The sequence below is a fragment of the Danaus plexippus genome, chromosome 2, assembly GCF_018135715.1.
Source record: "Danaus plexippus chromosome 2, MEX_DaPlex, whole genome shotgun sequence".
Lineage (NCBI taxonomy): Eukaryota > Metazoa > Arthropoda > Insecta > Lepidoptera > Nymphalidae > Danaus > Danaus plexippus.
The window spans coordinates 6168618-6416018 of NC_083537.1; the positions used below are offsets into that span (position 1 = coordinate 6168618).

Sequence of the window (247401 nt, forward strand, 5' to 3'; positions counted from 1 at the left end):
TTTTTATATGTTAACAAACTTGCATAATGGGAAACTTTTAAGGCAAGACTTTACAATGTCTGCTCTAGTTCCCCTCACTATTACTGGTTAAGTTTGTCGAAAATCCCCAGCAAACATAACAGTAATCCCACGCATGATTTTATCACAGCGTCTAATATCTCCAAGAGTCCTATCTAGAATCTCTACTAGATTATGGTACATTCGTCCTAGATTATAAAACTGACATCCTATAAAACATTTCCCAAAGGGCTATTTTTACGTATAGAGCACACGCTATCTTTCAGTAAAGAAACAGGGGCAGTTTAAAAGTGGAATGAGCTGTGCGTCCACATGCTAATAAAGTTGTAACGATACCTGACGAAGCTACTGCCAAAGCTAGCTTTCTCTAAGACCTTACTTGTGCTAATATAAGATTAGTAATAAGGTCTTGTCGGTTCCACCGGGAGCTTACAAAAAAATATTTTTCCTTCACCAAAACGAACACTTCGCATAACACAATTATACGCAGTCACCTGGTCTCTAACTAATTTTGGTTCATTTTGAGTAATATAATCATTTAATTCATTTAGATCATACGGTTTTCGCAACGCTGCTTCTAATGGATCCAGATGATTAAATGGATTAGTCTTTTTTGATACAGCCAAGCCCAAAATCGGTCAGTGATTTATTGCAAGTTTCATAAATTTTATCTTCAATTATGATTTGTCCATCATTATATATATCATCATTATATTCTAAGACGAAACCTCTTAGCATTCAATGGATTCACCGTGCGGGTGCCGGGTCCATTGCGTTGCAGGGAGTGGAGCTTCAACAGTGCCTGGGACTTGCGACCCAGGTGTAGGTTTAAGGGGCCCCTAACTAACGCGCGTTAAACGATCACCTCCACTGTCCAAGCTCCTCTCCCTACCTAACCATATTTGAAAAGAACCTACTAGGGCTGCCTTCGACGTACGTTCCAAGAACGAACTGATGTGAGTTCTGGACAGGCCCAAGACTTTTAGTAGATTGTAGAGAGATTTAGCCGTTATACCTCTCGCTCCCACTTCTACCGCGTATAAATCCACAACGAACCTATTTCGAGTAAGTTCGTTTGTGAGCTCGTAATATTTGTTGAATTGTTGTTGTTACGGATTCTTTTTAATATATCTTAACATAAAGCATTGCGAAATTTATTCCATAATTCTAAGGGGTCAGATGGTTGGCAAAATATAAGGATGGTTGTAAATAATTCTCCTAATTTTGTGGCTGGCTCGGACATGACAGCATCTGACATTGTGTTTTGCCAATGTTCATCTCCCTCCAGTAAACCTAACTCCTTGCAAGCTCCTTGATAAGTTTGGCAAATAACACCATTTACAGTCCGTAGAATTAGATGTTCAAATGACATTGCACCGCGAACATGTTGCAGTAACATTCTTAAATAAAAATTCAGTTTGAGTTGGATGAATGTTGTAGACAGGGCGTAAAGTTGTGTCTTTTTTTACACCGGAAAATCCTTCAACATCTTGCCCGCATCTTCTTATAGAAAATGTATTTCTTTCCCGTACGTAATACTGGGGTACTTCATGATATAAAAGAGTTTGTGTAAAATTGTCACGTTTGCAAAGATCAAAGAACGCTGTAAGTGTCGTTGATGAAGGGTTATTAACACGACCTTGAGGGTTTGCATTATTATAAATATAAACTCTTTGTCAATTTTCCAAATGAACTACTGCCGGAAAACGTGCATAATAGAAAATTGGAAAATACTCCAAAGCGCTTCCTAGGAACTTATATAGCGACCATTTAGATATTTTTCTACTTCATCGTCTTTTTTTTGCAACGAAAATGTGGCTTGATCAGAACCTTTATGAATATACTTATAGATGTACTTACTAGCTTTGACCGATTGACAAAACTTTACATTAATGTGTGCATTGAAAATTCGTGATAGCACTGGATTATAGGGAACAACCCACCTCTTATCCATGCTCATTTCTCTACCTTTGACACGAATTATTGCTGTGTTTCCACCATTATCTGGAGACCTCGGCCTGTAAGTTAGGTAACCATCATCCCCGGTTTGTGTTTCAGAAATAAAATGCCTAGGGTACTTTTTAGAACAAATGTCTTCCTACATGCATGGCGACGCAGGATTATGATATTCGCAAGGACCAAGTATCATATTTTTTATGACAATATTGTAAAGAATTGGATCTTGTTGTTTGTCAGGTATTTCAGCAGATATTATTGCATCTATAGAATCTGGTTGTACTTTGTTAGCCAGCCACAATAAAATGTGGGCGTGAGGTATACTTTTTTTTGCCATTGGACGCAATAAATGTCAAAATAATTACCGTAAAACGAAAATAAGGTAAACTAACTGTATGCTTAAACTAAAACCTGAACCTAATAAGAATAATGATATAGATTACACCTATTTACAGGTATTAGCTACAACAAACAGAAAAGTCTTCATTATTGTTAAATTATTAGAACCAAAATATTATCCTTAAAACAAAATGAAATAATATTTTAAAATTTAAATCAAACTAATATTATTCGGATATACTACGCGTGCTTTAGTTTTGTAAAAAATTACATACTCCCGACGTTTCGGTTACTTTTCAGCAACCGTGATCACGGGCAGACGAGATGAGATAAATGAATAAAGTTCGCGAAAGTCTTAGATCGCATTAGCATTTTAAAAGTATTAATACACGAAGATAATAAATCGCAAAAACAGATAACGGTGCATACACCATTCAGAAGGGAGCCGACCGCGCGTTCTGGCCTCGTAGATCAAAGTACCTCGTAGAGCTACACGCCCCCTCCGCGTCGCCCGCACCAACGTCTCTCCTCGCCTGCAGGGGTATCGTCATGTTTTGCACTTCATGCGGCTCGTGTGATTTTTATATCAGAGTTATTTTTAAAATTGTAATATCTTCTAAGATGTTCATTGAAATAAAATGATGTCAAAGACAATTTTGTTCGCAATTAAATACTCCTTATCAACGACATATTTATTTGGATAAAGATTACTATTATTATGTTGATACAACTCTAACAAATACTTGGTAATGATTCATTAATATCGACCAAACTTTATTCTATTTTATTTTAATCTTCTTAACGGTTCTAGTGAGCCAATCTTAAAAGATAGACATATACTGTCGCGGTCATTTTTTTAGATCATTTTAAGAGGAATAATAAACTTTGATACATATTTTTTTTGGTATCTTAAACAGCGTCGCAGCGCCCGCAACGGAAGCCCTCAAAAGATTAATAATTTTCGCCGTTTTTTCCACATTATCCATTGTTTCTTCACTCCTATTAGTCGCCGCGTGATGTTATATAGCCTAAAGCCTTCCTTGATAAATGGTCTATTCAACACAATAAGAGTTTTTCAATTCAAACCAGTTTTTCCTGAGATTAGCGCTTTTAAATAATCAATTAATCTCTTCAGCTTTATAATATTAGTATAGTGGTGTATATTCGAATTTTTGTAGATAATTATTTCTTTTTTTGTATTATTATGTACCTCATACTTTGTCAAACTAAAAGAGTTTAACTGGATTTATACAACAATTCTGTTTGTAGGCAATTGATGTGAAAAGTTGCAAATTTCTAAAAACATGTCCAGAAAATAAATTCCCTTTTCCAAGCGACTTCGACATAAGAGTAGTTTCTTTATTTGATAGTATATTTTTGTCTTTTTATGAATCGATAATTCCTCAAATACGATTATAAGCGCATAATAAGTAATTCATGGATATGAAAACATTTTTATAAGAAAGATATTTGCTCGGGACTGACATGATGATTTGCGTCATTTAATATTCATAATCTGAATAACACCAAATGTGTATCAATAAACTTGTCACTTAACGTTTATTTTGTTGGTTTTCGTTATTAACTATAAGCAGAAGTTAATTTTATTGTCAGCTTGCAAGTTTTCTTGGTCTGTAGGCAGAAGTCATTGACAGTCCCGCAAATCTTTATATATTTACCTAAAGTCAATGTTTTTTTGATCTGTTCAAAAAGTATGAACTTTATCTTAGTTTATTTCATTTCATATATTTGATGTCGAAAACGCATTTCGTATTGTTAATCTGCATGACAGAATTGGTTGTTAACAGTCGTAACTCGGCAGACCAAAGTCTCTAATCCAATTCTGTCTCGGTCTTCAGCATCTCGTTGACGTGATTGTCTTATGCAAGTCTTGATTATGTACCGAGATTATAACAATCTTACAATCAACACTTTCTGTTCAATTATTTATGCTGGTAAATTATTTTAAGGTTTAAACTATTTCCTCATAAAATCAGTAATTTTTCAGGTTAAAAATAAGTTTAAATTACGCAGCCACTTTTACCTTTATGTACTTAGTCCTTATCTTAAATAAAAACCACGGTAAATAACTACCTCCATCTATGGCTATTATTTAGGGTCTATTTACTATTATGTAACTTAATCTTAAGGAAGTAAGAGAACCAATTGTATAAGGAAGAAGTAACACTTGAGGCTCATGTATCAATTAGTGAGATCAAAGTCCGTTTATAATTTTGTTCTAAATATGTAATTACTTTGGAGCTATCACTGCCTTATATTATTTCAAACAAATAATCAAGCATAATTCATCTGATGTTAAATTGAACACATAACCAGGTATTACAATGCAGATTTACAGCTAACCTTAGAAATGATAAGAGGTTTGTATGGCGACTGAGAAAACAGAGTAAATATAATTGTAAATATAATATGTTATAACAGTAATTTGAGTTTCTATTCGCCTTATTCTGAAAACATTGTTGTTTTACACAAACATTTTTTATAAAATAATATACTTATAATAATATAAAACAAAAATAATCTGTAATATCTTATAAGATAATTATAGTTTAGAACCAGTAGATATAAATTTGATAGATACAGATTAAGAGCTCCATTGTAAAATTTAACTATTAGGTTAGATTTACACTGTTATGTAACTCCTGCATCAATAAGGATGACCGCAAATTTCATTTCACTTCCGCACCATACTGTTTTCGTGGAACAGGTTGACGCTTTAATTCTGGATGAGAATTTAGTAATTGAGGTCCACCAAAAACGTTTCATTTCTATTAAGTTATTCTACAAACAAAAAGGGGTTTATTTGGATTTAATAACCGTCAACAGTTTAGGGATTTGAAATTAAATGTTAAATAAAAATAATAAATAGATAAATATTGGTTATATTAAATTAAATAGACCGTTGGATATAGGTTTCTCTCTTAGCACGCCACTGAGCTTGATCTGCAGCACTACCTCCAATACCCAAATATTCGCCATCATACGTATATCAATTTCAAACTTAGGGCGTCCTACACTTCTTTTACTGGTTCGCGGTCTAGAGTCAGGCACCAATCTGCCAAACAACCGTCGGTTGTGCCGCAGACGTGGTTTCCCTACTGCTGAAAAAGCCGCTTGCTAATCCGCTGAGCTATATCCGAAATATATCTCCTCAAAAGTAAACGTTAAAGATTTCCTACAAAATAAACTGTTAGTCTGGAATTTTATTTACATGCCACATGGCTCAAGAGCTCTAAGCTTTCAGCGTTTTCACGATTAATAAATCAATTAAATTAAGTTATAAGTTATCCTCTGCAGAATGTTAAATTATGTTTTAATTATATCGACCTCTGATGCTAAAATAAGAAAGGGAATAAAGAAAGCTCATATAATCACCAGATATCATTCACTAGCTATCCTCTAAATATTTCAAAATTTGTCTTTACCGAAAATTCCAGAAAGGCCTACCTTGTTCTGTGTTGTTAACATTATTTTTTAAAGTTGATCTGAAATATAAACTACCTTCTTTTTACAAATTTCGTAATGTACATATTATCGAGATATTTTAAATAACAATTTTTAAAGATATGGTCTATGCGTGTAACAGACGTTTGAAATCATCTTGTAATATTATCTAATTTAATTTCTTCCTAATATCTTAAAGACCATAGCTTAAAATACTTAACCTCTTTTTATAGAAATGGAATGCTTATTTTTTAAAATAATGTCATTTCTATTTCATAAATACAAAAAGCATGAACGTTTACACTATACATATTTTTTATTATTTTTTTGTTGCTCATACAATTTTGTACGTTCATACAAATATTATCGCTCATAAGTTAAAAATTTGTATACTAACGAATCATAAAAAAATACATTTTAAAAAAGGTTTCATATTATATAAAACCTTAAATTTTTTACACACATTTAATTGATAAATAATAATCATTTAACAAAACTATAATCACTAACATTTGGTCCCCCATTGTTCTGGCACTGTCTTTGAACACGTTTATTTGGTTCGTTAATAAGAAATAAAATATGACCTATTTGAAGACATATAATTTGTATCTTTGTATTTTATTTCGTTTGACTTACCCATATCAGCTTCGGGTAAAACTGAAAGAAAAATGTATTAGGAATGTTCAATATCTCGCACACAAGTAATTTTTTGTGATAGCAATATACCTGACGATGTGTCAAAAACTCACATCACGTACTCCGGCTTGCAGATGTCTGTGGTCAAAAACTGCTGGAGCAATTTGATCCTTAGAGTAATGGGGACGGTGACGCCAGGAAATTCTGTAGATTATAAGAAGACCAGAGGAATCGACTTAATAGCGCTACAGTGAAACCTTATTTCCGAGCCTTTGATTTGATAAAGTCCAGCTATATGCTTCCGTTAGCTTAGGAAACCCTTGTTAGAGAATACATGATCTTTGAAATTAATTTTAATTCTTTTTTCTTCTTTTCAAAAAAAAATAAACGATAGTAATTACCATAAATTATATTAAAATATTTCATCAAACTCAATATAATTTAATTCTATTTAACGAAAATCAAAGCTGTGACAAACGACATATGTCACGTATTTAACGATAACTTGAACATTAATTTTAAATATAAGTGTATTGACTACATAAAATATAAAAAAATGTAACACCAATACAATCTGAACATGGTAATCCACTTTGGCCGTTACTGGAATAAGCTTTCAAGATGATATATAAATAACTAATTCCAAATACCTATTGCATATCTACTTGTTTATTATGGCAAAACTGAAATCCCTTACTTAAAGCCCTTACAAACTTATACACTAAATAACTATAATGAAATATTTATTCGTTCACGCTAGATAAACCAAAACACAATTTAATTTTCGCAGCCATTAAATAACGTACTTAATCCGAATACTGCTTAGTCAGTAAGAAGACAAATGGAAGTCAGTCCCAAAAAGACATCTTCCTTCTACAAACTATTAGCTTTCAGTCTGTTAATCATTATTTATTATTTTATTACCTTATCTTTCGTTTTAAATGCTCTCGATATTCTGCAATAATCGATCAGCAGAAATGAAGTTTGTTGTTAACTAAAGTCCTGTCTTACATCTTGGCTTTTTACATATTCTCCTCAACTGGCTAGATCTCATTTAAATGAAACTAATATTTTTCGGATATACTACGTGGATTTTATTATTTTAAAAAACTCCATACTCCCGACGTTTCGGTTACTTTTCAGCAACCGTGATCACGGCAGACGAGATGTGAATGTCTGTCAGTTGGTCCTTGTTATTCATCACCTACCGCCATCGATTTCTTAATTTTTTGGCGTACCGCTCTTTTTTTTTTTAATAATAAAATCCGCGTAGTATACGCGGATTTTATATCCGAAAAATATTAGTTTCATTTAAATGAATAAAACTCGCGAAAATCGTAGATCTCATTATGGCTAGATCTCGTTTCTAAATTAACCATTTGTATATACTTGTTAATATTATACAACTGAAATTTTATATCACTCAAGCTCTAAATTTTGATAAAATCAAATGGAAACGAAATAAAACAAGGTAATATACTGCTGAGCGGCATCAATGCTTCCTTACAATTATACATTACAATAAAAAAAATATTTAAAGAGAATTCTGTTGCATTCAAAATTATTAAAAACGTAAACCTTTAAATGGTTTACTATTCATATCATTTGTGCTACGTTAAAGCTAATAATGGAATTTTAGCATTGCACTCAATGGGATTTGTCCAAAATTCTAAATCTTTGATTCCATTTGAGCTATGAATTACACGAATGCTTACATAAAATGGTTTAATTTAATTTTTTAAATCACTTTTAAATCTATTTTTAATCACTTCGATGGAATCGAATTAATATTATATATTGAGGTTAAAACTCAAAATGTGTAGACTTTGCTTTAGAAAAAAGCCAAACTAAGCTTCTTTAAGTCTATTCGTTAACCTCCTAAGACATATTTATGTTTTTATTAATTTCAATGAGAATCCGTCTTATGTCAATCAGTAATAAATAAAGACACGAAACCATACACATTTATTACAGTTGTCCACCCCAACATAAGAATATTGACAATTTTCAAGTTACCACTGTTTACTTATTAATATTATATCTTAAGTTATAAGTCTCTTACTAAATATTAAATTGACATGATATGTAAGATGTTCGCGAATTCGTACTCATTTAAATGAAACTAAGTTTTTTCGGATTCTACGCGTTGTTCTACTATTTTGTAACTAAATAATACCGACGTTTCGGTTCCTTTACAGTTTACAGCAACCGTGATCACGGGCCGACGTGATAACAGTATGTGCCACTTTAAAATTAAAAAAAACTTAGTTTCATTTAAATTAATTGACATAACAGAAATAAAAGAGAAATTTTAATCAATATCATTATTTATTAAAATCATGAATATATGTTTATGTTTATTAAAAAAAAAATCCGTTTTAATAGCACTCGAAACAAATGCTTTGAATGATGTTCGTTACAAATCTGCCGGCTACAGAAACTTTCTTACCTTTGTGGTTCCTTATTGAATATATTTAATATTTTTAACTAGCACATTTTATAACATTATAAATAATGCAAATTTTTTAATAATTTCAAATATTGATAGTTGAAATTAGTTTGAATTTGTTCATCATAAATCTTGCAGTATTGCTTTAAGTCACAATTAGCCTGTACTCAAATTAATTGCACGAACAATTACATATGTTGGTATTAGTTAAGACCTGTGATATATACGACATAGAATAACAATCTAATTAAGCAAAGTAATCGCAGTATATACAGGGCGATTAGTACTATTCTATCAAGACATTATTGATGGATGTAGAAGCATAACAAATATATTGTACGGATGATGATGACATATCTGTCATGTCATGTCATCTGTTGGACTTTTATATTAATTTATCAATTAATATAAAAGTCCAACTTACTTCTGGATATTTTTAAGTCCCAATCACACTTTGAAAAAATAATAGTTGAATAGACGGAATCAACACAGGGTATCAAAGAAAGAGACAAATTTTTATAATATTTTAAATTAAATACAGTTTAAAATTAATGTCAAATTTAATTTAGAAAATAATTCAGTGATCATGAATTTATTGCAAATAATTTATTTTGAATAATTATCCTGATATATGTAATTGAATTTATACTTATCTTAGTCATTTAAAAAATAATAAAGTTTAATGAAACAAAGACTTAAAAAACTAGACAAAAACTTTGAGGTTGTGCAATATATAATACTATTGAGGAAATGGGGTTGAGGCCGCGGTTTTGCGAGCGGAAATGAAAAAACCCAAGTTCTTCCTCCGAATACACACGCACTTATCAATAGCCGCAGAGAAAATAAACTATCCCTTTAGGCTTACTGCTGAGTTGATGAAAGGTAAATATTTTATTATCTTTAAATAAAATAAATTCTATATTATTTTAAAATCATAATACTATAAACTAACTAACGATTTCTTTTTAACTATAAATGCTTGCAGCATATTTATATTATAGGTACTTATTATATTTTGATTCGTATAACACCAAGTCACTCTTCATATATGGCGTCAGGCATTGTATTTTAATCTGCTAAGACTGTTTAACCTTCCAACAAATTTTGGGGCTGTATTCACTAATGGAAGAGAGATAAGCTAATGATTATACGGGCAACGATGGCAAAATCTTAAGAGTTAGATTACTTTAAATACATATATGACGAAGGTTAAAATGTTTTTCAAGCATTTATTGAAATCTGTGTTTTAAAACTATTAAATTGTAATTATTGTCGCAATCATACCCTTGAATTAATTATCAATGTTACTTTATATATATATATATTGAACAATCGTATACTTTCCACATTTGTCATTTTCCATTACAAGTCCCGTTTCCTTATTTGCTTCCTACTTTATAGAAAAGAAAATAATGCTGAATACCATAAAAAAGCTTTTTATAGTTGATTCCTTATTTCTGTTAAATTATTTTATGTTGTAACCTTAAATTTAAGCCCATAAACTTAAAACACCATCCACAAATTATTTACTAAGTTATGGTAGAAATAAACATTAACAGGGTTTTCTTTTGCAATTTAACTTTTCTGAGTAGTTGAATATGATTTTATAATGTAGGAAAGTAAAATATTCAGTCAACGAAGTAACAACCGGAACTAAGGAAGGAAGCCGCCTATGGCTGCGGCAGTAAATCTCGAGCTGAAGGAAATGTGAATGATTCAATACTGACCTACCCGCTATGTTTACGAAGATTTCTTATTTAGCATAACATAATTTTGATGTTACAAACAAACATCCTAATTTCATTTATTTATATAGATATTATTATATTCATATCTTTAAATTTGTTAATGCATAAACTGTATATCTTTTTTATAATTTTTACAAAAAAACAAACTCAAAATAATGTATAAACCACAAAAAATGCTAACCAATTTTGAAACCAATTAAGACGAAAGGTTGTATACAAAATTGATTATGACTATAGCTTTTCAAATATTGATCAAACTAAGCTAAGCATCACTACAAGAGTCAAAGAACATATTTCAGATACTAAAAATAGTCGTGCGACGAAGACAGCAGTGTTTGTACCCACAGTGGACAAGCCAAGCCATTACATACGGTTTGACAAAACACAAATCCTCATGAATTATAGAACATCCTAATTTCAATAGAGAAGATATCTGGCACTATCTATCCGGGCATTATACACCTGGGGTCACCTCCTTAATTATATAAAATCCACGAGTACACTGCCAGGCCTCAAGATACAATAATTAGTGTAGTCTGTGTGCATTCAGAGCAGTACGCGAGAAAATCATGAAATAGCTAGTTGTAGATAAAAAATAGCAAGACTAATGACAGACACTTTCATGTCGTCTGCCCGTTAATAAGGTTCCTGTAATATAACCAATAGATAGATAAAAATATTATATAATTAATGCGAGTAATATATCCGAAAATCATAATTTTATTGAATGATCGTCCTTATTAGGTCTACGCGTTATCATCCTTATTAGATTATATTGTTTGTGTTTTCATAGGACTCCTTCATCAGATCCCGACTTGGTGACAATGGATCAACCTCAGAATATTGTATACTCTTATACTAACACAATAACTATGAAAATCGCATTATAACTGAAGGAGAAACAGCCTAACAAAAACATAGTTGAATTGAAAACTTCTTCTGTGTTAAAAAGTAGCCTAAGTTAAACTTTATACAATTACCTATCTGCGAGTGAAAGTCTCAAAAAATAAGTCCAATTATTCCATTTATTAGTCGGAACAAACAGACAGACAGACAGATCAACTGACAGACGGACAAAAAAATGTAAAAATGGTATTTTGTATTTCGGTAACAGATATATTATTTTATTTATGGGTATTAATTGATATGCGTTTTAAGACTATTTTTAATACTTGACATAAATTGAAAACTATACTATGTCTATTATATTCCTATATGAAAATCAATAAAAATGTTTGTATATTAGTATGCCATTTACGATATCGGTGAATATCAGTTTACGAATACGAATCATCCAATTGTTAGATAGTTAGATATGTATTAAAGTCTGTCTGGGAAGTAACATGTTATAATAATTTACGTGACATAGGGCTTTAATATATTCATGACAAAAGGTAAAACAATCTCAAACTGTATACAACTATTTAAACCTCTTTTCATAGTACCTCCTTGTATTATTTAAGCATAGAAACATACAAATACTCTAGGGAACATAAAAACAAACTATTTGAAATGTACACTGACTATAGCAAATAGTAAATTTACAAAATCCTTAGAAACTTTAATTATCAATATGATAAGAAGCCTTTCGTATTTAATAATATTTATTACCTTAAACTTATTAATTAGTACCTATTGTTCATCATATTTTTATTTTTGACTCTATTTTTAGTTTTTTCTGACTTTGATTTAATTATAGCTTTATGTTTATTGACAATGGTGATCCATTGGTGACCCATCACACATCTCGTCTGCCCGTGATCACGGTTGCTGGAAAGTAACCGAAACGCCGGGAGTATGTAGTTTCTAAATTAATAAAATACGTGTAGTAATCCGAAAAATATTAGTTTCATTTAAATGAATACTAGCGAAAGTCTTAGGTCTCATAACTAAAATACTTTATTTTTATTTGTTAATCTGTAGTATTCAGTGTAAAAAATTTATATTATGGAAGCTATCTATACATATTATAAAACAAAGTCCTTCGCCGCGTCTGTCCGTCTGTTCGCGATAAACGGAAAAACTACTACATCGATTATAAAACAGTTATCACCACTCGATAGCGTGATCCTCGAGGAAGGTTTTAGTATATAATTTGTTAAATTTTTGTATTTACTTGTGTATACATTAACGATATTTGTTGAAGATGTCGGGAAAACATGAGCCGTCTGAGAGCTTTTCACGAAAATGCTGCCAAAAGCCTTTGAGACATAACAAAATAATATATGGGGGAATTATGTATCTTATATAGGTCTACAGAAAAGTCCGCGGTGGCATATGTCTATACCTTAAGGTTAAGATACTATATAAATTTTACAACTTTAAATATTGGCATTCCTAAAGCGTTTATTGGAAAGCTATACATAAATACGGTATTAAGTCTTAACAAAATAAAATACTTCGTTTTCAAGCCTACATCAGTATCTATAAATTACTTTTTAAATAATTTAAATCGGGCGTACCGTTTGAACATTATCATAATATAAGTTTAATAATTCTCAAAATTAAATAGGCTATTTTATATTTTTTATAAAGAGCCCATGCGCAGCATTCTTGTGATTGTGGTACCTAGTTGTGAATAAAGTAAGATAATTTTTAAATATTATTTGTTAGACATACATGTAACTGTGTAAACTATGACTTGGATAACGCTGGGAGTTAATAAAACAATGTATAAGTTTATATATTTTAATATTACAAAGGTAACTTTAAATTCGTACAATTAATTACATGACACATAATCTTGATTTAATAAACATTTTAACATCACTAAAATATTTAAACTTAATTTTTTTTAAATTAAGCAACTCACATATAACACAGTGGTGTGGATGAAACAGATGTTAGATATTTAAAAATATACTTATTTTTAACGAATCTAGACATTACATTTTATTTATAAGACTTAATTTTTTATACAAGTTCAAATTATACAAGTGTAATAGGCACTTACCTGTCTCATGGACTTTCCTTCACAATTATTTTATTGTTTAACTAAATTGTGTTTACATTTGAACAAAATCAAAGCCTTATCTTTAATTACTCTCCATTTAATGTTGTAAGTAACTCAACATTTTAACTTTTAGTTCACTATTACAGATTAAATAAAATTTAATCCAGTATAACTAAAACAACAACTTCAATGTTTAAATTACACTAAATGACATTAATATTGTTATTGATTCTTTAAACTTAACAAATGCGTAGAAATTAGAGCGTTATTGAAATAAAATTTAAAAGTACCTTGACTATCAACGCGATTCTAACATACTTGATACAGAGACTGCAAACGAAGTCAAGCATTTGGTTTGCCTTTACATAAGAACAGTTTAAAAAACAACAACCTTCCCTTTTGAAGTCAGCTTAATATATGAATTATGAATAAAATAGCACAGACAAATTAAGTAAAAAACATTCTTCAACATCCGCCAATAACCATCATCATCCACAATGACCAGTCACCTGTAGTTCGGTTCGGTTCGTCACCGGTTCGAGCGACACCGCCTGGCGTATTCGGGCGCAACCTGCTGCAGCCACTGCGGTTGCACCACGGACACGTTGATTAAGAACGACCGCTGCGTATGCAGTAACTCCGTGTAGACTAGTGCAGGGTTCGCAGGACGTCCGTGCAGCACGCTGGACGGGTGCAGAGACGCCGCCGCGCCCGCACTCGTCACGTACCGCCCGCCCGCCCGGGACCACGCGCAGTTCGTGAAGAGACCGCTCAGCAGACACTTCAGCAACTGAAACATTTTAGAAAAATGAAGAAATACATAGTTTAATAATTTTCTTTGTTTCTTAATGAGTTTCGTCCTTCATTCGCGGTTTGGATAATAAATAACATTTTCTCAACCTGTATTATGGCTATATGTTGCAAAATATTATATTTTGTGTCTAGTTGAAGTGTTAGTTTGTATTTATTTTACGTTTTGCTTTAAAATTGTACTCACACGTAATACAAATTACATGTTTTATTTATAAAAGATAATTGACACTATACCTGATCCGTGGCATTTCCACAACTCGATACTGCCAAATTTAATCGCTGGCAAACTAGCAGTAACTGCTGACGTACATCAAAAGCGTAAGACAAATTCTTGTGATTCAAATAGTTTTCACGGCACCATTGCTGAAAAGAATTTTAAGTTTAGATAATTCAAAAGTATTCCATTCGTAGCAAAAGTCGACATTTACTTCTGCATTATTTTAGGTCAAAAATAAACAGTAAATATGTAACGGTAAATATGTCGAGATACCTTTTTAAGAGGCGCCTTACAGAACGCTCTATAAACGTTCAGAAGCGTGATATGATCTCCGAGAGGCGATATAAATTTTTGCTTTACTTTCAAAGCGTCTTCCCTTTTGTGTAATGGCGTGTGAAACACATTTTCGCTGGACATTACCGCCACCAAGCTCAGAGCCTGGAAATATATACGATTGAACCCGAGTATTAGGAGTGTGACCTTTTGATATAATACACCCATTAAAATTGTGATAGCACTTTAAAATATTATTAATGGGAGATGATATAAGAATTATGTAGTACTACATAGACAAAAATAATGTATAGCTTTAGAACTTTTTTTAATAACATTGAAAAATATGACAAAAGTTTATATATCTAGAAATACATTTGTTAATAACTTATTTAAAAGTCAAGTAATGTTATGATAATTATATAATATATATTTAAAGTATTTTTATAGACACTAAATTATTAATACATAGTGAAATTTTATATCCCGCTGATATATCATAATTAAATGCGGATTTTTTTCCTTAGAATTACCTCTTCCAAACATCCATACTCTGGAGCACATAAAAGGATCTTGGCATATTTTGGGTCTATTGGGAATGCCGTCATCTTCTTTCCGAGAACCGTTAATTTTGGATTACTTTCATTATCTACGGCACCTGAAACAAATTTATTTTATAATTGCGACACTATCTTCAAAGTAATTATCACCTGATTTTAAATAAAAATTTACCTAATTCTTTTAATAACAATAAAGCAGCATGTATCGAATCTTTCGGCGGCGTGTCTATCAATGGAAATGTCCCGGGATCCAAGCCAGTTGCTATCAACATCAGCACTGTTGACGTGAGCGGACAACTGAATAGAAAAATCAAAACTTCACATTTATAGTTACATTAACAATTTTGCGGACACGTTATGTCACTGTACGAGCTTTGCCTCGTCAGCTTTATACACCACAGTTTCAATATAATGTCCCGTGGGGTCTGCATAACAATTATATGCGAATATTTTTGTAATGAAAAATGATTGTTTTTTATGAAATTTACTTCGATAGTAAAAAAATATTAGTTTTCTACAAATATCTGTTTTATCTGTAATTGGTGCCTCTTTTGCCTATGGATATAAAATTGTAAGAATTTGGCATTTCTCCAAGGTCAAATAATGTTACAGTATTTTAAAGGGTACGCTACGTATTTTACACAAATTGATGTATTTAAGTCAGATTTAGAATCACACCAGAAATAACCAAAATAAATTTTAACTTGACCTTTCTAATATTATAAGGTTATTAAATATTAAAAAAAAACTATTTGTATTTGTTTGTATTGTCAAACTAAAGTTTACTCGTAAAGAAAAATCAAAAGATATATTTTTGTTTCTTTTATTATTAACATTGAATCGGAGGAAGTAATTTTGGAAAAATGATGAAAGTAATAAATTAAAAGATATAGTTTTAAGTAGATACCAAACTGGAGACATCTTGTGACATTGTGTAACAAGTAATGAATTCAATTACATAATTGAATTTTAATTGGTGACTTTCATTCCTTAATTTAGAGTGAGCATAGTACCGTTAACATGAGTTTGCATCACTAAAAAGTAATGTCAGTTTTTCATTCAAATAATTGACCTGCTGTTGTCTGTCAAAACTGATGAATGAATATGAAAACAGTTTTTTACTTAATTTTAGTATGGGTACATATGACGGTTGTTAAGCTGTTGCTAAGCTGCCATGGACTGTGCTCTTACGAGTTCACATCATCAAACTAAAAAACTAAGTAAACGAGAAATTTCCGCGGTTAATTCGACTACAGAAACCTGTCGTAGGGGTACTGTAATGTATAACTATGTGACGTCATCGTACCGTACTATTTCCGGTATGTTGTGTTGCCGCCTGCATTTAAAATCAGTGGCTGTGTATAGTCTGTAGGAGGCGCCGGCTGCAGTCCGTCCAGCGCGCCCCGCTCGCTGCCAGGAAGCCGCCTGAGAACACGGCACCACTGACAAACGCTCAGCACCGGTACGAGTACACCACGTCCTGTTACAAAAAAACAACTTATATATAATTTGCATTTACACTTTAAGAGAACTTTAAATTTCTGTAATTGGTCTAATAAAAAATATTTAGACACAAAGTTATTGGATTGTGGAACAAACTAAAATACTTTGCTGAAATATAGTTGAGATAAACCTGCTTGAAGCAGATAAGCATATGTTAATTTCTTTAATTTAATTTAAAAGAGAATAATTATCGTCTTAAAAGATATGTTAATATACCAACCTCTCTTTTACAACACCCGTATCGATAACATATCTTATTTCTGGTATCGTCACAGAAGCTTCAGCTATGTTTGTTGCTAACACAATTTTTCTCATTCCAGGGGGTGTTTTTTTCCATACCAACAACTGTTTAGCGGCGGGTAAACCAGCATATAGAGGACATACTCGTATTTGAGGACCAACAGTTTCCTGGAATTGAGAAAGCGTACTAAATACAAACAATAATGGTACTATACTCTTAAACCTATACAAACATACTATAACAATTATGAACTTACTTTAGCTATTTGCTTTATATTGGACATAACTGTTTCAATTTCTTCCTGTCCAGTTAAAAACACAAGGAAATCTTCACTAAAATAAAAAAGAAACATTATACATGTTTGCATATACAATTAATATTTTTTTTATAACAATGTTTTGACAATTTCACAGTAATAACTTACTTGGCTGGAGTTGTTGTATGTAGCTGGAATATTGTACATATAGCAGCATACTGATAATCCTCATGTTTAATCTTAGAGTGATAAATTGTTACAGGGTAAGTTCTACCCTCTAAGTATATAACAGGACAATTATCATAATATTTTCTAAAAGAATCCACATCCATTGTCGCCGACATAACTATAACCTGATCAGTATCAAATATATTTAATGCCATTTATTAAATTTAAAGAATTAATGATATAAATGACAAGTTAATGGTGAAATTGAGTACATGAAGAAATACATTAAAGTTAACATCAAATAACTTGTTAATTTTTTATAGCCTTTTACTAGACAATAAATAAAATAGCAATATTCATTTTAAATTCAAATAGTTAGTAAAAAAGATGGTAACAAAATTGAAACCTGGAATTTATAGATATTAAATTTTTCTATCAAGAAATTTTAAACAGACACCTTATACATGTGGCTTTTTTTTCTCAGAACAAATATTAATAATTTTGTAATCAATAAGTTATTGATGATTGCCGCAAGTTCAAAATGAAAGATCATACCTTTAGCGGATTTTGTTTCTGTCCATTTCTTTCCTTTTGGGCGAGTTTAACAATTCCAAATAAGACATCTGTATTTACAGTGCGTTCATGGGCTTCATCTAACACAATAACGGAATATTTCTTCAGCAATGGATCTGTTACAGCTTCTCTCAATAACATTCCATCTGTCAAATATTTTACTTTCGTTCTCGGACTTGTTACATCTTCAAATCTTACTGAATACCTGTGAAAAAATTTCACAAATTATATTTCTTATAGATAGGATTGTCTGACCAGTTATACCTATGAATATTATAAGTAAATAAATAGCTGTAAGCAATAATCAATAATCTGTGTAAAATATATGTATTAAATGAATTAAAAAAATATATATATATAAAGAAAAACTAAAATTTCTGTTCCTTATATATTTAATATTAGAATTAACAAACTTCAGTATTGATATATAAAATATCATTAGATACACACCCAACTATAGATCCAATATCAGTATTCATTTCAGCTGCCACTCGTAAAGCTAAAGTGATTGCAGCCACCCTTCTCGGTTGTGTCACAGCCACACAACTCTTACCCTCTAGTCGATATTCATGAATAAGCTGAGGTATTTGTGTGGTCTTACCACTTCCTGTCTCACCAATTAATATCATTGTATCATGTTTTTTTATTTCTTCTATAATTCTGAAATTTTATTTTGTATAATGTATTAAAAAAAAAATTAACTGACTTAAAAAGAAATAAAGTAAGATCAACTAAAGAAGGAAATAAAAATAATATATTAAGGACAGCAAGTATTGTTTTGAATAAAAGAGTTACACCTGGTTCGCACTAAATAAACAGGTAATGATTTTCTAGCTTCCTTGAGGTCTTCTGTGTTCTCTTTAGGAAAATTATTTTCAAATTTATTATTATTGGTTGCTCCATTGGTTGTCTGCTCTTTATCTTTTTTTGTGTTTGCGTTATTAACACATAGTTTTAACCTTTTAACTGTTAAATCGTTTGTAATTTTCGGTTTTTCTCTCCCTATGGAAGCGTACTTAGAATCCATTTTTACTTTAAAACGTTCTACATCGCTTCTTATGTCTTAAATAATCTATAGTAACAATCAAAACCTTAAAATTTGTATATAAAAGTACAATAATTAGGTTTCTGTTCTACATAACCTTAACGTTACTGAATTGAAAACAACAAAATAAAAAAATTAGAAGACTATAAATACAATACTACATTTAGTGTTGCCCGATTCGATTTAAAAATGCGTAGTTGTCGACCATAATTGTTTATTTAGTCTTCAGTAAAGAAAATTCAGATTTTTTTGTTTTTAACGGAGATTAGGAATACAAATATGTGTAATTTGCCAGATGTTTTAATAACATAAATCGTAATATATAAGTGTAATTAAGAATATATAAAACCAATAAAAACCAAGTGCTTCTATAATAATTATGCCACCCTGTTTTTTAAATCCACACCTAATTTGTTTTTATCAAAAAAAAAAGTTTCGCAGTCCTACCGACTAACATTGTGAGATTGCACTTGACACATGTCATATTATTGAAAGAAAATTTTAAATTTTGAATTCAGATTAAAATTTCTACAATTACACTGTTTAATTCTTATATGTGGAGATAAAAATTCAATTATTACGAAGTTAAGTGGTACTTTTTTCATACTTTTGTTCTAAGAAGAAAATGGCATCTTTTTCAAGAACAGTTTTTAAAACTTTGAAAAAAAATAATATTTTACAATATCGTACATATGTTAATCCATTTACGAGAACGTGGAATATTTTAAGCAAAGAAGCTAAATCGGGTTTCAAAAAAAACTATGACTATGACATAGAGCATACAGACATTGTTGTAATTGGTGGTGGTTTCATAGGATCTTCTGTAGCATACTGGTTGAAAACCAAAGCAGGAGAAGGATTATCAGTAGTGGTTTTAGATAAAGATCCCATAGTAAGAATAATCCATAAATACTGAGCACCATGACATTTAAGTTCTTCAATATAAAATAATTTTTTTTTTTTATTATTTCAGTACAAAAAATCAAAAAAAATATACTCCCATGGAGTTTTAAGTCAACACTATTCCTTACTCGAAAATATTTATCTTTCCCAATATAGTGGAGAATTTTTAAGGAATATTAAGGAACATTTAGTTGAAGGAATTGACATACAATTTTATCCCCATGGTTATCTAACCTTAGCCAGTGAAAAGTATGCAAATAAACTAGAGAATAACATGTCATTACTTAAAGAATCTGGTATAAACAATAAACTTCTGACAGTTGAAGAAATACAAAGGGCATATCCATGGATTGATACAACTGGCATTAAACTCGGTATTATTTTATATAAATTTACTCTCTAAACAATTTGAAATACAAATTTCATTTAAAGAATTTTTCATTTTTAGGCTGTGTAAGTACAGAGTCAGAAGGAATTTTTGATGCCAACGCCTTGCTCAATGGCTTTATAGTTAAATCCAAACAATTGGGTGCCTGTTACATTCAGGGTGAAGTTGTAAGTTTTGACATAGAAAGACAACAGGATGCCTTAATGGAAGGTGTGCCTCCTGGTTCATATAAGAAAACAAACACATTGACCTATAAAGCTGAAGATGGGCAAGAACGCAACCTTAAATTTGCAATTTGCATTGTTGCTGCTGGTCATGAATCACACAATATTGCAAGACTCTTGAAAATTGGGTTAGGTGATGGCTTATTACAAATTGGTTTGCCAATTGAAAAACGGTATTAAAACATTTTATTATTCATGATATTTATAAATCTAACATATTATTTATTTATTCATTTATATTTTAAGGGAGTACAATGTGTATTCTATAGAAGAAACAAACAATGATGTGCCTGCAGATTTAAATAGTCCTTATGTAATGGATACAAGTGGTTTATGGTTGATAAAAAATGGTTTGCGCAATAATGTAATGTGTGGTCAAATCCCTAGCTTTTTAAAGGACAATGATATATCAGTCCAAGAACATATGTTTCGAACATCATTAACAACTAGATACCCAAAATTATCAAAATCTAAGGTAAAGTTGCAAATTATGTATAAATATATGTAAGTTGAATTTTGCAATACTTTATTCGCAACCTTTGGCCAATTTATTCAAAATATACAAAGAGTTTTGGGTTCAATGCCTATGGTTTCTATGCCTATTGTTTATCCCATATAGTTTCTCAAAGAAAATATAAATAAATAAATAAATAAATTTCCTTACAGTGAAACTTAAAATCCTGACCAAGACAATTAACAGGCCATTTGGCTATTTGACTTTAATTACTGAAAACACACTCAAAGCATCTGTTACTAACTCTAATCAAGAGTGACCAAGTGCTATTTTAACATTAATTTATAACATTTTAGGTAAAACTATTGTCAAAAGAAATTGTTGATTGCAATACCTATGATGATTCTGGAATATTGGGAGCCCATGTATACCATAACAATTTAATCTTTGCTACTGGTTTTGGAAGACAAGGTGATTTTCTTTTAATTTTTATTTATATATTAAAGCCTAAATACAATTCACATCATTTTAATATGATAAAAATGTGAGTAATTTTATTTATTTTTTTGTTGTAGGTGTACAACATTCACCTGGAATTGGAAGAGCAGTGGCAGAATTAATAATTGAAGGCCAATATACAACAATAGACCTAACAAGATTTGGTTTTGATAGGTTATTAATGGATGAACCATTAATAGAGTCAAATATGTATTGATCAAGTTAATAATAAAATTTGTTTGTAAAATATGTTGAGTACACTTAAGTTTTAACTAATGTAAATAATGACAATAGCATAATAATAATGACTTGTGTGTATGTATTATTTTGTATTAAAATATATCTAAAGGTTGTAAAAGTTATACTATCTAAAAAATAATGAAATCAAATTCAAAACTAAAAGGGTTTCTTCATGTAGTGTCAATGCACCTTAAATGTAATAAAATAAACAATTTCAAAAACAAAATGAACAAAATTCTTTATTCACAAATTACAACCATTGTTTCATGGATGTGAGTTTTTAATTATGAATTATTTAAACTGAGCTGGAGGAGTTGCAAAAAGGGCTCCGCCTTGTTGAGATGCTGCACGAGAAGGTGCAAATCCAAGTAGCTTCTGAATATTTTGCCTAAAAATTGATAATTAATATATATATATATATATATATATAATCTAATAACATATAATTAATAGATTCAAATATTATTACCTTATGCTCATAGTGCATAAAATGTACAGAAAAATGAATGAGCAATCTGTGAAGTCATCTCCAGGTAAATTACGGTGACTGAGACCTTGGATCCAGGATATTGGGTGAAAAGGAAGCTTTGCTACCACTCTACCATCAAATCTGAAAGATGTATAAATCATTGAGCATAAGATCAAGACATACATTGAGAATATTTTTTATTAAATTGTATACCTACATGTTATTAAACATGCTCAGTAAAGCTGTAAATGCAAAACCAATGGCAAACATGGATTTCATTTTAACAAGGGACAGGTCCCTATTATTATTTTTCAGCCTCTCCTCTTCACGTTCAATTTTTTTCTTATGTTGCTTATCCAAAGAATCACCATGTGCTTCTTTTCTTTTCTCCACTAAAAGTGAAATAGTCAATTTAATATATGGCCTACTTAAACATTTGAATAAGGTGCTTCGTTAGTGTAAAATTAAAATTGTATAATACCATCAAATATAATACTAAACTTACACTTCTTACTTTGGCGCTCAACTTCTACCTTTAATTTTTGGTATTTTTCAGTTCTATATACCAATATCCATGTAAGTCCTGCAATAAAATAGAAGCGAAACTTTTCTAATACTTAACTTTTTTTATTTTAATATAAGACAGCATTTTTAATTTAAAAATAAATGTTCCCTTATAATCATGTGAAATCAAAGAATCACCTTCTCCCAAGAAAGCAGTACATACTGAAATAAATACTATCAATAAAGGATCACCCCACATTTTTCTTTGCTTATATTTAAATTTTAAGCTACAAAAAAATCTTATTTGAAAAAAACACTTAAAAGGTTTACAAAACAATAATTGAAAAATATAATAGGGCGCAGGAACGAAGTGATAAAATTTTTAGATGACAGTGACTGGAGCCCCGAAGGTTTCGTCGATTGTCAATGTCATTTTAATTTCTCTTTGAGCTTATAATTTTAATTGTGACTTCAGTCAAGACTGTTAAATTTTATTTCATTCAAAAGTTAATCCTGGATCGTGTCTCCTCCATTCTACACGATACTAGTAGAATATTCAATATATGTATTGTGCACGTCTTTGCACGGATGAAGGCCATATTATAAAAAAAAAAAATGTTTTAATGTAATCGAGGTGGTATTCTATAAATAACTATTACCTATATTCCTGTAAAATTTTAAAACTAAATAGATAAATGGAAAATTAAGATGTCAATAATTTTATTTTCTCTTTTTTATTTATAAAATATTAAAAAAATAAAATGGAGAATAAAAATTAAACCACGTGATGGAATTTAATTTAATTATTGCCTTCAGTAACGTTGGCCCAATTGTCAATCTTTACTCTTTGCTCAATCCGCATTTGTCATTTCATTCATTACAGTTCATTCCAATTCCGGCTTTGTTCTATTTTCACTTCATTCTTTGAGCCAGAACTCACAATTCAACTTTTCGCTAGCTAGCCTGTAGCCGTGTGCTTGGATCAGCGACTGTTGCGGAATTATATTTTAGGGAAACTTCTGCCTTATTTATAAATCATTATCGTGTATATATATATTTGTAAGAGAACAAATATATTGTAATTTAACTATAAATGTAATCTTTACATAGCTATTTGTATTATATCTTATGCACATAAGATAACGGAATGGTTAACTCTTATGTCTAAATAAAACAATATTTATGTGAAAAAGTAATAATTGGTGTATAGTATCATCGAAAAGAACTCGAATTTATCTGTGTAGCCCTGTGTAAACTAATTATTTTATACCTCCATGATGGTATCGAAAATGAGCCGCCATTTTGTCATGCAAGCAAGGCGTGGCACATGATTGTGTAACATTACCCTGAAATCTTTTTTATATTGCGCAGTTAATAATAAGCATGGTAAGTTTTTACTGTTTTATACATTTTCCAAATCTTCATCTTAAATATCCCGGGAATTTTTGCTACTGAACACGACGAGCTCTTCCGCTTATAATTTCATACCTGAGATCAAATCGTGTATTAAAGGAGCATTTAGCTGTTTTTATATCTAATTTCTTTCTTTTTATTCCTCTCGTTATATTATTCTCCGATTACAGCACTATAGAAATCATATTTTTAATTCCATTTTTTTAAATACACAACTTGTTTTACAAAATACGTATCATAAAAAGAACTTTTAAATGATATTACGAAAATTTATGAAAGCGTCTTTTTGCTCAGCATCGACACCATTTTGTTCATAGTTTTGACGTGAGCAAATTATTCCTTTTCATACTGAAGAATTTTAACGCTTACGAAACAATAAGAAGGAATAGGTCACGTAAAATATTATTGCTTTTATTTATTATTATTCATGCATTATCTATTCCACCACATGTAATTTACGGATTGGGTGGACTTTGAACTTTAAAACGATATGTTATTTCCTCGTTTTTATAAAAAGTAAAATATTTCTTCCGAATATATTACGTTCCCTTTTTTATATCATATTTTAATATTTTTGTCCCCATATGTACATTTCACAGTACTTCGTAACATTTTTATGCTTTCAATAAATAAAATTTATTTAAGTATTTACAACAAATATTTTTGTTTCAGCCCCGTATAGATCCTATCCAACTATTAAATTGCCTCAGTGTTCTTCTCTCACCTGATGGAGGCATTAAAAGTAGGGATGAAGTGCCAAGATTAGTAAGGTAATTATTTAAATATATTTATATACTTCATTAGAATTGCCGATTACCTTATTTTAATTATTAGTTATCTAAAAAAATTTCATTTTATCTACTTATAACTATGTAATCAATTAAGATAAATTTTCCAATATTTACTTTAATTACTTGGTCTTTTTTTTTTCAGGCTAATGACCAAGTTTTCAAAGAAGCTAGTTTCTAAATGCATTTATATCCAAATTCTTAAGTGTACAGAAATTGAGTTATTAGGTTTATTTATGGGATCCAAAGGTTGGAGACTAGTACACATGTGGCTAACAGAGAGCATTGTTGCCAAAAATTGGCCTTTAGTTAGAGAGTTATTGGAATTACTGTTATTGTGTCCAGTAGATATAGAAAGGCTAAAGACAAATAACTGTCCTAAACTAGTTAAGGAGCTTTCAAAAGATGGAAATCACTCTGGTAAGTTGTTTCATTTATGCCATTAATAACACTAGTTTTTTTTATATCAATCTTTTTAAATATATGATCATTTTCTCATGTAGAGTAGGATACATTACTAAAATTGATATATATATATATGCTAATAAGCATTTTCCTAATTGTAGCTATACGAGCATTGGCAACAAAATTAGTTGAACAATGGCTCAAAACTGTGAAAGGTGGAGAACAAGTAGTGCCTATGCATATTTCTGAAATTCAACAAATAATAACAGACTCACAATTGGAAACTAAATTAGAAGATTTAAAAAATGATGCATCGGACAATGAAAAAGATTTAGATGATCGTGACTCTTCTAATTTGGAAAATAATAATAAAGTAGAAGTAGATGAGGAAACTCTAGAGACTCCTTGTAAAATAGACATCACTGATAAGGATGAGCAAAGTATGGAAACTGAAGTTTTACCAGTTTTAAAAATAACTTTAAAGAATGGAAAACAAATCCTATCACAAGTGGAAGATGACAGCAAATCTTCAGAAGATTCAGTTGACAAGGACAACAATAAAGAAAAACAGAAAAGTAGAAGTAAAGACAAAAGCGAAAAAAGCAGTAGTAGTAGTTCATCAAAATCTAGCTCCTCAAAACATTCAAGTAGGTCCTCATCTAGTGATAAAAGGAGTAATCATAAGGAAAGTTCTAGTAAACATAGTAGTAAGGATAAATCAAGGGATAAAGATAAAAGAACTTCCCATAGTTCTAGGTCCAAATCTAGTAGTAGCAGTTCTAGTAGTAGCAGACGTTCCAGTTCTTCCAGTAGCAAATTAAAGGATGAAAAAAGTAGCAAAGATAAAAGTAAAGATAAGGATAGCAAACAGAGTTCAGAAAAATCTGATGATAAGGTGCAAACTGCTATTAGCAAATTAGGAAAAATACCAAAATTGAGTGATGTTAAGAAAGAAAAGCTTTCTATTTCTATAGAGGTACGAAAACCAGATGAACCAAAACCAAAAACTGTGAAAACATTTAATTCTAAGTTTAGGAAACATGGATTAGAAGAAGAAATGAAACCACCTCCATCAAGGGCTACTTTACTAAGCAACAAGAAACCACCACCCGCACTACCACCAACAGTCTCAATACCTAAAAGACCATCACCTGTTCATAATGACACTCCTCCAGAGAAGAAACCAAAACCATCTATTGATCTTGAAAAACCAGGATCAATAAAACTTATACCACCTAAACCAAAGCGTGAGTATTATTTTTTAAATCTATTGCCAACTACTTTATTAACACATTCTGTTTTTACAGGAAATAATGTTCACCAAGATTTGCTGTTTATAGTATTGCAACATATATTCAAATATATAGGTTGCAATATCAAGTGTGGTAAGTCTAAAATGCATAACTTGACGGGTCTCATAATACATGTTTTAAAATCATATGTAAAGTATTTATTTATTATGAAAATAAAGGTTAAAATTTTAATAACTATCTTTTGATGAAAATTAACCTAAATCTGTTCAAAGTTTATATTAAGAGGTGGACGAACTTGAGCTTCATGCAAGCCTTGGAAGACTTCACGCTGGCCATTGGGGACATCGCTGCACCTGTTACACCCATCAATTCTTGCGGGGACCCAAAGTAACATAACGAAAAAATAAAAATCTTTAAAGACAATTGGTAACATATTATCTGGATGTAGATGATAATAAAACACTCTTATTTCGAAACAGATTACAAATTAGATAAAAACAAATAAGACATGAAAAATGCAATCAACAATTGGGTGGCTCCAAAACAAATTGAAAGATTTTGGTTTAGAATATGAAATTTCTAATAAATCAGCTTCAGCAGTTAAATTCAAAAACTAACATTAGCATATATAATATATACGTAGTAATACATAATGGAATATAGGTAGCTCATATTATCATAGAACAGTTAACGGTTACGTGTAGATAGTAATATTCACTGTATGAAATATTATCATTTAATTGGTATTTCAATAATGAGAAAACAAATCATAAGTATTTTTCGATATTTACATACATTTTGCAAGGAATTAAATTTTTCAGCGACATAAATATGTATATGTATTTGTATTTAAAATATATTAACCAGTCAATAAGGTTACGAAAAGTAGTCATAAAAAAGCTTTATGCTACGACATATTAGACAAGGTTTAAATATACGCAGATGGTGTCTGAAAGTTGTCCATAAATAGATTATTATGTAAAATGAAAATGCTATACGTGAAACTATATTACTTTTTTAAACAAAGAAATGTAGGTTAAATTTGTTTCGGGTTTTCCCTGTATAAAACGAGAACTAATGTTCTAATATCATGTGTGCCTAGTAGAAGTTTGCGTTGCCAACCTACTAACCGACAGTTCTAAGGTTTTTCAATCTAATTATCGTATCCTTGAAGATTTTTGGATGAATTACTTTTGAGACTGTCTACTTTAAGTTTGGCGAGGCAAACCTATACCAGTCGCACTGAAAATTTATATAGTAGAGTCGATCAATAACTTTGTCGGTCTATTGTGCATATCATAAACTGATCGCTGAATACAAATATAAAATAATACTTCAAAAGATATTTCCAATTAAATTGGAGAGAAGTGAAAGTAAATCGTGTGAGAAACTATCAATAACGAATTTTGCATAATTTTTGATGAACACGCATTTCCCAGCCCCTCGGCAAGAAGAAACAAACTAAAAAGATAACTAGTAATTCATAATTGATTTCAATAATTTATGTAATCAGATGAACGATTTAAATTTGATTTCCGTTATTTATTCGTTTTAAAACGATGTGAAACTAATCGCGTTTTTATTAATGAAGTTTTGTAAATATACTTGGAGCATTAAAAAGAAATCTAAGCGTGCGAAATCGTACTGCTGCTATGCGTTATTCTTGCTTTACATAGAACATTACAAATGCCTGGTCCCTTGACGGCGGCTTATAGAGAAATAGATATGGTGTAAAACGTGCAATGGAATTGATTTGGGATATGTTATTCTTAGTTTTAGTTAAAACCAAGAATAAAATGGTGAAATCCTAACCATTAATTTTTTTATTTAGTTATTTAACCCATATCTATCGATTCCAATAATAATAGTATTAAAAAAAAGTGGTCTACTGAGTATATTTTTGTGACTTTAACAGTACATTAAGTTCTGTTCATTATCTTCTCACACTATAGACTGCGACAAACGTTTGAATACGTTCGAATGATTTTATTTTCAACGCACTTTTATGACTACGCATAAATTTAAAAGGAATGTTACATATCAATATGTTTATATAAGGTAAAATGATAGTTTAACTCATCCATTATATTTTACTCTACCGCGGGCACTAGTGCCAAGTTAGAACTTTGTTAGCAACCTGTAGGTGAGGTTCGAGTAGTGTTTATTAATAAATTTATATACATCTTTAGAAATACGCCTTAATGTTGTGCCCCCTCAACGGTTTCTGTTACGATACGATTTTTTAGCTGAAAATAATCTCACGATGTAAACACGTAGTTATGTTTAGAACCTACATATCTTTAGAAATAAGATCCTCCCTAAACTGCACAGAAGCCGCGTGCTGTTTAAGGTTCAAATTCTTAGTATTTATTTGTTTTTTTTTTTTTTGTATAAATATACAAAGCGTAATTATTCAAACGTGTTGCGACAATATTTTCGCTATTGATTGTATTTTATACACCACTAGATAACAAATGATTAAGGGTTTCCGTTTTAATTTTTTTAATTACTGAAATTGTGGTTTTTACCCGACATCGTGAGGTAAAATCAGTTTCCGTTGCTTAGAAAATTAGTCGTCCTACATAAGCTTATTTTATGGTCTTTGTACCAGGAAATATTACTTTCAAACGTAAGATACCACTTTATATCCGGGCTTATCTTTTATGAATAAGTTTTGAATGCTTATATTATTATTCAAAAGATTTTAAATTACCTTTTGTATTCACGTCGTCAATTTTCTTAAAATTTAAGAGTACTCTAATCATCAACCCACCTAATCCTCGAGTATACGTTGGTGTTTCAGGCATTAAAAATATGAAATAAATATAAAACTAAGTGATGCAGAAATATAAAATACTTGAAACGGTCGCGTTTATTTTAAATACTCAGCTTTTTGTAAGGGGTACTCATCGGACAGCATTAATATAGGAGTATGAATAAAAACTTGAAACTTCTATGTGGTGTTGCGTTTCCAACTTTTTGTAAACGTACAGAACTTATTAATATGTGACAAAATTATTAAATTTGTATTAACCCTCTCATAAATACTTAACGACCTCCATTTTTTTGTTTAATTTTAGTTTATTTTGGAAGCCTCAGCTGAAACAATATTAATGCGCAAGTTTGGAGACCTATAAATACAGTTGTGTAGTTATGATTGAAGGGTTTCGTGTTGTTGTGTGGTCATAGATTTTAATGTTAAATGAAAGCGAAAAGTTCTTGGAAGAGTGAAAGTTACAAATTATATTTTCTTTTGTAGCTATTATCTTCAAGAAATTCTTTAATCATTATCCAATCTATATGTTATTTATAAATGTGCGTAATAGTTGATCCTAGTTTTTGTTTTCGTACCATTTTATATAATGGTTTAATTATGAAATGAAATACTCATTTTATAAACACGTAACATAGTTTAACCGTGAGCTCGGTATAAAAAAAAATGTCCTTTGGGTTTCCAAAAGTATTGGCGTGTCGGTCGCGATTGTTATCCTATATTTTTTATATTCATAAGCATACCTTCACGTATCAATAATTCCACTCGGGGATGTATGTCGGGAAAATTTATATTAATGAATTAACATTATTTTAATTGTGTATAAAATAATATTTAATGAAAAGTTAATTTGATTTCAATATTGTTATAAATTTAATAATGACTTGTATATTACTTATCGAAGAAGATTATACTGTGAAACCATTTTTCAGTAACCAGAAGTTATGCATTTTAGATGAACCATTTAATAATTATATTTTGTTGATATTTTTTTGTATTCTATAAATAATATTGTATTTTTTTGTTAACAGCCATGGTACTCCAGGAAAGCGATATGTTTATGGATGCTTTAAATGCCTCTGCTACTAATAAAAAGGAACCGAAGAAGAGGAAAAGGCGCACCAGTGGTTCCAAGGATGGGAATTCGCAGAATGATGGATCACCTCCTCATACACCAACTGGTGTTACCAGTCCTAATGGAGACAGCAAATCAGTGCCGCCAAGATTTTATCAAGATACTCTTGATGAAGAAGATAATAAGGATAAAGTGACAGACAAAAATGAAAATGAAGGTGAAAATTCACCAAAAGCAGCTATAAAAGATAAAAGTACGGAGGATAGCATGGAGACAGAACCACACACGTTGACTGTAAATGGTATAAAAGGTGTCCTATGCTATCACAAACGAAAAGGGCCGAAAAAAAGTATTCGATGGAAACCAGATTCTGAACTAGAAGAAATACAATACTTTGAACTTGATGAGACTGAAAGAGTAAATGTTACTAAAACCTTTACTGACATGAAACATCTAGAAAGAATAAATGAAAGAGATGCCTTCCAAAAAGCTAGGAATCTCAGTAATGATGACATAATGGAAGAGAGAACTAGTTGGAGACCTTTAATACCACTTGATACAGATGGTCAAATCCAGATAGAATATGGCAAAAATAGCAAAGAAAAAGATATACAAGCCATACGTCAAAAAGGTACCCTGCAACCACTATACTTCCATAAAGCTATGATTCCTGACTCACCCCATGAGCCAGATGTTGAAACTCACACTTATGCTGAACCAACAGTTATTCCACTAGAAGATGTTACAGGAAACCAAGATAATATAAGTGACTTTAGAAACATGCCTTGGCCTGAACCAAAGGGTAATGCACCTCCAACAAGCAATAATAATTTGAATGTTCCATCTATGTTTCCACCTAATATGTCTCAATACCCAAACAATTATCCTAATCCACAATTTCCTGGAGGACCACCCGGGTTCCAAGGTCCCCCTATGATGTCTGGAGAATGGCAAAATGGAGTTCCTCCCATGTTGCCAAATGGTATGCCTGGTCCAATTGGAAACAATGTCATTGGACCAGGTGCTATGCCCCCAGGTTCTATGCCACAAGGTAATGTGCCACCAGGTCTATTGGGACCACCGGATAATATGATGATGGGTCCAGATATGTTTGGTGGGCCAAACCATATGTTTCCTGTTCCTCCAGATGGTTTTAACATGCAGCAGAATATGTTCCCTGTCGATTTCAATATGTCAGGTCCACCAGGTCCAGATTTTCCTGGTAATTTCAGAGGAGCAATACGCGGCCGTGGTTCTGGAGGCCATTGGAGAGGTAAAGCAGCAGGTGGTTGGGATGGACCCCCTAGGGGTCGGGGAGGTGGTCGAGGCGGAGTCCGCAAAGCTGTGTGCATTTATTTTCAAAGAAAAGGATCTTGTCGACAAGGTGAAAATTGTACATTTTTGCATCCCGGAGTTAATTGCCCCTTTTAAAACAAAAGTATGTGAGGTGGCTTGAACACTATAATCTGATTAATCTGTTAGAAAATATTTTATTTATATTGCCATATAAGACTGCATAATGTACATAATTATATTTTTGTAAATATTGTAAAGTTGTTTTAAGGTTATACAGAAAACTAAAAATAAACTAGATACATTTTTAAGTGTCGTTTTATTAACTAAAATACATTTTGTTACAATGTTCAAATTAAAAAATAAGGTGCTAATAATGGTGAAGGATGTTTTTAACGGGTTTTTTCATAAGTTGCTCAATTAATATAAATCTTAATGCCCGTGAAACACAAGAAATTTAACTTATAGTAAGACTTGCAAACTGAGAAAGTCAAAGTGAACTATTCTGTCAATAGAGCTTGTTTTTTACAGAACAGAAATAATTTCTGAGAAGTACATATAGATGGCGTTGATTTTAGTCATAATAACAAGCGCCATCTTTTGATAAAGATTTTAAAATATTGTTTAAAATTATTTATAGTTGCGAGAATTTTGTAACTAACCCATATTATTACATATAACAATAATTATAAGCAAAAATGTATTTTAAAATCCATCCTAAAAAAGAGATTCTCAATTCCAAACATGGCTATTTTGAAAATATACGTAAAAATCATGGACATACTTAAAAAAAGATAGATTGGCAAAAATATATTTTACAAATTATTCCGCTATACATCTATATAGATATACATGTATTTATAAAAGACAATAACAAAAAATTCAAAGGCCAAACTTTATAAACAAGCGACTGAAAGGAAAATTAAGGTTTTAAAGGTTTTTTCTAAATATTAGCTTATTAATTTTAACTTGGCAAAATTTTAAGAATGCATGATACACTATGACTTACTACTTCTCGCGTGATGCTTCATGGGTGTTTTTAATTAGTAATTTAGAGTACCGATAAGTACCTAAAATTAAATAAGTTGATAGTAGCTCACACTCATAATTGAACAGAATGTATTGATAAAAATTAATATATAAGCTGCATTAAAGTTTACTATACCTAGTATGAGAAAAGTATATACATATTAAAATGAAATGCAACGACACAGTTTTTGCGTCTTTTAATCCTCGCTGCCTTAGTTGACTAGCTACCTTCCCTGCCGGTAAAAATAGCGTTGGATTTATATGTGGGATATTTAGATAGTTGCTGAATATATTAATTTATTTTTAGGCTTTTTTCTTAATTAGAAATTTATGTTTATAAAAGCAATACTATTGAATTCAAAATAAGTATTTTCAAATGTATTTTTATCAGTAATTGTATTATAACGAATATAAAAAAACATATCGTCTTGCGTTTTGTACTTTAAACTCAGATAAAAATAAAATCCAAGGAGTAATTGAGAGACTTATAGTTTATACCAACGAAGCACACGGATTTGTTTGTTTGAAATTTAAAGTGAAAGTATAAAACTTTAGGGGAGTAATGACAGTGACACGCGTCAGATTATCAATCGCGACTCGGGAATTAGGTACTCATTACTCAGTGATCAGCTCGCACAGTTAAGTGATTTCTGCGGATCCTTAATTCCTGTCATATTAAATTGTTATCTGTGTATTACGTTTTTATCTTAAAATTTGTAAGCGCATGTCTATTATAGGTATTATGTATCACCGAAGAGAATATAAGCATCTGTTTTTTTTTTACATTTTATTATTGTGTGGTTTTACTACGTAGTATTATGACTTCTGTAGAGGAGTAAAGACGTTTCTCTCGTTTAATTTCCATATTTAATAAAAACTCCTTACAATGACAATTAGCTCTTTGTAAAATTTCATTCGTGTAAATATTAAGACAATAAATTATTGTTTAATGATCAGTTTTATGAAGGTCAGTGAATAACGGATTATGCAACGCTGGTTTTTCTTGAAAGAAACTAAGAAGTTGCCACAAAAAATATCTAAAAAAATGTCGACGAAACAAATTACTCAAGAAAAGGAAATTGAATCACAAGAATGGGTGTTCACTGTGTCTGTGCCAGAAATTGCTCCGAGGGAAAAAGTTTATTTAACGGGAAGTACAACTGAACTTGGCGAATGGGATTACAAAAAAGCCGTCCCTCTCGAAAATGTAGAAAACACTGATATGTGGACTAAAACAGTAATTATACCAAATACTTGTGATGTATACTATCGCTATGCTATTTGTCTTGTTAATATTGACACAAATGATATCATAGTGCGCCGCTGGGAAACTCACATACACCCAAGAGTTATAAAGGAAACAATGCTTCATCCTCATACTGATATATTTGGTAATAATGAAGGGATATACAAGGTTAATAAAGGCTGGCTTACCTTTCAAACATTAGTCCAGTTTAAATTTATGCACAACCCTTTAAAGTTAAAAAGTCGCTTAACTGGCCGCCTCATGAATATTAAAGTAACACCTGTTAAGCTATCTTTTGGAGCTGAGCCACAAATTGAAGAATCCTCCTTAAGTACAGACACAATGGAAGCAGAAGTTCCTTGTGGGGTTTTTGTGGAAGTAGCTACTCTTGAAAATGATCCTATGGTTTGTCACCTACAACCTCAAGAACAATTTGGAAGAGAATACAAGCCGAATGATGTATTACTAGTTAATTTGTTTGCCCCAAATCCTAAAGGCCTAGCATATCTTATAGATTTTTATTCATACAGTACTAGGGCTTCTGTAGAAGATCCCCCTTGTCATGTTGGTTACACTTATGTGTTACCTAACATGTTTAAGCCATCTGAGGGCTCATTAGAATTACCAGTTACTTGTAATGTGAAACATCGGCCATTAGGCACTATTAATTTTGAATACCTTATAATTTCTCCAATGGAAGATGGTTTGTGTAATTTAGAAGTTTCCTATACAAAACACTGGGATCCTTCATGGACTGGATTGGAAGTTGGTCACAGAGGTTTAGGTGCCAGTTTCAAAACCAAAGAGTAAGTAAATATTACACTATATTATATTTATAACTTTATATTTTAGATGTATACTTAAATTGCCTTTTTTAATGTAGGTTTCAACTTAATATACTGTTTGATATAAATTGTGAAACACCCTTTTATAGAGTAGGAACTGGGCCTGCTAGATTGTGCTCCACATTATTTGAATTTCAGGGGAAATGCCATTCGTGAAAATACTATAGCTTCTCTTAAAAAAGCAGCTGCCAGTGGGGCAGACATGCTGGAATTTGATGTGCAACTAAGTAAAGACATGATACCTGTTATTTATCATGACTTTCATGTGTGTATTTCTATGAAAAGAAAAAAGGAAGTTGACTTCACTGAAATGCTTGAATTGCCAGTGAAAGACTTAACCCTGGAGCATCTGCAGAAATTGAAGGTATTCTGCGACCCAGTAAACCTGTCAATACTCAAATTTTTTTATGAGTATTGAAAGTCTTTGATTGTAGAATTATTTGTGTATTGCAAATACAAAATTTAAATCATATATTTTTTTAATACGAAATATGTTGGGCAAAACACAAATGTTTATAACCCCTTAGGTTCCACATAAATGTGTTTTACATAATTAATGTTTAATTCAATGTTTCCACAGGTTTATCATTTAGTAGAAGGACGAAATCACGAAATTCTTTTCTTCGATGAAGATCTTGAGGAGCATCAGCCATTTCCAACTCTTGAAGAAGCCCTAAAGAGTTTAGATGAGCATGTTGGCTTCAACATTGAACTTAAATGGACCATGGAACTCAATGATGGCACATTTGAATTGAACAACCCATTTGATATGAACACATATGTAGATAAGGTAAAGATTACTTGCATTTTAATACTTTTCTATTGTATGTTAATATTCAACTTTGCATGAAATAATGTTAGAATAGATGAAATACAAAAGAGTTTAATTTTTTTTTTTAGGTTTTGGAGGTGGTACTAAAACATGCTGGACAAAGAAGAATTGTACTTTCCTGTTTTAATCCTGATATATGTACAATGGTCCGTTACAAACAAAACAAATATCCTGTAATGTTTCTCACAGTGGTATGTACAACATATAATTATAAGAAAACTGAATTTGTCATTGTGAAATAATAATAACAGTCATGTCGTTCTAGAATACTATGTTTATTTGTGACTAATAACTCATAGGTAAATGTTCTTTGAATTACAGTCCTAATATAATATAAAATTTATAGCCCTGACTTATTGATCACTATAGGTTAACAACAACATAATTTTTTAGGGAGTAACAGAGAAATACCAGCCTTATCGCGACCCACGTTGTCTATCCATACCTGCTGCAGTACAGAATGCTATCAGCTCTGACATTCTTGGCATTGTGGTACACACAGAGGATTTACTTAGAGATCCCACACAGGTTGGCTATCATTTTAACATAATTATACACATGATATGATATGGTTGGCCAGTTTTTGGGTCTGTTATTCATTGTATTTGGTATTTAATATATATAATTGCGGTCTTGTTTACCTGTGTCAAGGCATATGAAAAACCTATAGATGTAGTGTAGACTGATTTTGTTAGTAATGATACTAGTTTATGTCAATGACCTATTATCATATGGCATGATTTTTTTTTATTTATTTTTAACAAAAAAAAAAAAACTTGTATAACAGCGTTTTTTGTTTATAATTGTGATGTAGACTGTAGAGTATTGTTCTTACATATTTTTTTATGTGTTTTTAAAACATAATACTCATTATTTCTTTAAACACTATAGGGAGGTCAGTGCACTTAACCGTATTGTTATCTTAAGGCACACAGATGACGTGTATGCACAATGACCTCAGTGTTACCATTTTACTGTGCAAAGTTCATTGATATACGCGTGCGTTCAAATTGACCTACTCACACATCACATTGACTTTTGAACTTCATTCAGAAGCAATTACTAGAGGAATGATACACATATCTTGTAATATAAATCTTTATAACTTTGACATGATGTTATTTGTGTAAATATTAAAGTACGTCATACTTCTCAGAAAAACATCAAAATAATACTATAATAATACTCGTTGATATTTAGCGAATATTATCCAAGGTTGAATTTAATAAAGGTTTTATGAAACTCGTGTTGTGATAACAAGATACGAGGTATTAATATTATCGAAATATGTATTAAGGCCAAGGAGTGATAACCATATTGCTACCTAAATTTTTTAAAGTTATTAATGGCATTGGTTTTCTTTGTTTTGATATTGTTATATATAATATCTGTAAAGAAATACAGATGCCTCGTCTGCCCGTGATCACGGTTGCTGCAAAGTAACCGAAACGTCGGGATTATGTAGTTTTTAAATAATAAAATCCGCGTAGTAAATCCGAATAACACTAGTTTCATTTAAATGAATACTCGCGAAAATCTTAGATCTCATTAAGAAATACAATATTTTTTGTAATTTTATCATATGAAACTGATAATATTATGCTAAATAGCAATTATTTATATAAAAAAGTAAAAAAAAAAAACAAATAATTTTCTTTGGAGTTGTTAAGATTATATATATGTATATTTATTTAATTCTACGGGATGAGTTTTTGTCACGGAACTTCTCCCAAACGGCTGGACCGATTTGAAAGATTTTTTTTTGTTTGCATCAGGCTGCCGCCGCAGATGGCGCTGCAGTCGGTATCTAGGTTATTTAAAATAAAGTTTGCAGATTAGGTTACTATATGTATTGTTTTAACATACTTTATACATTTGTCTCTGAGCGCAAGTCAGATGTTCACGCGGACGGAGTCGCAGGCAAAAACTAGTAATTTTATATTTTTCAGCCTTTATATTGTTTTTAACGGAAACTTGATTGTTAAAATTAAATATTTTTTTATTGTTGAACTAAATGTCAATTACATGTCATTTTATTTTATTTGAAAATCTGGGAAACGAAAAAAAATTTTTTTTCTTTACTACATCAGTCATGTTCTGACTGAATAACATAAAAAGTCATTAATCTAGTAATAACAAAAGGCATACGATTCTTATTTACAGGTCAAATTAGCCACCGACGCCGGTCTAGTCATATTCTGTTGGGGCGATGAAAATAATGACAAAAATACTATAAAGAAACTCAAAGAAATGGGTTTGCATGCTGTGATATATGATAAACTGGACCAGTACACCACCAAAGAAGTTAAGGTAATTTTTAGTACCGAAATTTCTATCAAAACTATTAGTACATCACACATCACAGCGTAGTATAGATTTAAATATTCTAGCTTCACTTCACTGCTTCACATTCTATACGACGCAAGACAAATAACACTTCAATATTATTTACAAACAAAACTAACAAATATCATTGAACTGACAGTAACCTAAAACAAAATAATAATATCTAACAATAACATACATAATACTTAATATTTGTCGTGCGTGCGGAGTGCTAATAATTCTTCCTATAGGAAAGTATATTCCTGGTGGAGGCGCGCGATTCGCAGCGTGATATCATGAGGTTGGCTGCATTGGACGCGTTGCCAACCGATAGCACGTCGAGCCGTTCCCGCTCCCCCTCTCGCCAGTTGTCGTCGGCTCAATTCTCCGGGGACGGACAGCTCTATCTAGATCTAAAAGCGCGCCAAAAAGCAACCCGCTCAACTGTCACGTCGCTGGAATCCCTCGCCTCGTCTATAGATATCCGCGACGAACCCGAACGTAATCTTAAGCGCAACAAGGATCTCATTATGAGCATAGAAAAGGAGTCCCAAATTAAAGAGCAGAGGAATTCGTTTAAGGGCATCTTCCCCGCTCCCAATACGACTACGGCATCGCCGAAAAAATCCCGTAAAAGCGACTTATCTTGAGAAGGTCGCTGAAATTACGAAAATTTTTCTTGCTCAGAGAATTTTTGCGAATTTTTGCCTATTTTCATCTTAGCATTGTAAAACTGTAGATTCATAATTTATTCTTAATTCCATTTCATTTTGATGGTACTTGATATAATGTCACTACACTTTAGTCGAACGCCACCCATGAACAATTAAATATGTTATTACCATGATTTTTTCTATATTTTTTATAATCCAATAAATTTTTTACGGGTTTCCTTGCATATATTTTTTATTACATGTATTAATCCCTTTACCAGTTTTTACGTAAATCACGTCTTCCAATTAAGGTTATAAAAATTTGATATGAATGAATTTTCATACATTGAAAAAACATAACAAGTTCTATGTATTGTAATTGTTCGTTTTTATTTAATATTATGATCATTAGTAGCTTGTAGATATTTACATGAATTTATTCTTTTATATCATCTTTGCAAGACGAAAAGAGAAAAAAAAATGAGAGAATTATTTAGAACATAGAATTATTTTTTACATTTTACAATAAAATAGATGAATAGCTTTATCAATGTATTGTTTGTATCTGTGATATTAATTTTGTGATTATTTTTGTGTTTGTTTTATTTGTATATATCACGTTTTATTTAAATTGAATTATATTGTGATTCTTCTCTCATTGGTCTTTTATTAATAATATAAAATATAACGGAGTGTTTATTTCACATGTCTGTACCAAAGGATCTAGATGTCCCAACTAAATCCAATTAAAGGTATTGCTTATTAATAAAATAAAAAAATAATTTTTTAACATTATAAAATAATAAGTAAGTAATTGCGTACTTTGGATTTTACGTATGCCTTCTGCTATTTCAATTTTATTAGCTTTGCACTTACATCACTACTATGGCCCTTCACTTGTTTGTTACAGTACAATTTTTAATAAAAATATATGTACCTACTGATCTTAATTTATTGCGTAGATTGGTAAAAATGTCGACAGTGTATCGTCAATACAAATTCAACTTTTATTTTTTATTATATTAGATTGATTTAATATTAATCGTTATTATAAGACACTTCATATAATTTTGAAGTAAATCTCAAAACGTTAGATAAATAATATAAAAAAAGGCTTATTAATAGCTTTATATATGTAAATTTTATGATCATGTATAAATTTCAACTTCTGTATTGTTCTATTATAGCAGTGACAATAAAAAATATATATTTACAGATAGGTTTTATGTTAATAAATACAGAAATATTTAAATGATTTGTGTGTAACAATGTTTGCCTCGATTACATATGAGTAATCCTTTGTCTTTTATAATTATGGTAACTAAATTTTATTTTCACATAAAATAAGAAGTATGTGGATTTAGTTTGGATTTAATTGCAATTAAGTAATTCATTTTCAATTCTTTTATTTGACAGCATAAAAATGAGAAAGAAGTGGGGAAGGGAATTCTTTTTTTCCTAAATAACTTGGTTTTATCATTTTCGTGTTCCTGTTTGTTACTATTTCGACACTAGACGGAAGTTTTTTAATCAAAGGTCATTGAAATGATTGGCATTTTAATTAGGTCTCAAGTATTTTCTTGAATATTTTGAGTGACCAAAAATTCTTGAGCATGCCATGTACAGTCATTTTTACATGAAACACTATATATTACCTATGTAATGGTATAGATAAAAAAATAAGTGATGCAAATTCTTTCAATTTAGGCTAAAATTGAGGATTCATATCGTCTAATTTCAGATTAATCCAATGCGAAGGCATAACTCATTTGTATTTAACGGTAAAGTTACAAAAAAATTGTGTTTATCATGAGATTAATAATGTCGAAGTAAGACTTATATACTTAGGTATTATTTAATTATAACCAACTTGAATCGACGGTCAGGTAAAAGTTAGCGAGCATATCTGACATGGTCTTATTAATTTTTTATTTATAAATAAACTTATCAATCTAGTAGAGTTGACACCATCTTATTTTTATGTTTGCATTCCCCACCGACGACCCCAATTTTTATCTTATCATATACATCGGGTATCTTAGCTGATGTAAATAACCTTTTTTCTCTTCGACTACCATAGATTTTTTTCCAGATGGACAAGATAATTTTAAGAATATTAATTTGTAACCTTTTTATGTTTATTTATGGACATATGTTTTGAAATTAACATTATGTTTTGGCTTGTTAGGGCGAATCATAATAGATTCCAATAAGACCTATAGAGTATTGACATTTTAAATAAGTCCGTTCTCCTTTTAGTTAGAGACTTCAGAATTCACATGTTTTTGGTTTGAAGTTTTTGGATTCTATTTTAATTCACGAAATATGTTTATTTAACATAATGTAATTATTATATCGTGCCATTCGCTATATATTCGAGTGATGAGAATGCACGTGATTGTTAATCATGACCTTGATTAACAATCACGTAAATTTATGTTTATGAGCGACGTTTGTCGGAAAGCGTTGCTTACAGAGAGTGTACGTGCATTAGTTATTTTTTTTTTAATATCCTACAATTTACAAATCGTCATCGTGTATCTATTAGTAGTTATATTGTATTTTTACCTGAGTTGTTAGAGAGATTCATGTTAAAACTTAAACATAGAGCAGTAAATATATATTTAAGTAACATTTCCCAACACCTAATTCCCTGAAACCTAATTTTACAATAGGTTATATGCCATTTTACCTTTTGGTACTTACTAATCCGCATTTCGTCGTCCATTATTATAAGCTGTTAAAGCTACCTATATAATAATATTTGTCAAGTAACTGTGTATAGTTTAGAACGCTATATGTATTATAACTCTTTGATGGAGCTATTGTGAAACTGTATACTTATTGTACCTACCTGTACTTATACGGTCAGAGTATGTAGGTACGTGAATTTATCCATTGTTTAGTGATATCTCTAACAAGTGGATATATTTTGTCTTATAGTTTTGATAACGTTTTTCTATTATTATCGTTGCAATTTCTTTTTTAAATTAATGTTTAAAAAAAATCTATCGTCTCATTTTTTCGTCCATTTAGAGTGAAAGACATGGCTAATATGGCTGAGACATTATAAAATGTTTGCATTCTCAGTATTTATATTATGAATTTCAAAATTTGTACGTATTGCTAACGATTGATTTTCTATTATCGTTTCCGTTTTTCATAACCTTAGTGAAATAATTCACGTCAATCCGAAAAAAGTTTCTCTTATAAGTGGTATCAAAAAACTTTTTTAACGTAGGTATGTATATTTTGTATTATTCCCTACTTGCATTCTTAAATCTATTCAACATAACGTTTTAAATAGTCTGTTATAAAGTTTGTCATATATCATTTATTATCTTTTGCCTGATACAATCCCCCTCGTAAAAGTTGAAATTTCTTATATATTCTTAGAAATGACTTTTACATAAGTTTCCTTTTCTTTCTTGACTTACTTTTCCAGATTCAAGTCCAATTTAGGTATAGTAACCCCTTGGCCATAAGGATTACTTTTTATATTAGTATCTTGTTATATTATCTAAGTTTTATTAAGTTGATAAAATGTATACATATATTTAAACGTACTTACTTTAACGTAACAACTGTTATCTACAGATAGGTTGTTTCTACCTTTTGATGTAGGATGGCGGGAAATACCACATACCAGTTTCAATTCGATAATCATACTTTGTTACTATTACTTTACGGCTCATATTTTTATGCATATTAGAGAAACCCTAAATGCTTTTATTAGCCTAGTAGGAATAAGAGGGATATTATAATTTTAACGTCCATGTGTTTATCTGTCTGTACTATCGTATTTCTTCAACTGATGGACCGATTTAGAAGCGGTTTTTCCAATTTGAAAGCGAGATTCCTTGCGGCAATTCTTACCTGTGTTTGGTTTAGGTGCAGCGGTGTCAGTGTTCAACAAAATTATTTACGACATTTTTGTTCAGTGATTAAGTGCCTCATTAAATGGTCTCGATTAAGTTCCTCGCGCCTGTCAGTATAATAGAGTATCGTTTTTTTTTAATTTAATTATATTATCAATTATCTTACTTCTAATATGGTATCTTGCGTGTCTCATCTATATTGTCGATTATTTATGATGTCGATAATTTTATCCATCCATTTTCTCTTAAGATTAATTTTTTAATTTCTTAAATTTGTTATTTTCGTCGGATAAAGATCCTCTCGTCTAATACCATTTTGCAATATCTTATCTATCATGATATATGAGTTTGGATGCCCTTGAATTTCCCAAAACCTACACCAGCACGGCATTTACGGTTCAATGTATCGTGTGTAAAGGACCTTTATTTAGTCCGAGGAAATAGGAAATATACTGTCTTCCTTTTAAGTGCGTCGAAGATTATCTTCACTTCGGAGATTAACTATGATTTTCTTTTTAATAAAAGCAAAAAATCGAAACTATCAAAGTTATAATTTAGTCCTATCCCAATAAACTAACAATAAGGCTTTCTAAAATAATTAAAAATCCACATGCAATATTTGGTTAGGAAACAAAAAAATAAAATAATTAAGGATTTAAATAAAGAGTATATTTGATATATATAACTAGGTACAGTTAGTAAATATTGATATTCATTAATCTATTAAGTACTCATTTTTAAAGACCAAGGACGGAATAGATTTATTATGACCACAATTATATAATGGCCTACCATACATTTATAGTAAAAAGTCATTATTAGCTCACATGAGCGACATCATAAAATTCAATCATTCATAAAGATATACGAAACGTTAAAGTTATTACAAACACTTAAATATAAAGCTTATTTTTAAAAATATAGAGTTCATTATCTATGCTACAGTTAAAATATATGTGCGTAATATTTGTAGGAAAAATCATTATTTAATTCTTTACGGAATATATATGGACTTTGGCTTATTTCATAATATTTAAACGCTGTCACAAAATACATATATATATTGAAGGATTGTTATTATACTAAAATAAATAGAGACTAGTAAATTCTAAAACTAAAGCAATAATAAAGGAAGTCATAGGTGTATTTTAAATAATTTACATTCATGTATTACCTGCTGTGTATGTATATTCAAATATATAATTTTCTACGAAATGCGTTTTAATTATATCATAGTAGAAGTAGATATAGTTACTATTTAGAATTGAAATGCTACTTTTTTATTTCCAGGTATGATAAGAATAGTTCAGATTTAGTTATTTTGTTAGGTAACACGGCTACACACAAGTATGTAACATTTTTGTGAGTCCTTTACCTTACTTTGTGCTAAACATGTGATTAAATATATAAATATTTTTGTAAATACTTACAATATTTAGATTTACCTAATATTAAGAAAATTTTCTTTTATTATGGTATTTATATTACAGAGTAAGTAAGACACTTATGTAAATAATTGAATAAAAAAGAAAAATATTATCAAGTGCAATATAAGTGACCTTAGTAATTCCCTTATTTTGTAAAATTCACTTCAGTTCAACAAATTAGTATTAAAATGTAAAATAATAAATGTAACATGAGTAATACAATTTTTAACATTGTGCCACAAAGTGATGTGTAAATGGAAATAAATATAAAAAAAAATATCCACATTATGCAGAAGTAAAAAAAAAGTAAATCAGTATAAAAAATTGTAAATAGTTATTGCAGAAATAATTTGGCTGGTTATGTGGAAACATTGACGAAAAATAATGGTAGGTGTATTAGTTTGTATGTAGGTACGCTTAATCATTAAATAATTATTCTTACGCCTATAAATAAAATAGCACATAATTTTTAAATGGCCACATTTGACACAGATCTCTTTAAATACTACAAAATTTTAAATAATTAAATACGTTTTAAATTTTAATTTTAATGGTCCCAAAATATATTTTTCACTCCATATATAGTATATACACAAATAATTTCTAATCAAACAAAAACAAAAATCCATTAATAATACACTGTGGACGGATTTGTTGCAGTATTGAATGGGTCAATATATTGAAATACTTTGATAAGGTAAAGTAAAGTACTTAGCTATGCCAGCCGGAGGTTTTGTTTTGAGGTGCTCTTCTATAAACTGACATGGGCATACATACTTTTCGCTGTGACGTCCTGGTACAGCGAAACTGAGATTCAATTTGTTTCTTAAAGCGTACATACCCCAGCGAGCTGCGTATCTTAAATATAGAAGTGCGCCTCTTTCCTGTCGAAGAAATTTTAATTAAAACACATGCATACAACAAGATGATATTGTAACAAATATTAGGACTTGCCAAACAAAGCGGTTTGGTCAGTCCAGACCGCGTCGCCTAAGCCAGTCGTTGCAGAGTGGGCAACAGGCCCTAGTATCTTTGGGCTCTTTATTCCGTAATATTTCCTCGCTATATTGACAAGGGCATAGAGCCTGTGTTAAATGCCGTGGAGCCGCAGGGTTGCCACCTTCTTCGTCCAACGTCCAATCAAGCCGACGACGTAAGTAGTCTTTTCCCCACCGTTGAAGGTACCGCAGGAAAATTTGCTCTGCCATATCCTGCACATTTATGCTTTTCTTACCCGATAAATAACAAAACAATCTTGAAAAGTTGTTAAAGTAGTTGTTGTTGACGTGAATTTTGTAATTATTTGTTATTCTGATATGAAAAAGATCTATTTGCAATTATGAAAAGATGAGGAAAGAAGAGAAAATATGGAAAATATTTACTTTTACAAAAGGTTATCAATCAAGCTATATGTACAGTTTAATCAACGATATGTAGATTTTATACTTTAAGCTTAAAAAAATTCAATTTAAAAAATTATATGTTAAGCAATATACAGACTGTTAAGCAATATACTGACAGATATATATTCTATATAAACAGTTATACTAAATATTTGAATGCAATTAACAATAAACATGCACACGTGAGTAACTTACAAAAAAAAAACATACATAAAATATATAGAAATAAATTAAATATATAAAATTAAATGAAAATGATGGGAAGTGAAAGCATAGTAATGTTAGGGATATGGCAAACAAAAAAATGCGGTACACAACTTTCACTCATATAACTTATGTTTGTTAACAGCACAGTAGCTGTTACATGAAAACACTAGTACACAAATTTTCATGACTACATATCATTCCACAATACCTACTGTAACTCACTATAATAACCATGCTCTAAAGTCTACACACATATTTTACATGTTTATTGGAAATATATAATAAATTAAGTTTATATATAAAAAAAAATATAGTATAAGAAACACATAATATATACCCTTTAAACTTCTAAAATCTTAAAGTAATAAAAATGTAAAATAATTACCTGTTTCCTAGATAATCTTGTGGCATTATTCCCTTGTATAACAATATCATTTGTTGATATATCGAGTCTCTGTTCCCAGCCCTGCATTATTGTTTTACCCTCTTCGCTTTCAATAAATTGCTGTAAATGTGCTATACAAGGTCCAGAGTCAAAGTAAATGTAGCATAGATTTACTTTGTGACATGATAACTTTCCCCTGTCATCCAATGCTAGCAGCAATTTATGTTTGTTTAATAATTTGTTAACACTCGCTAAACACTGTTCAAGTCCTTTAGAGAGTTTGAGTTTTATCCACATACACAAGAATATTGCTAATGCATTTAACACCAACCACAAAACTCCAAGTGATAATAATAAAAGTCCTGTTAAGCCAGAAAATAGAAGTGTAAGAAGAACAAGGAAGGCAATAGTTATCCAGCAAACTAAAACTCTTTTGTAACAAATGTTGTATAATGTAAAGCGAGCATCATTTACAAGAAGTTCCATAGCATGGACATACTCTTCAACTGTAAGCTAAAAAAATAGAACTAAAATTAGTTTTCCTCCTGTTTTCTTTAAACAGAACTTAAGATAATATTCAGATAATGAAGCTACCTACAGTTAATCCTTGTGCCATCAATTCTTCTGGGACTAGCTCTGGACGAAATCGTGCGGCCGTTATCCATGGCCAATTAGTGTTTGTAGGTAACAAGGTCACAATTATGTCACCATTTTCTAAGAAATTAATAAAATTTGTATAGAAAATGCAAACATTGGATTATAAAAATTCTCATAGAAGTTTAAGACACTTACTAAATCCATGGCGTACATTAATATATTCCACATTTTTCATCACAGAACTTTGAGACACAGGTTCGACAGATTTTTCGCGTTCCAAATTTACGTGTACCGACTCTGTTTTCAAAACAGCAGGTACTTCAGAGCTGTGTAAAGTAGTACCTGATTTTGCACTTTCATTCAAGGGCTGTGGTTCTAAATGTAATACACTTGTTTGAGGACTCTCTTCATCGAACTTGACCCAACTTTTCCTTGATTTATCATTATTCACATTTCCATTTGCTTCAGCCACTTCAGATGTTTTATCTCCTAGATCACTCATTTTATTGCCTTATGGTAAAAGTTAAAACTTATTTATCTTAATAAACTAAAATGATATGTACACAAACTTAACGTTTCACTTTCGTCCGCTAAGTGTCACAAATGTCAGTCGGCAAAAGACAATCAACGAAGACTGTCTCAAGACTAATATAGCCACCTAAAAAAAATATTTTTTTTACTGAATTAGAAACACTGCCGATTAATCCACGTTATTAATTTTATTGAAAAGACGTATAAAAATACAGAAAAAATATGTTTAAGTGTAGAAGTAAATACTCAAGTAACAGCACTCCTTGAACTATTGATAGTATCTCCCCTCTTGCAGTATGGAAGCGGTGAGTAGGGGGAGGTAGCTGGTGAATTTTTAGCAATTTAAAAAATATAGGTTGCTGCGCTGTTATGAACTATACCATATACCACAAATAATATACCACAAATGAAAAATAGTTTAGTAAAAAGAGTTTAAATACAAAAAGCACAGATATTGCTAATTTACACCTTGAAATAGAAATACAAAATAGCTTTAAATAAAAGAACATATTTAAATACAAATTATGTATTTTCAAAAGAGAAATTCCAAATACATTAAGTAAGACCTTGCTTATTTAATCGATTTAAATACCGGTTCAAACCTTCATATTCCACTAATTTATTAGATTAAATGAAAACAATCGCCCACCAGTTACAGGATTTGGTAAGCAAGTTCATAAAAATAATTATGTATTTTCAATCTTAGAATGACAATTAAGATAAAGGAATTAAAAATGAATCAGACAAAACTATTTAGTATTTAACAAGTAATTACATACATATATATAAAAGTAGTTTTTTTATGTGAAAGGTGACAAACGAGCAGACCACCTATTTTTTTTATCTATATACAGTGATTTATGGCTTTGGCCGTCGGTGCTTATAGTTGACTGGTCTGCCAACTGATAAGCACCGGCGGCTTCCGCGCTAAATTGCAAAAATATAAAGTACTAGGTAAGGAGTTGTAAAAGTGGAGTTGTATATAATATTTGGTAAATGAAACTAAATGAAATGCAAGGGGGCTAGTGGCTTTGCGATTGGACACAATGGTCCTCCAGTCCCCGCATGCATACGGTGATGATGGGATGATGGCCTACTTGATGGGTAGTAGTCACCGTCGCTCATGGACAGAGATGTTGCGAATGCGTTGCCAACCTTGGTTCATGAGGAAAGGGAGGGGTGGGAATAAGTATATGGCAGGAAAGGGTGGGAACGGGGATAGTCCAACCGGCTCTCTCACTCATCGGACGAAACGCAGCCATTAATGAGTATCTACTTTACGCCAATCTTTTATGAGAGTGTGGTACTTCCCCGGTCGAGACAGCCCATGTACGAGCTATAGTTACATGACTACAGCTAAGCTCTACTTCCTACAAAAACACTAAATAGTAAATAAATGTAAGTACGCTTGGAAAAAGAGGTAGTTTATATTGTGTAATGATATATGTATTTCAAATATATATACTAAATGATGACTCTATTCTATGACAGGTGTATTTGAAATAATTAACATATCGGAGCTTTATTTTATATTGATTTCTTTCATGTAATGTTTAAATGAAACCCAGGAAGACGAGATGAATCCGAAAGTATCTAAAAAACTTAGTTTCACTTAGGTACATGAGTACACGCGAAAAATTTGAGATATCATTATATAAATACGTGTTTCATGCTATTCTTGCTGCATTTTCACCGATATTTAAATTTAAAAAAATCATAGTCAATAAAGTTTTTTATTTTTTCAATAATGTCAAACCCATCTTAGGATATGGATATCTTGAGGTTAGATACAAGCTGGCTAAAACTATTTTACCATGAACAATTGAGTTACATTGGCATGTGTTTGCCTTGCTCGTCCTATAGCGCACATATCTCAGCGTATGGACTGGTACTAATAAATAAAATGGTAGTGCTTCTTTAAAACTTTAAATTAATAGTTTTTCACTTAATGCATATGATACAACATGAATGCAATCTTAAAAATTTTTGTCTGTCTGTTTGTAGACTGGCTGAACCGATGTCGACGAGAATCTCAATCAAGTAGGTAGGTAATAATTATAAGTAAAAATTTAAATACCTCAATATTCAATAACAATAATAACTTGATTTATTCTTTTGTTACTCTAGTGTGATGATTAATTAATAGATTAATGAAATCGTACTGTAAAAGATGTTTCACACATATTCTGTAATGAAATAATCATAGATACAACAGAGGTATTGGAAAGTTTGCAGTGCCTAGCACAGGAACACAGTGCACAGAAAGCTGTGTAGTGGTTATGTCTAAGTACGAGAAGGATGTAGTGACGGTGCATATATAATACTTATAATTTTTTTTTTATTTCGACTAGATAATGCTTGACTCTCATTCCAATCGCGGGAAGATAGAAATAAATAATTATATCTTTATGTAAGAGAGTGAGAGAGAGTCAGTATCTCGGTAACAGCCTATTCAACCTTTTCTTGACGCCCAAATTATAATTCGAAGGAAACACAGATCCAGGAAAATTATTCCAAATCTTTGCTACGCGCATGAGGAAGGAGGAAGCGTAGCACTTCGTCCGGATGAAAGAGATGTCCAGAACGAAAATATGGAGGCCCTTGTAGGTCTGGTCGTCTGATGATACATAGGGGATGCAGGAAATAAAGCGTGTAATTCAATTCACACACTCCAGATTGTGTCCTGTAGGTTTTAGAATACCGAGGGGCTGGCTACTTTTTGCTTGTACTTGTACAGCGTAGACGCTGAAAGGATTGGATTTAACAAAGTTGTACCTAGTGACCAATAAGCCTTTTTGTACGTATATCCACTGAGTCCAAGCAAGAGAGGTGACATTTGGCAGCGCCTGCCCAGACGTAAAATAATATATTTATTCATTTAAAATATATCTCGCACTAGATCGATACTGGTTTCGAGTGTTACAGTTTACCCTGCAAAGTCGAGACAGGCAGATAATTTTATAATAGAAATTACGGCAAACTATTTTTGATATATTACATGTCATACGCAATTTGGCCATAAATACTGTCACAATTTAAAATAAACATAATAATAGTTTGAAATTTCAATGTGTTATTTTTATACGATAGTAACTACTTACTTATATTGTGTGTAAAAACTTATATTTTCGCGGAAGTATATTGTAAAACATTTTGTGCAAGTACTGGTTACGATAATCTGAAATTCAATAGAATTACATTTGTAGCGTCTTTATAATTACCGGCATTAAGCATTATCTCATCCGTAATGTTTTACAATTTTTTACACATTGTCGTTCTATTGTTAATAAATTCCTGCCAGACAAAGATGTATTCATTATTTGTTCACTAGTAGGTGAGTATCTATTTCTGTATTAACTTTACGAAATGCAAAAAATCTGGTCACAAGGCGAGATTATTATCATTAAAGTTAAATAACGTTTGACGTAGGCTACCTTTCCATAGATGGCTGAATTGAGAGATGCACAAAAACGGACTTCTGCGTGCTTGGGAAGATGCGTGATATTATCCGTCATGTCCGGTAGGTCTTATGAGCACTACTCATAATCACGGTTGCTGTACGTACCTATCTATAGTAATACAAAAGCGGGGGAAATGTAAAAATAAAATTATAAAATCGTGTAGTCATATTCGAAAACCTAGTTTCATTTTAAATGTACTGTTTCTGTTCTTTTAACAGAAATTTTAAGTCAGAATATATAAATTTCAAGTTAACGGAAAAACATATTACGTAGAAACTCAATGCAGGTCATCAGCCTAAATTCAACAAGCCATTAACTTTTAAAATAGAGTCATCATTTCATATTCCCACAAAATCATATCTGAACCTATAATAAATCTTGTATGTTATTGCTTATTTGTTACTTGACCAAACATAAAAACAAAATCAAAACCAAAAAAGAAATGGTTCAACGGATATACATACTTTTAAAGACAGTAGGTATGTAACCCGCGTTATACACCCAGGTCAAAGCAAAAAGTATTAAAACATATATATTTACTTAAAATAACTATATAATGATAGGTGAAGGTGTCGCTTTAAATAACGTATTAGTAACATTTAATGCCATATATACAGCTTTAAATTTTGGCGGTTTGATTTATTTATTGCTTTATAGATAGACTTTCCATGTATAGTTCTACCTGACCGAAATGTCGTTTGACCGGTTTTCTTGCTTACACTTGTGGCCTGTATAGTCCGCACTCCGCAAAATCACTCCCACAAGCCGGTTCGTTTGCTCACACAGTTTTAAAATAAATATTTTAACCTTTACGCGATACAATAACATTGTTTACGTTTTCTTGATAACGGAATAAAAAAGTGAATATAAAATACAATTCGCAATTATATGCTGTGTAAAAAAGTGCGTTTGTTTACTTGAGTTAATATATATCAGTGACTATAATTTAACCGTAAAAAAATATTTACGACTAAAATAATAATGATGCACTATAGACCTACCAGTTTGGAATCTTTGCCGAAGCAATTTGTTTCAGCAATGAGAACCCTTTTTGATATCATGGATGATAAACAAACTGGTTATGTTAAATTAACAGATATCGAAAATCGATGGCGTGATGACCGTACCAAGGGTCTTCCTAGAGGTGTTATTGAAAGTCTTCAAAAGGTAGCATCCCATGATGGCTTACTAACATTTGAAAGTTTTTGCACAGGTTTAAAAATATGCCTATTACAAAATCATGCACAAAACGCAAAGGTTAACGCTATCAATGCGGATGTCGATAATTCTGTTATTCGCAATCAAATATCTCAGATGAGCCGACCACCTTCGGCACCTTTAATTGATATAGATAATGATAATGACAGAGATACGAATTGGAATTTAATGAGAGTTCCTACGAATTCCAATCAACGTAGAACAAACAGTATGCCCCAATTAATAGAAGACAAAGATTATTTGAATAAAGAAAAGGATCCCATACCAAAATTGCTTCAAAATGACAATGAAAAATCTGTTTCTAAGCCAAATGCGTCTCAGGGTCTTAGTGTTTACGGACCTCCGAAGCCTCCTCGATTGGAGAAAAATGCGAGTGATAGGAAAGATGTTTCCAGAATAGTTTATAAAACAGATGATATGTTCTTAGAGAGTAATAATATGGGCAATAGTAAGTTGGATTTCCAAGATTGTATGTCTCAGTCATTATTAGACGGACAAGGTCGGGGTCTCGGCGATGGTCGTTCAGCTATTGGAACGCAGACGACTTTACGAAAAGCGTCACGGCGAAGGGAGCCCCGTCGCCACACCTTACACAACGGTGTTGATTATAATCTTATAAAAAGGATGAAACAAATTGAACAAGAAAAAGATGTATTGTTGCAAGGCCTCAGTGCAGTAGAAGAAGCTAGAGAATGGTATCTCAAACAACTAGCCGAAGTTCAAGACAAAATGCGATATGCTGGCAGGATGGGAGCTTACATTGTAAGTGTACCTGTCGTATAGGTTTATTACTTTATGTTCCAGAATTTTTTAAAAAGAAATTTCTGATTTATACTGATCGCTTTTTATTAATTATTACTTTTTTAACGCATTTTACGAAACTTTTTATATACACTTATGTTTGTAGTTCCAAAAAAATTTCTTTTATTCAATATCCTAAAAAATTAAATTAATTTTGATTTTTATGGTTTTAAGTAAAATAAATATTCATTCACAGGAACCTTGGAATGAAGCCCACCAAGAACGAATTGAACTGTTAAAGGCAAGAGTATTGGAATTAAACCGCCAGCTAGGTGCTTTAGCAGCAGGGTGGCGTCATGGGCCTTTATCCCTACACATGAATCTCGCCCTACCCACAACAATGAACACAATGACCGCTGCACCAAATAATGCAAATGTTCTACGATCTCAAAATAGAATGCTAGCAGAGGTTTGCATTTTATTTTATCCACATTATAATAATACATACAAACACAGAAGTCTTTAATGCTATTGAATAATAATGCTAGCCTAAAGTTATTTTAGATATAATATCAATTTCTACATATAAGTTATCTTAAATCACATAAATAAATGAGTACTAAATAGTTTTAATGTTAATCACTGAATCTGTAATCAATAATCTCAGGATATTTTACAAGTTACTTCTTAGATATAAATAATAATTTGTTTTCTGTTTCAGGAGGTGAATCGCAAAAATGAAAGAATTACTGTTTTAGAGAGAGAAAAATCAGCCCTAATTAGAGAACTATTGCTGCAACGTAACAGAACAAAGCTTATGGAGAGTTTTTCATAGAAGAATTATTTCATTAGGGATGCTGTGCCATACTATATAATATATTTAGAATAACCATTAATGCATTATTTTAACATTACATATATCATTTGTAAATTAAAGTCATATGATGGCAAAGTTTATATTTAATATATATGTATACACAAATAAAATATCAAATATGACTACGACTATATTTTATTTTGACATATTGAACTAATAATTTTTCAATTTACATTAGTATTGTAAAGACTGTAATCATACTCCCTGAAAGGGACATCATATGTAATATATCCTTGATCCCAAGCTCGTTCAATGGCAACCAATAGCTCTTTATGTTTTTTCTGACAGAGACCAGTTTTAGAAGGCTCTAGGATCTGAAATAAATCAATACTTTATAGTAAAAGAATGTCATCATAGAAGAGTAACAAAAATTTTATAATAATGGAGATGTGAAACTGGAACAAGTCTGATGTACAATAGTATCACATTTCCTTTTAAGAATGTTTCATGTTCTACATTCCTACATTGAATATATATTTTTTTAACACTACTGTTAATAACACAATAATAAACATTTAGTTTGTATAAAATAAGGTTATACCTGTCCGGTGTACTCTGATATGAACTGTTCTAGAAGCGATACATTCTTAGGATCAAGTATTAGGTATTCGTCGCGGCAAACAGGGCAGGGGTTCCCTGTCGATATTATACCGTTTCGAATACATGTTCTTCTAGTCTTTCTGGGTGCGAATCCTCCTTTGTGATTGCGTCTATATAAAAACCATACTGGTTTGTCACCATAAGTTTTTTTATATGCATCACTTTGCAAATATCTAATACTAGTTTCTATAGGAATAATTTTTGTTCGGTCTTTTGTAGGATCTATTGGTTTCTGTTGTTCCTCGCTTTCATCGGTTTGATCTGAATAATAACGGACTGCAATTCTTATATCTGATAAAACTGCCCTATTAATAACTGAACGAATGTTATTGAAGAGTGACATTATAAAGGTTTATATTATTAGGTTATTCAGAGGAAAATCATGGATGTGACAGAAATAAGAAATTAACTTCAATCTCTTGACTTCTAAACAGTGTGTCTGTCAAGTGTAGTTGTCAACATAACTAAAGGTTAAAATAAAAATAATAGATTTTTTTTGCTTTATGACCACAATTCCATTATTATAGTTTAACACATAAAGGGTCATTATTATTTATAATTATTATATTACGATTGGAAATAAAATTAAATAACTAATATCATTATATTTTGACATACAGGTAACAAAGATTGTAATTGTCATGTGTATACGCTATCCCCTGGATTCAAATGTTACTGTTTTTAACCGTCTCGATTTTATTTACGTACTAATCTACAAACGAATATTGTGTTTTCTTCGAATCGTCTATAATTTGTTTTATTATAAGATTTTCGATTGTCTTTACTGTTAAGGTTTTAGGTCTATCATTTATAACTGTAACCAGGTGTATTTTAATTAATCTAATATATTAATTTATTTTTTATTAATTTATTGATAATAAAAAAGTTCAAATCGCATCATGTCCGATTCTACAGCTGACGGGATACTGTAAGTACAATAAAATAGTTTTTAAAAGTATTTATTAGCATTTTTTCATGTTTTTGTTTTTTAAAGTTCGCTCTTGTTTAGGTCGTTTTCCAACCAAAATTATTGACGAGCACACGATTCTTTGAGTGTTTATTTCAAATTTGTCTTCTTACCCACGAAATTTCAATATAAAATGACTTAATCTCAGTTTCTTTTTTAGTGCTGGTTTCACGGTTTATTTTAAGAAACTAATAAAACATCTAATCTCATCTCAAACTAATTAATCATTCATCTTATCTGCCCGTGATCACGTTTGCTGAAAAGTAACCGAAACGTTTGGAGTATGTTGTTTTAAAAATAAATAAAGAACGCGTAGTATATCAGAAAAATATTGGTTTCATTTAAACTAATTAAATCTAAAGTTATCTGGCTAGTCCCAAACAATTGAGTAGTATGGGGCTAATAAATTGTTTGGGACTTATCAGGTAGTTAAATTGGTTCATATACTTGTTATAGTTATTCCTCAGTCACAGTTAATTTGTCTGATGCTACCACAATTTAGTTTTTATCTCTGGTGTGTTGTTTAATATGTGAATGGTCCAGATAAATACTTCAAACTTTGTGATGAGGTAAAAAATTAAGCAAATTAGCATTAATATTCACTTCAATGTTAGCAATAGCTTGTGGTCAGTTTAATAAAGGTACAGATATTGTCTTTTTGTGGGAAACTTAATGTCTTTTCTGTTGCCCTCGTCGAGAAATACATAATTTGGACACATTTAAACTAAATCTCATCTTAAAACTGACAATATATATTATTAACTAACAAAAGAAATGTGTAATTTTTTTATGAGCTAAAATAAATGTAGAAAAAAAGAAATCAAAATAATTTTGGAAAATTTATCTCTTACTGTTGAATTGCTTTCAAAATCAAACTCATAAATATGTTATGATTTTAACCATTAAGAACTTCTTATTACATAACATAACTTATTATATTTCGCCTTAGATAGAACCGATTACATTCAAGATGACATACTTTGGTCTACAATTTAACATCAAGTGTGTCAGATTTACAGATATAATTATAAAATTAACTAAGGATATAATATAAATTAAAAAAAATATATGTTGTGAAATATATCATTATTTAAGTTACCATATATAAAGTAATGCTCAGCATATAATAAATTATATTTTTTTAAGAGGTCATAGAGTAAACTATTTCAAATTTAACTTTATTATTTATAAGCCTATTTATACTTATCAGGTCATGTACTTTTAAATGATTTGAATAATTTACCAATTTTGGAAAATCCTCACTTGGTCATTATTTTTTTAATAATGAAGTTATGTTGAAAATGTTTATTTTCGATATTGCAGTCTTATTCACAAACTATATTTTATTACAATTTTTTTTTTTATAATATATCATCAGAAGGTGCATTCGTCTTTTTACTAGTAAAAAGTTTTAGTTGTTTTTTTTTCATGAATTTTAAATTATTTAATATTGTAACAATTGTATATTTATATAAAAATTTAGTTTGGAGTAGTGCTCAATCATTTTGAAATTGGCTCAAGCTATCGAATGTAAGATACATGCGTAACGAACAGCATCCGTCTGCTCCCGTTGCGCTATTGTGTCACCCAAAATATAGTTATCTCTTTTTATCTCCGACGTTATGAATGAGTCAAAATGCGGAGACGAACGAGTGTTCCCGATACTGAGACGAACTACGCGCAGTTGCCCGTTTGGCCTATTTCAGTAGTCCCTTGTTTCCGTCAAAACATTCACAATCCTCAGATCGTTTACTAACTAAAATATTGTTTACGACAAAAACGGATGCAGAGATTGTTTGGAAACTATGAAATTCATTTATAATATTTTATAATCAGTTGTTATAATCGTATTTATGGAGGCACAAATATTGTGTTATTAATAGACATTGAGTGCAAAGTGAAATCGGACGTGGTCTTTTTGTGATCTTGTTGTGATGGTATTTTTGTGTCATTTTACTTGTGTGTGTTTAACTTAAAAAATATATATATAATGGCAACGTTACCTCGTATGAATGCATCTAAGCATGGTTCAAATGGTATCCCATCACCCTTTAGGTAAATATTTTAAATACGATAAGCAATAAAAGTTAAATATAAACAATTTACACCATAACGTTCAAGATAAGGACGTAGACGATGTTCTCACTTTTTTTATTTTATCATGGCTACATTATGATTGTTTTACATTATTAAAGTAACGCATTTAGTGGTTTATAATTAACTGTTATTTGTAAAATAAGCTAACGTAAGTTTGATGATTTTCCTCTTTTGTACATACACAGACTGAGGGTATTTTCAAAGAGTAATAAAATTTTTGGACCAAATGATAATAGTATAAATATTTTCAATTATTATATTCCATCATATTTTTTTATAGTATTGAAGGTATCTTTTATGATATAATATTATAAATACTTATGCTCTTTAACCTCATATGATAAATATAAATAAATGTAAAGAGATAACTGTCACGAAAACTGTAACTGTGTCCGGGAATACGGTAGTGATTTTCTATGTTCTAAAATACGCCTAGATGTTTTGGCGGTTCATCGAAACAAACAAAAAGACGAACATGTAAATAAAATTGAATTTGTTCGGGCTCCGTCTGTTTATATTATTGAAACAGAACGTAGATAGAGGTAATTATGTTAATTATTGTTTTGTCGAACAATAAAATAATTATTTTGTGATAAAATATAAATATATTAATCAATATATATCTCTCATCCCAATTCTTTTAGGAGATTTCGCTTCTCAGAAACACTACGCACACATTGGTACAGTTTCTGTTGTATCTGCGATGTAAATTTGTGCTAAACGAGCTCTAAACGCCCATTCAATAAATAGAAATATGAAACGATATCACTCTCCATACTAAATGACTGATCATACTTTATAAGTCGTTTCTTAATTTTTTTTTCATTAAAAACATTTACAAGGACACAATATTTACATTCGTACTTATTGCATACGACATCATGGACTCGACCTTATTAGAGGCCACTAGGATACCTTAATAAGATAATAGAGGGTTACGTTACAGAGCTCAGTGACGCGATTGTTTTTGACCAGTAAATTTAAGGATTGTATTCTTAAAAAAGACCGTCTACAAATATCAGTACACTTGTTAAAGAATTTACGAATAACAACCAACAGGTCGGAGTAAAGCTGTAAACTTCATGGCATAAGTTTTTCATGTCATAGCCTATATATATTATTGCATAGTTGATAACGAAATAAAATTAAATTTAGGCTAATAACGGAACGAACGTCATATTTGTACTTTAAAAAATTACTTTTATTTTATAATATAAATGTGTTAATTATAAAAGGTACTTTTGAGTAAAAAATTAATTTTCATAAAGTCATCTAATAAGCAAGTAAAATAAGCAAATTAAGCAGTCGCAAACCTTAAAACTTTTACTACAATTAAATTTTCATAGGTAGATGAGTTTTAGGTCCTAATTTTTAAGGTATCTATATTATAATGAGATCTAAGATTTTCGCGAGTTTTATTCATTTAAATGAAACTAGTATTATTCGGATATACTACGCGGATTTTATTATTTAAAAACTACATAATCCCGACGTTTCGGTTACTTTGCAGCCACCGTGATCACGGGCAGACGAGGTGTCGGGATTATGTAGTTTTTAAATAGTAAAATCCGCGTAGTATATCCGAATAATACTAGTTTTATTTAAATTATTTAAATGTGTAATGATCGTGCTATTCATAATTCTCTAATCGCTGTTAGGAACTTCCAGTTTTGTCTGTCCATCTTGAACAAGTTTACTTAGTGTAATGATAGACCATCTGCTATAAGGTATTCAAGTATTATAACTCTTATAAATTACCAAACATATAGTAACAAGATCGAACAAAACGTAAAAACGTACTTTCCATGTCATGATATTATGGCATAAGTATTATGTCTATGTAAAAAATATATACATATAATGAGTTGAGATCTAAGACGGTCGCCAGTATTCATTGAAATAAAACTAATATTTTTCGGATTTACTACTGATTTTTAAGTATTTTAACTACATACGACCGACGTTTCGGTTGATGCAAAGTACTAGTTTTTAATGTAAGTTTTATTTCAATACATACATATATCGACTTTATTAATGTATTTTTCAGTACCAGCCCACGTAAATTGCAAGAGATGACTCTCCCAGCTGGTGATGGTCATGGTACGTATTTCTTTTATGAATATATTACTTTAGTGTATACCAGGAAGCAGAAAAAAAAAGATTTGCACATCCTTTGTTCACCCAGTTAGCTGGTTTTGTTATAAATTTCCATAGAGATAACAATTTCAAGTTTCAATACTAATCACAGATGTGACTACAGCCAGCGGCGTGAGCATGAAGCAATATGAAGAGCAATTGAACGGTTTGAGAAAAGAAAACTTTCATCTGAAACTACGAATTTATTTTTTAGAAGAGAAACTAGGTAGTGGAGCACCGCCAGCGGTACAGGTACGAAAAAATACATTTTTAAATATATAAATTTCATTTAACATTTTAGAGTTATACGTTAGTATTCAAACAACTGACTCGCTTGATATTGTTTTTTCAAAAATTAATAGAAACTATCTGAAGATGTTACCTCATATATTTCTTATTATTAATTCAATGACTTCGATATTTCTATACAAAATAATATGCTAGTTGAGAGCAATCTTAAGTCCATATAAATCTAATTGATTTTTTCATACAAATTAAATATAGTCAACAAATTCATTATTAATTTGGCTCAAATAGATATGAACATTCAATAATTTTATAATGTATTTCTATATTTGTTTATCTGCAGGGTCTTTTAGAACATAATGTTCGTCTGCAAGTCGAAGTTGAGGAACTAAGAAGGCAATTAAGCGATAAACAAGAATTATTAGCTGCTGCCGCTGAAGCTATAGACGTCTTGGAAAATCAAGTAAGAAACATTTCGTTTACATTATTCTACAATGAATTATTTGTGAACAACCTATAGAATTAATTGTCATATAGGGTTCGATTTCAACGGAAGCTGCGGAAGTATCGATTAATAACAGTGTCACAGAACGGAAAGATGTACAGGAACCAGCAAAAGTGAGTGTTTTACTGCTTATTTTTTATACACAAATTTTAACGTTGTCTTATAACAAATCTCATATTTGAAACATAGGATTTCAAGTACTAATTGTTTGATATAAAGAAAAAATACTTGTTTTCAATTAGACAAAAATTGTCCGACGATAAATCCAAAGACTTAAGAAAGTCTTTTCCAAAAAAATAATCACACTACAGATTTAGGATTCTGTCCAGGCATAATACGAAGTAGGCCCGTTCTTTTTACTTGTAATAAAATTGTATAAAAATATGATTTTTTTATTTTTTAAGGAGATAGAAAACCAAGCAAACGTAGTAGATGAGATTTACCAGTCGGAATCAGCTGGGTTAGTATATACTTTGTTACTTACATTTTTATAAGTATTTCATAAAATAATAACGAATTTTTTCGCTCTTTTCAGAGATTACTTGGCGGTAACAATCAATAACGAAGAAATGGTAAGTTTTGATTTCTTTTCATGAAATTGCATATGCTTTGATATTTTAATATTTTTTTTATTCTCGTAGGATCAAATAACAAAACTGAAAAAAGAAAAGTGTAAAGCTGTAAAAATTATAAAAGGATTTGCGAAAAAATTACAACAGCAGGACAGAGAAATAAAGAGATTGAAACTGGTGAGATCTATTTAAATTTTGCTTTTTAAAATTGTCTTTCATATTGTGGTATATAAGACTTCTTTTTTCCGAATGTTTTTATAATCTTACTTGCGTAATATAGGACAAAGAGTTATCATACGCCCACGTCAGTGACTCTCAACTTGAAAAATACGAAGAAATTTTGAAATGTAAGGATGAACATATCAAGGACTTAGAAAACAAAGTACGGCAGCTACAGAATAACGTTGATAACATGCAAAGCAGCGATGATTCGGGGTAAAATATTAACTTAATTGTATGCATTTTGAATTAAAAAATACTTTTTATGCTAATCTTATATAATCACTTCAGAAATCTACAGCAACTGCTCACAAAGAGACTACAGGGCTTAACGTATTTCCTGGATAAGCTGTTGTCGCATAAGTAAGTAAATTTACTCTTAATTTAACCACAGTTATTGTGATGTGTAAATAACTTCAAAAATCTATATTTCTAAACATTAGCATTTATTTCATTGAGATTCTTTATTCCAGATGTGTTTTAGGAGAAGAAAAGAAAAAGCTAGCTGAAAGTATTTTAGAACAAAGTTTAGCACTGCCGGTTGGGTTGCAGTTGGACGAGTCGATAGCACCAAATGAACTAACAATGGACGAGAGTAATCTGGATATATCGCAGTCCATGAGAATAGAAGACCTGACCATGATGTTTGGACATCATTTGATGTGCAGCGACGATAATCGTTATTCCCTCAAAAAAGCATTAAGAAATATTCCTCAAGCAGATGCTATATCGGAATCTGAATGTTGGTCAGAGCCGGATAGAAACGTGTCACTGGCTCGCGTCGGTCTTTGCGATACAGGAGTCGCTGTCAGAGAATCGGTGTCAGAAGTCGCCAGATGTCGCGCTCGGCGATCGCGATTGTCTCAAGGTTCACGTTCAGATGAGAATAAATGTTATGATCCAACTTTACAAGAACAGTTAGAATCAGTTTCAAGACGCAATCAAGTGCTCGAAGAGGAGAAGATGGATTTGACCGAAAAACTTGAGATAGCATTGAAGCAAATAAAAAGTAATTTAGACGAGAAAGAAGAACTGAAAGCTACTATCAGCGCTGAAAGAGATAACGCAAATGAAACTACCAAAAATATGGAATTAATGAAAAATACTATCTCATCTCTAGAAATTCGAATTAAGGAAAATGAGCAGCAACTGAATTACAATATTCAACTTATAGAAAGGTTACGTACGGAAAAAAATGAGCTGGAGTCTACATTTATGGAAACGGAACGTTCACTTCGAAGAGCAGCTGATGAAGCGACTGTTCAAGCGTCGCAAGCGGCCTTGGAACGAGCTCGCTTACAACATGACAGGTTGCGAATTGAAAGAGAATTAGAAGAAACTAGAGATAAATTAAACGCAGCGCTGGAAGCTAATGCACAATTAGAAATTGAAGTTACTCGCAAATTGGCCTTCGAGGCTGATAATAAAATTAATGAACTTCAAGTTGGAATGCCGTATGAGGAAGAACGTCCTACGTCCCCAGATCAAGGAATTGATAGCGACAGGCTTTCCAGCTTAGAACAGAACGACGTAGTCAACTTATCGCCGCGTAAGTTTTGCCTTATATTTTAATGTTTATTTACTTCTGTGTGATAGTCAATTATTTTTTTTTTATTTTAGGCTCACTTTACGAAGAAAACGTTACATTAAAGCAGAAGCTAGCAAGAACCAAAGCTACTCTCGCCGAAACACTAACACAGCTCAACGCCGCAAACATGAGAAAGAGAAACGTACAGCGCGCTATTTGCCGGGAGATTCACAAGACTCAAGGAGTGTTACGCAAGGCTCGCGATCAATTGGATCCTCATAATTAATATTTAATAATGAACATAGCTATATTTATGTGCCAAGGTTCTTGAAGTGATATTTTGAATAATTATTGTGAAGGTTTGTTTACATTGTGACGTTTTTAACTTAGTACTTATCATAAACATAATTTGTTATATTATATGACATTTGAAGAATTAAGTATTAATAAACTTTTTAAAACTATGTTGCTATTTATATGCTTTACCCTAAATTTATTTAAGAAAGAATCGTCAAAACAAAATTTCTATTCAACGTGTCACACGAAGGTGAAAGAAAATATAAGAATAATTTTTAAATTTATTTTGCAAATAATTATTAACCAGAGCACGGGTAGTATGAGGTGAAGATAGGATTTTCATATTTATTTATCTAATAAAACATTTTCTGTGGTATGCTAAAAGCATTTTGATACCTAATATTTTTAAGCCAAATTTAAATTTTTTTCAAGTCTCAATAAGTAGATAAAGTGGTGGGAAAGAAAGAGCGACAATTTACAGGCCTTATTGTTAACCAGTAAACAAACAGGAAGAACGAAAATCATTATTCTTAATGGTTTTGACAGTATAAAGATCGTTTTCTATCTAACTGAGTTGAATAGCCAGTTCAGTTTGCATTTACTTTTGATTACTTTTTTATTATTTTTAATAGAACTGAAAGTATAAAGATATAAAATAATAAAGAAAAAACAACATTGGCTGAATATGATTTGTTATATTGGCATTGAAAGTTTTTTTTTTATGGCGGGAATAGAAAAACATCAAACCTATTGCCTAAAGAGTATAGTATAGGAACCAAGCGATGAATTATTATGAATACAGTGTAAGTATTCCTAATTTGAACGAATTAGGTTATTTGAAAGTTATCGCAAATTTCAAGGATAAACATGATCGTTCTGCCCCTTCAAATTTTCACTGGAAAGTACTTAAATGCAGGTAAGTTAAATGTATTAGGGGTTTTATAATTGTATAATCTCACTGGTTATTTTAGCATAAGTTTTGAATTTTCACCGTATTCTATTAAAAGATAGTTATATTTTTCAGAATGATAATTTTCTCTCATTCATCTGTATTATCTTGCCCGGACAAAAGTGATATTAAAGAGGTTCACATAGTATTTAAAAACGAAGGGCCCGATTACAATGAACTCACTTCTTTACTGTTAAAATTTTCTTTAACTCCAGTAAGTTTTAATAAATTGAAAATGTCTCAGTTGATAAGAAGTTAGTACTTTTTATCAATAAACTTTACATGAAATTGTAGAATGGACCCATAAGAAAAGTCACAGCAGAAATATATTCAATGTGTTTCTGCTATACAATGTCTGCTAAACTTGCACCTAGTTGGAATGTATTGGGATATAATTATTATATAAATAACAGAGATTTTTTAACAGCTTCAGGTCCTCAGGATGGCATTAAATGCTTGTCTTCAGTTGACGGTAAAAATAAAATAATTTTCTTACAGATTCAAGAACGAATCACAACTAATACGCTTGTAATGACAAATATTTTAAACCTTGATCAATTTTGATCACGATTGGAAGACACCTGTCATATTAAGACTTAATTTAACTGCTTACATCTTGAATCTAGATTAAGATTCTTTATGAGTTTCAGTTTTACATACATTTTTGGTTAACCAAGAACTAGCACGAAGAAAAAAAAAACATTTTTGGTTAACCAAGAACTAGCACGAAGAAAATACGAAAATGTATTTTTTAAAATGAGTAATCAATAGTTAAAAATGATGAAAAAATATATAACATCGCATTCACCATCGCCAGTTATTTGAAAGTATAATTTTCCTTATTGATGTAGTTATTCATTAGTAAAAAAATTGCAAAAGACACTACAATATATTTGTTTAAAAAACAGACAAAACTACTTATATTATCAGGTTCCTCTCTCTTCTCCCTCAAATCTCTCCCCCAACTTTACAGTATTAACAAAGTACGGATTATTTTTATAATACATTCTGTTTTTTCCTAGATAACAATATTACACTAAAACTGAAACCGGTAAAAGTTCATTTTATTAGGTCAAGAGATAAGCTTAACCCAGGAGAATGTGTGAGAGTTTTCCCAAGGTAATATTTATTGCTAAAACAAATCGTCTTATATTAACTTGGTATTGTCGGATAAACATTATTTTTGTTCAAATCGTTGCTATGATAATTAATTAAACTATTTAGTTTGAACAAAGCCGTTATTGAGGAATATCAAGAAAATTTGCCAAAAGGTGACTTTAAGTGCTACAAGGATTTACGTCGTCATTGGAAAAATATTGTAAGTCTTGCTCAAAATAAAATGCTGAGATTTAAGGCAAATGTACCGTAAAAACTATCGATTTACTTAATTATAACCGATTTTTAATTTTGATTTAGCATTATCCATAAACATCAATACAATGCGGGTTGTTTGCGAAGCAAGTTAATTTTCTTATTTTATGTTCGAACTTTATCTTCAGCATGGTTATCGTCTACCTGAAGAAGAACCGAAATACTATTTAGTTAGGTTTTGGCGCGGAGAACCTTTGACATATCCTGACATCTGTTTAACTACAAACTATCCCAATATTATTCCAATCCCTAAAAATGTTGAGGTAAAATTAACTAAAAATATAAAACTGTTTTCTATTGTCTATAAAATTATTCAGTAATTGTATTAACTTTTACTAAAATATTTTTAAGAAATTAGTCTTATCGCGGTTCATCAATTGCCTAAAAAGTAAAATGCCTGCTGTGTTCGGATACCCATTAATAATTAAAGGAATGTGTTCCGAAAACAATTATGATAATGTAAGTAAAATTAAACAAGCTAATTTCATTTGTCGGTTAAGAAAAAAATATATAATGTAACTTGTCAAATATGACATCGTCTTTTGCAGAAAAATATTGAAAACATTGTTGAGACCCAAGTTGTGAGTCTATGCACGCCCACACAGAAAACAAATAAATAGACAATAATAAGAATTACAATTTATTTAAACATTTACATTTCCTGTTATTCCAAAGAAAACTAATACTATTAAGGAATCCACACTGACTAACTTAATATAATTTTAGTATGTGCTAGAATCTTATTTAACTGTAAAACTTCTATAACGATAAATACGACAGTTGGATTTGGACATATTACCCCTATCATTCATATAAAATTTAATTTATTAAAAATATTTTATGATAAATATTGTTTCATTTAAAAAAAAATATTAATGACTAACACTACTTTGTCTAAGCAATTATAGATAAAAAGGAAAAGGAGGAATTAATGTAAAGGAATATAAATTAATGAAAGCAATAAGCCATTAAAGTTCTTTTCAACTGAAACAGTATTTTCATTACATATTTACGGATTCCATTTCATAGTCTAAAAAATCTGTTTGTAAGTGCAATAAATGTTATGAAACACTTGTCAATAATTTATTTATTAAAATACACATGTCAAAAAAGAATTAAAACTGATGCCATTTCCAAAACATGTCAAGAGTTATAATTAAATATTTATACACATTATAAAATTGTTGTCTTAAGCATTTAAGACGCGTCAGATTATGAGCCAAATTAAATTTATATCAGTTTAATAATCGGGCTGTGTTCGTTGAAGATAGTACACTTCTCGGACTGTGGGGAGGAGTTAATGATGGCTGACGTGACGTTAAGTCAAAGAAACGGGCAACTGACGGAGATAAATTTCTATGACTGTGGTTAGCATTCCTTACGTCCTGCAAAAATACGTACAATATTATGTCATCTCATTAAATTATCATTATTGACAAAGAGTAGTATTAAATTAGGTTAATTCTGAGATAATCCCGAAACATTCAACGTGATGCATTCTCTAACGAACAAGCTAGTATCATCGCGTTTCTTGATAAAGTATTTAGTCAATAGAGTTGACTTATTAGGAATGTATGTACAACTTGTTTTCTTGCCAATGCTCTAACAAATGTGAAACTCTTGTTTATTACTTAAACCTTACTTTCAAGGTCCTTAATGTGACAAAAAGTTGTCCTGTGCTATACGAACTTTTTCATATAAAATTTAAACCAAAATTTACTCGATCTAGATTAAAAACCAGTCAAACACTTATACCAACTTTAATTTTATGACATCAGAAGATAATATTTTAAAATTAAACTTACAGTCCTAGGTCTTCGAGAGATGGGACTCGCTGAAGCTTGGAGGAGATTATTATTTACTGGCGAATTTAAAAGATAATGAAGTTTGTAGCCCTTAGCTAAATCTTCAACAGTTTTTCCTAGAACGAATAATAATAATTTAAAAAAAATGATTACTCGACTAATTAAACATTTATTATAAATAGAACAACAATTAAAAAGAAAAACCTGTTAGGGATGTAGGTATGTTTGTGTTACATCTTCCTGTGTCAAGAATTTTGAGTAAACCCTGAACATTGTTAAAAATTATAGCTACGGCTGCACCGTCAGCTAATTGAGACGAGTCACAGCAAGATAATAAAAATGTCCAATTTTCAGTGTCCCAATGTAAACCGGAAAAAACGGCAAGTTGTAATGTCGATGCCCCTAAAACCGTAATTAACTTTATATCAATATTACTTTAAATACTGTTTCTAGTGTGTACCTATATAACAATAATTGATATACTTAATAAATTTACAATTGTTTAAACCCATTTTGGTAATCTTAAAACAATGTATATTGTTGGCCTACCTGCTTCACTTAAAATATGTGGATTCGCTCCATAAAGAATAAATAATTTAACCATAGAATAAAGTCCATAGCGAGCAGCTAATCTGATGGGCCACCCGCCTTCCAAATTTGGATCTAAGCCTGCATTTAAAGCTTCCTGGACTTCGCCCTCATTGTTATTAATTATATTATTTCTCAATTTCTCTTTACTTCTCTCCATTCCTTTATATATATTTAAAGTTTAATAAAGAAAGTATAATGCTGAGTCAAATTAATGACACACCATATTTGAATGTAAATGATGTTAAAAATAGTACCCTCGTTATTATCTAAATTATGAAAATAAGCAAGCGTTATATGAGATAAACTTATGCTGTTGATAATGTCATTCTGCACTTCTTTATTAAGGTCTCCAGATGCACTGGCCTGGCGATTAATATTTCTTGACTAAATATGATTGTTTGAATAAAACCAATACAATGAAAAATTTTAATAATCTACCCTACCTAGAATTAACTTTTCGAAAAGTTTTTTTTTTTTTATTCAGGAAAACGCATTTTTGTCGAGAAAGCAGTAATGCGAGAAGTGTTTAAAATATCGAATTATGATATATAATTTTTAATCTTTGCATTTATACTTCAAGAAGGAATACAAGCAAAGAAAATCAAAACAAAAAAATTATCAACCCAGTTATCAATAAAGCTAACTGCTAATGGAAAAATAAATTAGTAAAAAAAGCAAGAAATTGTTTATTTTAAAATAAGTTTGAGGTCTAAGAACGGTGATCACGGTTGCTGCCAAGTAACCGAAACGTCGGGAGTATGTTGTTATTTTTAATAATAAAATAACGCGCAGTAATCCGAAAACATTAGTTTCATTTAAAGGAAATTAATTATTATAAATCTTTTATACTCATACACGCTATTTTATTTCTCTGTAGGTTTTTTTATATATTGAAAGGTATACAAGACTACCTATAGTAACAACTATTATAAAATAAATAAAGTAAAATAACTTATTATTTTTTCCATATTAATATAAAAATTTCAAAATTCAAATTCACAAGGATTGCCCTATGATGATATAATTGAAAACAAGAGCCAAGCAAGATTCTATAATTTATATTTAAGCTAGATGCTTTAATTAGTTTTCTAAAAGAACTGTATACATGTCAAATTAAATACAAATCTATCTGTAGCCGCCGTTTGCCACCGTTGACTTTGACATTTTAATAAACAGAGATAACTGATGTGAGTTTGGTTTAAATTAAATCTAAATTATAAACCAACTTACATTTCTTTTTAATTTGCTAACTTTTGCAAGTAATTAACTGACCTTAAACTACTTTTATGAAATGAGTATGAGTGCAATATATATGGGAAAGTAAATGGTCTTTTATTTAAATTCACTGCTTCTACGTAACTGTGTTTACATATGAAATTTGTTAAAAATATTTTTCTTTAGGCATAAAGAATGGAGAAGAATTGTGAAACGGGAAAGAAGAAGGAGGATACGCAAACAGTTGGCTAAACAAAGAGGTATGTTTTGATGATATGTGGATTTTATATTTCCAAAATCAATTCAGATAACATATATGAAACTACATTATTTAGATTGCTTACCTAATGGAAATGATAATCAAGATTGGATAAAAGCACAAGAAGAATTAGAAACATATATTTTTGAACAAGTTGAAAATTCTAACAAGGTTGAAAATGAAAAGTGGTTGGCCGCCGAAGCAGTAGCTTTAAAACACTGGAAGGAACTTCAAATCAAAAAAGAAATGTTGCTTAAGAAGCAGCTAGAACTACAAGCTAAGCTTCATCAGGTATGTTGAAAAGACAAATATTGTCCTAAAGATTGACCTTTTCAGTTAACTGAAAATGATTATATGTTAAATAAGTAAGTGAATTTTATTAAATTTATTAATAATATAATCATTAGGAATGGGAGAAGGAAAAAGAGAGAAAAGAAAAGGAGGCTCAACGTCTTAAAGAATTAGAAGAAGAAAATGTCAAGAGACAGGAAGAGTTCATGAAAAACTTAGAAGAATTCCTAAATGGTGATTGTAAGGATCCTCCACAGGAGCTGCTTACATTGTATGAAAGTCGGCCAAATTGTGACCCATGTCCATTTTATGCTAAAACTGCATGTTGCCGGTTTGGAGATGAATGTTCTAGAAACCACAAGTATCCAGGTATCAGCAAGGTAAATCTAACCTTAACCATAATGAATTTTAAACTTAAAAGTTTCTAATATTCCAATTGTTATTACTTTTTAGTGTGTTATCTTTTTTCATATGTTAGTTTAAAATTTATACTTTTCACACAGATACTCTTAGCTCCAAATCTTTTTGGACATTTTGGCTTGGAGAATTCAAATTTTAATGAATATGACACAGATATTATGTTGGAATATGAAGATAGTGATACTTACAAGGATTTCAAAGAATTTTTTTTTGACATATTGCCAGAATTTCAAAAATTTGGCCAGGTTGTTGAGATTAAAGTAAGTTTTGACCAATATTATATTTACAAATTTGTTATTATATATTGACAAGTAATGTCAATAACTTATAATACAAATTAAAACAAACAAAGTAATATGTAAAATTTCTTGTGATAGTAAATTTTGTTCATATATATTATATACAGGTATATTAAGATAATTCAAGAGTTTCAATATAATATATACGCCAACATCAATAAACTTTTAATGTTTAATAGGTTTGCAATAACTTTGAAAAGCATCTCCGAGGCAACACATATATAGAGTACTCCGACGTTCGTAGTGCAGTTTCAGCTTACAGAGCCCTTCATACAAGATGGTATGGCGGAAAACAACTCTCATTGCAATTTTGTAGACTGTTATCATGGAGTAGTGCAATATGTGGTTCGTATTACATATTATTTGAATTAAAGTACAGTATGGAATTAAATATATACATACAGCTTATAACAAAGATCTGTGGTACAATAATTAAGAATCTAATATGTATATTGATTAGATATAACAATATAAAAAAAACTTAGTCATCTGACAACATGTATGATGTAAAATGTCGAATTATATCAATTCATATAATTATTTAGATAATAGTAAAATTCAATATAAGAAATAAGCTTTTTGATGTAGTTATAATCTTCACAAAGTAAACAATTTCTTGATATTAATAAAAATTTTCATATTTTTTTCCACAAGAAACTGTAGTAGTTAATACATTATTAAATAAATTCAAATGTGTTGGTTCTCCTCAAGAGCTGTCATCTGTGAAAAGGTAATTGCTAGATTCTTTATAGGTGGTAATATTGATTTAAAAATTTATAAAGTTTCTAATTTTACATGTACATAAATGTGATGACGAGCATGGACTTTAATTCCAATAAAGTTTAATCTTAATTTTATTTCTATATTAGGTTTACAAGTTACTGGACGATGTCCGAAAGGCAGGGCATGTAATTTTCTTCATGTTTTTAAAAATCCTGTAGATTTACACATAACCTATGAAAAACGTTATTCAAAAAGGTAATATTTATTTTTAATCAATTAAGTTTTTGTAATAGACATGATATGTATTTATCAATTGTTTATCATGTTTGTAGGCAACAACACACGTCGTCACGTTCATGGAGGTGGTCCGAATCGCCTGAAAGAGAAAGTCCAACTTCAAGAAGTAAAAGAAAAGACGATGGTCATTCCAAAAGTAGAGAAAGAAGACACTATCAACATCGATCACCTAGATCAAGATCACATCGATATAGGGATTAAGTTTATGTTGATCTGAATGAAATAAATTAATTTATTATATTTCTCTCACTTTCCTATACAATTGAGCATTCCTATCAGTGATGTGTGGATTGTGTATCAATACAATATATACAATCCCTTGATATGGATGCGGATTTTAACTTTTTTACTCAATGAGTGCGAGTGGCCGTAAAATATCAGTTGACTATACATAAAAACTTCAATTGTCCAGGTCTTTTATATTTAACTGAATAATTAATTATTTATTGCTACTGAATCACTAACATATTGGAAGGATTAAAAAAACTCCTATTCGTATTGAAGAGAAAAGAAAAAAGCAATTCCCATACTAGGTATATAAGGTCCGTAACCACACCGCAGACCCTCGTGACACAGTGAGCGCATTCTGCAGGCATTCGGAGTGGTACGCCAGAAAATTTAATAAAAATTAAACAAGTGCGAGTCGGACTCGCCAATGAAGGGTTCCGTATCAATAAGTACATGACATAATATCAACGTTATTGTAGTGCGTTGTAACTTTGATCGATGTTTTATAAAAAAAAATTACTTGGTTTTACAATGTTTGTATGAACGACAAAACTGTATATATGCGTTTTTAAAAATATATTATTTCTTAAAAACTAATAATGATATCTCGTTCAAAAAAATTTCGTTGAAAGTTTCCATTAAAATGTACAGCATATATTTTTTTAGTTTTCTCAGTCTCTTATTTTAAAAGTTAGAGGAGGGGGGACATTTTTCACTTTGGAAGCGTCTATCTTTCAAACAATTGATTTTGACGAAAAATGGTTTTAGGAACCTCAATGTCTATTTTAAAGCCCTATCCATAGACACCCATCACATAGATTAGCTGAAAAATTTTTTTTTAGAATCAGTTCATGTATGGAGTGCCCCCTTTAATTTTTAAATTTATTATATTTTATTCAAAATTCGAATAGCGGTTACAAGAATACATCAACCTACAAAGTTTCAACTATGTAGGCCCAACAGTTTCGTAAATAAATGGCTGTGTCATACGGACGGACAAACGGACAGATACACATGACGAATCTATAAGGGTTCCGTTTTTTGCCATTTGGCTAGGGAACCCTAAAAATCGGTGCGGTAGATGATAAACAACAAGACCAACTGTAAAAGCCGCAGTGCTAACAATAATACTCCATCCAAAAGTAACAAAAAAGCAGACATTCATATATTGTCTGCCCGTGATCATGGTTGCTAAAAAGTAACCGAAACGTCGAGATTATGTAGTTTTTAAAAATAATAAAATAACGCGTTGTAATCCGAAAATATTAGTTTCATTTATGGAATAGATATTTTTAATTAAACTATGCCGTTCCAGCTTTTAATTTTTCCATAATAATAATTTTTATAGAACTAAGTTTTTAAGTCGATATCGTATCCTTATAATGTATATATTATCAGGATAAAAAATATCAAAATAAAAATTGCTGAAGATCTATTTCATTATAAACTTCAATTTTTTGGAAATTGTTTAGTAAAACTTGCTACTATTGAAGATGTTAAAAAATTATTTTTTAATTTTATTAACAAAACGCTTAGATATTTTCTACTGCTACTGGTAGCCCTATTTACAAATGACAGTGTCAAAATATAAATATATCTAATTGTAAATACCTAACAATAATTGCAAAAAATATGAGTATAAATTATTAAAGCTACTTTTATTTCTTTAAGTAGTATATTGAGTGAATATTTATGTTCTATTTCGCTGTCTTCAGATATTATTATTATTCAAACAATGGGCACCAAACTGTGTCTAAATGTACTTGATCGGACAATAAATTATTTTAAATATTTCGTGCCTTTAAAACCGCAATGTGCAATAAATAAAATTATTGGTTATCATCGACAATTCAGCTCATATGAAGTAAAAAACCATAAACTAAAGGGTATTTATTAATAAAACCAATACTGTGAAGTAAATAACACAAATGCATGTATGTAAAATGGGTTTTTTTTACATTCCAGATAGTTCAAAGGCAGAATTGATTTCTAATCTTAATTTCAAATCTGATGCAGATGCTTTACCATTTCTTAAATTGCCTGTGAAAACTTTAATTCATATAGTCAAGACAACACAGAATGATGTAAAATGTGGCTACTGCGAAAATAGACTATATTATCTTTCCTCTCATATAAAGGTAGGCACTTTCCATTTTGTGTCTCATTTATTAATATGAATTGTTAATAGAAAATTATTTTAGGTTCCATCACCTATTTTAAGTGAACAAATTGTCAGAAGAGTTTTCATATATACTTTATCATTTGATTGGTTAGAAAATTCATTAAAAGTTTTATTAGGTAAGAGGTAGGTCTTTCACAACCATGGTATATTTATCTTTGTAAACCCACTCTTTATTATTTCTTTTTATTTTTCATTTCTAGATATGAATGTAGAAGGTGACCGTATACTAAGGGATTTGTGGGTGCTTAAATATCATCATAAAACTATAGAAGAGAGGCTTGTTAGGGTTAAAAATTTTGGCATCACAAATTTATACCCATGGATGGTGAGGTGCTCAGAAAGTATATTAAATAGGTATGTTATGTATGAAAATGTTGAATAAAATTATTAACATTGTTCAATATTTCATTAAATTAAATTTTTCAGGTATGTTGAAATTTTTCAAGAAACAAAAAATATTTTAGGGGAAAATATGTCAACAAAAATGTATCTCGCAGAACGTCTCAATGTTTCCTCTGAATTAATTGAAGATATGTATGTGAAAGCACCTGCATTAAAAACTATCCGAGTTACAAAGGTAAAATTAATTAGGAATCAATAGTAAAGAAGAATGTGTAATGAAATAATAACTTAATTAGATAACTGTTGTCCACTTTTTTGTTACAGTTAAAAAAATTCCTAGACTTTTTAATCAAAGAAGGATTTACTGTAGAAGATATTGCAATTAAATCTAGGATACTTGCTGCCTCACAAAGTACTGTGAAAAAAAGGTTATCCAAGCTTCGAAGTTTAGGAATGACTGAAATAAATTTAAATGTCCTATGTAGAAGTAGAAAGGATTTCCAAAAATACTGTGAATCAATAGACACATCTGTGAAAAAATGATTAAATTATTTTATTCTACTAGTAGTATAATATTTGAAACTATTTCATATATGTGCCTATAAAATAAATATTGTATAACAACTAAAACTGCTTGTTTAAATGAAATGTATAATTACAGATATAAGTAATAATGACGAACAAAAAAAAACTATAATTCTTACTCTAATTAATTGTTTTTCGAGAGAGTACTTCTATTAGTTTATTTATTCCTTCGATAAATCCTTATAAAATTTAGGTAAGACCAACCTAAAATGCGAACGAATTTCAAATCGTTTACACGTTTTATTGTTTTTTTTTTAATGACTATATTGTAATTGTTTCCTTTAAATGATTGTTATTTAATTTAGAACTTAGTTTTATCAAACGTAAACAATTTGATGAAATAGATATGTTTTATAAATATTGTTTTAGGTTAACAATAAATTGACAAAAAATTGCCTTAATAGAAATAACAACAGAAGCATGTAAGGTGGCAACACTAGTCAACGCGATACAATAGAATTATTATTCCATTTCCGCATATACGTAGATACCTATTTACCTACAATAGCAAACGTCAAAATGGTATTTGCTATTGTTAGTCATTCATATTTCTTTTACGCAGAAACCATTGTGTATGAATTCTAACCTCCTTTGTAGTTTTTTATACTATTTAAGTTCTTAATATATACCATCATATTACTAAAGGTTAATCTATATTCTCAAAAATATCAGAGATGCAATAAATAATTCTATAATTTCTCTAACTATTGGATAGATTTTTTAAAATATAATATTTGTATTTTATAAGTATATCTTTATATCTTTCATTATAAATGACTTATTTAAATAAAATATTGCTTTCATAATACGTTAATGAATAAGATTGCTAAAGGAAATTTAGGTTCTAGGGCTGATATTTACATGGCCTTAAAATATGAAATATCATATGTATTAAATAACTAAGTTTTCAAAGTAACATTTCAAATAACTCATGATTGAAATATTTATGTAAAATATAGGCATTGTTTTATAAATAAGCCAGGTACTAGGTAGGAACTACTTAAAAATTTAAGAGATCATGAAGCAAATAAAACAAATTTTATTAAAATTATAGTTATTAATCTATGCATTTGCACACACACACCTGTGCCAATGGAATGAATAAAATCCCTTTACTAATATTTTAACCATATCCTCAATGTAACAATGATGATATGATTTTAAAGTACATGTACATAAAATATAAATAATTAAGGCGGTTTTATTGCAATGATCTAAAATGTTACATGAATTTTTATTTCAGACTATAAATTTGCATGTTGAATATTCATTGAATACACTATATCTAAACCTTTGCAGATATTCCGTCACATTTTAGTATTAACTAAATAGTATTGTAATAGAATGTGAGGTTCGAGTATAAACCCATAAATTAAGATTAAAAGTTTATTGATCTACTGGTGGGCACATTGAACTCCTGGTCCTGCATGCACATGCTCCTCATCGTCACTAGCATAAGCCTCTTCCCTTGACCTACTCTTCTCACTAGCTGTATACTCCATCATATTGACTTCTTCAACATCATCTCCAGTTGGCATCACAAATGCTGGTCTAGGAGGTAGAATACTTTCAATTTTCTTCAACTGCTCCTCATTAGCAAAATGATTATCTGGGAAGGTCACATCAAACTTAATGTATAGATTACCCTTCTCAAATGGATTTTTGTGTTGAGGCATCCCTTCGCCTTGAATTCCTTTTAAGTCTCCAGGTTTGATTACCTCTCCTGGTAAATGTCTTACTAGTAAATCCCGTCCATCTAAATGTTTAACAACAAATTCAAAGCCACAGAGTGCCTCTGTGAGAGTTATTTCTCGAACCATCAGGAGATCATCTCCAGTCCTCTTAAAAACATCATGAGGTTTTTGTTGCAATACAATAATCACATCACCTGGCTGAGTGTCAGGCATTTGGTCTCCTTCACCCCTGAAGAAAATTTTTTGGTTCTCGCGCATTCCCTTTTCAACATGCACTTCTAAAATTTTTGTCTCATTTAAGACTTTCTTGCCCTTACATTTAGGACATTTGTCCTTTTCATTAATAGTTTCTCCTTGTCCTTGGCAAGCAGGACAACGGGTTTGGCATTGACGGGTCATGTTAGCACCTATTTGCTGATACCACACTTTGATACCCTGACCGTGACACTCTTTACATGGTATCACTGATCCAGGTTTCCCACCTTCACCTTTGCATGGACCACATATAACATTTTTACTAAGTTGCAATTTGGTTGTTTTACCAACATACATGTCCTCTAGAGTCACTTTAAGGGGATGGATAGTATCTTCTCCTCGCGCGCGTCCCCTGCCTCGCCCACTGCCCCCCATACCAAAAATGTCCCCAAAAATATGTCCAAACAAATCTTCGCCGGGAAAACCACCACCTTGGCCACCCTCTTGTAACCCTTTCAATCCATATTTATCGTAAGTTTGGCGTTTTTTGGGATCTGATAAAACTTCGTAAGCATAGCTTATTTCCTTAAATCTATCTCCAGCTGCCGGGTTCTTATCGGGATGAAATTCTTTAGCAAGTTTGTGGTAATTCTGCAATTTAACGAAAGGAAATGTATTGAAATAAGAGGTTACAATAATTAAATCATGGTTTGAAAAACGAGCATAGCGTGCTTGACAAAGGATATGTTAGTTATTATAATGGTACATGCATTATTATTATGTAGAACTTACTCTTTTGATTTCTGAGTCACTTGCACTTCTTGAAACACCTAATATTTCGTATAATTTATTATCAGCCATTTTATAATAGAATATAGCTATGAAAAGGGAGTAACTCTATCGCAGCTGATGAAATACGAAAAGAAAGAACAAAATTTGCTATTCGTTACAGATAACGAATGTAATGTAGAATATAAATATATAAATCTTTTTTTTAATAGTGTTTACCGTCTACAAAAATATTAGAGGTCATTTAGAAATTATTAGGATTTATAAAATTATTATATATATTTTATTAATTTGCCGACTATTACCAAATATTAAATAAAGAAAGGTCGTGTAAAAATAAAATTTTCTACATTTGAAACTTACATCTTACAACCTGAATTCGTCTTATTCTAAAAAACTAAGTTATTTATTTGTTTTGATAATTTTTTTGGGGTTATAATTATTGTATATTTATCTCAAAACTTTTTAATATAGCTATAGTATTTTTTATTTGCAAACAGAATTTAAAACGGCTTCGCTAATAAAACAATATCCCAACTTTATAAAATCTAGTCTCTAATTTTTTTTAAAAAACTGTTGCAAGTGTTACCAACAAAGTATATAAAAGTTCAATTTATCGTTTATATAATTATTGTCCAGCTTGGTAGGAAATATATAATTAAAAATAGACTGAGAATGGTTTTTTTAAATCTTTTTGGTCAAATAAAAAAAAACATATTTATAAAAACTAAGTTATAATTAGAACAACAAGAAATATTATTTTTTATTTATTAAATATATTTTATTGGTATATAGTGTAATCCAAGATATTATTGAAAAATTAAACAGTTGTGATCATCGTTTTAGATGATCTAAATAATAGATAGACTAATTACATCGCATTAATTTGTTTTTGGTTGTACCTAGAATTTTTCAACTTTATGCCATCTGGTTCAACATTGAACGTCCTATAACTGAAAAGTATGAATATTAGTAAAAAGATTGAGAATAAAATAATGTTTAAAAATAAATTTTTTCTTTACTTATTATTCCAACATTTTAAGATTTTAAGAAGGTTGAAAGCTAAAAAAAAATCGGTTCTTCAAGAGAGCCACAAATCGTGAACGATAAGTTTTACAAAAAATATACTTACATATATAGAAAATACAAGATGCGACAGTTTATTCTCTACACTAATGAATTCTTTATGTTTTGTTATAAAAATAATAGTTTCAAAGGTATCAGCCAATAATTTCCTTTAAGAGGGTGCCGGATCTGTCAGCATTGTATTACGGGCGGTAGGAATAAGACATAAAAAATTGATCAGAAAGTTTCAATAAACTAAAAATGGTCGGTCGATAAAATGAAAATTTGTAGATAGTAAATAAAATCACCTGTATTTTCGAGCCCTGTACATTCATTGGATACAATGTTGTAGGTATCTATATGACATGGAATAAAATAGAACCTTAAGACTTAAAGTGGATGGCAGTATTAAAGCCGCTTAATAGTGCGCGGGTGATATTGCTATTTCTGTGCATAAAAAGTAAAAAATAAACCAAATAAGTGAAATTTAGTGATTGAACTGAAGAATTTAATTGTTACAATAATAGAGTTACTAACAAAACATATAATTTTATTCTATTAAATACTAAATAATAAAAATTAAATGCTTTGAAAATAATTATATTAATTATTACACAATGTAAACTATAAAATAATCATGAATACATAAATCTTTATATTTTCTCACGAATATACCCATGAAAAAGTACTTATGGCTTATTGTTGACTGTTGCGTAAATTCCTTTTTAAAACCTAGGATTCCTTGAATATTTCGAAGTAATCAACCATATTCTTATATGTATGTTTAAATAAAAACTATGTATAGTTTTATATTTGATTTGTTATTTGAGCCCTTTTTATTTTGTTTTACTTATACTTATACTTTTGATTCAGAAAAGATAACAAGCACAATTTAAACCGGAAAGAAACTCAATATATGCTGTATATTTACCTACTGCATTTATTTTTAATAATACTCGCTGTTACTTCAAAACTATAGCGTTTTATATAGATAACATATAAAAGCAGATTGTACCTACGGTTTCATTGACAAAGTAACTTTTATAATTGTTTTGTTAAGAAGGACTATTCCATTTATCTCTCGAGCTTTCAAGTTTTTTACCTGTAAAAATGAACTACGTTTCCTGTATTATTAACGACAATTCAGATAATAACACTTTATCGTTTTATTATATAAAATAACCATTTATCGTTAGATACAAATGAGCGATGGCAATGTATTGTTAGTTAATTTTTTTTACATAATTCTTACAAATAATTATATTTTGTGTACCTGCTGCATATTGGTTAACGTCAGCTAGCTATCATTTTTTTTATTGTCCCCAGGCCTTCGTTACGCTGTATTACACAACGCAATAGCATACCACACCTCATAACAAAATTTCTACTGTCACCATACATGTAGGAACTCAAACATTTGCTTTGTCATATGGCGCATTAGAGTTCGACGTTCCTCCGTGAATATTTATGACATCTGTGAAAGTTTCGCCCCAGAGCACATTCGACGAATCTGAAGAAACTTAGGAAATGCATTTCAACAATGTAATTTAGCATATATTCTGAAAAAATACGTTAATGCTTTTATTTAGAGCATTAAAGATATACTATTGTGTGAATGACTGATTATTATTGCTAACAATATCTTCTTAGCAACTCACTTCAATATCACCTGCATTATTTTTACATAGTCTGTATATGTTTATGCTAACTTCTCTACATTGTGCAGAAAAAGTTTTCATACGCACTGATTCTTAAAAAATAATTATCATGTGCATACTCTAACCCTCCGGTATGTAAGTAAGGTTTAATGACATGCACCTTTTGTGCTAGTGGCCTCCACAATTTGCAATACAACTATTTAGGTTGCACCTGACATGATGGATCTATATAATTACGAAACAATATGATGCTAAAAGTGCCCTATATACAAACGAACAATTCGAGTATTATGACTGAATAATCGAGGTTGCATGGAGCTTTAATACGACCATCACGGCGATTCTTTTTGTATTATTGTGAACGACCTCGATTTTAGTTTAACTATTTTTTATTCTGAGTTTACAATTTTATTATACCATGTAAAATGTAAGCAATATGTTTATTTATTATATAATCTTAATCACTTTTTCATTATAGAATTTATACAATATACCATTTAAGAAAGATACATTCTAGTTTTCGCAAAGCTCGCAATTAAACTTGGATACCTACATATTGCAATAATCGTACATAAGATTCCTTTCACAACTTAATATATCAAATAGCGCCAAATTATATCAGATGATTGTATCTTGCATTCGCTGACCTATTACGCGATGTTGTGTTCTACGTGTTTATTAATAAAGTATAGCCATCAGTGTGTGCTCTTGTTTTACAATATTTTCGTTTATGGCTATTATTAATCCTTGTACATACCTAATTTAAAAGTATCTTGTCTTCCATTGCAAAAGATGATAGTTTAGAGTTGTAATTGTCTGACTCTTGATAAATGTTGCCAACCTTCAATTTCTTGATATTTATCTTTAACAATTTTAATTCGGTTATTCCTAGTGTGATTGATGTTTACAAAACTTAAAAAAAATCTTAAGAAAAACTAAACTACCTTACATTGTTGATTTGATTAAGCTTCCTGTAGGTCCCTAGTCAGTAGATTACAATTAGACATCCTTAAATGTTAATACTGAGATATACAATATACATAAGTATTATTATGTTATGCATCTGCTTAACGACTTGCTAATTTTGTAGAAAGTGGAAGTTGCATCACAATCAACAACACTAAAATTTTGCTTGAAGACAAGGAATGCCAAAACATTTTAAATGCATTAAATATGTTAATTTCATAACCATCACTGAAAGTTGCATAATTATTCGCATCAGAATGGCAAAAGGTTTATATTAAAAACTATGTAATATATTTATTTGCACTTTATAATTTTACTATTCCCCACTGATAAATAGTGAAATTTGTGAGTAGTTACATTATTTAGATTAAAATAAGGGTTTCGTTCGTTTGCCACTCAAAAAAAGTGCCTGCCTACTTCGTTGTACAGTTTTGTTTGAGTTTGAATTTTTTCCTAATTTATGAGAAATCTCCTTTTACGTTTGCTTAAGTTTATTACTTATGTTTGATTAAAGCAAAATAAATTATAAGAAAACTCTATAAATTTCTTAGAGAGGATAAAATAGATACATCTTTTGTTTGCATTTTTAGACGGTTTGGATTATTTTACTTATCTGAGTTAGACAGAGAAATTATTGGAAATAAATGGAAGGCCTAAAGTCATTTTATTCTTGCTTCAGTCTCAAACCTCATGAACTAGTTTTACAATATCGATGAACAAAGTGTGGCCTCAAGACATAAGAAAGAACTAAAGTTGCTGTCAAAGGTTAAAACTGTTATCGGGCTAAAGGATTTAATTTTTTTATTTATTTACCTTTATTTTTTTAATACATCTATTTATAAAGATAACTCACACTCAATCGTATCTTTTATTACTTTCTATTCGGTAGAAACTCCAGACTGAACGATTGATGTATAATATTAATTGCAATACGTTGTATTTTAAAGTCTTATTTCATATTTATTATTCCCTCATAATATGGTTATAGGCTTGATAAAACATATGGGTATGTCTATGTATGACGTAAGGTTTACAAACGGTGGAACCGTTGTGTATATTAACCAAATATACCAAAAAATTTGTGGGACAAGAGAAAACGCAGTATAAAAAAAAGTAAAAACTCTTCAGTATACGTTAAGTTCTTGAATCATTAAGCAGCTCTTTGTATGTAAATTGGGGAAATAAAAGATTTAAAATAATAACCATTCACCTGGTTTATAATTAATTTAATTAGACATTGAACCAGTTACGGGAAATAGCTAGAATAAAATGATGAATTATCATTAAAAATCTTGAATAATTGAAATTGTTTAAAACTTAGTAGTATCTATAAATAAGTAAATATCAAAACTCTCATTTATAAGTAATTTATTATTCTTAGCACGAATACTTTTACCGCATACTAATCAAAATGTCTGCCTCAAAATTAAAATTTACACAAATAATCAGAAGCCAAAATATAATAGGAACTTAATATTTAAATAAAAAATATTTTTTATGAAGATTATTTAATTCAAAACGTTACAATATGTCTGGCTGTAGATATGCAATTTACCAATTATCTAATATATCAGAATAAATCAGAATATAAGATACAAATCGAAGAAGAAGTCGTTAGTATAAAATCGTTAAATCGATGGTTGACTTTCACTTGCTAAGATCTCAGGTTATGTCAAGTAATAACCATCTCGAAATATCGCGTACTACTTGATGACTGACACCAGTCTCGATTGAGTCACAACGTAAATAACAAAGTTATACTAAGTATTTATTTAATTTGTACACCAAAACTCAACTTATAACTCTCCCCTATAACCCCGTTATGCTAACAGAATTAATCAAACATTAGCTTGTCGATGTAATAATTCGTAAGTGTTTAATAGCTATTACATTCTTAATGTTATCATATTATGTAATACAAATTTCAAATATACGTATACTACCTATATTTTTTTGCAGAAAAGGTAAGAGGTGAGCTCTTTCATTTATAACCTCAAAATTTATCTTTCTCTTTTTTTATTGTATGATACAGAATTCAATAAAATCTTTATAAAATTTTTATGTTTATAATTTCGCTGTCGCGTATATACGTGATACTCTTTGGCATCTCATTAGGCAGATTTTCTATTGTCTATTATATCACTATTTGATATGATCACAATGACAATCTGATTTCATTTTTTTGTTGAAAAATTTACTAGATTAGATCACTTAGATTTGTTCAAAGCAAAACCAAACAATAATAATTTATAGCGTTTACTAACTTTTTATTAACTCTTGTCGCAAAATCTATCCAAATTGAAAGTTATAAATAAGCTAGAAATTAGAATCTCTACACATACCAAATGTATTGCAGAATATATAAAAATGTGTTTAAAATACCAGTCAAATCAAAATATTTTTTTTTTTTTGGTGATATAAGAACGATTAGACGACTTGTATGTTAATATTTTTTAATTTCTATATTTTTGTATTAGACGTCACATTTCGTTCTACTTATGACGTTACGTTAAGCAATTTCGATTTTCCCTTTAAATAATTTGCAATTTATATTTATGTTTTAATTTAAATTAAAAGAAACCTTATAAAAACCGTTTCAAAAAAAATATTCATTTAAAAAAAAACGGAAATTTTCTATTATCCGTATACTATGTTGCTATTCCAGTTACCTTAACTGTTAACAAAATAAATTTTGATACACAACGCTAAGAATTATTTTATGCATTATATTTAACGCGAATAAATTGTTACTTTTTAATTATACACCTATTTATATACTTAGATATATTCTATGTGAGCTAAAAAATAACTTTATTTTTCCTTAATATAAGGCGTTGACGTCAGAGGATTCCGTGTTTTGCTATTTGTTGAGTCAAAAAATACAGGTTAAACCTATGGAATGTTATTCAATTCATCACATTTAATAAAAAGAAATTACTGTAAACTTCTGTACTAGTGAAAGACACTCATTTTTTGATAAAATTTTGGATTATGGTAGTCTTAAAAATGGAAAGTGGTTAATCGCTTCTACAAAAAACAAATTTTTACAAAACCTTCGCTTCTTTACATGTATTTAAACGTAATAATTTCAGAACATACATATAAGGCTTTATATTAATATCCATAAATTCAGATGGTTATAAAAGTCTTATAAAAAAAAGAAATTTCAGACTTCCATAACAGTCGTAAGCAAATATTTGTATATATCAATTTTACGAGTATGTTTGTGTTTTAATAAGTTACGAGTATAAGTAAGGTAAGAGTAAAGTAACGAGTAAGTAATAAAACATGACACTTAATGAAATTTCATCAATACCCATTCAATTATATTCGTGTATAATTAATAATTGGTTATTGTACATAAAATGAGTTTTGTCAAAATTATTTATACTTCTAAATTATGAAGGGATATTTTTAGTAGGCTTTTCTCTGGGCAATTATTTTACAATCCTTTAAACATAAATCAACTCAAGACATTTATTTGTAAGAAGCCACGAGGTATTGATATAAAAATCGTAAACCCAGTCAAATACCCTACGAGCTTCATACATACATACCTTTACTAAATCCACTTAAGGGAGCTAAATACCGTCACATACAGAACCTTCAATAACATTACGGAAGTATATTTTTATTATCCTATGTCGTAATTAATTATTCGATGCAATTATTCAATTACTTGTTTATGGTGTGTTATATAAAATCGCGATTGTATCCGGCTGCGACCTCCAGAAGGTCTTCGATAGTAACGTTTTACATTGAAGAGTCGAGGTGGTGCGGCGGATCTTCTCTAGTATTGGAAGTGAAAGTGAATGAATCTCGGAGGCTTAATTAGAGAGGACGCTTGCGCCTGCGCCAGTTCCTCTGAAACAACCGCGGTCGACACACGCTTCTTGCGTACAAACAGACGTACGCTCAGTTCTAACGCTCGCAACAATCAGCTTCATTTTAAACTCCCAGAGGTACGCAAGTGAAGAATCAAGTGTCTCCTACACATTATTTATTTTATATATATGTTTGGAAGTTTTAAGTGTATTATAGATTTATGTGCATAAAAATGCAAGGCAGTGTCGGCTAATGTATATTAAAAACACCTCGTATAATTAATTTATTGCAAACAATAAAATTTACAGTTTTTTTTAAATAAAATAAAAAGAGGATTTTCTGTCATTAATTGTTAGTATATTCTATTGACATGATAAATTAGTATAAAAATTATTTTGCCATAGACTTATCACAATAGAAACTAATTTTGTTCATAGACGCAAAGCCGAAAGTTTTGCTTTAAGTAAAATTTGCGTCAAATCGACGATTTCTCGTGCGGACCACCTTTTCACACAAACGTTTAAGCATGCAACAAGGAGGTCAGCGGATCTGGTTTTGCTTTCACAAATACAACAAAATAAATTCATCTCACGTATCGATTGTCCTCGGGTGGTAATGGACTGCATAATGAAAGAAAGCGAACTGAAATAGAGTTAATTAGGTTTCATAGGCCATAATCGGTACTCCGAGGTGTAAGTTCCGAGTTTAGTAAACCACGCCAAATTTTCCATATTACCTATTTTTCGTCATTTATTTGGATTTTATTACGAACTCAATTTTTATTGTTTGTAAAAACTGAAAATATAACTTGAAGTTGTATATTTTTGTAAACATTGATTAACCTTATAATATGTTTATAAACAGATGAGCCGGCACGCTTGCTTGGCAGCAGCCGCGCTGTTGGCGGTCCTCTGCGTCGCAGACGCCCAACGACGCCTGGCCTTACCTGACCCTAGGAGTTGCGCTAACCGTACGTATTATACACACATTACATTGATTGAGTAACTATTTCATGCAAGTCAATCGTAATTAATGTTTAATAAATTTATTATCCTCCTAGTATAATAATAGTGATGAATGTAGGCATAATTATTTGATTTGCCTATAACTGTTCTCTATAAAATACATCGAAAGCACGGAAGACAGCTAATGTTCATTAAAAGTCCGTGAATTTATTACCGATTCTAAAAGCTTAATGGCTGTATTTAATGTACTAGAAATGTAATTTGCTTGATGAACTATTGTATATTTTACTCGTCATAAATGAGAAAGTAAAAAAGAATCATTGCAATTTTGAATCACAAGAGCTAAAACCTTGCCATGGTTAAAAAATATTGGTGAGATCATTCTAACACGAAATTTGCCAGTAACATATCTTAGTTACTCAAAACAATTATAGCAATGATGAGCTAGACGTCCTTTCTATTAGTTGCACAACTCATTAAATTGAAGAGGGAATCTGTGGCGGCCGGTTTGCCTTGCAGTGTAATTGGTTTGCCTTACGATTTAACGATATTTATTAATTATTATTGAGTTAGCTACCTTAATCATAATTATAATAGACAAATAATAATTAATAGCCTACTTTAAAAATATTCACGTATTCTTCTCGTATAGAAGGAATATCATTTTATTTACTTTACCTCACACTGTGAAAAAAAAAAATACAATTAACTGGTAGAGGCATCAGCTTGTTTCTCCTATGAACATCTATCTATGTAATAAGTTAGTTTATTTTCCACATTTAAATAAATTTATATGTTTCTAACATTTTGATAAAGAATATGATAAATATCAGTAATCCATGTAAAAATACATTAAATATTTCTTTAACTTCATTTCACCTGAAACTGCTTTCTCTGTGTTGTTAACACTTTTTCATCACATTTTGTGGGAAGGTAGTAGAGGTAAGATGAAATCGAATATTCTATGAAAATTATAGGTGTCGCTTAGTGTAACTGTGTAACAGGAAGTATGCTTTCGATAAAAAGGTCATCACCCAATAAATTCTTTACATCCTTTCAACATGCTTATATTTCAAGTAATAGAAATGTCTTTATTAAAAACGTATAATGTGATAAAAAACGTGTGGGAAATATTTCATCATTTGTAATATCGCTACTTAAAAATGTATGTTAAAGGGCGGCACCTGCAATATTGTGGGAGTGTTCAGACTATAACAATTGACCGACAGTCTGTCACAAAGATAACAAAGAATCTTTTGTGGGCACTGGCATTTATGTCCCGTACCTTATGAGATAGGTACTTCAGTATTTTGAAACCTCAATACCGGATGCAACAAATGTATTCGATTTTTACCTCAAACTGATCTACCTTAAAGAACGCAATACACTCTCAGAGCATGACTAAAACTACCGTAAGGTCGAGGGTATTTACCTTCGACTTTCTCTTCCAATTGAAATGTTATAATGTACGACAGAAACTTTTCACTTTCCTCTTGGTGTTTAAAATTACGTAAGAGAAAGAACTGAATTCCGAAAGTATGCAATTGATTTTTTCTCATTTATGTACATGTTTTTATTATCTTTACAATTGTTTCTAAAATAGCATTTGAACCAATGAAAATTACACATGTGCTAAAAAATGTGTGTTCTTTGCGGTACAATTATAATTAATAAAGACAGAATTAAACGAAAATAAGTTTTAGCGTTTAGAAATACTTTTAACAACAACATAGGAACGTTGTAAGGGTAGGCAAGAAATAATTTGTGTTTTTTTAACATATTTATCTTTTGACATAGTAGGTAAATTCGTTAATTAGTACCGTAGGTATTTTGTTTCTGTTAGAGCAAATACCATTTTTACGTTACATTTGACTCTAAGATATATTGTGCAAAAGGATCTAACTAGTTTGAATGTTAAAATGAGTAACATAGTTTTGCAATGCCTTTACATTGAGTGTCGTCTTTCGCCATCTCAAAGTGCTTTGTATGAGATACTTTGTGGTCTGTACTTACTCGAGACTTAGAGGTTGGTACTAAACATTTCTTGACTAATAACCAATGCCACGCACATTGCAAAATAGTCAGACGAGGTGTTAACCTCATCAACTTTATAAAGTGCTTAACATACATTTGGTAACAATTGATTGTTTGATTATACATTAAGATAACATTTTCATCTGGAAATATTACTCAACGTAATTCAGCGCTGTATAATGAATAATCAAGGTTCATGTCAGTCATTCGTAAGATTTCTTGCTTTTTGAAATCGTATTTTAGGCTACCTGAATGTGAAAACCGAAAATTATTATTATTTTTAGTAAAATTTTTCCATATACTTTATTATTATTATTTTGTGAATAGGAGTTCGTCACTCTACGTACCGCGATGGACGCGGTGTATTGCATTCGTACTTCTTCAGTTGGGAACATGCTCCAACACGTAGTTTGGAAGTTGACTGGTTGGATGCCAGGAACATCTGCCGACGACACTGCATGGACGCCGTCTCTTTGGAAACTCCACAGGTAATAGCCAATATCTTTTAAAGTATTCATCGATCAATTATTTTTTTTTTAATTTATTTTGTATCTAGCTATCGACCATTATCTCTTAACGAAGGGCATCATAAAAAATTGTATGCATCGATGAATAATAATAAAAAAATATACATAATAATTATTTATATTAAATGAAAGCTATTAATAGGACTATCAAAGCTGAAAACAGATGGCAAATATCTCATAAAAAAGTTAATATTCCTAACTAATATAACAAATATAACAATTTATGTATAATTGTTTCCGTTACGTAGTTTTAGAGTTTAGTCCCTTAATATCTTCTATGTTACATCACGTAATAGGGTCAATCGTGATTCGTGATGATACGCTCACTTTCCCATCGTCCAGTAAGATATAATTTAGAATGTAGCAAGCTCAATTTGTTTACTGCAATGGTAAAACAAATAGGTGTTTTTTTTTGTAATAATGTCAGATCCAGAAACAATTTCTTAAATTTAAAATTCAGAAAGACCTTGAATACATTTAGTTTTGTCTCGTCTTCAAATGATTGATTCACAATGTGCATAAGAATACATTAAAATTTATTTTCCACGTAGTGAACACCACACAATAAAGAAATATTTATCAAAAAAAGAAAAAAAGAGGAAACTGATATACAAAATACTAACTCATTGTAATATGACTATCCAAAATTCGATTATTCGTTTTAAAGAAAAGAGAAAATCATAATTTCTAAACAAGGATGTAATATCTTTTAATATATGTAGGTAGGTACTTAAGTATACACATACAAGATGTTTCTAAAATACAAAGAAAAAGTATAAGATTTCGGATCATTTCCGCGTGTCAATTACCTCAACACTACTATTGTTTTTCATGTTATTATATAGTTTATCTTCCTTCTACAGTGGGAAGGTGTAACAATGGATGGATTACATATTTTTTTTGACATTTCGTCTATTGCGTAAACACAATTATCACTTTCAGTCTAATTATGATTCACCTGTTTTTGTCTTATTCTGAAAAATTCTTTTGGTTTTTGGTTTTCTAACTACAGCTACATTATTTTTTAACATTCACGAGGTACATACCATATATTTAACAAGTGTTAGATTTGACTACATATAATTTATATCAAAGTAATATAATATTAGTAACAGTAACTCGTTAAGATAATTAATATGTATTAAAATGGTTCGACTTCACACTGATTAGGTTTGTAGAGCGTGGAAGGAGTCCGTGAAAGGGGTGCAATGGCCGGCTGCGTCATTTCTCGATAAGACAACATACTCATAAGGTGCTCGCTATACAAACAAGTGGAACACGACATACATTCTTTTGTAGCCGTGTTGCCCACTTCTTGTACCGGATATATACGAGTCGATGAAGACGCATTTCCCGTCACTGACTTCGCTCCATACTAACCGTTTTACAAAATATCTTAAGAAATTAACAATCATCTGACACTCAAGTTTCGTAAATTCTGTTTAGAAATCTTGCATGGACTTCTCTCAAAGTCTTTTTTTTTTTTAGGAAAATGAGTTCATAAAGCAAAAAATAGCGAAAGGAAATGTTCGTTACATCTGGACATCGGGTCGCAAGTGCAACTTTGCTGGCTGCGATCGCCCTGACCTTCAGCCACCTAATGTAAACGGCTGGTTCTGGTCTGGCTCCGGTGCTAAGATCGGGCCAACTCAACAACGTAACACTGGTGACTGGTCCTACACGGGAGGATATGGACAAGCCCAACCCGACAATAGAGAAGCTGCACAGGTAATTTACATAATATTTTTTTATTTATCTTTCACAAACTAAACATCCGAATATTCTAAATATGAATAAAATTTATAAAAGACACAAAAAATTCATTCATCATGACGTGTAAACTTGTTATTGACTTATTAAAGGAGCTTTCTACTGTACCGAATTCTTCGATAGAAAACTATTCGATATTATAATACTCATCACAGAGACTTGATTTAGTTTCTCTTCCGGTTTTTAACGGTACTTAAATTACTTAGACTATCGACCGTGAAAATTAAATATCTATGGTATGGAGGTAATCGATTAATCGGAAGCAATTTAGTTTTAACTCAGCTTTCCATCATTGATAATATTTTTTTGAAGGGTAACGACGAGTCCTGTTTGGCTATCCTGAACAACTTCTATAACGACGGTGTGAAGTGGCACGATGTCGCCTGTCATCACGTGAAGCCATTCGTGTGTGAAGACAGTGACGAGCTGATAAACTTCGTACGCTCTCGCAACCCTGGCCTTCGTCTTTGAGAAACTTTATAAACCACTTCACAACCCAGCCCTCTACTTCAGACGGCTTTTGTACAAAAACCCAAGTGGCTAACTCTATTTAAGTTATTTATTTTTAATATATACAATCGGACAGCTGCAATTTTGTATTGTCCTGTTCTTCATTTCTTAAATCAGATTAATTAAGTTCTTATCATCGTCTCGGACAGTCATCTTGTAAAAAGTTTATGCACGAATAGGTTTACCTTATAAATATTAGAATAAATAATTATTGTGACAAAATTGTTTTATTGCCAACGAACTATGTAGGACAATACATAACTCTCGTTTAACTTGTATAGATTTCGAATCATTCGATTAATCAATCGATTCGATGTTCTTACATATTTGATGATGTAGATTTTATAACGTTTTATTCCAACCCTAGTTCCCTAACATTTTTTCCACTCTACAAGTACTTTAAAACTATATAATCGATAAATCTATGAAAAACAACTGATAGTGGAAAAAGGTAATAATTAATTAAAACAATATGTTATTAACTGATGTTATTGAAATTATCAAGAGGCATATTCGAATTTTTATTTATAAACTGGAATATACCTAAAAAACATATTAAAAAAAAAAATCGAAAAGTGCTAGAACAATCGCCTTCTTCCACACACAGCGTCATCAAAATCCTTTAACCGATATAAATTGATTCAAATAGCTAAAGATCCGTATCCAACGATAAAGGTACGTTTCGACGATCCGGTTCACCACTAATATAGAATCACTTAATTGATCTAGCCAGAAACAAATTTTCAAAGAAACATCTCTATACGAAGTCTAAATACACATCGGCAAATGCAATTAAGTATAAGTAGGAACTAGGTTATATTTACATACACGCACAAAGTCATGACTAAATACCGTACTTCAGTATTATACAGTAAACCTTTGACGTGGACAAAGTCAGTTGTACAAAGCAAGTAAATATGTATTAAATTTAGTTGGTCTTCAATAATATGAAAGCGATATATCCCCGAATTAAATATAGGGATTCATTCATATATTTCTTCAGCATTAATAACTAATAAGTGCTACTTACCGTTACTTGAATTAGTTGACAACTGGAAGTAAGTGATAATGAGAATAATTTTAAAAGAGAAAACATTTAAAAAAAATATTTTATTATTAAATCCATTTAAAGACAAATCAGAAAAATTACACGATGTCATAAAGTTAAAATATCAGCGACACAAAAAAAAACACAATAAAGAACACAAAAACAAAACAAACACTGAATACATAACATTAAGGTTATCATAGTTACACAATATTCCACAGAAATGTAATAGAGAACAATTCAATAAGTAGTATACAATACAATCAAAGGTTACATTCAATACAGCCACTGATATAACAGTATAGGGGCGGAGATAACAAACAAATATATATAAAAAGTTTAATACAAAATGTTCAGCGACGAGAAAGTTTTTTAATATGCTATGACGTAAATAACAAAATATACATTAATAACGGCCTATTGTATTTAAAATATTTTCACTACACTATATAATGCTGAATAGACACAGAGGCACATTACAATAGTTGTTAACGGAACTATTTAAAATTAATAATATAAATAAGAAAGCCGTATGTTATGTAGTGATATGTATTAAAAATTTTATTAAAGAGAATGTCATTATAAAACAATAAATAAATATTTGTCAATCAATCACGAGGAGATATATTGCAAAAAAAATAAAAAACACAGATTCAAGTTATATACTTTTGTAAGCTATAAATATTGGAGAAACCTTTTATTGAGAAAGTATTATCAAATATGGGCATTCGATAAATTTTATCGCTATTTTATTACTAAATGACATTTCTTTATTACTTTTACTTGATGAAAGACATCTTTATAAGTTCTTAATAGTCAGGAAGCAAATAACATTCAGCTTATTAGTATTTAAATACATTCTTTTTGATTTCTTTAAAATGTTACGACAGAGTTAGGAAGTGAACATAATATTTAACAATTCAATTATATTAAAACGGAACCATGTCCAATGTGTATGATGTCTGTAACACATATGTGAGGTCGTTATAATAAAAGTCGTCATTAAAATTGATGTAAAACTACATAATATTATTAGATTAGATAACCGAATAATAACTCAATTACGTAATAGTTTAAATATAAACAATACTTATAAATAGTAAGGCATCCGTTTACATTACCCTCAATAACGTATGTTCTCAGATTTAAGCTAAACTTGTATAACATAGAATTAAACACAGAGATCTTTTCATTATAATAAAGTCGTTAAATATATAATAATAGTTATATCTAATATGACAGTTATGACTGTCTAATGAGAAGTCAGACAGGAGGTGTCTGCGAGTATGGTAGAGAGCAGCGGTCGATCTTTCAAAGCAGCGGCGAGTTCGTCCTCGTGCCAGCGTAACCTGACCCGCCGGCCTCGCCCCGCCGTCCGCCCCGCGCCGCCCCCTCCCACTGTGACCGCTCCCAGCGCTTCCAGCAGCGACACAGCACTGCACATCTCGCTCAGCTCCAGAGGCGCTATATTACGACTCTCCGCAACTCTGGAAGTTGACTTAGAATTAACTATAACGTAAAACAAACTTGATTTAAATTTATATTTTCTATTAATTTATACCTTCCATGTTTACCCAAATGTTAATTATGATGTTATGAAAATCCATTGCGAGGTTAAAAATTTAATAATGCAATTGTATTATATATCATGGGATTATAAAGTTAATATACAATAATATGTATATATATTTTAATAATAAAATTCTTACTAGTAAATGCTATACATATTAATATAGAAAAGTTGAAAGTCGGGTCAAATTGCAACGCAAAGACTTTAGTGTGGATATTAACGGAGGAGGAATGAATAGCGTGCAAATTTTAAATGTAACTGCAGAGGTAAAAAATGGCCAAAATTATTAACCGGATGACGAGACTGGCAGCTAATGGGGCACATGAATCATAGAACGTAATTTCCGGTTCAAAAAATTTCTCTATAATGGTTCTTAAATTGTTGGATATCATAAAAGGAGGTTACCTTTTATAAACTTCGTGCAACTTTCCCATGATGATTTCTTTGTTTCTTCCTTTACTCAACATCAGCATGAGGCTGCATAATATTAGTTTTTGCTGCATAGGAAGTCCTTCGTCCACATCGTTGTCGATTTTCCTCGAACTCCCATACACGTCGTTCAACACTTCCAGGACTTGTTTGAGCTCCACCGTCACAGATGAATCCTTCATCATATCGTCAATTGATCGGTTTTCAGAAAATTTACTTCGTCTCGCCAAGTCGATCACTCTACGTCCTATGTCCAATGCACGTCTCATGTCCCCGGATACTGCAGCAATTTTGGCTAAAAAGAAAAAAAAATGTTAAATTCATGGATTAAGAGTGTTTCTGTATTATAGACATCTGCAAAAATTTTATTAGTGTTTACACTCAAGTAATATTATAAAAATGTACCAAATTCCTATAATCATTACTTCCAGAAAGAAAATAATGATCCAACAACCTACCAGCCAACATTTGAAGGGCGACCGGCGAAAACATATTCTTCATATCATCAGCGAGAGTGCTGGTGAATATATTAATGATCTGTTCCTTAGTATATGGCGGAAAATGCATGGTAGTCGGCCTCAGGCTTGCTTGTAGGCGTGGGAGGGCGCGCTGAGTGAGGTCCAGAGCGTTGGCCACTCCAACAAGAACCATCCGCGAAGGCAGCGCTCCCCACTCGAACAACGTGTACAATACACACTGACGCTTACTGTCCAGCTGATCTATCTCATCTAGAACTAGTACTCTATGAAAACAGAAAACAAAAAAAATATTACAAAATGAAATTGGATGTTTTTTATATGAATTTGTTTAAGGTTTTTGTTGTTTTTGGAAGCTGTTGGCATTTAAAAATGAATATTATCGGAATGACGTTTTAAAAAATTCAGTATTGAAGGAGTTGGGAGCCTCATTATATTCATCTTCTACTCGGAAATAAAAGTTTATAATAAACCTTTATAAAACTGTATATGATCTTTAATTTTAATGTATATATTAGTCAATATATTACCAGTCTTTAAGTAATAACTCACATCATTTTATGTTTCTTAAACAAATATTTCTCGAGGGCATTAAAGCAAGCCTTTTCACTGGTCCCAGTGGTTGGCACATGCAGTTCTTTACAAATTCTACTATAAATACTAGCTGCTGACTTCATCATGGTACAGTTTATGTATACTTGTTTATATCCCTCACGTATCTGCAAAAATACAATCAGTGTAATAATTTTTATACAATAAAAAAAAAATGTGTTTTATAGAAATACTGTCACTTTTTTTAAATATAGTTAGTTATTTATGTATCAAACAACTACAGGCAGTAAAAAAAAAATCGCATTATATAGTTACATATTAATATTGTGAAACAGAATAATCTTTGGTAAGACATCTTTGAATAAATACACCAAGTACTTATCAATAATTAGGGCATCTTAAGTATTATTTCTAAGATTCTGTACAAAACTTACCTTTGGTATTTGTAATATATATGTTAAACTTGCTGTTTTGCCAGTACCAGGTTGTCCAGAAATATATAAAGATGCAGATTGTTCTTTGTCCAGGTGTTCAATTAAAAAATTTGTCAACCATTCTATTTCTTTTTCCCTACTCACTAGAGGTTTTAGAGTATACTTTTTTTCTTCTAATCTGTGGTAGAATTATAGCATGTAATTAATAAGTTTGGAGGTGTAAATTATCACAATGAACATGTTATTATGGACTCACTTATTATTAGTCGTGATTGTTTCTTCAAGAATAGACTTTGCATTATCTTTCCTTTTAGAGATTTTCTTTGGAGAACATGTTTCTGTAAGCATGTCACATTAAAATACTATAAAGGCTTTATATTAATTATAATAACCAAATACAGAAACAGAAAACAGACGAACCTTCTTCAGAATTATTGAGATCAACCTTTGCTTCTATGTTAAGAAAATTTTCGTTTTCATTATTGATTTTGCCTTTATTTTCATTATAGTAAGTTCTTTTTCGTGACTTAAAAGGAATTATAGGTTGAAGAGTCGCCATCTGTAATAACAAAAAAAAACTATTATATCTCATAAGTAACATAATTATATGTTCATTTAACATTCAACTTTACCTTAGCTATTATATATTTCATTGTAATAATATAGATAGGTGGGACTTAAAATATTAACACAAATATTATTTATATTATCTATTTATTAATCACCATAATGGGAAATTATATGATAAAACTAATACCAAACAATTAAAACAAAACAATAAAACACTTAATTAAAGAATAAAATTCAAATAAAAGCTGGATATTAGGATAAAAATACTTCCATTGAAATTATAATTATTTATTACAAATGTAATGTCACAAGATATAAAAATATAATAAGCAAATAATTTTATTTCTTTTAATATTATATGTACACTAAACAATTATAATCACACACAAAAAAAACAGGCATCACTTCTATTTGTATAAAAACAGTTACATGTTGTACATTTTTATTACAAATTATTGTTGTTTAAAAACTTAATAAATATTATATATTCATTATTATTGCTTATCTTTATTATTGAAATCGTTTTGACTTTGATGAGGTGTGTTAGATACATTTTTAAACATATCAAAGTGTCTCTGAGCATTCACCCAAGCAATGTTGTTTAGTATTGCCTGTTGAGTGTGTAAATTAAACTGACTCTGAGCAAGATAGTCAGCGGCAGAGTTCATTGCATAACTAGAATTTAATGTTGGCGTTATTGGCTGCCTTATACCAGTTATTTTACTTGCAGGCATTAAAGGTTTTACTGCTTTAATGCCTACTTTAGATGGTCCCGGAGAAGGTTTAGGAGATTCAGTTTTTGTAGAGCCTGAACTAGTAATTTGAGTACTTGTTATTTGATTGGACTGATTCACATTATGTTCAGAAGCAGAGCTATTTCCTTGTTTATCCTCAGCTATAACTAATTTTGGTGAAGAACTTGGAGAACGTGTTTGTGATCTTGGTGAAGGGAGAGTTGCATTTGGTGAGTTAAGATTAAAATTTGGAGATTGAATGCTAGTATTTGAGTTACTTGGATGTTTAATTTGATTACTCTTTTGAATTTGTTCCTTCCTAGATGTATTTGCTTGTGATGCATTGGCATTCATTTTATCTAATTTAAGCTGATTTATGGTATTGGCTGAGGGCACTCTAAGAGGTGGAGCAGTGGTTAGAGCTCTAGAGGTTAAACTAGAAAACAAATTGGCTTGAGACATGGAAATTGGAGTGAGTTTAGATGGCATACTTTGCTTCTTTGCCAAATTATCAATTGATTTCATGGTTTCAAATGCTTTAGTCTGCTGTGGACCCAATTGACTTTGAATGTTATGTGGAGTAGACAAATCCAAAGCTGTGCCTGTTTTATTTTCTAAGATGGGATTGCTAATAGGATTTGATTTGTTGGAAGTATTAAGTTTATTAGCAGCACTAAAAGATTTTGGTGTAGCTGGAACTAATTTTGGAACTTGAGTTTTAGTTTTGGGCAACTTAGATTTTTTATCAGATTGTAATGATTGTAGTTGTTGTTCAAATGTTTGCTGGAATGTAATGGGAGCTGATAAATTGCTAGCTTGGGCCTTAGCTAACTTAGTATCAGCTATTGGTTTTAAATTGGGTATTGGGCCTTTTGCAGAAGATTCAGATGATTTGACTGCAGGTTTTGATGGCATTGGGCTGTTTTCAACTTTAGTTTGACTATTACTTTTATCTAATAAATTTTCAGGCTTGTTTGGCTTTTTAGAATCATTATCTGGAAGTTTAAGAATTTCAATATAGTTATGTACGGGTGGACTTGGAACTTTATGAGAAGTTGAACCACCACTTGTTAGATTCTTGTTTACAATGTTCTTCTTTGGATCTGTATGTGTTGGGTCAGGACTTCGTGGATCTAATTTCTGGTCTGTTAATGTGATTGACAATGACGAAGGTATATTAATTTTGCATGAATCAAATAAGGATTTTAAAGGATCTCCTGATGTGGGTTGCATATTAGGTACAGGCAGAGTTGTTTTCACTTGTGACATTATTTTACTTCTGTCCATAATTGGATCACAATTGTTTGCTAATAGGTCCATTCTCAGTCTGCCTACAGGGTGAACTTTATTTTGTGATGATGCATTTACAGGCATACTTGGTTTCAAATCTGGCATTTTTTTGCTAACAGGTTTAGGTGTATCAACATGCTTGGGCAAAGTAGAAACAGCTTCTGGCTTTGGTATTTGAAGTTTTAGAGGTGAAACTGTCTTTTGAACTAAAGGTGAAGGTTGGGCCACTGTTGTTGTTTCAGAAGTCTTTCTTTTAGGAGATGTTAAGGTCTGTGCTGCTGACACATTTCTTTTCTGTACAGAACCATCTGTTTGTTGTTTGAATGAAGACACTGGTGGAGGTTTGATATCTTTTATAAGGGCTGGAACTGGAGATGAATGGTTACTATTTTCTGTTGAGGCAATTTTAGGTGTATCTGGAACACATTTGCTCTTTTCTGATGCCTGATTTTCATTTACAGTTTTTTGCATGTTATTGGTACTTGATACTTTGGCAATTACATTATTATCAGTAGTAGTTGATTTGTTTTGTCTACTTCAATTTTAATTTTTTTCATTTCTGGTATTGCTTTTGTAGGTTCAATCTTTCTTTTTAGAGTTTCTTCAGTCTTAGACACTGCTGTGCTGACATTTTTAGCAGCTTCTTTAGGTAATGTAACATTATCATTGGTACTTTTAGGAGATGTTTTTGGAGTCTGTGAGTTATGTTTAGCAGTTAGTTCAAAGGAATTTAAAAATTGTGATTTTTCAACTTCATCATCATTTTTCTTGAAAGGAGATGGACAACAATTTATAGCAGATTGTTTAGAATCATAGTTTTTGCCATCCTTAACTTTTTGTGTTTCCTTTTTTATGGTATCACTGAGTTTTTTCAAGTTATCATCTGGCATAGGACTATCAGTACCAGAGGATGCTTCAGACCCATTGTCATTTATATGTGGGATAGGACTGCTTACATTGGTATCTTCTGTACATGTTGGACTTGGTTTCCTGTCTGGGAATTGTGTTCCTTTTCTGTTGATGTCAAATATTCTATTTCTTATAGCAACATAATCAATTATTTGGTAAAAAAATCTCATGGGTTCATTCCTTTTCCAATTGTATATGTAAGCAATATCCATTAAAGTATAATAATCTGGTAATGGAACTCTCTTATATAATATGTCTATAGCAAATTGAGAACTGTCTATATCAAATTTCATACTGAGAAATTTTTTGAGATGATTTATATTGACAACAGCTGGACATTGAAGGTACCTCCGGGTAGAGGCTGTTGCTGGCTGTGGTTCATTACTATCTGATGACTTACTTGATATGCTGTCTGTGTCAGTAGCATCAGAATACTCTAAAGAAAAGGATATAACATCTTCTGGGCTGAAAATTATTCTTTCTGTATCTTCTCCTCTTTGCTCTGGAGTTGCTGATGCTGCTGGACCTGGTCTAGATGCGTAAAATTGCTGTCGACGCTCCATCTCTTTTTGAAAGAGACCTGGTACAAGTTTGTACACTATGTCTTGTAAAGCTTTATCTAGTTTTATGTTAGGTTTAGCTGAATTAATCATCATTTCACAAACCGGGCAGTAGCTTTTAATTTGTAAATGCTTTATTATACAACTACGGCAAAACGAATGTAAACACTCCACAATGGTGGTAGCATCTATATAATAACCTCGACAAAGAGGACATGTTATTTGTTCGTTGACTTCGCCTAAAAGTGTTCGTTGAGGCATCACTGCACTATTGTCTTGCTCAGCCATTTTTACTACCTTTTTATCAGGCTGTTTGTTAGAGGTAACCATTTTTACATCGCATACCCAGCGTCACTATTTTAACATTAACGGAAGCAATAAACAGTCACCGTTCCAAACATTTATGTAGTTTTGACAACACTATAAAGATAACGATTTAATAACAGTATACAAAATATTTTGCTTCGACTATATACAAAAGAATCGATAAACTTAGCGCAATCACAACTGGCACTCGGTAGACATGACAGAAGTAGAGTTGAAATGTTGGCAGCACTGTCACAGTCATAATATAAATGAACTCGTATTTAAAAACTCTTTAAAAGCGTAATATTTTACATTTTATAGCGACAATTATATGTTAAACCAAAAGGACTTACCCCTATTAACTGATTCCAACTTGCTATTGTGTGATTACAACGGTAGGCACTGTTATTATACCAGATTTATAGTCAATATTTTGGCGCGAATAAACTTTAAGCCCTATCTGGTAGTAATGTCAATTATTTGTAATTTTTTTTTTTGTAAATGTTTTGACGGCTCTGGACACGAGTCCTTTTGAGCCTTATTGGGCGTTACAAATAATTATTTGTGATAATTGACAATGATACCCTATAACTTTTAACACAACTTTCCTGAATAAAAAAAGAAGTTGTAAGTTAAGGAAAATTATATATTTAATTTCTAACACATGAATAAAATATGACATTAATCTTTATATACTTCATTATATATGAAAAAAAAAATTATAAAATAGTTAGCGTTTTAAATTTTTAAAGGAAATTAGAAAGTGTAAATTATTTATTTGTAGAGATACATTTGCACATATGAACAACATTAAAAAAAAAAACCAGGTCACCAGCTCATACAAACAACACAACATGGTTATGATTTTTTGTTGAATTTTTTACATATCAACACCGTTTTTCATGATAGCAGAACAATTCAAAAGGAAGATATTCTGAAAAACTTATTGCACTCATAATTAAATTATCCAAGTACTTTATACGAATCAAATCATTTAGTCTTTTTCTGTTAAAATTTATATGTCCAAACATATATGATGTTAATTGCAAGGGAATTGAAGGGAAAAGCGCATATTCCTTAAACATAACAAAATTTCAAGTGAGAAATAACTAATTTAAAGCTTTTTAAATATTTGATTTAAAATTGTAAGTAAAAATATGTAATAATTTTGGTTTTCTTATAAGTCTTGGATTATAAATCTAAACTCAAATTCAGGACTTTGTTGTCATTGTAATATATTGTTTATAATATACATTTTTTAAATAAATCTAAATACATATTAGTCTTCATATAAAGAAACTTATCAGAACAAAACAGATAAAACTTTAGGCTACACAGAAATTATATTTCAATCTCATGTTTGAATATTTTATAGCCAAATAACTTATCTCGGCTTACGTGGTTCTCGTCAGATTACTTTGTTGCATGTCTTTATTTTTTTTTTAGCTATATATATGCAATATTACTAAATAATATAAAATATTACTGTCCAGTTCTTTTGCAATAATCTTTTCATTGATTTTTTTAAAAATAATATTTTTTTTAATATTATTTGTTTTAAATACTACAATTTTGAAATTAGTTACATAGTGTACAACGCCCTTAAATTTTTAGTATTATTTGTGATGGCAATAAACAGTTGACAGAGTCTAATTTGTCAAATACGGTTTCGTTCTTTCTTGTAGACATAGCTCGAGAGAGCGCATCTTTCTATCCGAGCAGTGTAGTTTAATCACTGCTAACTGAGCCATTTCTTATTTGTTAGCCGTTCGGCTTAGTTCTTCTAACATGAGAGCCAAGGTATTTTTTTTGTTTCATCTTTAAAATATCAGTTTACAATGTATTAAAATCTGTAGGTTGGTTCATAATAACCCTTATTTCTGTTTGTTCCAGTGGCGTAAGAAGCGTATGCGTAGGCTAAAGCGTAAACGCAGGAAGATGCGTGCGAGGTCTAAATAAAAAGGTACGTGTTATTTTTATATATTTCACGTAACTTATCGATTTTGCCGACATGTGTTTGTCTAGAAGGTTTGACTGAGACTTGAAGTTCAATTATATAGGAATGAAAGTATTTTACGTCTTTATGATGTCTACTAATTAAGTAGGAACAAGGTTCATTATAACTTTATCTCGATATAAGCAGTTGCTAGAGCATGTGAGCTTTGGGAGTGTTCTAATCAATCAAATATAATTTGTAGTTACATGTATTGCAATATATTGGTTATAACCAGAAAGTTATATGGTAATTAATTGTATATTATTGATTCCAGGCAAATTTTAATTTCATCCATTAATCTGAACAAGGAAATGTTAGAACTAAACCTGTCTCAGTCAAGTCTTGATTGACAAACAACCTATAATAAACATGTGCTTAGGTTTAATTGATTATTATAGGACTATAATTCAATATCACATTTGAATACCTTATACACCACGATAAGTATATAATTATTAAAATATTTAATTGCTACATTATTATGTAGTAAATTTCTGAATATTAGGATTGCACTATATATATGATATATTTTGTGAGGTGTGTATAGTGTCTTCCAAAATCTTTATCATAAACATGGTGATAGAGTAAATGAATTTTGTCTATTCATATTTTAATATTAATTGCTGTAATATTTAAAAACTGTATTACAATTGTTTTCATTTACTTAATTATGGCAAAAATAATTTATAAATCATTATTAAAGCTTGGTGTTATAATACTATGTTTCTAAATATTAATTGACAAATTAATGTATTTTATTGTTGCAATGTACCACATCCCTCTAAGGCAGTCATTACCTCCATTGAGGATAATGCAAAGAAAAGGGGGATATATAAAATGCTGACTCCACCCTTTTCAATTTATAATAATACAAAAGGACTATTATAAGCAGACATTTTACTTAATATAGAAATGTAATTTTATTTTCGCATTTATTTTCAATGACAACTATTGACCAATTATTTTTGTTACAGGTGCACAAGTTTTGGAAGAAACAGCTATTGTAACTTTCTCTACCTGTGTATGCAATAAAATTTAAAAAACCCACATTGTGTTTCCTTCCTGTGAACAAACCCAATATACAAATACAACTTACTCTAATAAAAGATACTTAATGTTTCTGAATGTGAATATTTGATATTAACTTATTTTTTACTTATCATAAATATTAAGAACACCTCTTTTAGATGAAATCCTTGTTAAGATTTAATAAAGAAGTTACTAACGTTGTTATCAATCAATGCCAAAATTAAGATCTGGTGTATTTATGTCGGGGTTTTTATATTGTAGGCTTAAAGCCTCCGAGAATTTTGTCTTTAAATATGTAAAAATCCGAATTTTTCTTCAATCGATATGTTGGTATATTTTAGATTTTTCAGGTTTTGCGTTGTTTTTTTTTCTTAATTTATATATGAATTAAAAATTACGGAGTTCTATAAAGCTATTGTTAGTAAAATCATGTTATTAACACTGTTAGGTTATATTGAGCTCTTCATTATTATTACAAAATATATATTACGCAAAATTGTTTGATGGGTTCCATTATTTTTTTTAATATATCGTACCTACTTGTATTTATAATACAATAAACATTAAATGACAATTCAATTATTAACTTCATTTTACAATTCCATTCGGCTATTTCGACTAAAATAGAAAGAAAACTCCATAGATTTGAAAAATGGGGCGCATGTCTGGCATTAAATGGGAAAAAGCAACTCAATGTAGACCAGTGCATAATATTATTTCATCAGATTTTCCTAAATATAATCCACAACCTTGGAAGTTTATGGTGATTTCTTTATTTAATTCGTTTAACTTATATGACATTTTCTTAAACTTCTATTATAATTTCAAAGGAAGGAAAGTCTCGTATCCAATGGCTTTTGTCATATGAATATCAAAGAATGTGGTTCGAAGAGAGGGAAGCTTGGAAGAAGCGCATGTATCCCGAAAATACTACTGTAAATGTAGATATAGTGAAGAGTTACGTATTGACATTCAAAACTAATCATCAGCCAACAAAGCCGGAACAAAAGAAGCCGTTTAAAATGAAAAAGTAACAACAATTTGTAAGAAACCCAATGACATTTTCTTTTCACTGCGAAATAATATTTTGTTCTTTTAGATTTGAAGGAGTGGGCAGTAAGACGGTTAATAAACGTGCTCCTGACGACAAAGCTATGCAATTCGAAAAGAAAGATTCATAAAAAATATATATATATATCTAATATTTTCTTTTTATAAGAGTATAAATTTGATATTTTTTCTTATTTGAAATCTTGTTTTAAAAATAAAGCATATTCAATTATTATTTTTTTACTTGTTATAACTTTTAAATATCCACTAGACAAACAAACAAACAAACGAAAAAGAAATAATGGACTTTTAATATCTTATAAAGCATATTATTATTAAAAGAAAGTAATTTGGGAATTACAATAAAAAACCATAATATGTATTAAATCAGTCGATGTAATGCTTTTATTGAGTATTAAAGTAACATTATTTATTTTCAGAAACATTTTCTATGATCAAGGCGTTAAGACATTTTGTAAGCCCCTAATATCAATTATAATTTAAATATTACTTTGTACTAAGATAACTACTTGGTTCTTTTATGCTAAGGCAAAGGTAAAACAAAACATTTAAAATATTTTTTTTTTGGTTTATTTTGGTATTAAAAGTGGCTAGTGTTAATTTTTGATGTAAAAACAAAGAATGAACAACTTTATTTTCTTTTAAAAAATGGAATGACAGAATCAGACATTTGTATAGACTTTTTTTTGTCTTGAAAAAAAGACCAATATACTATCCAAATTGAAAGCTAAAAGCTGATCCCGGGAAGCCTCCACCTGAAGAAAAGTCAAAACCTTGTCCACCGCCGTTAAAATAGGTTTGGAACATCATATTTGGATCAATATCTGAAACAATTAAATAATTGCTAATTGTAAATGAGGACACAAAATTTATACAAATATGGACAGAAAATTGAGTAATTTTAACACGACCAAACAAAAGCATCAAAACAATTTGTATTTAGTGTGCATGAAAATATTAAATATTTTAAATTTTAAAATACATTGAAAATGTATCGATACAATTTTTAATTACTGTTTCCTTGCAGAAATTTTCTACATCAAAACAGTTTTCATGGTACTGGCAATACTTTATTTGACAATGGAACAAGTAAATCCTGCAAATGAGTAGTTATTTCAACCCTATTCTATATATCATATTTGTCTATTGGCACAAAGTGTAGAGAGTTTTGTAATTTTGGTTATGTGATTTCAAATATACTTAATTAGACTTTAGAATACATAATAGATAATTTTATTAATGGTTAATACTAACTAATACCACCGGAACCATCATCAAGGTCCTGTCCGTGATCGTAGCGGGCTCGTTTCTTGGGGTCACTGAGCACTTCATACGCCTCCCCCACTTCCTTGAACCGACGCTCCTGTTCCCTGCGCTCGTTGTCCGGAGCCCCCGCGTGTCTGTCCGGATGGTGAACTAGAGCGCGCTTTCTGAAATGCAAAAATGCCTAACGTTAGAATAGGGAATTTGATTATTTTATGATTTTATGAATAATTTACAAACCTATAAGCTTTCTTGATATCGTCTTCTGATGCTGTTTTTTCAATGCCCAAAATCTTATAGTAGTCTTTGCGTTTGGATTTCTTTAAAGCCAATTTTGCCTCGTGGAGTAACTGTTTGTGTTCCTTATTTTTGTCGATCTTATAAAGCTTCTCGTAGTCCTTGACAGCGTCTTCGTGATTCCCCAGTTCGGCGTAACATTTGGCACGACGCAACAAAGCTTTAACATAGTTCTCATCTAACTCCAATGCGGCTGTGCAAGCCTCTGCTGCTTCTTCTATTTGATTCAACTTTGAGCACACAGTGGCTTTATTAAAATATAGTTTGGCATTGACTTTTCTGTTATTTTTATCAATAGTCAGTGCTTCGTTATACAGATTTAAAGCTTGTTGCCATCTACCCATTTTAAACGCCTCATTGCCTGAAATCAAATAAATAATTAATATAAAACAATATTTTACAGAAACAAATAAACAGACGATAATTTACCTTCCTCTTTCTTTTGTTTTAGTAGCTTGGCCTTTTTATAAGTCTCAAGGGATTTCTTGTGATCTGGTGCAAGTCTCAAAACCTGCTGGAAGTGTTTGAAGGCTTGCTCGTCTTTGTCCTGAAATAAAAAAAAAAATTAAGGTTATAATTATTTGCATGTCTGTTCTTTATAAAGTTCAAAGTTTTTATTGCATTGAAGGATTTAATAAAACAATTTAGATTCACTGGATTTTATTAAATAGCTAATAATTGAAACTATAACTCACCTCAAAATAAAGGCACAACCCACGTACATATATTGCCTCTGTGTCTAAACTATCAAATCTTAGTGAATCATTTGCTATTTCCTGAGCTTCCTGACAGCGTCCAATCATTGCAAGGCACTCGGCTTTGATAAGTTTTGCCCTATGTAAGAAGTATTATTGAAATAAATAAACAGTATCTACAAAGTAAAACTGATAATATAAATATAAGTATATTGGTTTACTTTATACTTGAAGGACTGTATTCTAAACAGCGGTCCATGCAGAAGACCACACGACGGTAGTCTCCTGCCTCCATGGCACGCTGTGCGTCTTCGTGTAACCGTCGCAGTGATTCTAATGCACGACATTCGTTCGATGCACAATCTGGCCCACCGAGTTCGCTTGCACTACGAACCGCCTGTTCTGCACCAGATATATCACCTGAAAAATATACAATGCAAAATTTATATACACTTGCTACGGATCATACTTGGTAAAGGAATAATTCTACAGTTTGTCAGTACATCAGTATGTAATCTTGAAGTGGAATAATATTATAATCTGGAAATATTATTTTAAATTAAAAAGACTATTTAAATTATATACCTATATAGTTCATTCAACATACAAATTATATAAAAAAAGTAGTAATCACTGGTGGTAAAATACAAGAAAATATTATTCTAATACTAACATTATCTAGTCTTGATTTTGGATGAAAAAATTTACTAAACATGAGAATTACTATTATCAACATTAAACCTTTTAAATAAGGTAATATTGTTATTCAATTATTTATTTAGGTATTTGTGATTTTGCACTGCCTGTAAAATTAAATTACAAGTTTTTAGAATTTCAGTAAAGAATTTAAATTTTCAGTTTTTTATTACCTTTGAAATAACCTTAACATAAACTTATTCTTTATTAAAAACTCAATAAATATGATCTGAGTGTTCACAAATATGCCGACATACCTACAGCAATATGACATTTAGCCATACGAATATATCCTTTAGTGAATGTTGGGTCCAGAGCTACAGCTTTTTGAGCATCCTCTAAAGCTTTTTTATACATCCCCAGCATCATGTAGCAGGCAGATCTGTTGCCATAATAGGCTGCATTTTCAGGACAGAGTTTGATTGCATCTTCATACATGGCCAATGCCCCCTTATAATTTTTGAATTTATAGAGATGGTTTCCGCTCTCCTTTTTTTCCTCAGCCAGTCTATGATAGAATATATTAATTAATATTAAAATTCAGTGTGGTATTGTATAAACTTTGTGTAGGTTGAAGACCAATAAGTAGGTCAAATTGAATAACTTGAATATTGACATGCATTTTTTTATGTAATGGTTCATATTCCTACATTTTATTGCAAACAAAAGTAAAGAAGTTGACAGAATTTATATTATTATGGAACAAAGATAAAAGTATTCAGCACATGATACACTATGGTCAACAACTATATGCTATACCTTTCTGGACTTTTGGGAACTAAATCATCGATTGTTAGATCCAAATCCACTACTTCTGGCTCAGCCATTTTGTATTAACTAATATTTTAGTTTTTTAAAAATTAATTGTACTTTATTTTGGCAATGGATTACGGAACCTCAAATGACAAAAGAGAATGAGTGAATGAACATTGAACTATGAAGATTGATTAACATTGTCTATACAACAAAACATAACAGCATCTACTTTAAAAAAATAAAAAAAATATTATATTTATTGAAAAAAAAAATTGTATACTTGATAAATTTCATTATTCTGGTATAGTATAATAAGTTAAGGTAATGTTAATTTTAATTTTTTGTTCATAGATTATAGCAAACATAAAGATGGGAAGACGTCACCAATGTTATGACTTATCTTGGACACTCATGCCAAAATTGTCATATTATCTTGTCACAAAATGTTTGTCGTTTGTAAGTTCGACAAGAATTTCTAATAAGTATGCTGTATTTTAGATGATATTAGTTTTAATGTAGAATATCAAAGTATTTTGGAATAGAAAACTGACACTGATTTAAAATGGATAGTACAATTTCACCCGTTAGCGAAGTTTTTATAAACAATGGTGAAATTGAATGGCAACCACTTGCTCTCACTTTAGTTGAATATCCAAAGGGTATCTATATTTTTCTATTTAATTTTAATGTAGCCGCAACACTATAAAGTAGTTTTTAAATTAATTCTCTTCTTTTTATATATTCAATTTTGTATGTTTCAAATAAATTCTCTTTCAGGTGATCTAATAGGTAAATTTTTTGCACTCACCAGCTTAGCACCATTTGGAATTGGCGCTGGGTTTGTTACTCTAATACTCTTTAGAAGGGATCTTCACACAGTGAGTAAATGTGTATAATATCAAGCAGGACAATTCAATCACAAAGTTTATAATGCTTTTTTTTTTAGATTGCATTTTTTATTGGCACATTAATCAATGAGGCTCTAAATATTGTTTTGAAACATTTAATTTGTGAATCAAGACCACTAGCAAGAGGACATTTATATAATGAATATGGAATGCCATCATCACATGCTCAATTTACATGGTTTTTTAGCATTTATGTCTTATATTTCTTTATAATAAGGTAATAAATACAACATATTTTAAAATATAACAATTTTCTAAGATACATACAATGTGTAAATAAAAAGAAATATTAGAATATTTTATTAGTATATTGTGCACTAATGATAATTAAGGAAATTATATTTCAGGCTGCATCATATAAACAATAATAGTATTATATCAGCAGTATGGAGGGTTGTTATAGTAGGCAGCTGTTTGGCTCTAGCTTTAATTGTGAGTATAGGACGAGTGTACCTACACTACCATACTACAGCACAAGTAGTTGTAGGAGGTATTATAGGATTCATGTTTGCAACTATATGGTTCACTGTAGTACATAGAGTACTAACACCGTATTTCCCTCAACTAGTAAGTCTGTAAGTATATTTTGATATTTTTGTTCATATAAATAATTTTAAAAATATTCTGATTGTTAATATAATAAATAAGTGAAAATAAATTTTTAATAAGTAGAAAATTATACATAGCGAAATAATAAACAAAAACAAGAATACACACAATCTTATACATAAGAATCGAATTTTTTTCGAGAGAAAGTTTTTAAATTTTATCACATACTATCATAGTTTGCTATTGTTTATAGCTATATATTCTTGATTTTCAGTAAGCTATGTGAAATGTTAATGATAAGAGATACAACATTAATTCCCAATGTGTTGTGGTTCGAGTACACCACATCAAGACAGGAAGCTAGGACTCGTGGTCGCAAGATGGCCGCGTTGAAGCCGACCCAATGACGGTGCGCCTGCGCACGCTCCACGTACTGCAGCTTAAAGCGCGCGTGACGCTTGATAGCCGCCGGAGTCATAGCGCTTCTTGGCGGCTTTATTATAACAAAATCAGAACCACGTTCAATATTATCATATTGAAAATTATTTATTTTGAGTTTTATTTATTTTATTTCTTTATGTGCTATAAATTAAAGACCTTCGTGAACAAAAACATACAAATAAAAATTTCGTCTAGTGACACTATTAAAATATAAGAACTCTATTATCATAAGAGTAGTTGTTAAAAACGTGTTGTGCTTAGATAATAACAATTTAGTATTGTTCCTTATGATTAGTTTATTTTTGTGATGAAAATAATTAGGGCGTTAAAATACACATAATTAGTATATTTCATGCATAATCCATATTTTGTCATTTAATATTCACTGCGTGTTTGATAATAGGTAAGACGCATGTAAAACATTTATGTAATGGTTGTAAATAGCAAAATTTTGTACAGAAATTGACAAACGCAACAATATTTACATCACTGAATGTTTCGCTTGATATGCCGTCCAATTTTACCAATAGTGCTAGATGATATGATGAACAATAGTTGAAGTATACATTTAGATTAAATAATGTCAAAGAAAACATATATAAATATATATACATATAAACTATTCATACGTGGTACATTATAACTTCAAAATACCAAGTGGTAAACATTAAATACTCTTTAGACTCTAATATAGACAAACGTAGTATATAATTTAGAATTTTATTTTAATTTATAAATACCCAAAGATCATAGGAATTTTTGCAGCTATAGTGTTGTTTTGGTTGGCTTTGACTGGGTGAAATAATAAAAGGCTGCTACGTTAGTGCCTAAGTAATCAAAGAGCAAGTGTATAAATCGTTGCAGACTCTGATCGAAATGGGTTCCTGCATATTTAAATTCGCTTCACTCTGTTGAGTGAAGTTTACTACTTAAGGACATAAACTCGATAATATATTCATGTCACGAAAAATAAAAGTCCTGTTAAGAATCCACAGAAGATCAATAGCCCTTCAAAAGAATTTTTGGCCCAGCCCTTGCTTAATCCGGTACTGAGCAACGCTTCTGCCATATATTAAATTGAGGAAATTATCGCTTGTATATAATAAATTACAGCAGAAAATAATACACTTTTATTATTATTTATGTTTTAAGACGAAATTAATTAAAAGAGTAGGAGCGTCTGTCATAGGATCTGGGATCCATTCAAGGTCGTGACAAAAATGGTCAGGCGTGAGCAACATTTATGTAAAACCGAACCAAAAATGCCATAAGGAAATGCATACATGCCGTTAAACGATTTAGTATAGAACCCATAAAGGTTCTATAAAGATTTGGGAGAGAGAGCTAAACAAGGCAGTTGTTTTTTTATTTGTTTATTACTTTTCGTTCTTCCGCGAATAAGTAAATCGTAGACCGGTGTCCATAATAATCGAGTGAAAAGTAAAATATACACATATTAATATTTTAACCTACATATGTAAACTTGTTTTATATATTAGATACCCAGATTTAAAATGAAATTATGCGTTTTGTTATTTACGTTTACATGTAATCCTATGAAGTTTAGACGATACCAAATTTATTGTATTTATAAATTTGGTAGGTGGGCATTGGATGTATCGTCGACGACAGGAACCTGATTACTGACATACAATATCACTAATTATCTCATATTATTTTCTGTTATATATACTTCCAAGCTTCTAAATATTAGAAATATTTAATAAATAAAAATTCATAGTACAATTATAGTAATTGCGTTTAAAATTAAATAATTCGATTATTTATTTATTTTTTCCTTCTCTTAATAACTACTTTAATTTTAATGTAGTCTTTAAATAGAATAGATAGTTCTAGTTCATATGTATAAACTTAATTAATAAACTATAAGAACTAGACTTCATGGCAATATTTAGGGATCAATAGAAAAGCGATATAGACGTTCTCATGTAAATAATATAGAAATTATAAAACTTAATGTAAAATGATGAAATGGCGGTTTAGATAGTTTAAAATATCTTCAAATTAATTTATCTCTTCTAATTATATATTGATTGAAAAGTACTTTTGATGTTAATCCTTCTAAATATTTGTATCTTCTAATTTATAACTTTGCGCTGCCTATAGAAAATAATTCGTTAAACAATAGCTATGTAAATTATACAAAATTATCTTGTAAAATTTAAATGCCTTAAATACGCTCAAAGCCCAGAAATAAAATGTTAGAAAAACATTAATCCTTTTATTATCTTTTGCCCTTATGTTTATTCTAGTGATTTGTCTGTGACCTCAGCAAGAGTTTGTATAGCTAACTTGGGTATAACTTTTCTAGAGATAGATATTAGGACACTATAGGTGTAGTTATAGCTTTTATGATTAGAGTATTTTATATACTTCACTAAGTTTGTCATTTCATGAATAGATCGGTAGTGTTGTGATATATATCCTTAGTTAACAATGATATTTGATATGACAAGAACAATTTTTAAACAATGGTAAATTGATTAAAAATGTTCATATATGTGAACCGAAACCAATAAAAATTACAAAATATCATTTAATTTTAAAATATGGTAAACTAATAATATACTTCACAATTTATTAGAACATCTTAGTTCTCATGTTACAAATAATTAATTATGAAAGATCTATACAATGACAAAAAAAAAAAAAAACATTTTGTTAGCGAGGTTATTTATTACATTTGTATGAGGTGGCTTTGTATTGTTTTATGCATTATTTTACTTTTCTTCATCAGTCTCCTCTGTATCGGCTTCGTAGTCGCTTAATAAATCTTAATTACAAAACAAACATACATATTAATATTAAAAGGTTATTTAAGAACAATTTAAAAAAGAAGTCAAAAAATTACTTACATCTACTTTGAAAGCTGGATTCCTTTGAGCAGCAGGGCGGTGTGTTGTATTCGCTTACAGTTTCTAACCATTTCTAGAAAAAATAATAGATTTTTTAATAATTTGAAATTAAATTCCCAAACAACTTCCCTGATATATCTCTATGGACTTCCAGGTTGGAGATTAGTAAAAAAGGAATAAGTATGTAATTTTATATTTGCTACCAAATGAAAGTAAATAAATTAACCATCATGAATTGTTTTTCAATAGCCGCTATAGGAATTTCGATAAGTCACAAAACGAAATTTCTTGCAACATCTTACGCAAAAGATGGACCAAGAATTTGACACATGTTATGGAATGAGCAAGCTTCACTAATTACTAATCACTCAGTATTTTAAAGATAATGCTTTGTTAACTGTTACAAAATTATTATAGAACGTTTTTAAGCAACCGTAAGATGTTGGGGTCCTAACATTCTTTACCTTATCACTAGGAATAAGGCGGTTAACTTTTTTCATGAAAGCGAAGTTGGCTTTTTGCCCCACTAGATGTTTGGTAACTTCAGTAGTAGACATTGCTTTATTTAGCATCCCTTCGACCATTTCTGGATCCTCTTCGAGCAATTGAGGAAACATAAGCATAAGTGGTTTCATTTGGGGACCTTCCTCACATTCAACCTACAATTACAGTTAAATAACTTAATTACTGGACAATTCAGTTATGAAAAATTAAAATATGTAAATATTTTACGAGCTGCAATACAGCCTCATCATTGTTGTTGTCTAATTTTGAATTGCTGGGAGTTTGTACAATATCAACCCATTCAGAGTCTTTAGCAGCCAACAAAGTGCACTGTGGTTCTTGAGTAGTGTGGCCGATGGCGAAACTGCTTCCAACCGTCTGAAATACAATAACAAAGCTCAATTAAAATAATTTGTCACTTCAACGTTCATTTAGATATTTAAATAAAAGTTAAAATAAAAGATATAGTACTATGTTAAAAGTATTATTTACAGGTGTATTCGGTCTTGTGGTTATCAATGTTTTACGCTTTGGTCGCTTATTTTTTTGTTTATATGAGTCATGGCCATTCATATTGTGGATTTCATTTTGATTTTTTTTTTATACTAATCTTTTAAACTGAAAAATATAGTTGGAAATACTTTATATCTGTTCTATCAGTAGTATGTTGACAATTTGTAACAGGATTACTGAAATATCCAATAGACAAATCAAACCATAATAAATTAATGACATGGATAAAATGAGGTTTTATGTGGTTTAAAATAGTTATAGCTACAGATATTTTTTTTATTTATAAGTTACTGTAATATTGTAGTACTTATTTTTGATTATTAAGATAGGACTCTAAATAAAGAACCTATAAATATCATCGCCTAAGTTTGCATCGTCACATTCTGAGGGTTGACAGTTTTACATTCGTAAATCTTCGCATTGTATATTTTATTAATATCATCTATTTAATAAATAAGATAAGGGCAATGATTGGTATGTAGTGCGACGATGCAAATTTGTAGAGCCTAGAGGTATTTCCAATACAAATTATCGGCAACGGATTGCTTGCTTGATCTAGCTCTGGGTGCCGAATATTTAAATCACACAAATTCCCTAAATCTAATTTACTTTTTAAGAAAATAGAATCAAAAATTTTAAATGTAGGTATTTCATGTCACAAAAAAGTGAAACTGCGCATTGCTTCTATTTGAAGTCGCTCGCATTAGTATTAAGTACATAAGAATCTATAGTACAAAAAGCCTACATGCCCCGCGTTTGCTTAATCCGCCAATTTATATTAAAATGAAGAAAACGAACGAGTTTTTTCCTTTATAACCATATTAAAAAAATATCCTATCGTCCTCCTAGGCAATTCAGAATTCACTTTTCATGTGCAATGTTTTCAGTACCATGGAAAACTTATAGATTTGTCCTATAACCCAAGAAGTTTGTTTTATGGATTTTTTTTTGGTCGTAATTGTTGAATTGGTATTTGACATATTATATACTTGCAAAAACGGAGTAACACTTTATTTTTATAGAAATTTGTAATTTTTGGAAGCCAGTTCATAATAATTTTATCTACACCAGTAAAAAATTGGATACAAAAAAGTACTACTTACTTGATTTGGGATCAATCAATTTCAAAAATATTGTCTTCATAATTTTAATTTATTCACATTTCATAATAATTTGATTTTTAAGGACCTCTAGTAGTATTGTTGATTTGACCTTTTGGGTACCAGATACTTACACTCTTTTTATATGAGGTTGATTTACCACGCGAAGACCACGGTCAATTAGTAATCCATTACTCTTTTGCGCCCGTATGTAAAGTACAGCCTGCGCAATAAGTAACGACTAGAAGAGTCGTTACCTATTGCGCAGGCATCTTCCTACTAGAAAGTAGGAAGATTATTTAACAACCTTCTTCATTATTAAATCTATTTTCAACAACACATTGTAATCTCGACAGAGACAAGAAATTTAATCTCAGGAAAACTTTGTTATAGGATATTCAAGATATATACTTCTTCCTACTTTAGTATATTTTTGTTAAGGTTCTTGACCAATTACGTAATTTTAGTTTTGTTATATGGGGAATTCCCATCATGACATCATTACATCGTTCCCAAAAGACAAAGATGCCCCAGAACTAGAGTCAAGACTTCAATTAGACAACCAGTTTAGGATATGAGCACAAAGTAACACAGTAGGGTTAGGATCAAGTAGGAAAGCCCAAGATACGGATATTTTGAAGTCCTTTATTCGGCAAGACGAGAATGCTAAATATAAGATCCATGTAATGAGTTTAGAGATGCAGAACGAGTCGTTAGACATAGGAGATTTTTGCATCCAATTAGCACTAAAAGGGCGCTCCTTAATTCGTGATTGGTCGCCAGCATTTCTAAAATTTTATCTCAATGCGTTCCAAATGATACTCCCAGATCAGAGTAATTTAGTAAGATGGGGTAGAGGTACCGAAAAAACTTGCTATATCCGTGGGACGGCAGTTGGAACTGTTAAGCATTTGCTGGTCGAATGTAAGATACTTCTCGATAGCGGTCAATACTAGCGTCATTACGTTAGGGTTCTGGAAATCATACGTGAGGCGGTTAGTCTTTCAGTAGCAAGAGCGCAAAGGGAAATAACCACAAACGAGCGATCAATAGGTTTTCTGAGAGATGGCACTAGGGCTATAAAATCAAACGTCAAGTCTTACTCTATCCTTAAAGTGGCTTCGGATTGGACTATAATGATAGATAGGTATGAGAAACAAAACAAAATTCCAGAGTATATTTGTGCGTAGGCCTCCAGACCAGACATATTTATGTATTCGCAAATTTTAATGCGCGTTGTGATAATAGAGCTTACGGTTCCTTGGGAAACCAATATCCCGAAAAAGACCATACCGTTAAGGTTAATAAATATTATGAGCTTAGTAACGAACTCACTAGAAATAGGTTCGTCGTGGATAAAGTGGGAGCGAGAGGTATAACGGCTGAATTTCTCTACAATCTACTAAAAGACTTGGGCCTGTCCAGAACTAACATCAATTCATTCTTGGAACGTACTTCAAAGGCAGCCCTTGTAAGTTCTTTTCAAATTTGGTAAGGTAGAGAGAGGAGCTTGGACAGTAGAGGTGAGCATTTAACGCGCGTTACATAGGGGCCCCTTAAACCTACACCTGGGTCGCAAGTCCGAGGCACTGTTGAAGCTCCTCTCCCTGCAACGCGATGGACCCGGCATCCGCACGGTAAATCCATTAGATGCAAAGAGGTTTCGTCTCTGCTTATATAAAAATCTTTATATATATAGTTTCAAAAATACCTCAATAGTATATGTAGTTAAAAACATATTATTTTAACTGTTTAAATTACTTTGTTTCAAAATTATTTAATTTTACATTATTATAAAAATACCTGAATATTTAAACATTAAAATACAGCACAGCTATCTCTTATTAACTCGAGGGATATTTCTCGTTGCATTCACCATTAGTCCATAACAATAATCAACATAGTTCTTATGTGAATGACAAATAATGACGTATCTTACCTATACTTTCTACCATGCATAAGGCAAAAAGATTCCCAATTAAACTGGTAATTAAATTAAGAAGAACATCTTTCAAGAATGTATACAAATTAATATGTATGAAATTTTTACTTCAAAGTATATTAATTTTTTATGACAATGGGTTAATCACAATTGGTTTATTAGGAATAGTCATCATCATCATCTTCTTGTGACTCCTGTTTCAGACCAGATGGTGGCGGTATGTAGGACTGAGGCATTCCATCAGCACCGGCAAGACCTTGTTGCTGCAGTAATAACCACTGCTGCTGTTCCTGCTTTGCTTGTTCTTCTCTAGCCTTAAGCACAATAAATTTTTATTTATATATTGCAATATTGAAAATAGTAAATATTTGAGGCAAACAATTCTAATTTATGTACAATTAATTTGTACTATTTGAGCCTATCTTCAAGGATCTTAATAGTTAATTTAAAAAGTATATCAAATAGGTTACCTTTGCAAACAATTCTTGTTGTTGTCTAAATAGCTCTTCTTCTGGGATACCAAGATTTTCTAATCTAGTACTTTGTCTTCTTCGCTTTGCAGCCACTGCTTTACAATCTTTAAGGACCGCCTCGGCTTCAACTGTATAATCACTAAATCCTAATCTATCCAAAGCTGAAAACAATTAATTTTATTAAAAAATTATAGCCAAATCTTTAATTTCATCTTCATTTGAATTGATATCTGTGAACAAGTTATCTAATAAATAAATAAAAACATACCCATAAGAACATGTTCAGCATTAATCGTTTTCTTGTTACTTTGATTACAAACTTCATTGGCTTCTGAACTGATAAGATGAATGAATTCTGTACAGCAATTAAGAATCAATTCTCTTGATTCAAACGCTACGCGTACAGAAGGTACTAATTCTTTAATCATCTTGTTTATACTTGCTCTAGGTAAAGTAAGTTCGTCTTCTTCCGAAGGTGGAGGGCACAATTCTCTCTCAGGACTCCCCATCTTTTTTTGATTTGCTTGTCATTAACCGTTGCTAATTAATAATAATTATAACATATGTTTTTTATTAATCAGCTGATTTGCTGAGTTTTTTATTGTTTCACAAAATTATTTTATGATTGTGTCTACCTTTCAAAAGTATCAAAATCAATTTTGAAACGAAAGTAATTGTAATGTCGTGTTACTATTCATACGTACAAAAGAACAACATTTTGTTAGTGTGAAGGAAAGTGACCACTAGTTGTAAGGACTACAAATTATAATAGGTGGTAACTCCTCTAAATTTACGCATTTGATACTGTCAGATCGGTCTCCAGAGATAAAAAAAAAACTGAGTATTGTATAGCAGGGCAAAGTTTGTCGAATATGAAATACATAATGGTTACTGGAACACAAGAGAATAAAAAAAATATTTATAATCAGAGAATATAAAAAAATATATATATTAGGAACCAAACTCTGATAATAATTTATAAAAAACCACTGGGCTGAATGGATTTATATGAACTATGAATGTAACAATAATATAGTTTAAACATCAAACTAATTTATTAAAAGAAGAAAAATTGTGTTTTGTTAAACTTTTTACAGGAATAAAAATTACTTCATTATTCTTTTTAATAACAAGGGTTTTATTAAGCAAAATCACAATTCATTTATGTTATCAGTATTTATTGACTCTTAATTCTGTAAAGTTATAGGTTTTAAATGCTTCTACAGATTTCTTTCTTACTACTATTATTTAATAGAAAAATAATAGTATTTCTTTACTACTATTATTTTTGTACCAGTCTACTCCAATTTTTTTACTAGTCTGTATGAAGTTAATGACAGCTATAACACTGACATAAGAAATAATAATTTAATTCATAGTCTTATTACAATGTGGATTTTGTTTTGATTTCTGTTTCGTATCAAATATAAAATGGTTTTCTATTTTACAAGTAATGTTGTTGCACCACCGGTTACTCTATTTATGGGAGCCGATAAACATGAAAGTAAATTTGTTAACACAAAAATAAAACAATTTTGAATATAATATGTGAAAAATGTTTTAATTCGATTTAACCTTTTGTAGATGAAGATTTAATAAAGTGGGGTTGGCCTGAAGACGTATGGTTTCATGTAGACAAAATTTCGTCAGCCCATGTATATCTACGTTTGGGTCCAGTATGTAAGCAAAACTTATTAATTAGAATTTCAATTCTATTTTGCAATTAATTTTGGTTTCGCTTTAATAGGGTCAAACCATCGATGATATACCAAATGCTGTACTTGATGATGCCTGCCAGCTGGTAAAGGCTAATTCAATAATGGGTAATAAGATGAATGACATTGATATAGTTTATACTATGTGGTCTAATTTAAAGAAGACACCCAGTATGGAGGTACTATAAAGATTTTGTTACAATATAATATTGTGTAATAAGTACTTCTAATATTATTTATATTCTTTTCATATTTATCAATTATATCAACAAGCACTTGTGTTAAAAAAATATATGTGAATTACACTATGGGACCACCCATAAATACTAATCCAACAAAAGAAAAACGAAAATTTTGAAAAAGTCTCTAGTCATTTATCAACAAAGTCACCTTTTCACCCCATACATTGCACTCAGTTATGCTCCAATTTCCTTAACCTGTTTAAAAAATTGGTCTTCTCAAGGTTTGTAAAGTAGGTCTTTAAGGAAGTAATGGATGGGGCAGTAGTTTTAGCTTAATTCAAAAAATTTGGCTGTGATGAGAATGGATGTGTGACCAAGTGTGATATCATGGTTGAATGGGGTCATTGTTTTCGTAATTCAGCATTGAATCATATCAATATTCGGTATAGTCCCTGTGATTGGTTTGCCCTTCTCCAGGTAGTTGATGTAGAATCACATCTTGTTAATCCCAAAAAACAATGGCCTCCATCTTTATGGCTGATATGACAGACATAGAGTGCTTTGACTGTTCCTTGGTATGTGGCTTTAAAAACTGCATCCATATTCCTCCAAAGTTGTCTCAAAGATATGATTGTTTACTAGAGTGAGATAATACAGAATCATTTCGTTGATTACTTTTCGTATCCAAAATATCATACAGGATATGACCCAGACGGTCTTTTGAGATGCGTACTATCTCAGGTATCTAACATACTTTCAATCTGCAGTTTTTCAATACGAAATCGTGGATTTTTGTTTTATCTTCTGAAACCCATTGTACCAACTTTTGGTGGCCGCCATCAAGAAGTCACCTTAGACAGCATCCAAGCACTCTTTGATTTGATCCACGATTACCCTTCTAAAAACTAAATTCGAATCACTGACTAATATTGTTATTTTTCCATTTTGCTAAAATTCGCGAACATGTCCGATTCAAAACTAAAGTGTACTTTTTGAGTAAACCAACATTGAATGCTATGTAATATTGATTTAATCTGTTTAAGGTTGGCCAAGTTGCTTTTCATAGAGACAAGGAAGTTCGAAAAGTCAGGGTTGTAAAAAGAATTAATGAAACAATAAATAGGCTCAATAAAACAAAAAAAGAAACATTCCCTGATTTAAGACTGGAGAGGGAAACAAGAGATAGATTGGAAAGGGAAGATAAAAAGAAATTGTTAAGAGAAAAGAAAGAGAAAGAAAAAGAAGAAGAAAAACGAAAAAAGGAGGAAGCTGAGCTAAGAAGTTATGCAACTTTGATGAAAACAGAGAATATGACAACAAATTATGATGGAAATGATTCTGACGACTTTATGTGAAGAATTAAAATAATAAAGCGATATATATGAACTCGACTTTTTTATTAGAACATCAATTCTTATTCTAAACTGATCCCCACTGAGCTTAATGAGTTAATAATCCAAGATGGAAAAGTTTTTTGTGGATAAACTTCATTCATGAATTGCTTAACAAATTCAGGGAATGTGCCTTTTTCAATATTTTCTCTCATAGTTCTCATTAACCGCATCTAAAACAAAGATGATATAATTTTAAAATGAATATTTGGAAAGTTATTTATTGTGAAAAAATTAAAGTAAAGTATTACCTGGAAATGTATATTATGGACAGATATAAGGTGACAAGCTACCGTCTCTGATGAAACAATACAATGTAAATATGCCCTAGTATATCTTTTGCATGTTTCACATAAGCAATCTATATCAATTGGATTCAAATCAGTTTCATAAATCTTTTGTTTTAAATTTAGTTGACCTTTGTTGATAAGTGCACATCCAAATCTCTGCAATAGAAAGATATTGTTGTAGATTCATAAATCATAATCAATTTAAATTAAAGCAAAACTTTTAATAGACTTACAGCAGTGCGTGTGGGGAAAACGCAGTCAAACATATCCACTCCCAAAGCTACACAGACAACCAAGTCTACAGCTAATCCTACTCCCATTAAGTAGCGTGGTCGATTATTATCTAATATTCCAGTGCTCAGACTGACCATTGGCCAAAAATCATCCTTTGCTTCACCTCCACTGGAATATAAAAGTAATAAAAACAGGATTTAGGTACAATTTTTTTTATTACTTAAAATAAAGGCGTTGGTAGCTATGTATACTTTAATTAAGTAGAGCATTATTTTTACAATATTTTATTTTCAAATATAATGCATTAGAGCTAGTCTTCTTTCTGTTATCACAGATCAAATACCAAACTAGAATTAATGATTTCAAGAATCATAATCAATATATATATGATAGAAATAACTTGATTTTAACCACTTAATTTTTTGTTATAATTCAAATCTAACCTCAATCCTCCAATTGCAAAACCATTAACATCTTTGGTCATGTGTTCCTCAGCACTTTGCTTTCGTAAATCAGCATTTAGCAATCCTTGTACAATAGGAAATATATTTTGTTCAGTAGGACGCTGATGTGCACTTAAGCATCTGTCCAGCCATCTACTTGTTCTTTCAGTGGCTTCTTTAATTCTGTCATAGTCTTGAAATGTTGTTTGCACAACATCATCAAGTTGCATAATAATATCTGCACCTATAGGAGAAATTAAGTTACTAATGACATTAAAACATGATTGGTAGGTAGATGGTTTTCTTTCCTATTATCATATCAATTATAAAATACTCAGAAACAGACTAAAGTCTTGTTAACTTAGAACTAAAATCATATATTGATCATAGAAATATGTGCAATACCTATGCAATTTTGAATTTCAATAGATTTTTCTGGAGTTAGCATAATTTCACTGTTATCATAAGGAGATCTAAATTTAACTCCTTCCTCTGTGATTTCTGCTAATTTCAATAAGGACACCATTTGGAATCCTCCTGAATCTGTGAGAAGAGCCCTATTCCAACCCATAAATTTATGAAGCCCTCCTGCTTTTTTAAGCACTTCAACACCGGGTCTGTTTCCTAAATGATAAGTATTTCCCAGTATAATTTCACAATCTAACTCCTCAAGTTGATCTGGTAGTATGCCTTTCATAGTTCCCTGAGTTGTTCATGAAAAATTAAAAAAAAAAAATGTGATTGGGTTTATTTCAGTAACAATATCTACGTATAAACCTATATGGATATCTTATTTTTATTCGTATTTACCTGTGTTCCTACTGGCATGAATACTGGTGTTTTTACAGTGTAATGGGGTAGTTTCATTAGTCCTGTACGTGCACGTGTTTTCAAACACTGAGATTGCACAGTAAATGAAAGTGCTTTTGGCGTATTCTTCATTTTTAGAAATGATTTCTTTTATTCTTTATTAAAACTGTCATATAACATTCACATGGACAAAAAAACTATTAACTTCATTTCTTGTACTTATAATAATTACTCAAAATGTTAAACTTGCTTAAAATGTTAAACATTAAATTTATTAAAAAGGTTATAGGAATCAATATAAACAAATGATCTGGGAAGAATAAACTGTCATTATTATTAAAAGTTATACGTAAAGGTTTTTACGGCTCTGGATACGAATCCTTTTGAGCCTGAAAGTTATACGGTTTACAAAATGTTGCCACCACACTTTTAATAAAATGTATTTAACATGTTACATTTATTTTTGAATAAACGATAAATAGATAATTACTATAATTTTATCAAAAATTTAACAAAAAACTTGAGAATAAGTTTGATTTAATCTTTATTATTAATATTTAACGAAAGTAAACTCCAACAGAAATTAATCTATGTTCTGCGACAGTCTTGCAAATAAGTTTTTTTGTCAAATCCTTGTTGTCTTTGGTGAAAACGAGACAAGATCTAACCTAATACAGGATATTAGAAAAGAAAATTGGAGTTTATTTTCCATGTGATAATATAGTTTCTCGGCGTAGAACGTATTTTTATTAATCAGACTTGCTTTTGGTGTCATAAGTATTATAAACCGCTATGCCATCGACGGTAATTGTGTACGTAAGTAGATTATGCCATATTTTAAGTACATTTACAAAATTTTGTAAATTCTGTTTTTACTGGAAGAAAATACTTTGAAATTTATAATTTCTGTTTCAATCCCAATCAAATTTAACGTGTTATTATTTTGCTCCTCTGGTTTACTTTAAGCACGTGTTAAATATAAGTTACTGGATCGATCCTAACAAATTATAAAAACTAAATTTTGGTATAATTATTATTTGAAAATATTTTTCTATAGTAGTTGTATTTAATTTTATTCGTTTAATAAAAGTAACAATTGTCGTTTGTATGTGTTTATCAAGTTATGTTTTATGAAATCTAAGACTTGAAATGAAAAGTCAAAATATATATTTTTTTAATATTCCATGTAAAATTTTAGATTAAGATCAAAAATTTAATTCAATGTGCGTTATTGCTTCTGGCACAATATATAACACACTTGTATCATTTTTGGATATCCATAGTTCAAACCTCAGTTTATTGAACCTTTTTAATGAACTTTTTTAAATTAAACATTGAATAATAAAACAAGTTTTATATATTTCACTTTTTTATATATTTTTTTAGTTCAAATATTTATATAAAAGGATTTAAGAAGTAATTAAAAATAATGGAATCTACAAAGTTACTTCAGAATGACCCTCCAGAAGTTATGGTATTACCACCTAACATTTTAGAAAAATTGGGCATTGATTTAGGAAATATTCAGCCCTGTAGTAATGGAACAAATGCAAAATCAGGTATGATGATGAAATAAGACAAAATGTTTATATTAATTGAGTTTATGTTTAAATAAAATACTTGAAAATACACAAAAAGCTTACATTTACAGGTACCAGACAACCTGAAGACATATCTGTATTGGATATCAATGCACCCAATTATGTACCTGGTAAAAATAATGATGAAGAATTTGATGGATCTTCGATTTTAGAAACAGCTAATTTGATGAAGGCATCAGTTTTCTTAAGTCCCACATTTACTAATTTGAAGGCAACCAACGGTTTAAATGATCTCGAGTTCAATAATTTTGAAAACGCTATAGCCACCATAGAGTGCAATGTTTCCAAACCTTTAAAAAGTAATAGCCCAAAAAACAATAGAGTAGTTAATATAACTTTAGAAAATAAATCAAACAGTTCCAACGGTGTGCAGAAAAATAATGCCAGAGGTAATTAATATTATGTTGTTTGAGTTTTACCATTAGTCTAATATCTTTTTTATAGAGAAGTACAAATGATATCATTAGCAAAAAAAGGTAAATTATTTTTCTTTTTAAAAAATTTCAGGAAAACTACAAAAGTCAAATAATAAAATAAACATAATATCTGAAGAAATTATTGGGTTGGAGAAAATTAAAGATTTAATAACATCTGAGATACTGGTTAGCAATAATCTTGCTTCTGTGCCAATTAACACAATAATTACAGAAAAAACTATTAATATCAAAAATGGTGCAGCTTCAGTGCCATCAAAGGAGAAAAATAATAATGATTGTAAGGATAACAATGATAAACCATTCAATGATTGTAAAGCAGTAGAAAATAAAGTTGCCAACATAAATAACGGAATTCAAGATCAATTGGACAAATCAATTCAGTTCCAAATAGATAACGATGGTTTAAAGTTATCAAAGGAAATAAATTTGATAAATAATACAAATGGAGATATAATTATGAATAAGAATCATGAAGAAAAATGCTCAAATGAAAACCAGGATCTTGTGAAAAATTGTGACAAAGATTTAAAGATCACGTCTGAGCAGCAAGATGAACATGCTATTTCTAGTTCAGAAGAAATTGTAACTATTATTCATGTTATAAATGAAAATGTTGATGAGGCAGATGCGAGTAAAGATTTAAATTTCTCCATTCCTGATAGTGTATGTCACTTCACTGTCACAGAAACAATTGATATAGTAGTTCCCGAACATTCCGAACTTAGCATTAACTATGATCAGGAAAATAAATCTTGTGATGTAAAAACTTCAGCAGACGAAAAAATTTTAGGTGACAGAAAAGATGCCAAAATTAATAACAAGAACCTAGAAATAAGTACTAGAAATAAAATTATAAATGTCAATCAAAACAAAGTTAAATCAAAGCTGTGTATACAGGGTGTTGAGAAACCCGGTGGAGATGATGATAATGTAAACAAAGGTATTTATGATAAAGATTTAAAGACTTATTTTAAAAGAAAACAAACAAAGTGCTTGAAACAGTTGTTTCTAGATAATCAAGACTGCATAAAAAATAATTTAGATGTTGAGGTAAACATAAACTTAGATGTAAATAATATAAATAGTATATATGAAAAGAGATCACAAAAATTTTGTGTATGTAAAGATTTTGGTTATTTTTTCTACTACGACAAAGATGATGATTATCAACATATACATTATTGGGAGCAAAAAGGTGCTGAATGTTCTCTAGATACATTACTTAGTATTTATGAAGATAACAAAGTATATGATGTAAATATAAACGAGCCTGAGTATAATGAAATAGAAACAGTCAAAGAAGACGACCAAGAACAGAACAGTACAGATGTTTGCAATATATGTTGGATGAGTGTAAATAGTGATATTGAAAATGAAGATTTAGTCGAAATTAATAAAGAAGCTGAAACCCGTCAAATAACTCAATCTATTGAACCACAGGTTAAAAATACTGATGAAGCAAAAAGAAACAAACCATTACATTCTCAAGATGTTAATAGAGAATTGCAAGATGTAAGTATTTTTTATGAACAACACAGAAATAATATTATATATATTCAATGTTCCTGTTGAATAATAAAATAATTTTTTTTTTAAATAGGTTTCTTCAGAGTGCAGTAAAAGTAATAGCTCAGTCACAACGCAAAACAAAAGTAGAAAACGCACGATTGAAGATACCGAAGACGGGTCTATGAATAAAATCAAATCTACAAACAAATGTCGTAGAAGAAGTGACAGAAATTACGTACGTAATAATGTTACCAGTGAAGAAAATATATCTGATGAACCGAAACTTGTAAAAATTACAGAAAATGCGTCTTCCGAAAAAACATATAAAAATATCTTAAGGGAAACTAAATTCGTATATGGTCCAAAGAAACGTTCGGTTGTTAATGAAATAAAGACTTTTACTGATGTTAAGACAAGTAATAGAGAATTAAATAGTATCGTTGATTGTCATAGTAAAAGCGCGAGTGAACAAAACATCGATACCAAAATAATTGAAGTAACTTATGAAAATCATCACAAAACTGCTAAGGTAAGAGAATTTAATACAAAAATAATCTAAAAATAAATTAAGTGAAAAATAATATAGAATTTCTATTTTAGAAAAGAAAAAATTCTTTATCATTAAACGATGTTAGTCCAGAAGTAACTAAGAAGAAAAAGATGGAAGATGTTATAGAAAATAGAAATATTTCGTGTGGTTTATGTAAAGCTAAGGTGGTAACTAGTGAATGGGATAATCATGTTAGGGATCATTGTTTTATAGCCTGGGAAGAGGGTCAGAAATTTGTAAGTGAATTTGGTCATGATTCTGGTATATGTTTGCGCGTCTATTCTCTGCAGTACTTTAAACTCTGTATATTTTCATTTCCAGGATTTCAATAATGATCTTCTATGTGATCGACTCAAGCGACATTTGAATGATAACGGAAAATTAGTGTGCGTGATATGTGATAAAGTTATTAAGCGGGTGAAGAAATTTTTAAGCCATGTGGAAGGATGTATTTTATATGTGAGTGTATATAACGCTTATTTTTTATTTTGTATTCGTTACAATGAATTCACGCTCCAGCGATGATGTTTTCGTGTAATAGATAAAAATGTGGTTAAGTTTCATAAATTCATTTCATGTTGTTAACTGATTTTTTTTGTTACAATGCTGTTATATTTAATTGAATGTTTTTTTTTATTGCAGGGTCACGTTGAACAATCGGATGATTTAAAAAATGTAATGTCGCGTCAATCGAAACACACAGTATGTGGAGTTTGCAAGACACAAGTCCCCAAAAGCTTGTGGATAGAACATATAGCTAAAGAGCATAATTATATAGCTTGGAAAGATGGAGATAAAGTATTGGTAATTTATATATTTTTATGCCATTTGTTCTTGGTTATGTTTTCATGTTTTATTTTTTTTACGTATTTTTTTGTATTTATCATAGCGCCATCTAGCGGTGACAAGCTAATAGTTTGTAGTGCGTAGATACCTGAGCGCGTATTGTACACTACAGTACAGTTCTTGAAAGTTTTTCACAGAAAAAATAAGTAATATCTAATCTGGATAAAAATTCATAATGCCTATCTATTATGATTGTTATTTGGAATTTTCTTATAATTAAGAGTTATATCAAAATACAAAAGATGTCTTCCTTGAGTAAACCAATAAATATAGTTTAGTTCTAATTATTAAAGGAATATTTGAATATATTTTCAGGATGTTGGAGATGAAGAAGCAGTTAAAAGGCATTTGAATAAGTTGGCTAGTGATGTTAAAAGATTCGAGTGCAAATCCTGCGGCACAAAACGCAAGTGTTCGGACTCTTTCTTCAAACATATTCAAAAATGTGGAAAATTAGACGAAGGAATGGTGTGTGCTTGAATTCTAGAATAAGAATATAATAAAGTGAATATTTAATATATCTATACAAAAAATGGTAACTCTATATAGAGTGCTCCAACTTTTATTAAAGAGTTTATTTTATAACAACTACATATTTAAGCAATTTTTATAATTATTTGAATGTAGACAAGAAGTCCTTGGTAAAAGCTTGAGAAAGTTTCTAATTTAATTTCTTCTTGTAGGATACAGCAGACAATTCGGTAGGAGCTGAAGATGATACGTCAGTAACATGTGGAGTGTGTCAGAACAAGATGTCAGCTAACGAATGGCAAAACCACCAATTCAAAGAACACAAATATCTAGCGTGGAAAGCTGGGGAACAAGAGTTGGTGAGCTACTTAGATAGATTATAAATTTCCAAATATTTGTATACATTTTTTTTTTTCAAAAACTTTTATCACAGTTTTAATAACGTTTTGATTTTTTTCAGGATCTCAATGACACTGAGCATGTGTATTCACATTTATATAATCTGTCCAAAGATCTCGGCGGACTTCTATGCAGTAAGTGCGGGTGTCGACGCAAGTATGTTAATTCTTATTTGAAGCACATAGAGAAATGTGATGGGGAAGAGGTAAGTTAATTTTATTTGTTGCAACATTTTACCTTAAATAAGTTTTAACTCATTTTATAAAATTTTCGTTGGCAATGATGTTGCACTAATACGGTTTGAAAGACTGTGTTCTTTAGAATATTTCATTAGTCAAGGAAATTTCATTAGTATTGTACTATATCAATATATATTTAAACATTGTACTATATAATTTTTAACAATCAATATATCAAACACAGGAACTGTCATAGAGAAGATAGAACATAATTCATACATTGGACATTAATGAAAAATATTAAACATTTATATTATTCTTTCAGAATCCAAACTGTACATTGGATTCCACTATGAACGAAAGTAATGTGTCAATAAACAAAACCTTGGGAGACGATGTGACTGGAGACTTAGAGGGAATTGTTAGATGTGGAGTGTGCTCAAAGGAAATTGATAGAAAGCAATGGGAGAATCATATAAAAAAAGAACACTTCTATAAGGCGTGGCAGGAAGGACAGAAGCCTGTGGTAATTATATTATATATGATGCGACGAAACCTCTCAGCATTCCATGGATTCACCGTGCGGGTGCCAAGCTATCGCGTTGCAGGGAGAGGAGCTCGTATGGAAACAGTTTCCAACAGTCCCTGGGACTTGCGGCCCAGGTGTAGGTTCAAGGAGCTCCTATCTAACGCGCATTTAACGCTCACCTTTACCGTCCAAGCTCCTCTCTCTGCCTAACCAAATTTGAAAAGAACCTACTAGGGCTGCCTTCTACGCACGTTCCAAGAATGAACTGATGTTAGTTCTGGACAAGCCCAAGACTTTTAGTAGATTGTAGAGAGATTTGGCTGTTATACCTCTCGTTAAATTTGTTAAATACAAATGTTTTGTTTTTTGATATATATTAAATGCATAAGTGTAGTTTTGATACATAATTGAAATCTTTAAATTTATTTTTTTTGATAGAATTTAGATAACGAAGAGGATGTGTATAACCATCTGTATGCGATGAGTAAGAAATATAAGGGTCTGGTTTGCAACAACTGCGGCACCAACAGGAAATATGTTAAGACATTCCTCCAACATATAGAGTCCTGTAACTCCCAGGACTCGTTTATCACAGATGAAGTTCTTAAACAAGGTGACGATTTAATGTTATAAACCATAATAATGTTTGATTTCATCGTCCATAACGAACATTTTGAGATCGGACAAAGTACGGTCTCCTGACTAACTTTATATTTGTCCAATAAGCAGTTTTACTCCTAGTTTGAAATTTGTTGAAGAAAGAATTCTTTTTGCGGTTTATAAAATAAATCTAGTCTGATTATTGCATGAGTAATGTTTAGTTTATAAAAGCTATCAACCATATTGAATCTTTACTTTCTAGATCATTGAATCACATATTTAAATAGCGCATTCAATTAATTTTTTCTGTATAATGTTGGTAGATTTTTTTTGAAGAAAATTATGTAGTATTAAAAAAATTACAGAAACCTGTAAATGCGGTGTTTGCGGCGAAGAAGTTGCAAGTAAAATGTGGAAGACCCATGCTATGAAGACACATTACAACGTGGCGTGGCTGGATCAACAGACACCTATTGTAATAGAAACATAGAATTAATATTATTATTATAAAATTAAATTCCTTGCTCTTAGTATTTTACTACATGCTTAATAAATACAATAGAATAGTAAATAAACATTAATAAAAAAGTATACAGGGTGTTTCAAGGTCATTATTGTAATTTACAGGATACCAACAATGGAACAGCGGTTGAGAAATGTTTGAAGGAATACAAACAGGCTTATAATAAATTCGTTTGCAATGCGTGCGGTATAACGCGGGTTTCCGCCGTGGGGTTCTTCGCCCACGTGTTGCAGTGTGGGAAAACTGAAGAGGTAAACAACATATATATACATATAATTATGTAACAAAATTAGATATTTATTATTTTTGACAGCTACACATATGATGTTGATTTATTTTAGGAAATCGATAAACATAGAGGCGTCTGCGACATATGCAATAATAAATATTTACTGATATATAAGAATCAACATATATCGATGCACAGAGATCAGGAGTACGCGAAACAGAGAAAGCTGGAGCTACAAGTGGAGAAGGAGGAGAAACAAAAACAACAGAAACACTCTGACGCGTTACCTGAGAAGAGACAAGCTGCTGAGAGGTGAGGAAAACTATAGATCAAGAAAAAAAATTATCCTAGCTAATTATAAAAATATGAAATTTGTTTCGTTTGTTAAGCTTAGAGTTTTGCTTTCAATTGCTTCTAAGACAAGATATCACTCTGACGAAGAATTATACGAATCTGTATATGATTTTATTATTTCTATTTAATTTTCCAAACAACTGCAACCATGTAAATTGTAACATGTAAATTTTAACTCTCATTACATTTTTTCTTTCCAGAGCCCGTCATGTTATTGAAAAGTATAAAAAGGTAAATTAACTCTTTGGTACTAAATTATCAATACTAAATATCACGTGTTGATTATAAAAAAATACTTTTATATATGAAAATAATTGATATCCTTTCTTAAAATACTTACAGCAATTTAAGCATAACTGTCCTACTTGCGACTTTGGTGGCGATTCCGAAGAAGATTTGAAGAAGCACACGTGCTCGAAGACGAAGTATAACTTTAGCGAGTCCGAAGATTCTCTGCAATTCAGTTCGGAACAAGAATCTGAGGACAGCGACGCTAACTGTGAACTGTTAGAGGAAGAACTAGAAAAGCCTCAGAAGAATAATACTAAGAAAAAAAAACATTCTGACTCAAGTGAGTTCCTTTTAAACCACACCAACATTAAGTGTCTATATGGTTGGATGCATCAACTCATTTATCAACTAATTCCTTTACCAATGACTTCTATTCATTTCGTCTTAGATCCTGCTACTGCATTCTTACCGTTTCCCGTCAAAAACACGCAGACGTATTTAGCTGAGAGTGCAGAGGACTTGTGAGTACAGCAATCTTGATGGTTTGAATTTAAATTACTTAATTTTAAATATAAACAATATTGTTTTACTCAAAATCCATTTATTATTTTTTACTAATGTATAGAAAATGTGTATATTGTTTCAGTCGTGAGAAGTTCTTAACGAGCGACATACTGTACCCACAGTGGAGGACATGCGAGTACGAGGTCGTGTCAGATGACCTGCTGACAAATTACTTGCCGACCTTGGAGGAATCGTGCAAATTACAGTTACAGAAAGACGAATGGATAGCGTTGAAGAAGTTTGAGTCGGTTAATGATCACAAGTGGGGTACGTCGCGTAGGCACTGCGTACGCTTAGAATTGATTCTGTCAGTAGATTAAATGAGAAATATAAATAGAAAAGGTTTTTGACAGATTCGGATGAAATGTCTACATAGAGATTTGACAGCACACAAACGAATTATCATACCAAAGAAAAGTCGACTATGTACCTAAATTAGTACTAGAGTTATATTTCTATTATTTTATTCCTATGTGTTCCAGTGAGTGCATCTTTCACGGGCGGTTGTATCCAGTGCGTGTCGTGGTGTCCGCCGCACGTGTCGGACGCGGAGGACGAGCTGGGTCACGTGTTGAGCGCGGCCGTGCACGTGTCCCGGGACGCGCCACGCCTCCCCGCCGACACGTGTCACACACACCACGCCATGCTGCAGATATGGGACTACGGGGACATGCGCACGTTAGAACATATTATTATATTAAATTATATATAGCTGGAATGGATCATGATTGTAGGTCATTTAATTATCCATACAGATACAAAACTATTATGACTATGATAGAATTTATTCACAGTTTTTCTAGTTAAAGTGTGTGAGGAAAAGCAAAATATTAATCTGCTGTAAATTTATACTATTTGTCGTTGTTCCTCCATTTCTTATAGCATTTGTGTTCAAATTGGGAAACTGTAATTACTTTACATATAAATACTGCTGCTAGTACGATCATCGTGTCTAGTTCTGAATTTATTAAAATCTAATCTTATTGTACAAAAAAAAAAAAATATTGCGAAAAACAGCAAATTACGCTTAAGGAAAATGTTTTAAATTCATCTCATGAGCATGAAAATAAGTAAAATGTTTATAATAAAATAAGAGGATTTAGATGTAAACACTTTTGTATGTTCAATACGAAAAAGTGTTTTGGAAGTGCTTTAACCGGAATGACGAGAGTTGGAACTGTTGTTTGTTTACTTTCTTTGTACACCATAAAAATAAATCCCAGTTATTACTCGATGAGATCAAAGTGATGTACCGAGTTGCGTATTGTTTGATTATTTATTTATTTTTATACTTTAAAAATTCTGCCTGAAGTCGATATAAATATTATCTTGCTAATACGATTAACACATTCACTAAGAAATTATTGCGAAAACACAAAGTTCGTGACCGTTTAAGTGGTCGTCGTCTCCTTGGTTGTTTTGCTAAAAATATTTAATATATTACAGGAAACCAAAATTTGCTCTGGGTATAGCTCTTGATTTTGGGACAATTTGGGCGAAAGATTGGTGTCCATCGGGCACGCGTGACATGTTGAACGGAGAGCCGACAACTTTTAAAAGACTTGGTCTTTTATCTATAGCATGCTCAAACGGTTCAGCGTACATATTATCAGTACCCTATCCTTCAAGCATAACGGACGGGTAGGTGTTAACATATTTAAATAAGGAACATATTTAAGATATGAAAATGTAGTAAATTCATATTAATTATTATTTTTTTAGGGGGAAAAAGATTTTCAACCTAAAGCCAGTCGCGGAGCTGAGATTGACTCGTGGTGATCGGCGGAAGTATCAAGCTACAGCTATCAATTGGCCAGCGGTGAGCTAACAGTAAAAGCATATACGCAATAGCATAGCATATATTTAAAAATAACTTTAATGTTAATCGTTCATTTCAGCAAAAAGGGCATTCCACTATAGTAGTCGGATATTCTGATGGAACAACCGCCTCGTATAATCTGTCGTGCGATTCTCCTCTTTTGACCGAAACAGAGGACGGCGTTAAGATATTCTATCCTTATCAAGACGAACGAACACACAACACATGTGTCACCGGTGAGACGATCTTTCTCAAACAAACTTTATATATATTGAAATCATTTTTATTAACAAATAAAAACCCTTCCCACAACTTATTTCCCTTTCCCTCAAAACTTATGGTTGTAAAAATCTATTCTATCGTTATTAAAGTAACTGTAGAAATACTAGACATTCCTACATATTGTTATTATCATATTTTTACAACCATACCATATATGTATAGGAACTGTAACAGGTTAAAATATATACGTATGTATAATTTCAGCGGTGACGTCATTTCCTAGTAGCGGCGTGTCGTGCCCGGCGGGTTCTTCGTCGGCTACCGGCGGCTCGCGGTCCGTGTGTCGCGGAGTCGGCCGCGGCTCTCGCTCCGCAGTCACCGCCACCTCGGCCTGCTTCATGCCGCACTGGCCCGACCTACTGCTGGCTGGGAACGACGCTATCGGTTCGTCTGTTATTTGTATAATAATAATACATTCAATAGCGATTTCATTTAATTTTTCTTTGTAAAATATTTATATTCGACCAGTTCTTTTTAATTCCATATAGTAAGTTATGTTGAAAAAGCAGAATCATTTTGAAACTAATCGGGACTGTCCGAGACGTCTTATGATATAAAAAGATTTAGTTTTTATGATTTAAAAAAAGCTCTATACATCACATTATCATATACATGTTTTATGTTTATAATTAATAATAATAATAACAATAAATAGTCTTAATAATGATATTATTGTAATATGAATTAAAATGTAATTTATGAATATTTCCAGTATATCAAGCTCCGAACGTGTTGTCGTGGGTGGGGAACGGGCGTCGCCTGGGCTCGCAGCAGGCGTGTGCTGGATGCAACACGTGCGGACGGGTGGCGCTAGTGGCGCCGCCCGCGGTGCGACTCGTCACTACACACCCCGTGCATAACGACCTTAATAAAATTGTTAGTGTACACCTGCCTTTAAAACAATCATCGGTCTAGACAGCTTATTAAGTCTTTGAAAGGATATAGTAGTGTTAAAGATCTAGTACCCAAAAAAATTGCTTATCAATGTTATGTCTAATTCTCTAAATTTAGTAAACATTCCTCTTTGTACAGACAGTGGCGCTGTTACAAATGAAACCGCTCGTGGATAAGAAATCCAAGCAGAAGAATGACGACCTCGCCACGAGACTTGAGCCGGTGACTTATGAAGACGCCGTCAAGAAATATGGAGTAGAGTTGAAACTAGCTGAAGATTGTGACAAGGTGAATGTACATATAATATACTCCTAAGAACGTGTTTCATTGGTGTGCAATAGGACTCGAATAAAATATTGTTAGTCATAAACACGTTTACATCACAGAGCTATATTTTGCTAAGTCCCGTCATCTTAAGATATTAAGCTGAAACAGAAATCTAGCAGAAATACATAAATAATTATAATTTAAACTTTTATTAACAGAAAAATGTCTTATAACATTCGTGTTTCAGAGCTACCTCCAACAGTCAAACAAGCCGAGAGACCACTACCCAGAGAGATTCCCGCTCTCAGACGTGCCAGCTATGGCCTTCAACCTGTCTCCGAAGCAACACAAGAAACTGGCGATCGCCACACATTCTGGATTTATTTTCGTTTTGACTGTATGAAACATCATTATGAGGAAATTTCATATAGAGAAGAAATGATTATAATAAGTAATTTTTATCAATCGGTTGTAAGCCATAAATATCACTGCCTTTGGATACGAAAATTGTCGGATTGTACAAAATTATTCATATATTCAAATTAAATTTGTAAAGCATGTATCAACATCTATTGCTCATTTGTTGTGTTGATGAAAATTTTAATATTCAGTACCTATGGAAAGGTATGATTTATTTGATTATATGATGAAGACAAGACAATCATTTTAAGTCAATAATCTATAAAAATCGATTTTAAATAAATCAATTGATAGATGTTAAGAGACTTACTACACCATTGAAGTGAATAATTATACATAAAGCAACCTTTTACAATATTTTGTGATTCGCTGGATTTTAAATAGTTATTTTATTTCGCATTGTTTCATCTAAGTATTGTTTTTTTCTTTAATAAGAAATACAAAAGCAGTTTATATATTTATAACATGTAAAGAAAGACCGTATTATAAAATTTAAGGGGATTTTGTTTATTGTTATTGTTAAATAAATATGTTAGGTTATACGAGAAGGGTGGAACTACCTTCAATATAACCAAATTATATCTATTAGTCATCTGTTATTCCTAAATTTAAGAGACTTATGATGGCTGAGAAGAAAACAGGTTTGATGAGTTTGATTTTTGAATTTTATTGACGTTTTTAACAACAATGTATTTGATATGTCACAAGGAGGACGTTCTTACAAGCATCAGACGCAATCGAAGTCTTTTATACGTATCTAAGAAATACAAGTATTACAGCGATTTCAACACAAAATTAATCTAAAACCGTGTAAAATATCATGTTTTATTTTATAAATTTCTTTTGTACTCAATTAAACGTGTCATTTCAAAGTGTTATTTTTATCTAGTTTATACATGGTGTTCACAAAGTGACATTTTTTTACGTGTAATAGTTTCAATGTTTATAGGAACGTGTATAAGAAAGTTTCTATGTATTTATTTATTTTTAGTACTAGTACAAAACCACGTATATCGGATTACAGTGATATTAATATATTATATTCGTAACATAAGGAAGTATGTTAAGCTTGTTGCCTAATAAAGTTTTTAAAAATACTCACGTCTTGCATTCATTGATAGTCAGCCGAAAGTTTATAATAATACTAATATATATATTTTTAAGTTTTTCATAAAAATTCAATTAAAACTTATGAAACAAAATAAGTATAGTTTGAACATCAAAATTTATATGAACAAATAGACATACAAGATTTTCTCAGTCTCAACCTGTCTTGGTTTTTACTATATATCTATTTCCATTATGTAATTCATAAAAGGTACTTGGAATAATTTAGATATTTCGTGATCGAGCATCATAATGTAAAAATAATTATCCAATTTATAGCACTCGTAAATTTACGTGATTTGCAGAACTTGTTACTACTTACCTTATCTCACCTTACATACCATTACAGAACTTACTGGAAGCAGATACCGTGTTAAAACCAAAAAAAATCCCCTTATTAATTACAATATGTTAGGTAGAGAGAGGAGCTTGGTCCATGAGAGTTTAACGCGGGTTAGAAAGGGGCCCCTTAAACGTACACTTGGGTCGCAAGTCCCAGGCACTGTTGAAGCTCCTCTCTCGGCAACATGATGGCTCCGGTACCCGCACTGCGAATCCATGGAATGTTGAGAGCTTTCGTCTCAGTTTAATTTCCATTTAAAATAACGAGAATTTATTAGACTTACGACATTTAGATTAAATAAGAGGCATGATGAGGGTCTGACTCGGTCTCTATTAGAATCCTACGAAAAAACTAATGTTATTTTTTTAAATATGAAATCATAAACTTTCCGCGGCAATAAATATTGTGTTGAAATAAATATAGTATAAACGAGAAGTTTTCCCAAAATATTTCTGTCAAACTTTGTTTAGGAACAAGAAAGAGTTTCGCATGTTAGCGCTCTTGATAGCGATCGGAGATCACAATCACCGCCAGTGAGAAACCAACCGTGGCGCGGTGAGAACGCGTCTTTAAATTGTCGGTGTGCGCTCTCTGTATTCGAGAACAAAATATTTCATCCAAGTTCTTGAAGTATGAAGATTTTCACAAATTTCCTATAGTACATTGAGTTAAAACATGATATACTAGATGTTTTATTGATTTTACTGTAATTTATATTTTTAATTGGCTATATTTATTATTAAAAACTATTTAAAATGATGATGGCAAGTGCGAAATTGGTGAGGGACTGTAGTTCGGATTTAAGTTCCGACGTGCGGTCTTTGTCGGTTGCTTCCTCAACCGAAGAACAAGAGTCTACAGCCACAGAATCAGAATATTCTGAAGAAGAAAAGGAATATGAATTAGAAGATCTACAGATTCTTAAAACAATAGGTAAAGTAATGAGAGCTTTTTGAATTTTTCTTAATTTATTTATTTCATATGAAATGATATTTCTTGTAATATCATTTCCAACAATATATGTATTTTAAAAAAATAAAAATGGCATTCGTATAGGTATTGAATATTTGTAGGAAAGAGATACTAGGTGTTTAAATGGTTGGATATTGTTTTTCTTCCAGTTCTCATTATGCAATTCTACTTTAATTATATCGTGATTTAATCTTTGGTTAAACTCGTTTGATCAACTGGTTACTTGTTTTCAAATAATATTTCGTTGTTGCGTGCAACTTGATGCAAAAATTTTAATTTCATCTGTTGTAATTTTAATTGGCTCACAAATAGAATGCAGTATTGAGGTAGTTGTCTATAAATCAGATCAACCAGATACATTTGTCAATTTAGTTTATGAGAGGAAAAGTTATATTTTTGAAGAAAAATAAAGTAAAATCTTTAAAAATTTATTCTCTTCATAAAACATGATTGTTATCGAAACTTCCCATTCAAAGTAAGTGTATTTATTACTTTTTGAAAATTTTATATACAAATTTTATGTAGGTATTTTAAATACTTTATTTTTTATTCATTATTTATTCGTTGGAGTGGTCAAACACACAATAGCGAGTTAACAATAAAAGTGCGATATGTTTTTAGAGTTCGAATATATGTACATTTTATTACAATAGTTTAATAAGTAATTTTTTATTCGCCAATATTGAAGGAATTTTAACAAAATTCGAGAATCAATAAACAATTCGGTTAAATTATAAGAGAACGCCTCATAATTTCCATATGAATGTTTACTGACATGAATAAACATAAAAAAATATTGGATTCACTTAGTAATTGTTTAGAAACTATATTATTTGCGACGTGACTAAGGAAAGAGGTGAAATAAAATTTCAAATGCTTATTTCGTTTAAAACCACTTAACATTTACGACCCTTCACGAGATCCATCGAAAGTTGTTCGCTATCAATAATCCGATGACGTTGATTGATTGTAAGTAAAAATATTAAAGATTTCTATAAAATGTTTATTAATAACCATCTAAGTACGCTGTGAATAAAATCGATCGTTATTGCTCAGTTGCAAAACGAGCGTAGGAGTTAATTGAAGTGTGTTTAAAATAAAAACCGTATTGAAATATGAGTTCAATCCTGAACTATGCATTCACCCGGTATCGTAAAAGTTTATTGTGATTGGGGACACGGTTATTTTACAAACAGACGATAAACGATATCTGCGACCTTGTTCTAAATATGTCATTGCGGAATTGCAAAGCGCTAGGTATACCATGTTCCGTATCCCCCTTTGACCCATTTATGGCGGGGGGTTCGGGTCAAGGACATGAGAACTATATTCTATAATATGAAATATTATTCTTCAATACTATAAGTGCTATTATATTTGCAGTTTCATTTTTGGCCAATACTTTCAGAAACATGCATAATACAAAGTTTACTTTTATTTTCTTTAATTAAATAGAAGTAGTCAAAAATGTTTTAATGTTAAACACAATATTTTTATTGTCTGTTTTTGAATATGTTGGCTAAAAGAGAATCCATTGTTGCCATTTCAGTTTTCATATAAATATACATTTCAAATGCGGTGCCATGAAAATAATTTCACCTCTCGAAACCATTGTGCAGACGCAAACAGAGCACAAACCGTCTCAGTAGTATCTAGTTTACCTATTATCCTCTGTGTCCCAGATACAATAGTAGCATCTAACAACTGCATCACGAATGTTTCTTGTATACAACTATTTCATATTTCAAATGCTCGTTAAATATCTGTTCAACTTTCCGAATTACTTATATTGAGGTATCTGCGATCGCTCGTGTACACTGATAAATAAGTTTGTCATAATGTGGTTTAATATTTTCTTATTCTAGTTTAGTGTAATGAATCAAATAATTATGTTGTGTTATTTTATTTATTCTTTAAAATTGTTATGAGATCAAATTATTAATAAAAAAAAAGATATTTTAAAAATAACTCATTAATTACCGGTAATATTTTAATACCGATACTGTAGAATAGTTATTATTTTTAATTTAAGTAACGTAAATTAACAATTTTAATAATATTTTTTTCCTTTATTAACGTATCTCCAATGCTATAATATTGTCATGCACGATTAGTAACAGAATGTAGGTCAGGTTATCACGCAATCTGTTTAGATCAGAACGTAATTTGGTACGCACATAGCATAAAATTATCATTATTAATAATATTTTATCCCTTTAATCTATGAAAGAAAACATCACAAAACAAAGCGTTTTAATAGAGCTTATCTAATGTCCAGCATGCCGCTTGCCAAACAAACTGTATGTTTTGTAGTTACTTTAAGGATATACTTATGTCTAGGTGTATATTGATGTGACTTTTGATTTGTTGCCACAATTATTGCGCATCATAGAAGACATAAACACGATAAACCTCGTCGCCGGCCACGTGCAACTATTATGACCGTCTGCGGTGTGCAATGTGAGCACGTTGCGTTCGTGAAAGTTACTCTGTAATCTGTATACAATAATCCTTAATTAAATTTAGGACTGCAGTCCTTTAGCCTTTCGATCTTTGAACCAATATACAACATTTCGGAAACGTATTCAAAATGGTGTGCTTATTTTATTGTTCCTAATTTGAACTTTACTGCACTATTATATTCTAATATGTTACAAGAATAGTATCATTCACACAGATTACTATGACTTGTTTGACCTGGAAATGGGTAAAAAAAGAAAGTAAATGCAATAAGAAAGGTAGATTTATCCATACTTTTCTACGTATAAACACGTGCAAGATTTCAAACAAAAGCTTTTGTTTAATTAAATAATCTATCAACATGGATTTAAACGCAATAATTTCATACTCTTGTTTATCAAGCACACTTCCGACTTGAAGAGCTTAACTAGAGGGAAAATTGCCAACATAAGTCCGTGCTATTTTAAATAACAATGTAAATCGATTTTTACTGTTAATTGAAATAAAAAAGTTTGCAATTATAACAAACCAGTTTATGTCTAAAATTCCTCAAAAACTCTTTGTCTTATTAAATAACAACTGGTTTAAGTGATTTTCTTATACACCAGTTAGATACATCGTAATTTTCGTCGAATTGATTCGATAGTTTTTGTGTGATTAGATAACAGAAAAAAAAGTTTCACATCAACAATTTTAAGGAGATGGGATAGAAAGAGTATAATAAATAATAGTTATTAATAATAAATTTAAGCATCGGCATTAAGGTAATAAAACTCATTGATAGTTTGCAGACTTTCCACTTGATGTTCAATTATTACCTTGGATATTCTCTCGGATTCACCTTGCACTTTGATGCAGTACCCTTGGCCGATTTCAATTCTGTTTATTCGTCTTTATCATTTTTATTTACCTAATTATAAGTTTTAAAGATGCGGGTAATCCGTCTATGTTTTTTTGTTTTAACACCTTGTGAAGTCGATCAAATACTTTTGTCTTCGGTTCTCATCGTTATTAAATTTAAGTTTGTTTTAAAGTGAGATTTAATTTATTTTCTTAACGTACACACTCGAAAAACGTTACATAATCTATCAGCGGGCGTATTGAAGATAGCACTTTCTCTGAGAATGTGCTTTTACTGGATTCCGTGACATTGTATTCGTTTCGCATCCTATGAAATTGCAAATGCTATCCACCTAAAAACTAAATGCAAGCTACATCAATATTATGGATATGTATATATTTAATTATTAAAAACGCCAGAATGCAAACATTATAATTAATATGTAATTGTCACTTTTTATTTTAAGAATAAATAATCGATTTATCCGTGAAAGTATTTTGTATTTAGGTACATCATCTAAGTTGTCCAAGTGATTTACAAAAAAATTCTATAAAAGTTAATAAGGTTAAGAAAGCTATTAGTTTTAAAAAAATAAATCGAATAATTATTTAAGAATGATTATTAGCAATAAGTTGTAATTAGCTAGAAGCAAAAAAAAAAAGTTAAGACAGTTTTAAAGATACGTAATAATTGTTTATGTAACCCAGTGAAGGTAGCATGTGCTGATTTTCGTCAAGTACCCGAGTCTTATCGAAAGCTGCAACAGGTTTTGACTTGTATGTCAATAAACTTGTCTCTACTTTAGCGGGAACATGTAAAGGAAATTGGTAATTACGGTTTTCACATATTTAGGTGCGGGAGGTGATTTATTACTCCAATATAATAGAGTAAAATTACCTTTTAAATCGACTCTTAAGTTTTATAGTTCATATCCGGTTAACAAGCTTTAATGAATAAATAAAACTTCAAAAATCTATAGATTTTTTAGTTTTTATACTTTGATATTTAAGAGAGGCAAAATTATGTTTTTGGATTTAATTTTAGGGCGTTAAATTATTCTCTTGAATGAAAAATATAAAGAGTTAAATGTGTACTACTCGAGAAAGATTAGAAAAATTTATACATATTTAGTTGTGTGTATCATTATTTATGACATTTAAATATTAATGACCTACGTAGTAACACATACATATTCATGTTTCACAGTTTTTTATCTTTTATAGAACTTATACACATTTCTAGGCATTAAATTCTTTATTGCGTTGATTAATTATACCTGTAATTATTTTGAACAAAGTTAAATAAGAAAAAACTTGGTTATAAGATCTGGAAGAGTACATTTTGATAAAATAAATTTATTATCTTTAAAATTATTTTTTAAATCAAAAGTAAAAGTAAATTAGTTCGAACCAATTGAATTTATCCGTCTAATGGATTGAATAAATACGGAACACCCCTTATCATGCCCTAGTAATCTATATTTTTATATAAACAAAAATAACCATTACAGTTTTCGAGCGCTGAATCTTCCGGTGAAATGACCTATTTGTTCACAATATCTTGCCGTGCTCTTCCCACGCTTCTGGGAATCACTAATTTCGTAAAATTTTGACAATATGTTAAAATATTAAGTACATCAACCTTTCATAAAATAAAATGTCTACGAGTCTCGTACAGCTTGCACGACACGTACATCAAAGGAAAAAAGATTTTATGTAGAACTAAACGATCCAGTTTATGAGGTATAATTTAATAATAAAGGCATAGTAATTACAACATAGTGTTGTAATTACTATTAATAACAATTCTTTTTAGCGTATTTTTGTAATATCGAAACTGAAGGGTGTCTCTTAAATTATATATTTTATTGACATCCAAGGCTAAAACAAATTAGTATTTATTACTTTAAATTGTTGTGATTCCGTCATTTCTATCTTTTGTTCTTTTTTTAAATCCAAACAAAATTTTACGATCTAAATTTAATTTGTTTTTTAAATACAATGTATACTGCATATGTATTTATTGTTTCTACTTTATTTGCATTTTTGTCATCGATAAAATCGCTGTTATATTTTATTATTTGGAAAGCAGACAAGCGGTAATAACAGAACATTATATAATCATTAATTAATCATTCGAACGATAAATTTGAGTAGAGATTCAGACGTCAGTCAACCAGCAGAGTGGAGCCGCTTGAACATTGATTTCTTAAATCGTTTTGTTTCTCAGTAGATGTGATGTCTGGTAAGGTATAATTGTATTATTGGGATCATGGACTACCATTTGGTGTTTCCATTATAAACAGCTGGATGGATGACGTCAGAGTCGGGATTACGTCACAACTTTTACAGATATATATTTTATTGATATATATTATCTTTAAATCGGAGATGTTGTTATTGTAGTGAAGAAACCAGTATATTTAACATGGTTATGAAAGATTAGTGTATCGATGGCTGCCAACACGTGCCGTCTGCACAAACTTGATGGAAATAAGATGTTTGTAATCTTTCCCGTTCAGCGTCCGAGCAATCCCGGTTGTTGTATAAAATGTCTTTAATTTCGTAACAAGATCACTATCGGACAGCTGTTTAGTATTTTTTGGGATGTGATGCAAGAAGCTGTCTGTTCAAAAGTTTTAGATATAAAACTGTAGTAAGATAAAATGTAAATACGAATTTTAAACGTGGTTTTTAAGTTCTTCAAGAATTAAAACATATATATATATAGTAATTTTATTGTTTCATTAGAGTTTCAAATGTTAAATAATTACTTACATTTATACTTAATGAGATCTAAGACTTTCGCGAGTTTTATTCATTTAAAATCTTTTATACTTACTTTTATATAGAGTGTTTCAAATGTATTGAACATGGTATACACAATCCTATTTAAGTTTGTTACTCAAAAATAACTCAATGAATTTTGTTGAAACTTCACAATAATGTAGCGTATATATCAGAAAAAGATATAGGCTATAATTTTCACTTAAATTCCTTGTATTTTCCGACGCATCGCGGCATAACAATTGTTTGAAGGCACATGATATAAAAATAAAAATGACGTCGTCGTTTGTTTGCTATGCTTTAATTTATAAACTTTTCTTTGAGGCTTATATCAAAATTCAAACGAATTAAGTAGCGGGTAGAAACTAGTGCTCCGATATAGATATACAGTAAAGGTACATTAGAACTTCCGCACGACGCCGGACGGTAAAAACTAAGGCACCGTTTGCAGAATACCTGAGCGCGTTTAACGATTTCACACATCATGAACGCATAGTCTGAGAACATCGTACCCGACAATTTTAGACTTAATTTAGAAAACATGCACGTTTGCCTTTATTGTTTACATCTCATTAACCACCTATACAACCTGTTTTATCATTGAGACGGCGTGAAAGGAATATGCATTAACGATATATTTTTAGGAACAGGAAGTAGGTAAATCATTCTTAAATAGTGTTTGGTGTGTTTAAAACGTTTAACAAGCTTTATTTTTAGTATTATTTAAATGAGATAATTATTATTGTGAGTTTTAATGAAATAATGACTTTTATAATGTTTATTGTTTCTTATTTATGTCATTTATAAAAATATACATGTTAAGGTAATATCTGTGCCTTATAGAGTACCTAAATATATATATATCCTTTATAAAAAATATAATTAATGCCCTCAATAGCAATCCTAAACGTTATCATACCTAAAACGTGAAATTGAATAAATCTTATATTTTAGACATAAATATGGATTTCCAGATTAAATTAAATTCCTAGAACTATTCAACTTATACAGTATTATCACATTTTTTTAAACTAAAGTTTCATTTACAGTATTATTTCATGTGCGAGGTCACATTTTCAAATTAAAACTTAATAAATCTGTCAAAGAACATTATTATGCAAATTGTAATGGTTTGAAAAACTATTTGTACAATTTTTTTTTTTGACATGAATCATAATAGTTAGTAAACCTCCTAATAAAATGACTAAAGTAATACATTTTTGTAATATTTAAAAACAAAACGACCTTTTCTTGAAAGTATAAAAGTTGGCTACACACGCGATATTCGGACAGGAATTAATTAAGGAAATGTCACCTTCATGACAAAGTATATTCATTACTTTTTGTTGAAAATAAACTATTTAATATTTTTCATACTAAGACTAAGAATATGTGGAAAACCGAATATCCCCAATTGAAGTTACGGCGCTTTATCATTGAGGGCAACTAACCGACATAATTTTTCATAATCATATATTTAAATCTCTTCTAAACTGGACTTTTCGAATTAGTCTTTCACATCGGAAATAGGTCGTTATAATAAGTAGTGTCTGTCGTGGCTACATTGTAGGCGATTTATTAAAATAAAGCTAAAAATGTTTTAAAAATCTCCTTCCTCTCTATGAAAATATATCTAATTCATAACAATTAACACTTTTCTTGTGTGGTGACGAATACCTAATAACTTTTATTTTATTTACAGAAATTTTGTTTTAACTTAAACGATATGCGAAATCATTTTGGTATAAATATAAGTTTTGGTTAAGTTTCTGTTGTAGTGATTGTGGCCTTGAAGGTAGCAATTATCTATTCTAGTCAGGTAACAGGTTCTTGGTTTAGTGTTCCAGTATTTGATAGTAATGACCCTCTGAGTCACTGAGCACTGTAAATTCTATTATGGTACCAAGGTGTTTTTATTTTTAATGCCTTTAGAATAGAGTACATTTATCATTGTGTTTTTGTACATGTTATAATTACGAACACTTTTATTAATTCTATATATTAATATAGATCATTTTGTATGTTTTCCATGAACAGATGGTTGTGACATATTGGATTTAGTCCAACTAAACAGGTTAGACTTCACGACGTGACATAAGGTGAGGGTGGCGCGCTTTATATAAGCGATGTGTTTTTCTTCATGTAAACAAGGACAGATTTATTTTCGATATTAATACCTTAAAAAAACAAGTCACTTTGATAAATATTTTATAGTTCTACATCAAAGGCAGGGAGAAGCTCCATAAAGATTCAAAATAGGTAGCATGAAATTTTATATTTTTTAAACAACCATAAAAAATACTCTATGGTTTAAATGTTGAGGTAATGATTGTGAATTTAATTCTGTTACACTCCTAATAAACTATTTTCATTCACGATATATTAAAAAATATATTAAACTACTTTATCTTATGTGACCACAGAATATCATATGACTGCCCAAGGAATCGTATTCCTAATTAAAATTGACATCAAATACAATGCATATGCTTAGGTTTTTGGGGAATTTGATTACAGTTCTAGATAAGACAAAATCTAAATAATTTGTAAGTTATACAAGAGAATGTCGGTAGGTATCACTTTTGTTGTAAATATTTTGGCAACAAATAGTGACATAAAAACTAAAATAGTGTAGCAATATCAGAATTTAAACACTTAATGTTGCAGTTAAACAATATAATGCGCTTGACCACCTATAAAGATTAGTTAGATTCCCAATTTACATCAAAACTGGAACAAGGTTTGTTCAAAATGTACTTTATTTGACATTAAATGTTATGGCACATCCTGTCTCTCAACATGCGACTTTTGTGTACAATATTGAGGTTTATGATCGCCGTAAAAACATCCATACTCAACAGTTCTTAATTAAAATTGATATAAAAATATTTTTGTTAACGTTTCAATGGCCATTAGGCCGATGTTTACATGAAAAACCGTAAAAATCACACTTTATTGGCAAGTCAATATTAATTATTTGACACGTGTTGGAATATATTACATACTGTGTTTTCATTCACTATTGTAAAACAAAGAAAGATCGATAAGTTAACTTATTTCAGGATTTGGAAATAGAGATAAGAACGAATTTCAGAATATAAAACATTGTGATTTGTTTATTTACGTATTACGATCTTAGTTTTGACTGTTTCATTTATAAGAAGAGTTTGTGTTCAATGCCATGGCCTAATTGTAAAATCATTTGGTTCAGTTGCCGTGGGTACTGATACGTGACATAATTATTAAAGTCAACTTTTGTTCAATGTTAGTTGAATAATGAGACGATTTTGAACGAAGGAGGTTATTGTTCGCAAAAATCATTACAAGGTTAAGTTTCGAGACTGATCTAAGTACTGTAAAAGTGTATTTTTTAATGATTTTAGATATTTCATGTTAACTTTGAAGTAATGAAACCTTTAACGAGTACTTTTTATTAATTAAAGCAATAATTGATCTTTAAAAATATAATTAATATATAAAATTATATTAAGGTTTTTTTAATTAAATATTACAATTTACACATAATTTACATTAAAAAATTTAAACTTAAGAAACTGTGACATTAATTGGGAACTTATTTGTAGATGATACTATTTTCAAGTAAAATAAAAAATATTTTTATTGTTTTTGTATATTCACTTTCTAAAGGTTAATATTTACTGATGAGTGATGTAAATGTTTGCACAATCACGTGCGTTATGCGTTCAGTGAAAGTAACCAAACCGGTGGCATCTTTCGCTACGATATAGTAATAGTTTGTCCTTGTTATTTTAAATGTAAAAGAAAGTGACAAAAACATTTTAATAAACTTAGCTAGCCTTGGTCATTTACTACATCACCATCCGCAGGGCTTCCTTAGAATTTATAGAACAATGACGTCTATTATATTAGTCTAGTCTTCAAACTAATATGTCGTGGAAAGTATTATTTAATTATTTATTATACATAATACCTATAATTTCTCCAAAACTATGCATATCCCTTGGTTATGAATATAATTGGGGGTTAGAGGCTGCCTGTATTTTTTTTAATCTGCTCTATTTATTTAGCTTAAAAGCAACAGTTTTCATGCTATAAAACGCCACAGCTATCTTCAGATACTGTCTTGCGCAACGCACGGCCGAAATAAAGTTGGATGTAGAAATGTGCAAAAGGCTAAGACGTCACGGGCATTCTGAAATTAACAAGTTACGCAAAATTGTTCCCGCCCTCTTTATTAGTATTAAAACAGACATTAAACTTTCTAGAACTCATTATATATATCTTATTTTACTACCATTTTATTTCGCAACTATCATACGCTACTATTGCATTCTTTTTAATTTTAGTTAATTAAAAATATAAATGTTTTTTATATTCAATATTTCAGATACGTTGTCTGTACGTGTTTTCTACTGTTGTACTCTATTTACCTAATTCGTCCAATATTGTTCATTCATGCTACAAAACATTTTATTAGTAATTAGCATAATTTAAGTAAGCTTTCTTTCATTATAAATCAATAATCCTATCAAAACTTATTCAGATTTTATTGACTTCATTTAGAATTAGAAAGAAGGATTTTTTTTTAATTTTGTTACAATAAAAAGATCTTCTTTCATTTTTATGGACATGTTGTGTTTTATAATGTAAAATATATTATTATTTCCATCGATGTTACTAGGAATCAAAGAAGTTAATAAGCAGTTAGATGGAAATGAAATAAACCATAATTTAATAGAAATAGTCACCAGTTATGGACTCGATGTAATGGTGATATGTCAATGAGAGAAAATATAGAAAGTATTACTTTTGAAATGTTTATTTTATATACTTTATTAATTTTCGATTTTATTTCCAGTGCAAACTAGAATATCTTCAAATAAATAAGAAATTAGGTTCTCAAGTTCATACGAGTCATATATTATTATGTGTTTATTTGATATGATTACTTATTAATGCGTTTATAATAGCATACAAACCTAATAAGCTTAATTCTATTCAGTGTCGGCAAGTTTTGTTTGTGTACCGCTTTAATTAAACTCGCTAACAGATAGTGATTTTAGAGATACATAGTTCTGTATTCGATTATATGGAACTAAATAAACCTGTTGATTCTGGGGGAATCCTCCGTATCATCGCCGTTCATTTCCTGTAAATGTTTTCGTACGGCCAAACATATTCAGCGAAATATTGTTACGAATACATTAAGTCTGCATCACACACATACCAAATAAATGAGTCAACGCTGATAGATGTTAAATAGAATATTTTAAAAACAGATGCTGTAAATAAAAGGTTGTTGAGATTAGGAATATATTGTGATATCTTTTTTAGAAAAACATTGATGAATTATCACAATTCTCAAAACTTTTCAAGCTAAATGTAACCTGTTATAATGCAAAGCATATTTTCTTATGTAATTTTTCAATGTGTGCGCAATTTTTTTTTATTACATGTCAGTACATATATCCTCGTTGTGTTTGACAGATTCGTATCTCTTTACTATATTCTCAGGTTACATTTCATTTCCAAGGTAGTCGTGAAAGGATAGTTTATATTATATTTTTAAGGTTATTTTATAATATAAATAGATTGTTTAAAACAAAGTGCTAATTACCCAGATTGAGGTGATTCTCCGTTAATAATTTGCGGGGAACATGAGAGTTTATTGTGCAATTAATTTTTTATCGTCTTCGCCTAATATAAAAAGAGTTGAGTTTTTATTTATATAAATTGTTATATATACGCACGTATGTACCGATTTATAAAGAATTATACTACAAATTATTTCTAGTTTTAAAAAATTGCTGATCACGTTGTATGTTTGCATTTTTTTTATAAGCCCTTTAAGGTTATAATATATAGGTTATTATGATATATTTTATTTATTATGATATATTTTAGATGAATTCATAATATTTAGCAACATTTTCTGAACAAAAAATCTGTAAAATTATGTATTGTTTCAGGTACCGGAACTTTTGGTCGCGTGTGCTTATGTCGTGATAAAGCGGCCGACGAGTATTTAGCGATGAAGATTCTGTCAATGGCCGACGTTATTCGTCTGAAGCAAGTCGATCACGTTATGAACGAAAAGAGCATCTTAGCGGAAATAAATCATCCCTTCATTGTCAATTTGTAAGTGTTCTTTAACAATGTTTATCCACAATATCCTAAAACGAAAGTGACGTAAATAGGAAAGCAAAAACATGGGCTGGCGGCCAATAATTAAAGTGTGGACGAGTTGAAGACATTTCCAATTCATTATAACAAATGTGCTTTGACAATGTTCAAGAATTGTATTATTTTTTTCTTTAAAACTATTTATATTTTTTACGTCCGAAGTTTTTTTAACGTATCCATTCTCTTCGAACTATACATAATATATTGGAAGCTAGTGTTCATATTTCTTTTTTTGATTTTGTTAAGGTTAAAACGTTTTATGGACAGGGATAAACCGGTTTCCTGCCTCGCGTGCCGTATCAGGCCATCAAATCTGGCAATCTTCACCGTCAATTTATTCTATTGACAGTGACTGTGATCTATTGCTGTTTTCACAATCTACAATTAGTTTTTATTATCGGTATATTTTTATTGTATTTATTTTAGATTCATATTTGATATCTGAGAGCATTAAATCATTTTGTGTCCTAATAATTTTTTTTGCTTACAAAAAAAGCTTGAAATCTTAAAAAGTGGGATGAGATTGTGATGTTAATTTTAAAAGAAACATTTTTTTTGTTCATTTCCTTGATACTTTTAATAATAGGTAACATTTATAAGAAATAATTTGTTAGTTGTTTGAATTAAAGTTTTTATTATAAAAAAGAAGTCGTGAATTGTTAATTTTTAAAGAATAATATAGTAATATTGTTCTTCTTTGTTTCAGACGATGGTGGACCCATGATGACTCCTGCATTTACATGCTCTTTGACTACGTATGTGGTGGCGAGTTGTTTTCTTATTTAAGAAATGCAGGCCGCTTTAGTAATAGTATTGGTAAGGGGATTGATTGCATTACGATATTATTGTAAAAATATTTTTTTATGTTGACTAACTACTTTAAACAGCTTCACTTGGGATCTCACGAATTAACTCAAATTAAATTCTTATTATTTCTTTTTAGTAGTATTTAGAAAATTAAAGGTCCTTACTTTATAATATAAAGTGACATTGAAATCTACATACAAACAGATTAACATACATCAGGCAATCAACTTTATATACTGTTTTATCTATATAACAATAGTACATGTTTTGATCGACATAAAACTTTGTTTTTTGTTCTATTGGCTTCTGGCCTTGACATTGCCAAAAAACTAAAACCACGGCTCCGGTTGTTACAAGGCGGAGGTCTATACATAGTCAATGATGCAGTAATTGATTCAATGACGTCATTCACTTCGATTGGTGCTAATTTTGTTTTGTTATATCAACCATCACTTTGTCATAAATATTTAAATCGGCTATACGTATAAATAAAATGTAGGTACAGTATTTACAGGCTCATATTACTTAAATTATGAGTATATACTTTAGTGATTTTTTTTTGCCTTCAATGTACTTTTATATTATTAATAAAGAGCAAAATAGATAAGAGAATCGGTTGTATCAGTGTCTGGTCTTTGGTACTTTAGATAAACAACGTTATACACAGTCATATCAAGAATATTGTTGTCAACCAAATGGCCATGACGGTATGAAAAAACATTAGTAACAAGAATTTTCCTAAACTTATCGAAACAACTAGGTCCATTTTATGATGTACGATTAATTTATACCAATCATATTTCTTATAAGTAACTTAGGGAATTAATTCAAGTTATGAAATAATTAAATTTTATCTCACTCGGTGTTTCAAATAGTGGTTTGCTATGCAATACGCATAACCTGCGTTAGTTGATACCATAAAGAAATAAAAAAAGTTTTTTTTACATGAAATTTATAAATTTCAATGAAAACTAAATATAAATAATATTTATTTTCAAGTTCTCATATTCAAACCTACTATTAATCAGTTGCGATGACTGTATTTCTGGAGAAAGGACATGCCAAAAATAAGCGGTCAATGACGCGTGTATCTTTCACCATGAGAAATATAGAGGCGTAAGGCTGTGTCTTCGTTTGATGTAAATTAATGAATAATGATATCTTTTGCACCTAACGTATTTTTAAAATTATCCCTTATAATTTATGAGCTTACACAGTTTTGGGAGCGTTTAAATAGAATTGAACAGCCAGACGTACAGACGCCCGTTCGGGATCGCACCACTGGCTTATCGTAACTCATTTAATAAACATGTACCGTTCCTATTACGGGTGTGGAAATTGGTCATTGTGATATTTTACTCGAGCTGTTCGGCTTATAACACAATAATAATAATAATATGAAAATAATCTACCTAAATCTTTATTAGCGTCCTTATGTAACATAAAATTTTCTTTTGATATAAATAAAAAAATTTACTTTTGCAATATTTTGAGTGTTGACGTTAAAAATTAATGTTGCAACTATTCTGGAACATTATAAATAGTATTTCACATTTTAACGAGGGATGTAGCTGATTAGTCATCGTTTACGTATTTAACCGTTTCCGATTGCTGAAATCGGCTGTCGAGCTATTAAATTGAATGCAATTCCTATATCTTCATGTAGGATAAGTTTGATCTATTATACTTTCAAACTTTACGACAGACAAATTAATTAATATAATGGTAAAAATAATGGGTAATAGATATAATAGCTTTTTATTTATTTTAATTATCTTTCTTAAAAGAAAATCATGAAAATTATGTTTGGAGCACAAATAATTAATCTGTGTATAAAACAAAGAAATAAATAGAATGTGTTGGACCGTAGATTTATATTAAATAAAAGGTACGTGTTACAGGTTTATAGCCAAGAAATGTTTCTTTAATACTTAACTAATTAATTTAAAGAACATTAGTTTTATTTCACATCATAATAATGTGAAAATTAATGATCATAATTGATTACACTAAACCGTTTAATTTTATATTACTATGATAGATGACTTTAATCGTGGTTGAAATCAATATCTTAATAACATTAATTAATTAACAAATAATCTATTACATACTATACACACTTATAATATGATTTGTCATGTATGTTTTTAATTATATGATTAAGAGGCGTTACTATAATTCAATTTTACAAAATCTGTTTTTGACATCTACGATCATAATTAATTAAACATTAAAATATAAATTTTGTTGAACGATGTCAGACCTTTTTGAATTTTCGAATTTGGGGTTCCTGACCAAACTTAGTTCATAATCAAGTTAAACTGATGTCATACACCGATACGAGACCATGACGTGACTATCGCCCACCGTCGCCTCGTCTGATTCATGAACCACAACCTCTATTCTAAAGAGCATTAACCATATAATTAATCACAAAACTATTACGTCATGTACCATCAATTCGTGTATAGTTTAATAATCTCAATTTTCATATAATAAACAGAGGACAAAGTATTCCTACGAGAACGAACTCACTCTAATAATACACAAAATGACGCCCGACATCGTCCAGCGCTGGCAATCGTCATTGACTTTACGAACACCGAAATAAACTTTCTGTATTTTCTTTTTGCAAATCAGTTGATATTTTTTTTAATATTACGTTGGCTAGACTGATTATCTCACAAAGTACTCACAGTTTTGTCTCGACGCAGCGATAATTTTCAATCGCATTTTACATTTTTTTATGAAATAGGTAAACTCTTAATATAAGAAAAGAGAGCATACACTATTAATATATTTTTGATCTACTTAACTCTAAGTATTGCTTTTATAAAAAATATAATTTACTTAATTTAGCATTCAAACGTAGTTATGACAGTTATTAGTTGTTGTTACATTACATTGATAAAAACAAGTATAGGCGTTAAGATGGATTAGAAAATTATTGTTGGTCATCGTGTCGTAATAAACTTTACCTGTATATCTTAATATAAATTATAAAATTGTACCTATAGTTAAATAATAGTTTTTTTATAATAAGTAACTCAAAATCCAGTGTTTGATTTGTAATTTTTGAGTGCTAATATGAATAAAAATGCTTACCGTTATGTCCTAGATAGTGTTTTAGACAGAGAAAGTTTAATATAAATATTTCTTCACAGGTAATTTCTATGCTGCAGAAATAGTATCAGCATTGGAATACCTCCATGCAAGGAATATAGTGTACCGGGATTTAAAGCCCGAGAATCTTTTACTAGCTAAGGATGGCCACTTGAAGATAACAGACTTTGGGTTCGCAAAGAAGTTGACAGATAGAACTTGGACTCTTTGCGGTACACCAGAGTATCTTGCACCGGAGATCATTCAGAGCAAAGGACATAACAAAGCAGTGGATTGGTGGGCCTTAGGTGGGTCACTATCTGTTTATTTTCTTTTATTAACTAGGAATAAAAGCACTTAACTTTCGGCGTTGGTTTGTTGAATTTATTAGCGCTATATCTTTATAATATTTCTCTTTTATTTTAACGTTATAAAATGAACATTATGAAACGTTGTTTAAAATCTTGTAATTAGTAATTTAAAACAAGAGCCGAATGACCTAGACTGTGCCAAATGTGTTTCAATGTCTCTTGTTTTGCCCGAATCTAAAAATGTATAACATAACAACATAAAATGTTAATAGGAATAAAAATGCAAACATGACTTTCATCACAGTTAATATCGATATAACACAGAGAAGCATTTTTAAAAACTGAATAGTGTGTGTGAACGCTTTTAAATTAGACTCTTAATTAAATAAAGAAAACAGTCCTTAATCAAAACATTTAAAGTGATTACAGTTAGATTTTTTAAATCAAAACTTTGACACACAACTTATACTCTCTTCCTTATAATTATAAGTAAAGTTGTGAAGTTATTGTAATATAATTATTTTGACTGATCATTAAGTAAACACTTTAAAAACATTAGGATTGACAGCGACCCAAATTTATGGCCCATGTTCTATAGCGATTAATTTTCGTATTTATTTATGCAGTAACTTTCCTCGATTACGTATTTCGACAAAACATTTATTATCTGGTTCAAGATTTCAAAGATTGCAATGTTCTTTGATAATATAAAACAACAATAGCAGACGACTTGATAACCTCCTTAGATAATTATTTTATTTATTTACCCTTATATTGTTTGGTTACTGTTGTTCAGTTTGATTTAGATTTTATATCGCCGCCTTATTATTATGCGTCTGCGTCAAATCAAATGGGACATGATGCGCGTGCGACATCCAATGTTTCCATTATAATTTTACGTTGCGGTGATTTATTGGTCATTCTATTCTCTCCGATCCACTTGGTGCCAGATGTATAAATTTGATTAGATAATTTATAACACTAGAGCAACCGTATAATTATGCATTGGAAGGTTTTTGTAGCGGACTTAATATAGGGCTAAAATATATAGATAATAAAATTTTTAATAGTATTTAGGTCCGAAATTTCATGTATATTTTTATAATATCTGTGTGAATTTTACGTATATTTTTTACATTAATATCTTACAAATTTATGTTAGCGGTGCTATCACTCATAAGTCGTTCTATTTGCAATGACGAATAGAAAGTTTCGATGAGACGAAGACAATAAATAACATAAGACCATTTCAAGCTAATATATTTAAATAATAAACGAATCAAGATAGAAACTTCTATGTTTTTAAGTGGGTTTTACCCATTTCTTTATCTACACTTTTGTTTTAAAAGTTAAACATGTTTTTATTGATACGTTTTATTCATGGTATATTCCAGGAGTGCTCATTTATGAGATGTTAGTGGGCTACCCTCCATTTTACGACGATAATCCGTTTGGGATATATGAGAAAATTCTCAACGGCAGAGTGGATTGGCCTAGACACTTAGACCAGGTCGCCAAGGATATTATCAAAAAACTGCTGATCCAGGACAGGACGAAGAGACTTGGAAATATGAAGGTATATACTCCTAATTAATTAATTTTATTTGCCTTAAAGAATTCCTGTCATTAAAAGTTATTGCTTTTAATTGTATGTTTTTTAGAATGCTTTTTATTCTCTAAGTTTATTTTGGAAGTTAATCGAAACCGTTGCCGATTCCCCGAGTGGTTATAAAAAACTCGTCGCATGGTTTGAACGATAATACTGAACGTTATTTCGTAACAAAACTATTATAATTAGCATTCATTTTTCAAGAAAACGTAATTCTTAATTGCAAATATAATTCACAAAAAGAGTTTTGTGACAGCAAGGTCGAATAGTTAATTCGATTTTTACATATAAATGCCGATATAAATAATCCTGGTACAATTAATTTGTGTCCAAAGTGCATAAAAATTGCTGTACGCATTTTGCTTTTGAAGTTGGCCGTTTTCCAGATGATTCCATATATAAAGTCTAATCTAACACATGACAATTTACAAACTACGTTTAATTGTGGGATTTAAATGTAATTACTGTGTAAGATTACAATAGAATGATATTTATATTGTTTTTAAAAAATAAAATTATTATATTTATCCTGCTCTTGCGATATAACTTACTTTCACTTAAATTTGTAAAATTTATAAAAAAGCAAAAATTTACGTATCTATCAAAAATAAATTAATAAATTGCCTAATTTTTCTTATTACTTATTCTCTGCTAATTACACGTAGTTGTGGCTAGTTATTTATATTTTTAATTTTAAAAGATAATATATTTCACACTATGCAAATGTAAGATGAGATAAATACGTGCAAATGGTTTGGCACATCAAGCACGTCAAGCGCCGGAACTGTTCTGTTACTGACATTAGGCTAAAATAGCAAATAACTTAGAAATTCCATTATTAACTCGGACATGGCATTGCATATTGCTTTATAAAGAATGGAGAGTGTATGGAATGTTCAAACGACTGCAGTTTCTAGTGTGATATTTTCACTGAGCTTTTTGCTGTCACATATATGTTTAGAAAGCCATCAGTCAGGTGGCCGGCGGCGTCTTCAAACATCCATACTGCCCCACTTGATTGATGTCGCTTAAATGAACTTGATATTAATAGATATTGATAATTTAAGGAAATAGAAAGTTATGAATCTTACGTCACCACGACGGTCTCTATTTAAATTGTAATATTTTTAATACCATTAAATAGTTACTTGAAAGTTAACATTTTCAAAATTATGATAATTTATAAATAATGTCCTCTTATAATTTACATTCATAAGATAACGGGTTTCCTTGTTATGCATTATCCTACGGGGTTCGTTATGGCACATTAAATTTCAGAAATTACGGTGCTACATTACAGAGAGATTGTCGCCAAAGCCAATAAACATTCGCTCTAATTTTAAATCGTTTACCGCTACTTGACGTATCCGATAGATGTATGGAACAGATTCATGACCCACAATTGTAATAACACATATATATAACCATTAGCTTTATTAGTAAATAATATAATGTAGTAATGTCACTGTCAACATTTCGACAAGTAAATTTTAACAGACACATTAGTTTTATCATAATAAATGATAATTTAATATATACTCGTATTTAAGCTGCTTCCAACTAATGAGATGTTTATTTTATATTATATTAAAATAAGAATCTATGAAACTGAAGTGACGTTATACATACATGGCTCCGTATTTTCGTTTGTTTTATTTTAAATTACATTTCTATTTATTTAATTTTGACTCGACGTCCTTATTTCTTTTGATTGGCTCTTAAACATTTATAAGACAATTTGGGTACATATCGATTCATAATTTAATACAATGAATGTATTAAATCTGTACCTATCTGTGTCTATATATAAAAATGATTATATATTTTGATTTCAATTTTAACACCAGGATGGTTTAAGTAAGTCTACATTTATAGAAAAGCAATTGTGTATTCGTAAAACAAAAATAACTTTTGATGTGGTTTTTATGAATAATAAAAAACTTTTATTAACCGTTCATTTCAAACGCGGCAACGGCTTCATTTTCTTAATGTTTTACAGTGTGGATCGGAGGACGTAAAACGCCATCGGTGGTTCAAACATATCGACTGGGCTGACGTTTTTATGAAGAAATTGCAGGTAACTTTAAAGAATTTGAGATAAACTAAAGAAATAAATTTTCTTACACAGATTTATTACATTTGTATCTAATTTAATTACTTTATTTTAGTATATTTATTTTATAAAACTCCGTTGTGTTTGTTTGGTTGTAACCTTAAACTTGTAACGTTTCGTTTCCAAAACTTGTCTGCCGTTAATCATCTCTTAATATTCTTTGGAAATATATTCAATGTAGTTTATTCTTTGTAATATAAACGTATTAAAGTTCTATCGTATTGAGATTTTGAAAGCGAAATTGGTGTTGTCGTTTTTGTTACTAAACAGCTTGATAAAAAAAATGATTTTGATAAGGTTTTGTTTAATGTACTTTTACTCGGTAGAGTGGGAAAAAATCATACACTACACTTCTCCTACAAACCTATTAAATCCAAGAACTGAACTGTTAATTTAAAAAACGCCAAAAATGTTGTTAAAAATTATCATGCTTCTAAAATAATATTTCTATTCACAGCCGCCAATCGTACCGTCTGTTTCATACGAAGGGGACACTTCAAACTTCGACGAGTATCCGGAGACTGACTGGAAAGCCGTGCGTTCTCTCGATCCTGAAGAACTCAAGCTATTCGCCAATTTTTGATGAGAAACTTATATAGTTAGGACTACGATTACATTGTATTATAGAAAGAAAGAAAGTTTTCATGTAATAACGAGCATTGACAACAACTAATTACTTTAACTGATGAAACTGAGAAGTTAAACTTGTCAAAGTCATTAATATATTAATTAATACATGTGTTCTTTTTTGTCGTATTTGATTTTTTTTTGGTTTAAACGTGTTTAGGCGATTAATTTTGTAGCATAGTTGTTTCAATAGTTTGATAGAATGTTATAAAAATATACAAGAGTATTAAAATAGTTGTATGTGCTATATGTGAATCATATTGTAAATAGTAGATTAAAAACAATTCAGATATACTACATTAATCAACTACTTCGTTTGTTTTAACAAGCATATTGCTAGTGCATGATAAATAATTAATTTATTAGTAAATCTATTCTTTACAATAACAGTTTATGTTGACAGTAAAGGATATTGCACATTTTAGAATATCTTGAATATGGATTAAGTTATGCACGAAGATTTAAGGATGTGTAATGTACTTGCAAAACTTTTTCATACTAAAAAATCTGACTGACACCCAGTCATTGAACTTTAAAATGTATTAACAGGCTGTTTAAATAAATCAAATAATAAAAGTGTTTAAATAATAACAAATAGATGCTTAGGACTAGCTTATGCATAAATTGTTTAGCATTTTTAATTGTGAACACATTCTTGTTTTGTTGCTAATTGTATTTACTTTTTAAAGTAAAAGTATTGGAGATTGTTAAATGAATTATGACATGACCTTTAGAGGCATTAAATAATTTTCATTCCAGATAAATTTTTGTTGCATCTATTTACAATGGAAATTATGTACAATTTGTTTATTTCCAGCTTTGTAGGAATATTAATATATGAAAAGGCATTCATAAAAAAATAATAAAACTTGCCCATCATTAGGTGTTGTTATATCACTGTGAACTAGTATTTAGTTTTAAATATGATTTGAAATAATATGAATTCTAACTTATCAGTGTATCTCATTTAGGTTCACTAGTTTCGCTATAGGCTTGAATTAATTGTGTTTAATATTGTTAGATCATGATATTTTATATAAAGACATTTGTTTTCGCTTCCAAAGATTTTTTTTTCTGTTTTTAATTTTTAGATGAGGTGATTTTATTTTTAATTTTAATATTTAGACGTATATAAAAATCAATAGATGTAAATGAGAGTCGAGGAAAGTGAAATTAATAAATGAACATTAATAGCACTTACGATTTTTGCCAAGAAAACTTTCACGTTAATTTAATAACATTGTAATATAAATGTGTGACTTATTGTAATAAGTGAAAGTATATTTTTCATTTTAAAGTATCAATAACTGCATCATTTGAATAGAAATTGTATGTTTGAGCCTACTTCATGATCTCCCCATCAAAGACCCGTTAGTGGCTGATAATAGTATCCCATCTAGTGCAATATTGTATATTGCCACTAAATGACAATTAATTTTATATTATTACAGGGTTTGAAAATTGTAAATAGGTTTCCTAAAATAAATAAAATAATTTACAAAATAATTTCATTTATTTCACCTCCTAGCATTAATATAAGGATAATTTAATTATTAAAAAGAGTATGTTGTGTTAAGCATTCTGATCTGATGACTAAACGTACACACAGGCAAAGTATTCAAATACACTACTATACAGGTTTTGAAGACGGAAGAACAATGAAAGGACGGTCCTCTTTGCGTCGACTGTAGGTTGTCCGATTATAATCACACAATGCAGGAATTAAAGCTGGCAAGCTTTGAACTTGCAAACATTGTACTCTTTGGTGGTGTGCGCTAAAATTACAATTCCAAAGTCTCCATTAATAAGCCGTTTTGGATGTCTCTGTACGGTGTCCAAAGCAGTGGGTGACATTTGGAAGCGCCTACCCAAATTTAACAGCAGTAATCAACGTGAGCGGACCTATGTTTATATAGACAACGGAGCTGTTCCTTCGTGAAATACTGCCATAATAGAAATTTATGTTTGTACTCTAATTTGAATGAATTTAAATATTAAACATATATCTACTTTAAACATAGCACATATTTCCCATGGAATTATATCCAATAATGGATTGAAGTTATATGAATTAAAAAAAAAAATATCAATGTTTTTAATGATATCGAGGCTCATATGTCTTTGATATTTCTTGGGCGTTTACCTATAGGTTTAAAGAAAACAACAACAAGCATACCAAATTAGCATCCTTCAATTTTGTCGGAAATATATTTGAAATATAAATATCACCCCTTGTTGTTACAAATAAAGATTAAGCTGAAGTCTTTGTCCATATCGAGGAGATATAAGGACACGTTTTACATTTTATTATCATAAAAAAGACACAAACTCCCATAGTTGTGTCCAGTAAAATAATATTTTCTACACTGGATTAGGTCTGTTTGGAGACAAAAATTTGAAATTCTAATTTACTTTACATCTTTTGTACATATAGTTTTGTATTTGGTGTAAACAGATGATATTTCTGTATCCTTCATTAAAGAAATTCGTTTTGTCTAACAAACAATTTTAAATGCCACATCAAAATAATTTAATTTGTGTCGTTTAGTTGAATGGGGTTAATATAATTAGCTTCAACAAATTTGGTCTGGACCTAAATTTTTTATAATTATATAGTTATAATAGTCAACATTACTAATTTAAATATATAATTTCTCTTTTGTTAAATATATTTTAACTTGGTCCTGCATTATATTACTTTAATTACATAAAAATATAAAGCTCTTTGTCAGTATTAGGTATTATTATCAGGTGCTAATCGTAATGCAAGGTTTGATAAGCAATTTCGTATCTTGTTTCTATGATAGCACATAATCTTTTTGTCATGGACTTTGGGTATATTTTTATGCTCAACGTTTTTAGTTCAATATACCGATATTATTTACGATTGATATACGCTGTTGTTATTAAATTTCTTTTAGCAATTGGTCGGCACCTTCAATATTGAACTATTTCTGATAAACAGCGATAATAACATTTTGTTAGGATACAAGTATCGTCGACATTATATTGATAAAAATCATAGCTTGATTTGTGTTGTTACTTGAGAAAGTTAGGGATTTTTACTCAATATTATGTCTCTACGACAATTGTGTCCCGAATTAGCCGAAAAGGCTAAGTTGGAATTAAATGAAGATCCAAAAACTATTGAGGGCGACATACAGCATATAAAGGACTGGTTGGCTAAGCAACCACACCTGAAAGTAAGAACAGGTAAAGTAAAAAACCAGTACTTTTGGAAATGTGTGTCATTTTGAGACCATTATAATTAAAATTATGATACTTTAAGTAATTTATGTAATTTTTTTGTTATCGATAATATACTATTTTCTATCCTAAAATTTCTATAGTGAAGTTTGAAGATTTGTATTGTGAAGGAAGTAATGTTATTTTTTTTTAGAAATGTTCACATGAATATAGCTTACGGTAAAAAATAGTTTACCCTACTAATATTTTCACGTGATGTGTATAAACGGATGGATACACTTTTAGATATTTGTTCCTATTTTACACAAAAAATAACTTAATGAATTTTAGCGAAACTAACTAAATTATAGCCCAGGTATCAGTATCACAAATAGGCCCCAATTATTCATGTCTAGGTTACGATTTTCGTCATAAAAAAGTCCAGACCGCGTTACTGGTTAGTTACAAGATCTATATTTTTAAATACACATTTTTTATTTCCATAGTTTAAGTGTCTGAAGTCAATGGTAAATTAAAATATTATACAGGATGTTGACTTTACAGATGACCAATGGTTGCTCGCTTTTATTAGAGGATGTAAGCACAGTCTCGAAAGGACTAAAGAGAAGTTGGATCTGTTTTACACATTACGAACGGTAGCACCGGAGATTTACAAAGTGAAACATAATGAACCTCTATTCAATACAATTATGGATCTGGGGTACGTTCATTTGTAATAATATTTGTTAGGAACTGTATATGTATTATTATTTCATATAATAATCCTATTTATACTACTGATTGGTTATTTTTTTTAAATGAAACTATTTAAATGAAACTAATATTTTTCAGATATACTACATGTGCTTTATTTTTTGTTAAAACTACATACTCCCAACGTTTTGGTTACTCTTCATCAACCATGATCACGGGCAGACGAGATGTGACAGTCTGTGAGTTGGTCATGTTATTTAACTGTTAAAGCACACGTTGTATATCCGAAAAATATTAGTTTGATTTAAATGAATAAAACTCGCGAAAGTCTTAGATCTCATTATAGTTATTATCTATATATATGTGTCTGCTTTTGATTTAGAAGTATTATTTTTGATGAATCTCTGTTTGTTTACAACTCTCTAAAGGATTTATTTAAATATTTCAGGAGTTACTTGATATTGCCAAAGTTGGAAAAGCCGGATTCACCTCGGATTGCTCTTATTCGACCTGGAATGTACAATCCAGATAAATTTTCTTTTTTCGATATATTCTCTTGTGGTGCTGTATTTCAAAATGTAGGTATCATATTATTTTATTCTCATTTATGTAAAAGTAATGGAACTTAATGCTGGTACTGCTTGATTTCTAAAATAGTTGTAGTCTGCCAAAGAGATTCAAGATTAAACTAATTGAAAAAGAATATATACATGTAAAGAAACATTAGTAAGGATACAATTCTAGTAAATGAGTGTGAATTCAGTTTTAAATTTTGAAAAGAATTTATAATTTTTCAGTGACCTTTCTGAAACAGTTGTCTCTTTTTAAAACTTTATATTGAACGTATGATATATCTTTTATTTAACAAAAGCTTGAATTCAAATTGAAATATATAGTTATAGAATTTCAAGATCAAATATTGGTCGTAACGATGAATACCTCAGTTTGTATAGTGAACTTTTAATCAAATTTATATGATTATTTTAGAAATATTATTGCCAAAAATTGATTACTCTTAATTTTTTTCTATTGAATCTAATACAGTAAAAAAAAAGACTGACTAGTAAATTCTGAGCTAAAATAAACATTACCATTAAAATAAGAACTTTATTAAATAAGTAAGAAGATAGAAGCATCTTATGATTATTTTTGTTATTTAGATTCTGATGTACGAAGATGATGCCATAGTTATATCTGGGCTTACAACCCTTATAGACTTAGAGAGTGTAACAATGGGTCATTTGTTGCAACTCACACCGAGTGTTATGAAAAAGATGGTCGTTTACACCCAGGTATTTATGTATTAGAAATTTAATTTAATTTAGTAAATTTTACAAAAAAAAAAGTATTATAGTTGTGCATTTAAAATTATTTTACTGTTATCCATTATTTAGTGTACATTATCTTTACGAGTTTCCGTGAGTTTTACAAATTAATTATAAAAAATATTTTCAAAAAATTCTAAATTATTTTTTTACCAGTTCGATCAGAAAGTATTCAAGTTTAGAGTTTTAATACTAACTGGTATAATAAAGTATATAAGTTAATTATTTAAGTGTTATTTTATGTTCACAAAAATATAAACTATTTGTAATTTATTCTTTTTTTAGGATGCTCTACCAATCCGCATGAAAGGCGTTCATTATATTAACACTCCTCCAGGCTTCGAAACGGTATTCAACGCAATTAAGTCGTTGCTGAATGAGAAGAATAGAAACAGGGTAAATATTAAATTCTGAAACATAATGTAAATATTTCTTTATTTCAAATCAAGCAGATTAATTGTGTAAAATTATCAATGAATATGATTTCATACAGTCAATAATAGTAAGTCTAAAGTGCGTTCAATTTTAAAATGCAATTTAAACAACTCCTTTATATCGACGTTTGTAGTATATAACCTCTGACAGGATTAATTAAGAAAGATTAAAAATATCTTTTCATTTTCAGTTGTATGTACACAACAAAAATTATAATGAATTATACAAACACATCTCCCAGGAGGTTTTACCAGCGGAATATGGAGGAAAAGGTGGCAGCATACAGGAAATTAAGGGTACTTATTACGTATACTGCAGTTCAGAATTCATTCATATTTAATTAAATACAGTATTACATATGATTTCATAACGGTGTAATTTTTGTAGGATATTGGAAGAATAAAATAGATGCATGCAGTTCATATTTGGAAGAAGATCTTAAGAATGGAACAGATGAATCAAAACGTCCCGGAAAACCAAACACTTCTGAAAACCTATTCGGTCTAGAAGGATCTTTCCGTCAGTTACAATTCGACTAGATATAGATATTGGTATAACAGTGTAGTTGGTAAATTTGTATGAAAATAATTAAACAATGTGCCTAATAATTTTTAATTTTATATGAAAAAGACATGAACTCTTTTAGAAAATCCTAAAACATTACATAAATACATGACATCACATCACAGTTCAACCGTTTGCAAAAATAGAATATACGTCGCTTGAGAAAATTAAAATTAAAAAAATAAAGTGCTGCCAATTTTTAAAGAGAATCAGTTTGCTTTGATATTTCGAAATTTGATAATTGAGACTGATTTAACTATGATGAACAATATAAAAACAGCGAATTTGTATGTAAAACTTAAAACCATGTTGTTTCATCAGAATTTATCAAGTAACATTTATTTATTTACCTTGCAAAATAAAATTAAATAACTAAAGTACATTTTCGCCATTATTTTAAAATACGTATTTTAATGTTTTTAAGGCCACTGATTAGTGAATTCATTCTCGATCTAATAATTTCAGTGTTTGTTATTTCATTCACTGACACCAATCAATATACCTAAAAATGAATTTAATTATAATATTTTGTTAAAAATTTATTAGTATTTGTCACCAAATACTTTTTTCTGGTTTTAATTTACTTGTATATTATGTATAAATCATAACCTCTGTGTAAAGTATCACTTAACGGTTTTATCGAGGTCTGAACATTTTATCTTTTTTATATGTATATATCTATGATAAAAATAATCAACTCACAATAATAATTTTTTACAATCGTTTGATTACCAATCCACCAAGTGCAGTAACACTTCTAGGACACTATCTTAAGACTAAAAAAATATGAGTTTACGACCCTTGTGTCCAGAGTTAGCCAAAAAGGCACAGGAGGAGTTAAATGAAGATCCGAAAAATATTCAACGTGACCTACAATATATTAAGGATTGGTTATCCAAGCAACCTCATTTAAAGGCTAGACTAGGTAAGACGATCTATATGAAATAAGACTTTTAATTTGATCTTAATGAATTAGTGCTTATAAATAAATATCGAATTTTCATTTATTATTATTATTGCACTTTTAGTTTGTATTATGGATTATATGTTTTGTCTTATTCATAAAAATTAATTACTGAATGCTTGAATGCCATTATAGGTAAAAAAACACAATTGGTTCATTAAATCCTGCAAAAAATATAATTTAAGTTTATTTTGTAACAATATGCACAATTTAGAGTAAAAAATAAAACAAAATAAGTGAAGGGTGCAACATAAATTCAGTTCTATTTACAAAAGTAATGTAACGGATGAAGCATAATAATATTCATCAAATATCAAATATATAACATTGTGTGTTTTGGAAATTTTTTGACACTGTTGCTGTAGAATATTATTCATCCGACAATCTTTATCGTAATTTAATGGAGAAAATAATTGCCAATAATAATTTGAAATTTTAAAGTAATGACAAGTTGAAAGTTTACGTTAAAAAAGGTTTATAGATAGAAAATATTGTTAGTTTATTTTCGCTTTATAAAAAAATAAATGTCGCTACACGAAGACGATCTTGTATGAATGATGTTCTAGACTTCTTGTAGCGAAGTAAGCTCAAATAAAAACAGGAAACTCTCTATGAGATATAACATTTAGAAACAGGTTTAAATTTTTCAACGGCACTATAATTTGTTATTATTTTTATTTATTGTTAGAAAATAAATTAATTCAAATAAAACAACATGAATGATTTTATTTTATAGATGATCAGTGGCTTGTCGCTTTTTTAAGAGGATGCAAGTACAGTCTAGAGCGCACGAAAGAAAAATTAGACCTATATTATTCTATGAGGTCATTGGCACCAGAACTATTTAGAGTGAAGGCTACTGATTCTGTTTTTGATGAATTAATCAGTTTGGGGTAATAAGGATATTGAATGATTCTTCCTTTTGTTTTATGATGTCATTTTATAGATTACTATGTTAAAAAATATTATTTTTTATAAGGACTTACCTGATACTGCCGAAAACCGCTACCCCTGATTCACCGAGGATTATCATAATTCGAGCTGGTTGTTATGATCCCGCTAAATACAACTTTATTGACATATTCTCTGCTACTGCACACATACAGAAGGTATTTTGGCTTAACATTGACGCATTTGAGCAAATTGATTTTAAAATGCAGAAACGTTTTTGTAAAATGCCAAGAGTGTATATATATGACGTAAATTTTTTCTTAGATTCTCATTTTCGAAGATGACGCAACTGTTGTATCTGGTTTTAAAACAATTATGGACATGGAAGGCATCACTCTCGCACACTTATTGCAAATCACGCCCAGCGTTATGAAGAAGATGGCTGTTCTTTCACAGGTAACCTTTCGGATATAAAATTCTTCTGAATAAATTATGTATCATAACATAGTTACCCACTTGAGGAATCACTTTAAGGTTCTTATATTTAAAATATTTTTATATTCCCTATTTTTTATTTTTTTATTCCTGACGTGAACTGATGGTGTATACGTAAATACTGTTGGTAGAAAATTTATCTAATTAATTCCTTAATTTCAGGACGCCTGGCCGCTACGTATGAAAGGAGCACATTACATTAATACACCGTCATGGTTTGATAATTTTTTTAACATGGTTAAAAATTTGTTAAATGAGAAAAATAGACAGCGTGTAAGATTTTTTTTTTATTGAAATTTCAACAACTAATACTTTTCACAAACGGGGAGTTAGTTATATAATGATTTTTTTATTTAAATGATCTATAATTTTAATATTAGAAAGGTATAACTGTATTTTCTTCAGTATCAATACTTCAACTAAATATTTTCAGCTTTACGTCCATAATAAAAATTTCGAAGAACTATACAAACATATTCCTCAGGAAATATTACCAAATGAATATGGTGGAAATGGTGGTAATATTAAGGAGATTTCAGGTTCTTATATATTTCATTAAGACACACTCTTTATTTTTATATTATTAATATCATATATATTAACATGATTTTATTGGTTTGCAGAATATTGGAAGGCTAAGGTACAAGAGTATAGCTCGTGGTTAGAAGATGATTTAAAATACGGTTCGGATGAATCAAAGCGAGTGGGAAACCCAAGGACGGCTGAAACATTGTTTGGGGTCGAGGGTTCTTTCCGACAACTGGAGTTTGATTAATGAAATAAAGTTCATTGTTATTATTATTGTAAATAAGAACTTGTTACAAAATTTCAATATATCTTGCTATCCAAAGTTTGAAAATCCTATCTTTCAAAAAATAAAATAAATATATTTGTGGCTATTAATAGTTATAAACAAATCGAAAACCAAACGAATGGATTAAGAATTGTCGTCAATTACCGTTATATTACTGAAGGTTTAGCAACGATGAACTTTCACACTTTCGATTCCAACTCTGTAACTTAAAAGAAGCTTTCTGGCGGAATTCATCATGAGGAGTAGTATATAATAGGTAGTTCCGTAACGTAACTTGAATAAAGTTTTGTAATTTACTGTAGCATATGTATTGCAATATACGCAAAATAAACCTAAGGAAGTAAAAATAAAAGGCAGGATTGATTGTTAAAAACTCGTACGTACACGTAATAGCAGTGTGGCATGTAATCTTATTTATCTTCAGACGGTTATATTAAATATATTGAACAAATTTGCAATTAATATGCCTTTAAAATTAAAGAAACCTTCTAAATTAAATATTTGTTGTTAATTAATATTTTATTAACAAGTGTTTATGATACTACTCCCTTACAAATTTGTCAGAATGTAAAGTATGAAACACCTTGTTTGCAACGACGTATAAATGTAATTTATATCTGATAAACACATCAAGAAATGTTTCAAAATTCTTTGTTAATTCGTTCTTTAATGAACGATTTAAAATAACTTAATAATAAAATTACTTCAATATAATCACACATTAAATTAATTTTAATCGCATCCAACTGACTGTTATCTCTTATAAAACTGATAAAAGTAATCAGTTATGTGGATTAAAAATTGATTTAGTGTTGTGTTTCTCTTCGTACAATTAAGTTGGTAAGATAAGTTGAGGATACAGCTATGTCTATACGACCTTTGTGTCCAGAGTTGGCTAAAAAGGCTCGAGAGGAATTAAACGAAGATGCAAAAACTATTGAAAGCGATCTTCGAAGCATTAAAGATTGGTTGTCCAAACAACCACATTTAAGAGCAAGAACAGGTATTGCTATGAATTATTTTCTTTGTCTTCTGTATTTCTTCAACTTCTTCATTCATTCTTTTTTACATCTCAATAGATTTTAATTCTAATATATGGAATATAAATTGGTTTGGATATAAAGATATCAACAAACAATTAAGATATTTATAATAAAGTAAAATAATTTTATTACATTTAGATTTTTAGGCTTAGACTTGGACTAAGTTAGTCAGCTTTTCTTTTCTTACGTTGTACCTCAGCTGTTCATCTAAACTCGACAAAATTATTTGGCACTATTATATGAACTCATAATTTTATAGATAATATCATGCGGGTCTCGATGTTCTACACTGTATCAGTATGCTTAACACAAGTTTTAATCTTCGAACTACATGTAAAGCGTTGCTCGTTTAACATTCAATAGTCATTGGCTGATACGATAATACGCGAAGTATTATCAATGATAAACTGTTCGCTACGAATGCAAAGTGACGATGCAAAACTCAAGGTTAAGGTTGACAATCATCTAAACGTAAATATCGTGGGGTATACGTACTGAAAAATAGCATATAATAACTTGGAGATTCAGCGGTTTCGTGTGGATGTTTAGAAAATTATTAATCTTATATATTTCCTTAACATACAATTTTGATAAAATAAAACATACATATTACAATTAAATGTTAAGGTTTCTAAGTTTCGCTGTTCTTTTTTGAATCTTTCTTTATTTTATAGCAAATTAATTCACTGGATAAATAAATATGTCCTGTGTTTTGTAATTTATTTTATATATTTTTTTAAAAGTGCAATGAAAGAGCTAGTAGGTTTTTTTTAAATCTATTTTGGATATATTTTATGTATTCTTTATAGTTTATATACAATTTGGTTCCGTATAAATTCTGTTAAAATCAGGTATGAGAATAAGTTATAAAAAACAGTAATAAATAACATCATACTTCATTTATTATCAATTAATTGCGAATCTCTTATACAATTCCATTCTGATTTGGGTACTTAGACATGGAACCTGTACTTTTGTTTATTATGTGTTGAATATGAAATCTGTGATTCCTTTTTCAATCCAATAACTTATAAAACACGAATCAATCATTTTATTTTACAGATGATCAGTGGCTAGTGGCGTTTTTAAGAGGATGTAAGTACAGCCTAGAGCGGACGAAAGAAAAGTTGGACCTTTATTACTCAATGAGATCTTTGGCACCAGAACTATTTCGACTCAAGGCTTCGGATCCACTTTTCAATGAAATCATGGATTTAGGGTGATAAATATTTTTATAAATATTTTATTATAAAATGTAGTACACAAAGTGTATAATGTGTATTAAGATACTTTATAAATACATTTTTTAATAATTAGGACTTATGTTACTCTCTTGAAAACCGCAACACCCGACTCACCGAGGATTATAATTATTCGGGCTGGTAGTTATGATCCCGCTAAGTATAACTTCCTCGACATATTCTCTGCAGCATCAATTATACAGCGCGTACGTAATACTACATACTAGTTAAAAAAACGCATTATCTGACATAAAACACAATATTTGTATATGCTATTTTAAACTATTTTAACAACTTTTTATTATTTTATATCCAATAAGATCCTTATATACGAAGATGACGCGACTATTATATCAGGTTTTAAAACAATTATGGACATGGAAGGTGTCACCCTTGCACATTGGTTGCAAATAACACCGAGTTCTATGAAGAAGATGGCTGTACTTTCTCAGGTAGTGTATTAAAATGAAAATCATATTAATAATAAATGTAAGATTTCTTTTTACTTACTATAAAATTTTAATTTTCAGGACGCGGGACCAGTGCGTATGAAAGGCACACATTATATCAATACACCTCCAGGATTTGAAAATATTTTTGGCATTATTAAAAATGTGCTCAACGAGAAAAACAGAAATAGGGTATATTTCATATCCCGTTCTTTCATCTTGTATAATATTTATAATCAAAAAATTTTAAAAAGCGGTATGCTTGTCTTTTTAAATTATTTAATATTTTACAGCTTTACGTCCATAACAAAAATTATGAAGAACTATACAAACATATTCCTCAGGAAATATTACCAAATGAATATGGTGGAAATGGTGGTAATATTAAGGAGATTTCAGGTTCTTATATATTTCATTAAGACACACTCTTTATTTTTATATTATTAATATCATATATATTAACATGATTTTATTGTTTGCAGAATATTGGAAGGCCAAGGTACAAGAGTATAGCTCGTGGTTAGAAGATGATTTAAAATACGGTTCGGACGAATCAAAGCGAGTGGGAAAACCAAGGACGGCTGAGACATTGTTTGGGGTCGAGGGTTCATTCAGACAATTGGAATTTGATTAACTTATAATTTTCGTTGCATTTACCCGCTATGACGTGGTTGACTTCAAAATTTTTCGGTTGTGTATTTCTATATTTTTTTTTTGGAAAGGATAGCTAAAAATAAAATATTTGCATAAATATAATGTTGTTCTTTTATTTTGTTTTAAAGCATGTTTTCCATAACGTCTCTTTTTAAGTAATTTATTTATGAAGCAGTTCTCATTGATAGTTGATAATTTTTGGAAAGAAGGTATGTTTTTTTTAAATATCATTTTATAATTTATATTATAATGTCCGAGGTCTAAAAATCTAAAATAAAAATCTGTGAACAAACAATTTTTTTTCAAGTTTTTAAAGCACCTAATCTCCAAATTTATGGCATCATTCGTTTGGAAAAAACTATCACCAGTGTGATAATCTATTTTATTGAGAAGAAATAAATAGACAAATGCTCCGCAATCTCTATGGTTATTTTATCAGTGATAATGTGTTTAGTTTTTAACATGGGTCTATAATCTGAATTATTGTATTTATAGCCTATTCTGTACTTTAATAAGCAAGGTAGATGGCAAACTAGTTACGAAATCTTATATACACGATTAAACGATTTTATAAAACCAGATCAAGAAATTGTATAGTAAGTTACTTGTTTATTTGTATAGTAAGTATCATATTGTATAGTAAATAATGATTTACGATATAAGTCATTTTTAGTGTTATTGGGGCTTATTATTTATATTAAATTAATTTTAATGTTTCGGTATGATACATTCGCGATTAATTATTTTACCATATATATGATATCTATCAATATGCTCAGTTTAAGTTGGCATGATGATACTACATACGAAGCATTTCCCATTTTTCATTTCATAACTTACGTTAATACTATAATCTGCGAGTATTTATAAATAAAGAAGTAGTAATTTTATGTATGTTTTATAACTATCAAAACTAAGAGTAAGCATACCTGGTAAAATTTATTTAGTTACGTTCTGTTCTTGTATATTTGAAATAAAGTGCATAAAAAAAAACAACAACGTAATTGTACGGACGCTTTTGTTTCATTACTAGGATTTTAAACGCAGATAGGTGTACTACTTTTAGTGCTATTTTGACCATAAAATAATCCTGCGTGCCAAATCATTGAAACCTTTTAAATATTATATGACGATACAATACAGTCAGATGTTGGAATTGCGGACAAAACTTATTAATAATTTCAGATTAATTATAATTTGTATATAACACGCAGTAAAATTATTATAGTTTAATATTATTCATTGTTATACCAACGTAATAATTATTGTTTTAAAAACTATGACCACACTTCTCAATTATTTATGTTTTACAAACAAAGATATGTTAATAAAGAGAACACTTTTATCAATAAAATTTATTTAACGCCTCCTAAGTCAGTGAAGCAATGACGCCAGAACGATTTACCTCAATATAATATAACTGTGACTTTGACAGTCAAAAACAGTGGTCGGAGCTCCAACAAAGTTGTGTAAGTTGTTTATCAATCACGTAAAAGTTAATGTGCATTCACAAAGATTAATTGATGTCCATTAATTTTATGTTTTGATAACGGCTCGTATTTGTTGTGTTACAAAAACCGCATTGATAAGGTATCTATATAAAATTTTGTTATTTACAATAAGAATAGCCTAACCTCAAAGTTAAAACAGTCGTTTGTTTTAATTTATACTTTAATGAAACACGTATATTATTTTAAATAAAGTTAATTCGAAACGATATTAATATTAATATTAAACGGTACTAATTCGTATATTAATAACATGTATTTTTATTAGTTTAGTGAAAAAAAAATCTAGAACACAGTTATACTAATATGTATCAGCGAAAACCATAACTTCATCACATAACAATTAAAAGAAACACAATTTTTTAAACAAAGAAAAGCTTTGAAGCAATTTTAACCATCCCGATATTGTGTCTTTAAAATATATAAATACACCTCGTTCTTCTTACATAATTGATGTATTAGAAAACTTAACACCTGAGTTAGGTGTAGGTACTTTCGTGATCCGTGATCCGAAGTAACATTCAGTCGCCAGTGTCATCTAGCGTTCTTCGAGTCTGTTTGTCATACGTCACAAAGTCACCGTCTGTTCACTTTGGTTAAAGAAATGTTATAAGTGGATTATTTTATCTCAATAGACTTGATTTTTTTGGAAATTATTATAAACAATGGATACTTTTAATAAATGAGATGGTTTTTGACTTTTTTGAAAAATAATATTTAATTATTCGTTTTATTTACTAATCAAGCGATTACATATTAAGCAGATATACGGTGTTATGTTTTTGTAGAAAAAGAGGTATTTAATTAACCAGAATTATGAGTATTTTTATTAACTATAATTCGTTAACGTTATCATTTGCTATTAACCTCGTGCGGAGATTGCAATAATACAATGTTTATTATAAATAGTTCTAATTAAGAGTTTTAAAGTCGAACTCTGTCAAAAGGTCAACTGTAACCTTAAACCTCATTATCTAATCATCAGACACTTCTTTGTGGTTTATTGAAACAAATTAACGATCAATTACTACTAATATATTTTTTTAGTTAAACACACACTGTTCGAAAGAGATCGGAGCTATGTTAGATACCTTAAAATAATAGATAAGATAGGTATTGCACAGGTGTACTTTATATAATGTATGATAGTTATATAGTGATAGTTTGTTGGTTTCATTATATACAGTTGGTCGATAAATTTTGATAAAGATTTATTTAGAAAACAGATATTTATTTTATTTAAATTTAATTTTACTAATTGGACATGACAAAAACTCACGTAATTATCTGTCTGCGATTTAGTTCGCGACTATTAAAAATGTACTATTTGAAAATACTTTTTTAAATATAATATACATATGACATCTGTGGTTTTTTAGAAAAATTTGTACAAAACTTCTTTAAATAAATCTACAAAAAATTTATATAGAAATCAAATGTGTAAATTTGATTTATTTCAGTAATACGACTCTCAATTATTATTTTTTCTTAATATACAATTCTGAAAGATCTGTCATTGAAATTAAAATTCAGTTTAATTTCCAAATATAAACAGTTTACGTAAAAATTATAAGTTTTTGATTCTGAACATTGCTGTTTTAATTAGTTTTGAGAATAATAATCGGTTGGACATATTATGACCCCCTGCTTTTTTTGTCATTGAAATAGTGGTTCTTTATTAATCTCTAAACCAGTACAATCTTACTATAATCAAAATCAAGTCACTTAATAAGCGAGTCTTCTGTGTTATTGCCTAGTGTGAATAGTAATTTTTGCCCTTTCCAATGTTATATTGTCATATCTTATCAAGTTCTTACTATATACAAAAATGTATAACATGTATTAAAGTAATCGTTACTTTATTTTATTATTAGTTGCGTGTAGGTTCTTATTAGTGATTTATATAAATAATCATATTTATAGGATTTGCGTATATGTTTGAAGATGCACTTCATAGATAATTAAATGGCAACGAGGCGTTTATATCTTGTCTTATTCTGTACCAAATTATCGTTCGTCTTATAAAAGATTGGGTTGCAAAAATCTGTCATATAAAATTCAGTGAAAATAACGATTTCTTAAAGAGAAGAGAAATTGTCATCAGCTTTCCATTTGTAGTTGTCAAATTTTTAGAGAGTTTGAGTAATAACTTTACAGTTTGTAATGCTTTGTGAAATAAAGACAATGAAGGTGCTTGCAGAGTGATAGTTACTCAAAATTTAAGAAAAATATGTGATTATTAAAGGTACTCACGTCAATAGCTCGTACAAAAAGTAAGTTTAAACAATAAGTAAACAAGTAAAGTGAATTTTATTCTGTGTGATGCGTGATATGTATTTTTAAATGTGTATTTTTTTCAATTAATTTTAAAGCCGGTCACGGGCTTATAAAAATAAATAAAAAACATTTAAATAATATTAAAAATATAAAAACTTTTTCAATCTCTTATTTTCATGAAGCTAAATTTTTATGTTATAGGTAAATTGATGTTTATAAATTTTTTCAAACCTTTTCAGTGTAAAACATATAAATACACTTATATTCTATTTATTCATTAAATAAATAATATATATATAAAAACAAAAACAAAGGTAATTCATTTCATTCCGATATGGTTGTTTAACATATTACATAAAGGCGTGATAGTTTAAACAATGGAGATACGATATTCAAGAGATCGCAAGTTCGATTTCTGCGCAAGTAAATATATTTTTTATTGTCTTTACACTTCTTGTTTGACGTAGTGTGATAAATAAAGAGGTGTACAATATCTGAATGATTTAATACACATATGTAACAAAATACAATACAGTGACAGTAAACGTTGGTATATGAAAAACCAATTCTCAATAATATGAATGCAAAAAAGTGAATTGTTAATGACCATGAAAAAATATAATGCCAATCTTAAGTATAAGCACTAATAGAAGATTTGAGTACCCTTCCCACAACTTGTGACTATTGTTAACTAGGTACGGAGCGTTTCCAGTTTCTCATTTATAAAGCTTCGGACATAAACTATTATGTAGATTTATGAGACGAAATTTCTCAGGATTCCATGGATTCACCTTGCAAGCGCTAGGTTCGTCGAATACCTAACTGTAAAAGCTTCGTATTTAGTTCCCTCATGCAAAATTGTGATAAGAGTATTTTAAATATAATAAGCGTGAGACAAATATCTTTACATATTTTATTAAAATTTTATTAGATATGTACTAAAAACATATTAAAAGATTAATAGTCGTAAATGCTAGAAGCTGTTCTAATATGTATAAATATTTTGATAATAATTGTTTTTAGGATCTTAAACAATGAATGTTCGACCACTGCCAACAGCTCTGGCTGAAAAAGCCCGAAAAGAATTAAATGAAGATCCCGAGTTGATCGATGAAAAAATACAACAATTCAAACAATGGATCTTAAATCAAAAACATTTGAAAGCCAGGACAGGTATATTTATTTAAATGTAAATATTTTTTTAGTACAGTAAAATGTAAAGCTGTTAAATTTATTTCAATTGAAATAATTTTATTTTGCTTTTTTTTTTAGAAATTGATAAGTATACAAACTTTTTTGTCCTTGAAGGTATTAGTTTTTTTTATTCGATATTAGTTTTTTTGTTACTATTACAGATGATCAATGGCTTTTGGCTTTTTTACGTGGTTGTAAATATAGAATGGAGCAGGCAAAGTCCAAAATTGACTTGTATTATTCACTGAGGAGCACAGCGCCATATCTGTATAGCATTAAGTTCAATGAATCCAAACTAATAGACCTTTTGAATTTGGGGTAAGAGTTAAAAGTTTACAATCCACATTGCAATTACTTTAATTTTGTGAATTGTATTTTTTTTTTTGTAGATCTGTAGTAATATTACCGAAGACTCTAAACCCGGCAGAACCCAGGATTATATTTTACAGACTAGGAAGATTTGATCCTAAGGAATATCATATTATAGATGTATTAAGTCTTTTATCGTTTATGGAACAGGTGATTTACAAGCCAAGCCGTTGCTTTTCTCTTTGGATATTTGTTTTAACATTTTTTAAGAAATTTTGTAATTTTATTTGATATAGATATGTTTTATGGAAGACGATACTTTTGTTGTGGCTGGAACAATTCACGTATTGGACTTTGCGGGTACCAAATTTGGTCATTACACACAAACATCGCTTACCCATTTACGGCATATAGGATTAGCTAGACAGGTATCTAAGTATTTTATAAATATATCGACGATTTTAAACTAAGTATTTTTTTTATTGATTTTAAGGACTACTATTGTACGTAATACAAGAAACGGGACTCAGTGCCTGCCCTCTCTATCGGTGACGCTGTCAAAGCCACAGGGCTAACAGCAATACTCATTATAAAAAAATGTATACATACAAGAAATCTTTTAAAATTTAGGTCTAACTTCAACAAACTGTATCAAATATAAATTATCATTTAAATTGGTTGATCAACCAGACATATGTATGAAAACACATATAAATATACGTTTAGATTCCATTTTAAACATTATGAATGTTATATGAACTCGTATGTTTTTAGGACGCTGTCCCTATTCGTATAAAGAGAATACATTTTTTAAATACTCCGTACTTTTTTGAAACATTTTTTAAAGTCGCTAAAATGATTCTTAGTGAAAAGAATAAGCAAAGGGTGAGTGAATTTTAAGTGTTTTGTATATTAAATATTAAAATATCGTGTATAAATAAGTAGAATGAAAATAATTATCATCCTTTATGTTTTTATTTTATATATAAATTGTTTGCAATCTTAATCACATATGTTCGATAATTTCAAATTCAGATTAATGTATATCAAGCAATCAATGCTTTTAGAAGGTTATTCAGCTAATGAGGCATTAATGCAACATTGTTGCACTGTGTGAAGTAGTTTATTGCAATTGTTATTACTATCTTATCACTTTCATCTCTTCGATACTGCATATGTCGATAAGTGATGATATGCATGAGTAGCAAATTTCAAAAAGTCAACGATTCTTTTGTATTAGGATAAATTATTAAGTAAAAAATTTCAGATTCTATTCCACAGTAAAAGTGCTTTGCATGATTACTTTCCTAAAGAGATCATACCTGAGGAATATGGAGGAACCGGAGACAGCTTTCGACAATGTGTGGGTCTGTATTTTTAGTATGCTGTAAAAGTAAATTTTTATACTTTCATAGATAATATTTTTGTTTTACAAATTAAGATTTCCTTTGTTACAATTTACAACAGTTTTATTTCAACAATTACTGTTTTATATTATAATTTAGATTTTTAATTTTTAATTTATTTAATATTCAGTGATGTAAACGATTAATCACTATTATTTAATGATTTCGTGTTTATTTGTAAGTTAAAATTTGTACGTTAAAAATAATAATGATTGCAATTTTAAAGATAAACTTTTTCTCAATAAATTTTTATTGAACAGATTATTGGAAGAATAAGATAAGGGAGTATGACTCGTTTTTCGAAGAGGACCTCAAATATGGCAGTGATGAATCTAAACGGCTCACGAAGAATGAATCAATACAGTTTGATTAATGGCAACGCCTGTTGGATAACTTTTAGTGTGATCACTATAAATTATAGTTACCAGTTTTGTTATGGCTTTTATGAACTTTTATGTTCATATTAGTTTTAGCTTTATTATTTTTATACTGGTAGGTGTCAGTTACCTCTACTTTGTTATATATTTTTATAGAACAATTATTACTTATTTAATTTTTCGTAACTGTTAAGACAAATCTTGAATTTATTTGCGTTGTTTTTAATGAATACACTTCCATAGATGTGTGTTAACAGTTTTTTAAGGGAGTTAGTGTTTAATTTATATTAATAATGTTTTTATAATATATTTTTTAAACTATCCAGTAAAGTTACCTTTCTTGCGCCTGTTAATTTGTAAGTAAAAGATTTTTATTTTCAGTCCAGTATAAATTTTATAAAATGATACTAGTGTATTATAATGTAATATTTGATACCTTTCCAAAACAAGACTATCTTCATTTACAGTTAGATTTAAGAGTCGGTGTTTGTTTACTTTTCTTATACCATAAAACGTTAAGTAGATCTCAAAGTTTCCAAAACTTTCTATTATTATGTATTTTTAAGTTTAACGTCAAACAAATATTATCTTTACAAATTCATTTTATGTTAAAACTTTTACGATGATTCGGTTTTGTTTGTTTGGTGCTACCTCTAACAAAAACCGTTAAAAATAAAACTTAGCTTGTCAGAAAGTACGTGTTTTTTATTATTTTATAACAACATAATCCTGACGTTTCGGTTTCTTTACAGTTTACAGCAACCGTGATCACGGGCAGACGAGGTGAGAGCGTCTCTTTAAGTGAAAGGGATTATGCAGCTATAAAATAATTAAAAACACGAAGTATTCGAAAAACTTAGTTTCATTTAAAATTTAAATGTGTACGTGAAAATCTTAAATATCTATAAAACCATGAATTGTAATCCCTTGAGTTCTCTTTAAAAATTCTAAGTTAATGATTTAAAATTAAGAATCATTACTTTGAAATATTAAATAATTTGTTTTTATTTTAAATATAAATATAAATTTAATTATTAATATTTTTTAATGACCCACATATAATTTTGAAAAGAACAAGCGTATTGGACTGTTTCCTAGCTGTTTTAGAAAACATTTTTTTGTCGTCCTGGTAATTTGTTAGTTTTTTATGCTAATTACTGCATTTATTTTTTATATTTAGCTATACGTTAGGGTAGTAAGGAAGTTAACTACGTTCGGTGGTAGCGGAGGATCCAAGAAAAATCAGTTTTACTTATAACATTATATTTAAGTTACAATTAAGACTGATAACTAACTACATTCTAAAGAGACTTCTGTTAGTAGGTGATTGACTTCAGACTCAATATATAATTAAGAGTTATAACTACCTACATCCTAAATGGTTGAATGTAAGTCGTCGGTTGACTTCAGACTGAATAAAGTTAAAAACCATTTCCCATTCCCATCTATGACTCAGCACCAGCATTTGGCAGCACTTAACACCATTGATGAACTATAAGGTTTTTTCTCGGCTATGCTTACGTAACAAGTTCAATATTATTTTCAGTTAAAGATTTTTTTGAAACAGTAACAGTTCATAATCATATATAACCACCAAATGCACTTTAAAATGTTTAACAATGTGTTATTCAGAAAAGAAAGTCTTGAATAGTATCTAGTATATTAAAGGAAGATTGAAAATTGAAAAAGTAGATATATAAAGTAGAACGGAACATCTGAAAGATAATAAATAATAGTTTAATTCATAACAATTATTTTTTTAAATAGCTTTGCAACTCAATATTACTAAAGGAATGGGAACTTTCTGCCAAATAGATCCCCAATTTCTTGATTTTTAATCAATCAACATTTTTTTACTTATTTATAAAATCCTACTAAGATAATTTCGTAGACATCATTAAAACACAGAAATATCTTTATTATACCTACAAAAATACTTTAGACATAAAAAAAATAATTCAAATTTTCAAATATTTTTTGAGTTTTTAGGAATTGAAGCTGAGATAAGAACACTTTATATAACGAATTTCGGCTAAATGTTTATTAACATATATTTTGATTGTAAATAATAACATGATCTAAGAATTGATATTGGTAACATATTACCAACTTTGCTCCGTTGTTTTAGTGAGGAGTCTGCCCCTTTAAAAAACTTATAGCACGCTAAAGAAGTCAAAGAACGTGTAAAATATTAAAAGATCTGATTTAGATAAAATTTAATAAAACGCTCATCAGTAATAACTTTGAAGTATTATAATGACTAACTTATTGATATATTTAACATATTTTCCCCTCTTACTCGAAAAAAATGTTTTAGAACGATTCTAGTTCCCTTGATTATCGCCTTTTTCGCAACTGCTCTATCTCATTTAATAAGTTTTTATTATTTACAGTATATGTAATATAAACAATAATGGTTTGTATTTTAGTATAATAATATTATATGTTAAATATATATTAGTTATAAGCAAAATGAATATTTATATTTTCTAAGCTTATGTTTTATAAAACGTGCCAGAACGAAGAAATCGAGGAATTCTGCTCGTGAAGGGATTCCAATCTAGACTAGAATAATATCCAAGTTTAAACCTCTTAATTGATTTATTCCAGAGTACCATTTATCTATGAATATAAACTAGTTTGTTAATATTTAACTTCTGTATTTAAAACAGTACACTTCTTGATCCACTATTCATTTTACCCTTTTTTTATCTTTTTTATTTCCATTAATTGACTGTAGTAAAAAGGCTTAATTCTACTCTGATAGTTTAAAAAAGTATTTGTTCACAACTTTTATCTCTATAACCCAAGGGATTTTTTCACCATATTAAACATATAAAAAAAAAACAATAAAACTGGAAATTATTGCACCAAAGGATAAATATGGATAAATCTGAGACGTATCAGTAAAAACAAATTGTAAGATATCTTTTTGTATGATTGTTTTTTTTTGGATTTAGCTTGCGTTTATTACTACACTATGGCACATCCTAAGTTTTGATTACTTTTGAGCAACTGTGGTTATGAGAAAATGAGATGAATATGTGTGTGTCTTCTTAAATATCTATTAAAATAGACGACCTTGAATTTCATTTCAATGACAAAAAAAAATCAGTAGACAAGTCAGACTATTACATGTCCTTTAACAAACTACAGGCCATTGCTCTTGAACACAGATATATGTGAAACAGAATATGTGAGGCTATTGAAATTAAAAAAAAATATCACTGCAAAACCTTAACACTTAAAGTTAGGCTGGTATTCGTGTACAAAGAACAGTACCTCAGGAGATTAAAAAATCGTCAAACTTATATGACAAAAAAGAGAGTAACTGACAGGCACTTTCATCTCGTATACCAAAATAAGCAATCATACAAAAGTATTTGAAATGTCGGGCAAAATTAAGAAAAATAAAATACGAGAATCAAATTAAAAAACATCAGATATTATTTTATTTATCTTCTTTAGAAAATTCTATATTAATGTCGATGGTATTGGTAAGTAAACGTATAAGATTATCTAAAAAAATAAATGTATTTTACTATTTTGTTTATTTCTCTCTTACCTAACTAATTATCTCACTATCTTTGCATTATTAATATCAAATGGTTGTTAATTTCAAGCTCTTATAGTTATTTTAAAGATGGAAAAACAAGTAAGTAAGTAAATGAACAAAAAATTAGATTCACATACTACAATTTTTCAATAACTGTATACATTTTAACTATAGAGATATAATTTTCGTGTCAGGTGTTAATTTATCCAGTCCGGAGTCACAACGTCGCAGACGACTGTTATCGGTAACTCAACTGATAAAGTTAGTCGATACAAAGTCGATCAAACATACAGACCTATATTGTTTCGTTGCAAGGTGCTTGTTTGACTGATAAGTATTTTGTTGTGAGTTCGTAGCACTTTTTTATTGTATCATTTACAATTTTAAGGTGTTATTCATAAGTGAAATTTCATTTATTAAGCCGTGTTTGTGGTAAGAATTTTGATTTTTAAGGTAGCTAAATAATTTAACAATTCGTTCTGTATAAGAGTCTGTAACAAGACGTCAGAATAAATATTTTTTAAATTTATAATTTAAATTGTTAAATGTTAAGAATCAGTTTCACCAATCTCTATTTGTTAAATCTCAACGAGACATTTACAAACGAACCTTCAAAAATATAATAGCCTGTTAATATATTTACGTTTCACGATGAAAAATTAACAACGCATTAATAAAAATGTCTTGTTAAGACGTTTACACAGACATTAGTGCGTGGTAAGACGCATCGATACATCTAACAGTCCATCAAACGCCTTAACAAGCCCTCATTTATTTAACATTGATTGGTGAAACTGGGCCTCAAGATATCAGCCTTAGTTATGTGCAAGTTCATGTTCGTATAATAATAAATTTTCATATCAATTTTATCATTATGTGTCACCTCACCTAGTTATAGAATAAAATAAAATCAATTATGAATCGTCCTAGTTAATGATATAAGAAAAAGAGCACCTTTGAATTTCAAAACTGAACACACGTAAGGTATTCAAGAATTTTTTTTATAGTATTTATTTCAATAGTGAGTATTTTAAGAAACATTATTTATTAAAGGAGTTCACAAAGGCTTATAAAAATAAGTGGGTACTCGTGGTTTACACATAATATTTACGGTAAAGTACCTAATTATCCATCTATCGTCCAATTATTGTCAAAAAGGTTCACTGTTTGAAACGTTTTATTGCATATATTTAACTCTCAAATAGCTATAAACATTATTATTGCTAGAATTTGACGTGTCCACATTGTTTTATAAGATTTGTTTGAAAGAAATTGTATGGTTTATCTACAATAAACATTTTTATGAAATTCGAAACACATCACAAAAGGCAACATATGAATTAATAAATGTGAAAATATTTTACTGCACAATCATTTTTTCTAGATACTTTAATACAACACTATCAAATTGCCAGAATAAAAATAGATTAAAGGCTAAACTCCGATAATATTTATAAACATTAAATTAACGTTGTTAAAAGATATTCTCCTTGAAATAAATATAATTTGTTACAAATTTTTTTGTAAGCCGCAGGTAATAAAGAATACAACACGAATTTATCATGCATATCTTTTTAGTTACATTGTAAAGTTTAAACAAACAGTATTTTTAAGTTGAACGACCCGTTTGACAGTCACTTACATATAGTCAGTGTATCTAAGTTCATATTTTGTATATTTTTTTTGGGATACTGGCATCAATTAAATAATTATAAAAAAAAAAAATCCATAAGCCCTGCCAGATAATCTTAATCTATAAATTTATCTTAAAAAATAGGATATTTGGTTTATCTACATTAGGTTGGTATACACTGCTGATTCCGAATCTTTCTTATACGACCTATTTTGTAATGTTTACAACTAATGTAAGCTAAAAATTACAGCTGAGTTTATCACTATCGTTTAAATACATATGTATATATATACATATGTATATATTAGATACCTAAAGCTGTGTTAATCGATAACCTATTACCATAGCATAAGCGAACTGACATAATGACAATTTACAAAACATCTTAACAGACTTTAAATCAAACTAGTATGCCTATACCTAATATTATTTAAATTCCATGTAATAAAAAAATGCTTAAAAATCTTAGTTTTAATTTTGAGAAAATATTTTACTGTTAATAATAATAATATTTTAATACTAAGATTCGATTCCACTTTAAATAATTTAGAAACAACGATAAAGTTATTTTATTTTGTGCATATAAGTATTGAATTTTGCACACACACATTAATATTGCAATATGAATACACTTAATAATTAATGTAATAAAATTCCTTACAGTTTTGTGCAATGGTTCGTGAATTGACCCCCGAGCTGTCTGCGATAGCAAAAAAAGATTTAAATGAGCATCCAAAGCAGCTTGCAAATGATTTAACAAATTTAAAAGAATGGATATCAAAACAACCTCATTTAAAAGCGAGAACTGGTGTGTTTATTTCTTTTAATTTTAATCGTAATTAATGAGGTTTACTTATATTTTCCCATTTTTCCTTTATTGCAAATGAAACCTTAAACTAAATTTACAATAACATGAATTTACATAACAGCAATGATTTGGCATTTTTTTTATCTTAATCTGATCTTGGTATGTCTCAAAATATTGTTAAAAAATAAAATAACATGTCGTTAATGTATTTTTTATTATATATAAATGTGGTTGTATTGTATTCCTACAATTTAATAAGATAATTTTTTTGTCAAGGTAGTTGAACACAAGTGCACCTGGTTTTAGTGATGTGGTTGATACTTTTTTTGAGTTAAAAATAATTTACAATCCCTGTACTTGGTAACCGTTTGTAATAAGTTTTTTGTTTGTAATGAAATCGTTGTTGTATGTGCGAAATCTGAAAAATTATATTATTATAAATTCACTTCAGAATAATTTTAAATAGTATAGGATAATAAATTTTAGATGACCAATGGCTGGCTGCTTTGCTGAGGGGTTGTAAGTTCAGCTTAGAACGTGCCAAGAGTAAATTGGACTTATTTTATACTTTGCGTTCCACCGCTCCCGATGTCACCTTAAGATTGAAGCCAACGGAACCAGCATTTATAGAATTTCTCAGACTTGGGTATGAAAAGCACCAAGTAAAAGATTATATATAACCTTTATTGCAGCTGTTAAAATTTATTACAGATAAAAGTTGTAAAAGTATTTGTGTGTAATCATTTTGATTTGATATATAATTTTAATTACAGGTGTTGGTAATTTAAGAATTATTTTGATAATTTGCATGAATTAGTAAAATGTATACCTACTAAACTTTCCATATGTTTTAGAACATGTCTAATACTACCTCAACCAAAAAATCTGCATCCGACTGTTATAATGATAAGGCCGGGTGCCTTTGATCCAGAAAAATATAATGGTGCTGATATAATGTGTATTTTATACTACTTAGTACAGGTTCGTAGTGTTCACAAGGATTTTATTTGTGTAATCTTTTCTTTATGCCTCATAAGCCTTAAGCCAGATTATTATGATATCTTATTCTATGACGAGTGCTATAAATAATAATTACTAACAGTAACAGATATATTTTCATGGTAGATTTTGTGTGTTTGTTATTCCTTCGATGCAGCTTCTTCTTAATAACAAGAATTTATAGTTGAAAGAAACAAACAAAAGTTTTGCTAAAGTATTTGCTGGCAAAATGTATTACTTATTTGTTATGTTATAAAAATACAAAGTATCAAAAAGTTACATTTTAGATATTAGTCATGGAAAACGACGTGGCCGCTGTGATGGGAACCATGATACTGGTTGATTACCAGAATGTTACGATGAGTCATTTAACACAAGCAAATCCTAGTCTTTTGAAGAAATTGGTAGCCGTCAGCCAGGTAAACTTATCGATACCACTTAATTTCTATCGTTAATGACTGCATGTTGCGGTTTGTTTTAGATAAGTAATTATTTTAAAGATATTGTATAGATAACATATCAAGGGTGGTAAAGATAGTGGTAAAAATGATGTAAATAATACCATAAGTACCTTGCAGCAGAAATGTCTAACATGTATTGTTTTTTAAAGGCAATTCAGCTTTTGGCCTCCTGTTGGACGTAAACGTGGCTGTAAACAATCTTCCGGTTTGTTATCACGTTATTGTCTATTTACTTAGCAAATGTATCATTCTTTCAGGACTCGTTGCCGCTGCGTCTCAAAGGTAGCCATCATGTGAATGTCCCTCCTGGTATAGAAATTATTTTTAAACTTGTATCTGGTTTTTTGGGAGAAAAAGCAAAACAGAGAGTACGTTGGAAATATAATATGTATATATGGATAAGTTATAAAAAAATATATCATAGTAACTTTTTCAGCTGCGAATTTATAAATGCTATGACGAGTTACTTGAAATTTTACCAAAGGACACAGTTCCAGTTGAATATGGAGGAAGTGGCGGCTCAGTAAAAGAAATTATAGGTACGGAACAAAATCACTCATGACATATTTATGTTTTCTAGGTCCCTTTTTTTAATGCGTAAATATAAGATCAAATGGCGAAAATTTAATTTTTCAAATCTTACCAAACTACGACCTCTCAATGGATCATTCATTTTGAGGAGATACTGGAATTTTTAAATGTAATAACTGAAGTAAATTATCTTCCTCATAGGACTTAACATTTTTAATATAAATATATTTTTATCTTATATAAACTTTATATAAGTAATAAATTATTTGGACTTGTAAAATCAGTGAACAAAAGTTATGGTATTGGAAGTTACTTGAATTTCACGTGGTGCATATTAATTTATAATTCTGGTTTAATTTTGGTATAATTAATCCGTTACTTAAAATAGCATTGTGTAAAAATTTACCAAAAAATTTTAACTATAAGGTGAAGCTAGGTTACTAAAAGAATTATTGATTTAATGAAGGCAATTTGTATAGTAAGACATAAATAATATTTTTCGAGACACTTGTCTTAAAATATAGAAATATTATTAATTGTTACTATTATAAAGGCGCCACTATCCTATTAGATTAGTCGAATTTAATTAAAATGAAATTAACATCACTTTACCAGTCTTTGGAGTTTTATATTAGAAAAATAATAATAATGTTAATAAAAATTACTTGGCTATGAGTAAAAGTTACAAATAACCTTTCTGTAACTGTTATCGGTCATGTATTATCGTAACCTTTTTGTAACTACAATGTTATGTACATGAAAGACTGAAAAGACAATATATTTTTCAGAATATTGGGAGAATAAGATCGTAGAGTACAGGCCGTGGTTGGAGGAAGAGATGAAGTACGGCACTGACGAGAGCAAAAGAGTGAATAAAGATAATTTTGACGTCAGTAATCAGGGTTCATTCAGAACGTTAGATATAGATTAATTTATATATATTATTTTACATATAATATAAATTACATTGAAATTAAAGGTCATCGATTCAATTTTATTACCTCACCTTACCTTTTCTTATTTTTTTTATATTATAATAATATTTTATTTAGTCTTAAATATTGGTTGGCATTGGCTTGATTTTAGTTTAAGACGATTGTGAATGTCCAACAGGTATAAATGTTTTTTTTTTGTATTAAAAGTAGTTAACCAAGTTATTTTTAATTGTTGCGGTGATTTGATTACAAATTACATAAGGTTTTATACGTACCTTGTCACGTGTCGTCACACGCGAGCGATCTGTAGGTTAAGATAAATCATTCGGTGTGCTGGCGAGTGGTTTAAAAAATAATACAACGGAATATTCGTTTATTATCTTGTTGAAGTGCTATTCAAATAAAAGTAAGATATAACAGTGCGTTTTAAAGAAGGACTACAAAACTATTGTACTAAAAAACTGTAAATAAATAAATCGCGAGTTTTTTTTGTACTTAAAGTAAAATTATACCCATATATGTAAATTCTTAATATAGTGTTGTGTATTAATTAAATATAGTTTCATATATGAAGTTTTATTATATGCAAGTCATTCTTAAATATTACGTGCAGTGCCTGTTATGAACGTCAAACGTTAAGCTACCATTGGACAAACAGGACACTCATAATATTTTTTTATTCGTAGCATTTTTATTAATACAATCAATTGTATTAAATAAATATTATAAGTAGTAAAAAATGAAGATCCGACCACTTTGTCCGCTTCTGCAAGAAAAAGCCGAGAAGGAACTTTTTGAGAAATCAAATAGAATATCTTCGGATGTCGAGGCTATTAAGGAATGGTTAAAGAAACAACCACATTTGCAAGCAGTTAACCCAAGTAGGTATTTGTAAACGTTTATTGTGAATTAATTTTCTCAAAGAAGCCTTTTAAAAAAAAGCCTATAAAGGAAAATGTATAAATGTATTGTTTTCATTAAATGATTTAGTTAATAACCCATACAAACCTAGCTCCAGTTTATTTAAAATGTAATAACAATATATTTATACTTAAGTTATAATTGTACAAAAACAGGAAGTAGCAACTAGTTTATTAAAGTAAAAATATAATTATGTCGTTATTATTAATTAACCTACTAGATTCCGAGTCAGCTTCGCATCAAATCAATATTTGTACGTTTATTGAAATACAAAATTTAAACTGCAACACATAAATTTCAAAACTTTTAAATAACATAATAAAGACGTTGCTATAGTTATCTACATAGTGGCTCTTGTAAAGTTGTTTTGGCTTCACGTAACCTTTTTAATATTAAGCATTATTTTTCGTTTATTGAAATTCTAGCTGATCAATGGTTGATAGCATTTTTAAGAGGGAACAAGTACAGTTTAGAAAGGACTAAAGAGAAATGTGAAATGTACTACACTCTGCGTACCGTAGTACCAGAAATATTCAAGGGTAGAGACCCAATGGATCCTTATATACAGGACATATTAAAATTAGGGTAAAAAAAAACTTGCAATAATTGACCTTAATATAATATAAATATATTTAATTTCCTTACAATTGTAATTAATTTTCAGATTTTTTCTACCGATAAAATCATGTAAAAGCACAGATGCATGCAAGGCAACTATTACCAGGTTCGGAGCCTCTGACTCTTCAAAATATCATTTGCTTGATATTATGAAAGTAATGTTTATGATCATCGAAATACTTCTACTAGAGGATGATAACTTCGTGGTAGCTGGAATGGTACGATACAAGTATATACATAAATTTGTGTATTATAATATACATAATATACAACTAGCGTCCGACGCTATGTTATGTCGGACGCTAGTTGTATATTAAAAAAAGAGAGGAAAGGAAAAATCTTTACACAAGTTTATAGTGTAACGTTTTATTACTTTTGCTTTTTATGATTTATAGTTAGTTATAGAATATTATTCAACATTTCTATGTTTTAATTTGTTTGTGGCAACACTAAAGTTTCATAATAGCAGACTACTATTTCGAAGTCACTGGCAATATATTTTATTTAATGAGATCTAAGATTTTCGCGAGTATTCATTTAAATAAAACTAGTATTATTCGGATTTACTACGCGGATTTTATTATTTAAATATATTTTATTCCTGCTTTATTTAATATTTTGTTAACATTAAATGCGGAAATAATATATTTTAGGATGTGCTGTTTGATATGAAGGGGGTTGGGATAAACATTCTAAGTCAGTGGACTCCGACCATCGCTAAGAAATTAATATTCTTAATAGAGAAGGCTCTACCAGTGAGAATGAAGAGTAGTCACGTAATATATATACCTCCAGGTTTTGAAGCGGCTTATAATTTGTTTAAAGCTTTTGTAGCAGACAAAATTAAACAACGGGTAAGTTATTTTAGTTAGTAATAATTATGTGTACACGTACTACTTATATTGAAGTATTGAAAATTTATGTTGGTAATTTTGTTTTATTTTTTCGTACAATTAAGAAAATATGTATACATGTGTTAACTTACTGTGAAATAGAAAAATGTATTATAATTTCTGGATTTTATGTACCGTGGAAAACGCTAAACAATAAAAAAATATGGACTTTGCAAAAATTTAAGCTTTTTATATAAAGGGATGCTTGGGGGAAATAAATTTACAAAGAAAAGTTAAGGGACTATTGAAGGTTTTGGCCATACTACAGTTTTGAAAAATAAATTAATTACGAAACAAAGTTGCAAGCATAAAACTTTATCCATTTTTTTTTCATTAAAGTGACTTAACTTCGTCATATTTTGGTGTTTATTTTTTAGTTTCATCTGTACGGCCAAAATCATGATGGAATGTACGACACTCTTCCTCGAAGTATTCTTCCAAAGGAATATGGTGGAGACGATGGGTCTTTGCAAGAACTAATTGGTATGAACATTTCCTGACCTAATTTTTAAGTTTTCTATGGATCAATTACTGGATTTTATTGACTATATTCTACGAATCTTTCTAATGTTAAAATCACAAGTATTTTAAAAGACATTTTAACTTGTAACGTCAAATTATACAAAGCTCAACATTTTTAAAACAATATATTTCACAATAGCTATGTTATTGCATTAATTTAAACATAAGTTGTTTAGTTTCACGTTAGATTGGCTTTTCAGACTTCTGGAAAAGGAAAGTCGAAAGTTACCGTGATTGGTTCCTTAAAGAAGAAACTGAACGTTCAAATGAAGCTCTGAGACCTGATAAATCCAAAACTACTTCGAATCTTTTTGGAGTGGAAGGATCTTTTAGACAGTTAGATATTGATTAAATTAATTTCTTTTTTTAAAAATACGAACAAATATTTGTTTTACTTTTATTAAATTCAATTCAACCCTTACTTTGTGTATATCGATATATACTGTAAATTTTTAATGAGTAGTGGTAACGTCGTTTTTACATATAATTAACTTCTTTATTAATATTATTTATATCACATATGTGGAATAAAACTAAACATATTGTACACTAGGGTAGGATATTTTTTTTAATCTTACGCTTTATTGAACCAAAGCCTATGGTGATTTGTCTTGTGTTGTTAGCTGATCAATCACGCTTGTTTAATTTTAGTCAGGGTCAAATAAAATTGTTAAAAAGGAAGACATATACGGATTAACTAATGCTTTTTTGTGTTAAATTAATATATTTCTTGAAATAGGTCTATTATATAGGTACGGCTGCTATCATCAAGATTTTTGGTAATAAAATAAAAAAGATGCACTATATATTACATATACAACTTATTTCCTATGTAATAATATATATACAGCTAACATATTTATGTGCTAAATACACTGTATATATAAACATATTTCTTTAATATGAAATTGGTTAAATGAGTAGTAAGATTTAACTTGTTTTATACTATGAGACTAAAATTATAAAATAAATATCTGAGTAAACATAGTTACAAATAAGATAATTTTCTTCAGGGTACATTGTAACGTTTATTAGTTTAATGATTGATCGCCGAAAACGATGTAGTGCCTTGGAATAATTTCAAGCCTCCAAGCACTCCTTTTCAAACTCAATACTTAATTTACATTAAAATTTTCTGTTTCCACCAAATTTTCCTAAAAGTACTAAATAATGGTCAAGAACACATTTAAAAAAAAAAGGAAAATATAAAACGACTTTATAAAAATTAGTACTTCTTATGATGTAAAAAGCCAAAAGATAAGAGAACAATATCGAGCACAAAAATTTGTTATAAAAATTATATTAACAATATATTGTACGTATACAAATATATTAGAAGCGTATATTTTTTAAACTATTTCTATTTAACCTGGAAAGAAATTTCCGAAAATATAAAAACATTACTAAGAAGAATTTTATTAATATGGTATTAATGTTTGAGAATTTCTAATTTTGATAGAAGCCTTCTAATTTTATTATTTGTCTTTATAACCAATTCGGCGCTTTCATAAGTCAATTACACCGCTCGCCTATATTGCTTATAATTGTATGTAATATCACCTGTATTGAAACGCTTAAATTGTATCTAATGTGATCATTTTATATTTTAAGTAAAATAAAATATCTTAAATATTAACTGATACAATAATACTTAATAGGTCTGGCGGTAAAGAATTAGTTGAGTGGATAAAAAGATAAAAGTAGAACTTTAGAAAATAAAATTGTAGGAAATACAAACAAATAACTTACTTTAAAAATTCTAAATTATCGATTGGATGAAAGAAAAAAAAAATGAACGTAATTCTACTAAATAAAACCGAAAAGTTTGTGAGAATGTTTGTTTACGGCAAGAGATTTTAATAAAGTATAATAACATAGCTTAGACATGAGAATAACATTTAGGTTATAATTCATTCCGAAGTTCCTTGTAGTTCCATTCTTAGATAGTACTGCGAATTCAGTTCTAGTAGGTTCGTTTTAAATTCGGTTAGATAGAGAGAGGAGCTTGGACGGTGGTGAGCCTTTAACGTGCGTTAGATAGGGGCCTCGTAAACCTACGCCTGGGTCGCAAATCCCGTGGACCCGGGACTACGGTGAATCCATGGAATTCTGAAGAGTTTCGTCCCTGTCTAATTTATTCCAAAAATAGTCACTCATTTAATATATACTTAATAGTATATTGCAACAAGACTACATCCTTCCATAATTTGTGGAAGATTGTATTCAACTTGATGTATGTATGTCAAACTAGTATCAGTAATTATTTTTTTTAGCAATTTAAAATTTAGACGTGCAAACCACGGACAAAACTTTTATCTATTATATTAACAAGACCAGTAAATATACAAAAGGGAAAGATTGTATTATGTGGAAAATATACATATTGGATATGTACAATTTATTTACAACATAAAAGCCTGCAACTGAAGTAAAAACGCAGTCCTCAAGAAGTCACTTCGTAAGGAGGAGGTTTGAAATTATTTTTTAAACTATATTAAATATTGCTCAGTTCGATTAAAACGAAAAAATTTGCAGCAAATAATTATTTGAATTTTAAAATATGTTTCGACCTTTGCGCCCGGCCCTACAAGAGAAAGCAATCAGAGAGGTATTTGAAAAGCCTGACAGAATAACGTCTGATATCAAAACCCTCAGGGAATGGCTCGAAAAGCAGCCGCATTTACAAGCAGTTAATCCTTGTAAGTATTTTTGTTTAATAAACTAATAATATAAAATTATAATAGCTTTATTTGCGCAAAAACGAAAGCGATATATTTATATATTTTTTTATTTTTATTGGTAATCTTTAATAAAATCAAAATACTATGCGAAACTTTCTTATAGCTGATCAATGGCTCTTGTCATTTTTAAGAGGAAATAAATTCAGTCTGGAAAAAACTAAAGAGAAATTGGACATGTATTATGCATTAAAAAATATCGTGCCAGAAATTTTCAAGTATCGAGATCCATTCGATCCAAAAATTCAAGAAATCTTAAAACTCGGGTAATTCCTTACAATTCAGATAATTTGTGAAATTCATATAAAATTTTACGGCGTACTGTTATCATGAAAACCGTAAAATGCCTTTTTGGCTTTTTGTAGACCGTATCTACCTCTCACATCACTTACTTCGGATGATGGACAGCGATTTTGTGTTACCCGCTTTGGATTACATGATCCAAATAAGATCCACATATTCGATATCTTAAAGGTGATAATTATGATAATTGAAATACTCATGTTTGAAGATGACAATTTTATTATTTCTGGAGAGGTAAAGTTTAATTGGTTAATTAAAATTCTAATACTCTAAAAGTTTTTTAGCCTGATCTATACACTAATAAATTAAAATTCCAGAGTTTATTTATTGATCTGAAAGATGTTAGTCTAATTACTTTTAGTCAATGGACTCCCAACGTTGCAAAAAAAATTTTAGTATGTGTGGAGAAAGCTCTTCCAGTTCGAATGAAAAGTTGCCATTTGTTGAATATTCCTCCAGGATTTGACACGGCATTTGCTATATTTAGGGCTTTTGTCAGTGAGAAACTTAAAAATCGAGTAAGTTGGTCCAACAGTATCTATCTAATCCTAAACAAAAATGTCTTAAGTATCCAATCAAATATTACTACTTTTTTGCTGGCAGCTTGATGTCATTGTATGGTTTTGTAGGTTCATGTGTACAAGAAAAATTATGAAGAAATCTTTAATACAATTCCCAAAAATATTTTACCAAAAGAATTGGATGGAGAAACTGGCACATTACAAGAAATTGCCGGTAAGTATTGTTGTACAATACTAAATAACTTAATATGTTTTGTTTTTAACTTTTTTTTCCTTATTTTTTTAGACTACTGGAAAGCAAAGGTTGAAAGTTATAGAGACTGGTTTCTCAACGAAGAAGAATGTTCGGATGAGTCTTTAAGACCAGGAAAACCTAGATCTTCTTCGAGCATTTTTGGTGTAGAGGGTTCTTTTAGACAACTAGATGTAGACTAGAGAATTTTTTATTATTTGTTTAGATAATACTATTCTATGTGATGGTTGGAGGTTTTATAAAAATATGGAAGTTTTAACAAAATAGGCTTTTTTCTGGTAATGTTATAAGTATAAAATAGGTGGTTACATAAATAAAGTGCAAAAAAATCATGTTAATTTCACTAGAAATTAACCAAGTGACAAAATTGTTTGTGACAAAATAATAATTTTACTTATTTAACATTAAATAATTTTATTATGCCATAAAAATGTCGTACTTGACATTAATTATACCTACTATTTAAATTATTATACGACATATTTATAAAGTGTAGGCGACCTTGTAATCGTTAGTGCTAGTTATAATGTAAGTGTAGAAGTAATAAAAGCCGTCACTAGTGTTTCATCCTTTTCATTACTTTATTTTAAAACATAATTTTTTTCAAATTGTTCAAATAACTTCAGAAGTATTAATTCAATTGTTAACAAAAGTTTTATAAATTTGAAGCTCTCCCTCTTTATACATTGTTTTTATTTGCAAAAAAATCCTATAGTAAATTAAATAATAATACTAAAATAAAAGAATGAAAAATAACAAAAGCGCCATCTGTTGAGATGAGTAGCAACCTTTAGCTGCATTGAAACCATCTTGTTTTGTCACACTATTTCAATTTTGTTGTTGTATCAAAAGACAGATGACTCTGTTAAAAATATAAAACACTTTTGGATTGTAGAACAAACAATTTTGTTTTTAAACATCTGATGAAATAAACATATTTTTTTTTAAATTATTATATTTACATTACCTGAAATATTCACAATGTTAGTTTTCATATTATTTTAATACCATAAAATTCAAATTCATAGTTAAAAAAGGAGGTTCTTAGATGTTATGCGGGTTTTAAGTATATTAATCATCAGTGGACCTTTTTGTACATAAAAGTATATTAAGATGATTTGTTTTAGAATTTAAATTTTTTTGACAAGTCGAATTAGTAAAAAATGAAATAAATTATATCAGAAATTTGAAATATACGAATGAACACTGTGGTAATAATATTATAAATCATAAGTTACGGAGACATACTTATAAAGAGTTATAATTTTATTTATTTTTTCAAAGTCGGGTTCATTATTCTAATTTGTTTGTACATGATATACAATCTTTATGATAGGCTTACATTTAAAGCCTAAGGCATAATAATTTTATTAATATGGGATTTGCAGACCGTCTTTTATTTTCACCTCTCGTTCGACATTACTCAATAAACTGTTTTATATTTTTTAGTAAAGATCCTTTAGTAAAACCGAAAATATTCATTTAATGATTTTGCCATTGAAGTTTCTGCCATTAAGGCTATTTATTTTACTTAATCGTTTATATTGTATAATATCGTTTTTCAGTTATAAGGGAATATTTCAATTTTGAAGTATGTATTACAGAGAATCGTTAAAAAAGCTTCTTACCTTAAGTTTTATTTAAATACCTAATTACGTAATTAAATCACAGTAAACGATTAGGGAAATAAATTAAAGTAATTATGGCTTCCGTATATAATTTGTTTAAATTATGTTTTCTGTCTTAATTATTACCTTGGCAAATACGTCATGTCTATACACAAATTCTCATTAGAATGTTATTACGAAAAAAAAAAAATTACTGTCTATTATTCCTAAAAAAAATGTATATGCAGCAAAACTAGTTCAAAGGAAAAGGTAAACGTTTATTTGTAAATAATTACTTTATTATGTATTGATATATTTTAAGTGTAGTTAAATAATAGTAACCATATTTTTTATTACTACTGCGCTAATTACAATATTATTAGATGAAACAGCATACATCGTGTACCGCAGTAACTCACAGGTAAACAGTTACAATTATCATTAACTACGTTATATTGTTATGAGTTATGGTAGGTGGAAATTTTGTGGTTAACACGCTTTGCAAAATTTTAAAATATCGCAACAAATAATTGTTACATATATTGCAGTAATTGCTATTTAGTTTGCGCTGATATAATTTTATATTAAAATGTAATCATTTATATAATATTTCATATGGTATTCGAAATGGAGTAATTCTGTTCAATTAACATAAAAGCGCTTTGTTGTTAGTTGTGTATTCGCAATAGACATGAACTTCTTGGGCAATTCATGTAGCATTGGAAGTCAATAAACTCATCGGAGCCATGTGGACTAGCGCCTTTGGATAGCCTCTTCAAAGATTCATATCATAGACATTTCTGTTGATAGATGTATAGGATTATTTAAAACAACTAAAAAACTAGTTAAGTACATTATAGTTTTGTTGGATTTTTCTCAACCTAAACTATAAAAAAGAATGAGAGAATTTGATTCTTAGATCAATATTTAAAAATATTTATACATCAACGGATTTATGAAATTTATTAAATATTTTAAGTTAAAATAAATGTTAATGTATTTTAATACGTACATATAATTTCTGTATTAAACTTTACAATAGTCAGTAATATTTCTAGGCAAACATAAAAATTAAAAATAACATATTTCTTAAGAAGATACGATAAAGAGAGATAGCTATATCATAACTTAATCATTTCAAAGTCACTTTATTTAAATCATCAAGGTGAGCGTGTATTTCCAATGCATTCTAATGGTTCTCTTATCGTTACCACGATTTTTATTATTTGGGTAAATTAGATACAAAATAATTTGAGCGCGTTACTGTGACGTATAGCGGCCTGGGCGCAGGGGCACGGGCGCTGTTATACCAGTCTTATTTCGTAGTTGTAGCGGACGAACGTCGGAATTGCGCAGTGTCATTACGCTTTGATATGTTTACATTTTTTCGTTTTTTCTGGTGCTTGTGCAATACCTGACGCACAGTGAAATGTCTCGGGAAGATATCAACGAACAGTCCTCGTCTGGACATGTTTCTGATGACGAGGATGTTGAGTTCAGGAAGGACAAAACTAGTGTAAGACAAATGATACTTCGCTTTGAAAGAACTGGTATTCCTCTGGGGGGTTCGAGTGAATCCCTCGAGAGATCAAAGGACCCTATGTTAGGAAGTTTAAGTAGTGTTGTGAACCCAATTCAAGCTCATTTTCAACATTTATCACCAGTGCGTTTATCACAAGATAGAAACTCAAATGTGTCTGTGAATTCTATCTTATCAAACGTTTCGGAAATAAGTTTTGAATCAAGCTCTTCAGGTTTTGCATCTGATAGGAAATCCTCTTCCCTCAAACCTCACCGACCAGCTCCAGCGCCTCCAGAACCATTTAATGACAGCTCTTCTGTAGACAGTAAATCTTCCTTACCCGAAGATATTGTGACTTCGTTAGATGAGAGGAGATATTCATTTACAACACCTTCTTCATCCCCCATAGTTTTGCGGCGTTCTAGACAACCGCCGGTAATACGAAGGAAATCATCACTAGGAGGTCAGGGACGATTTGGCGAAACACATTGGTCATATGGTGTAAGACAGATTGATTTAGAAAAAATACTGAGGTTAAAAGTATCAGTGCCGTCAGATAACGAAGAAGATACAAAGAACAATGAGTGTCTCGATGCAACATTACTTAGTGACAGCAGTAGTGATGATTCTAATGACAGTGATAAGTTAGAGGAAGGTAAAGAGTATATAGTCAATAATGATGATGGTAAAACAGATACATTGTCGACGGATCAATCCACAGATACGTTAATAAACGACTATGAAAGCGATGATGGTGACAATTTATCGGAAGATCAGAGTAATTTTGATAATGTGAGCATCAAATCTATATCTTCATTGGATATGGTACCCTACCAAAAGTATGACACCATCACAGTATCATCGGATGAGTTTGGTTCCGAAGTTTGCCATGCGCCTGTTACAGAATTTCTTACTGTTAGTGCAGTAAACGAGTGGTGTGTTTCAAAGTCCACAGGACCGGTATTAATGCCAGTTGAATCAAAAAAGGAGAAATATCGAAGGTGAGGTCATTTGATTATTATTCGTATCACAATAAAATACTTGTGTTATAGATATAAGCTTTGTTACACGTCGATATCAGATAAAATATCGCATTACCATTGGATTCAATGATAGTAATTTCCTTGATAATATTTTTACTAAGCCGGCTTTAAATTCTTTCTTAAAATAAATTATCTTTTTAAATTTATACATTTGAATAGATTCCATTATATTCAATATTTAATTAAATTAAAGCGCAATGTCTTTAAAACATCTGATAGGTGATTAGTGAACAAGCACACTGTCGTTTGCGATACTGACGACGTTTCACCTTGATGTTTATTCATATGGTATGAAGTAAGTAGGTGTGTAACATGGCCGTATTTGCCTCCTCTATTTGATTTGCGTCTCCTATATGTGTTGCACTTGATGTTGATTTAAGTTGTGCACGAAATTTGTTACAAATTATTGGAAGATATATCTGTTATATGTAAATGAATATTTAAATGCATTATAAAATATATCATAGTTCTAAATCTATGAACTAGATGTCGTTATCAAAATTCTACTTTTGTATGCCGTTCATTAGTTGATAACAGTAATGTACATTAAATTATTATTAATATTTTAATTGCTTGATATTGTCGTACCTTTTCAGTCTATTTATTTATACAGTTCAGTGTACTAAATAAAAAAATATTCTTGTTTAAATGACAATATCTTACGATTATGTAGGTAACAAAAATAGGTTCTATAATTATTGGAGAACTTGTTTTCCTCATAGTATTTATCTAAACCTGAATTGTTTTGTAAATAATATAGGACTCCGAAATCAAGCTTAGATATGTTACTACGATGAATGTTTATAAACACGGTGTTCGTAGTTGTGTCACGTCGTTGAATAATAGTTTATATATACATAATGTCTTAAATGTATATCAATACTTACATCAATTGGCGGCATTGTTATACATTTAGGTTTAAAGAATTGCTAACGAATAAAAACATTAGTAAAAAAAAAACATAAAAATTGTATAAAGATTTCGCGATTATATAAAATGCCGAACATTAATATAAATAATCTTTCATAGTATTAAACTGTTCCTAGTTACCAATCAACATGTTGATGACAGCATGTTTAATTTTTTTTATTTGAACTCTGATAGGTTTTATTTTGCTGCAAAAGTATTAAAATGTAGCCAATTTATTTATTTGTAAATGACAGTTGAGATTATTTTTATAACTAACTTGTTTATGAAAATTTGAATAAAATGTCTCATATGCATCGTATTAAAGTTTGTTTATAATTAAGCCTACGTTAAGAGAAAAGGCTGTAACAGTTAAACGTCTATACACATCAATAACTTTGACATCTCATTACAGAGTCTGAAACTTGTGGACATAAAATATTGCACATTCGACTGTTCAAAGATAATCATATTTTATTGTAGGGAGATATTGCTTTGTTCGCCATTCATAATTGTGTCGTATTCATTACATTTTTAACAAATTATGAGGGCAGATGTCTCGTCTATGGATAGATTAAATTTGTCTTAAGAATATTTAAACAAAGTCGGGGTCGAGGCTGATAAAAATTTAAATAAGAATCATTCAACTTCAATTTAAACCCCTTCATTGCAACTGTTTTTTAATTTCAACAGTTTTTTCATACAGAACGTTATAATTTAGATAGTTTTATTTTCGATAGTAGCGAATTAAAAACTGGAATCGCTATGAGTCATTCGATATTAAATCGTCACGATTATAGGTCAGGTGACGCTATAAAGATTCTCGTATCTTAACAAGAAAAATAATATCTTAAATGATATATGGAATAACCGAATCAAAAAACTTGTTATATTTTATAGATTTTGTTTTCTCTTAACAACGTAGCTGTTTTTTTCTTTTATATTTATTCCTAATAACATTTATATAACAGTATACAGAATGTATAAAAAATTTAATATAATTTAAAATGTTTTATTTTACTCGTTAAAATTAAAACTCTAACGAGTCTATAAAAGTATCCACGACAGCAATATTATCGCAATACAACGCGTACTTGACACCGGTTTTATGTAATCGCAAATATTAAATACCGATCATTTATATAGATTATGTAAATTATAATAATAAGCCATTCAACAAGTGTATATAAAGACAACTACGAACTATGTACACAGTACAATAGTAATGAAATCCAATTCAGTATATATGCATATACATACGTTTTAAGGAACACCATCGACTATTGCGGCTAAAATGATTACAAGCATTGTAATTCATAGTAAAGTCACGTGTGTCATAATCGGATTGTTTGATTATTACCTTGAGAGAACTATAGCGCATTATGAGATTGTAGCATTTCACAATAACAAGTAAACTTATTGGTTTCATGATTTACTATTATACTTTCCCGTTTTGGCATTCGTTCAGAAATGTTGGTAATATGTTGTCAGCTTAAATAGCTGATCCATATAGAGGTTCAATGTCACTGTTAAAGATTACGTCATATATTTCATTTTATAATATCTATGTATGCTTAACCTGATTCTTGGGAATGTACTCCATATTATAGGTAACCTTAACATTGTTTTATGATTCATAAATTTTGTGTTTCAGCCAAATTATATTTTGGTTATAATAAGTATTTTCTCTGCTCGTGTCATTGTTTAGACGTCACCTCTGAATATGTTTTGGCGACTATTCAAATACATTTTAAATGCACCGTCCGGTAATCAAGTCGTCAATTTAGTGTAATTTTATGAAAATCAAGGTTTTGGTGTTTCTTGGGCTATTTGCTAGAGCGTTTTTAATATTAAAAGAAAATAGATATCCTATGAAAATTTTCAGTTAAATCCATTTTGGTGTACTTGAGAAGTAGGTATTTATTAAACATATAAACCTTAGTATTTTTAATATTTTGGAGCATTAGCGTTGCTTCATACTAAATCAAATAAATAAATAATTTTACTAAGAATGACATTTAGTTTTAAATTAAGATATAATACAATATAACCTTTATTGTAATTAAAAAAATACTGCATTGGTGTAAGATGTTCTATTTTTAAAATATAAACTTATATAGAATCTTATAATAAATTTTCATACACATAATACAACTGTAAATATTGTTATCGCATATTAATCATATCACTATTTAAACTTTCAGTTTTAATGATTAGCCGGAATTACTATGTATATATATATATCAAACGAGCGGGCGTTGTCGAGAGAAGGTCACACTAATTATATGTTACAGCCATTGTTTACATTTTTGTTACACATAATTTATTCACATATGAATTAAAATATATGTTGGTATATTGTTAATACTCACACTAGTCAATGAAGTTTAATTTAACATATGAAGTTTAATTCAACCACTTTAATTTAACATATTCGTGTGACGCTAAGACGCCTGTGTTACGAGTGTATTTATCATTATTACATTATTTCTTTTGAAAATATGTAAGCCAGAAATATTTGGTAGTCTCAGTATATAAAAAAGTATTGGATTTCAGTCGGTGTAATATTTTAATTGTTTTTAACTAAATCAGTGTTAGTATAAGTAAATTTATATTCTTTTAGACGGTTAACAGAACGTGTGAACGAATTGCTGCATACGGAGAACGTTTATGTGGAGAGGTTGAAGCATGTTGTTGATGATTATATACCATTGACGATGAGGCCAGACATCCCACCGACAATCAGAGGCAGAAAAGGAGATATATTCGCCAATATTGAAAGGATATGTCGCTTCCACGCTGAGGAATTTCTCCCGGCGCTTAGAGATTGTGAGAATGATCTCAGAAAACTTGGCCAGTGTTTTAGGATATTCGTGAGTATCTTTGTGTTAAGACTTAAAACAAAGATTTGTATTTTTAAATTGTTCCAGTGATTGTTATAATAAATTAAAATCGAGTGAAACGATGTCACGGTCTGATTTTGTGCGTGATTCCATGCTTTGTTTACCTGTCCAATGTTAAGGAACCTTTCTTTCATTGTCTCCCATGTCAAATACTGTTTAAAATTCTAAACAGCAGATCTATACAAATTGGTCAATCGATGACAATGTTAGTGATGCACGATTTTTAAAGTTGTTAGGAAGACATAATGACATATTCAAATTTAAACTACTTGTATTTAGTGAAAGCCGAGGTGTGGAGAAAGTGTGTTTGCTTAATTTTACATTTTCATCTAGATTCATATAAAATAATATATTAATTTTAATAAAAAAAACTTTTCAGGAACAAAGGTTTAACATGTATGTAATGTACTCTAGGAATAATAAGAGAGCAACTAGACTGGTCTATGAAAATAAACATTTCTTCGAGGTGAGTTGAAGACACAAACTTGTTCACAGGTCATTGTATATTTAAATACCGATTATTTTATTGCATACCAATATACTTTCATTAAAATTAATGAGCACTACTCAATTGGATGTTCCTAATAATACATATTTTTTACAAAAATATTTACTCCACCATTAAAATATATATATACATTTTTGTTAGTATTTTTTTGAATGAGTTAATTTTATTTTGTATCTAAATATGAACTAAAATAATATATAAGTAACGTTAACACTAAATAAAACAAAAGAATGAATAACTGATAAAAACTTGAATTGTTAGATTAATGTTAATACTTAATACACGGAACATGGTCGTTTTTATTTCCTCATTTCTGAAGTTACGACGTATGAAATGCTTTGTAACAGTAAAACTGTCGATTTACCGTTATATAAAAGCAATATCCTCGTGTAGCATAAATACCTCTTATTTAATTCTAGTGGTATATCAATTATACATATTAAGATTTTTCTAGTGAAAGTTCATATAATGATTCGCGCCAATTCCGTTTACAAACTTCTCAGTCTAGTTGTTCAGATAAGATTCTGCTCCAGTAAACCTAGTTGATGGTGATCACATATCGCATTACACGCTCCCAATTTCAATCGGTGAAAGGCTCTTATTGATCTTTAATTACGAGTTACGCTCAATTATAAAGACGGATAAGGTATTATATATGTATATTGTAATCAAAACGCTATCACAATTCTTATCTTTCAATTTTCCAACAGCAGACTGGTTATGATACGACATAAATTCAAGGCTTTTTTATTATATATAATGAGTATTTTTTAATTAAAATTACTTACCGCCGTTTCATTTACTTTCCAGGAGCGACAGCTAGAATTAGGTGATAGGTTGGACCTACCGAGTTATCTATTGGAACCAGTGCAAAGGATACCGAGGTATAAATTATTTTTGGATGATCTAGTGAAGACTTATACTAATTATGAAAATGAAAAATGTGAGTCGGATTCACGGATATCAAAATTAAGTGTGGATAGCGACGAAACAGGTGGAAGTAATGGAGATTTATCGGATGCTGACGAAACACCTTTAGAGAGTTTGAAACTCGCGAAAACTATGATAGAAAACGTTTTAACAGCTATTGATGGTATAATGGCTTTAGAGAACATAACAGACTGCCCGGTAGGTATTACTCGTATGAATACTTTTATTGTAGGCCATTGTCTTATTATTATTGTATCCTTCCTTCAATGTTTTAGTATTGTATCCATGCTGCAATATTTTGATACTATTGTACTCTAGATAAAACCTTACGAATGTAGACATTTTGAAGTACTTTATCTGTGCCAAACATGATAAACGGAAAATAACCTCACATTCATGTCCCTTTTGAGTATTCTATAAATATATATGATATACAATATTTTGATTAAAAATTATAATAAGTACCATCAGAATGTCTTATTATAAATTCCTTCATAGTTTTACACTAACGTTAGAAAGATCAAACCTTTATATGGAGGAAAAACATTGTTTATTTATTTTTCAGGCGTATTTGAACTTATTTAATCAGGGTAGACTGTTACGTCAAAACGAGTTTTATGCAATGGATAACGCACGCCGGCGCCGTCAGCTCATGCGGGTCTTCCTCTTTGACAAGTTGCTCCTCATTACAACGGTTTATCGGAAGGTCAGTGCGTTCATTTGTGATTTATGCATCCGTATGCTTTCACAATTATTTTTTATATTGTTAATAAAGTTGAGTAAATTGCTTCAATGCTACGGTATCAAATTATTTCATGTTCACGCTCCAGTGACCCAAGTCCGTTTGCCAGATATAACAACTGCTCTTTTATACGAATTTTTAAATATATGCCTGGTATCCTCACACGTTTTTTATTACATAAAAGTATGACTGTTAAAAAAATTCAGAGTAAAATAAATTATTTTCGAAGTAGGTTTATATAATCTTGCTTTAAGTGACTTATGGTATGGATGATTTTGTACAGATAATTGTAAATCTTTTAAAGTATTTTACAATTATTATTTACAGTAATTATTGAAACAAACAACTGCTATAAAATCAAGCGTATGTGGATGTTATTTTTAAACATCCATTAGTATTTTTGGTTAATACACTGCTATATTTACATATTGGAATCTTTTGTGCATATAACATGATAAGGTATGACGTCCTCAGCGAGGAGAATAGACATCTGTCAATTTAACAGATAACGACGAGACAATTGAAATATATTGCAATTAACTGTATTCTAGAACATATCATTATACGGTCAGCATCTATAACTTTAGTGTAAATTGCAACACGAAACACAATACACATAATATTGAATAGTCATGTTGTTATATTTTGTCATATTTTGTAATTGAAATCTGAATGGAATATATATTATTACAATAAAACAATGCACTCTAAATGACTCATTATAATATGAATCATGGTTTATCGAATTGCAATAAAAATTTGCGTATTATTGTGGTCAACGGTGGCACCTCCTGTCTCTAGATAAGATGAATAAATGCAACACTAAGTGGAAATAAATGATATTATATGCTTTTGAAGTTAAAAGAAAAAATCTTATTACTAAATCTGTGATACGGCCCTAGCTTGGTAGCTTTTCAGTTTTATTAAGACTTAAAATATAGAAAAAACTAATGAGTGGAGCATGTAGTCACAGGTAAAGACAACAGAGAATATAACACAATCAGATGTGAAAATATATATGAATGAAATACAATGTTCTATTATATAAATAACAAGTAGTAAAACTAACTCTAAACAAGCTTCTTTAAATAACTGAAATTGGCCATTTGCTTACACTGACTTTATTTCTGTTATTTGTATATAGTTTTCAAACAAAGCAAGTAAGGGTGTTGGTGATACTTAAGTTAATACATTATAAGTGGAGCTTATACAGTTATGATTCGTAAAAAAATATCTCAAGAATAAAAGCGATTTTCATTTTACGTAGGCACTTCCATTTAACGTGGCGTATAATAAGATACTGAGCAGATATTACAAAAATAGTTTATTAGGCGGACGCGCCTCACTGGCGTCGGAAGCTGATTTCGTAGACGGAGAAATTACGTATGACTAGCATTTCTAACTTCTCTGTTATGTAAATGTTTTTAACATTAAATATTTCATCTTACTTTCATTATATTATAAACATTAGGTACATATCGTGGACACAATAACGAAAATTTTAGTAATCGATTAAATATAATGTATTAGTCCACCTTCGAAAGAATTCATTATTTGAAATATTTTTGTAAGAAAGACAGTTTAAATATGAGTGTATTCATTTTCTCTTTCAACCAAAGACTATTTTGATTTTCTACGCGGAAGTAATAAGAATTATAATATTTTTCTTTTATAAATTACAAAAACATGTACAAATGAATCGCATTATTTATACAATGAACGTAATAACATATTTTTATTAAGCTCTTGTAGCCACAACACCGCTTTTATTCGTATTCGATACAAGTAGGTAATTCCCGGAGTAAGTTTATTTTTCTTGTCACCGGATTTGGTAATCATAACATAGCTTGTATGTTCTGATATCTCTATTTACATTGATTTTTTAATATTTTATTAGATTTTATTAAAACGTTCTCAATTTTTATTATTTCCCCATCAATACTTTGTTATTTAATAACGTTTTTACTTTTTAATTTGTGTATCATGCGACTGATGTATTGAACGTGATCGCTATTAGATAAAAAATGAAGTTTGCATTTATTTCCTTTAACTTTATGTGTTAAGATTCCATTCGTATGTTTATTGTATACAAATATTACAAAGATTTCCCTTCATCTATATAAGTAATATACATTAAAAAACAATAGCTATGAGTCAACTGTTTTTCCATATGATTAAATGTTTTGTTTTAATGAGCAAATTTTTTATTTTCAGCAATTGACCGTGGATTTTTTTATATATAAAGATCATATCCCGGTGGATGATCTAGGAATCACAGCAAAGGAACACGATCAATACAAGTTCAGCATATGGTACAAGAAGAGAAATCTCAAGTCCTACAAGTTGGAGACGAGAGATCCAGCCGTCAGGAACAGCTGGGTTGAAGAAATAACTTCTCTTCTTTGGGAACAGGCCATGCAAAAGAAAGGTAACATTTTTGCCGAGTATTAAATAAATCGTATAGTTTTATGTGATATGAATTAAATAATATCGATTTATCCTAATTCTTATATTTATTTATCTTTAAGATTTCTAAGAATATAAACAGGAAATATAAGCAATGAAATTCGATCTGATCACGTTTTAAATTTTTCTTGAATATGTGTTGAGTTACGAGAGTCATGCAAAGCGAAAATTTATAATAAAATTTTACATCTATTTTGAAATGAATATAATATTTTTATATTAACAAGGTGTTGTTTAACACTTTGTATGATTAGTAAAATGTTGTTATATAATTTATGACGTAAACAAAACTAAAATTATAATGTATCACAGTGCGTGTCATATGTCTGTGGGAGTTATGTAACTCTTCTCAAATCGCACTGATTGTTTGTTCGGATTGCACGTATTGTTTGGATTTCCAAACCACAGAACATGAATAATTTGTTCTATAATTATAATCAAGTATAGTTCATTTCACGGATGGATGGCTTTACCGCAGTTCAGATAATAATTCACACAATAATAAAAAAAGACTACATAAATATATATTATTATATATATTAATAAACCTAACAAGTGTATGTTATCTAAATGAATGGATTCGTATTCGGTAAGCCCATTAATAAAGGAACTTGTTAATTCCATCTGGCACTCGACGGCATAGCGGCATAGTTGATGCGGATAAACTTTTTAATTGATCGTCATCTGCTCCCGGCTTTATACGTGACGGAAGACGTGCAAGGTTCTTTATCGTTGACGCATGCAGGGTCGATGACTGCGCTTTTTTCATTGGCCTCGTTGACTTGCACATGCGTCCGTGGGAACGCCAGGAAGTTGACTTTTTATTCCCATCAATCAGAATCGCTTTCGTTTTTTATTTGAAGCATTGCAAACGAAAGCGTATTTTGTTACTTGTAGTTGACTTGTCCATCGGAAATGAGGGCACATTTCCTTCAAAGTTCATTCAATACTCAAGATTGTAGTTCTTTAATTCTTTTCATAGAATCTTTTAACTATGTCTCATAAAGTATTGGTATAAGTATGTACAAGTTGTTATAGATTTAATCGTATAGTATACTGTTTAAAGATTTTGCATGCATGAGCTAGTGAGCGTCAGTCGTTATCTTCTTGTGTACAATGGTCTTTTGTCTAACGTTAAATATATAGCTAGTGATATGTCGCATGACTCACGTATTGCAGAGTGCATTACTAATTCATTACGGCGCGTCACAACTTTGTAGTATCTTATAAACAAATATTATTAATGTATGCATTAAATTTATATAACATTAATACTATTGTACTACTTAAACTATTAAAGGTACCTGAATTGGATATCAAGTCAAATTCATAACAGTAAAATGTACTAATTTCTGCTGCATTCCATGTTTATACAATCTGAATTGAAAAGGAAGTTTTATTATTCATTACCTGGTTTAGGTCTCTATATATTAATCCAATATTGGGTTAGTTGGTAGTCCGAATACTAGCGAATACTAAAGCTACAGGATAGTTAGTATTATTATGATTTAGCTTTTGCAGATGACTTGGTACGGTTGGAATTTTGAAGTTAATATTTAAATATTTTTTTTAACTCAATTATTATCATACGAAAATTTGATATATAGAAAAATTACTTTACCAATTAGGAAACCTAGAGGAAAAAATGAATTAAATTGAAGCTTTAAAGTTAAAAGGTGAAAGAGTCTTATTGAATACGGTTCTTGTTTAAAACTTATGTATTTATTTAATTTTGCACAAGTTAAGAATATTTAAGTATAATGTACAGTATATCAGTTTTTTTTTAAGAAATACAGTTTTAAACTCATATTTTGACTCAAAGGTGACGTATTTAGTTTTTTGTAGGAACTATAATTTTAAAAATAAAAGCATAAATAATATTTAAGTTAGGATCCAACTTCAAAATAATATTCAAGTTTTCTTAGGATCCAACTTCAAATAAGAGTTGCAAATTTGTTATGTTATGGTCCGAAAACAACGAAACAGACAAAAATATCATTATTAATATAGATTAATAATTTCCTACTTTTCACTTTTTCTTAACAAATTTAATAATTTAGAATTATATGTCCTGTTGCTGTAAATATAATCATAACAAAAAAATATTATCTCATTGTCTTATCTGTTAAAGCGCTGTGAGGTGCGGCTCTCAGATATCTTAATGACTTAAAATCATTTAGAATTGTAATACTTAACTAATGAAAGATTGGAATTCCAAGCATTATATATATTTACATTAAAACTAGGTTGCAATATATAAATTGTTGTTTCAATATAAAAATATAATATTTATATAAATGAAGATGTATTTTTAAATTCTTTAAACAATAGTTATGTTTGAACTAATTTAAACACTTGTTCATGTCGTGTTATTTTTTTCATCATAGACTTTAAAAAAATACACTTCTTAATGTTATGAAATTTTAATGAGAAATAAGTATTACTATTAATAAGTCTTCAATTTCAGAACTTCTGATGCAGCAACGGAAAAAGAGGATTTCTATGGTGTCTATGGATAGCCAGGAGTCGGGGGATACGGAAAGAAACGATGATAAATGTAAGAATACTACATTTAATTATAATTGTGACTAAACCAATAGTAAGAAACTAACCACTGCACGAACGTAATCACTGTAGTGTTTCTCATACCGTGCTACGGAATCGTGTAAGATGCTTTAGACTGCTTCAACGAAAAGAGGGGCTTTTAAGTTGTATTCAAGAACATGTCTTTTATTTTCATTATATTCTACAGATAAAATTGTTAGAAAAATAATATATCAATCTTTCCTGCAGGTAAATTAGATGATTTCGTTTTCGTGAAGTTGCACCCATGAATTGCTTTGTAGGTCAGTACTTTTAGGCACGCTTCCAGATTTGTTAATATCTTTATGTTTTTGCTTTGTGGTTGTAGCATGTACTATTGAATGTCTTTTCCATTCAGCTTATTTAATCACTCTCTGATTGATTACCATATTTTATTTCCATCTTTTTAAAAAGTGTTTACTTGTTATCGTTATGGGATGATTGAACAGACATTTAGTTCTGAATGTAATGTCATCGAAAATTATAACACTTTTGTGACAAAGTAAAATTAGCAGTATAAGTACGACTTATATAATACAAGTTTTTTAAACATAAGAATACTAAAATTTGTCTTCTTCCTGTTTAAAATTAAAATTTAAACTTCAAAGATCGAAAACCAAGACAAACATTCACATTTATAAAAAAAGTGTCCATTGATGTAACAAATAGATTTTTCTTTTAATATCAAGGTATTTCTATCCTGAATTGTATTTGTCGCAATTTATTTTTCATTTGTCTTGTAAATATCTTTGAATAAAAGGTAACTCAAACCATTTCAGATAATTCTCTTCGAGGCGTTCCTGGTGAAGTGTGTAGGTTGGGAGAGAGGAAGTCCAGACGAACGACGTGGTATTGCGAGTGAAAGACTATCCTGAAAATAAGAGCATATTAAAACTTGACTGAAATTATTGATTAACTAGCATTTCATGATTATGACAAAATATGTGTTACTCGTCTTTGAATATCAGATGTTAGCACAAAATAAAATACCCTTAGTTAAATGAGTTGAGAAAAAAATGTTTAATTCTCATTTTAATATCAATATTTGTATAAGATGTTATATAATTCCAAAGAAATAGATTGTATAAGTTCAACATAATTAAATATTTACTGATAATTTATAAAATGTTTATTTACATGTGATAATTTAAAATTAAGTGTACAGTTTAAGAAAGTCATATCAGTCATTATTATAGAAGCTAATTATTATTATTATAATGTTCAAATTTGTAAATAGTGGAGTATGCAATAATTACTTTTATAGACGTTTACATTCTTAATCTAGATTTTAAAGTTAAACAACATCTTTAATAAACTCAGAAATTGATTTTCTTCTTTGATTTTACAAAACATTATGACTCTCGTGGTATGGAACGAAATAATGCGGTTGATTTTAATCTCTTCGTGAATGTTAATGAAGTTGTAATTAAATTAAATTTAAAGCAGTTATTTAAGGGGTATCAAGATAAATTTGTTGAAAAAATTTATAGTTATTCAGAAAAACGTATATAAAACAGGTCATTTATTCTGAAGGCAATGCTGAATGCACTTCCATTTGTATTTTAGGCTCAGCTGGTGGAATCTCACGTTCTGCCTGTCGATAGCTCTTGAATAAAGTTCAATTCTTGTTAGATCGTTTTCCTGCTCATATAAAACGTTCACAATACTTTGAACATGAAATCGCTACATCGGACATTCATATATAAGACAGGACAGTTATATTAAAAGTTGATTTTTATATATTTAACATCTCGGTTTTACAAGAGTCGGCGTTGGATGTGTTATATAAAAGATTTATGAATTTTTAACTTAATACCTTCTTGGAGAAGCTCATTTGTAACTAAAGAAATAAAACAAAGTAAAGAAACACATTTGTTAAAATCCGCAATGCGAAAAATTATAGCTCAGGGAGCGAAGTGGGGCGGAATATTCTACCTGAAGGCTAAATTTTATTGCCCCGCGTTGTTTTCGAACAATTGCATTAAAAGTGTATCAAAGGAGTTACTAGTCGGCCTCTTTACGGTTATGGAGTGGAACGTAGGGATACAATTAAAATTTTCATAATTCCAGCTGCGCTAAAAACATTGAAATTCTTTAATTCCTAAATGATTTATCATCATTAAAAATAATTTAAAATATAATTGTCGTCTCTTTTATGAAGACAAGGCAAACCTTGTTTATGTTTTAATTTAATATATAAAAAGAGTTTATTCACTGTTAAATGTGCTTTTAAATTCAGAATGATCGTTTTTAAATCTCAATAGTTTACGTTTCAGAGACTATAAACCGGATATTAGATATGTAAATATTTGAATATTGTGATAAGTATTGTACTTATTTATATTGGAATAGTAAAACAACAAATACTAAGTTAGATTTAAGTAAGAGATATAATTCAGAAAAAATTTCGAGCTTTATAAAAAATTAAGATCTTTATTAATTTTTGTTTTCCAGTAAGAAGTTTTGTGGAAACGCAAAATGACGTCTCGGCGGATGGAAAGCTTTACGGCGCCATTTCTCTGAGCTCGACTTGTTCCGACAGGAGTTCTTTGGCGGCATCTTTAACACTCCCAAGAGGGTTCATTTATATATTCGCAACACGGAGCCGGCAATAAAACTGCGTTATCCTAGTCATTATTTAGTCATCGCAGAGTCGATTCTACTTCGTTGTGGAAATAAAATGCAACTGTATGACATTAATGTCCCTTAGATATTTAGAGTTATTTATTAAATTGTAACAGTTTTCAATTCACAGTGCAACAATAGATAAATCCGATTTTTATGACGCTGTTTTTTTAACAGAAAATATGGAAGTTCGAATATTCTTAACGCATAGAAATATCTGAATAGAGTTTAAGATAAACCAGGTAGAATCATCTAAAAAGAAATGTAAATTTTCGCCTTTCATATATTTTTTTCTACAAATTTTATTCATTATTACAACGGTAATGTGTCTTTTTTAATAAACAAAAAAGACAAAATAATCGTAAACCAAGATACAAAAATAGTAATAAAATACTAGTTCGAGTTGTGAAACAATCGTGAAAAGGTGGTAAGAGTGTCGGTCGGGTCCGGTCACGAGCTCACCATTTTATGAGTCGGCCCCGGGCGCGCTGCTAAATCTCCTTATTTATCCGGCAAAACATAAACCGTAGTCTCAGCAAAAATTAATTGGCTTCCACGGTCTTTCTTCTCGCACATTACGTTTTGTGAGTTTATTGTTTTCGCCTAACCTATCCATTTGGAGCTTTTATTGAAATAAAAGGTGTATGTATGTCGGATAGATTAATTAGAACTTTTATGGGAGCCTTCTTTATATGATTTATTTCTTCATCTATAACTGCTTTTAGTTAAAAACATGGTAATAAAAAGAATATATAGGGGTGTGTTACAAGGAACTAATAAAGTATGTATATATTTTTATCCTTAAATAAAATATACTATAATAAAATAGCGAAATTGTAAGACCCGCATATGTTTTAAAATATACTCCGTGGCGTGTTTTATGGCAGTCTGTTTTGCTTTTATTTTTATGAGCGGACCAAATTTGGCGTGATGTTCAAACTGCGGATCATAACCGTCGGACACAGCAAATGTTTGCAAAATTCCATCCGTAAACAGGGCACTGTTCAGTCTAAGAAACAATTTTAAGATTGTAAACTTTACTCTTTTAAAATAGAGTATATTTTCGTGAGACTCAACATGTTGCACTTAGCAAACACCTAGCGCGTAGCGAGTTTATTCCAGCCGCCATAAAAAGTGCTCGCTTTCACCTGGCACTTCTAAGAAAAGACACACTTTATTAAGGTGTTGCTATATTTCATATAAATGTTCAGTAAGTAAACAGAACAATAAATGCAATTAATGGTATGTAATTATATATTTCCGCCACATAACTAGTTAAAAATTTTAAACAAAAGCTAGCCAAAAAGCAATACTAAGAAATCATATGAGTAAACGAACAGCATTGTTTACTTGAATGGAGCTTACACTTGTGCTTACACAACACGTTTCGTATAGAAACTGTAGAACAATGAGTCTGCAGTGAAGATCACACATGCGGCCTTCTTGCAGCAATTGCCACCGATAGAAAAGATGGTATTGAAGTTCGCACTTGCATGCAACTGTGAACTATCTTAGAACAATACGAGTGACAATGTTTCTTACTTTTCATACAACGCTTGCATTTTAATCTCTTTTTATGTTATATTATCTAAAATTTAAGTTTCATTAAGTAACAAAATTGTTTAGATAATTTATTTTATTACTTTACAATGCTAAGAAAGCAAGTGGATAACTTTTTAGTAATAACTCACGAGTTTAGGGACTATATGTTCTTTCGGTATTGGTCAGAATATTTCAGGTTAGTGTGAGCGAAAGTTTGTCTGCGCTGTTTGAGCTGTTTTGCTAACAATGTATTTTATGTAATTTAACAGTTTCTGGACGCGGTGGCATAGTAAATTACACGGAGTTCAGTTAGTCAGGTGCCGTTGTTTAGACACCATATCACAGGCTGCAGTGATCCATTGCGATGGCCGCTTAATCCCAACTAGAGGCTTTGTCTCACGTCCAGCTTACTTTTATTACCGTACCGGCATGGCGAAATAAAACAAAATTGGCGGGAATTTATGGGCCGCAGCCCCAGTATGGCTAGTGGGGTGGAAAGTTTTCAATTTGAAACGAATAACTTGTTTGTCTCGTGTAATAAGGAGGGTTTTGTGGCGGGTAATAAGGGGCCGCAATGGCTGTCGCGGGCTTACTTAAAACTACTTTCTTGGTTTTATTACCTAAGTGCTGTGGGTGGGAAGTAGGAAGAGCTCGTCACGTAAGTTAAGGGTTGGTTGTGTTACGTTAGTTGCAGGTACTAAAAGTGTGATATATTATGTGGATATACCGGATTTATATAAATACAAATTCATCATGTATTTAAAGTGATGTAAGGTAGTATTTACATATGACGTATGCCTTCATACAAATATGCTTTCTAATATTAGCAAAAAAAATATATATATTTAATTACTTCTAGAATTAAATAAATGTCTTTTAAATTGTCTTATTTTTATATTCTAAGTACATATACATTTCATACTCGCTTTATGGACGACGAAACTTGTGTTATGATCTTTGTATGTACAACACAAAGAACCAATTTAAAGTTAGTGGCACAAGTTATAAAATATATACGTTCACTAGATGTGGAAGTGGATAGTAAATAATGAAACATCAGAAGCTTCTGAACCACAGCGACGAATGCGAAAATTATAGACAAAACATCAGGATTTGCAGTCGCGACGCTTACAACAACATAGCGGTTTCTAGAGTAGCAGATTGAATGTTAAAACACGAAAATGCGTTACCTGCCCCTAGCTGAATAAGTTATGAGGCCCGAGCTATTGGTAATGAAACTTGAATGACCTCAGGCGTGTACACCGTCTGGATGGAATTTCCGTGTTTACGTAGCTTTGGCGCTTATTCTGCTGTTAAGAGCCACTTGCGAGTAGGCTTTAAAAGACACGGGCAAACTAACGCAGCCTCTAGTTATATTCAAGTGTTGGGGGCAATTAACTGTAATCTTTTGAAACTGTAAATGTAAAAAGGATTTATTTCTACTTCAGGATTTTTTTTTGTATAAACACTGTCTGATAGTTTCTTTTTATGATTTTTATTGGATTAATATTAAATGCACTTTGTACTTTCTGCATTTTTTTTTTAAATTTATTTATATCACTTTATTGTGGCGTCAGTAACATTTAATAAACATCAGTTAACAGTACCATTTAATAAACATCGGCTAATATAACATAATTTATATCAACAAAAAAATTCAAAAGTTTTTAAGTCTCCACTTATGTTTTCACGTGAACATGAACGGAATATATTCGAGGGGCACCTCTTGAGCAAGTTCTTGAAGAATGCCTGTTACACAGTTAGTCTCAATTCTGGTCCACGAGGAAACTTCCTATTTTTCGATTGGCAATGTTAGTAAGTTGGGAAATCTAGTTTAGACGGTAGTTCACACGGCAGCCGCTTCACAGAACTCAATTTTGTAACTTATTTTGCATTACGTAAATTTTCTTGTTCTTAGACACTGAATATTTGTCAGAATACATATTTGAGAATTGGAAAAGCACAAAATGTAATGGTTGTTTTAATTTTTAATATAACAATGAATATATATATATATATATATATATATATATAATATTCTTATTAATTTGTTATTTTGTTTTTCAATTCCTACTTATGCCCCTTGGGAAATTGAAATATCAAAATTGACATTAAAACTCAAAATCAAATTCTCGCGCGACTCCTCTGTTTTATTTTCTGTATAGGCAAATATAACTATTTCAATAACAAACATTAACTTATCAAAGTTTAAAACGAGTCAATAAGAAAAATCACTTTACATACATAAAACTGCAGTGAAAAATTTTAGATATTTCACTTCAAACATCCCTAAAGCAATTGAGTAGTGTTTGCTTCAGTTTGGGAGGCTTGCTCCGGAAGTGACCGCCAGCTAGTTTAACTGTTGCTCTGATTGTCGCCTTTCAAATGCCCCAGTACTTTGCACGATGCCCAGCTTGGATGCGTCTAACAACCAATTACTAATTTTCTCGTATGTTTAAATTGTTTAACCTATATTTTGATTGTATGTTACTGTAGTTTACTTAAAAGACTTAATAATAAAACTTTTTGGTTATTGAGGTAGGATGAAAAAAACGTTCTCTCGGAGCATTATGTTCCTAAAATGCTATTAAGAAACGAAAGCAGCTTTATAAAAAGTTAAGCGTCGGATATCGGGACAGTAAAAGTGATTTACATTAAGCAAAGATCCTCCAAGAATATATATTTCGAATTACCCAAGCATTTCGTTGTTTAATTCGTGGGCTAGGCAAGAAAGATGGGCGGCCAGTGCTCCGTGGCACCCAGTTTTAATTACAACACGGTTTATTCACTCTAATTTCAGGAATTCAACATTCGCCGCATGAACCGCACGAGGGTCAGGGCAAAAGAAAATGACATTTCGTTATTCTATTACGTTGAGCAAAAGGAGAGTTGCGCGTAATTACTTTTGTGCGGGTCTGAAGAAGCTATTCAACAATGGTGGCTCCTGGTTGGCTGGTTGGCAGGATGAGCATGGTTATACTCTTCTAAACTCGTTAAGGATTAGACATAGCGAAATGTACACAAAACTTCTTATTTTAATTCTAATAAGTAAAAAGTATACTTATTTGTTTAAATTGTCATTTTACTAAGTTGCATGATTTAAATACAGTAAACTTTTGAAGGATGTTTCATTTTACAGTTTATAGTTTGACTAGCTGTTTCTGTGTATTTTATTATGCTGTTAAAACGATGAGCTAATAGAAGTCATTTGGGCAGCCAGCGTTTGCCCTTACTAGACCATTGTACTTACAAACGGGCGAAGTTTTCTTTCCTCGATCGTTACGAGGCGCGAATCGCTAGCGTTACAATTACAGCGCGGCCGCCATATTTATGCCAGCGGTAACCAAATTGCCTGATATTATTCCATCCCATTGAGTGCGAAAAGCGCAAATTAAACCGATTTTATATTGGATGATTTTCCTCAAGAGCGGGGGAGAGATATGTTCGTTGTAAGATAAGAAGCCGAGAAGATTGCGTTATGAAATAAGAATGGAATTGCACATTCCAAAGAGTTGTTCTCCGTATTCCGCTTAGAAATAAATATTTTAATTCGTTCCGTTTTGATTGACTTTTGGTTTGTTATAAAATTTTGCTTTAGTCGTTTTCTTATCTGTTTAATTTAACGTTGTTTTTATAGATTTTAGTTTTATCATATTTAAAATGTAGAGATGGGATTGAATGTTTGGAAATGGAGTACGGTACAATATATATCAGGTGTACAGGATTGAGAAAATCTTTCAGGTGTCTTTCGAAGAATTTCTGAAATTATTTAAATGTATTAGCTACGGTATTTGTTTTTTTTTATATAAAATGGTAATTTCACAAAAACTTGTAACATTAGAAAGCTGGCCTGGTTGTGATTCGTAAGTCGCGTTTTCTTAAGGGAAAAGGGTGAAAGTGAATGATATATTTTTAGGGGTCGAGATATTTGGAAAACTATATAGCCTAATGAAGGCGAACGAGAGCGGGCGCTAACAACTAATTGCCTATTCCAAAAACTCATTTCAACGCAAAATGGATTCTGTATTTAAATTTCGACATTCTGTAAAACAGCTAAGAAAGTTAAGCGCATCAGGCGGTTTGGTTTCAATTGATTTTCTTGTTTGTTATTATATCCGATTAGGATTAAGCCTAAACCGGACAAAATAAAAATATCTTTTATTTTGATACAAAGTATATATTGAACAAAAATTAGTTAATTGAGGACTAAACAAATAGATGCACACGAAATAAGAGTAACTGTAATTAAGTGTTGAAATAATATTTTTCTTCATTAGTAGTTAATTACTTGATAAATGAGATTCCAAATGTCTATTTAATGATTGAATGTACTCAGAAATCTTCAATTGAATTAAAAGAACTTAACAATGTAATTCATTGAACGTTAGTTCAGTAGTTAATTCTTATCTGTCAATAGAATCCGATGCAATATAATCATGATTCAGCCGGACTAGGGTGGACACAATCGAGCTACTTCTGGGGAATCTAGCGTCTGGCTCGGCTAATGACGACTGCGTTCTGAATATTGAATACCTGGGTTTCCTCATGCGAATATCTACTTTAAAACATATTCATTGTGTTCTATATAAGTTTCAAATATTATTAAATTAATGTAACGTTTAATATAGAAAGAATAATAAATCAAACGGCTCATTTTGTCCTGTATGGAAAATTGTGTTTTGTTTAAGTCGTCGGTGGGCTGGGGCGTGACATATTGTCTGGAAACTCCGCCGACGCTTCTCCAATAAATAAGCAGGTCACATATTGAACAGAGTAGAAGGGGAATACAATTGTAACTTTAGTGCCTCTGGCTCAGGCGAAGGCAAAAGTTTAAAAAATACAAGTTTTCTCGTCCAAAACTTAAGAGGACGCATCGGTGACGTTCACACGTAGAAGCGATGAGACCTAGTCAGAGGATTTGCAAATGTGTACAAAGAGAATTAAAGTAGAAGAGTGTAAAAGTCTAAGATAAAATAAAGTTGTATATATGACTTAATGCACTAACATGCATCCATATTTTATCAGTAATGTAAGAAATATAAGGTTGAAGAATTTATAATAATAATATGATATAAATATGTATTACATTTACCGAAAATCTAACTTATAAACCGATCTAAAGCCATCAGGTTGGGGGACACGGAATTTGTTTTTTAAAAATACACAAGTAATTAGTATGCGGGGAAGTTTGTATAACATTTTTTTACATTATGTTAAGTCCAAAAGAAAAAGTGAACACTTTGGATGGAAGGGAGACACTCCAGCGATTTCCAATAATTCATTAAAGCCGCTGTCGCAGGGCACGAATTAAAATTAATGATTCGCGAAGACGGTACGTTGCTTGCCAAGATCTCATTGTGTTATCCCGTCACTTTTTATTCATTGGGGTAATACCGAAGGTATTACGGTATTAGCTTACAGATGTTTCTACAACTTTTCAGGTAATCTATACAAGTAGATTCAATTCAAATACAATCAAATCAGTCTAAATTTACATAAATTTAGGCTAGATCTTGTTAAATTTGAATCGTTATATAGGTAGTCATTGCTATAGGAACAGTAGGATTTTTATTAAAAACAAACAGGAAAACTTCAAATGCGATATGTAATATGTAAACATATGTATCCGTTTTCTTAGCTTCAATTTAGCTTTAATGCTGTTGATCCCGCTCTGGGATTTGCAACGACATTGTCGGCGGATGATTTGATGAGAATTCGGGAGACGCGGTATACAAGACGTGTTTCCAGTTTCCCGTCACGCGCGCGTCTCAAATAAGGCTTACTACGCCGCTGTCGTCTCGCCTAACGCCCTCCGCTTCTAAAGTAAACTGCGGAATACTTAATGCCCTCATACGTTATTAACGTCTCTTAAAATTATTTTCTTCTTCTTGACAGTGATGACTTTTAACTCACATAATTTCGCTTAATATTTTTTAGAAATTGTATTAATGATAAATGCATATATTGATTTATGATTCTGATTGTTAATAAATAATAATATACCATATATCAATGTTTCAGTATAGAAAGATGTGTCCCAGTTATTTTTGCTGAAAATGAGAACAATTTAGTCCTAACATGAGTCAACGTTAATCGGCTGACATCTCAACTTAGTTGTTCTTATTGGTAGTGTGTTCATAAGTCGGGTTCGCGGGTCGAACGCTGCCCGCATCCAAAGTAGTACGCCAAACAAATTGACAACAATATCTGTTGGCACTTCTCTGTCATCCGCTTCGGTTATTACAATTGCTACATTGCTCGGAATAATACGTCCTTTCATACTACTAAAATACAAAATGTTGCCAAATGTTTTGTATTGAAGGATCAGCAGCAGATAAATATGTTTGTTGTTTAAAGATCTCTTTGAAGAAATTCTTTTTTTTTTAATTATAACTTGCCATATAATACGAGTACATTTTCCGTATTTCACATTGATTAAGCTGCAGCTGCAGTTGCATTTATCCAAAGTCTTAAACGAATCGCATTTATGATATATGCCTGGTAGTCCAACATATTGTGTCTTAAAAAACGGGGAAGGTATAACTGATTATTATTTAATTGTATCTGTCTATTATATTTTTCGTTACCGATCTTGCAATGTTCCTTTTTTTTTATCGCAGAAGGTGTATGTTTAATTTACATTTGATAAAACATTTTACTCGTTATATCAAAATCTCATAGTAAGTTTTGAACACATTTACTTAAACAAAAATTTTGAAAGAGATACTGAAGTCTCTTAACCAGTAAGTTACATTAATTAAATTCGAGGTGCGGTTATTTGAAGCGTTTGTTATCCCACACGTTAATAATGTAAAACTTTGAGGTTTTGCTTAATTCACTATCTCAAAAAAATACTCTGATATATTTTTAAGGAACATATAATACAACTCAAAACTATAGTAACATGTGAATCATAGTGATGTTAGTTCTAACATATCTATCTAATAGCTTCATTCTCGAACAATGTAGGCCTTATATTTGTAGGCTATATTTTGTTTAGTTCCGACCGGGTTTTCCAATTTCTGTAAATACAATTGCTCTGTTATTTTGTCATGTCTATGCACCGTGAATCACCTATATTCCACGTTGAACCCTATCAGGAGTAACAAGAAAATCAAACTACAATATATCTCTTACCATTTATTTGTTACAAATCATTCTGTAAATCAGTTTAAAGTATTTTTGTTTTAATATAATAAAAAACTGTAAAAGACACATGACAGAATTGGTTTTAGTTATGTTCATTAATCATTAGTCACCATTGATATGAAAAAAAAAAATTACATTTATTGCTTTCTACTGTCTTCGTTTATATATGCAATATTTAATAAACACAAAAGATGAGTAATCTTTTAAAATATTAGTAACTATTTTATAATAAAACAAAAACGCTTGTTTTGAAGTTTAAAAAAATATCATGTGCGTGACTCGGCAGGCGCCGAGCGGTCGCCATGCTGTAGAATTGTGTAGGTGGTTTAGATGGGGCAACCAACTTAGAAAAGACGTTCATAAATTTAATGCTTCTTATTTTAACATACAAAAGAAAGTAGAGTCGAAGGCCAATTTAATCTGGGCGGGCCTATATGGCTAATACGAATAGAGCACGCGTATGGAAATTACAGGGGAATCAATCACGAACCACCCAAATACACCTAGTAGACAAACAAAGCTTCCTTATATAAGAATTTTTCCATATAGATTCTAATCTTACATTTATTTTGAGAAGATAAATAAGTTTTCATATAAATTACAAAATCATTTCACTTGTCTGTCAAAATAACAATTGCTAGTCTGTAAAAATGTATACCCTTATTGTCTGGTGAGATTACTTATTCGGCATTGCTGAATTTATAAAAAGCGGTTTTTATAAAATAAAACAATGTAATACATATCAGAAAATTCAAAATCACTTACGTTTCAGGACGCACAGGCAGGGGTCCTCGCATGCCAATAAAAATGTAAATCCTTCAATAAAATTTAGCTTTGAGATGTAACAGTGGCGGTCGGCTTTGATGTACCATGAGGTGCTATAATTGGAGTGGTTTCGGAAAATCCATGCCTAAATCACGATAGATATAATTATATCTATCGAAATTTCGGCTATCTTTACTTGATAACATTCTCAAAGGCTCCGTGTCTGCCCTAAATTGTTTAAATTATTTTACAGATTTTAATAAAAGTATGAAATTTAATAACTTAATCTTACAAAAAAAAAAAAAATTAAAATAGACAATTGAAATAAAAAGAAATATATTTTTATAAATTCGAAATATTTGAGTATTACGAGTATATAGCAGACAAGCAGGCGGGCAGACGGCAGAGGCAACATTACCTGATATAAAGGGAAGACTTTTTGCTGTCCTTAACGGGATAAGATTGTGATAAAAAAGATAAGAAAGGATTTGCAAAGAGGAGACTTAGTAGTCTTGGATTCTCGCTCACGGAAAGAAATACAGCTGTTAAAGTATCAGTGAAATTTTGTATGAAAGATTCGTACTATGATTAAGCAAGTCCATATTAAAGTATCAATCAAAAGATTGCATCAAGACTTTGCCAATATTAACACGTAATTTTACACAGAGATTGCCTTGTTGTAGGTTCTTAAACAAATATGAATCGTAAGATGAGTCAGTCAGTGAATCAATCAATACATATTATAAATCAAAGTCCCTCGCCGCGTCTGTCTCTCCGTCTGTTCGCGATAAACGGAAAAACTACGACACTGATTATCAAACAGTTATCACCACTCGATGGCATGGTTCTCGAAAAAGGTTTTAGTATATAATTTGTTAAGTTTTTGTATTTACTTGTGTGTACATTAACGATATTTGTTAAAGATGTCGGGAAATCATGAGCTGTCTGAGAGTTTTTAACGAAAATGCTGCCTAAAGTCTTTGAGATATAACAAAATAATGTATGGTGGAATTGTGTATCTTATACAGGTCTATAGAAATGTCAGCGGTTTCATATGTCTATCCCTTAATGACAATATACTATATCCACTTTACAACTTTTAAAAATTTTCATTCTTAAAGCGTTTATTGGAAAGATATTTATATAAATACAGTATTAAGTGTTATCAAAATAAATAACTTCGTTTTCAAGCCTACATCAGTATCTGTTAATTACTTTTCAAAACATTTCAATTGGGCCTATCATTGGAAAGTTGTCATAATATAAGTTTAATAATTCTCAAAATTATATAGGCTATTTTACATTTTTTGTAAAGAGCCCGTGTGCAGCCGGGGCTTGTACCTAATCAGAAACAAATTTGAAATACACTTATTAAACGTACAGAAACTATAGGTACAAAATTTTTAACCTTTTTCTTTATTATTAGCAGACCTGTTTTATCGTTAAGAACTCTTAAATTTATTTTATTTAATGCATGTTAAGCTGTGATAAGTACTATTTTTGTTTGAAATCAAAGTTAATATTGTGTCCAATGTTATTTGACCAATTTCATAAACCAGAAACAAATTTTGCTAATATATTTACAGATTTGAAAAATTTGGTGTTGGCTCCGTTTCTTTGAACTGTGATTCGCAGTGGGTATTGGTATTCAAATAAGTTTTGTTTATCGATGAGTCAATGCTTAAATATATCTTACATTTGCATCCTATCAACTTATTCATAGGATAATAAAGCTAAGATGTTCGGGGGGTGGAAGAATTTCAATATGTATAATGTTATTCGGAATGATTCTTTGAGCTCGGGTCGAACATGGAGCATTTGAATAAACCGATATCGCGGAAACAAAATATTGTCCGTAGATTGTTATGTTTAGTCGAGCACTACGAATATGTATATTCCTTTACCAAAAACGTTACCTGATTACGGATTATAAAAGAAACAATATTATTAAACCCTTTTGATATTCGTAAGATGTTAGTTTTTAATTTTAAAGTACAAATACATTGACCGCAATAGAGAGCTTTAGACTGTCATTTTTAATCTTCTAGCCTTTTTTAATTTTAAAACTTCACCCGATTTTTCTAGCGAAACTTTGAAGTATAGGGAAGTATATTTTTTCTTTAAATAAGTCATTTTCGAAAGCAGCATGTATTATATTCAGTCTCATATTTACGTTAGGTGTTAACAATAATTACATAGTTATATTACGAAATGCAGGAGCAAAAGTTTGAGTACAATCTACCGGGCGTTAGATTTATCCTTTTGGTCACATATCCATCTTTGAACTGACATTTGGCCCTCCTGAACCTGCGACTCATTTAGAGATTATTCCTTTTTGCCGGAATTTGATGAGTAATTAGAGGTGAAGTCAGTTCAAATTTCTACTTTTGGATTTTCGTTTAGTGCAGTGATGTTTTATAATCTGATTTCCTTATAACCTCTTTACTAAGTGCAATTTTCACTTATCTCGCCTTCCTTCCTTCTCTATATCCAACTTAGATATGCTGTGGCCTTCTCATTTCATTTGAGGAAGTTCTTTTTAACTATGTCTACCACCACCTTCCTTTATTCAAATTCCTTTTCGGTACTCCAGACATAGTTAACCTATTTTTCTAAATGTCAATTATCTTTATTATTAATTTCATTTATTTTATGTGTTTTTTGTTTATTATGTGCGTTTCAGAGCCGCCAGAGGTTCCACGAAAACTAAGAAACTTATTTATATATAAATTATAATTAGAATTTATAATCTAAACCTAAAACTACATGATTGCCCCGATGTTAGGATAGCAACGCCATTCCATTGCTTGTGCTGTACCATCAAAATTCTGGTTAACGAGCCTAGGTGTCCGTTTCGCGGAGTCAGCAACGTCACTCGTAATGTGGTATTTCAGTCACACAACGATGTGGCCCCGGAAATGTTCATTTAATTTTTAATATGTTGCGCGTACTTCAAACATTTTATAGATATATTTAGCTTATAACAATAACTACTTAGAATCTTCTCTAACTGAAGTACTTAATATAAAAATGTTTGATATCATAGAAAAAGTGTTCATTGAAATAAGTGCAACTGATCTCAATGAATACGTAACTGTTCGTTAATAAATTTACATCATTGATGGGGCTAGCAGACGTTATCGGTTCCGGGGACTGCTAATCTGTGATTACGCGAACTCAGCAGATCCATCCATACGTCCATTACATTTACACTTTGTGTTCACACCAGCACCGTCATGCCTGATGAAAGATAAACACTTTACGTAAGTAAATATGTATTCTTGTCACACAGAATGTGTTAATTTAATAGCTGATTGCCTTTTGGGGTTCACATCTATAGAGATTTACCCATTTGTTAGTATTTTTAATACAATGCTATTGTTTTTGCGATATTTAGTACCTAGTATAAGCTGAAATCAAAAGAAGATTTTTAGTTGTAAATAGTTTGATTCATATTTAACTAGAATTAAATATATTAAATGTTCGTTGTAAATTATTCTTTATATTATTTCGTAATAATATTTAAACAAATCATATCCCGAGACCGTATATGGCATGTCACTATGAAAATACCATTATGACATTACGTCTTGAGTTGATACTACATTGTTGTGGGTTCCCTATTTATTGAACTGATTTGTTTTCTTCACATCTCCTTTGAGGGGATGGTTCTAATTTGGAGAACTGCGTTACTTCGTTGTGTTTCCTCAATGTTAAAATAAACTAATATTAGGAAAATAAATATATAAAATCTTTTAGCACTAAATACATCTGTAATAATTATATATGTATATATATATCTTTTGAACAATTTATGCTTATGCTATGGTAGAAATAACATTTAAAAAACTAAATTTCGTTAAAAGATTAGGTCTGCATTAAAACTGAATAACTGTATTAATATTTATAATCATTGTGCACATAATTTAAATACTTTATTCAAAATAAAACTAACTTTCCCTTATGATTAAAAAGTTTCGAAAATAATTTTGCAGAAAGCAGTGCGCCACACATTCTGTTGAATTAAGGGAACTTAATCTTTACGGGATAAAGTAAAAGGAGACATGACCCAGGTGGCAGCGGCAACACGCGTAAATTGCGGGACCCTTTGTCTTTCCTCTGCGTACAGGGCATTTTCTTTAATAATTAAGGAGACAGTAATTGCATAATACAAATCTTGGTGAGGCTGTAATTAAGGTTAAGGAATCTTAAATAGACAAATAACGTTAAAATATTTTTTAACTTTGTGGTGGAATCTTCTTAAGATTAAAATGTAAAGGGAAATAGAATAAGCATTTATTGTATCATCGGTATTTCATGTTTATAGTACAACATTAGCTACTGGGTCGCCAGTCCGGCGTAGCCACGTGCGGCGTAATCGCCGACCGTGGACGTCTCTGGAACACGGAAAACCGTTCAGACAACCCCCAACTCCCATTTCCTCCCATCTCCTAGTAACACCACTTTTACGATGAATCTTCGTTTCTCTACATCAAGAAGTAATTTTAGTGTTCCTTTGCCGATTCAATGATAGCACTCGTCCTGATTGGTTAAGCCTCTCTTTGATTTAATTTCGGGTTAAGTTGCTCTGCGGTTAGTCCCAAGGGATTAGGTTGCTGCAAATCTAATGGATATTTTTTAATTATTTTCATTTAAGTAATGTATTCCAGAGATTTTTTGAAAGAAAAACTTTAATTTGGTGTATGTCCGTATAAAATATTTCTATCGGTAAATCTTAATAAAACAAAATTTATTTATGATTATAACGGGATACCGTTTATATATATATTCCATTTAAAGGTTTCGTTTCACTTTAAAACTCAGGAATATAACAGTTACATCTGAGAGGGCACTATAGTTATTTTATTGTTGAAATGTTCAGCAATAATCTAAAATTATCAGCCTGTCTAGTCTGTGTCGTTTGAAAAAAGAACAGTAATTAATATCTAAAAACAGATGATTAATATTAAGAATTGGGTTGCAAAAATTTTATTAGTTTCCCCAACTTATATTTAGAATATACTAGATATTTCCTGTTAAAATTCATCGATTATATGAATGGAGCAATTTTTACAGAGCAGATGTGTCTCGTATGCATGTCGGTGTTGTATCGTCGTCCATGGGGCCAGTCGTCATGAATACGTAATACAAGGGCAGGACGCGAATTCTTTCGTTTATTATTCAATCATTCGTTCGGCGCGAGTCGGCTTTAATTTCATGGCGGGTGGGCACGGTGCCCCGAGCGACAGTACCGTGTCATACTATGGAGATGATTCCTTTATATTTTAAATACAATAACAAAAATACTATCTTTTTTATCATTTCACTTTAAATAGATACATTTCAGGAAGATACTACAACAGTTGTACATTTATTTATATATTTATTTGTAAAGGAAAAATAGAAGGAAATAATTTTTTATATGTAACTTTTCATGTTATATTCCCTTTTCTTTATCGTAAAATATATTATAATACCGTTAAAGCTCTTTCCTTCTATAACATGCCGGTATCGTTGAGTACTGTGAAAAAGACAATTCTTATTCTAAAAGACAGGGCTGGTGAGGATATGGAACGAGTGCGTACCTATTTTGATTGAAACCGCCGCCCGCACCCGCCGTCGCGGCCAACGTTGAATTGAAAACGCAAATTTAGTGACACATCTATTAACGTAAATGTGAAGAAGGCACAACCAGAAAATAGGTTCGGCAAAAGAGCTGTATAATGTTACAATATTTCACTTACGAAACGAGTCACGACTTTGATTGAAGTTACTCGTATAAAATTTCCATCATGTTGGGACGTCATGTGTTTTTATAATTCTTTTAGGATGTCGTTCATTGTCGTTGCTCTGAGCATACAGAGCTTTTTTATTACTTTAAAGTCTGAACAAAGTATATAAGCCCCGAGATATTGTTTGCGGCAAACATCTTTGTGAAACTTCAGCGGCAAAGTAACGAAAAGATATTCCAACATAGAAATGCATGCATGCGCTATAAATGAAGGTGAGTCTTACTTTCAGCTACGTAGTGAAATCATTTTTACAACTATGAAAGGGAGCATGACATTAAAATTCAAGAGACGGTCGTGAGACCTTGAATTGGCGTGAACCTCTAAGTTCTTGTGCTTGGGTCTGTGTGAAGTAAGAACTATTCTAAATAAAACATGAAAACGTTTCATAAAATACGGGCATGCGAATTCACTCCTGAGCATCTTTACGGAAAGCAAATTTTACATTTTTATAAAACCATTGGGATTAAGTATGACTACAGAAGCCACTATTTTACTTTGAAAACCCTGCATAAAATAAAATAATTTAAGACGATAACTGAAAAGCAAAAAAATAAATAAAATCAAGATATTTAGATAAATTGATTTTATTCCCACGAGTTTAAGTTTGTTTGATAAAGACTTTAGTCCAGTTTAATGTTGACGTAACTCTTCTAGCGCATTGTCAATATAATATGTAACAAAAGAATAATGCCTGAGTAGTCGCATTCGCCCACGATTCAAATAAAAAGTTCACCATCACTCAAGTATGCGTCGCCATTCAATCGCTTGCCTAGAAATTTTGCTCTTTATACTTTAAATATAACGTGGATAAGCCTACAATTAGGTTACACTATAAAGATCATTTAGAAAAACTATGAGTAGTTTTTGGGAGTTCAAAACGGATAATTATTTAAGTAAAGTTGAAATATATATATTATCACACAATTATAGAAATATAATAGAATGACATGTTTTATTGGACTTCATAAAGACATTCGTTAATATAATTTACATTCATTCATAAAAATATTATATGTTATGAAACCAAAAAGAAATATGAAATATTTTTATTTTATAATTTTTACCCACTAACCTGATCCACCTTAGTCTAGCCGAGGTTAGAGGCGTCGGAGATGTGACCCCGACTCCTACACGGTCCTTGCAAATGGACAGGAAAAAGATGCGGGAGGAATGCGTTGGTCCTTTTAATTTAATATCGACTGACACCGAATTGGAATCGAAAGTTTTGCCAACGACGTGCTCTGCCGCCTAATTCCGCTTTAACGCTCTGTTGTTTTGTACCTAATAGTTTTTGTCAAACCTAAAGATAATAAATAGCGTTACTTTTAGGCTTGATAAGGAGAAAAAAATGATTCACTGTAAGTGAATAACATGAAAAACTATAAATAATATAAATTAACATTTCATAACCATATTTTTTTATTTTTTGTATTAGAATATAAAATATATCTGTATTCGAAACATGATAGAGTTATGTTATAAATTATATTGACAGTTTCAAGAACTGAACATTTCAAACAATAAAAAGCGTTTATTTCTAAGGGGCTTGAGTGAATTTTCACGGAGCGCTACGGGCGTGCCTGTTAGCGTAGGCACATACGGTGCGTGACGGAACACTTCTTTACGGATATTCCTTAACAAAAAGATTCTTTTAACATTTGCTATTTTAACCCTCATCTTAAATGTGGAAATGTAATTTTGTATAACATTTTTGTGTCATGGAGATGTTGTGAACCAAAAAAGAAACATGTCTAATGACCTCACATGAAATTGATTCTAAGCTTACGAATAAAGTAAGAAATGATAAAAAAATATTCTAGAAAAATGATAATATAATCGAATTTCTTTATAAGGGCTGCTATAGTAAAACCAATAAAAAGCACCTGTTTCTTAGTACTTAGATACTTTGTGTCTTCAGGGGGCCGAAGTCAGTAGGGCAAATTTCATTTGGACCCTTAGGCTCCACAAACTTTGCCCTGGCTGTGAAACACGTGTTAACATGAGTCGTCTTTGAAAAACTGGATAAAGATCTTATTTATATGGGGTCAGCGTACGCTTCAACAACATGATGTTATTACTGTTGCCACCCGTTAATGTGATGTGCTCACATAATGTTATTTGTTGATAAAGCTTCCATTATATAAAAAAGTCCACAAAAAGTAAAAAGTATTCGCGAGAACAGAAATATTGTGTTATGGTCCTGTCTTATGTTTATGGTAAAAGTACGCATTAGTTAATTTTGTTTCCCCGGCTTGATGTATTTTTGTTTTATTCAAATAAATGTTACATTCGTGTTCTTCTTTCAATACAAATTCTCACAGAGGATCCAATAAACATTACGAAAATGCCTATAAATGTAATAGATTCAATTGAAATTCGTAAATTATTTTTGTTTTAATTACATGTAACTATAATAATCGTCTGTTATTGGTTCTGTATAAGATTGTTGCATCACGTATCAATTCAATGAATATATAATAGATTCCGGTAGCCCCACGTCAACTGTCAAATTAAGTTATCACCCGCGATACAAATTTTGTATTGCCATAAAAACTCTTAAGAATTATTTTAGTTTGAAAACAGCCTGTTACTTACATATTTGATTTATTTTATTTATCCAGTGGGTTGGTTTTCTCCTAGCACGTACTAAACGATATTTGGCGATCCCTAAGACGAGCCGTTTGTCACGTACGTGACGAAGCGGACAAAATGGAAACTTCACTATTGGCGTAACAGACAAATAAGTAACCGTTTAGTTTTATTGTACTCCTTTATCTTAATTTCGATGCAATTAAAATCCTATAATTATTTAATCTTCGCTACAATAAAATGGAAAAAAAAAATCTTGTAATTTTCTCTTCAAAGCACTTTAACTAACCTATCTTTTTTCATTCAATAGTATTTGTAATTTTAACGAAACCATATATAAGCCATAGAACCTTGTGACAAAAAAGGGAAGTTAGGTAAGGACACGGAATGCCTCGAGAATGTCAGCTTAGTGATGATTATGAAATATATGTGTATGTCAGAGCGAGAGAGTATTCTTGACTCTTCATCCGTCATCCGAGCGTTCTTATGTTTTACTGTATCACACTTGGATTGGTAGTAGTGCTCTCTAGAAGTTTCAAGTGTGATTGGATTCGTGAGCGTAGCGAATACTTACTTCCGATAAGTGAGTAAACATATATAAACCTTTTCAATTAATCATTTCATTTAAAGAGTTTTAAGGTCGTAAAGGGTTCGAGATACCCACTAATATATGTATGTAGTTCAACAGATTAAACTAAAATCGACATAATGGGTTTTCTTTTATAAAGTTTTCGAATAGTTTTGGCCCTATTATAACAATATAGATTATTTTTAAGAATTCAAGGTAATTGTTAGATAACTAGAACATGAGTGAAGTTGCGGTAAGCAACTAGATAGCATCAACCCTGTGGAAAAAGTCTTATAAATTCTGATACAAAACAGCTAACTGGGTATCAGAATTTATCAGTTAAAAAAATATTTATAAGATTGAAAAAAATTCTGATACAGATTTCTATAAGAATCTATCAGTTATGAGAATTTATGAGACCGTTTCCACAGGGAAGTAACAACAATTACATTTATGGTATTCAAGTGACTGACAGAATTTTATAAGTTAACCTTAATTTGAGAACACAGAGGAGAAGTTTAGTTCTTTGGTAACTGAAATAAAGTTTTATATTCTGAACACTTAGTTCTTTAAATTTAAAATTATGTAATAAAATGATTTTATATTTGAATTTAGTAACCCGTCTTGTTCACATATTTCCCAATTTAAATAGCTTCCAAACGCAGTATAAACAGGTTCAAAGCGAAACGCCACATTATCCATTATTTAGCATATGGATAGATTTATCAATGTCGAGTGTTTACAAATAGAACGAGGTGAAAATGATAGCCACTTTTGATATGGCCCTATATAAATAACTCTTTTCGATAATCTCAGTTGCGATTGCATCGTTCGATACGGCGCGGCGCGGTGCGGGGCGAGCTAGTCGTGTTTGTGCTGAGATTAATGATGCGATAGCGAGCCATGCCGGAGGTACTCGACAAAAGGACCTCTTACTTACTCTTTGAAGCCTACTGGAAAGTTAAATTTAAAAACCGTTGTAATTTCAACTTAATATTGTATACGTATAAGGCTTTTGTTCTGTACTACAAAGCTTTTTTTGGTCGATTTTTAGATTTGAATTTTTATGTAATGAAGTAAATTAAATGATGTTTGCTGATTTTTGTAGGCTAGTTTTTCATATAATATAGTTCAATGCAAAAATTAAGTCAGTAACAAGCAACTGGCATAACTTTAATAAAATACCAAATTATTAAGTACACATAATATAGAATTTTCATAACGATTATATACTGATTATGGTGCTTGCTTCGCACAGATTTAAATTTTTAAAATAATTCTTTAAGCATGTCTGATAAATTAAATCAAATATGTATTAAAAATAACAACACCCCCAAACAAAAAACGAAAAAAAATAATCTTACTTGGTTGAAAATTTTATCAAATATTTCATATTATATCTTGAATTACAAAATATCTTTTATGAATATTAATGCTTATACAATAACCGTCTTTATTTGTAGCAGATCGTTAAAAGATTTTAAATTATCTACACTCTATATATTACGTTTATGACCGAAAAGCCCAGCCAAAATACAATAATGTGTCTAAAAGTCATTTCAAATTACGTGACATAAAACATTCGGGTGTTAACAAAAAAGGGGAAAACAGGAGGCAATCGAAAAATAAATCATAAGTAAATGAGATATTGTTTCATTGCGACGCGCCCTCAGATCTCTGACTCAAATAAATGAGATGACATTGTAACAAAACGTGAATTAAAAAAACACCTTTTAAAAAATCTCTCTTTTCGCTCCTTCACTAGATCTCTGAATCATTTCATCAGCTTTTGTTTATAAAGGTTTCCTTTTAATAATTTGTGGTAATCTTTCTTTATTAATTTAAAGACGCTCAGATATTTTTCAGACAAAAAGCAATTTGACAAGATTTAGACGTTCCAACATTTATAAATCGTGTCACAGTTCTGTTAATTTTTATTTTAGATGTTTTTGTATCTTTCATATTTAGTTTTTGTAAGTTGTAACTAGTCATAATAGTTCACAATATACTATAAATTTTATTAAAAATAGCTTGAGCAGAATAGTACAGTATGTTTTGTCAAGCCAGTTTTATCTAAGTGCAGAAAAAAATATTGTCTTAACTATTTACAAACAATTAATTAATAATAAAAGTTAACTAAAACTTCTTATATACCATTTACTTTTAACGATAGTACGTTAAGTCTATGATGTCTTAGAAAGACAACTAAGACGCTATTTGCTAAGCTGTCTATTTAAAGTGCATCTAGTGGTTCCAGAGCTCTGGATTTTCAATATTCGCCTGTTGGTCGCATCATAAATCTTGTGAGCGCAAACGGTTGCACGACAACCTGCATTCCCGTTCCGCCTTCATATTTAATGAAAACGCGGCATTAATTTTCCTAAAGCTGTATATATTACAAATTGTCTAAGACATTTTATCAACGGTAACATTTTATGGTGATGTTTTTAATATCTCTTCTTTACTGAGTTTGTATGTTTTAATTCTTTTAAAACTTTTTATAAATTGAAGTACCTGTTTGTGATTTAAAAACGACGACGTTTTCATCCATTTCATATTAACATGATACAAAGACTTATATTAAAGTAATCCATGTATTCTTTAGACGTTATTTGTTTATTTTGTGGTTTATTTTGTGGTTGAGAAAAAATGAAATGTATAATATGAAAAAAAAAATATATATATAAAAATAGTGGAAGCCTGGAAGAATAACGATTTGAACAAATAATTTTAAGAAATTGTTTTAACTTTTTACACCCAACAATACTGCGGAAATATACGAATTTTTAATCTATTCGAGAAGTTGTATCCAGAGTGAGGCTGAATAGGTTAATACTGAGATAGTGCGTTCACCACCTACAACCAGGAAATTTAGTCAAGCACTATTCAGTCGAACTAAAAAAAAGAAAAATATTTTTTATGCACCATGAGTATATAATTAAAGTTGTTGATAGAAATCGGTCTTAAAAAAGTCTTATAATATTTATGCGTAAAATATGAGGTTTTTGCCTTATAAGTTATGCAGACTCCAGAGAGATCTTTTTGACCAATAAACTTTTTAGCAATACCGGTTGTATAAAAAACATTTTCTGAAGAATTTTCCAATGTAAAAGCATGGACGAAGCGGATGAGGATAACGTTGTAGTCTTCAGAGGATTATTTTTCTAATAACATAGTCTGAAGGTTTTTAAGAAATATCATAACCAGATTTGTTTAAAACGTTTTACTAGTTTAAAGTGAATTATGTTATCGAATCATATTTAATATAAAAATTAAATTATACGTTAATAAGGATAAACTATATTGTAAACAAATAATTAGTCCGAGTGTATTTTAGAAAAAAGATGTTATTAGTCTTTTTTAAGGGAACTATGGTGTAGAGACAATCGGTACGTTAAATTGTGAGTAAAAACTTAAGTTTTTAACATCAACTTAGTTCTACGAAGGGTTTCAAATGGTCAAGTTATGTAACTTCTATAATAATACAATTCTTTGAGCAAGGCTAAGTCTGCAATAGACATGCTCCTACGGATAAAATGCTTTTTGCATAGTAATGCTTTGCTATCTCTGAATTTAGCTTTAAGTTCGATAGATTTAGATTGAAATCGATCTCTAAGGTAGTACATGAACTACACCCCAAATTTTAAGAACAAAAATATATTCTAGAGGGTTCTTAATAACTGTATAGAAAAAGTAAAAGCTTGATAACTATTGGTGTACAAATACGTCATATTCTATTCATTGGAACATGTTGTTTAATTTCATTAGCCTATCATTAAATACTAATAGTTAAATTGAATACTATGACATGTGACTAGGTTAGTAAGCCAGCGAATTATTTAATAACCCTGTATGTATCTTGAGTACATCATCGTGACCTATTAACGCCTTGCAATTACTTATTTTGCATTTGAAAAATAAAAGAAAGTACTTTAAAACAAAGGTATATATTTTAAACATTTCAATCTATAGACTGAAATAGAATGTGTCGATTCCTTTATATGTACAAATAAAATTTCTTTCGATATTGGAAATATCTATTTTATACTTTATAATATTCCTGCTCGTATGACACATGTCAAGCAAATTTTTGTATTTCATAATTTTATTCGTATTGAACTTATTGTATATATATAACAGTTTGGAAAGTAATTGACTGAAAACTTTTATATTATTCGCACAATAATTCATCGAGTTACATCTTTCCAGCATACATAAATGACACAACTTTTATTACACAGCTGAAAATTTACTATTTCAAAGCTGTTAGAAAAATAGCTGGGCAGTTTTGTTGACGTTTGTTTGAATTCAACGATTTGGGTTTGAATGTTTCCAGTCCCTGATTTGACGTGTTGTGACTGAGTGCAATAATTGAGGGAGCGGCGTCGATATTTAATCCTACGCGCGGAACGGCCGTTTATCAATCGGCCCAAAAAACAACATATTTCAATATCCGCTGATTAATATCCGCTGCCAGTTCGCCGGCCAAGGCAAACATGAAATTTATGCACTGCGACCAAGCGGTTTATTTCATTTTGCTTTTAAAATTACGAATGTTTGGCGCGACAATTTGCCGACGTCGCGTCGAACCCATCTGTTGCGGTGCCCAATTAACATTTGCATTAGGATTCTTCATGGTCTTTCAATGTATGATATGATACTCTAATGTGTTCGCTCTCTATTCATGAAAATAAAAAATTGAGCTACATATGGCAAAACAACTTGAAATTAGTATAGAGTATGTCATGTAAAGCGATGATATAAGGCGTAATAATATATACATATAAAGCTGCTGTTCGATACAACGTCGGTTAACCTTCCGTGAAATATGCGGCAAGCGAGACTAAGCCTCGTATCTATATTCGCATAAGGACGTTATTTATTGCTGAACTAATTTTAATGTAACAGCAATTATGCTAAGACGCTCATGGTTTACAACGACATGGAACGTAGTTCTGCTACCGAAACTGCAGGGAAGTAATAAGCAGTGCAATACTCGCGGTAATAAATTAGAATAAGCAGTTTAAAATGAGAGGGCGGTGCCTGGCTACACAAATTGTTTCTGTTTCATAACCATCGACTATGTTTCCTTAATGTATATCAATATATTATATATCCATAAATAACCGTATTTGCATTACATTTGTCATATTAAATTTATTTAGAACGATTATGCGTTACAGTGTTTTAGACAAGCATAATATACAAAAAACTTTGATAGGTAAACATTTTTTGAGCATTAAACAATTGTACTGTTAGTAGTTAAGAGCTACATATATTTCACTTTTTATTTTTCCTAAAACCCGATAAATTCACATAATCACATGTCAACTATAAAATTTCCATCGTTCATTATAAGGTTTATTATATATAGATAAATGCGATAAATCATGGTATTTGTAATTCGATATTAAGTTTTCTGAGATTACAGCGCACAAACATGTGATATCTCTTATTTCACTGCCGTTAAACATTCGAAAACATAAAGAATGCCACAACAGCTATGGCGAGAGTCGTAAAAATGAAACTCTGGTGAAACTTAACAAGCAACTTTTATTAAAATAACAACATTAAGTCGTTAATTTGTTTGTAGAATTGCGCAGACGGTGAAAATTACTTATTCAGAATGGTGAGACCGCGGCGGAGTGGCAACTCGACTTCTTGGCAAGTGTCGTGCCGCTTTTCTATAATTCAGGCACCATGCTTGAACTCATTCTGAAGGCGACCAAGTTATTTAACCAATTGTCAAAACTGTGCATGCAATTATATCCACAAGTGCTCTTTGTTAGGTACGAAAGTGCTATGAACGAGCATTCAAAAGTTTTCTGTTTCGATACTTATAGACGCTACCTACGGAATCGCGCTGTTCTTCGCCAAACTGCTCTTAATCACGCTGAGACTACTCCACATGGAATAATTAAATTCTTTTTATATCTTGTAAAAGTTCATTAGTAATGCTATAACTTTATTATATTGTAAAACATTTTCAAATAAAATCATGATACGCACACATACCATAATAAATAATTAATTCAAAATAATAAATTAAGAATGGGTTATAAAGATTGGTACACATTATATCGTCTTCAAATCGTAATAATAAAATATTATGTAACTGTTACTAGCGTTCTTGTCTAAAGGACAAACATAAACTTTAACGTATCAGATGAACTAAGAGTCGTTTAATTCTAACCATTAAAAGTTAATTCTATACCAAAACATCGAAATGAAAACTAGTTTAGTAGCATGTTCCTCTTACGTCTTAAGTTTGCTGAGTAATTTTTAACTTTCAACACGTTCGGAATGAAATAGCTTTACACCTTTAGCCTTTTATTTATTTTGAGTTTATACCCTTATTTAAGACATTTTTGCGTGAATCAGGTAATTTACTGTTATGCTTTTAGCACACTTTTATTAAAAATACAAATATCATCACTTATTATAACCAGAATTATGTTTTGTCCAAGGTTATTGGTATTCTAAGGGAACTAATTGGTTTTATATCTTATATAAAATCTACTTTCCTGAAGCAATAGAGTTGAGCGTGAGTCGGTATCGATGGGCTAACAAATGAAATTAATGCATTTCTCTAGAGAAATAAAATGTCATTAGTTCCGCCCGATGAGCTCGCCTCGTCCAAGAAAACTTTCTTATGAAAATATAGTTTAATATCAAGTCGATGATTGGTTGAAAATCTGTCATTTTTAAGACATTTTCTTTGCAATGGTTGGTTTTATAATATTGTATTTTATAATCAACATTTTCTTCTAATTATGTGTATAAATTTTAATACCTTGACTTTATAAAAAAAATAATGATGGTAATAATGCATATGATATTATTCTTTTGAAAACTCAGAACAATACAAAAGTATTTGAGCCCGCAACATTGACTAGTGGTGTTTTCTTATTCTTGTCATGTTTTCTCTGCACAATCCATTGGATATAAAGTAATGAGGGTCAGAACATTAAGAAAATGGTATGCTGCGAGTAAAAACTTTCTAAAAAACATTATAGTCGTTATGAAGAGGTTTCAAAGACACAGAATATTGGAAAAATATATTTAAATTATGACTGAAACGTGGATTGAACTTGCTATAAAAGTCAATTGTGCTCTTATATTACAGCATATAACGGAAACAATGTATAACGAAATAAAAAATCTTTATAAAGTATAAAATAATTCATACAGAATCCGTTATTCATATATCGTTTCTGTTTGTTTTACAAATTCATGATTATACATGGCATCGTACAATAGTATTGAATTGGGCAAAAAAGAAATTAGGCTTTGAAGAGAACTAGGATAGATTGCGAAATTGGCCCATTGCCATTGCAGTAAAAGTGGAAATAAATCGCTCGAGACACTTTTGTCGGCAAATGACCTAGATCAAAAAAGAAGTCGGATCAGTTCGCTCGGGACTGGATTCCAAAAGCCCGATTTTAGGAAGATCAAAGTGGACTCAAAGGCAAATTGTAATAGTGAATCAACATTTTATGTCCGATATAGAGTTTTCTTTTTAAAGGTATACTACTGCTTGCAATAAAACAAGAACATAATATTATCTGCAAGGTAATAAATAATATTTGATTTACTGGAAATGTGAAAAGTTGGAATCTTGTTAAAATCTTTTTTTTTAACAGAATCTCTCAATGCAGAAGCCACGTTTGATATTTATTATTAAAATAAATTACACGATGCTAAAATAAGTTTACAAAATATTTCATTAAACTTCGGAGACGATATTATCTGACAGTTGTGAGTTCAGGAGGTATTGTAATGCTTAAGATATTGGAAAGGATTCGTCTAATCCATTAACTCGGTAACGTTCAAGTTTTATGTAAGCCCTACCACGGAATGTCTCGCAAAAACCAGTAACATCGCTTAAATTATTTCTAGTAGAGGTTTACGATTGCCGTATCTTTTTACACTCACATTATGGGTATGTATGTGAACATTATGTTTAAGTGTACTTCAATGTACGAGCAAGGGCCCATAAATCGAATTCGTGCTTCGAATTGTGCTTTAAGTGCGAATACATTATTAGGCATAGAAGGTGTTGCTTTATGTTCCAAGTTATGTTTAATGACTTTTTAATATTAAGTCTTTCACTATCAGAATTACAAAACAGTAACGACCATTTTTGGTAAGCTCTGTAATTTTCAACATTTGGTGCCTAAAAAGATAATGAAATAAATTCAAGACTTTCAAGAGTGCCTTCAAGTTATTAATTAGAAACACGAAACATAAATTTTCCAAAATATTCTTAGTGCTTGAAGAATCAGATCTGTGTTCTATACTGAGCATTTCATTCTTATAACATTTGTTACTTTAACTTTTTATTTCTTATATTCAGTTTAAATTGAAAATAATATAATACATATAATAGATTTATTATAATAAATAATATTTTTAATCACATCAAATAAAATGAAAAATATTCTTCAAATTTTTAATTAGTTGAATTTAAAAAATTTTAAAGCCAATAACTTATTCATAGCAGTACATATTTCAAATTGAAAATATCATTGTTTTCAAGATAAAATTTTGCACATATTTCAATAAATCTGTTAAAACGTATATATTCATTTCAAAGTATGTAACCTGTTCCTTTACATATGTATGGAGTCAATTTAAAGTTTGAAGGGTAATTGGATAAGTGAAGTTTTAAGTTTGAAGAATCTTTTCTGAACTTTTATAATAATTTAAATTTCTTTTGTGAGTTTCTTGATATAATTTTCATACATATATACCTGAATCATTTGAAACTTTTTGTTATGTTTCAATATCTTTCAAATAATTTCGCCTTATGCTTAGAATTTCAAATTTTATTGTTTCTGAAAGCTAGGATATGTTTCGAATTAATGAAATGAATCGTTTTATTCTCAGTGCTCTTTTTTTTCGTCACTTTTGTTAGAAATTTCAAATGTAATACGAGTTAAGTATTAATTGCGCGATTACTGGTACAGAAACAGCTGGAAGTTTTAATGATAATTATGGAAAATTTACTGTGAAGAATGGAAAAGATATCAATTAAACCTAATAATTTAAGAAAGGGTCGTGTGTTTTGATAAAATCAATTAATTTATTTAAAATAGATTGGAAAAGCAAAAATGTTTAAGCTATTTGCCTGAATTGAGGGAATGACATCTAAAATAGGAAGTTCAGTATTAATCTACGCTTCTGCTGTATAACAACTGACACTAACGAAAGCGGTTTAATCAAACAAAACTAGACTAATACGGTCCCAAATGAATGCTGACTAAGATAAAGAACATTAGTGTGTATTTGGTGGATTAGTGTTGGTGTCATATATCACATCTTATTAAGATTGTTAGTAAATGAAGATTTAAATTAAAAGTAACTACTAAAATACTTAAATCTATTCCATTGCTTTAGCTCAGTGATAGTTAACAATTCTAAGTTCCATACGGCACGAAAATCTTTATCATAATTATTAAATGTCTTCATCTCTGAAATATTATTAAATCTTTGGTATTTATTAAAAAATTGCTTTGAAATAATAACTTTTCATGAGGCATAAATGTAAATTTTCAAGGTTGGATTCTCGCTTGCAAGATAATATTCCTATCATTCGCTAAATTAATGTTTAACACAATATGGGTAAGAATAGACGAATGATCTTGAATAATTCAATTATTCTTAATAAAGCAATATGCTCTCGCCCTTAAGAGTCTGAGAACGTGAGTGCATTCACTTTCATAGATAGTCGTGCGCAATCCTTCAGTTATTTCTACTTAGCATTTTATGTAAATTTGAGTCCGCAATATTGCGGCACAAAAATTGCTTAAATAGTTTAACAATAGTGCAAAAAAAGTAATTTTATAGAAAAAATGCTAAACGTAAAACATTTTCACGTTTATTAAATTAATGTACCGCAATTTGCCAGTGGAGAACTCTTTTTCTTGTTTCATTATTATTGGTATCGTGCTATTTGCTTATTATTTCTAACACATTATATAATACTCCTGTAACAAGAAAGAAGGACAATGAATATGTTTTGTATTTATTACGTTCTTCTTCCTCCGTTTTAAAGAAGAGAATAACGTTAAAGTATTTCTTATGTTGAATTTCTATTGTAATTTTATTTACACGAGGAGATGACCTCTACATATTATGGGACAACATAAATAGTTTCAACACAATAGGTTATACAGGCAATAATAGGAATGTAACAAAAGATGTAAATTATACAGTATGGACGTGGCCGCCGCGGACCCTGTTATGTCTTATTTTATCTAAATCCCATTCAGTGCGCCCGGCGTAAATCGCACTAAGACGCACATTGCGTGAACATTTTCTTATTTCTTAGCAAACGTGCCAAGAACTGTAAATACACAACCTGCTATTCTATTGTGAACTTGGAAAAGGACAATTCTGTATACATATGCTTGCTAGGAACAAGTCTGGAACGGAACACAATCATACATCTATACACATATACTTTAAGTTAGAGGATACAAAATATAAAGTATGTATAATTCGCTTGCGCTATATGAAAGCAATTTACCTTCAACGTTCTTAAACTGTGTAAGTTTTGTATGAAACAGATTTCTAACAAAAATTCAGCACTTTTGTAGATATGGTGATAAAGTTAATAGATTTGGGTAATAAAATGTTTTTGAACAAAAATGAAATATACGGATTTAACGACGTTGATTCTTAATTTATTGTTTAATATAGTAATAAGAAAGAAGTTAGATATGACTTTGTTGACAATTTTATCGAATCGAACTGAATCAGACTCAATCAAAAACAAGGAAAAATATTATTTTTCTAATTAATTTATTGAGTTATTCTAGCGAAGAAAATAAATTTTACAAATAAACATATATTTATGTTAAGATATGAAATATGTACATACGAGTATATGCAGTTGAATGGCATTTTCAAGGGAAGTTAATATTGTGGAACATAATGAGTTGCTCGTAAATATTAAGATGTCTCATATCATGTTCTGAATACATATAATCTGTGACTCATTTCATTTGTACGAATGACGTAACAGAAATATAATTTGTATCATATAAAAGTTAGATTAAATTATATTTTCTAGTTAATCCCAAATACATTTTGACATTTCAGAGCTTCCAGTGTATAATTAAAACTTAAAATTCATATATTTAATACATATGAAATATTGTTTTCTAACATTTAAATAGTAAGCGTATAAATATTCATAGAGGCGGCCGTAGGGCAGTGAAGCCGGTCGAGTCCTAGCATCCGGTACAGCTCAGGCTCCACAATAAAGTCTAGACCACCCGCCTTCGGATGACGACACTTTCCATATTTTACACGTTTTAAGCTGTTTGTCGTGTTATACCATTATACGGCATGTAGAGCCCAGACTTATTGCAGAAGCTGAGATAACTTATTTTGAACTGCCCCAGCTATGAACCTCTTATGTTGTTCTATCTAAATGAATATAAGTTAAACTGACTTAGTTCCTAACGTTAATGTGGTTGTTTCCGTTTGACACTCATAATTGTAACATCTTAATTATAGAGCATCATGAATCTTTGTTAACACAGCTATGTATGTAACCTATTAGCATTTCCAATATTGAATTACATTAACTACTAATTTATACTGAATTATTGTTTGAAATATCTCTTGGTATATTTGTCCGACAATTTTTTTTCTCAAATTTCTTTAAAGGATTATAGTAAAAGGATTGATCAAAAATATTTATTTTCTAACCATTTGTCCAACCATTTTTTGTTAAAATATTTGTTATAGAATTATCATAACTGTTTTTTTTTTAGTTCATTTTCATATTTTTATATTATACTTGTATTAGACACTGCAAAATTTAAAAGGAATAAAATTCTTAAATTACATTCTTGGCTTCTTCTCTTAACTTATCAAAGCAATTTTGTAGCGAGAACAAAAAAATAACGGGTTATACGATTAAATATTGTTTATGATCGCACTTCAAAGAAATATGTCCTTTTCTTGGCACTCCATTTAGCATTTATTAGGTTTAAACATTTCTATATAGAGGGTTACAGGGTTTTAATGGAGAACATTCATGTGATAAATGTAAGCACTTCAATTTATAGGACTCCAAATATTTATTTTTATGTTTTCTTGATATATTTTACTTAAAAATGTCACTTATATATAAGATGAAAACATAATAAATAAAAAAATCAAAAGCTGATTTTTGTTTTTGTTAAAGTAAATAAAATAATATTTTTTTAACTTTAAATAATGTGCTTGATAAAAGTCATAATCGTTACTGTATGCTGTACGGAGAGTCGTAGCTACGTCTACGGATATTTCGATTTCCTATTTTTGTTAGAAGAAAATATAATGAAGGGCATATGATGGATGAATTATTATAATTATATGACATATAATAATAAAGTTTATTTAGTGCCATATAAACGTGATACATGTGTTTTCATAATACCGTTGTCGTCAAATAAAGCTCGCTCGCAGACGTGCGTAGTTAGATCCTAAACATTTACGAGAGCTACACAGAGCGGTTGAAGAGCAATTTTACTGCAGCTCGGTTTTATGTTATGAACAAACAAGCGTGCCGTGCTATCTTACTTACGAATAATAAAAACAAGGAAGAGCCATGAATCTCTGGCCACTTCATTTCTCCTCTTTAATATTATACGTGACCCTTAAAATTTGGAACTACGCTAAGAGTTAGCTTTTCTCATTGAACTTACCTGACGTGTTAGACAACGTGGATTAGCTTCAAAGTGGTAAAGTTTTATTATGTTATGATTGCTTTCGAGATGAAGGAAGATGTGACGGCTGCTTAAGTTCCGATAATTATAATACATATGTATGTATATTCAGTACGGGATAGTCGTTTATTACCGTTTTCATATTATAATGTTGCCTCCTTCCATTTGTATCGTACAATTCTATAATAATATAATTATGTGTTGCGATACAAAACAATACAATAAATTAGATAGATTGGAATTAGGTCATCCTAACCTCAGTTATTCCTTTAAAATCTTGTATTCCAATAATATATATTTTTTTTGTTTAAGTATTATTATTATTATTTTTTATTTTCGTGATAATGCCGAGGTATACTTATAAGAAGGAACATCTTTTATAAATGAGACTTTCTTCAGTGATTCTTCCTAAGTGTTCATTTATTTAATCAAATTTTTATTCACAGATAGAATTTTATCACAAATCGGTTTTGAAATATTGGTGGAAATGCAAGTCATTTTCAATAATGTGCCTTTTCTTCGCCCAGACAAAGACTGAATTCATATTCACCCCACGAAAACAAATAGATAAAAATGCAAACATGCGCAATTGTGTCTCGTGCAAACAGAGGTCGGCCTTCCTGTAGAATTTTGGAGGCAAACCGGAGCGTTCCGGACACAAATGTTTTCCGGGGCATATGAATTTAGATCGGCTTCTGTATTAGGATAGAAAGACAGGTAAATCGAACTATTGGGATAAAGGGTGCAGGTATTGGGTCAGCTTTGGAGCTGAATAGGGACCGTTGCGTGCACGCGGCGCACCACCGCTTCGTAATGACAATCCGGACATTGGTACAAAACAACTGGATGGAAAACACAACGCGACCTCTTTAAGTTCGTGTTCATCCGGAATGAGCTGCGCTGTCTTTTAATAATTCATGCTGCATATTGCTTTGCGCTTTGTGTTTGGCACTCGCTATATAATTCAAGAATTTATTCAGGAATATGCTGTTGTTAAATATTTAAATTAATTTTAAATTACAGTAAGGAACTCAAATTTATCCTATTCAAACAGTGATGTATATTTGCAAAATTACAAAAAAATGAAAGTATTAGCTTATTGCGGTTAATTTCTGAAATTAAATGCGAAGGTAAAATTTACTTAATTATAATTTAGTTAGATGTTTTATTTTTTATGTCTAAACATTAAACTTTTAAAAATTTTAAAATTATACTTAACTCAATACAAAAAAGGTTAATATTACTTTAAGGTCTAAATTACACATCAGTCATATCATAAATATTTTTTAATAATTTGTAAGCATAACGCATGATTTATGGACAAACCCCATTTCATAAATAATCTTGCGTCTGGGAAAGAGAGTAACCGCAAAGCTCCTTGATGCGATTTCCGGACCACTTTTAACGACGCTTCCTGTACAATATAAATCCAAGTTAGAACACGGAGTCCCGGATGCCGGTATCCGAAGACCGTCAATTTTATAAAACAAACTACTGAATTAAATTGTTTAACCCATTTACTTAACAAACGAGCACGCACTCGGATTTACGACGACGAATATTTCATAAAATGTATTAAAAAATGTTTACATCATTTGCAACAATGTTTCATATTCTCAATGAGGATTTTACAATGGATGTTATTTAAATGAATTAGCTCCGTTTTGGGGACGAACAGGCGCTCTGAAATGAAATTTTGCTAACATAAAGTGCCTGAGACGATATAATGACACTGGGGCTAACTAAACTGCGCGGGATCCTCCGCCCTCATGTTTCTAAATAAATTATGAATATTTACCGTCACGTTACGCTTTACTGAAGCCTAATTATTTTAATCTGACTTTTTGACCTCAATTTTGAGAAATTGATATAATGAAGTATTCTTTATTATTAACCTCTTCGTTTAATTTAGCCCACGAACAATATAAAGGAATCAATATTCTTATTTACATTTATTCACAGTTTCTGCCTGAAAACTTGTATCGTTTACGTTTTCAGTGTATCATTTACTTACGTTTTTTAATATATTTAAGGTTTCTCTATGCTGTATTCAATTCATAATGTAGACATACATTGTCATGTTGAATTTGTGACAATAACGCTTAATGAAAGTAAAATAATAAACGCTATTAATGTTTTCAATTCATCGCTTTATTTCCATGCACGTTTCATAATACGATTTTATCTCTCAGTTTACCAGTATTTTGTTAATCACATTTGCAGAATGAAGCACAATGCGTACATTCAATTGCGTTTTGTTAGCCTCAGTATATTATTACGGCACTTCGTCATAATTAGTTCCTCATCAGCGTGCAGACACGATTTTATTTTGTTATACTATTACAGTTCCAGCCATTGTAAATGTAATCTAAGATGGCTTTGGTCTGGCTCGTTTATTTACACATTTTCTTATATCAATTTAGAATTCCCCAGGTGCGGAGTCGGCACTCGGCTTACAAGTATATTTCAGTTTTAATTAGGGATGGCCACAATCCACTTTAGAATTGTAATTTTTGAACATCACATTTTATGAATCGTAAAACAAGATTAAGAAAGTAATGTCGGATTGGTACAAACAGCAATTCGGAATATTCCGCTCAAGTGGTACATAATTAAGCGATCTACCTATCTCGCAGCGAGACTGAGTCGCATCAAATATGTAAGAGGGTCTACGATGAAATCCTTTTTACGTCTACCGCGGACAGTTTACGCAGGGCCGGTATAGCTGTGGCTTAACTGCCTTATAAATTAGTGAAACTCTATTAGCAAGATGTTCGGCAAAACGAATTTGCGTTATCACCAATGGCGGTATCACGCGCCCCGCATACTAATGAATTCATTGTACGATCACTCTAACTCGCCCAGTCTTATAATTACTTCTTTAAATGAAGCTTAGTTAGGAGAGAATACAACCTCGCCAATTTTCCACGAGGACCCTTTATATAACACGCTTTCTCCAAAATTGCCCAAGTAAAAATATATTTATACAATTATGATAAAAGTGAATAATATTTTACATCAAAAATATTAGAAAAAGTCATAAATCATACTCTCGTTACACGTACTTCTGAGATCGCTAAGAAAAGTCGTGCTAGGGATAAACCAACTTGTTTACGAATTTTATAAAAAGAAGTTGCTTCGTTGTTTTTTATAATAGCGAGAGTGGACTCAGAGTACCGGATTAAAGAGTCTTTGAAATTTAAAAAATGTACTAGTTGGAAAGTGTCTAAGGAATATTTTAATTTTATTGATATTAGCAAAAAAAAAAAAATTTGCAGTAGCAGCTGTATTTTGGGGGTTAAACAAAATAACATACTACCATGACTAAATTAAACATGTGTATTTTGTTTGTGTTAAGCGTCTTAAATGGCTTCAAATTAGTTTGGGACTAAACCTTTTTTAGTGTACAGTAACGATAAAAGTAATTTAAATTATTCAATGACAAAACAAATAATTAAACTTCAAATGAAATGATAACAATTTACTTTTAGGTTTTATTTGTAGGATAATAAAGGTTAAATAGTACAACAACAATGTATTTTATTTACATATGTGTATACATGTATCTTGTGTACAAGATGTGTAAACATTGCATATTAAGCAATTTAATAATCACTCGATATGTCAAAGTTTATTTTTGATATCAAAATATGGTAATGATATATAAGCAACAGGTTCACTGTGAAAACTCTTATTAAAGAATAAAATATATTTTCCATATCTTTGTGATATGAGGGCAGAAATTCAATTTTTATTATGTTGTATATTCTCGTGGCTCAGCAGCGGGTGTCGTAAAGGCTGAGCCGTGGTCGTAAACTTCTACAAGGCACTAGAGTCATACGCTGACCCTGTCTTCCCACGTCACACACTTTGTTAGCAACGCTACCATTATGTGATCAAGCAGTTTTGTAGTTTCATGACTTATGAATTTCGTCCTTATAATTTCCACTATTTGGACCAATTTAAAATAAACATTTTTGATTAATACTACCACATAAAAATTATAATATAAAATTACTTTAGAATAATTTCCAGCCGAATAAATGAAATTGGCCAGCATTAGTATCAAATAGAATAAGTGGATTAGACAATATCCGGTCAGCAGCGGGTGTTGCGACCGGAGAGGTCTCCCGCTGTAACCTTAACATTTGTGTCCGACTGAGTAATAACTTAATTACAACAAATATCTGTACATTTTGTTTGTGATACAAAGTAGTAACGTTGGTTCTAGTTTATAAATGAAGGAAAACTCTGGAGGTCTTATATAAGTAATTGTCGTAAAAGCAGGAAAATTCGACTTACGTTACTCTAATACCTAGAAGTTTCAAGAAGCTACTTTAAATCGGTGCCTCCATTAAAAGTTATTCCCGAAAACAGCATAAAAGAGCTTATACGATACGAAACTTCTTTACGAAGAAAAATAAGTAGTAGTAGTAGTAGTAGTTCGGTAATGAACACGTTGCGGTAGCAATTTCCTACAACCCCGTGTATTATTACAAAGCTGTAAATCTTGTTGGAAGCACGTTTAATACATTTCAGACACACTGCAAAGAAAATATTTTGTTTTCAAGGAAACTGCGTTCACATCATCATTACGTTGTGTAATTTTTTCGTATGTGCCATTCTCATACCAGCACTTTTATGCCTCCCTTTCATAAAGACAAAAGGGACTTTGAAGTAAAATCACGTACATTTTTTGCAACTTACTTAGTAGAGATTCAGCCCCTTGGCTTCCATGTTAATATTTTCTGAAAAACATTGCGGGGACAACGCATGGAAATTACATTTAGATATTTGTTCGCTACGCGTACAGCGAATGCGGGTAGGGATATTATATTTTACGTGCAAAGAATGTAATAAAATGTTTAAGGACCTGACACCCACAAACTCACTCGTGCGCCGAGCTAGAGCCATCCGTCTCGATTGATATTATAATAGCGAATTTAATTATTAAATCGACTCCCCAATACGTGCCGATACATCTTAATGATACTTCAGGGAGTGACTCATAATTGAAAACAGTCACAATTTACTTACTATTGTATATGATATTGTTAACATAAATATCCTTAATAAATTGAAGGACAAAGTTTGCAATTCAATATACTAAGTGATTGAGATATGAAGTGCAGTAATTGCGTCGTTTGGTCGCAGTACTCCAGCGTCCGTCCTGGAGGGCTGAGGGAGATGTAGGTGGAGGGAGGTCGGGGGACGACAGATAAGTAATAATGCAGTTAAGTGGCAGTCCGCACATTCGGTCTCCCGGCGGCCTATCAAACTGCAATATCGTTTTATGAGCCTAGTTATTCGACCGGCAACAAACATTAGCGATGTCTTGCTGAATGCTCAACTATATCCTTGTACTTAGTTGATTGCTAATGCAAAATTAATGAGTTCGGTATCTAAAAGACAGCAGAGGTTTGATTTGAGGTCATGAGCCGAAATAAAATTATTATTTGAAATATATAATTTCAAATCTTTATTGTTCATTTAGTGTTCAAAGATTTGGTTTTATTGTAAAATTATTCTTATATACCAACTGCAATTTTTCATAATAATTTGCTAATGTCAGGAATGTCAAATAATAAAAAAAGCGTTTTGAGCAAGGATATTGCTCTTACTGACAATT

At 30.2% G+C, this 247401-nt stretch overlaps 34 protein-coding genes across 47 annotated transcripts; 22 read left to right on the top strand and 12 right to left on the bottom strand.

Moving 5' to 3' along the window:
- Positions 1-13285: 13285 nt before the first annotated feature.
- LOC116779617 (ATP-dependent RNA helicase DHX33-like) lies at positions 13286-19351 on the bottom strand. The gene is made up of 12 exons (XM_032674000.2): positions 18966-19351; positions 18619-18828; positions 18151-18373; positions 17596-17780; positions 17428-17503; positions 17151-17338; positions 16734-16907; positions 15600-15724; positions 15401-15525; positions 14868-15032; positions 14612-14740; positions 13286-14354 (listed from the first exon to the last, which is right to left on the bottom strand). The coding sequence occupies exons 1-12, from the start codon at positions 19193-19195 to the stop codon at positions 14094-14096; spliced, it is 2091 nt and encodes a 696-aa protein (XP_032529891.2). The 5' UTR covers positions 19196-19351; the 3' UTR covers positions 13286-14093.
- Positions 19352-19678: 327 nt separating this feature from the next.
- On the top strand, positions 19679-22146 carry LOC116779686 (FAD-dependent oxidoreductase domain-containing protein 1-like). The gene is made up of 6 exons (XM_032674084.2): positions 19679-20105; positions 20187-20490; positions 20565-20901; positions 20975-21203; positions 21539-21653; positions 21758-22146. Exons 1-6 carry the CDS (start codon positions 19839-19841, stop codon positions 21895-21897), a joined length of 1392 nt encoding a protein of 463 aa, XP_032529975.2. The 5' UTR covers positions 19679-19838; the 3' UTR covers positions 21898-22146.
- LOC116779687 (calcium load-activated calcium channel) lies at positions 22133-23305 on the bottom strand. Its single transcript, XM_032674085.2, has 5 exons — positions 23092-23305; positions 22895-22972; positions 22607-22781; positions 22390-22530; positions 22133-22308 (listed from the first exon to the last, which is right to left on the bottom strand). Exons 1-5 carry the CDS (start codon positions 23150-23152, stop codon positions 22212-22214), a joined length of 552 nt encoding a protein of 183 aa, XP_032529976.1. The 5' UTR covers positions 23153-23305; the 3' UTR covers positions 22133-22211.
- A 507-nt stretch (positions 23306-23812) lies between these two features.
- LOC116779405 (serine/threonine-protein phosphatase 1 regulatory subunit 10-like) lies at positions 23813-32204 on the top strand. Its single transcript, XM_032673670.2, has 5 exons — positions 23813-24279; positions 24979-25076; positions 25240-25514; positions 25661-26746; positions 30557-32204. Exons 1-5 carry the CDS (start codon positions 24277-24279, stop codon positions 32029-32031), a joined length of 2937 nt encoding a protein of 978 aa, XP_032529561.2. The 5' UTR covers positions 23813-24276; the 3' UTR covers positions 32032-32204.
- A 1310-nt stretch (positions 32205-33514) lies between these two features.
- LOC116779515 (glycerophosphocholine phosphodiesterase GPCPD1) lies at positions 33515-39481 on the top strand. The gene is made up of 7 exons (XM_032673843.2): positions 33515-34974; positions 35152-35377; positions 35594-35803; positions 35914-36036; positions 36239-36373; positions 38009-38155; positions 38422-39481. Exons 1-7 carry the CDS (start codon positions 33908-33910, stop codon positions 38818-38820), a joined length of 2307 nt encoding a protein of 768 aa, XP_032529734.2. The 5' UTR covers positions 33515-33907; the 3' UTR covers positions 38821-39481.
- A 3872-nt stretch (positions 39482-43353) lies between these two features.
- LOC116779825 (uncharacterized) lies at positions 43354-47334 on the bottom strand. 2 transcript variants are annotated; one of them, XM_032674315.2, is made up of 5 exons: positions 46916-47334; positions 46722-46837; positions 46124-46636; positions 45083-45339; positions 44872-45012 (listed from the first exon to the last, which is right to left on the bottom strand). In XM_032674315.2, the coding sequence occupies exons 1-4, from the start codon at positions 47220-47222 to the stop codon at positions 45100-45102; spliced, it is 1176 nt and encodes a 391-aa protein (XP_032530206.2). In that variant the 5' UTR covers positions 47223-47334; the 3' UTR covers positions 44872-45012; positions 45083-45099. The 2 variants fall into 2 exon arrangements, with proteins under 2 accessions (XP_032530207.2, XP_032530206.2); XM_032674316.2 differs by lacking the exon at positions 45083-45339 and having other exon boundaries at positions 43354-45012.
- A 3931-nt stretch (positions 47335-51265) lies between these two features.
- On the top strand, positions 51266-53646 carry LOC116765343 (suppressor APC domain-containing protein 2). The gene is made up of 3 exons (XM_032654798.2): positions 51266-52692; positions 52928-53140; positions 53393-53646. The coding sequence occupies exons 1-3, from the start codon at positions 51694-51696 to the stop codon at positions 53504-53506; spliced, it is 1326 nt and encodes a 441-aa protein (XP_032510689.2). The 5' UTR covers positions 51266-51693; the 3' UTR covers positions 53507-53646.
- A 21-nt stretch (positions 53647-53667) lies between these two features.
- LOC116779575 (small ribosomal subunit protein mS40) lies at positions 53668-54585 on the bottom strand. The gene is made up of 2 exons (XM_032673928.2): positions 54090-54585; positions 53668-53862 (listed from the first exon to the last, which is right to left on the bottom strand). The coding sequence occupies exons 1-2, from the start codon at positions 54489-54491 to the stop codon at positions 53713-53715; spliced, it is 552 nt and encodes a 183-aa protein (XP_032529819.2). The 5' UTR covers positions 54492-54585; the 3' UTR covers positions 53668-53712.
- A 426-nt stretch (positions 54586-55011) lies between these two features.
- Positions 55012-62882, top strand: LOC116779684 (centrosomin). Of its 4 annotated transcripts, none has more exons than XM_032674083.2 (12): positions 55012-55076; positions 59260-59312; positions 59461-59600; positions 59938-60057; positions 60132-60212; positions 60504-60559; positions 60635-60671; positions 60741-60848; positions 60952-61106; positions 61182-61253; positions 61364-62439; positions 62511-62882. In XM_032674083.2, the coding sequence occupies exons 1-12, from the start codon at positions 55048-55050 to the stop codon at positions 62702-62704; spliced, it is 2121 nt and encodes a 706-aa protein (XP_032529974.2). In that variant the 5' UTR covers positions 55012-55047; the 3' UTR covers positions 62705-62882. The 4 variants fall into 4 exon arrangements, with proteins under 4 accessions (XP_032529974.2, XP_061384208.1, XP_032529973.2 ...); XM_061528224.1 differs by having other exon boundaries at positions 55020-55076; positions 59473-59600; XM_032674082.2 differs by lacking the exon at positions 55012-55076 and adding an exon at positions 56797-57170.
- A 615-nt stretch (positions 62883-63497) lies between these two features.
- On the top strand, positions 63498-65679 carry LOC116779814 (uncharacterized protein C18orf63-like). Its single transcript, XM_032674298.2, has 8 exons — positions 63498-63631; positions 63740-63878; positions 63959-64136; positions 64687-64783; positions 64889-64982; positions 65164-65298; positions 65387-65494; positions 65584-65679. Exons 1-8 carry the CDS (start codon positions 63498-63500, stop codon positions 65653-65655), a joined length of 957 nt encoding a protein of 318 aa, XP_032530189.2. The 3' UTR covers positions 65656-65679.
- Positions 65663-67849, bottom strand: LOC116779810 (uncharacterized). Its single transcript, XM_032674289.2, has 5 exons — positions 67686-67849; positions 67390-67590; positions 67045-67242; positions 66841-66956; positions 65663-66420 (listed from the first exon to the last, which is right to left on the bottom strand). The coding sequence occupies exons 2-5, from the start codon at positions 67586-67588 to the stop codon at positions 66271-66273; spliced, it is 663 nt and encodes a 220-aa protein (XP_032530180.1). The 5' UTR covers positions 67589-67590; positions 67686-67849; the 3' UTR covers positions 65663-66270.
- Positions 67850-68565: 716 nt separating this feature from the next.
- On the top strand, positions 68566-71175 carry LOC116765253 (U2 small nuclear ribonucleoprotein auxiliary factor 35 kDa subunit-related protein 2). Of its 2 annotated transcripts, none has more exons than XM_032654677.2 (8): positions 68566-68618; positions 68833-68906; positions 68982-69196; positions 69313-69576; positions 69700-69876; positions 70095-70260; positions 70785-70893; positions 70971-71175. In XM_032654677.2, coding segments are annotated over exons 1-8 (1173 nt in total). In that variant the 5' UTR covers positions 68566-68616; the 3' UTR covers positions 71137-71175. The 2 variants fall into 2 exon arrangements, with proteins under 2 accessions (XP_032510568.2, XP_032510567.2); XM_032654676.2 differs by having other exon boundaries at positions 68592-68751.
- Positions 71176-72729: 1554 nt separating this feature from the next.
- On the top strand, positions 72730-75540 carry LOC116765307 (transcription termination factor, mitochondrial). Its single transcript, XM_032654751.2, has 6 exons — positions 72730-73049; positions 73129-73301; positions 73365-73461; positions 73546-73699; positions 73772-73922; positions 74012-75540. Exons 1-6 carry the CDS (start codon positions 72899-72901, stop codon positions 74228-74230), a joined length of 945 nt encoding a protein of 314 aa, XP_032510642.2. The 5' UTR covers positions 72730-72898; the 3' UTR covers positions 74231-75540.
- A 104-nt stretch (positions 75541-75644) lies between these two features.
- Positions 75645-77114, bottom strand: LOC116779691 (dnaJ homolog subfamily A member 2-like). Its single transcript, XM_032674091.2, has 2 exons — positions 76954-77114; positions 75645-76812 (listed from the first exon to the last, which is right to left on the bottom strand). Exons 1-2 carry the CDS (start codon positions 77020-77022, stop codon positions 75667-75669), a joined length of 1215 nt encoding a protein of 404 aa, XP_032529982.1. The 5' UTR covers positions 77023-77114; the 3' UTR covers positions 75645-75666.
- A 7322-nt stretch (positions 77115-84436) lies between these two features.
- On the top strand, positions 84437-90314 carry LOC116765345 (uncharacterized). The gene is made up of 5 exons (XM_032654800.2): positions 84437-84601; positions 85329-85434; positions 87791-87951; positions 89479-89718; positions 90073-90314. Exons 1-5 carry the CDS (start codon positions 84452-84454, stop codon positions 90229-90231), a joined length of 816 nt encoding a protein of 271 aa, XP_032510691.1. The 5' UTR covers positions 84437-84451; the 3' UTR covers positions 90232-90314.
- Positions 90315-91365: 1051 nt separating this feature from the next.
- Positions 91366-99609, bottom strand: LOC116779499 (cell division control protein 6 homolog). Its single transcript, XM_061528566.1, has 8 exons — positions 99502-99609; positions 95200-95338; positions 95036-95117; positions 94780-94957; positions 94346-94512; positions 93776-94059; positions 93294-93612; positions 91366-92805 (listed from the first exon to the last, which is right to left on the bottom strand). Exons 2-8 carry the CDS (start codon positions 95336-95338, stop codon positions 92571-92573), a joined length of 1404 nt encoding a protein of 467 aa, XP_061384550.1. The 5' UTR covers positions 99502-99609; the 3' UTR covers positions 91366-92570.
- LOC133320380 (polycomb group protein Psc-like) lies at positions 95475-99379 on the bottom strand. Its single transcript, XM_061528622.1, has 2 exons — positions 97891-99379; positions 95475-97858 (listed from the first exon to the last, which is right to left on the bottom strand). The coding sequence occupies exons 1-2, from the start codon at positions 99170-99172 to the stop codon at positions 95844-95846; spliced, it is 3297 nt and encodes a 1098-aa protein (XP_061384606.1). The 5' UTR covers positions 99173-99379; the 3' UTR covers positions 95475-95843.
- A 3110-nt stretch (positions 99610-102719) lies between the features above and the next one.
- Positions 102720-103455, top strand: LOC116779755 (uncharacterized). The gene is made up of 3 exons (XM_032674173.2): positions 102720-102936; positions 103004-103203; positions 103273-103455. Exons 1-3 carry the CDS (start codon positions 102826-102828, stop codon positions 103352-103354), a joined length of 393 nt encoding a protein of 130 aa, XP_032530064.1. The 5' UTR covers positions 102720-102825; the 3' UTR covers positions 103355-103455.
- Positions 103456-103599: 144 nt separating this feature from the next.
- LOC116779673 (dnaJ homolog subfamily C member 7) lies at positions 103600-107116 on the bottom strand. Its single transcript, XM_032674068.2, has 8 exons — positions 106955-107116; positions 106453-106703; positions 105721-105919; positions 105500-105638; positions 105234-105351; positions 104748-105165; positions 104499-104674; positions 103600-104068 (listed from the first exon to the last, which is right to left on the bottom strand). The coding sequence occupies exons 1-8, from the start codon at positions 107020-107022 to the stop codon at positions 103956-103958; spliced, it is 1482 nt and encodes a 493-aa protein (XP_032529959.2). The 5' UTR covers positions 107023-107116; the 3' UTR covers positions 103600-103955.
- Positions 107117-107370: 254 nt separating this feature from the next.
- Positions 107371-108953, top strand: LOC116765216 (dolichyldiphosphatase 1-like). Its single transcript, XM_032654632.2, has 5 exons — positions 107371-107610; positions 107729-107829; positions 107898-108076; positions 108207-108434; positions 108683-108953. Exons 1-5 carry the CDS (start codon positions 107514-107516, stop codon positions 108813-108815), a joined length of 738 nt encoding a protein of 245 aa, XP_032510523.1. The 5' UTR covers positions 107371-107513; the 3' UTR covers positions 108816-108953.
- Positions 108954-111526: 2573 nt separating this feature from the next.
- LOC116765304 (uncharacterized) lies at positions 111527-116070 on the bottom strand. 4 transcript variants are annotated; one of them, XM_061521349.1, is made up of 5 exons: positions 115933-116070; positions 112458-112607; positions 112190-112384; positions 111726-111798; positions 111527-111643 (listed from the first exon to the last, which is right to left on the bottom strand). In XM_061521349.1, the coding sequence occupies exons 1-5, from the start codon at positions 115963-115965 to the stop codon at positions 111591-111593; spliced, it is 504 nt and encodes a 167-aa protein (XP_061377333.1). In that variant the 5' UTR covers positions 115966-116070; the 3' UTR covers positions 111527-111590. The 4 variants fall into 4 exon arrangements, with proteins under 4 accessions (XP_061377333.1, XP_032510641.1, XP_032510640.1 ...); XM_032654750.2 differs by lacking the exon at positions 115933-116070 and adding an exon at positions 112722-113796; XM_032654749.2 differs by lacking the exon at positions 115933-116070 and adding an exon at positions 112701-113796 and having other exon boundaries at positions 112470-112607.
- LOC116765273 (protein Dr1) lies at positions 115886-117056 on the bottom strand. The gene is made up of 3 exons (XM_032654710.2): positions 116526-117056; positions 116255-116418; positions 115886-116098 (listed from the first exon to the last, which is right to left on the bottom strand). The coding sequence occupies exons 1-3, from the start codon at positions 116764-116766 to the stop codon at positions 115943-115945; spliced, it is 561 nt and encodes a 186-aa protein (XP_032510601.1). The 5' UTR covers positions 116767-117056; the 3' UTR covers positions 115886-115942.
- A 544-nt stretch (positions 117057-117600) lies between these two features.
- On the top strand, positions 117601-119540 carry LOC116779707 (coiled-coil domain-containing protein 25). The gene is made up of 4 exons (XM_032674107.2): positions 117601-117761; positions 117842-117933; positions 118005-118151; positions 119198-119540. Exons 1-4 carry the CDS (start codon positions 117689-117691, stop codon positions 119507-119509), a joined length of 624 nt encoding a protein of 207 aa, XP_032529998.1. The 5' UTR covers positions 117601-117688; the 3' UTR covers positions 119510-119540.
- Positions 119535-121642, bottom strand: LOC116779706 (queuine tRNA-ribosyltransferase catalytic subunit). The gene is made up of 6 exons (XM_032674106.2): positions 121323-121642; positions 120918-121215; positions 120513-120756; positions 120069-120237; positions 119797-119991; positions 119535-119718 (listed from the first exon to the last, which is right to left on the bottom strand). Exons 1-6 carry the CDS (start codon positions 121452-121454, stop codon positions 119569-119571), a joined length of 1188 nt encoding a protein of 395 aa, XP_032529997.1. The 5' UTR covers positions 121455-121642; the 3' UTR covers positions 119535-119568.
- A 326-nt stretch (positions 121643-121968) lies between these two features.
- Positions 121969-135123, top strand: LOC116779612 (uncharacterized). 2 transcript variants are annotated; one of them, XM_032673992.2, is made up of 28 exons: positions 121969-122138; positions 122709-122881; positions 122974-123312; positions 123431-124872; positions 124961-125398; positions 125470-125655; positions 125741-125878; positions 126062-126223; positions 126581-126733; positions 126949-127095; positions 127197-127340; positions 127640-127840; positions 128282-128456; positions 128809-128918; positions 129071-129217; positions 129308-129507; positions 129750-129780; positions 129892-130120; positions 130229-130301; positions 130427-130611; positions 130827-131022; positions 131791-131985; positions 132067-132163; positions 132243-132399; positions 132650-132829; positions 133158-133321; positions 133478-133627; positions 133854-135123. In XM_032673992.2, exons 2-28 carry the CDS (start codon positions 122752-122754, stop codon positions 134007-134009), a joined length of 5925 nt encoding a protein of 1974 aa, XP_032529883.2. In that variant the 5' UTR covers positions 121969-122138; positions 122709-122751; the 3' UTR covers positions 134010-135123. The 2 variants fall into 2 exon arrangements, with proteins under 2 accessions (XP_032529883.2, XP_032529884.2); XM_032673993.2 differs by having other exon boundaries at positions 121969-122134.
- Positions 135124-136001: 878 nt separating this feature from the next.
- LOC116779715 (cAMP-dependent protein kinase catalytic subunit 3) lies at positions 136002-158775 on the top strand. Its single transcript, XM_032674118.2, has 7 exons — positions 136002-136409; positions 148487-148655; positions 149407-149516; positions 152672-152917; positions 154315-154496; positions 156529-156606; positions 157100-158775. Exons 1-7 carry the CDS (start codon positions 136232-136234, stop codon positions 157223-157225), a joined length of 1089 nt encoding a protein of 362 aa, XP_032530009.1. The 5' UTR covers positions 136002-136231; the 3' UTR covers positions 157226-158775.
- Positions 158776-160126: 1351 nt separating this feature from the next.
- On the top strand, positions 160127-163537 carry LOC116779635 (alpha-tocopherol transfer protein-like). The gene is made up of 7 exons (XM_032674022.2): positions 160127-160482; positions 161020-161176; positions 161618-161747; positions 162330-162461; positions 162780-162890; positions 163120-163225; positions 163317-163537. The coding sequence occupies exons 1-7, from the start codon at positions 160344-160346 to the stop codon at positions 163466-163468; spliced, it is 927 nt and encodes a 308-aa protein (XP_032529913.1). The 5' UTR covers positions 160127-160343; the 3' UTR covers positions 163469-163537.
- Positions 163538-164200: 663 nt separating this feature from the next.
- Positions 164201-167142, top strand: LOC116779660 (alpha-tocopherol transfer protein-like). Its single transcript, XM_032674054.2, has 7 exons — positions 164201-164418; positions 165194-165350; positions 165437-165566; positions 165673-165804; positions 166006-166116; positions 166277-166382; positions 166467-167142. The coding sequence occupies exons 1-7, from the start codon at positions 164280-164282 to the stop codon at positions 166616-166618; spliced, it is 927 nt and encodes a 308-aa protein (XP_032529945.2). The 5' UTR covers positions 164201-164279; the 3' UTR covers positions 166619-167142.
- Positions 167143-167453: 311 nt separating this feature from the next.
- Positions 167454-170146, top strand: LOC116779760 (alpha-tocopherol transfer protein-like). Its single transcript, XM_061529971.1, has 7 exons — positions 167454-167660; positions 168763-168919; positions 169018-169147; positions 169262-169393; positions 169472-169582; positions 169684-169789; positions 169873-170146. The coding sequence occupies exons 1-7, from the start codon at positions 167522-167524 to the stop codon at positions 170022-170024; spliced, it is 927 nt and encodes a 308-aa protein (XP_061385955.1). The 5' UTR covers positions 167454-167521; the 3' UTR covers positions 170025-170146.
- A 1331-nt stretch (positions 170147-171477) lies between these two features.
- Positions 171478-177519, top strand: LOC116779762 (alpha-tocopherol transfer protein-like). Of its 3 annotated transcripts, none has more exons than XM_032674184.2 (8): positions 171478-171513; positions 174853-175002; positions 175185-175341; positions 175413-175542; positions 175629-175760; positions 176107-176217; positions 176600-176699; positions 176999-177519. In XM_032674184.2, the coding sequence occupies exons 2-8, from the start codon at positions 174864-174866 to the stop codon at positions 177109-177111; spliced, it is 882 nt and encodes a 293-aa protein (XP_032530075.2). In that variant the 5' UTR covers positions 171478-171513; positions 174853-174863; the 3' UTR covers positions 177112-177519. The 3 variants fall into 3 exon arrangements, with proteins under 3 accessions (XP_032530075.2, XP_032530074.2, XP_032530076.2); XM_032674183.2 differs by having other exon boundaries at positions 171485-171634; positions 176999-177518; XM_032674185.2 differs by lacking the exon at positions 171478-171513 and adding an exon at positions 173492-173825.
- A 3406-nt stretch (positions 177520-180925) lies between these two features.
- LOC116779761 (alpha-tocopherol transfer protein-like) lies at positions 180926-186081 on the top strand. 2 transcript variants are annotated; one of them, XM_032674179.2, is made up of 8 exons: positions 180926-181103; positions 182968-183112; positions 183599-183758; positions 183967-184093; positions 184399-184530; positions 184830-184940; positions 185009-185111; positions 185892-186081. In XM_032674179.2, the coding sequence occupies exons 2-8, from the start codon at positions 182977-182979 to the stop codon at positions 186032-186034; spliced, it is 912 nt and encodes a 303-aa protein (XP_032530070.2). In that variant the 5' UTR covers positions 180926-181103; positions 182968-182976; the 3' UTR covers positions 186035-186081. The 2 variants fall into 2 exon arrangements, with proteins under 2 accessions (XP_032530070.2, XP_032530071.2); XM_032674180.2 differs by having other exon boundaries at positions 180938-181015.
- Positions 186082-186203: 122 nt separating this feature from the next.
- Positions 186204-189413, top strand: LOC116779759 (alpha-tocopherol transfer protein-like). The gene is made up of 6 exons (XM_032674177.2): positions 186204-186919; positions 187385-187544; positions 187624-187795; positions 188231-188431; positions 188848-188953; positions 189193-189413. Exons 1-6 carry the CDS (start codon positions 186778-186780, stop codon positions 189342-189344), a joined length of 933 nt encoding a protein of 310 aa, XP_032530068.2. The 5' UTR covers positions 186204-186777; the 3' UTR covers positions 189345-189413.
- A 1450-nt stretch (positions 189414-190863) lies between these two features.
- LOC116779763 (retinol-binding protein pinta-like) lies at positions 190864-193371 on the top strand. The gene is made up of 7 exons (XM_061529977.1): positions 190864-191461; positions 191528-191691; positions 191837-191996; positions 192096-192267; positions 192351-192551; positions 192663-192768; positions 192841-193371. The coding sequence occupies exons 2-7, from the start codon at positions 191553-191555 to the stop codon at positions 192987-192989; spliced, it is 927 nt and encodes a 308-aa protein (XP_061385961.1). The 5' UTR covers positions 190864-191461; positions 191528-191552; the 3' UTR covers positions 192990-193371.
- Positions 193372-195721: 2350 nt separating this feature from the next.
- LOC116779709 (uncharacterized) lies at positions 195722-209345 on the top strand. 2 transcript variants are annotated; one of them, XM_032674110.2, is made up of 9 exons: positions 195722-196937; positions 200509-200758; positions 201168-201254; positions 202107-202424; positions 202792-202932; positions 205183-205396; positions 207902-207991; positions 208228-208280; positions 208797-209345. In XM_032674110.2, the coding sequence occupies exons 1-8, from the start codon at positions 195844-195846 to the stop codon at positions 208266-208268; spliced, it is 2235 nt and encodes a 744-aa protein (XP_032530001.2). In that variant the 5' UTR covers positions 195722-195843; the 3' UTR covers positions 208269-208280; positions 208797-209345. The 2 variants fall into 2 exon arrangements, with proteins under 2 accessions (XP_032530001.2, XP_032530000.2); XM_032674109.2 differs by lacking the exon at positions 208228-208280 and having other exon boundaries at positions 195723-196937.
- Positions 209346-247401: the final 38056 nt, after the last annotated feature.

Coding starts and splice junctions, on each gene's coding strand:
- LOC116779617 (XM_032674000.2), bottom strand. CDS start 19,195: ATGGATTCTAAGTACGCTTCCATAGGGAGAGAAAAACCGAAAATTACA. Junction 17,339..17,427: donor ATATAAAGCAAATAGCTAAA/GTAAGTTCATAA, acceptor TCTCAATTCCAG/GAAACTGTTGGTCCTCAAAT. Junction 15,725..16,733: donor AACATACCGGAAATAGTACG/GTACGATGACGT, acceptor TTTTCTATTCAG/TTGTCCGCTCACGTCAACAG.
- LOC116779686 (XM_032674084.2), top strand. CDS start 19,839: ATGGCATCTTTTTCAAGAACAGTTTTTAAAACTTTGAAAAAAAATAAT. Junction 20,491..20,564: donor TACAACTGGCATTAAACTCG/GTATTATTTTAT, acceptor TTTCATTTTTAG/GCTGTGTAAGTACAGAGTCA. Junction 20,902..20,974: donor GGTTTGCCAATTGAAAAACG/GTATTAAAACAT, acceptor TTATATTTTAAG/GGAGTACAATGTGTATTCTA.
- LOC116779687 (XM_032674085.2), bottom strand. CDS start 23,152: ATGTGGGGTGATCCTTTATTGATAGTATTTATTTCAGTATGTACTGCT. Junction 22,973..23,091: donor TACTGCTTTCTTGGGAGAAG/GTGATTCTTTGA, acceptor ATTTTATTGCAG/GACTTACATGGATATTGGTA. Junction 22,309..22,389: donor TTATGCACTATGAGCATAAG/GTAATAATATTT, acceptor ATCAATTTTTAG/GCAAAATATTCAGAAGCTAC.
- LOC116779405 (XM_032673670.2), top strand. Junction 25,077..25,239: donor GAAGTGCCAAGATTAGTAAG/GTAATTATTTAA, acceptor TTTTTTTTTCAG/GCTAATGACCAAGTTTTCAA. Junction 25,515..25,660: donor AAAAGATGGAAATCACTCTG/GTAAGTTGTTTC, acceptor TCCTAATTGTAG/CTATACGAGCATTGGCAACA.
- LOC116779515 (XM_032673843.2), top strand. CDS start 33,908: ATGCAACGCTGGTTTTTCTTGAAAGAAACTAAGAAGTTGCCACAAAAA. Junction 34,975..35,151: donor GCCAGTTTCAAAACCAAAGA/GTAAGTAAATAT, acceptor TTTGAATTTCAG/GGGAAATGCCATTCGTGAAA. Junction 36,374..38,008: donor TACTTAGAGATCCCACACAG/GTTGGCTATCAT, acceptor TCTTATTTACAG/GTCAAATTAGCCACCGACGC.
- LOC116779825 (XM_032674315.2), bottom strand. CDS start 47,222: ATGAGTGATCTAGGAGATAAAACATCTGAAGTGGCTGAAGCAAATGGA. Junction 46,838..46,915: donor TAATGTACGCCATGGATTTA/GTAAGTGTCTTA, acceptor TTAATTTCTTAG/AAAATGGTGACATAATTGTG. Junction 46,637..46,721: donor TGATGGCACAAGGATTAACT/GTAGGTAGCTTC, acceptor CTATTTTTTTAG/CTTACAGTTGAAGAGTATGT.
- LOC116765343 (XM_032654798.2), top strand. CDS start 51,694: ATGATGCACTATAGACCTACCAGTTTGGAATCTTTGCCGAAGCAATTT. Junction 52,693..52,927: donor GCAGGATGGGAGCTTACATT/GTAAGTGTACCT, acceptor ATTCATTCACAG/GAACCTTGGAATGAAGCCCA. Junction 53,141..53,392: donor AAAATAGAATGCTAGCAGAG/GTTTGCATTTTA, acceptor TTTCTGTTTCAG/GAGGTGAATCGCAAAAATGA.
- LOC116779575 (XM_032673928.2), bottom strand. CDS start 54,491: ATGTCACTCTTCAATAACATTCGTTCAGTTATTAATAGGGCAGTTTTA. Junction 53,863..54,089: donor TATCAGAGTACACCGGACAG/GTATAACCTTAT, acceptor GATTTATTTCAG/ATCCTAGAGCCTTCTAAAAC.
- LOC116779684 (XM_032674082.2), top strand. CDS start 57,106: ATGGCAACGTTACCTCGTATGAATGCATCTAAGCATGGTTCAAATGGT. Junction 57,171..59,259: donor GGTATCCCATCACCCTTTAG/GTAAATATTTTA, acceptor TGTATTTTTCAG/TACCAGCCCACGTAAATTGC. Junction 61,254..61,363: donor GATAAGCTGTTGTCGCATAA/GTAAGTAAATTT, acceptor TCTTTATTCCAG/ATGTGTTTTAGGAGAAGAAA.
- LOC116779814 (XM_032674298.2), top strand. CDS start 63,498: ATGAATTATTATGAATACAGTGTAAGTATTCCTAATTTGAACGAATTA. Junction 63,632..63,739: donor TGGAAAGTACTTAAATGCAG/GTAAGTTAAATG, acceptor TATATTTTTCAG/AATGATAATTTTCTCTCATT. Junction 64,137..64,686: donor ATGCTTGTCTTCAGTTGACG/GTAAAAATAAAA, acceptor GTTTTTTCCTAG/ATAACAATATTACACTAAAA.
- LOC116779810 (XM_032674289.2), bottom strand. CDS start 67,588: ATGGAGAGAAGTAAAGAGAAATTGAGAAATAATATAATTAATAACAAT. Junction 66,957..67,044: donor CATACCTACATCCCTAACAG/GTTTTTCTTTTT, acceptor TATTCGTTCTAG/GAAAAACTGTTGAAGATTTA. Junction 66,421..66,840: donor TCTCTCGAAGACCTAGGACT/GTAAGTTTAATT, acceptor GTATTTTTGCAG/GACGTAAGGAATGCTAACCA.
- LOC116765253 (XM_032654676.2), top strand. CDS start 68,723: ATGAGTATGAGTGCAATATATATGGGAAA. Junction 68,752..68,832: donor AGTGCAATATATATGGGAAA/GTAAATGGTCTT, acceptor ATTTTTCTTTAG/GCATAAAGAATGGAGAAGAA. Junction 68,907..68,981: donor ACAGTTGGCTAAACAAAGAG/GTATGTTTTGAT, acceptor TACATTATTTAG/ATTGCTTACCTAATGGAAAT.
- LOC116765307 (XM_032654751.2), top strand. CDS start 72,899: ATGGGCACCAAACTGTGTCTAAATGTACTTGATCGGACAATAAATTAT. Junction 73,462..73,545: donor TTCATTAAAAGTTTTATTAG/GTAAGAGGTAGG, acceptor TTTCATTTCTAG/ATATGAATGTAGAAGGTGAC. Junction 73,923..74,011: donor AAACTATCCGAGTTACAAAG/GTAAAATTAATT, acceptor TTTTTGTTACAG/TTAAAAAAATTCCTAGACTT.
- LOC116779691 (XM_032674091.2), bottom strand. CDS start 77,022: ATGGCTGATAATAAATTATACGAAATATTAGGTGTTTCAAGAAGTGCA. Junction 76,813..76,953: donor GTGACTCAGAAATCAAAAGA/GTAAGTTCTACA, acceptor GTTAAATTGCAG/AATTACCACAAACTTGCTAA.
- LOC116765345 (XM_032654800.2), top strand. CDS start 84,452: ATGAATCTCGGAGGCTTAATTAGAGAGGACGCTTGCGCCTGCGCCAGT. Junction 84,602..85,328: donor TTCATTTTAAACTCCCAGAG/GTACGCAAGTGA, acceptor GTTTATAAACAG/ATGAGCCGGCACGCTTGCTT. Junction 89,719..90,072: donor ACAATAGAGAAGCTGCACAG/GTAATTTACATA, acceptor ATTTTTTTGAAG/GGTAACGACGAGTCCTGTTT.
- LOC116779499 (XM_061528566.1), bottom strand. CDS start 95,338: ATGGCGACTCTTCAACCTATAATTCCTTTTAAGTCACGAAAAAGAACT. Junction 93,613..93,775: donor CGCCCTTCAAATGTTGGCTG/GTAGGTTGTTGG, acceptor TTTTCTTTTTAG/CCAAAATTGCTGCAGTATCC. Junction 92,806..93,293: donor TTGCACGAAGTTTATAAAAG/GTAACCTCCTTT, acceptor GTCAACTTCCAG/AGTTGCGGAGAGTCGTAATA.
- LOC133320380 (XM_061528622.1), bottom strand. CDS start 99,172: ATGGTTACCTCTAACAAACAGCCTGATAAAAAGGTAGTAAAAATGGCT. Junction 97,859..97,890: donor AGTAGACAAAACAAATCAAC/TACTACTGATAA, acceptor TTGCCAAAGTAT/CAAGTACCAATAACATGCAA.
- LOC116779755 (XM_032674173.2), top strand. CDS start 102,826: ATGGGGCGCATGTCTGGCATTAAATGGGAAAAAGCAACTCAATGTAGA. Junction 102,937..103,003: donor CACAACCTTGGAAGTTTATG/GTGATTTCTTTA, acceptor ATAATTTCAAAG/GAAGGAAAGTCTCGTATCCA. Junction 103,204..103,272: donor AAGCCGTTTAAAATGAAAAA/GTAACAACAATT, acceptor TTGTTCTTTTAG/ATTTGAAGGAGTGGGCAGTA.
- LOC116779673 (XM_032674068.2), bottom strand. CDS start 107,022: ATGGCTGAGCCAGAAGTAGTGGATTTGGATCTAACAATCGATGATTTA. Junction 105,920..106,452: donor TAAATGTCATATTGCTGTAG/GTATGTCGGCAT, acceptor TATATTTTTCAG/GTGATATATCTGGTGCAGAA. Junction 104,069..104,498: donor TGATGGTTCCGGTGGTATTA/GTTAGTATTAAC, acceptor TAATTGTTTCAG/ATATTGATCCAAATATGATG.
- LOC116765216 (XM_032654632.2), top strand. CDS start 107,514: ATGGATAGTACAATTTCACCCGTTAGCGAAGTTTTTATAAACAATGGT. Junction 108,077..108,206: donor TTATATTTCTTTATAATAAG/GTAATAAATACA, acceptor ATTATATTTCAG/GCTGCATCATATAAACAATA. Junction 108,435..108,682: donor TTCCCTCAACTAGTAAGTCT/GTAAGTATATTT, acceptor CTTGATTTTCAG/TAAGCTATGTGAAATGTTAA.
- LOC116765304 (XM_032654748.2), bottom strand. CDS start 112,802: ATGAATGGCCATGACTCATATAAACAAAAAAATAAGCGACCAAAGCGT. Junction 111,799..112,189: donor GCCTTATTCCTAGTGATAAG/GTAAAGAATGTT, acceptor TATTTTTTCTAG/AAATGGTTAGAAACTGTAAG. Junction 111,644..111,725: donor ATCCAGCTTTCAAAGTAGAT/GTAAGTAATTTT, acceptor TTTGTAATTAAG/ATTTATTAAGCGACTACGAA.
- LOC116765273 (XM_032654710.2), bottom strand. CDS start 116,766: ATGGGGAGTCCTGAGAGAGAATTGTGCCCTCCACCTTCGGAAGAAGAC. Junction 116,419..116,525: donor TGCTGAACATGTTCTTATGG/GTATGTTTTTAT, acceptor AATTGTTTTCAG/CTTTGGATAGATTAGGATTT. Junction 116,099..116,254: donor AACAAGAATTGTTTGCAAAG/GTAACCTATTTG, acceptor ATTGTGCTTAAG/GCTAGAGAAGAACAAGCAAA.
- LOC116779707 (XM_032674107.2), top strand. CDS start 117,689: ATGGTTTTCTATTTTACAAGTAATGTTGTTGCACCACCGGTTACTCTA. Junction 117,934..118,004: donor TATATCTACGTTTGGGTCCA/GTATGTAAGCAA, acceptor TCGCTTTAATAG/GGTCAAACCATCGATGATAT. Junction 118,152..119,197: donor AGAAGACACCCAGTATGGAG/GTACTATAAAGA, acceptor AATCTGTTTAAG/GTTGGCCAAGTTGCTTTTCA.
- LOC116779706 (XM_032674106.2), bottom strand. CDS start 121,454: ATGAAGAATACGCCAAAAGCACTTTCATTTACTGTGCAATCTCAGTGT. Junction 120,757..120,917: donor TGAAATTCAAAATTGCATAG/GTATTGCACATA, acceptor TTTCTCCTATAG/GTGCAGATATTATTATGCAA. Junction 119,719..119,796: donor TCCATAATATACATTTCCAG/GTAATACTTTAC, acceptor TCTTTGTTTTAG/ATGCGGTTAATGAGAACTAT.
- LOC116779612 (XM_032673992.2), top strand. CDS start 122,752: ATGGAATCTACAAAGTTACTTCAGAATGACCCTCCAGAAGTTATGGTA. Junction 124,873..124,960: donor TTAATAGAGAATTGCAAGAT/GTAAGTATTTTT, acceptor TTTTTTAAATAG/GTTTCTTCAGAGTGCAGTAA. Junction 129,218..129,307: donor AGTGTGGGAAAACTGAAGAG/GTAAACAACATA, acceptor GATTTATTTTAG/GAAATCGATAAACATAGAGG.
- LOC116779715 (XM_032674118.2), top strand. CDS start 136,232: ATGATGATGGCAAGTGCGAAATTGGTGAGGGACTGTAGTTCGGATTTA. Junction 149,517..152,671: donor CCGCTTTAGTAATAGTATTG/GTAAGGGGATTG, acceptor ATTTCTTCACAG/GTAATTTCTATGCTGCAGAA. Junction 154,497..156,528: donor AGAGACTTGGAAATATGAAG/GTATATACTCCT, acceptor AATGTTTTACAG/TGTGGATCGGAGGACGTAAA.
- LOC116779635 (XM_032674022.2), top strand. CDS start 160,344: ATGTCTCTACGACAATTGTGTCCCGAATTAGCCGAAAAGGCTAAGTTG. Junction 162,462..162,779: donor AGATGGTCGTTTACACCCAG/GTATTTATGTAT, acceptor TTCTTTTTTTAG/GATGCTCTACCAATCCGCAT. Junction 163,226..163,316: donor CAGCATACAGGAAATTAAGG/GTACTTATTACG, acceptor TAATTTTTGTAG/GATATTGGAAGAATAAAATA.
- LOC116779660 (XM_032674054.2), top strand. CDS start 164,280: ATGAGTTTACGACCCTTGTGTCCAGAGTTAGCCAAAAAGGCACAGGAG. Junction 164,419..165,193: donor TCATTTAAAGGCTAGACTAG/GTAAGACGATCT, acceptor TTTATTTTATAG/ATGATCAGTGGCTTGTCGCT. Junction 165,351..165,436: donor GATGAATTAATCAGTTTGGG/GTAATAAGGATA, acceptor ATTTTTTATAAG/GACTTACCTGATACTGCCGA.
- LOC116779760 (XM_061529971.1), top strand. CDS start 167,522: ATGTCTATACGACCTTTGTGTCCAGAGTTGGCTAAAAAGGCTCGAGAG. Junction 169,148..169,261: donor CAGCATCAATTATACAGCGC/GTACGTAATACT, acceptor ATATCCAATAAG/ATCCTTATATACGAAGATGA. Junction 169,583..169,683: donor ACGAGAAAAACAGAAATAGG/GTATATTTCATA, acceptor AATATTTTACAG/CTTTACGTCCATAACAAAAA.
- LOC116779762 (XM_032674184.2), top strand. CDS start 174,864: ATGAATGTTCGACCACTGCCAACAGCTCTGGCTGAAAAAGCCCGAAAA. Junction 175,543..175,628: donor TTTTATCGTTTATGGAACAG/GTGATTTACAAG, acceptor TATTTGATATAG/ATATGTTTTATGGAAGACGA. Junction 176,218..176,599: donor GTGAAAAGAATAAGCAAAGG/GTGAGTGAATTT, acceptor AAAAAATTTCAG/ATTCTATTCCACAGTAAAAG.
- LOC116779761 (XM_032674179.2), top strand. CDS start 182,977: ATGGTTCGTGAATTGACCCCCGAGCTGTCTGCGATAGCAAAAAAAGAT. Junction 184,094..184,398: donor TTTTATACTACTTAGTACAG/GTTCGTAGTGTT, acceptor GTTACATTTTAG/ATATTAGTCATGGAAAACGA. Junction 184,531..184,829: donor AATTGGTAGCCGTCAGCCAG/GTAAACTTATCG, acceptor TCATTCTTTCAG/GACTCGTTGCCGCTGCGTCT.
- LOC116779759 (XM_032674177.2), top strand. CDS start 186,778: ATGAAGATCCGACCACTTTGTCCGCTTCTGCAAGAAAAAGCCGAGAAG. Junction 186,920..187,384: donor TTTGCAAGCAGTTAACCCAA/GTAGGTATTTGT, acceptor TTGAAATTCTAG/CTGATCAATGGTTGATAGCA. Junction 187,545..187,623: donor CAGGACATATTAAAATTAGG/GTAAAAAAAAAC, acceptor ATTAATTTTCAG/ATTTTTTCTACCGATAAAAT.
- LOC116779763 (XM_061529977.1), top strand. CDS start 191,553: ATGTTTCGACCTTTGCGCCCGGCCCTACAAGAGAAAGCAATCAGAGAG. Junction 191,997..192,095: donor CAAGAAATCTTAAAACTCGG/GTAATTCCTTAC, acceptor GGCTTTTTGTAG/ACCGTATCTACCTCTCACAT. Junction 192,552..192,662: donor GTGAGAAACTTAAAAATCGA/GTAAGTTGGTCC, acceptor ATGGTTTTGTAG/GTTCATGTGTACAAGAAAAA.
- LOC116779709 (XM_032674109.2), top strand. CDS start 195,844: ATGTCTCGGGAAGATATCAACGAACAGTCCTCGTCTGGACATGTTTCT. Junction 201,255..202,106: donor AAAATAAACATTTCTTCGAG/GTGAGTTGAAGA, acceptor TTTACTTTCCAG/GAGCGACAGCTAGAATTAGG. Junction 202,425..202,791: donor AGAACATAACAGACTGCCCG/GTAGGTATTACT, acceptor TTTATTTTTCAG/GCGTATTTGAACTTATTTAA.